Source organism: Falco peregrinus, chromosome 5 (assembly GCF_023634155.1).
Source record: "Falco peregrinus isolate bFalPer1 chromosome 5, bFalPer1.pri, whole genome shotgun sequence".
Lineage (NCBI taxonomy): Eukaryota > Metazoa > Chordata > Aves > Falconiformes > Falconidae > Falco > Falco peregrinus.
This window is the reverse complement of record NC_073725.1, coordinates 14,888,542-15,146,399: the sequence shown is the minus strand read 5'-3', so window position 1 is coordinate 15,146,399 and position 257,858 is coordinate 14,888,542. Positions and strand designations below refer to the sequence as shown.

The following is a 257,858-nucleotide window of genomic DNA, read 5'->3' as shown; positions in this document are numbered from 1 at the left end:
TGCCTATTTCAAATCAAAAAGATGAATGTCTGGACTCACAAAAGCCTTGGGCCTGTTGGCCAGTGGTTGGATCACTGGAAGCTGTCTGCTGTGCCTTTCATTAAGATTTTCTGGTTGTGGCTGTTGAAAGAACCTGTCAAGAAAGAACAAAGAAATCAAGTTTACCATCAAATGTATAATGAGTTTGAACTCACTTTCAAAGGTTTTGATTTTCTACTGTTCATAACATCAATACGCTTAACCTTGAGCAATAACAAGGGTTTATTTCTCCACTATTTATTACCACATTGCCCAAATTGCTCTCTCCCAAAGTTACCTTACTGAGGTTTAAAAGCATCTTTTAATCTGCATACAGCATTCCTAACACACATTATTTACACCTATGGGAAGCAATAGCTAGCAGAACTACAGTTAAGTTTTTTTGAAGTTTTTAATGTTTGTCTAGAGATTAAAGTATTTTTTTTAATCAAAAAATTCTTTCTTTTCAATACCCATTTGCTGACCATAGTGGAGAGCCAAGGTGTTGAGTCAGTTACGGTTTGTTATTTCCTCTGAACCTATTCTAGCAAGAATCTGCAGAGCAGTAGAGATTGGAAAAAAAGAATCTGTCTCCCTTTTATACATCCTTCACACCTCTTTGTGGCTTATGCCATGAGAAGCCTTTGCTGGGATCTTCTTATGGACACATTACAGGGTCAGCGGTTTCTGTTAATTAATTAAAAACAAATGCAAACCCAAAGTACAGATACCTCAGAAAAATGGCAATGGAAAAAAAAATGCTTCTAATTGGATTTCACTGGATTCTCCAGCAGATCAAATAATGATATCCTTGTAGTTTCTCTGACTGGTAGCTTTTGGGAAAATATTTTTAATTGTCCATTTTATGGCAAAGCAAACAGCAGCTCTCCATTCAGCTATTGAAGGGATTCTGTAACATGCACTCTCATTAATTCTTTAGCAGCTTGTAAAATCAAATTTCTAATTCCACTTGGGTTTTTTTGCTTCTGGAAGACTATGATGGCTCACCATAGCTACTCTATCTCCACTATGCTGATGGGAGATCTCCAAAGCATCAAGTGTTTTGTTCAGGAAGTCTCTAACTTTCTGGAATTCATTGCTGATCATTTTCCATGAACTATCCAAGGTGGCAGCAGCATTCACATATTCCTGGAGTGGAAAACACATGTGATGTTTACAAGGACAGAGATCTGGGTTGCACTTGTCTGTAAAAGAATATAAATTAATTAGTATTTCTCTTTAGAAAAAAGTTAAAGCACATTAAAATAAAACAATGAAGAATATGACCTTGCACATGCTTAGTTTCTGAACAAGGTTTTATTACATTCAGATCCAGCCCTGCAAACTAGTCCTAGAGGATTAGCTACATTCTGGGCTACATGCGCCCCTTAATGCTGACTGAGGCAGAAGCCACATTCACTGAAGTTAATGCAGAAAACTCTCTCTGAGCTAGTGACCACCAAATGGGCAATTAAACAATAAGGCATTGCAATTAATAGAAGTACCACTGGATGCTCTAAGAGCTAGCCATACTGCAGGACAGATCGTTTCAGGAATGGTTCAGATTCCACTATAACAAAACACCTACTGCAATTTTGGAATCGGTGTGTTCACAGGCTTGTTGGCTGGGAAACAACATATTTGATCGCATGAAGTAGCACTGAGGACTGAATAGGTCTCATCTTCCTTAGCTAAAACAACACAAAAGTTTTGGGTCTAGGCTGAGAGTCTGCAGTTAATGGAGGGTTCTTGAGCAAGTGATGAATCTGTGCTGACTATAAATGGAGAGTATACAAATATGTATGTCATGTTTAGGCAGGTAGGAGAAGATAAGATCTACTCCTGACCTATGCTGAGCTCTATTTTTGCTCCCCACAGAGATATTGAGATTTCTGTTTTCAAAGGAAACGCTCAGCCAAAATCTCCACAAAAGTGAATGCTCTTTGCAATGTGATGGGACCCATCAATTTGATGTTTCCTTGCATGGAAACCACATCAGCGTCACTAAAAGTTTAGCATGTGCTGAAATGAGCAGTCTGGTTTGGTAGGTATCTTACATCTCTAAAATTATACTTGTTCCATCAATGCATTTAACACCTTGAGATAATCACTTCTGTGTAATCACATCACGCTGCTGACAATGAAGCAAACTCTTTACCACCTTTCCTTTAAGTACAGATGCTGACGCTAAAATTCCCTGTGGATAAACTTGTTTTGTCTTTCACAGCTAGGAGTGAACTAGCACAGAAGTGAGTTGTGATGGATGATATATACTCCATCTATACTCGAATGACTGAGAAATAATTAAGAAGTAATTGAAGTGTTGATTAACAAGTAATTGAATTTCTGTAAGTGAGCTACTGGAGTTACCACAGCTTGAAACAGTTCAGTTCTTCTGAAGAAAATCTACTATTTCTGCATGTCTTTGCAGGAAAATACTATGCGCAACATGTATTCTAATACAGTGTTCTGCTCAGTTTCAATCTTACTTGGCAGTCTCTCCGAGTCACATATCTGGGGTTTTATTGCATACAAATTTTTACCTAACAAATTCTGATTTAAAACCACACACTATGCACCCATTTCATCTTTAGGTAAACTCTATGTTACCAGTCACGTCTAGGATGAATATGATCCCCAAAGTTTATACATGGTATTTTAAAATCAAGCGTTCTCACCAGATGTTAAACAGCCTTTCACAGGAGTTTACATTGATAGCTGAAATGGAAAAGAAAGCAGTAATGTGGAATTATTCCACGGGGTAGACCTCAAGGTTGAAAGAGAAAAAAATGTAGGAAGAGTCAGAAATACTCTCACCTGGTGAGCAGCCATGAATCCCTGCAGGACTCAGCACAGACAGAAATTCAAGGAACTAATCTGAGTTATGAGAGGCAGTCAGAGGACACAGGAGTTTACACAACCTTGTAAGAATCAGCAGGAAGTTGTTAAAGGCATGGCTTGCAAAAAACCTTATAAACACTGTTTTCAACTGACTAACATATCAGAATTTATTAGGTGTGGGGAGAGAGGAAGCAAGAAAGCATGAAAGGAAGTAGTGTGAAAAGCATAATTATTTTTTTTTATACAATTAAAAAATTTGTTATCAACTCATGCTCTCAACTAACCATAAGGAGGCAGCAAGATTCAGGCTATTCTTTACCAGATGCCTTAGACACCTTCAGTTTTCTTAACTACTGATTTCCAGATTCAGGAGTTTCAATCCTGTAATGGCATAAAACTAATTCTGAACAGAAATCTGCAGTTCTGCTTGTAATCTTTCCCTTCCCCCTTCCACATTGCTTTGTTAAACTGTCAAGCTGTTCTCTTCTACATCTTTCTTTGCCTGTGTAGATCTTTTTATTGACTGCAAAAAAACCACCAAAACCCCCCAACACCTAAGGAAACTAATTACCTTAAACAATTTCTCATTGACAGGGATACCATTAAAAGCAAAAGTGTCAGGAAAAATATCTAATTCACTCTACTTCAGGACTGCAGTCTTTAATAGAAGACACACTTGTGGTGGGATCTGGCTGAGATATGTGGCTCACTCTTTTCTTAGGACCTCGGATAATTCACTTGAAAAAGTTTCTGACAACGACTTCATTGCATTGCCAATATTATGTGCACTTGAAGATCTCTGATGGTTCAGATTTTTACAGCTTCTGAGGTGTTTATTCTTTTTGCAGGACTCTGATAAGCAGACCAGGTTGTGGACAACCAAGGTGTAGGGGACAACACCTCTGGCTCTTGCAGGGAAGTCATTGTCTCTGATTTTGGTGACATTGACTATTACACTTACCATTTCTCTTGTTCTTTCAAACACCTGAGGTGTAACTTCTGTGTGAAAGTCCAATGCAAACACTATGTCAGTTGGTGGCACAAGGCATGCTGGCATACCTGAAACCAAGAACAGGAAGTCATGAACCACAAGGATTAATAAAAGTAGGTATTTTCTCACATGTTTAATACCATTTTGATCCACAGACCCACAATATACTGCACTGAGGACCATGACATGGAAAAATGTTGCTGCATGCTGAGCCACGCTTCAGGAAGACAGCGAGGTCTTCTCTGCCATTGCCTAGGTTTACTTGTAGTCCTGAACTTTTAAAATCAGAGCTGACTTATTTGAGCTCAGGAACAGCTTCAGATCAGGGTAAGGAAAAGACAACGACACTGCTGCGCCGCAGACAGATGCAAAGGGGGAAGTCTGTAGCACTTCATTTCTGAGAGTTTAGGGAAGGACAATCTTCTGGAGACACCATAGCTTCTTAAACAGTAACATTATTCACTGCACAGAGCTGTGCTTATCAGCTTATAACATTTACAGAGTTCCTAGCAAAGAAGCTTTCAAAGTGTACAGCTCATTTACTTGCCCAAATTCATGCCGGTGTTTTCAATGACTGCAGTTACAGCATCCTGCAAGAAAGAACTGGGATAGCATTTATGACTGGCTAATTTAGCAGGAAAGGCAGGACAGTCAGAAGCAAGGAATAAAGCATCTTAAGGAAAGAAGGGGAGATCAGGAATTGTAGAAGAATGAAAGAGCTTATCCAGTGTGTTCTTCCATCTGAAGCAGGATCAATATACCCGTACTATCCCTGAGAGACATTTGTATAGTAAGTTCTTATAAGCCACCAGAAAAGGCAAGTCTGCAGCCTCCCCAGAAAACATTGATATATTCACTTTTACTGATGATGACCCTTACCACTTCCCTTTCACATCTGATTTGCATCTCCTTTGCTGTAAATTATGCATATTTATTCTTGCTTTGCACTTCACTTTTATTAATCAAGATACTGCTGAGAAGACTGTTATCATGCCTGCTGCTGTTCCTTGCAAAGATAACCTTTGTCTTTAGGCTAAGTGAACTCAAATTATTCAGCCCTTCCTTATGGACCTTACTCAACAGCAAAATGGCACTCGGTGCCAAATACTCACTGCAGTCGGTCTACATTTTATGTGGTTTGTGGCACCTAACAAACAATTGCTACCGTGCTCCAAGTATACAAAGTATTTTCTTATGTCTTCCATACAAGAGTTTGGTCAATGCACTGCAGGGTGAGATCTGGGACTTTCATCAGATTGTGCTGTTGAGACAGATTTGCTTCCTGATTGTTGAAGCAACCAAATCCTTCTGTATTGCTGCTGCTGTTATTCATCTTCACTTGTACAATTCCTGTTAAGAGCAGTGACCTGTGTTTTACTCCTTTAAATTTCATTTTGTTAATGTCAGGGCATTTCTTTGATTTATCAGAAAAACTAAATTTCAGTGCACCTTCAGAATTGGGAACAGCGAGTCAGGTGATGATGGCAAGGAACTGCAAAAGGCTGAGAGGAAGTCAGAGTCAGAGGGTGGAAGAAGAGAAATCATTAATCTGCATTTCCCTAAGCAGCCTGAATGCAAAAGAGGATAAAAGCAGACAAAGTATGTATTTAAAAGAAGCCCTCATTAACAGAGGTAAAGCAAGGGCAGCAGCTATTTTTACAGAAATAATAAAAAGTCTTGAGGAAAGGCTATGAAATAGAAAATAAAGGGAAAGTTTCTAGGTCTTAGAGGAAATGTTTAATAGATTAACAAATGGTGAGATAACAGACAAGAAGTACAATGATTGATCTCCCTACACAACTGCTGCTATTGAGCTCTGCATTTCACATATTAGCTGTAATGGAGCTGTCAGGAGCTGGTGACACCCAGGTACCAGTTTAGACAAAAGCGGGATTTAGTATGTTTAGCTTTGCTTAAAGCATGTTATAATGTGAATAAATCAACTTTAAATTGTTGTAGAAGATACTCAGTTTCCCAACAAGCTAACCAAAAAAGGAAAAGAAAAATGGTGGTACTCAATAATATTTATCAAAACTCTTCTATCTTTAAAGAATAGTACTCCATTAGTAACATAGATTTTCCAACTACTAACTCAGTATGTTCCCTGTAACAGGGAAAGCTTCTGGCTAAAGTGGAAGTGCTGATTTATCCACATAATTCAGGATCTGTCTTTAATTTTAATCTGTGTGCTCACATCAACAACAATGATTCAGTCCCTATTCTCCTTCTCAAGCCTAGAGAGAGAGCACATACAATTTAGCAGATTACATCAATATTTCATCAAAAGACCAGGAACTTGGTGTTTCACTTAGTTCAAAACACATCTACACATATCAAGCAGCTGACTAAACTAAGTTCTGCATCTGAAGTACAGAACTGGCTTAGGAATTTTGCACAAAAATATTGGACATTGTGACAGCCAATTAATAATCCTTAATTAAACAGAAATACTGATGGCTAATTAAGCAAAGCAGTCTTGTTAGGTTATCTTTAGTATAGAAGTCCTGCCATATATGTAAATGAGTGACTCAGAAAATTTGTGTGGTTCGGGTAAAGCATACAGTGAGCCTACAAGTAAAGGGCAGTTGAACTGCAAGGGCAAGGAGCTGACATTCTCACCATCCTTAAAAGCAGAGTTAAGTCAAAACAAGAGAACTCAGACAGGTCTGGGCAGCAGAAAGACAAAAAAAAACCCCAAACCCAATGAAGCAGCATGGGATGGAGAGCCCAGCAGATAGCATTTAGCAGGTGATAGCCAAGTTTGTAATGCCAAAGACAACCAGAGAGTGGCTTGTATGGTCACTGTGCAAACATAAAACAAGGTATCCAGAGAGGCTCTTAAGAAATCTGGAGAGGGCTCAGTGGTTGAATCATTGTGTGGACAGCTATGATAGATTTAATAGTAGGAAACATGTTACGGAGTCAAAATCCAAGCTTTTAAAAAGGAGGTAAAGGGCCAGGACTGGCACAAAAATATTTTCCAAAATAGTTTTCCAGAATCATGTACGCTGCCAGAAAGAGATGCTGTCTTGATGGGTGTAAGAATGGTGTAAGAAGGAAGAGCTGAAATTCAGTGAGTACAGGGGAAAACTTTGTAGCTTCTTCAAGAAAGATGGTCTTTGTGTAAACTAAAATGATAACACATTGCTGACAGTTAAAATTAGACAGGTTTTGGCAGAATATATAAAGGAAAGATTATGGAAGGGGAGAATGGATGTGAAAGAGCACAATATTTGCAGTGACATTACCTCTGGGTTGATGTCAATAAGAGCTCTGTATCTTCAGATTAAGTCTAATGCAGAAGTTGACAAAACTCAAAAGGGAACCTGAAGAGACAGAATCCCATCAAAAGAGGGCATAGAATTTCTTACCAGAAAGGTGATGCCATCTGTGGAGTGTTAAAGGAAATTACAGAGGCTGCAATGGTGAAAAGCCCAACAATTAAAGGCTCTATGATGATGACATCCTACTGCTGTATGACATTTAAACAAAGATAACACTTTTAGATAACACATTCACACCAGCATATGGAAGACTACTATGAGGTAAAATAAACCTTTCAAAAGGTGTAAGTTACAGTAAAATGGAAAACAGAGAAAAAGAAACTTGGGAAACCATATGTAAAATACAGTGAAGCAAGGCAAAATATATCCTCAGGGAAAAAAAAGGCTGCAAGACATAAAAACAAATAATAAACCCTTTTTCAAATGTATCAGGAATGAGAATATGAAAGTGTCTGTATGGCTAATAATGAAGGTGTAAAAGGTGATTTCAAAGCAAACAAGACCATGGCCGATAATTGAGTACTTTGCATCTGGGTGCGCCATGGAGGAGGTCAGGGAGGTTTCTATGCTAGAATCCTCTCTGTGCACACATAGGTGATGTGCCACAGCATCTCTCTGACTTAAACATCTGCTAAGTTGGTAGGAGAGTTTTCAATCAGTAGTAAATTGCCAAAAGCAGAAAATTCTCATCTAAAAGGTTGAAAAAATTAAAGCTGTGATTTTGCAATAACTCTAGCATGACTTTGCTGACAGAGAGGGCCTGTAAAAAAACCCAAAATTTATTTCTGTGTACAGGTTTCTGTACAATGGGAGAGAAAATTATGTTTTTATTTAAAATAGCTTCCTGGATGGAATTCAGTCTTCCTTCAAAACAGATGTGTTTCAGTGTTAACAAGACTGTTATGAATTATGCAAATATTCTGAGATTTTAAAAGTCCAGCCAGGATCACAAATTGCCTTCCAGCTCTAAACTCTCATGGGGGAGCATATCCTGGACATAGAGAAAGCCCTAGCTTTGCTCAGGAAATTTACTTGTCAAAATTAAACCAGCCATAAAGCAGCCAGGTGCCATTGATTCTGGAAGAGAAAGAAAACCATTAGCTCTGCAAGTAAAGCTGGCAACAGCTCTGAAAGCAGAAGCAAAAGTTCTATTTCCACCTGTGGAAATAATAGTCCAGATGTTATTCTCCACCAAGAAGGGGAAAAGTGTTAAAAATCACTTGTTTTCATCCTTCACAGTGATGAGGTTGTGCTGTACTGGTTGGAGTCTCCAAAAGACACTTCTTTTCTGGCTGACACCACTTTGGCACTCATACTCTAGATTGCGGGGTAGGGTAATGACTGAAATGAAACGTGTTTTGTTTTCTCACCTTATGATTTCCATTGCTCAATGATTTCTTCAAAGGATCAGGTTCAAAGGAGATAATTATGCATAAAACCATCATTTACACATATCTGTAAAAACTGGGATTTAAAGGAGGGAATCAGAGACTAGAAGAAACAGAAATGGAGTATTAATACGATATATTCCAAGGGTATTACATAGATGTGATTTGGGAAGAGACTACATCACAAGAGACTTTGCTGGCAAAATTAAGTTGTCAATATTCTTAGGTAAACAGAAAAGAAAGGGACTGCCAGAGAAAGTGGTCTTCCAAGGATTTATGGAAAGAAAGGACAAGAAGAGTATGGTTAAAAATCACAGGGGAGACAACTGAGCAAGCAAGTTGAGTCACAGACATTAACTTTGCTTTCAAACCCCACATCAAGGATGGTTGATATTCCTGTCACAGATGATCGTAAGGAGAATATTACACTTTGAAGGTATCTGGGTCAGATGGGCTAAAGTGCAAATGAAGTGAACTTCATAAAAGGTATCACTGCAAGAACAAAACACATTTAGTTATTTACCTCATTAAAATACTGACCACTGAATCTGAAATTAATTTATAAATACATAGAACAACATAAGTTACAGTAAATCCTAGAACTTATCATATGCAGTAGTGGTGGTGGCTAGGACCCAGTTGTATTCTATTGTCTTCAGAATGTCAAATTTTTTTATTAAAAATATCAGCTTGGGCTCCCCACTAATGTCTTCAAGATGAGATTTACCTTGGAAGTTTTGTGTAAATACCTGATCTGTCAGTGATACGCCATATAGAGGGTCCATTACTGACATGGTTCATATGATCTCAGAGAAAGCTGTGCTTGTGCCAAAGTGGGCAGAATGCTTGGAAAACTGCTGGAAATGAAAGTCAGGCATGAAAATGTGAATGAGAGGTTGCCAGTAAATAATGTTTGCTGGAAATAGATTCTACTTAGGAATTCAACACATCAGTAAGAAACAAGGCCAAGTAATTTTGCTAGGGTTATGTAAGGCCAGAGGAATGCCTCAGCCCTTCTGCTGATCTCACTGCTCTTCACTAGGCAAGTCTGCATAATACTGTATTTGTCCTTTAATGACAATTCAAAATACTATATTGGTCTTACCATAGCACAAAGTGCAGACCTGAAATCTTTGTAATGCTTCATTATATAGTCCACCACAGACATTTAGCACCTGAAACAATCCAGAATCATCCATCTAGAAAGAGAATATAAAGAGAGCAAGTAAGTACCACTGAGTAAGTGCTCTATGACCTCTTGCTGTTGTTGAAGTGTAAATTTACTGCATAAACTTGGCTCAGAAGACCCACTGGTGGGGAGGACAGGGATACACCGTAGACACTGCACATAGCCTAGCTGTGGTAATCTCATATAGAATTGTTCCTCATTAAGCTCTAAAATGAGATAAAATATTTTCTAGTGTCTTGTGAAACAAACAAAATATGTCATATCGGTGTCTATGCTAGATCCTCAGTTGACAGATCCCAGTGGAAATTCTGCATTCTCAGAGTGTGATAAAATGCATGACATATAGGGATTTTAATATGTAAAATCAGGTCAAATAAAAAAGCTTCAGCTAGAAAAATCTAGCTGAAAATCTATCTACAGAAAAAGCAAGCTAAGCAATCTGAGTTGATGGCTGTCTCTCTGACATGCAGTGACCCCTTGCAAAGTTGGTACCCATCTAAAACACTACCAAGGGTTTCTGATACCAGGTTTCTTGTCCTCTTTAAAATATCACTTCAACACTATGATTCAAAGCTGTTTCTTCTCAAAAGTACTTTAAAAGTTACCGATGGACACAAAAGGAAATGAAATCACATTATTGACAAAAATCTTACATATTTCATAAACATTTATCCATGTGTTTAGATATATAAACTTATACGTATACATTGTTTCCACACATTATTACGTATTACTAAACTGTGAATAAACTCTCTCAAAATCTGCCAGTGAAGTCTGCCATGAAGCAACCTGCCTTCCTTTCCTTCTTTCCTTTCCGTCCTTCCTTCCTCACTTCCTTTTTCTTTTTTTCTTCCTCCCTCCCTTCCTTTCCCCCTATCTGTGATTACAGTTCACCTTTCAGGAGTTACCACAACAAGTCTTCTCTTCAGAATAAACAAAGGGAAGATTTTCGAGTTCAGTCATAAATACAGGGAACGTAATGACCAGAATATCAATTGTCTGGGTCAAACCCCCTGGGAGACTTCCAGGTAATTTGGTACCAGCTTTTTGGATCACTTTCATCCTTGCTTATGAACTTCATGTCCAGACATCTGTTATTTGTCCTTACAGAAAAAGCTGAAACAGAAAAACTAGTTCTTTGGTTTTGCCAGTGCCTTGTCTTGAATTTGCCCTCTCACACCACTTTCTCTGCTTTAACAGATGCTACTTGAAATTCACTTCCTCACATTTACAGGAGCAAGAAAGACAGCAAACTTCCTATCTGCCTAGGATGTAACTCCTCACACAGAGGAAGAAGCAGCAATGATCACTGGCACCTGGTGATCTGCAAGGTGAACAAAGTTTAAATCTGTGCTAGATCCCAGAGTACATATACCTTAACCAAACTACATAATCTTTTATAGCTACATTTTAAAGTGATTTTTTAAATTCACTTGTTTTAGAAAGAGGTCACACCTTTTTGGATAAAGACAATGAATGCTTTAGGAAATACATAAAATCTAAAAATCTGAAAGAAGTGGCAGGTCAGATCCGGCTGGGCTTGCTCTCAAGAGGAGGCCCAAGGCATATGCACAAGAACAGAGATAGTCAGTAAGCTTCAGTTTCTCACCTGTAAACCTCTAAGCTGAGCATGACACTTGAGGAAAAGGAAGAGTTTTCCATTTCAGACAACTCATCTGCAATAGAAACCACAGGAATGGGATTAAATAATTCAATCTTAATGAGAAACACTGTCTCCCTTTGGGGTTTTCCATGAGTCCTAATGTACCTAATGTAGTCCTTTAATAGACTATGCATGACATGGAAGTGTTTTTCCCAGATAACATTAATTATGCAAGTCAGAATAAAAACCTAATAGGCTAAAACGATCTTGGACATGGCTCCATGAGTTTCAACTGCATGTCAGAGAAACACAACCTAATAATTTTTTTTAAAAAACAGTCTTACTTTACAAGGTAGGGAAGAAAGGAAGAAATATATCCGTTAAATTCATAAAATCCTTCCTATGCAACAGTATAATAATTTCTGCAAGGTCATAAATTATTTTTGGTGAATGTTAATGCAATATAAATCAATAACTCCATTTTCTTAATGTAAAAATCTTCCATTTCTGGCTGATAATTATTTTTTCATATATCCCTTCTCTCATTCCTTATCAGACAGAAAAATAATTTACTCTCAACACAAAATTTATAGTTATTGTACAATCTTTTCTACATTATTCCATAGAAATACACCCTCACTCCATAATATACTCTTTAATGCCAAGTATATGTCACTGAATTCGGAACTTTCTTGGACATTAATAATACACAAATTACATTTCCCTGTAAGACCACTTGGCAGTATTAAATTGGGTGCTACAGTTATAAAATACTTTCTAATATTTCTTTATAGCAAGTATATATACCAGAGTATATCATCCTTTCAGAAAGTAAACGTCAGAATAATAAAAATTAATCCCTACTATACTGTACTTGCAGTAATAGCAATTTATTTTAGAAGATAAAGTCTACCTGCTTTACTTGTACAAAATGCCTTACTAAGAGCGATGTGACTACTAACTATTTTGAGTCTTATTACTTAAAATACAAGAAAAAGGCAGAACACCTCAGAACATGTTTTAAATTTTCATTAGCTGCTCGATGGGAACCATTGATTCACCTCATACTTTCCAAGAGAAACAGTGTGTTGGCTTAAGGATTTTGAAGTCACCCGTGTCATCTACCTTAATAACATAACTCTAATACAGTTATTGCAACAATGGATAGGAGAGATTTGCAATGTGGATCACAACATCCAGCCGAGTAGCCAGGCTACTCAGCTGAACTATGTCTTCCAGCTCCAAAGACCTTCTATGCTCACGCTGTTCCAGTTTTTCCTTTGTGAAAACAGTGCATGAATTTTGTCAGATGCATTGCCTCACAGTATGTCTTTTCCCAGCGTCCCTTCCCTGCACCGTGCTCCTAAGGCAAGATCACAGAAGCCCAGTTATCAGCCTTTCATCCATTTTCTTTAGAAAGGTGTCAGAGAAAGGGCAATAAGATCACAAGCAGAAAGCACATCAGGTGGGAATGTTCTCATGTGCTTGTGAACTTATTTTGTAAAGTGAATGTGCATTCACTCATAGGTAAAAGTAGGACAGACACATCTACTTATAAGAACAGTGCTCTGCACCAGAACAGACAAGCAGAGACATTTTACATTTTTTCTCTTGAAGCAGAAGCTCCACACCATTCCTTCTTCACTCAGTTCCTCATTACAAGGAACCTCATCCAATATGAGGCAGCACAAAGCAAAACAGGACACCTAGCAGACATGCAGCCTTGAGACAGAGTACCCTCTTAACAGTTTTTTCAAAATGATACCTCATACGTTCAACTTCCCAGAAGCCCATGAAAGCAGCAGCAAGGGAAGGACTTAGCACCATTCTTGATCATGAACACCTTCACAAATGATAAGATGATGCTAGATAGAAATGTACCTTCAAGATGCACATCTCCACATATCATGAACACTGGCCTGTTTTATACATTTTGTGTTTAAACATCCACCTAGGGGTCTTTGGCAAGACAGTGTTAGTATTGTGATTTAACCTCAGCCAGCAACTAAGTACCACACAGTTGCTCAGTCCCTCCCTTCCCCTCCCCCATTGGGATGGGGGAGAGATTTGGAAAAGTGAGAAAACTCATGCATTGAGATAAAGACAGTTTAACACAACACAAAAGGAAGAAAATAATAATAGAGAAAATAATTTCCTTATGATTCCTCTTTCAGTTTTAACTTTACTCTTTTTTCTCCAGGTAGGCCATATCCAAAAGCACCACCTTCTCACTGTAAACAGACCATTTTTATGTTAGTATTTGCATTTATACTCTTCTTGCCTCTATCTGCACCTTTTTTCACTAACTGGGTGTTAATTTATATGCCTTGGAGTACAGGAATCACAGTAAGTCTGATGTAAGAAAAGGGAATACATTGGGGAGGAGCAAGATGACTTCTACTCTGTTTCACTTCATACATATGCAAACTGTGCCCCTGAACCGATCCCAAAAGAAGACAAATCTTTGCAGTCCATGGGAAGTAAGGTCTGAAAAGCAAACACAAGGGTGGAATTTAGTTCTGGTTTGATGCACAAACAGGAGGAATGGTGGGAATATGTACAACATTGTCTCCAAAGCTGGCTGAGTCTAACATAAGGGAAAGTATTACACGTAGAGGAGAAACTCAAGCCCACAAACAAACAAACAAACAAACAAAAACCCCAAAAAAGCCCCTCCTGCAATAATTGACTACTCTGAAAATACTACTGCACTGTCTGTAACTGTACCTCAGAGCAAATATTTAGAAAATCTAGCCTCAAAAGCATTTTTATACTACTACTCGAAATTGATCAAACTCTCGTTTATGCTGTCTTCACAATCAGCAAAATTAGAACCAAAATTACAAAGTATCAGAGACACAAAGATTCAAATTCAAAACCTAAAACCACATGGTCATTCTCTATTTACTAACTCAAATGATATTTCTTCCCAATACTATTAATAGAAATATTGTGATATTACAGTAGAATGTACCAAAGGTTTAGGGTCATATCTGCAGTTGTAATTCACACTTGTATTCATTCAGAATTAATATAATTGTTAGGAGACTCAGAGCAAAAAGTAGTTCAAAATTTATATTATCTCAGTTATTCTGAAAGAAAAAAAATCTATATTCTCTCTGTTATTACACTTGATATCAGGCCTTAATTGACCAAACTGAAATTCTTCTTGAGTTACATGTCTTTTAGGACAGGGCAGAACTCCTGCTTTAGGCCTGGTGTAGCCAAAATAAGCAGCATAAAGATGAAAAAAGAAAGTACAAACTTGCCTTCCACACAAACCATATGGACCTCTTTTTCCTTTGGGTCCTGGATCAATTGGTTGTCCCAATTAAAAAAAAAAAATTGAGTAAACCATCCCCATGCTCATTTGAGTCATGCTTATTTAAAGGGATACTGTGAATTTCAAATTGAGGTTCTACTAAGGAAACCTGAATTAATGTATTGAACGTCCTTCTTCAATTCTCTACATACAGACTGAAAGGAAGATTTTCACAATATGGGCAACTAGGTTTTTCAAACAATATATGTGTTCCAAACCAAAGAACAAAATATTTCTAGTATCAGGTCAAACAGCCTCTATTAAAGGATGAGAAATTATGAGTATTGAAGGGGTAAAATCACTGGCTCCAAACAGTCAGCTTACAGTCAGTCTCACAATCCAATTCCAAAGGCATGGAAGAATTTCCTTCATCCTTTGGAATAACTAGCTGACCATACCAGTTGACAAACTTCACACACTCATCCACAAATATGAAAGGATTTGCTAATCTGAAAGAAAGAAGATAAACCAACACTATTACCTTCAAGCTACTTACGATTTATAAAATCAGATAAGCAGCCTTAAACCCAACTTCTGTGTTAAAACTTTGTATTTATCCTTTACTTAGATGTGCAAATGCTAGACTGAGTGATCTTACCCAAAGGAAGTTTGTGTATATCCTGAGACACCTGAATTTATGCCTATGAAAATTATGATTGTTTACTTTTGAGATCTCCTATGCAGCCTAAAATGCAGCAATAAAGCATTTCAAATATCTTACACTTCCACCATAAAGATTGCTACTTTTATTTTTGTCAGGTGTTTGTCTTTTGGATTCTTGGCTTATGATTCTGAAAGTTGGAGTTAAAAGACAACACTGAAACGTTACTATGATACTTCTATTGGAATTCTTCAGGTCTCTGGTTATGTGAAGCTTTCCCCCACACCCTTTAATAGCTATTTTAGTCTGGCACAGAGCTTACCATTTTTTTTCAGGAGGAGTAGATCAAATAAACATGAACTGGTTAGGTCCTGAGGGAAGAACTACACAACACAACACGGTTTACCATGCAAATGATACCAGCCTTAAACAGCATTTACGAAGACTTTATCAATTTACAGAATGACCAACTATCCAGGGGGGTAAAAGTAACATCTAAAGGTAACAGATTAAACAAAATTAATATAAAACTTTGCTTTCCTGAACTTTCTGGTCCACACTTTGGCAGAAAGAGGCTTTTCAAATAAGTCCAGACCTAAAAAGCTTACACTCTTGAAAAGCTCTGTGCAGTGTGGTCAGAGCCATTACTAACATGCACACTTTGCTGGTTGTGCTTTCCGAGTTCTTTTTCAACAGAATTTAAGTACCATACAAACTGCAATCCAAAAAGGAATGATAAAGCTTATTTAAACTTCAATACTCCATTGCTACTCAGATCAAGAGAAGGATCCTGCAGGCATCCCTTGAACCTTTGCCTGGGAAACAGGTCAAGATGTGGATTCCAGGAACAGAATTGACAAGCTATTTTTAAATCAACAACATTAAAAGAGGGAATTAAACAAAATTAATACAGTAATTTAACTAAGGAAGCCTTATTTTAATTCCTGCTTTCCCAGGAGCTCTGGGAGTTCCTGCCAGACCCAAAGCTCCTGGTTCATTCTGAAATAAACGAAAGGAGACAAACACTACAATGTAAATTAAGAAAACAGAGAAATCAAACAGATTCTTTCTCAGGCTGGACTTACATTTTATAAAAATTGACTAATGCCATAAAATTTGTAGGCTACATAACCACTATTTATGCCTCCTTTGTGCCCTCCCCTAGAAAGGAGCTCTCAAGGTTCCAGGAAAAATTCTCATCTTCCGGATAACACACAAGATGACGTATCAATAAGATCAGCTTCTACCTCCACTTCAAGCTTCCTGTTTGATTCTGGGATTCATCTGCAATCCACAGTTGAACAGAATTACTAAGAAACTAAACTGGAGGAAACTAAATGGAAGAAAACTGTAGGTGCTAATCTATTACTTAATAGAATAATTTGGCCTTTTTTTTTTAAGTTAAGGACATTGATAGAATTTGTCTTGAAAGTAGGTCAGAGAACACGACCCTATTTTCTTCAGGACTTCAATCCAACGTAGGTATTTTTGATATAACAAGAGTTTTAGCTTAAGCAAACTGCCACATCCTTTAATGCCCTTTCCCTGAAATATCTGGCTGCAGAATGACAATAATTAACTCATATAATACCAACTAAATGCTTTCCTCCATGCATTTGGCAGGGATTAGTCAACCAGTGTAGACAAAACTTAGCTTCCTAGTTGTGAAATAGCACACTCCTTCCTTTCCCCTCCTTTAAATAGCAGAAGCTTTAAAAACATAGAGGACATTATTACTTTCATTGGGATAGCGCATTTTTTGTAGTCTTCATCATGCCAATCTTTTATTCTGTCAGTTCCAAACAAGTGCTATTATTTGTCCTTATAGTCTATATTTAGCAAAAATATCTTAGCAAAATTGCTAGCAGCTGTCCATCAACATAGCCATTCAAAAACCTGCAGGGCAAAATACTGATCGCTATTACAGGAAAGCCTCAATGGGAACTTGGCTTGAGCAAGCCAGGTTAGCATCTTGGCCTCCTATTTGCAACCAAAGAACATCTGCCACCTTATTCTAAAGAAAGCCATAGTATTCTAAAGGTATTCTGAGGAAAATCAACACATGTGGGGTTTGGATGATACCTCAGAGCAAAGGCAGATCTACCCTCCCAGCCCTTCACAGCTGGCTTCTAGAAGCTGTCACCGATGCCTTCTCTTACTGAGCGTGACCACGGACCTTTGTACGTAACAGAACTCAAAGGTCAAAACTAATGTATTTCTGAAGAAGCACATGCCTTTTTTTCATTTTTTTTAAACAGGTGTAGAAAATGCATAGACAGGAAGACAGAGTCCGCTCCATTTCTTTGGCATCTTTTTAGACAAACAAGTCTTATTACAGGGTAATGAGGAAAAGTATTCTTCTGTGTTCTCTTTACAATGGACACAGTGACAAGCACAATTTTCACTATACAGGACATATACTTGGAGATTTCTATCATCTCTCAGCGTATTTACAAATGCACGGAGTGTGGCTGGAAATTGGTTTGACTATATGCTAAGTAAGGCTTACACTAGTGAGAGTACTGCATCTAGGGATACTACCCATAAAGCTGTCAAACAGCTGTAGTAACTTTATTTCTTTTACAACAGCAATAAGGAAAACCCAGCAACACAGAGTGGTGTTCAGTGGATGTAGGTGAGGTTGGAATGGTGTGAATTAAATATTTGCATTCTAAAACACAGAGTAAAAATATCAAAAATTCTCTGTATCTTGCAAATCACCGAGTTCCTCAGGTAAGGGACATAAGAATGGGCAATGTCTCTCCAACACCCAGACCAGCATATCACATAATATGTGACACAGAAATGAAAACTAGAACAGTTAACTTGAGTGAAAAGATTAAATGACCATAGACTAGAATAATTTCAGATAATAATGTCATGAAAATAGAAGAATAAAATGTCTTTCCGTAATATCAGATTGTGTTTTCAACTGAAATGCATCAAATGACATGACATCTAGTATGCAATATTTTAGATTATAAGGAAATTGAGTAGTTTATTTCCAAACAAAAGTGACTTGATATGGTCAGATAATAAAAGTATTATTGACAACAAACAGCTTTGTAGCTATAAGGAACTGTGTAACCATGTGAAATTCATTCCTGGGGGGAAAATGATATTACCAGAACAAGAGGCAGTTTCCTTGTGGCGAATTACAGCAGGAAAGAAAGTGGGACCAAACAAGGTCTAATGGATTAAGCAATCTGACTAGGCCTTTGCTCTTAATGTGGTTCTGTGACCTGCTCTGTGCTCCTGGGAACGTCTACCATTGGCTTTCTGCTTCTGCCTCTCCTTCTTCTGCTGCTGATTAGCCTGGGACTAACTATTTGGATCTCAGATGTTTTTCTTTCTAACAGGGTGCACCTCCACTTCCTAGAATACTGGCAATTCTGCTATAGAGGGAGGAGAGGAGTCACTAGAGTCATCATTAAGAACACAACAGCAGTCCTCAGTGTCATATACCAACACACAATGTATTGTATAAAAATATTCTGAGACAAGATTTCTTTAAGAAAAGGTTTTCACATACTAGGCCAGGAAAAGAAGTGGTCAGACATGATTCTTAGTCACTAGCTGGTGGTTGTGATCCATCTCACACAGCATGACGATTTGAGTGCTAATTGGAAGACAGGAAATCAATTCCCTTTTTGGTCACTGAACACCACATTTGCCAATAAACACCTACACAGCATGTTCAATCAAAATGCCTAGCACTGGTTGCAAAACACTGAAGACAATGAGAAAACTGGACACCTTTGGACAGAACCGACAAAAATAAGTGCAATTCAATCATGACATGCTTCGTAAGTCAAAATGAAGCCTCCTCAGCTCACTGTTGGCAGAGGAAGATAAAGATAAGGAGTTGGCTCCCATGGTAACTGTTTGCTGGGAAACATATCTTTAAATAAGACTGCATATAAAAAATTAATTAACTGTCACATCAAGGAAGAATTCAAGATATCTTTCCAAAATAACAGCAAGCATTCCATGCCTGCAGAAAATTCTGCTGCAACAGCCTTGTTTTCAAGACAAAAGGACACTATTTTTATGCATAAGCACACAACAGAAAAAATATTATCCAGACTTAAATGTTGAATGGCCCCTGAAAAAAACAAGTGAAAACAGTTTTTCTTTTCCATGACAATCTTGGAATTTGGCACCAGAATAGCAAATAGGACATATGTGAGTGGTGTATAGGACATTTACAGTTCAAAAAAGTCTGTTGCAAAGTTTGTGTCCACATCAGAAGCAGAGTAGGGCACAATAGTCCCAGTGTATTGTATTTGTTTCTAAAAAAGCTTTATGGAAACTGTGACTTTGCAGCACCAAAGTTGTCCACAACTAAAATTCAGCTTCAAATTCTATAGGATGAAGTTCTAAAAAAATCAGGTGTTAATTTTGTAGAAAACACAGAAATATTAGCTAGAGAGCAGCCTTCTCCTCTCATCAATACAACCCCTTCCATTCATGTAATCATATTTTCAACACTGAAGTCTCAGGGAACAATGTTACAATGAAAACAAGACTCATCCTCTATAAACCAGTAATCAAATGGCATTCAAACAGACTGGAGCCACGTAAGAAATTTAGCTTGTACTGCCTCATACAGAGCAAAAGACACCAAGTAATAGCAAAGTGAGGGACAGAGGGAGATCTGGGAAGGCTGCCATGGGTGACATCTCAGCATTGTCCTCCTAGCGTACCAGACAGCTGCTGATCAGGAAAGGGGAAAATTTCTATAGGCGAGGGCTACGCTGTACAGATGAGCTGGGTGAAAAAAATGCCTTCAGAGAGTAACATTCTTCACCCCTCTCCTGCTTTCTACCCAGTAGCCCTGCCAGTGACTTCAGAGTAAGGGCAATCAGACCAGAAAGCAGGAGGGTGACTTGGTTTCATGGCCATTAATCTGTTCAGTACAAAAGACAGAAGGTATATATACTTCCCTTGCTCCACATCCCTCTCAAAATGTCTGAAGTACAAGGGAAGGGAGCTCATGAAAACATATGGCTGTGTGGGAGGTGGGAAATGTTTGGCAGTTGACAGAGGAGAGAATCGTAGTTTCAGAAGAAGAAGGGAATGAGCAAGGGACTCTCCAGGGATTTGAGTGTTACTGGGAAGCCTATCACCAGGACGACAATAAGAGGGCTTATGGGAACACACACTTGAGAGGTATTAGTTCATATATATTACTTAATGTGTTTAACCACCAAATTTTAGTCTGTCTTGGCCAAATTATTTTACTCTATTGTGAAAATCAGTCTGTCTGCTTTTGAACTGAAGTATTCGACTACAACTAAACAGATCAGTTGACAATGCACAGGGGGTTGTAGGAAGTCAGAGCATGACAAAAAGGTTAATACACTCATAACAAAACATCCATACCATCACTGCTCTTGAATGCAAGCCCTTATGAAAAAAAAACATTCCATTCAGACAGGGTTCAAATTATAGCCAGGACATATGCCAGCCTTGTTACAAAATGTAAAATTTACCCCTTACATATTTTAGATGAACCAGTCTCCTTTCTCATTAGAAAAGCTGGCCAATTTACCTGTCAGATATACAGCCAAATTCTGCAATGGGAGCTATAAAATAACACAGAACCAGAAAGCTGGATCTTTTCCCTCAAACATGCTTCAGATCTTTTTCCTAACACAATCTGGCCCAATTAAATTAATTATGATATGTATCACTAGATCTAATTAATATAAAATGCAATCTGAAACCTTTTAAAAATTAGTACTAGCTTATGGGCATTTTCACATCATTGTAACCCTTATAACAAAAAATAACCAAGGGCGTTAAATATACTCACTTTCATTCAGCAGAGCTCACAGGCAGTGTTTTGGTCCCAGGGACATCTGTTGTCTGTTGATCACCTTCCTTTTCAGAGGACTGGGCCTCAGAATTCAGCTACACTGGATCACAAAACTTGAAATATATGCATTTGGACTAACATATGGCAGTAGCAGTATTAAGTTTAGTAGATTACCGTCTTTTAATTTTTAAACTGCAAATCATCTTAACTAAGGCCCTCACCAGCATAAACATCACACACAGTTTACTGTGGCAAAACTAAATTGCTCCCTAAACAGATTTATAAGTGTGTCGCTTGATTCTCTAAATACAGCTCTGACAACACCCATAGAAAAGCCACTTCCTTGTTACTACTAAGAGGGTCACGTTTCTTTTATAGTTTGGGGGGAATTTAAGACTGAGCAGGGGGAGGCTGTTAATTCACTCAGCTGAGCAGTGGGCACATCTTCAGAAGACTGCTTTCATTAGAGGAGAGAATGTTGTCTCATGGCAGACAGCCATACCCCAGTTTCTACTCTTAACGGACAGCTATTCCTACATTAATTAATTTGTCTTTAAAACACAGGGTTTATTAGCACTGGCACAAAGGTCTTGAGCTATGGGGTTTAAATTGCTTTGAAATTGCAGCCAGTTGCAGGAGAAGACATATGGTAGCACAGGCTTTGTAAAGGCACCTGGGGAACAGAGTGGGAGGAAGGGCATGTCCTGACCCAAATAGATCACTACGGGCCACACCATACGCTAGAGATCTTTGAACAATCGCACCATCCGTTTACACCATAGCCATTCAAAAGAATGCTAAGGGTTCAAAAAAAAAAGGTTCTAGGTACTCCATTACCTACAGCAATGTTCTGAAGTTTAAGCACCCACAGCACCAAAAGTACAGTATCAACCCAGACAACGTATGAAATTCAGCACCTAGATTCCTCACAAAAGCCTGTTAAGTGCCTAGAAGCAGCAAGACTTGAATTTTTCACTGGTACTAGAATTAAACATTTCAGAAAAATATTCTACCATCTGCTGAATGCTGATGTTTCACAACTCAGTAAAACACAGCAGTCAGAGAAGTCTGGTCAGTTGCCCACAAAATAGTTCTTTTCATATGTTACCTCGTGAAACTGATCTAAATTCCTATAGTATTCCATATGTCTGGAGGGAAAAAAAACCAAAACACAGACCCAAACAAAGAAAACCCAACCAAAATAATTCCTGAAAATGCTGCTCACTGGAGCATTTGACACAACTAGAAGGATGAGAGAGGCGTTAAGACAACAAATCCCTATGCATCCTATGGTAGCTTGCATATTCCTCCCTCTGGAAAAGAGTCCAGTAGATTTATGCTAGGGATGAAAGCAGAAGGGAAAACAGGTAAGGAGGCTTTGAGAATCATTCTTCAAGGTGGGGACAGCTGGTCGGTCTTATCCTACATTGTTCCAGAAAGAGGATCATCAGCTAGCCTGTCTGAAGTAATGAGGTGGAAGATGTGTGTGTAGAAAGCCAGTCAGTCCACACAGACATATACATTTCTACTTATCAAGGAGAGAGGATTCCATACACTGGGAGTCTTCCCTCATTGAAAAACAAGGATTTTAAGCCAGCAGCAAGACTAGCCCCAGATAACAAGAGCCAACTGAAAGGAAGAGATGGATTGCAGGCAGCTGAGATTCATCAGGGGACTCCATATCCTCTGGGCCAAAGAGAATCCAAGATAACAAAATTGCTTCTGCTACGAGACCAGAAATGTTTGATTTTTTACTTTTATCTTCTAAGCAAAAGAATTGTTTACTTATCTGAACAAAATGAAATTAGGGTATCAAACTTTGTCAAAAAGAAAATAGGATATCAAACTGCCAAGCTGCTCTGTCTTAGAGACAAGATTTCTGCAAGTCTCATGTAAAAAATCACCTAGTCCTCCAAAAAAGGCAAACTCCCTTCTCATGTACACCAGTCTTAAGGGAAGGGAGCCATTGATTTTGAAAGAGGAAACTACTGCCAACTGGCAGCATCTGTGGAGAAACAGCTATTAGACAGACAACAGCATTTTACAAATATAGATATTGAAAACTCAGATTTAAAAACATCATACATATTGCAGTAAAAATCAAACCCAGGTTCAATTTATTGCTTCACAAAATGAATAGACCAGCTCTAGCCACCAAACAGACAGCAAGTGCCCTCCTTAAGTATGATTTCCCAGTCACAAATGTAGAAAAAGATCAGAAGAGAGTGGAGTATTTCCCACTCCATGGCAGTCCCATTCTGTCACTTGCAAGAAAATCCAAAGGTGAAAGACTAATGGCTTCATAAACTCACCTGTCCCCAACTCAGAGTTTGGGTCAGTAGCAGTAACCCATGAGACATTTTGACCCTTCCTCAGCTGAGCTAACGGTGGCTCTGTCACCTTTAGCATTGAGTTGCTCAGCATTATTGTAGTCCTGAGGCTGGCAGAGCATCACCAAGAGTCTGGTCTGTTCAGTCACTGTTCACAGTAGATTCCCTCTGGGTGAGCCAAAAGCAACAGACTCTGGAAAACCAAGTTCATATATGTTCCTTAAAAGTTTGTTGAGGATCTCCTGGCCAGCACTCCATGAAAACTTATTAGAGATATTTTCTCTATCCTTTTGTAGACAAATACAGGGAAGAAAATTCGAGGTGAGTACAGCCATCTCTACAAATAGTGGCCCGAGGTGGCAAAGTTAGATGCACCATGACTTCTACAGATATAAAATGGGCAACAGTAGAGTTTGGGTAAGTCAGCAGAACGTGAATGCTCAGCTAAGTTCCACCCTTCTGCAGGGCACTGCATTTATTATCTTTAATCAGAATGTATCCTCGGGATTTTTTCTTTCCCTCAAAAGCAACCACAAAAATCTAACGTTTGAAAATGAATACAGTTGTCTAACCTTTGGTAACAAGAGAAATGGACCAATGCTTATTTACGTATGAGATGCCACACTATGAGAATACACTTCTATTTGTTTTAACAGCTAATAGCAGAAGTGAAATATTTGAGAATGGTTGTTTTTATTCACACGTTGGATTATTCAGAAAAGAATTAAGAAGCCAAGAATGATTCTATGGTAGAAAATCCTCTAAATCAAAGTGAAGTAAATTCTAGTAAGTTTATGACATTTGAGAGTTAAATGCTTTGTGGTATTTTCTATAAGCAGGATAAATGCAACTAAATGTATCAAAAGCGTTTGACACTAGTGTCTTGCATCCAATGTTATTTCATTAAAATCTCTAATGTGTTGTTTTATTTATTCAGTACATTTTGAAAGAGCACATTTTGGTGTTTATGGAAGAAAATCAAGTTTCAATACTTTTATCCCTTTTAAACAACACAATGTTGACTAAAGAAGTTTCTCAGCACTCAATATGTTATATCAGATCAATTGATAAATACTTTTGATTTTATTTTCACTATTAAGTTACTATCTAGTAACTTCACAATCAAGTATTTCTTTCAACTGAAATGGAGGAGCCGAGTGGCTACGTAAACCTTTCTCTTTCAATTCCTTTTTCCCATCACCCTGGTAGTATAACTGAAGAATTAAAGTAATTTGAGAGTATCTGCACTAGGAAGACTCTATACACAAGAATCCACATTCTTCTTGTGTTTCAAATCTGTTTTTACTGCCTCCATAGCCCCCGTACCAGAACTGACCACACATTTTCTGCTCTTTGTCATTGTACCACTTCAGGACATGATTCTGACATTCTCCACTATCTTGAACAAGGTCACATGCCTCTGGAAAAGGGAAATAAGAGACAGATTTAATGAAAGGAAGAAACATCCTTCTCAGCATTGTTAATTTCAGGGAAAAGTAACATTCTTTGCAAACTGGCAGATGACAGAGGTAGTCAGTGTTCAAGGTCTTACAAAGATTCATAGAGTATTCATCCACAAACCCACAGTGCTAGAGTGGTCTGAAGCCCCTCTTCTTATGATTGATTTAATCAGAAAATGTCTAAACCAATTAGATTTTCAGTGGCATAAGCAGGAGGAATGCTAAAAGGTCTTTAGTCTTCCAACATGGATTTCTTACTAAAATTATTGTTAAATGATTATAACTGGTCTATAGGGACAAGGTAAATAAAGCTTTTCAGAATGTCCCTCTTCTTGATTCCAACTTGTTATACTGGTATCCATTAGTAAAATTTCATAGATGAACATACATAGATGGTTAAATTATCCATTACAGTCTCTTAGCGAAATCCTGGAATAATATAGATCTAAATTGCATAAATTAGCCCCAAAGTAAGTGAGAGTAGCATACTTTGTAGCAATCTGGTATCCAGTAAGTACAGATCTAATCAGCTTTTTCCAAAGTAAATTCCGAGTTACTGAAATGAATCCAGAAGAGCAGCTCTAGACTTTGGTATCTGTATGACATCCAAGGGGAAGCACTGAAAACTAAAGCAAAATACTGATAATGCTATGCAACCTAAAGATTTGAAAGGACATAACCTTCTCCTCCTAATCAACTGAAAAACAATAACCTCAAGCCATAGATCAATATATAGCACATCTCTCAAAAGGCAAGTTCAGGAACTGTGCTACATGTTTTTGGAAGTAAACTGCTAGGTTACTGATTACAAGTCAAGATTGGGAATAGCAGTTCATATGTCTCCCATAAGCAGCTTAGGTCACTGCTCACATCAGTGCAATGACCCTGACTACTTCCTTACAGGAAATCCTTTATTTGTGAAGTATAAACACTAACCTATCTTCATCCTACTCAATTCTCTGTGTGACCACAGAGTTCATGAACTGTTCAATGGGAGCACTGATTCAAGATTGTACACATGCAGTTAGGCAACGGAACCAATTCCATCTGTGCTGAGCATGTCTGTCATGCACTGTGGATGTATGGCATTCCCAGAGGTATATTTGCTCTTAATTAAAAATCCAACATTAAAACCGTTTTGCAAAAGCATTGTTCCTTTCTCATCAGGGATGGGGCTAACAGACATTCCTAGAATCATTTTTGAGTGCAGAGAGATGAAAAACAAAGGGATGGCAGCTGTAGACATGACCTACCGCATGCAGACAACATCACATTTTTTTCGCAGAAATTCTCCCCAGTTATAGTCTAAACAATAAAACATTCAACAGTGTTAAAAGAACGTTGGTGATAAATTATCTCACAATCAGTTTCCCATACCTATTGTATCAAATGGCAAGTCTGCAAAGAAAAATGCGTAATTAGGAAGCAAAGTAAAAACCATGAAGAATATCTATTTTGATAGGATACCTCTGCTAAGAGATCCTATTTTCCTACAGAAACAGACTGTAGCAGAGATATATTTAGTTCCTCCACATCAAGCTAAGTTAGCAGCAGGAGTAATCCAGTAATTATAGTGCAGCTTGGGGATTTAAAACAATCAACTGTTTTAGTAAAGGGGATTAGAACTTTATATTTTATTATTACAAAAAGTTACAAATCAAAGCTAAAGTCATAATGACACCTGCAGTTCAGCCTTTAATTACAAATTCTTACTGTATAGATTTGGACTTAATACAAACATATGGTGACAAAACACTTCGGAAAATGTAATTAATGGAAATGCTTCATACTGTGTAAATATTCAGCAGAGCCCTTCACATTCTAGAGTCTTTTTACTGGATTAAAAAAGATTTTCATATTTTAAAATCATACCCTAGTCACTACAGGTAGCTCTAGTTTCTACTGTTGCCTCTAAGTTTGCCTTGTTCTTCTCGTGCGCTTCTTCATACTCCTGTGGCTTTTCTTCTCCAGCATCTTCCTCTGCAAAATACTCATTCTCCTCATAATCATATCTGATTTCTTTCTGGCATTGTATATACAGGTTCTGTGATGATCTCTTTAATATTCTCCAGGAGTCTACTTTCAGCTCTTTCAATGCTTTCTAAACCATGACTGTAACCAGTTTCATCAGTTCCAGGGAAAGGCATCCTTTCCAAGGAGAGGGGAAAAAACCTGAAGTATTTAAGCACCAGTATGGCCTTGAAAAATGGAACTGGTTCATTCCTTCTGAACCCTGTAAAAAAAAAAAAAAAAATTGATCCTTATACTGTTTCTGTTAAAGCTACTTTGAACTACTAACCCAAAGGGAGAAAACTTATGTTCAGAGATACACACTAGAAAAGCTCAACTGGCAATTCCAAACCTTTCAATCATAGACACTTGCTGTTGTGTGTCTCCCTGATCTAAGTCTTCACACTCTTCTTGAAGTTCAGGTGAAGGATAACTGTTCGTTTCTTCTGTGGGGAAAGCACAGATACCACAGGTGAATTTGAAAGTCCTCCAAACCCCAGTATGTTTAATAACAAACACTACATGATTTTATTGTTGTGAACTGGAGTTTGCATCTCTCAATAGGTAGCAAACCATATCTAGAGTGACTGGCACTATGTCCAGGAAAATGAAAATATATTAGAGATAAGCTAGATGAGAATGACTCCTGAACCAACCTTTTATACTTTTGTCTTGCTCTGTAACACACTATTTATCCTTCTATAGAGAATTTGACATCTCTAAGTAAATGCTTCCGATGAGAATTTAAAATCAATGATTTCTTTCTTGATATTCTCTTGTTTGTATTTCAAAGCATCTAAGACCTGCTAATCTGCATAAATGTATCTTGAAAAGGAAAGTTCTTTATTCTACAGAGGAGGAATAACTGCAGTAAAGAGAAGTTAATGACAAATCTGCTAAATGTTTAAACCTGTATCTGCCCCAAAGCCCAAACAGACATAAACAGCTTAGTAGATCTGGATCTGACAATCATCAGAGGAGAAATGTAGGCCTAAATCAGGAATATAACTGTGTTCTCTTAGCTGAAGAATGGGGTTTCTTTAGTGAAAGTGGCCTCATCAAAGCCACACATTAAATACAAACTTACGGGGAAAAAACTACTTAAGACTTTGGCCTAAGGCACCATTAGAATATAATGCTGTTCTGTCACTACTTGCACTTCAATCAGTGTCCAGCATCTGCGGCAAACTAAAGATGAAAAACCAGCTAGCTAAATTATGACTAGAAACTGAATGATAGTGCATATACACTGACTACCTTTTTCTATACAGCATTTCTCTTTCTTTCCATAACTTCAGTAAATGCCATCATGTGCTACTTACGTTGTAGAAGATTCAGAAATGCCCGGCTAAACCTCTGAGCGTATACCATTTGAGGCATTGAAACCCTGCCCAATGTCAGTAAGTGCTGGTCTGTGGGGGAGCTTGACAGCTCCATCAGCTGATCATCGCTCACATCAGTGCCAAGGGCAAGAGTGAACAAGGTGAATCCTTGGCACTTGGCTCCAAGTGAAATCTCTCTCAGCTTCTCTCTGTCCCATGCGCTTGTTTTGCTTCCAACTATTGTGAATATGACCCTGTGTTTTCTTTGTCTGGGGGCTTTAAAGAATACATTTTCAACTGTCCACTGTAGGGCAGAAGCAATGGCTGATGGCCCTTCCAGTTGGTGAACAGACTCTTGAATATGCTTCTTCATCAAATCTTTATTGCTGTATGTGACTAGATCAAACTCCAAGGCCACAGGGGTCTGGTTTCTGTCAGGCAGGAAGCCCCTGGGAGCCTGCTGCACCAATGCCACTCTGATGCCTCCATACGATTCATTTGGCTGCGAGGAAACAACAAATTGATCTAGCATGTTGCTCACAAAGTCTTTGGCTCTCTGAAAATCTTCACTGCTGATGCTGCGAGAGCTGTCCATGATGTAAGTGATATCCATATCCATTAGAAGAGGGGGAGAAAAGGGTACCTCACAGTTGGTGCTTGGTTTACATTTATCTAGAGAGGAAGAGTCAATAGGCAGCAAACTATTTCACAATACAACAAAAGCAATACTTTTTTAAATTATTTTGCACCATCCTATTAATCTATTTTACTTAAATTTTGATTTTGAAAAATAAAATCAGTTTGGCAACTTGAAATCTTGTTGTTCTAGTAAGGAACAACAGATGAGTCTTGCTGAGCAAGGTTTTGAGATAACATAGGAAATTATTCATGCATGAAAGTAAAAAATGTTCACAAGGTACAACTTAACAGATAAGAGCTCCCTTGAGAAATTTTCTTCTGTCAAAATCTAAACACTGTAAAATACACTGGAAAAAATTCTATTTTTGATCTCAGACCATTGTTCAGCATTCTGAAATATTATCAACTAGTATCTTCTCCCCTCCTCACAATGTAGAATTTACAGTAAACAACCCTGGTTGCTGAGAATCATAAAGCTCTCTTAAGTGCATTTCTGTTAAAAAGGAAATGCCAAACAATAACTCATTTCACGTGGCTGATACAGCAACTAATTAAACAGCTTTTGTGGTTTTGAGAATCTAATTCTTACTATCCACTGAAGAGGAAATTCAAACTGTGAACTTCTCAGCAGCGGTAATCTGTAACCAAGGAATGATCTGGCATGGAGGGCGAGAAGGTCCAATTGCAGGTGGGGTTAAACTGACTGGAAGCAAGAATGCCAGAGACAGAAGAACTCCCTCTAAGGGAGTGGTTTCTCTTGGTGGTGACAAGAAACAGCCACAGCACTGTCTTGTAGCCATTTTAGAATGTGAGCCCTTGGGGGGGCCACCTTTGGGCCGCAGAGCTAGGGTGAGTCATCGCACGCTGCCACGCATGCGATCAGTGCTGGTGCACGTGTATGTAAGGAATCAGCTCTTAATGCATTTCTGTTGACTCTTTGTAGAAACACTTATGGCAGTAGGACTCTGACCAATGCATTGTTTGTTAACTTTTTTTAATATATTTAAGCACAAATGTGTTTAAGGCGTACCATAAAAATTCCCCAACACCACACTGCAAAATAAAATCAATAGGATTTCTTACTGAAAGGGTAAAAAGATCAATACAACAGCTGGAATTTGTAAAATATCTTACCAAAGCAAAGAGTACAGTATGTGATGCTCTCCAAACTTTCATCCTGTTGTCTTTCCCAAACAAATAATTGAAATCTTCTAGTATCATCAACCTATGTTTTAAAGCAGACAAAAAAGTAACATTAAAAAGATAGGTAAAAGATACTGATTTTTTGTTATATACATATATACATTTTTTTTGTGTGTGTGTGCCAGTTAAGGGCTATCACTTTTTTTCTTTTCTGAGTAGTATGCTACAGAGAAAAGGGCAGGATCTTCTATCTCAACTCTTTCTGGGACAAAAATAAGTTCTCCACAGTGAAGATGTTTTCTTGGAAGAGAAAATGCTGTCCTCAGAAAATTCTAGCATTGGAACAACCTATGTGTTGACCATGATCAGCTGAAGAAAGACAATCTTCCCCAGCAGATTTGACTACAGAAATGTCTGAGGAACCCTGAAGAAGCTCCAACAACATCCTACAATTTGACTGACCCAACAACATCCAAATGTGATTCAAGGGAAAAAACATTTCCTTGTGGACTAAGATAAATAAAAATGGCTGTAAAAATACCATAATATTGCAGGAAATGAACCATATATAAGGATAAGCTAAAATGCTGAGGAAAAAAATAATTACTTCTTTGCATTAAAATTAAGCTTTGTGTGTGTTATACACAACACAATTAACATCTGATTAATGTCTATAAATGATGTTACAGATAGATCTCTTCAAAGGAGTTAGAATTGGCAATGACTGTTTCAGTCTCCAGACTGAGACTCCTAAAACAAACTAACCAAAGCCAGTAAGTTTCTGTGGCTACAGGCTGGTAGGATCATGAAGATCAAACAGCATCTCAACTGCAAGGGCAGAAGTCCATCTGAAAAAAAAAAAAGGGAGGTTGCATTTTCTTGGATGGTGGTGGTGAGGCCGGTTGCCTTCCCATCAGTGTAACCATAAAAGAGAGCTGGACAGTGAATTTTTTGCCTTTCCCCCCGCTAAGCAGCCTTTAAAAATTTTTCTACTCTGGAAACTGATTTATGGAAAGTTGGCACCTTTGTAAATACCAGATGTCATCATATGCATTCAGATTCATAATCTGCTTACACTAAGTAAACAGAATACTGCTGCTTGCTCCTGTTCATCCTGTAGAGCAACCCAGTAAATAAACTCTAAACTTCCTTCTCATATGCCAGCAGAAATTTTTCATTCTGCTAAATTAACATTCAGCGAGCCAAACATGTGAATTGACTAATAGATATGAGGCTGCATGATAATAAATACAAAGATTAAAGGGCTGATTTGATGCTACTAGATCAGAACTTAGATGCCACATTTTGCACTTTCTGTCATGTGTATGTAAACATAGTTTCCTTCTACAAGGATAGTTTTGAAGAAACAGCAGCTAGATGGTATTTTATTTCAAAAAAAGTTAAAACTGAGCACAGATGATATAAAAATGAATTGAAAAGCAAGAGACCATGGAATCCATATTATGAAGCCTTAAAGAATCGTAGAATTGTTTTCCTTTGGTACCTGCTAAAATGGATTGCTTATTTCTGTTTACTATCTTTTTATATTAAGTCATATTCTAAGAGAAAAGTTGTTAATTTTCTCCTGTACTAGTGGCAATACAGCTATCAAAAGGGGCTTTGCTGAATTTAATTTTCTTTTGAAAAAAAAAAATAATGGTGCACTTGAAGCCTTCTACTACTTTTTTTTCTAGAAACTAGGGCCAGTTTGTTAATTAAGTGGTTAGTACATGTCACAACACAGAAGAGAAATGGCATAGGTAACCAAATTAAATTAACACAATGTTATTGAAATTCTGTGATTTGGCCTAAAAGCACAAGTCATAAATAACTGATGTGCAGAAAGAGGTCAGATGGTGATCATTATGGTCAAGTGAATCACTGTTTCTCTGTTAAAACAGTAAGCTTTAATATACCACTTTCTAATAAGGGATTGGAGAGTTCCTGTAGAACTTACTGGCGTGAGAGAATGCTTTACTCAGATAATAGTAGATACCAAGCAAGCAGATGACTGACTCAATTTTCCATAGTCTATCTACTTACTGAGAAGGCATGTCTGACATTTGGCACTTCACTGAAGGCAATAACCACTGGAGTGATATCCAAGGCACTCAACTCAAGTACAGCTGTGCTGATGGCAACATCATCCTGCGATGGACCATGGGCAAAAAAGAGGGCAACTTTCCTTGTGAGGATGCCCTGACGAACACGTTTGAAGACATTTCTTGCAACAAATCTCATGGCTGCCCCAATATTACGTTTTCCAGTCGATCTTTCTAGCGGTATTCTCTGGACTGCTTGTAGCAGCAAGTGGCTTTTTTGGAATTCCGAGAATCGGATGAGGTAGCGCATATTTGTATTGAAAGAAACTATGGAGACACGAGCACCTGTTGGGCAATTGCTTTCACTAATCTTAATGGTTTTCAGCAATAACATAACAATGTTCCTCATTCTTTCAAATGCAGCTGGTGTAACATCTTCAGACATATCGAAGGCAAACACCACTTCAGTTGGATAAACTGGACATGTGTCTGTGTATTGAAATAAAAAATTTGTGTGAGCACCTTTCCACAACTCAAACACTGTTAGTTTTTTCTTCAAGTCTGTAAAAGACCAGACATGCAGAGGCCAGATGGGCTTACCTGATGAGCAAGCTGGAATGAAGAGATGGAGAGCAAATTTACTTTGTACTCATATTCAATTAAATACCAACATATTCACTTGCTTTCACAAAAAAGCCTGATCCAAAGCTCAAACAACTGACAGCATATGCCAGTGAGAGATGCCTCAAAAATAGTGCCATTTTACCGGATGAGAATTAAAAGAAATTGTTCCGGGTTCTGCTGAGCACACAAGTCTGAGAGAGAATGAACACACCAAACGTGGAGGGCAAGTAAAATACAAATACTGTCTTGTCTCAGAGAATTTCCCCAAAGGGGATTGGCACAATGCCAAAGAATTACTTTAATCTTAAATGAGGCAAAGAGACATTTGTTACAGGTTTTGTAATTAAGATAGGGAAAACGAGCAAAAAGCCTAAGTCTGTTTCATACACCTGCTGGAAACTCCTCACAGTTAACTACCAATCACCATCAAGCTGAACCCAGATACAAACTGCCTCTCTAAACGGTTTCCAACAGAGAATATTCTATTTAAGAAGAGTGAATAGGTGGAATCAGAGGTAAAAAACCATGCGGCTCCCTACTTACGGCAGTTTTTTCGTGTAAAATTCACAAGTTCACAAGGCTGCAGGAGCAAAACAAAAAATCAGTTAATGGCAAATCCCAGACTATCCCAGACTGGCAATCTTACTATTGCTTTGAGCTGAAGGTCATATCCCAGCTTCTGAGCTGACTCTCACTACGGTAAATCCAGAATCAGACATTCCAGTTTCTATTTCAGTGCTACAGGGGCTCTACCCCTGGTGTAGAAACTACAGGGGTTTTTTTAGACATGCTCTGTTGGCATTTAATCATGCTTTATGTAGCATTTATTAAGCAACCATTTGTTTATTCTTTTATTTTGTGTAATCATCTGATCCAGGAGACAGGCAAGAGCACTTTCATAGGAGAACAGGCATTTCAACAGCAACTCACACAGGAAGACAGAGGTCCATGAAGGAGGAGAGGACCCCATCTGGACATAGAACACATCTGCAATAGCATTGCCTGCAGGTAGGTATCCATGCAAGGGTTAGATGGAGCCTTTACTCAGCAGCGTTCATTTTACATGGGATTGGGATTCTGAAGAAATCCTGCCCTGCTATTCCCAGTGAAAATAGCTGCTGCTGAGGAAATGCCTTCCTTTACAAGAGGATGGAAAGTAACCATAAACCTGAGCTGGTGTGTAAACTGGTGTGAATGAAGAAACAGATAAAGGAATATTAACAGTCCCACAGTTTGTAAAAGTTTGGACTTGGTGTTAATCCATATGAATAATTGTTTCTCATTCCTTCTTTATTTGCAGAACTGAAGAACTCACTGCACTGTGACAAGTATTTGAACAGCTGATTACCTGTTTTATAACAGCTAATTGTGCTCATTGCAGTCAGTGCTCATAAATAGAAGACTAAAACAGTTAATTTCATGCAGTAGGTGGTTAGCTCTAAGGTGATTACTTACCTGCATTAAAATGGTGCCCATTGGTCCCTTGGCACCCTGAAACAAACCAACACATGTCCAGAAAATCAGACCTTGATACCATATTTCCATCTATTACCCTGTAGCCCAAAGAAAATGCAGGCATACAGATGCAGGTGTCTCCCTGACAACCATTTGTGAATTTGAAATTTGAGGAGACATCAGTTACCAGCATGGATTCCTGTGAATCTATTCCAGAGTTGCAGACTACTTTTCAAAGCTCAGTCCATTTTCCTTAACATCTTTATAAACTTTCAACACTTGTTGCCCCTTAGGACCAGTATAATCCAGAATGAGATTTCTTTTCTAAACAGCAATTTCTGTGCTGTGGTTCAGTTATCTACACCTTACATCATTTTCAACATCTGGTGTGTAACAGGCTTGTCCTCTCCTCTTGCAGGGTACAATCTCCACAGTTCTAACTCAAGAGGTCCTGCAGACCATACATATATTACGACTGCTCGACCAGTAATAGCTTTGGCCACTAGCTTTGGCTACTCTGCACCCTTCTTGGGAGCTGTGGGCAAATGCCAGGATTCCAAGCACCTTTATTAAAAATAAAAGTATTGTTTAACCTTCATAATAGCAATAAAATACAGGGAAAAGAACTTTTCTTCAAGGAAGCTTGAGAGTTTTCATCATGTATGCAATTCAGATGTGTAGCAACACTACTGAAATTTTTCCCTTACAGGATCTGCAGTGAGACGCACCATAAAAATCTGAACTCCACATCCCATAATCTTTACCTTAGTCTCTCTCTTTCGTAACACTACAATTTACCAGTATCATACACTTCCTTATGTCCCCAAATTACACCCAACTCCAGATTTCTTCCTTCCCCCTCCAGTTAACTTTCCATTCCTCCATTTCCTGCCTGAGCTACCTTCCTCATCCCCTTTGCTGTCTTGCTGCTAGCACCATCACAGCTATCCCATGCCTGTATCTTCTTATGTTTCCCAGCAGGTCCCAGTTCTTCTTTGGTACTATTCAGCAACAGTTAACTGTGAATTGCCTAAGGCCCAACGAATGGCACTTGCAGCAGCTTAATGGTGGTGACTGAGCTGTGCAGACTTGACCCATATGGATAATCATGCCATCAGATTAGGAAGGATGGATAAAACAGGCCTGTTTTGGTTAGCCCTGTCTACTACCTGTACCTCTTCCTGCATGCTTATCTCTTCCACTCCCCACAGAGTTCCCACTTCCCCATTTCACTGATGCAGTGCTACTACAGCAATCCCACCAAGCCCAGACCTCCCAAGATCCACTCTCACTTCTCTAACTCAAGAGGAGGATCTTGAGCTTGAAATCTCCTTGAAGACTTCCTGGACCATGGATTGGCAAGGCCAACAGCTATCTGGCTCATCAGCACACAAGGGCTGTCTATCTGCAATGTATGTGAGAGCCGAGCAGCAGGCAAGGCAATGCATTCCAGTTGGCACTCTTGGCTATTCTTGTGCCCAGCACCATACAATAAAGTGGGCCAGGTACATTCATTGACCAGCACAGCTTACTGACAAAAAAAAACCCCAACACCCCCCCAAAAAAAACCCCCCATATTGTTTTCTAATTTGCATGTATGCCATGAGCCATGTTATACAGGTAAAGATACTGTTATCAATAACATTCCACATTCAAACTAAAAGAGCAAGCTTAAGAAAATTTAACAAGAAAACAACAGTAGAGATTGTTTCTGTTCACTACTGAGCTAATTTGCAGCACTGCTGCAAGATAAAGATAGAGACATCTTCCTAACTACAATGTTAGTCCTAAATCCTACTGAAATCCACAATCCTTTCCCCTGCTTAGATAGAGAATAAAAATTTTTGTTGTATAAAATGCAGATCACAGACACTAGAAAAGTACATCAAAACATCTATTTATATATAAGGATTAACAGCTTACAGTCAATTTAAGCTTTAAGTATGTGCCTGTAATTTCAAGTCTGCTTTTAAATGGCTGTTCTTTTTAAATGAAGAAATAAATTAGCTTTCAGCAGAACAATCCAGTTCTACATTTTAGCACTCTCTTCTTCTTTAATTAGATATTTACCCAGCCTACAGACAACACCAAATACTGCGGAAGAAATTCTGCCCTGCATTGTATCGTTGCAGTTCCATTTCCAACTGCAGGTGCTCTTGTGCACATACATCCACAGGCAAGACATAACTCTATACAACTGCCAGGCTGATTAAGCATAGTTTACTACATTAAACATTATTAAATATTCCATTAATCTAACATCAAGTTTAAAAGCAATCTAAGAGTCATTTTTTTAAAATAAAGATATATTACCATAGCTCCTGATGGCCCCTGGTCCCCTGGATCTCCCAGGGAACCTGGTGTGCCAGCATTACCCTAAAAAGAGAAACACAAGTTTTATTCTTTATAATTGCACACACAGGTGCAGAATTTCAGCAGAGAAAAAACTCTAATACTATTGTGAGTTGGACCCTGCATTCGCAAAAGATATACTACTACCCCTAAGAATTATTAGCAACTAACATCTCTAAAGATTTAGACCTGCATTCTCTCAAGACCACTTGCCCAGGATATGGCAATAAAAGATCGGAGTGGGAGACAATTTTAAAAAAATTTGGTGAGGAAGCACTTAAGATATAAGGGCTTTACTTCTAGAATTCTTCATAGAGTTAATAGATTTCTAATTCTTACTCTTCTACCCCTAACTCCTTTGGGTCCTTCAGCTCCTGGAATGCCTGGGTCTCCATCTTCTCCCTGAAAAATAATGAAATCCTTAACTTTTAAGAAAGGAGAAGAGAAGAGAGACCGAAAGACATATAACCACTTCCAAACAAGAATGATGTAAAACAAGACATAAAGAAAGCAAACATGCCCATTTAATCATACCTCCAGACCAGGATATCCTATGAATCCAGATTCTCCCTGCCAAAACAAAGAGCAAAGGCTTCATAAGAATCTAGAACTTTGTGATCTGCTAAGTGTTTGATGTCTTTAAAGCAAAAACAATTTCAAAATTATTCTCAGCATTCCATCCCATTCAAGTAACAGTGGCAACTACTATGGTCTCAAATGACACCATTATAGATTAACACCTTGTTCATCTAAAGGAAGACCATTTTACAAATTTCCAACAACTTCTGAAATTTCAAGAGTATTCCATTTCTCAAATAAGTGTTTTACAAAAACTTATTTGTTTTCTAATGACATATAATGGAATTCATGTTCAGCAATTGTAACATTCAGAACTCAGTGTTTGAACGCAGTTTCAAAATGCTGTACCCTCCATACTGAACAGTGATACCATAATATTTTGTTGGTGTATTAGAAGTCACTTCATCAACTGTTTTCAGTTACTTCAGGTTTTGGTGTGTTCTTTGCTCACATCCAAGAAATATGGAAACTCTCACAAAGACCAATCAGAATTGAAGTGCATCTTTCCTTGACAACTATCAGAATTCACACTACTTATGTCCTTGTTTTAGAAGTTCCCTCCATGAAACTGGACACGCTTGCCAAACATCATATGACTTTATTATACAATTTCCAGAAAATTACATACACATAGGCCCCACATTACACCTAAGAAAGTGTAACATGACTGTGAACCTTCATAACTAATAGCAGCCTTAAGTAAAACCTATATTAAAGGCTGTTCTCTTAGCTGTCAGGGGAAACCAACTCTTCCCGGACCACTATTCTGGGGTGAACTGGGTTTTTTTTTGTTTGGTTTTATTAATTTTTTTAATTCAAGTCCTGACAAACCTCGGGCAGACATGTCATTGTATAAGAAGGGTTTTAAGTCAATCCTTTAACACAACGAATAATGACAAGAAGATTTAGCAGAAACTTTTTTCCTCATTTCTTGTAACAAAGAGGATTTTCCCTAAAATGAACATATGGGAGATTCCAAGAGATTAAAACAACTAGTCTTGCATATAACGTATGTGTAACCTGTGAAACTCTCCATCAAAGGAAAGTGTTGGGGCTAAGAAGGTAAGAAAGAGATTAGATAGTAAGAAACATCAAAAGCCATTTTAATAAAAAGCTATTTTAGAAAAGGGAGTACATCAGTTGGAGAGACTCCTGGGAAGCCTTTCATATCTTTTCTGCAGCATTCTGCTTCTCCCACAAAAAGTGAGAGTGAAACAGATTGGCCTCCAGTGAGATCCATTGGACCACTTCTGTTTCACAAGCAATTGGAAAGAATTAGTACTGTAACAATACACAAACTCTTTGAAGGGCGGACTGCAGCTGTTTCCAACATCCTGACCACTCTGCTCATAGACTGACCCATTGGTGCCATGATTGTGACCATATCCTTTCCGCATACTTTTTATTTTAGCTGTATTCTTGTGTGTTTTTAGAGAAGCAGGCATTTCACTACTATTTTTTGCAGGGCTGTGAAGGGAATGATAAGAATTTCTAAATATGTAACAATCCAGATGTGAATCCTCAGATCTTACTGCTGGCTATAGAAGCACAAGGAAGAATATTTCACATTAAAACAATGAGGATGTTTGGAGAGTATCACCCTCACCTTGGTAGTCCAGGAATCCCTCCTCTGAAAGAAAAAATAAAGGCTGGCCCAGCAATACTTGCAGCAAAAGTGGCTAGTCAAGCAGACTGAACTGGGGGAGAAAGCACTGTGTACTCCAAGAAATACAATCCTCCATATCCATATAAACACATACACACATAAAGGGAAAGAATAAGACAGAGTGGTTCTCAAAAGAATATCCTATTGAAGAATTTATCACAAGAATGGTTATGGGAAGCCTGAGCCTCTTCCTGAACCTCAGAAATGCACTGTGGCCATGTCTTGCATTTCTTTTGAATTGATATGGATGGTCATGTTTTATTTGATGCTGCAGAACGGAGACGGAGACACCCTGACTCTAAGCACTCACCTTTGCTCCTTTGCTTCCTTCAGAACCATAGGCATCTCTGCCACCCTTGCCCTGAATAGGTTGAATATACCACAAGTTAGTTTTTAGTAGAGGATTTAGATCTACATCCAATTCCATTTCAGAATAAAGACATCACATTACAATGAGTCGCTCAGCCTGTTAAGACTGGTGAAGTAGGGCAAGCTATCACAACACAGTCTAAAAACAGTAGAAAATGGTGGAAAAATCTGTAGAGAAAAAGCAAGGATTAAGGCCACAGTTCCTTTCCACTGCGTGCCCTACCTCTAGCATATTCTGAAAGAAAGCGAGGGAAAGATAATCTCTCTAGCCCTAAGTAATCTGGTGTCCATAAGGAAACTGAACACCAAATGTGAAATAGAGAAAATAGAAGGGAATGAACTATACTGATTCAGCTGGATGCATATTAAACCACAGGGGCCCTGAGCTAGGGCAGACAGACTCACAGGCATGCCTCTCAGTCCAGCTGGTCCCACTGGGCCCTTCTCTCCAGGGTCACCAGGTTCACCCTGTTATAATTGAAACATAAAAGGTAGTAGTTTGGCTCATTGAGGAGAATTCTTCTTTCTGAAGTGTATACTTGTCTGCTAGACTGAAGTGTGCTTATACATTTTATAGACTACTTAATGCTGGTTGAAAGCATTCCATTACAGACCACGTTTCATGGAAGACTCCTTGCAGCGGAACTGGAAAGTACTTGGCAAATCAGAATATGCTAGGCATTCATACAGCTAAACCCCAAAGGCCTTTGTTCAGTAAAACTCCCATTGTTATACAGAATTATCAGTGAAAAGAGTGTTTTCTGGAAAAATTTATATTAATGGTAGCAGGACATAGCCTGGAATTCTACCAGCCTGAAGCATCTGTTGATAGATGATATTTCTCAGGCAGGCTGTTCAGACCTCTTACATGTTTTCTTTTCTTCAGTTTCTTTTTTTTGGTTTTCACTTTCTTAATGAACTTTCTTCTAATAAGAACCCCATCACAAAACCAGACTGAGAAAAAGGAATGATGGATTAAATTCCTGTGACTCTTCCCAATTTTTGCCACTTGTTTCACTGTATGTTTTCTCACAGAGACTCTTTTCATAGTGGTGCTCTGACCTCCTGATACCTCTCTGTTACTGGATGTCATATACTGAAGGTAGTAACCCTTTCAAAGAGACTGAAAGGCTTAGCTAGCTGGTATTACTTACGCCTTTTAGATTGAAAGATGCAACAACACCTAAAATGAGTTATGTTTATTAAAGTAATTCTCCCGTATCAACACACATCAATGAAAGTAAGGGATAACATTGATTGTAAGTGAACCATAAAGTGGGCCACCTATTGCTATAAGCCTTTCTCTTTAACTCCACGTTCATTCAGTTCTCAACATATTAATTCCATTGTAACAGTCAAGGTTGCTTGAACTTGTTAGGAATCTTTAGAACAAAAAGGTTAAAATAAGCAGCTATGCTTCATTGAGCTGGGAAGTTGGACATTAGGAAAAGGTTCTTCACTGAAAGGGTGGTCTGTCACTGGAGCAGGGTCCCCAGGGAAGTGGTCATGGCACTGAGCCTGTCAGAGTTCAAGGAGTGTCTGAACAATGCTCTTAGCCAAATTATTTAGTTTTAGGTAGTCCTGCAAGGAGCAGGGAGTTGGAATTGATGATCCTCATGGGTCCCTTCCAACTTGAGATATTCTATGATTAACTGGTATGCATTTTCAATATATTGGACAGATTCTAGGAATCATAAGACAAGCTCAAGGGCCAGCACTGCTTTATCCCTACTACATTTTATGAGAAGCCAAGCCCCATTGAGAACCACACCCAGCAATTAGAACAGCGGTCATGGCAACACTGAAAAGTATAGTTCTGACACCTGTAAGATTACCTTGAACACATCACTTGCCTTCCTATGCAATCTAAAATTGACTATAAAACTTAAGATTCTTCACATGTTCCGTAAGAACAACACAAGTGTTAGTCCATGCTTCTTCAGTCAGATTCTTGAATGAAAGATACTGTTAGACTGCTGCAATTAGTATCTTAAAAATTCTTACCTTTGGTCCTCTTGCACCTAACTTCCCAACAGAGCCAGGTGAACCTGGGGCACCCAGACTAGCCTGTAATTATAAGTATCAGTTAAAAGGTGCACAATGAAGAAATCAACAGCTCATTTGCCCTGAACCACAGCACTGTACCGCTATATTTATACATACTGCAAGCCATGCTGTTAGTCCTGATACTATAGAACTGAGAGTGGCATCTAGAGCTAAGGCTTTTCAGTGCAATCACACAAAACCTTGGTAACACTTAAGATCCCCTCCTATTCACCCATCTAAACTTATTTTCAAGGCTGTTACTTTATCATACGGGGCTGCAAATCAGTTTCCTTATACTATACTGTAAATATATATATATATCTCTATATATCTCCTTATACTATACTATACTGAAAAATCCTCAGTTTCTTCAAGTTTTAAAAAAACTCTTTATAAGAATAATATCAACAGCAAGAATGAAAAGTCCTAACGCATACAGCAGAAAAATATTATTTAAAGCTAACCAGAGGTCCTGGCACGCCTTGTGGTCCTGGAGGTCCTTTGATCCCTTCTAGTCCTCTTGGGCCCTGATGTAAAAAAGCCATTGAAAAAAGTCAATTCAATGTTGATAGCCTTTCAGTGAAGATTAGATTGCTGCAATAACCAGAATCCAAATGCCTGTTTCACAAGCCTTAATGCATGTGTGAAACTTCTGGCTGTTTGGTTGTAAGGATTTGCCTGTGTGAAGCAGCTCAGAAAGTCACTGCCTGAGGGCCGCATTCAGAGAGCCGCTGCAGCATCTAGGATACCAAGGAAGTCATAAGCAACCCACTATCAACTAGGCACACTTTCTCCAGATGCCTGTATCTTAAAACTTAAAGTTAAGAGTATGTTTAGAGCATCTAAGAGCATTTTTAAACCGGAAGGTGCTGTAAGCAGCCTATCACTATAATTGTCTTCAAAATTACTCCAACAAGCAAATTTTTAAAACACAAATCTTTCCTCACTGGTTTTGCCAATCAGTATATAATTTTCATCATTTTAATGCACCCTGGAAATACAGTACCTTCAAGAATGCAATAGATTTTCCATACTTCTTGCTAACAATTTCCAATTAATTCAGTTTGAAGATATCTGACTGGTAATATCCCATAAGCTAGAGAGGTGTTGGTTAAATTACTCATTTCTGCTATTCACTTTCCTTTTTTTCATTTCCTTTTTTTCATTTCACTAGAAGATGCACCCACTTAAAGCAAAAGAGAAAATTGCCACATTTAATTCCTCAGGGTTACAGAGGAGAATTTCCAAGAAAGAATGTTATTCATAACATTCATTACTTGAAGTAAACAAAACATTCCAAAAGAAAAACAAAAGATCAAGACTGACACAGCAAACACCCTGACTATTGAGAAGTTCTTTTAGTTACCTGTGGTCCTGGAAGACCAGAGTCTCCCGGGTAACCTATTTCTCCCAGATCTCCTTTCTCACCCTGCCAGAACAAAAAGAAAAAACCCTGAACAACCAAACCAAATTAGCACCTATCATATGTACATCACCAGGTAACAATTTTGTATCTATAGAGTATCAGTTGAATGTTTTTCAATGCTCCCAAACAGCTTTCATGCACCTTCTAATTCCTGTTGAAAACTCAATTAAAAAGCAAGAGTTGAGTAGCTTCTTTTGTTGTTCAGGGTGTGCAATGACTATAAAAGCTGCAGTGCAAGAGGTCAGTTCCATCTGCTTTGCATTTTTCCAAGTGCATTTTACACCACAGTCTAAGCAATTTTCCTGTATTACTTTTGTCGTCCACTGTAGAGATTATGAGAAGTCAAGAAGTCCCACAAGGGCAGATCCTCTTCAGCCTTATCCATGGAGAACTACTCTGACAGAGAACCATGACTTCATGCACCATGGAACCATAACTAAATAGGTATACTCATATTCTTTCAAGTTACACTGATCCCTGTAAGTAGCCAAAGCATGATGCTTTCACCTTACTGGCGGATAGTATCAAAATCTTCCAGTCTATTCCTGTTTGCGATATCCCAGACATTAAAAACTCTGGATTCTCAAAGTGAAATCCAGATCGGGATTTCAGAAACCAGGTGGGGCAGAGGTTTCAGCACAAGGCCTACCTGTGTATTGGATGAGGCTGGGATGTGACTGGACTGTAGTTTGGTGAACTTGCAGGACTCTCACTTCTGACTGTCATTTCCCAGTGAAAAATTAAACTGAATCATCTTAAATGTAAAAAAAATCTGTGTTACCTGGCTGCTGCACATGGGAGGACAGTAATAAAGGTATACCAAAACTCTGCTCCTCTCAATAGCAGAGGGACAGGAAGCCCAGAAATGAGAGTCAAATCAAACACTGTGCTGCTGAAGAAATATTACTGCCATTAAAGACACTCCACCCCTCACAGCAGTCTTTTTCCTTTGCTGAAACATATGTTCTATATTGCGGCATCATGGCTATGCTCGCTGTTATTTATTAACATTTTACACTTGGCCTTCAGTTTAAAAAACTGTTGCTGTTGCAGAAAAAGCACTCAATCCGTGCAGGTTTTATGAAAAATCATGCACCTTTTACCAAATTAAGAACACAACAAGGACTTCAATTCACATACTGCATCCACAATTAGAAACATGAGAAACGTATCAAATCTATCAAACTCTGCAAACTATTAACAGGTGTCCTCTAATAGTATGTGCTGAACACTTTCAGATTGTGAACTTTGACAAAGGAAACAGGGCTTTGGCAGAGACTTTGAAACAATTGCTCCTTGAGGACTGAAACAAAGAGGGCATGCACTTCATCTTGTCTCCTCTTTGATACTAGGACTGCATCGGAATTACATGAGTCTGACTTGGAAAGATCATAGAATTACAGAATGGTTTGGGTTGGAAGGGACCTTAAAGATTACCTAGTTCTAACACCCCTGCCATGGGCAAAGACACTTCCAGTAGATCAGGTTGCTCAAAGTTCCATCTAACCCAGCCCTGAACATTTCCAGGGATGGGGCATCCACAATTTCTCTGAGCAACCTGTTCCAGTGTCTCACCACCCTCACAGTCAAGAATTTCTTCCCTCTATCTAACCTAAATCTACCCTCTTTCAGCTTCAAACCATTACCTCTTGTCCTACTGCTACATGCCTTTGTAAAAAGTCCCTCAGCTTTCTTGTAGGCCCCTCTAGGTACTGGAAGGCTGCTAAAAGGTCTCCCCAGAGCCTTCTCTTCTCCAGGTTGAAAAACCTCACCTCTGTCAGCCTGTCTTCATAGGAGAGGTGCTCCAGCCCTCTGATCATCTTTGTGGCCCTCCTCTAAGTTTGTTCCAACAGGTCCATGTTCTTATGTTGTGGGGCCCAGAACTGAACGCAGTAATCCAGGTGGGGTCTCATGAGAGTGAAGTAGAGGGGGAGAAGCAACCCCCTCAACCTGCTGGCCATGCTTCTTTTGATGCAGCCCAGGACATGGTTGGTTTTCTGGGTGGCAAACACATATTGCTGGGCCATGTTCAGCTTCTCATCCACCAACACCCCAAAGCCTTTCTCCTCAGGGCTGCTCTCAATCCATTCTCTGCCCAGTATGTATTTGTGCTTGAGATTGCTCTGACCCACATGGAAGACCTTGCATTTAGCCTTGTTGAACTTCATGAGGTTTGCACAGGCCCACCTCTCAAGCCTGTCAAGATCCCTCTGGATGGCATCCCTTCCTTCCAGCATGTCAACCACCCACGCAGCTTGGTGTCGTTGGCAGACTTGCTGAGGGTGCATGCAATCCCAGTATGGACCCCTGAGGAAATCATTGGTCTCCACCTGGACAATGAGCCATTTACCACAACTTTTTGAATGTGACCATCCAGCCAATTCCTTATCCACCAAGTGGTCCATCCACCAAATCCATGTCTCTCCAGTTTAGAGACACAGATGTCACGCAGGACAGCACTAAATGCTTTGCACAAGTCCAGGCAGACGATATCATTTGCTCTTTCCTCACCCATCAACACTGGTAATCCCATCATAGAAGGTCACCAAATTTGCCAGGTACAATTTGCCCTTAGTGAAGCCATGTCAGCTGATGGGATAAACCTGGTCTGAATTTTGCCCTGACCATGCCTGTGAGTGAAGAGTTGCATAGAACAATCACTACTCAAAACGTTGCTCTGCACATTTATTCAGAAGCTTCAACTCTCCCCATTCCCCAGACTCCAACACTGGGCAGGACTTCAAGACATACTCCATCATACAGATACTGACAGTGTCATACACAAAATTGTAATGTTTCCCTGGGTTTATATGCACTAACATAAAGGGAAAATGCTATACTAAGCCACATACCATCTTACTTATCTGTGTTAGCAACCCTGCAGAGAGACTGGGTCAGACATGAACCACTTGTACTAATCAATGTGTTTCCTGAAATGATCATATAAACTATACTCAAGAAAGCAAGCAATAGGATAGAGATAAGGGGTGTATCCTGCAAGCAGATGTATGGGAGTCATGGTTTCATATGTTCTTATAGACTCCTGCCAGGCTGACAGACAGACAAAGGAAAATGTTTATGAGAGAGAGAGGGGGTGTGGGTGTGGGTATGTGTGTGAAATAAAGGAAGGAAATCTGAGTCTTCTCAGGTTCCTAGAATTTAACTTTTACTTGCACTAATCCACTCTTGAATGTACCTGCTTTTAGATTTGCTTTGATAACTATTTTGTAGTTTATACCCTGCGACAAACAAGCTTCCTTTGCCAAGAACATTATTTAAAACTTCATTTCATTTAAGAGAATGGTATTGATGTCTTTACCAATTAGATGTCAGGAAGGTTTCCTTTCATTGTGGCTCCATGGGGTATAAAGGCTAGGAAAACCAGGGCTAACATGAGAGAATTTTCTATCAGAGGATCTTTCTGGAATGATGAGTCAGCATGCATTGGTGTTGGCCTACTCCTTACATCATATACAAGCATTCAAACTACACTGTATTCCCCTAGGTAATTACTTTGGAAATTAAATTGTTTTCAAAATCTTGATTCTTGTGTATGCTTTGAGCCAATATGCAAAGCTGCAGCTAACACTGTTACGTTTGTGGTTTAGCCAAGCACCATTTAGAACTTACCTTATTTTTGTCTCTGCTGCATATGTGCCATGCATGTATCTCTGTGCATGCAGCAAAGGAATTAAAAACTGTGAGACTTCTGGCCTTATGTTTCAGGAATGCAGCTTGACTACTCATTCCCATCACCTTTAGTGACAGTTTCTTCTCTGTTTGCATTCCCACATTTGCCTTAATAATAAAAGTAACTGTCTTTTTACTTCAATGGAAGCTGCTTTCCAATTCTAAATCATTCAAGTCAGGAAGGCCTCTGGTACATCCACCTGAGATCCAAGGGTTGCCTTGGCTTGAAATAGACTTCTGATTGTTAAACACTTGTGTCTTGGATCACACAGAAATTTCTCCCGCAAAAGGAGCAAATGCTCAGGCTGAACATGTAGCTGCATATAGATAGGAAGCGGTAGGGTTACCCACTCACCTTTATACCTGGAGGGCCTCTTCGACCTGTTGCACCCTAGGAAAGAATGGCATGAGAAATTAGATCCAGAACATTGAGCAATATGTGAAACAGCATCTTATAATAAAACACATTATACATACAATCAAATCAAATACAGCTTACAGAAAGCAGAGATTGTTTCCAAAGAAAGGTTTAGAGTAAAAATGAGAGAAAAGTGGACTTGGGATAGAAATTCTTACACAAGTAAGCTTTATCAGGAAAAAAGGCTTTAGACCGACCCTTAGTGACTGCAGAGGGAAGGCATCTCAACAAGGTTCCGGAAAACACTTTCCCAGTCAGCTGGCCCTTGGCAAAAATAGAGAGAACAAGACCCCTCTTTCTCTGAGCTAAGAGGTCTGCACCCTGTCCCACTGCACACTGCTCAGTATGACTTGTGAATGCTACTGTTAAATATCACATCACTGGAGGCCTTTAGGATGTTTCTGCAGCCTGACTGAGGAGGGATCATAATTCCAAATTTTGGCATCAGGCACATTTCTGACAGACTAGAAGAGGTGCCTTCAAGAGTTCCAGTCTCCAGTGGACTAAAAAGAGCAGTCACAGGGAGGAAAAAGGGATAGATTAATCTATGGTGAAATTATGAAGCAATTAAGGCTCATAGAAAAGGTTGCATTGAGTTTAAGGCTTGTGACTTCACATGAATCAGAACTAAAATTAACAGGACAGCAAAGTCCGGATTTAAAAAAAAAAAAAACACAACAAAAAACAACACAACCACATTGCAATACACATAAGCTACTAAATTTGAAGCCAAATATGTTTCACTATGAAAACTTTAGAAGATTTTTGTTCCCTCTCATTGCAGGAGTTCTAAGTGTGGGTAAAAAGAAGAGAAAAGTTGGGTTTTCTCAATGGGACCCCCATTCTATCTTTTATCAATTACATCCACCCTGTACTGATTACTCTTCTTACATCAGGGCCAGCATCACCCTGCTCTCCTTCAAGTCCATGTGGTCCTGGGTCTCCCTGAAAAACAAAGTAACGAACAAGCTCTTTAAATACTCTCTTTCTCTTGTACTTACACATTCTTCTTTATACTTTCCTTCTTTGTTTCTTCTCCTAAGTAATTTCATTGCAATCAGTTGTATCATGCTAAATGCTGATTCCTGTTCCCTGCAAATCATTTACAATCAAAAATTATAAACCAGAGAGATCATGCTCACTTTGGATTTCCAATCCATCAGTTACTAACAGCTGATACTTGGTCAAGGATTTTGTGAAATCATTTTTGTTGACTTCAGCTTTTCAGTCAGACTTCTTAAGATGAGAAAGTTTGATGAGGTTTGTTTCCAAAAAATCATCAAAACACAATTATTCCAAAAAGTGACCCTCACAGTTTTTATACGGCTTTCAGCACACTCTACATAGACATATATGCACACACGTCTGAACATGTGCACACAACCCTACTTGTTCAGAGAGAATAAAATTTCTGAAATGGTTCATTTTTCTCACATGTTGCTAGTTCTCTCCCTCTTAAGCTTTCATCCACCATCACTTATATACTACTGTCCAACTACTTATCATCTTTGCTTATTCCTTCCAAACAAAGTGAGGTGGTTAAATGGGTGGTGCTTTTCTGTTATGTTTCTTTTCTTGCAGTATTGCTCAAACACCTCTTAAGAATTCAGATGTCACTATATAAGCGCATATCCCAGCTCTTATCTTATATTCTAGATACAGATCAAAATGGAGTTTGTCCACCACCCTCAGGAAATAGCAGTTCCATAGTGAAATGAGTACACCTGTTGATACTCCATGCATGTTTTCCAGCATGGCTTTTAATAGTATCCTTACAACCCATTACTAGAAGCCTCTCAAACTGGTGATGTAAATCTGTGGTAGAATAACGTATTTATACTAAAACCATCTTAGCTCTATATTATGAAAATCTTTCCATAGTCTTTGTTAAGCTTTTCATATTTTTTTTTCAGTATCAAGCACTTCTCAAAGCTTTCTGTGTTGCAGACATAAACTAAACGTAAAATACAAAAGAAAAGAGCTGCTTAAGTCACTGGACAGCCAATAGAACTTAGCAATTATGCATATCCTCTCTCCTTAATATAAAATTACTTGTTTACCTGCTGTGCTGGGTTTCCCTTTTCACCCTTAGGACCAGGAACATTATTGCTAATCCCAGGATCTCCCTGGAAGAGTTAAACAGAAAGCTCAGCATTTTCAGTGACACCAGCTCTATTACACTGATTACAGAGGCAGAATATGGAAATAGGATCGAAGAGATTTGTCATTGCAGCCAACAAGAAATGCAAAGGCTATTTTAAATGAAGATGCTTGTAAAAACACTATATAGGAAATTCTGCAAATCCACAAGTTTCTTTCACAAAGAGATGAGAAGAAATATTACTAGTGGGCAACAAAATAAACCCTGAAAATGTGAAGCTGTTCTGGCTGTTTGGGTGTAGTTAACTGAGTTAAGATCATAGCTAGCGAGTTTCAGATGGAGTTACACTAGAATGGAGGTCCATTTAGTCACAGGTGAAATCCAGATCTCTCAAAGAGGCAAGTTACCATGACACCTGATTTTATATTTTTTTTTATAAGCATTAGGAGACAGGAGTCAACACTATATCTGACTGTTTAGAACAAAGGCCTTTGAAATATGTGTGAGAAGACTTAAAGCTGTGATATGAGAAGCGTGGTGTCTGCACTGAAATTTCCATCCTCAAGGACGACATTTATATAGGGCTCCAGAGCATGCAAGGAAAAAAATGTCAGCATGAGGAAGTAACTTGCCTTTGCATCATTACAAATTGCTAACCAAGAGTCAGTGCAAAGGATTTTCAAGGACTAAGTAGCTCCAAAAGGAGTTACACTGCCCAAAACCAAATAAATAAATAAAACAAAAATGCAAGGAACAAGGAGACCTGAAGCTTAAACATCTGCTTCCGAACAGCATATCAAAACACATCAGCCCATCTGCATCTAAATAATTCAGGACTTCTGGAATATGCCATACATCTTTGCAGAACATTGCACCATCTAGGATTGTGAAAAAATCTTCAGATCACATATATTTCAGGCAGCTCCATCACAAAATCCAGGCATAAATCAGTGCAACCTAACAAGAAGGAAGGATTACACTTACATGATCTCCTCTTAGACCAGATTCTCCTCGTTCACCTGGTTCTCCTCTTGGGCCTTTTCTGCCCTAAATTCATAAAAAGAGCACAACAATTTGGGTACAGACAGAAATAATATCTGTGGTAGAGGAAGGCCAAGTAAAAGAACACAGATCTGTTTTAAGTCCACGGAGCTACACTGATTTACAGTAGGAGACACATGATACTAGAAAACAGGCAGCTATTAAAAACAACTTACAGGGATTACAGATAGCATTAGACTTTTGAAAGATGTTGCCATAAAATCTAAACATTGCTATAAAGGATGTTTCACCCATTTTCCTGCGCTGCCTTTCTCTCCAGAAGGTCCAGGAAGACCATGTTCTCCCTAGACTCACAAAGGGGGAAAAAAGAAGAAAAAAATTAATGGTTGCTCTTTCTGACAAACATGGTTTCTGAATTTTGTCTGGCAGAACCCAGCTTCAATCAGATATGCAACTTTAAACAACAGAATTTCTGTTCAGGTTTAAAGCCCATTCAAAGGTGCAAAAAGCTATACTTTTGAACCCTGAGGTAGGTCTCCTTAATTGCACTGCACATTTAAAGCAATGATTACCCGCTCTCCATCAGTGCCATCAGATCCACTCTCACCATGTTCACCCTGTAGCAGTAAGCAAAAAAACCCCTATTAGCATTAGTCCACTGGCCTCATTGAGCAAGAGAAGTATTCAACTTACTTTTGGAAACTTGAATAAGAATACTGGTTTTCAATGGCTAGCAAGAATAATAATTATAAATAGGAATTAATAATTCAGATTTTAAATGAATTATTATCTTTTAAAACAATTCATAGTTAAGAATACTTCATAAGAACAATGGTTATTAAAATTATAGATCTTCATCAGGATTTAAATTCTGCTTTTCCATCTGTTAGTTTTCAAATCTTTTTCCCACCTGCAGCACCTTCAAAATATGGATATATTCCAAAATACAACTACTAGTATCTGATCTAGCATGCTGATAACCTCATAATTCTGGTGTCAACCATTGTATGTGTTTGTATTGTGCTTGCTTTTTTTTTTAATAATAATTTTATACCATGAATGGTGTATTGAAAATTTGGAAAGAATAACCATAATAAAAACAATTACAGAAGGCTGATCTTAGGCTTTAAGACTTGTTAAAGAAACTTCATTACTGTTTCAGCAATGTAATGCTACACAAACAGCAGTCACATTCCCATTCAAACACACCCTGCTCTTCTTTTTGTAAGCAAAAACTAATCACCATATTGCAATCATTCATGCAAGCCATTTTCTCACAAAACCACCATCCCAACCTTAGGGAGTCTGCAATATTATCTTGTTGTTCAGATGAAGAGTGAGATTTCTGGTTAGAGTTATAACTGTGAGAACCTTATTTCATTTATGTATGATGATCTGTTTCAGACCTGGCCAAATAACACAATTTTTAAAGAATATTTTTAAGTGCTTCTTCTGTCTTTCTTTACTTGGACAAAAATGAAGGAATTAATTGTGATGTTTTTATTTGTAGTAAGAAATGAAATTAGCAGAGACCACTACCCTGAAAGCTGAAATGACACTCAACAACTCACTGAAAGCGGCATAAAAGCTCGTTAAACCAACAGGCATCGCACTCTAACAGGGGACACATATACAATTGCTTTGTAGGTTTTATGCTAAACTGATTTTGCAAAACCACCTAGTTAAAGCTCCTGAGAAATATTTTCATTCGTTTATAACAGTTTTTTATGTACTACAAGAAAAAATGGCTGGCTCTACATTTTATGAGATTAATATGTCACTCAAAAAAAAAGTTTTTGAGTAAGTATTCCACGAAAATTTTGAGCACTAAGTAAGCAATCATGACTTCTATTCAAGTTCTAATTTTTCTCTCCCTCATTTCCCATCATAGAAAATCTGAGCCAAACATCATAGTATTAAATACTCAGTATTGCCTTTTTTCTCCAAATAGCTGTACTAAAATGCCTTGCAGACTTCAATAAACCACCTCAACATTACTAATTTAGCAGTACTGAACTGTACATTTTTTATGTGTTGAAAGTTTCATATTTTTAGTTAAAATAAAATTAGTAGATATAATGACACAACATAATGAAGACATTCACATATTCATTTGATTTCGGTAGGGTTTGTGCTCCTGATAAGTCCTACTGTACAATTCAACTTGGACAAATCAAAATCACCAGCAAGAACTCTCCCTCTTCTATAATCAGATGTTTCAGATGTTCCAAGGAGGGCAAATTACTTCAGGGAACAGAGCAGAAAATGGAAAAGGGAAGAAAAAAACATGGGAGCATTTAAAAAGTCAGTACAGAGCAGTACTTTAATAGAGCTGACGTATCAGAAACACTCTCTGAACTTTCTCACATGTGTAGCTGTGCACGTTTGGAAGCAAGTATCTTCTGAGTCTTTGAGGCTCCTATATCGTTCCTAGGAGTGGTTTTCTATCAAAGCACCCAATACAATCTGAAATCCATTTTTATAGCTTTAGCTTGGGAGCTAATATTGCCATTACAGATCATTGTCTTTCAGGTGTCACATTTTATTAACAAATTGGTGACAATATCTCTTTAAAACACAGGTATGTTTGAAAGGTTAAATAAGCAGAGCTGCAAGACCAGTGGATGACAACAACAGCTGAAGAGAAATTCGGCTATTGAAAAGCCGTCAATAACAACTCCGGAAAAATGTTGTCAAAATCTACAATAAATATTAGTCACAATCTTTTTTTCTCCCTTCCTTTTTTTCCATCTTTCGGAGGAGGGGGATCTCATTGCTCTCTATAACTACCTGAAAGGAGCTGTAGACAGGTGGGGGTCGGTCTCTTCTCCCAGATAACAAGCAACAGAACAAGAGGAAATGGTCTCAAGTTGCACCAGGGGAGGTTTAGATTAGATATTAGGAAAAACTTTTCTGAAAGGGTGGTCAAGCATTGGAACAGGCTGCCCAGGGAGACAGTGGAATCACCATCCCTGGAGGTGTTTAAAAAAATGCGTACATGCGGCACTCAGGGACATGGTTTAGTGATGGACTTGGCAGTCCTGGGTTAATGGTTGAACGTGATGATTTCAAAGGTCTTTTCCAACCTAAATGATTCTATGATTCTGCTCTGCTTCCTCAACAATTCGAATATGAGATTCAGCTGATCAGAATTATCACCTTAACAGATTATTAAAATAGCCACTAAATAAATTCCTTTCTTGTCAATTAGACTAAATCAACAATGACTGCAACAATGCTAAAAATACAATTAATAAGACTGCTGGCTTTTAGCAATGTGATACCTAATGGCTCATTTAAATCTAATCTTACACAACCACAGCAAAAGTATATTAAATACTCTGAAGTTTTTACACTGTTTTCCTTCCTTGTTGATATTTTCATCTTACAAGGTAAGAACTTAAAAGGAAGCAGAGTACTGTTGTCAAAGAAAATTGATCACACATGAAACAACATACCTGACTCCCTCTATAGCCTCTGGACCCCTGAAATAAAAAATAAATATAGATGAAATTTGGCAAAAGTATTTTTATTGAGCTTGAGAAGCAGGACACAATAGCTTGCTGTGCAGAGGGCATGCTGGGCTCAGTATTTGTAGTCCCTACCATACAATTCCCTGCTGCCACATATGGGATTGATCCCTTTTCCATGGGAATGCAGCACAGCTTTCATTTTCATTCCCATTCTGTAAAGCTTTACAGCTTTCCTAACGCCAGTCTGGAGCTGGTGGTGGAAAAATCACTGGCAAGTTGCTGAGTCAGCTTAGCCATTTGACCAAGCCATGATTTGGTTACACAAAGTACCTCCCAAAAGGAGACAGCAAAAATTGTCTGCTATTCTTACAGCTGGGTCTTGCTGTCCATTCAAGCTTCATGGTATTTGTCCTCAGTACAGAAAACAGGTTTGTGGGAAACAAAACTAGAAAATGCTTCTAAAATGACATACTTGCCTTACGGCCTCTGGCACCTGGGCATCCCCTGTCTCCCTGAGTCCCATTGAAACCAGCTGGGCCTCTCTCCCCCTAAGAAACAGAAGAGAATGTTGAAACTCATCCATACAACGGCCATTCAAAGGCACAAAAGGCTACGGGTTAAGTCATTATATAAAATTAAAGCAACACAGAATTATATCACCATTCACTGACTAAGGACACAAATGGAAGTCACCTGGAAATTTTCATACTGGCCATAACAGAACAGTCAGTTACTAGTTTGAGTTGCACCTGGTTCTCTGCTCTCATTATCATGGGATGTTTTAAAATTGCACTACCAATCTTTGACTGAAATTGTACTTGAAGGAAGGCCTTTTGGTGGACTGTTTTTTAACTGAATATTGAATTACTTTCCTCCAGTCACTGATCTCTGAGAACTTCTATTCCAGCTTTCTATGGATGGAAGTTCTAAAAAAAATTAGAAAAAGAGCGCATCTCACAGCAGATTCCCTTAAAACTGCTGTCTAAAAAGGTAAACAATGACAAAATGAGAACAAACACACAGGAAACATGAGAGGTTCTGTACTACCATGCAAAAGGGAAGTCAAACTTGAAGAGTCTAAGATCAGAAGAACAAAGACCATTCTCTTTCTGTAAAAAAAGGTCTCTAAATTAGCCAAAAAGCAACATGGATGATATTCTAGATTGTTAGACAATGGTGCCACAAAAACACCCCATAATATGAAAAAAACCAGAAGTTAAGCATTTTGGTACAGCTGCATTCCCTATGTGAAACATTAAGACTAATTCCTGAGCCGAGTACTACACCAAGGTAAACCAAAGCTGTCCAGCAGTAGCTCCTCAACCTTCTTTTGTGGCATTTTCTGTAATCTATAATCAGCAGCCTGCTTTCTGCTATGTATTTACTATATTCAGCTGTTTTGGATGATTCAAATTTTTATCTTGTGGCTGGAAAAAATTTTAGCATTTAGCAAGGCAAATTTAAAACATGAAAGTCACCAGTAGGCTTCACACACAGGAGATGGAAAAAGTTTCAGGAAGTGTGGACATGACTTCTTCTCATCCTTCCACAGTAAAGAAAAGGAAAATGAAGGGTCCAGAAAATTCAGAAATAAGATTTCTGTAATTTATCTGTCCTGGAAGATTATTCTGTATCCTTAGAGGGTCAAAAATAAAAAATCAGTGTTATACAGGAAAAAAAATTCAAAATTGTTTTCACCCCTTCACCACTTCAGGCAAGATTTAGATTCTTTCAAATAAAAATGCTGTGGTGAAAAATTTTGGGCATTCCCTTTCAACATGTTCAAAATGTTTCTCAATTTTAAAAACCCTCGCTGTTTGAAATTTAATTCCTACTTACACCATGTCATTCATATCTTTGAAAGGATGTAAAAAAAAGAGTTCCATTCCTGAGTAACGTATGTATTTTTACGTCATTCTGGAAATTACTTATATGGAATTTTATTCTATTGTTCAACAAATCAGGCCACCTGAAAAAAGAAATATTCCGATGGAAGCTGCTCCAGTAGTTTAAGCCAGTGATTTCCAAAGACACTGTAAAACCACCATCACAATGCACTTTCCTGATAATCTTAGAATGACAACTCTTCTTTTCCACTACCACCTTTCTCTGAATAGACAGTAAGCTTGCCCCAAGCTGCCTCACCAAAGACAAATTCAGGCTGACCAATCTACTGTGAGAACTAGAACTACTCCAATGTGGATTTTACAGTTATGTACAGAGAGAAATCCTTACTGGTTCTTAGTTTGAAGGCTTCTCACCTGTATTTAGGAGTAACATCCATGTCATGTGTACAGTGTTCTGTGCTTGTGGTGCTAAGAAAATTATGTCCTATTCTTTATGGAATTTTTGTTGGTTTCTAGACAGCAGAAGAGGAAGAAACACTCCTAGTGGGTTGGGATTTGGCTTATGCACATTATGTTCAAGTTTATGTCAGGAACAGCACACCACAAAGGGTTCAGAAATCGCCAAAACACACTGCAAAATTTAGCTTTGTTATCCAGTCATAAGATATTCACTCATGCTAAGAAGGGAAGGTGTAGAGAGCTTTGTGGCAGGTGCTGGAGACCGCGATGCCTGTGAAGTACTTTGAAGGCTAAAGAAGAAAGAAAGTAAGATAAGGTTGGCTGAATGCCTGGAAGAAAAATGGGATATGAAGTGAGGCTGGAGCAGATGCGCAATGCCACGTCGAGCTGGCTGAGAACATGAAACTCACACAGATGATAAAGAAGAGAGAAAAAAAAATGCGGTAAGTTCAGTGTGTTTGTAGCTTAGTAACTAACCAATTATATGTAGCCAAGAAGTGCGTGAACAGTATTGATTAACCAATGATATTTTAGTATGTTGTGCGTGAACAGCAAACGAGGATATGTAAGTGTGGGGTTTGGACTAATAAAAGGTCTTCCGGTCAAATTCAGAAGTCCGTGCCTCAATCTCCTCAGGAAGGGATGGCCTTTTCTAAAACTATCAGCACAGAATCTGGTACAGACTGTAATGAAAAATGAATGTATGAGTTAGCCATAAATATGCCACATAAGATGCTGTTGTGTGATTCTTTCTAATTGATCCTGTTTCTGCATTATAAGTTATTACTAACTATGGTGAGGTGCAGAGGCACAGAGAATCAAGTCTGTATATTTACCTTCAGATACATGTTGCTTAAACACATTTTAGGTTCACATTGATGAGCACTGAGTGAATAAGTAAGTGAAGACAGGTTCACACATCAACCAACAACATCTTAGCGGGAAGGAATAATGATCACTTACAATCCCGCCTTCCTCACCAGGATGGCCAGGAGATCCTTTGTAACCTGTACTTCCCTGAAAAACAGAAACTTCAGATATAAGTAACATTGTTCTCAAAGCACACTGGGTTAATTTCTATCAGATTACTCGGCACATAGAGATAGAAAACATTTCCCAAAAATTCTTTCTCCATTTCCTGATCTGGTTATGCTGAAGAGGGCAAGCTTCATCAACTACGGTTACACAGACACTCTGCACAATCCTATGTACTTGACATGGCTGTGAAAAAAACCCCACAAACTAGAAAACCAAAAACAAAACCACAAAACCCCTCAATATTCAATATAAAATTTCAGTATGTTATTTCAGGAAACTGCCTGATGGGTTAACAAAGCTCACTGGGATATTTGGTTGATTTATCTTCCTTAGTGATTTGGGAAAGGAAGCATTACACAGTAATGAAATTCTAAGGTGAAATGAAAAATACAAGGAATCAAAAACTTGTTAGGATGACGATATTGCAATACTTACAAAGACTTAGCAATAGTACAACTTCGCATTTGAAGTCATACAAATCTCATACCCTCCTCAAAAAAACTTGAACAGAGAAACTAGAACAAATGGAATTTCTAGGAATGAAAATGAACAAAAATGAGACATGAATTTGTGCTGCAAAAACATGTTTTTACAATTGTAGGCTGTACAACCCAGGCATCACGTCTGTGCCTGCAAAACTACTATGCCTTCATCCTGAACACTGTTTTGTTTAAGCACATTAACCTAAACATTTCAGTAGAACAGAAAGGTGTTAATAAGATGAACAAGACTAATGGAAGAAATCAATAAATTGGTTTATGAATAAATATTAGAAGACTATACTTTTACTAAGAGAAAAAAGAAGACTATATTTTTGCTAAGAGATAACCAAAAATTCATTTAACTGCAACCACATAACTGAAGAGCGTGAACTGCAGATATAATTCACTTAGTATGTTACTGGAGTAAGTAGAAATAATGGAATGAATAGTAGTCAAATGGGGCCTACATATTCTAAAAACTTCAATAATGATGTCTACTAGCATAGTGTAGAAGTGGTGATATCTGTAAAGGCTTAAAACAGACAATACAAAATCTTAAAGGAAAAAATGTAAATTACTACTGTATTGGATCAGGAGAAACTTACAGAAGAGGATATTTGCAATAGCCAGAGGCACAAAAGGATAAGGCTTACACCTAGTGAAAAAGGATCATTTTCTACTCTTGGCTTGGCAACTGGAAGTTTCTCATTCACAACAGCTAATAAGACTCTTGGTTAATCAGACTTAATTTTTTAAATCCTTCTCCATTTTCTGCTGAATTGATGAAGGAGAATGCATAATATTTTTTATATGTATGAATTACTTTCATTACAAAAATACTTTTGCAATAGTGTACTTCATGCAGCAGAGAAATGACCACATTTCATGTTTCTCCTTCACCTGTCCTAAGAGCAACGGTCATGGGCACCTGCATGCATGCTCTGAAATACTAAAAAAATGAACCCACTATAAGAAATAAAGCAAATGTTAAGTAATGTCTGTCTTAGCATTCCTACCTTCCTTCCAGGACTTCCCTGGCCACCATGGTCACCATTTTCTCCAAGGCATTTACAAACAACCTTACAGCATTTCCTTTCTGCAACAGTATCCTGAAAAATGACAAGAAATATTTAATTTATGTATATTAATCACAAAACAAAACCTGGGGTTTTTCCCCCTTTTGTTTATATTACAGAAGGACTTACAAGGTTTCTCTGCAAGATGTTTGCAATCTCTGCAAATCCAACACTCAGAGGTTCATTGTACCCAAACCCTCTGCCAAACTCTATTTCCCGAAGTTCAGTCAAATTCTGTGTACTGTCCAGGCCAACTAATAGAAGTGCATCAAGACCTTCAATGTAAGCATGGATTTAAATTAGTGAATGCCTGAACTATATTAGTTAACCAACAATATCACTGTGAGTAACAGCAGTTCTCTAAAAGACTTACAATTCGTATCTTCAACACAGTAGTTAAAAGAAATCAAGCTATTGAGAAAAATGTGTAAGAGAAAAATCCAGACCAGTAACTTTCCAGTTAACTTCTCTCCCCAGTTGTCAGACCAGACTGCTACTCAGTGCCCAAACACAAGAGTAAAACTCTTTACTCTTGCAGAACTCAGAGTTGAGTCTAACCTCTGGTACTGCACTTAGCAGTGAGAGGGGCTGCCCCAAACTGCCTCAGCTGCTGGAGCTGGACTCCAGAAACCAGAACCATCCCAGGCCCCCCTACGAGTGTTCCTTCCATCATTTGCCAACTGGTGACAAGCCATCATGTACACTGGTTCACATGAAGAAGCACAGACTCTTTGAGTGATTCCTGAGGAATGCCATATGAGCACAGAGAGGCAATGTTATGTGGAAAAATTGCAGTGGGGGAGCAATACATTGGGCAACTGCTAGCAGGAGGCTGAAGCATCAATGTGGTACTGTAATACCTTTAAAGCGAAGTGAGTCAGCTGCTTTTCTGAGGTCTTCCAGCGAATCATCCAGCCCATCTGAAAATACTAACAGAACCTGTTCAGAAAGGGAGTAATGCCAAGTCAATTAAGAAGAGACTAAAAGTCAAGTCATTGGAAGAAGTACAGTTTGCATTGAAAATGGCTATGAGATGGTCAAATTGCACTACACTGTGGTAGATATGAAAGTGTGCTAGGAAAAGTGCTGAGGAGCAAGGAGAACAGAACGCAAAAGCCTCCCTTCCCTGACAGCTCTCCCATGTGAAAGATATGTCTTACTGACCAGTTCATAGCATTGCTATTAATTTTATCTGTCATCTTCTTAGTATGCTAGGTAGAAGACCAATTCTGCTGTGACTTATCCACTGAAAAGCTTTCTCTGATACCAGAAGAGTTCTCCTATATGTGAATGTGGAGAAGAACTTGGTGCAAACAAAAATTTCCCTTTCTGCAAGAGCAGCTCCAGTTAGCTGTCAACTGAGCCACACCAAGAACCGCATCCCCTCTGGGTCAATCCTCCCTCCCTGCAGATTCTTATACCCTCTTGCCCTTTCCACATAGGCAGTGAATCATCCTGCTCCACTCTCTGCCATACTTTTCCTTGTTAACACATAAGGTTTAGCTCATGTAATGATGCTAAACCTGACCCTTTGTATTGGCTACATTCCCATCTTTTCAGGCCAAAAAGCTATAGTTAAGCCTCTTTCAGGGCTGAGGAGAGCACAGTTTCTTACAGTTCCCCTCCAAGCTACTAGTCCTTTCCCATTTGTCTCCTCACCTTCCTCCTTCAAACCAGCAGAAGACTTCTCAGGCTCCACTCATCCAGTGGATTACGTTTCCCAGAAAGTGGCTGCACAGGTGAACTGTCTCCTGCCCCCAGTGGCAATGACTTGAAGTCCTCCCAAACTCTCTGACCAACAAGTGAAGAAGCACAGCTAGAACTCCTTTCCTCCCATCCTTCTTATTTTACATGCCCTACACAATGCAGGGCTTCAACTAATGCAAACTCTGTTACTTCTGAAAAAGTGAATTTTTCCCACAGATGGCAAAGGCAAATGAAGTGACTGCCACAGCAAACGTCCCACTTCTGTGCTAAAGCAGCAAGGAGACCAGAATTCAAGTGTGGGCAGAGCTAACTGGTTTGGGTGGTGGAAAGTTCCCAAACATCCCATACAGAGGCACTGGTACTGATTCTACATTTGCTTAAGCAGAGCGTGATACAGTGGAGAACTGGACCATGGATGGGTAAATATATCACAGACTGTTTGAAACAACACTGTAGGGCCTGGGCTTGATGCTTTTTGTTGCCAATATTTTAATTTTAAAAACATGGGGGGCAAGGAATGTGGGGTGGTAGCATGGGCATTATACAAGTTTACAAAGCTTTCATTTACATGAAGCTCTTGTTGGAATGCATCTGAGTCTTGTTTTGACAAAAATGCTGCAATTAGGTCCAACTTTTGCTGAAAACCAAAAAAAAAAAAAAAAAAAAAGAAAAGAAGAAATGCAAACAACAGAGAATCACTATCCCTGATGAGGTTGATAACTAATAATCTTTACAGAACAAGCATGTTATTGCTCATGATCCTAGGGAGATTAAGTTTTGATTTCGTGTGCATTCTACAGTCTTGTATTTTAAATTTGCACATAAACAGTATCAGAAGGGAATATTAATGCACTGGTAAAGTGCTGAGGTATGCAGGATATTTATTTCTAATAATAATGCATATGGAGAAAGTCTTGCTTGACTCTAATCTTCAACAGAAATTTAACAGAATTGGCAACTAGGAGAGAAAAAGCACTGCTTTTACTTATATGTCAAACAAATTCTCCCTACTGAGGCCCAAAAGAAGCAAAATCATATGTGGTCATGTTCTCCATTCAGAATAAAATAACATTTTAAGAAATATTTGGGAACAAAAGTATATATGCACCAAATTACAACCTAAATTGGTAAGTCATACCTATGCTTGTAAATGTTTGTAAAAAACGAATGCCAACTTTCATCTGAAAGCAGGGGAATTAGTAACAATATGGCTTTCTCACTCCACATCAGATTAAAATTATCATTTTATAAAAGTTAAAATAAGGTTCGTAGAAGAATCATCATGTATTTTGCAAGAGCTAACCCCTCCTTCCTCAGTAGGAAGGTCTTCCTGCATGGAGACCTCAGTGATTATATTCAAACAGCTACTACAGGACATGCTCAGTGCTTTACTGAGTCAGTGCCTCATTAAGAATAAACTGTAAGAGCAATGACCCTGAAACAATCCAATGAGATCTAACTTTTTTTCACCTAAGCAGAAATATTCCCCATTCTCTTCAGAACAGATTAGATCAAGCCTTACGCTTCTCCCTTAACCTCACTTCAAGATGAATTAACTGCAGTTTCTCCTGATCATCAGTTATCCATAAGCCATAAGCATGGCTTTTTTATTTGAAATTATTTGACAAGTTAACTACACAAACAAACCCCTGTGAACAAATTTCTTGAATGATGTTTTATGTGACTTCTGCTTAGAGCTGTCATTATTCTGGATAGAGATTCAGGATCAGGATTTTCAGTTTCTGAAAGAGAACTCTTACCACTACTTAGAGAACAAAGACATTCCATGGTAGATATAAGAAGGTTTTCTGTATGAATATTCATGATCGTATGTATTAACCCAAATGTTCTGGGTACCATCTCACTACAGGAGTGCCTAGGGAATTGGAACTCATGTATGCAGTTGTATCAGGACAAATGAAAGAACAAGAGGTTCTACGTAAGTGTAAGGAAACACCTTTTTACCATGAGGGTGACTGAGCACTGGCACAGGTTGCCTAGACAGGTTGTGGAATTCTTGGAAATACTCAAAAGCCATCTGGCCATGGTCCTGGGCAGCCTGCTCTAGTTGACCCTCCTCGAGCAGGGGGTGGAACAAGGTGACCTTTAGAGGTTTTCTTTCAACCTCAATCATTCTATGATTCTGTTTATTGAATACACCAACTACCTTTATGTCTCCCTGGAGTACCTAGCATCAGAGTCTGTAAATAACAAACGAATTTTCCAACATATATGTTCACATCATTCAGTTACCTTAACTTTAGCAGAGGTCACACTAAAGAACTTCTCTTCAAGTGCCTGTAAGAAGTCTGAATTTAGGTAGGTGTCCACAGTGGTCTGTACATCTAAGAACTTCTGGATGATTTCCTCATTATAATCTTCAAAATCAGAGTCAAAGATGAATTGTTTGGTCTGCGCCAACACTTGGAACTTGAATCTAATGTTGACTGGAGAGACAGCACTACAGCTGGTATTTGGCAGCAATTTCATCTGGAGTAAAAGTCTGGGGAGATATGCTTGCAATTTCAGTTTCAGAAGCACTGTGGATGCTGGCCACATGCGCCTTGAAATATCAATTGCTATAGAAAGATCTATGTCGCAATCTGAAAAAAAGTAAAAGAATCAGGAAACTATAAACATACACTATTTGTGATCTTGTCTCTTTTCAGAATCGTGGGAGTGGAACAAAATTCAATACAGTAGATTTAAAACCAGAAGTCATAATCAGTGAGGTGATATTACGAACTTGCAGATACTAAGGACTACATTACTGGATATATGCACATACCCAAACTGCAAAACAGGTCACAGTTGTCCAGCTGTCAAATGTCCTCAAAAGGGCCTAATCTTGTTAAGGTTTCCATGAGCTTTGCTATGATTGAGAATGTGCAATACATATTCCAATTGCAATGGGAAGCTTGAAGCCTGACTGCGCTTTATCACTTTGTCACAAGACCAGGTGATACATACAAATGTACAACAACAGGCCAAAAACAAATGTGAGAGAAAGAAGCAGAATTGCCTACCTGCAATGTCATATATCCACTGTGAATAACAGCTGCTGTAAGGTGAGGGCTACCTCAGTTACGTAATTGCTTGCATTGCTCCTGATAGTAAAGACTGTAATGTGGTTAATCACTCCCCCCTCCCCAATCAACTTGCCCTCATTTAGCAGCTAAACCACTTGGCTTATTTCTTCTGTACCTTGATTCTTCACATGTCATGCTGAATTTTATTCTGTGCCCCAGATACATTATCATCCATTGCTGTACTTCTGCAAGGAAGTCAGAAGCATGCAATTTTTTCTGTAAAACAGCACTCTCCCTAATTTTGTTCCTTCTTCATCCATTGACTCTGAAACACTTACCAAATATAAGGTTGTTTTCCATGTTTGCTAGTTTGGCCTAGTTCCTATAGACCATTATTCCATGAAAGCTTCATTACAGTTTTCTGAATTTTCCCTCACTCATAGGAAAAGATTAATGCGTTCAGCTCTTTACTAAATATATCCAGAAATAATTTCATCTCAGAGTTGCCATTGTTGTCTCAGTGTTTTCACTTGTGGTACAAACTGCCCTCTAGAGGGTATGATTTGCTGGTAAGCAGTATGAAAATCTTTAAACGTAAAAAGTCACATTGAATGAGTTTTTACGGCAAAAAAATTCTGACATTCAGGCCTCAGAGCAACTTAAGAAATCTATACAGCTTTTCTGTTTAGTCCACAACAAGAACAGTTAAGTGTATCTATACAGACATACATGTCTACACACACACCCCAGCCATGCCCCTCAGCCAGGTTGTAAGGCTGCACATGATTTCGAGATTCACAGAACACCTGTGATGCAAAGGCCATCATCAGTTCAGGGAACAACTTTTTTCTAATTGGTAAGGGATGTTTCTGATTAAACATTTCCATAATTCCAGAAACATAAAATTTATTGTCTATTTCTTCTAGTATGTGTTCATGTCCAGCACACACAGTATGGTTTCGCTATGAGATTTTTCGTAGATCTGGGTTTTTTAATAAAGTTTGGAGGCAGTGCAAAAGGTAACCAGCAGTTTAGCCCTGACAATTGGTCATCCACACTGCCCAGCTCTTAAATCATTCCCTGCCGACTCCCATCTACCAGCAATAATACCAAAACAGCAGTAAAGCATTCACTTTTGTGCTACTGTGTTGTGCATGAGAATGTGTAAAACAGCTTCTGGTAGGTATTCTATACTCTGTAGATAATATCTATTTATTTGCAGGAGTTAACACCTCCATGTAGCTAACCTGTTTCTAATCACCTGTTCTCCCACACACACCTACACTGTTAAACTGCCTCATCTTACTGCTGCAAAGGTGTCTTTTTACCCTGTTGACATTTCATACTTTGAATGCAGTTCTTCGAATTTGAAAAATCTGACAGTTTAAGAGAAGGTGACTGGAGAAAGGGGAATTAATAGGTTTATTACAGGAAAGAAGGTCAGAAAAGATGGGAAACCAGATAACAGGACAAGATAAAACTGGCTTCAAAGGAAGATGATCTTTGTTTTATGCGACAAATTTATGCAGAACTTAACAATTAATGGATGCATCGGTGAGATCAAAGCCAATATGCTTTCCTTAACTTCTCTCTCTCTCACTCTAAACCAGTGTGCCTGATACATATTAAGTTTAGGCTCTATCTCCCATTAAATATCCCTATTCTCTGGCCATGAGACACAAGGAGGTGCTACTGCGTCAGCTACAGTCACACTTTTCATGGCAGTGCACTCCACTATCCAGAGCAGCGCTCTCTCTGCTTTCAGGAGCCTTGGGATGCCTTTTCAGCTGGAGGCCTGCTCAGCTCTTCATGGGAGAAAGAGGGGATGGGGTGCAGAGCTCATACTGAAACAGGCCCAGCTGTCCTCCTCTATGAAAACCAGCTGAGCAGATGTCATTCACACAGACAAGTAGCTTCTGACTTTAGGAGGGAAGGCTCAGCTCTTCATTTTGGCCCCCAACACCCTGGCAAACATCAGCCAGTTTTGGGGCTTTTGACCCTAGTGTGCAAGACAGGCAAAGTTATCTTATTTGTTCAGCTGTTGTTACAAAAAGCCTTGACAAACAGTGTGGTCATCCCAGTGTTCCTTTCTCACAGTAAGTTTCTGGTCACTAAGGGAACGAAACCTGGAGAACTGGGTTGGATTGATTTTATGGCATAACAAACAGAATAAAGTGCATGTATCTAACACTTGTAAAACATCACCTATATGGTGAAAACCCAGGGAAGAGAACAAGGAGCTTTAAAGGACAGTCAAAGTCCCTGTAAGGATGGGCATAAAGAACTGCTCCAGAACTGTCTCTTCCTGCTATCAATGCCATCCGCTTACCCCACAGTATGTCCCTCCCACCTTTCTGCAGAGGAAAAGCTCAGCTTTTTGATTTGTAATTCACTACATTTTTCTTTTTGCAACTCATCAAACACATACTCTGTATTGTCTTACTACATAACTGGCATGAATATGTCATTTTAAAGAGCAACTGTGCATGTTTTCTTCTTCAGTCTTCCCTGAATACTGATACTTCAACTGATACTGCAGCACCGAGTCAGAATAAACTCAGATACAAAACCAGCATCTGATATCTGATAAAAGGCTGAATCTCAGGCTGTGTGACATCCAAGCTACTGTTGCCACCAAGAAGATGCAATAAGAGATATTACTTTATGTTTTTTACACAGGGAAAGCTTTGCAGTAGTGTCTCAGCATTACTGTGGATTTGCTCTCACACCTTGCCAATGCATCTCACATATCCAAGGATGGATTTTCTCACACCCCCTCTCCACAGTGCCTCTGTGAGACAGTTTTGTCAACAGTTGCTGCTGACAGTCCCACTGAAGCAGCATGGTCAGTTGCAGATGACAAAGTTGGGTTTTAGGAAGGCTCTTTTTAAAGTAACACTGAATTACCTGTTTCTCTTTTTGATTAGGATACCTTGGGTATATCTGCACTGGTTCCTTTCCAGACACTAAGGACCTATGAATATGAATGCTAGATGTGAAGCACTGAAGCTCAGCTGCGTTCTGGACACCAGCTCCAACAACATAGAGGGAGATGTCTCTGTTCTTCAGTTTCCCGACAAGCAATTCAACTTCATCACTGAATTCTCCACCAGTGATGAGAATGGCTACCTGCGGGACATAGCCCTTAGCTTTGCTACAAGCAGGTTCAGTGAAACACTCCTTGTTGACAAAATCCAGAGCTCTCCCTATGTAAGTTCTCAATTCTCTCCAATCTGCTCCAACACATCACTTTTCAAACACTAATTCAGCAAGAGATAAGTGTCATCACCGTATTGTGCCAGCCCAACTTGGATTGCATCAAGGCCAACATGAAGACTTGAAACCAAGGTGGACAGGAAGTTCTTTACCTTCTGAAAGGTTTCCTGGACAATACCTGTTGAAGTATCCACTAAAAAGACAACATCTGCGAAAGTGGCTTTTCTGCAAGCTGTCCAAGGAAGATCACATTGTAGAATTAACTACTACAGCTTCTTCTCCATCTTTGTTCATGAGCAAGGAAAACCGACTGCACATTTTATCATTCATTAAATGAATTGCAACTGTGTTGCACATTTCTGCCTTCCCCTTCCTCCCCTCCCCTTCCCCCCTCCAACTATTATTTTGAATATTTTAATGGTAGACAGGTACTCAAAGTTTACCACAGTTATGATATTATTGAAATCTAGTTAGCAATAGATGGAAGATGCAAAAAGTTAAAACCCATATTTTCGCAACACACTGTGATCCCATGTACTTCATCTATGAACAGAAAAAAATAAATGTGGAAAGAAAACAGCTCTTTCAGGACATAGCACAGGCAACCTGGGTGGCTGGACCATTTACCTCCTCTGGCATAGTACGAAGTACCTGTAGAATACTGAGAGTCTCTACAGAGAAGCAAAATCTTCCACTTCATAGACATGCTTATCAGTTAGCTCACTAGTTATTTCTTGAAGCTCAGACAAAGCAGAACCTTTAACATCTCTAGCATACAATGTGAAGCTAGCATCTTGATTGCTGTGACTGGGTTTCGAAAAGTATCTTCAGCCTGTTGTCCATTTGTTATCACAATAGCAATCTGAGGAACCCCTTCTTCCTTTTGGCTACCAGCACTTAGATTCATAGAATCACTTAGGCTGGAAAAGACCTCTGAGTTCATCAAGTCCAACCGTTAACCCAGGACTGCCAAGTCCATCATTAAACCATGTTCCTAAGCGCCACATCTACATGTCTTTTAAATACTTCCAGGGATGGTAACTCAACCACTTCCTTGGGCAACCTGTTCCAGCGCTTGACAACTCTTTCAGTAAAGAAATTTTTCCTAATATCCAATCTAAACCTCCCCTAGTGCAACTTGAGGCCATTTCCTCTCATCCTATCAGTTGTTACCTGAGAAAAGACACTGACACCCACTTCACTACAACTTCCTTTCAGGTGGTTGTAGAGAGCGGTAAGATCTCCCTCCCCTCAGCCTCCTTTTCTCCAGGCTAAACAACCCCAGTTTCCTCATCTGCTCCTCATAAAACTTGTGCTCTAGACCCTTCACCAGCTTTATGAAGTGATTCTCTAGCATAAACTGGAGGCTCTGCCCACTTTTGGTGCTTCCTCCTTTGTAATATAATTTCTGTATCCTCTATAAGGTATCATTCCCGTTATAGTAAGAGTTCAACAAGAATTCAGTGTATGGCACATCACTGTACTGAATCATACCAACACAGATTTTATCTTGCCTGATATCAAAGTCATTGACCATTGCGTACAAGAAGTCTTGCGTGATCTTAAAGCTTTTTGTCCCTATACTTCAGGATCCATCTGCCATGAAGATGTCTGCCATAGAAGCTTTCCTGCAGACTGAAGAAATGTTTTGTAACTTTCCTGTTTTCCTACAGGATATGTAATCTATTAGAAGCATAATTTTGCATCCTGATTGCTTTTCAGAACCCAAGACCCTTGGGCCTTTTGCAGAAAAATCCTTCATCTATCCTGATAAATTCTCAGCACCCACTAGTTCCTTCTTTTCATCATAAAGTTCATCATAAAGAGGGTCAGAGGCTACATCCTTCTCCAACATCACTCTTACGCAAAGGAGAGATGTTGAAATTCACACCAACGTGATTTCCATACACAGCCTGCACAGAACTCATATGTAGTAAATGCATATGGTAATTGCTTTACACACTTCCGTATGTAAACAACAACTGTAACAATGTGTTGACTGGCTATCAAGTGAGCCCAAGGGAGAAGTTATTCATGCACTTTCAGCTCCATTCTGCAAGCATACATTACTAATAAATATTTATTATCTGAGGGGAAACTTAAACAGGACCGACCACATTTACTTGTAGTAAATACTAAACCCATGTGTTTCCACACCTTTCAGAAGCATATGACACTAGCAGGGCATGGATGAAACAGTTATTATTTCCTCAAATCAACAGTCATGCAGAAAATGTTCTACAACTGGACAGAACACTGTCCTCATGCAGATCTTCCAGAAGACCTGACTACTAAAATGAAAATGTTAAATCCTGTGACTTATCTTGCTTTTGGCAGTCTTACAATTGTAAGAGTTTTTCATTGCTTTTGAAAATATGGAACCTCAGCATGCATGAACAAAAACAAATTTTAATGAGCTGCTGCATTTTATTTGCATTTTTTTAGGACAACTCTCCTAACTCTCTCATTAGTATATGTTTCATAAAAACATACCACATTATCCCCAGAATAATGTGTCATCAATTCTTCATATCTCTCTGGCATTGGATATAAATGGAAAAAATTAATTTTGTTATCAACTAGAAGAAGAGTAATTTCTTTAGTGTATTACCTGTCTGCTGTGCATCTATAGAGCAGAAGGTAGAAATAAAGAGAAGAACAAGAAGCGGTTTCCAGTCATCCATTTTGAAAATCTCCCTAGAAAAAAACAAACAAAGATAGTAAGAAATAGAGAACATAATTTCCTCAGAAAGAGATTTTTAATTGTGGAGGAAATGGGTCAGTGAATTTTATTAACAACACGGAGGCTTTCTAGCTGTATGCAATTTAAAGTAGCACTTTAAATTCATATTTTATTTCTTCAGCTTTGAACACAGAGCTGTTAGAGTTTGACACTAAGGTACAACATATAACTGAAACGAACTGTTCACTGCTCTGCTTTCACAATCATGCTTTGTTCTGATTCACACAACTACATTAACTACAATCCAAAATTCAACTAAGAGCAAGCTCTTCACAATGCAAGATTCATGGGAGTTATGCTTCTAAGATTCCCCTCTAGCCTTCAAATTCCCCACCCACATACTTACTTAAAAGAAAAACTTGGTAGTGCTATCTATATACAATACATGTAGATAAGAACAAGCATTCATTTACAAATGAAATATGCCAGTTGTCCAGTAATGAAGACACTTGCCATATAAAAGTGCCACAGCTCCATGCTGCGTGAAATGGAAATGAAAATGTCTCAGCAAGAAAGTATAAAATTAAGCCACATTGAGCTTAAACACACTAAACAAGTCAGAACAAAACAGTTTTGAACAACTTTCAATTCTAGAACACAGGTACACTAAATAGCTTAAAGAATAAAACCAAGTAACACACCAGAGCCTTGGAGGCCAAGCATGCAAAAAAGGATGAATATGAAAACATTTCATATGTTGTTTTTCTTTGGAGCTGCTGAAGTTGTCTTTCTTTTCTGGCTAGTTCCAGCTGCTTTCCTCCTAGTTTCACCCTCACATTCCGTCCCAGATCAAAACTGATGTCAGCAGGTGGATGACAATATTTCTGGTAAAATTTATGAATATAAAGGCCAAATGCTTCTGCATGGTGACACGATTAGCAGAGAGCCAGACTGGCTAGGTATGTCTAGCAGGAAGGAGGCCTCCAAACCACACCTGTTGGCAGCAAGGAGTCTGTGGAAATTACAGTGAGGAGGACAACTGAGGAATGAGAGTCACTGAGGAGGGCGAGGTAAAATTCAGCAACCTGACATAACTCAGGTATTATGCTCAAATGCTCAGTGACTGAAAAAGGCATCCTACTGCGGTTACCCTAAGAATCTCATACTTAATATACAGCCTGTGTTAGAGGCATATTCTGACTTTTATGTGCTACTGCCTGTTTATTACTAGAATTTTATACAAACCACTGTTGAGTTACCAGTCATATAAAATAAGGCACACACTGCTCTGTCTCAGGCTATCTTTTGAACCTGTTGGTTGATCCTGGCAGATGCTCAGATCAGAAGATATAGCTTGAGCCACTTCTATTCCAGGCTTGGGTTTGACATAGAGTGCAACCTCAGCAACCCCCTGGTTTGGCTTGTTTTTTGTTGTTGTTTGGTTTGGTTTGTTTGTTTTTTTAAGATTTCAGGGATTCTGGAATTTTGGTGAGAACAATGAATCTAGAATTTCATTTTGGAGCCAATTTGCACACAAATATCCTCAACATCTGTGTGTCTACCACTGCTTAATGTCTAATAATTACATTGGCACAAACACTGCCTAAACTTCTAAGTAACAGAGAAAGAAATGTATGTGAAGACACACAGAAGCAATCAAGACATCAGGCAAAACACAAGCTAGTCCACCCTCCCAGCAACTGCAAGGCTTCCTAGGCATGATTCTTGGAACCCAATAGCATCCTTCTCAGGATCAACTAGTCTCAGACACAGGTAAATTCCTCTTGTGGAAGGATGTGGAACTGAACCTGTATAGAGGGAGAGGATATCCAAGCAATGGCTACAGCGTAACAGGTTAATCCACACATTTTTCTTTTCAGTATCTTCAAGGTATGTGCTGGGGGCAGGGTATCTACCTATACATGCAGATTGCTCCTCTATTTTTGTCACTCTGGTTTGATAAATTTCCCTTTGACACCAGTCACCAAAAAAGTCCTAGTGATCAGAACAAAGGCCGTTTTGCCCAATCCCTTATCTTTGACAATGGCCATTAGCTTAAGGAAAGAGCATAAAAAGAAAGTTGAGGGAGGGAAGTATCTTCTCCCTTCCATACAGACTGGTTTAAAGGTTTCCAGGCATTTGTGTGAAGACTATAATTCCATAAATTCTTCTAATCTCTTTTGAAGCCAGTTATACTTTTATATTAAAATCACAAACCAATTAGATTGTTTACCATATTGTAAACTTCATTCATATTCTACTTAAAAAGCAAGCCAAGTATCTGTGAAAATACAAGTTGACGATCAAATGCTGGAGTTAAGAATTAATTACACTGTTTTTTATACCTTGGATCTGCAAAGACAATTTAGTAGAAAGGCTACAGCTGGTCTAACATCATAGCACAGGGTTCAGTTCCAGGTTCTTTGGATAACAATATGTAATACCACCCTTGGTCTTGTAAATAACAAAAAGTGAATGGAAATAATCTGGTTGAATCTATATTCTACCCTCAAGCAATAGCAAAATTTCATTTGCAAGTATCACCACACCAAGCCCCATTGTAACTCTTGAAGGGTTCTTTAAAACCTTCTCCTGTGGGGAAGAAAAGAAGCCTCATTTCCTATATTTCAAGACATTTATCATATATGGGTACTCTTTACTATTATTAGTACTGCTGTAACACAGAGATTCTGGATGTAACTGAGGTCTCTATGCAACAAAAGGGATTCCAGGTACGATGCAGCCCGTAAAAAGAACAGAAGGCAATGCTGGGGTTTGTGCATTGTGGAAACCTTCACGCCTGTGCAAATCACAGTTTTCTTTAACAAGCATTTCTAACATAACAGAAACTGTGGTATGTAATATATGAAACCACAGCAAATAAAAACATTTTGCAATCATCTTATATACCATCTTCACAATTAAATTTTGTCTTGGATTTAATTAATTTTTCTGTATATATTCCTGATAGTTACTGAACCTCTTAAGAGCTCTCCTTGATCACTTCAACAGACTTCTGATTCCCATCTAAATATTTTCACTACTATGCCTCATGACATCAGCCTCTTTTTTAGATGTTAATAAGCTAAATGTTTAGATTAAGAGAGAATTAAATATTTTCATGGTATCCAAAATAAAAATAATCATGATTACTAACTTTCATTACTGTATTTGGCAGTACCTACTCTAATAGCACAGTTGTTGTGCCAAAGGAGCAGTAAGCATCTTGAACTACCTGGTTTTAATAAATTGCATATAGATGTATAGACGCAGCTAGAAACACACATATTCAAGGGCAGGTAAGTAAAATGCTGCCAGTATTTCCAAAGCCTCTAGTTAGTAGTTTGCTCTAAAAACTTCCACCACGATGATGAATTTGTGAAAAACTCAAGGACCCCAATGTCACCATGCTGCCAGGGTGTATGTGGCTGCCCACAGTCTGACAAGCAAAATACAGTTGCTGTTTTAGCAAGGGGCTAGACTTTCATCAGTAATATAAACATTCAAATTTTGTACCAAAGTCTAGTTCTTACTGTTATACCATAAATAATAATCAGTGATTGTTGAGCTATGCAACTATTTCCATACCTCCTAACAGCTGTAATCTCTGTTTGCCTCCTTCAGCTTCTTCCAACCTCATGACTCATGAATGTTCCCTGCTCCTAGGGCCAGATAAGCTACACATGCAAAATCTCTTCTCTTCCTAAACAGTGAGTGCAGACAGGAAGGTATTTCCCACTTGCTTTTTATTTTTCCTTTCATTAGACCCTGTTGAGATCAGACAGCTTCTCCAAATACACAGGGGCATTGCAATTTAAAAATGTGTGCAGACTAATTTCCCTACTTGCACTATTTATTTTGCCTTATCTTCACATAGGAAATTCCAATCATGCACTACAAGCTGCATAAACAGAGGTACTTAATGCCTTCTACGTTCATTCTTGATTATTTGCTGAAGTAAAATGAAAGAAGTACTTTAATAGAAAACCAATGTCATACTCATAGATGTTATGGATCAAAGCCTCAATAAACTCACTCAGAAACATGCAGTGTCACAGAACATTACCAATTCTGTATATTAAGCTAGCAATATATTAATTCCAAAACTTATTTGAACATAAACCAGTATATACAAGGTCCTAGCATAAGCTACTTAAATATGCATATCTGTACTGGTTTATGTAAATATATATAGGCACAATCTACGTAAGATGCTAAGGCAGCAGTTCTCAAAAATCTGACTTCTTTCCACTTTTTTGCTATTTTAGGAGACAACAGTATGAATAAAATTACTAAAACCCCTTAAAAAACAGTATAAAAGCATACATATTTTAAAGCTTATTTTACTGCCAGTATTTTTCCTTGTTTCCAAAGACCGACCAATATGTACACAATTAATTTGAATGGAAGAAAAAGATCAGCAGTACTCCTGAATTCTTTAATTGTTTCTACAAAGATTGCTTGCAACTACATTTTGGTTTTTTCCTTTTTAGTCAACTAATGTCCCGATTTTATCTTCAGCTGCTTCAATATTTTATGCAAGAAAGTCATTCTGTAATTCTCTGCTGCCAGAGCAAAATGCATGGTCAAATGTTAATACACTTCCTTAAGCACACTATCAAAGGCATGGAGATTTTGAGGCAACATCTATTTTTTCACCTCAAATTTATAACCATGTTACATGCAGACATCCCTGCACAACCTGGTTTGGGGACGTTTTGCCTTTTCTGTTTGTATTTACTATAGGAAGGAAAACCAGCGACAACTTTATATCCCATTTCTACCAGTACAAATGAACGTGATCATGTAGCTTTCTCCTACCTACTGAAGTACTCCAGTTAGATTTCTTCAACTTTTACATGCTGATTTCATTCCTTCTGAAGCCTCTGGAAAAAACCCGAGTCCTGGAGTGCAGCAGACAGCTGCAGCTCACATGTCCCGGTTAGCTATCCTTTTCCTCTGTCACCCGCTTTTCTCTCACTAAAGCAAATTTAAAGCCTGGATTCCATCTGTGGAACGTCCTGGTTTCACCAGGCAGTAAAATCAAGGGAAATCCATCCCACGCTCCGACCTCATCACTCTCCTCATACATCCACATATTGAACTTTCACCACTAAGACATACTAATACCACAAGGATGATAAATGTTGTTGCAAAAATAATGCAAAATATTTACCAGGTATCAGGTCTTTATGTAACTGATACAAATACTTCTTCATTTATCTCCTCTCTCCAGGCATTCCATCTTCCTAGTACTACTGAAATACCTCAGGAAGAATGTTACAACTTTATTCACTGCAGGTTTCTCAGAGAAGAGTTTTCTAATCATTCCAGGTACAATCACATGGCCAGACACTGATTCAAGCAATTAGACCCTGGGTGACTTACCTGACTTAGGAAGTCAATGTGATCAACATGAGGTTCAAGATCTTTCAAAGAGTGGTTTTGTTTAGAAGGGCAGGCAGCCACAGCTGGGAAGGATGTGGCCATAAGGAGAGGAACACTCCCACATACAGGCATAGGTACATACAAGCACACAACAAGCCCATTAGGTGTCTACACTCAAACTTAAATGGATAAAGTAACTGACACCAGAAGACAATTTCATTTACTGTTAGAATTGGTGTCTGCCTGTCTGCCAGCTAGTGGGCTAAATGTTTACTTGCTGACTTGATTTTAAAGAATGGAGAGACATAATGATTTTCCATTTTTCCATTTCAGTACTTGGTGCCCTTTTTATAAGCCTATTGCCTATTTTTCTTTCCTGAGTAAAGCTTAATAACTAGCATGTTATTATTCTGTAAGCCTTAAATATTCATTATCATTCATACTTGCACGTTCCTGGTGGCTTAAACAGCACAAATTGCAATGAGTACACATAAACAAAATTTTAACAACAGACCCTGGTATCCAAGCAGTCTCTAACAGTTCTTAACCTACCATGAAATTAAAAATGAAATTACAGTCTCTCTTTTCAGTCAAGAGGATCCCCTAAAATCAAAGCATCTACCACAGAGCCCAGCTAATTGTGATGTCTCCATATCTGAAGTAACTATACCCATGCAGTCCCTTCTGAAGTCCAATGTGTTGAATATATTAAGTACATATTTATATTCCCCCAGGATCAAGACCTGAGCTCTCAGCACCTTTGAAAAACCTGCTCTAGTTACCCACCTTCCCTTAATGCAACATGACCAGCCTGCACTTCCCACAATGTATTATAGTCTCCGCTCCTCCAGGAAAAGATAAATCAGGTAGACAAGTGCAACTGCACTTGATGCCTGCCAGGTATCAGAACCAAATATTCCATAAGATTCAGATAACATTTCTAAAACTGCTCTGTTGCTTGCCCCAATCCCCCAGTGCTTTGCTTTTGGTAAATCTTCAGTGAGAGGTTTTTCCACCAGAAAGCTAATCTTCATCACAGAATAAAATAAAACAAATAGCTGAAAATCCAATTAGTTGAAAATAAGATATTTACAGCATCTACCTAAGACCACAGCAGAACAATTCTGAGAGCCTGAGAAGCTTTCACTTCTTCACTTGGCACACTCTGTAAATAGCTATTTACTAATCACACCCTAATTTAATTGCTAAACTTGGTTGAAGCTAATTAAAGCTTGCCTTTAGGTGTATGAATTCAGTAAAACTATGCCATGTTGTCATTAAAATATGAACATCACTGTACATGGAACCATGGTTTTAGACTTTTCTCCTGGTTCAGCCTCCTCAGGAAAAAGGACAGGCTGAATGTTACATTTCAGCTTTCATCCCAGATGGTGGAAAGAATTTGAAGATCAAACCCTGTAAATGGAGTTGTGAAGCTGAAGAGTCTCTTAACCTTGTTAAATTAATTCTTACCTAGCAATGACTCATTCTGACCCAGAACAAGTTCACTTTCAAATTACTAAACTTTTTGTTCTTTGGCCTCTATAAAAGAAGGGCAGAAGGGGACATCATGTGATAATTTGGGATGGTAATGAATAATGTGTTTGTATACATTTATATGTATTTCACAGCAAGCTGGGTTTGCCTCCTACTAAGGGATTTGTTAAAAGGGAGTAAAGGAGGTCAAATGAGCTCCTTGGTACAAGGAGTACTCTTCCCAAATCATAAAGTCCTTATGGAGCAGGAGATGCATTTTTATTGTTTTTCTTTTCTCTTTCATATCAATCCTGGTTTTAGACCTACTTTGCTTAAGACATCAGTATCACATCAGTACCAAAGAAGTATCACGGCAGTACCAAAGATCAGGTTTTTCTGCTTATAGAAAAGAGTACAAAGATGACCAATAAAAAGCACTAAAGCAGGAAACAAAAAAGATTTGACAGGCCTTGTAAAATAGGCCAGCTAAACCCAGAGGACGATACAATTAATACGTCATATCCTTGCCAGTTCCTTTGACTGGAAAGTAGACAGATGTGAACAGCATAAAGGCTAAGTATATCAACTTTACCCACATGTGTTTCACTGACTCATTTAGTAAATGATATTAAGTGAACTAAACACAAACATTTCATTCATGAAAGCAGCTTCTCAAAGACAAAAGTGCTTAAGAAAACTTGCAGCTGTGACTCTCCTGCTCCCAAGAATACTGAGTGGGAAAGCATCCTACACACAGGAGTAAGTACTCAAACCCAGTCTCATCTGGAACAAATTATTTTTATAAAAAGTCTTGCTTTAGAATACAAATAGTATAAATCACCTCATGTTGAAATGCCACAAAGTAAGGAATTCAAAACTGAAGGCAACAGTTTACCTGTAATGTTTACAGAAGTTTTTGAACTACCAGTGCATTATCTGCTAATATATGCTAGATTTACCTTTGAAATAGGATTCTAAGTCTCCTATTTTTTGCCAGTTTTAGACTTATAATTGGTTATAACTCTTCTTTTAAGGTAAGAAAACAAAATTTAAAACAAGCTTTCACTGAGATGCAAGAAATACATATCCTATAATAAGAAATAAAGAAAGCAAGATGCTGTTCATTTTAACATCTTCTCTGAAACTTTCTAGCGCTTTTATCATTGACATAACTCCTGGAAAACTAAAAAGCAACAGCACCTTTTCTTGTCCTATCTTTCCTTACTGCAAACCACCAAACTACCATATTGCCCATAACTAGTTCAAAACCCATCATGCCTTGTCAAATGAAATATCTTTGCAATATCAGCAGAGACACATACCTCTTTCTGAAGCATCCTAATATTATTAGGTGTGTATTTTACTTTGAATCATTTAGAATAGACATTTGTCTATTTAGAATAGTCGTTTGTCCAACGACTCTTTGCTTATTCACTGAAACGAATGGGATTTGTCTGACTGAATGATACTATGTTTGGATTTGTATGTGTGGAAGAATTATGTAAATGATTGTATGCAGGAAAATCAAGAGCTGAATAGCTTTATGGCTATCATCTTTACAACTACAGGTGCTGCAAAAGCAATGAAAATTAAACAGTAAGTTTTACATATTGCCACATTGTGAGAACAAACCAAAGTAAATGCTAGAAGTATGGAAAGCTGACAGTTTCTCAGGTTTCTAAAGTACTTACACAGGTAACTTAGGAAATGTTTTTTGTGACACTCACCATGCACTAGATATAATATAATTTGATGCATATGCAAACACTCATTACTAATCCTCAGAATCAGTATCACTACATTAGAGCTCTTAGTAGGAAAAACAGTTTTGTGAGGAGCTAAGGAACTTTAAAATGTCTCTTCATCTAAATGAAAATAAGACCCAATAATTCCAATTACTCCTTGAAGGGAAATTAATTTTACATCCCTCAAAGTACTGCATTTTCTCAAAAAAGAAAATTAATTTTTAGAAATTAAGATAATTAATTTTCTTAACCAAGTTGTTAGGAACTAAAATATCTGCTAATACCATGTACTCAGCTTCATATATGGCATTTCAGAGTACCTAGCACTCAAAACACAGCTCTTGCTGATCTCAGTTAAAAAAAGCTAGTTTCCAGCATTATATATTAAAAAAAAAAAAAGGGAAAGAAATCAGGCACGTAGAGAAAAAGCCAAACCAAAACCCACAACCAAACTCCTAGAACACACAATGTGATGTTCCTGTGAAAAGTTTGTCATACATGATTAGTCAGTATCAAACAGGACTACCTTGTCAGATGCAGGAATACCATTTGAGTCTCTAGAGTAGTACTAAAGGTGCAGAGTTCTCTTCCTTCAAAGCCCTGTCCCTTTTGCCCCAACAAATTCAGCAAGAATTGTGCACATGACCTCCTTCGCTATTTTTTTTGTTGTTTTTAAATGCACAATGCCAGTTCTTCATGCACACTGAAGAACCTACGTAGGAAAAATACTTTCAGGTAACACACAATTAAACACTAGTTCATACTGCATATATAGTCACGGAATTTGGCCTCTACAGCATCATCTGCAAAAAGAATCATCTGTTTCCTTAGGACCACACAAAAGAAAACAACAAATATAGCATAACTGTTCTTTCCCTGAGCACTATGAAGATTTTCTGACCAATGTTTCAGTTCAAGACTACCATATGCCTTTATTTATTTACTGATTGGAATTCTTGAATGAGCAATTATGTTTCTACATACAAATTTTGCCTCAGAAGGTTGTAGGTTCATTTCAGTGGTTAAAGGGCTTCTAAATAGGTGCTTTTACTTCATTTGGTGGCAAGAAGAAAACTTGAAAAAAAGTGGAATCTTACACAGCATGGCATACAGATAATCTAACTGCAGTTAAGTCACTTTTTAAGCATGCTCGTGACCTCCAAACACTGAAAGCAGAGCTCCTGGAATCCTCTGAAAGTTGAGCATGGAAGTGGGTCTCAGCAGCACCCAGTGATGCTGGTCTCAGCAGATAGTAAATATCCTTCCGAGGAAAGGAAGACAGCAACAACCACATAGTCAAATCTATATGAAGATGTTCTAGTAAGAAAAATGCTTCTATGTGCTGCAGAAATGTTTTGAGATGTCTCAGACAAATTGGAAGGAAAATGCTGACAGCTCACTTGCCAAGATCAGAGACAATGACTGAAGACAAAATTCCCAAAGGGGAGAGTGCACAAGCCTAAATCTTAAAAGAGAAAAAAAAGGTTAATTTAATTTAAAATCCTTAACCTTCTATGGTATCAAAAATAGGTCCTCCCCAGGCATCTGCTCACTTACATACATGGTACACCGACCTTGTGCTGATCAGCTATACATAGTATAGCTACATCTGTATACAACTTCTCTTTCAGATTCTTTAACTAACGAATTGGGGACGGAAAAGCACAACACTCTTCAGATTTTTTTTTTCCATAGGGGTTATGTTGACCCTTCACCACCTTTTTATAAGGTACTCATCAAATGCAGCATTTAGAAAACAGGTGTCCTGGCTTTCCACTCCCTATTAATTACTCTAGTCTCAGGATACAGTATATGTAATAGACACATGATGGAACACAACAACAAAAAAAACCCCCAAAACAACAAAAAAACCCAAAAAAAAACCACAACAAAAAGTAGAAAAAGATTGAGCAGTGCAACAGAAATGAAGGACTCATTTACATTCTGCTGAAGCTTAACAGTTTTTGGAAATTGTATTGCTGTCAACAGCTAGTAAGAAAAGTCCCAGATCTTTGCAGTTAACAAATTCATTGGATTTCAAAGTTTCAAAATGTTTTGAGTGCTTTATAAGGAAATCAGAGGTTCACCCATTTAAAAAAAAAATTACCTGAAAAAAGATAAAAAGATTGTCTAGCAGAACAGCAGTGGTCAAGGTGTCCATAACTTCATGTGGATCCATCACAATTTAATTCAATAGGTATTACTTGCATAAATACATGAAAATCCTAAAAGATTCTACTAAAAATGGTAAATTCTGTCAACAAAATCTCATCTGTGAATTAGTCTGATATAAACTCTGTATCACTTATTCTTCCAACTGCTGAAGCAGATGGCCTCTACAATTGTTCTCTGACAAAAGTGTAGATATAACTACTGGCTTGACCAAAATATATAAAGGTAAGGAGAATTTTCAGGTCATTGCAATGCTACTTTTTATAGAACAGATAGAAAAAGTGGCCCCGATTTTCAGCTGATTGCTCAGGATATTTCTAGAAACTTCTCAGAGATTTGCTGTGCCAATAGGGTTATCTTTAGCATGCTGTCAGACCACCTGTGCAAAGGTACTTTTTCCAGAGTTGAACATCTCTGGTTTGAGGCAATCATTCCAAGGAAGTTCGAGGAAAATCTGTTCCTTTTTTTCCTGGGACAACAGGAAGCAATATTGCACAGGCAGCAGGAAAGAAACTGTCTCTATACTTTCTCCCAGTAGTAAATGTACACAGTACTTTTGTTCCTGAGTACAAGCCCCTTTGAGACAATCCACTGATTAATAGATTCTGCAGCCATACAAACTTAACATTTGCATCTGTGGATACTGAAAGCAGAGAACAGCCAAGCTTCACTGTGCTCCCCCTCTGCATACTCTCAGACTGCTCCCTACCATAAAATCTGAAAATGTAACATGTTTAAGGCTTTTGTATCAGCTGACAAAGACCCTTGCAAAGGAGGCGTTATCTGGAACTCTTTAAGGTTCTGAGAAAATTACAAAGAACCCTTAGCACTACTAAGGAATAAACACACTGTGGTAGCTATACTAGTGCCAATCATTTTCCTGAGCATTTGAGATGCCACTAACTCAGGATTAGTCATAAATTCGCATCAGGATCAAATACAGATGTGTCATGCATACCCCTAAATCTCATATCACCATGTCCTTATCAACTGGGACCCAGGACTAGGCTCAATATTGGAAACAGCAAGTGAAAATAGAAAGACTCAGCAGTGAACTTTCTGTCTCAGATCTGCATTTCCTAATATACACTGCGTTTAGTCCAACACTGCCATATAAAGCCATTTAGGGGATTTTAAGAATTAAATAAGTCTTCTACTCTGCCATCCCATATTTGGCATGTTTATTGTAACAACTACCTATGCAAATGCTCACGCTATTTACTCTTAAGCTAAACTGTTACCAAAATACTGTGCAGATGTCAAACATGCACTGCTAAGATATCAAGCCTATTCACATAGCTTACCAATGCAATTTATGTTCATGTTCTCTCTTGTTCTTAAGATAAGCAAGACTGGGGGATATATTCAGCTGTCACATCTCTGGTACCAGTATTCACATTCCAGATGAATACAAATTGTTACAAGGAGTTATCACTGAAGTCATGAGTTCAATGAAGCGTCCTCTCAAGAGTGTCAGTCTCCCTGACCTCTGACTTCAACGATGTTCTAGTTTTAACTAACCAAAAAGAGCCACCTATGATGGTGCTGTACAATAATGCCTGATCTTAGGCCCCCCAGCTTCAGCTTGAAAGGGTGGGAATGGGACATTGTGCCATACAAGTAGTCTTGCAGTTAAAAATCACCTTTTTTTTCTTGGGCAGGTACTTCTCAGCTTGATCACTTCCTTAAGCCAGTTCACCATAGGGCTGAAAAACATACTTGTGCCTGATGGGGACAACCCCCAAAACAACAGCAAGCTGTCAGAGGCAATAGGATTTGGAGGACAGGGATTGTTTAAACCAGCTTAAAGAGGAGGCACATAGCACTATCTGCTCATTCTTGCGCCTGTCTCCCATGAACATCTCTCACTGTGGACCACCATTTGTTAACTTTTCCCAGACCCTTGCTTGAACCAGTTTCACCCACTAAACAAAAACAAACTCCCAAAAGAGCTGGGGGGAGGGGAGGGAGGCGGGGGGAGAGTGCATGAAGTGTAGCTTTCTGTTATTTCAGTGAGCAAAACCAGCAAACGAAAGCTTCTGCAAAGGCTAGAATGTGTACAAGGAAAAAGGGGCCAGAACTACATGTTCTAGAGTGGAAAAAGGGAGAAGTAAGATGAGAGAAGGGAGAGGGACATGCAGCAAGTCATTGATTCAGCTGTCCCAGAAGCTGCAGCCCAAAGCATTATCAACTGAGAATTAGCTATCGTATCTCCAGTACAAACAGTTCATGAATTCCCACAACTCAAAGGAACAGAACACTAATAACCTGAACAATGCTTGTAAATCCTGGGAGCACTCAATTAGCTCAGCGTATCAGGTAGCTCAGCTTAGGGGACAAGTAAAAGATGTACTAGTCACAGAAAGCTAGAGAAAGAGAGTGAGATCTGTGCTTGTTTTACAGAAAACCTTGGTTTTTTTAAATCACAGGCTAAAGAGAGCTTTTCCCCCATCTCCTCCACTCTTTTAACTATGTGGGATGGGGCTTTCCACAATACAAGGATCCTGTTCACCACTTCGATGACTGGTAAGACACTTCGCAATCATCCAGGTGTTGTCACTTACCTCTGAGTACAAATCAATGCACTCACCACTGCCCCAGAAGAGTAGAACTGTGGGGACCTGTGAGGAAAGTGTTGTTTTTTTAAAACACAATCTCGCCAAGAGGATCTTTCTCTGTAAAATATACTGCACCACAAAACTATCAAAGCTTTACTTATATGAACTTTTTATCTATCGCCATAGGTCTGAGAGAGACGAGGGCCCATAAATGAATACTGTTACAACGGCTTGTTAACACGGTTAATTACATGCTGCACTCCTTCAGAAAGCAATGGCCCTACTGTGTGATACTCTACCATATTTTCTACTTCCTGAACAAATCCATATTTGTTATGGTAAGGGTTATGGAATTTTGTAAGACTGCTTTCAACCACTAAGCAATGTTTTAAGGAATGGAATTTTTCCAAGGTGGAATATAAAGCTGTTTAAACTCCATTAATAAGCTTAACTAATAAATTTTAAGGATGCCTCACAGAGAACTTTATGATTTTGAAATTGTACTAAGGAACAGAAAATAGAGTCTGCATATAGTAATTATTCAATGAAGCAAGAATGCTAGAAGAATCACAGAATGGTTTGGGTTGGAAGGGACCTTAAAGATCACCTAGTTCCAAAATCCCTGCCATGGGCAGGGACACCTTCCACTAGACCAGATTGCTCAAAGCCCCATCCAGCCTGGCCTTGAACATTTCCAGGGAGGGGGCATCTAGAACTTTGCTGGGCAAGCTGTTCCAGTGTCTCACCACCCTCACAGTAAACTATTTCTTCCCTGTAGCTATTCTAAATCTACCCTCTTCCAGCCTCAAGGCACTACCCCTTGTCCTGTCACTACACACCTTTGTAAAAAGTCCTTCTCCAGCTTTCTTGTAGGCCCCTTTAGGTACTGGAAGGCTGCTATAAGGTCTTCCCAGAGCCTTCTCTTCTCCAGGTTGAACAACTCCAACTCTGTCAGCCTGTCCTCATAGGAGCAGTACTCTGTTGCTTTTTGTTCTGTTTTTTCATTGTTTTTTACACACTGTTGTGTACTGTTTCTTTCTGTTCTTTTGTTGTCCTGTGTATCTGAAGAAACCCTTCTTGTTATTTTCCACATCCCTAGTCAGGTTCAGCTTCAGCTGTGCCTTGGCCTTTCTGACTCCCTCCCTGCACCCTGCCCTCTTCAGTTTTTAATTTTATTTTCATCTTGCTTTAACCTACAGCTGTGTTAATATTTTTTTCCAGTAAACATCTTCTACATATCATACAGCCTCAAAACCCACACACTTTTTGATCTTTTCTGTTTTATACCAATCAGCATCTCAGGAAAGACAGACAGTAGTTTTGCTTTTTTCAATTTATTTCATATTGAATATATCCTTTGGGATATGAATCAGCAAAGTACCATTGACTTCAATAACACCGTTTACAGTAGGTAAGGATCTGGTGTACAGATGGGGCTTTCATTCCAATCTCTCCAGTAATCTCGTTCCGTAGCAGGAAGAAGAAAAGATATTGCACTTTAAACTGCCTGGCACTGGCAATGACCATCTATTGTAAGAGTGATTCTACTGGCCACAGTCCTTCAAGATACTAGAGAGATCTTTTGGTTCATTTCCAGTGAAAGAGAGATTTAGTAGAAAAGTTCATCTTTCGGAATGCAGTAACTGAAAAAGGTGTAAAAACCAGGGTGAGATGCAGCCATAATGTGGATGAGCCAGTAACAACACACTAAGCAAGGCTAATGCTGGAACAGAAATCACACAGTTAATGTTTCTGGTGAATCTATTCCTACTACCATCACAAGGAGCTCTACAGGGTGTAGATTACAGTACACCAAGTAATGGGGCAATTGCACTGTGGTTTTTTTAGAGAAGATGTAGTGGGTATGGTTTCAAAAAATGCATTCCCTTCCAGTTTGCTGGCAAAAGCATGACATTTTCTGTTAGATGATAAGTGATACAAAGCCTTCTACTTTTGGATTATGGAGATGCAAAAGAAGGAAATTTCTTACGATGAGCTAGAAAAAGCAGTAAGTCAAACTATGGTGTTCACTGCTTGTAACAAATTTTCCTGAGAAAAGACTCCTATCTTGACACTGATTCCAGGCCCCAGATTTTACATTGCCCTTTCTTCATAACTCTTCTCTTATTCTCTACATACTCAATCTATCAAAACTAGTGCCGTCATCACTGTCAACTTAGATTTGGAAATTTACATGCCATGGGCAAATCTACCACTCTACAACTACCTGAAAGGAGCTGTAGACAGGTGGGGGTCGGTCTCTTCTCCCCCATAACAAGCAACAGGACAAGAGGAAATGGCCTCAAGTTGTACCAGGGGAGGTTTAGATTGGATACTAGGAAAAAAATTCTTCACCGAAAGGGTGATAAAGCATTGGAACAGGCTGCCCAGGGAGGTGGTGGAGCCACCATCCCTGGAGGTGTTTAAAAAAATACGTAGATGCGGTGCTCAGGGACATGGTTTAGTGATGGACTTGGCAGTCCTGTGTTAACAGTTGGACTTGAGGATCTCAAAGGTCTTTTCCAAGCTAAATGATTCTACGATTCTGAACTTACAATCCTGAGGGCTGGTCATGAGGAAAAAACAGCTATTCCACTTGAAAAATTTAAGAACACAAGAAAGGACTAATTGACAGCAAATATACACTATCTCTGATTGAAATATCCTTCTCATGGATGCACATTCACACAGGTACACTTCTGCAAGTCTAGTATTTTCATACTTGATTGACACCATCCTGCTTTTTCATGAAACTGTGCAGATCACAGATGAAAAGAGCTTTTAAGTTAGACAAAACTTGCAGTATATATACTCAGGGAAGTACATTTAAGCAATTTTTTGTGCTCTCTGTGGCTTTTTTTTTTTCCCAATTAAAAATAGGTCATAGGAAATGAGGTGAATCTGCTCAGGATTCTGCTAAGCTTAATATTTGATTTAAGGGATAGTCTAGATGCCCAACACTATTCAGGATCTCCATCAGAATCTTTAACTCCAGAGTATAGCTTTAAATGCATACTATTTTATATATATATTTTTTTTTTTTTTAATCAGTGGACAGAAGGAGAAAACATTATCCCAGTGTCTGGAAATGATACAATCATGCAAATTTTAAGTTAGAAATTGTCTCAGTTTACCTGACAATAAGCACAGATAAGAACAGACGTTGTGATTTACTAATTTCTTCATCTGCCTTAGAAAGCAGCTTTTGCCCATAGTGCGAATGTGTGTGAAGACAGGGCCTATCAGTCTGCCACAACTACTTTGTTTTAGGCTACTCAATCTTAACATGAATTTTAAAATAGCAAAAAAACCATCAGTTTATTAGCTCAAGTTGTATCATTAAGCTCACCTAATCAATGTCAAATGATACAGCTTCTGCTATGGTTTCATCTTATTTTGTAAGCCCTACTTAAGGAATAAAGAAAATAAAGGAAAAATTAAATGATAGTGGAAAAATATCTTCTTTTTTTCCCCATAAATGTCAAGATATTGGTCTATCAGAAGTGGAAAGGCAGACCTATGACCTGTTCACTAAATGCCAGTTTTCTACAAAACAATGAAAGCACTGATACAGATTTGAACTGACAACACCACAGCGAGCTACCAAGTTTTCTAAAATAAATCTGACAGCAGATACAAAAAAAAAAGGTTTGCTCTAAAGCATGCTTCGCACCTGAAAGGGTCATGATGTTTAGTTTCACCAGCTTGATGCATCACCATTTAGACTCCATTGTCCTAAAAGACACATAAAGGCTCACCTGATGTCCTTTTCATTGCAAAGGCATGTCAGATCTATCTCTAGCTGTAGCATACTAAACTACCATTGCAGCACAGCTTCTATTTCATTGTGCCTTTTCTTAAACAACTGATTTCAGATATCAAATACTACAATGTTTTGTTGTTCTCTCCTGTACCTGGGCAGCAGGGGGTCCACTGGTCAGCGTATGCAACTGACACAGCTGAATGTCTGCCCTTCCCAACGGATCATTCAAACCGTATCTATTTGCAGAATACCTGAAAAAGCTTCCAGACCATCATAGTTCTGTGGCAGATTCACAGGATTACAGTACACAGGTGATGCCTTAATCCCGTACAGATAAGAAATCCTCACTCCCTAGGAAAATCATATTTGATACATCAGCAAGGCAAGGTGAAAATTCTTCATAAACCCACATTTTTAAAAACCTGACTTTTTTAACTTCTTAAAAATACCACTGGCTCAGTTTTCAACCCTGCAGTGACATCTCATGGCTCCATGGTAGTTCCAGCAGCGAAAGCATGTTGTTGAAAAACAGTGATAAAACTGCAGAACACAACCACCTACATGTAGAAAACTGGGTAGCTGGCATTGATATGAAATGATCTAACCCCATTAGTCAGTAACACCTAACTCATTTATCCTCCCAAATAAAGCTAACACAACATACTGCCTGTTACAAGGCACTTACATCTGCTTGCACAGGCTTACATCACATCAAGAATGCTAGTTTTATTTAAAAGGAATGAATGGATGGGGAGAATGAAATTATAAGAAACTAGGCAGGGCTTAGTGAAGTTAAGGAACAGGGCCAGAGGAGCAACACTAGCTGCCAGAAAAACTGATTCCCACCCTTTCTAACACAGACAAGCTACCATGCCAACAGTCTGATGCCTTAGGTGGCTGTTTCAAGTAAAAGAAAAAAAAGAAAGTCACTTATTTTCAGAGGATTGAAGCCATCACATGAATATCACTACAGGGAGCTTTATATCTGTGTTGCAGAAGCCAGCAAGAGGTAAATTAATACTCTGTATTAATGAAGTTGTGTGTTCTTACAAAACCACTTATTAAAATATTCAGTCAAAACTGAGTCATAAGACTAAACCCATTCCAATTTAACAAATCACTGCGTCCGTATACCCTTTCATAATTAAATGCGAGATCAGTTAACTCAAAGCACAGTATCATTTTTTGGGTCAAAGGAAAACTACTATATAATTGATTTTCTCATGATGAATAGCAAAGCTTTTAACTAGGTCTCTTGGGAGCCTGGTTTCTTTTTGCACACATTGCTGGAAGCATTGAGGTACTCCATAAATAGAAGCAAAGCAGGGAACAGGGAGGGGAGAAAAGCAACAGGCAAGCTTTACTTACTTGTTGTTGAGGTCAGGTTTTGAGCTCAGTACAATGTCTGTGTGATTATATGTGAAGGGATCAAACTCAGGCTTATGGTGAACATTCAGCTGCCCTTACCCATGCACTACCATGCCACTCCACCCCAGCATCATTACATATTCATTCCAGCAAATTAAACCTTTATCATGTCTTTACAGTCTTGATCTGAATGCGTGTGCACTGCCTAAAAAAGCATGCATTGAGCTAATAAGCTATATTTCCATTTGATTAATTTTGTGTCCTACTACAGATATTGAAAAGTCTGTAAATGTAAAAACATTTTAGAAAAAGGAAACTTAAAAAGTAAAACCTCTACAGCTTTAACAGTGAAAAAAGCATTCTAAAATTTAAGGCTATATATTCTGCATGATCTCTGAACTCTTGGCTTTTGATACAGGTAATTACTGAAGTCAAACCTTGCTGTGGCAATTTTTAGTATTTACTGGCTATAATTGAGTTTTCAACCAGAGGACACAAAGAAACTCCTTAAACGCCACCACCACCACCCCCGCTTTTACAGAAATATGTTTTCCTCCTCTGGCAATCACTAGTTTTCATACAAAAGAAAGGAAATGAGAACATCTGGCAAAATGACCTTTGAAAAGTTCCTATGAATGGTTTACTAAGCTCTCTTACATAAACTGGAATACTTTCCACTTGATTGGTACATAAAGATGAGATCAAGTTAATAAAACAATCACAATCGCCCACCCTTACTACTTTTTGAATTTCCTTTTAGTGTTTCATAACCCATATCACCCTCACCTAAACATTGGTTTTGCTTGCTTTTTACTTCTGTTCTTGTTACATATTGTTTGTTTTTGAACATTCAACTGCCCTTACTTGTGCACTACTGCGCCACCCCACCCCAGCATCATTACATTTTCATTCCAGCAAATTAAACTTTCATCATGTCTTTACAGTCTTGATCTGAATGCATGTGCACTGTCTAAAAGATCTATTGAAGAACCTAAGTTTATCACAGGGTGTCATATGAAAGAAAGAAGCAGCAATGTTCATAATTGCCTCTAATCACAGGAGAACTTGACCAGACAACTCAGACCTTTCAAGCCCCTGGGTTCTTTTTTCTGCTGGTTGTTTTTTTTTTTTTTCCATGTGACCCCAGCGTAGTCAAGTGATTTCAGACACTAACAACTCAGACTCATCCAAGCACAAAGCAGGGTAAAAGAGCTAAATTAAAAGTATGAAAAGATGTCTAAGTCCAAAATGACCATTCAGTCTAGTGGAAAAAGAGATGACTACTCTGAGTAAAGACATCACAGGTGTTTTTAAAGCCAAGAGCAGCTTGGAGACAATGGCTCTTCAACAAAACAGGCTATCAACTGAAGCTAGATGCTGGCAGATTCAGGAGGCTCATGTATTATGTGCTTAAGTTGTGGAACACTTTGCAGCAGGATATTGTGAATGCTAAGACTTCAGAAAAGCACAGAGACAACAAACTGGAAGTATATCAGAGATCATTAAGTATAAAGATGCCACCTTTCAGCCCTAGGAGTCCCTGATCCTTAAGTATTACTACATTTCTGCTGTGTTCTTGTACTCTTCTTTATAGACCTGAACTTGTTTGTCAGAGACAGGATAACATCTTACATGGACATTTGGTCACATCACCTGTTGCCATTCATACCTTCATGGCTAGTTATCCAAACGCTAAAATTGTCATAAAAAGATAAGCAAGCCATCCAGCCCTATGGATCAAGTATAGTCCTGCTGTAGCATTTTATTTATATTGCCTCTGGAAAGCAAAAGATTATGCCTGTTAAAGATCAATGCTATTTTTTAATAAATGGCATTCGTACTGCCTAAGGGCAAGTTCTCTTCTAGCAGCACATCTCTCACACAGACTTCCAGAGAGGGAAATAATTAATTTGAAAAATTTTTGCTAAACCAAGGATCTGACAGATTTATCATCATACAGAACATGGATTCCTCTTAGAATTCAGGTTAAAAAATATGATTGCAGAGCCCCAAGTTAAGCTCTAATAGTACAGTCCACTTTAAAAAAAGCGTGCACAAGTCACTTGTGAAGTGGAGCAGAAAGACTATTTCCTGCAAAGAACACTGAGGATTTTGTCCTGAACAGTTACAACTTCCAGACTGCTCTAGTTCCAGCTCTAAACTGCTCCTTTGCCTGTTTCTAGGCAGCAAAAAACAGGCAAAGAAGTGTTCACCTACCAAAACTGCTCGAGGTCCCAACTCTGGTTTCCAGACCACATTCAGTGCTAACCTCCTTGCCTGCAGTACTTATATTAAGTGCAGAAATTGTCTTAGTTCTGAACGTCATATTCATATCATCCTTCTGTTCACTCAGTTTTCCAAGGTAGACATTATTTCACTGAAAACCAAAGGAATATCCTATTTGCTTTAAACTTTAAAACATTCAATGAGTAAGTGAAAACGTAAGAAAAATGAGACAGTCACATCCAAAGCCACCACCAGGTGGAAAGCTTATAGGATATGGCAGTCAGATTGGAACTGGCATTTCCAGGTTATGTTTTTCTGGCCTTAATGCCTCCTGATTGTATTCATCCATTTTATTTGGGTTGTTCAGAGTAGACAATCTGTAAAAATGAGGATGATAAAAATCTACTACACATACTGGATTCTACTCAGTGTTATTTTATCACACAGATACTGCACAATGGTCCCACAGGACTAACGGGAGACTCTGGTTACTTACAGAAAGGAAAAATAATAGCTGTTTTTTCATTTGAAAAACTGCTTAAGATTTTTCTTTGGCATGCTTGCTTTATTAATAGTTGGAGAGTTATGGTTAAGGGATTCAGATGTAGTGTACATGTAATTTCTTTTGTTCCAGCTGTACAAACATTTATGTACATGAACAACTTAATCCTAATGAAATTTTTAAGGATAAAGTAAGTTTGAATATGCAACAACTAAATGAAGTCCACCATTACATACACATTTGTGCCCCCAGGACCTCAGTGTCATCATTTTTTCTGTTGTATTCCTATGCAGTGCAAACAGCATTATTTTAGCACATGTTGTGAGATCTGCCTGCTGCCTGTCTACTTACCTGCTTACAAAAGTGTGTCTGGGCTCCTGCAAAAACACAAACTCATACAAATCATGTCACTTGCTTATACTTAAAAATGGAAATAATCTGTAGTAAAAAACAGCTTGACTGAGCACAAGTGTATTTACACAATGGGGAAAGACCACAGAAAGCTGAAGATACAGGCTTGGTATTTACTCTGAATGCTATCAAATTGGTTCTCTTTCTCTGCACCTGTTCATGAGGACAACCTCAGCAGAGTAACAATTACCACAATGGGTCAAAATGGTCTTGGAGCGTTTCCTAGGCATCCTCCCATTATGGTTATTCTGAGCAGTCTTTTCTCATTGCCTCATACACATTTCCTTGTTCCTTCATATGCATTTGCTCTTTCCACCTAGATTTTATAGCATGAGAACATGAAAATGTTTTTTACCAGAAAGATATCTCCAAAAATTAATTAAGTCTAATGTCATTAGTACAGTAATGAAGTTTATTCATGAAGGAAAAAAAGATCTTCAACTATCCAATGTCTTGCTTGCCTTGGAAGACAGGAATAAAAAGTAAGGATATTTAATGAAAACCTGCAAGAATTTACTTTATTGAATAAGCACCCTTCTAATTAAAGCAAAAATTTGTTTCTTAGAGTAAGCATATCACGCAAAAGAATTAGAAAGTTTACAAGGCAATGTTTATGGATCAATGCTTGAGTGCATTGTGAGATTGGTCTCTTCCTAAAGTCATATGAGACCAGTCTTGCAACTGGATGCATATAAAACAGACCAATGAATTCCACTTGCCCAGATTCAGCCACAAGATTTGGAACCACCTTTTTCAGGTTCTGGATTCTTTTTTACAATGTGTATGCAGTCTCTCTGGAACAGTCATCAGTACTTACCTTCTCTGTACTCATGTTCCTACAGACAGTTATAGATAAGGTTCAGAAATGGACATTTGATAGAATTTCTTAGGGTCACAAGAGTTTACAGGAAGCAAGCACTAAAAAAATAATCTGCTCTAGACACTATAGTACATCATACTGCACCTTGAACAATTAGCTAGATATTATGACATCTCAGATGTCATATTACCTACAGGAAAGACCACCTCTGCCAAGCTTCTCGAAGTGGCTTGGAACTGAAAGTGAGTTCAGTTCAGATGGATCTACATAATATAAGATACAAGCTCCAAAGGAAGGAAAAAAAAAGTCATAAGAGACCAATCATGCATCTGAAGGAGACACTCTCAAGAGTATGATACGTGAACAAAATTACTGTTTGGGAAGGTCAAGTGTAAACTTGATCAGCAGTTGCCCCAAGCACATTACACTCTCAAAGACAGAATACACAAAGTAGTTTTTCCTTCTTGCTGATCTTACACTTACTATTTAGTCTGCAGGCTGAAAGCATTTACATGGTACTTGGCACAATGCAGCAGATACTCATCAAATTCACACCATAACTTTGCTGGTGAAAACACATTCTTACATGAAGGTCCTTCCAACAGCAGAAGCCAACACTCAACACACAAACCTTCACCAGACCAGCAGCCACAGCAGCATACCACCTGTATCTGATGGACAAAGCACAGAAGGTATCAGTGGCTCTAAGTTACGTCCCCTTGATCACCAACATGTTGCAACTGGGCCTTCAACAAGGGCCCTCCCTGTGGGATTCAGCAACATCAGCTTTGGTAGCAGGGGCTGCTCCTTGCTGCAGCTGTGGATTTAGTTTAGCTCATAAAGTTCACTCCAGGGTACACCTGCTGCAAATTGGAACCTGAACCCCAAGTAACCTCTCTACAGCTCTTGTTACTCTCCAACAGGTCTTCAGTTGTGCCCTACATGAATAATACCAAATAGCAACTAATCCAGTCCAAATGACTGCTTTAGCTTTACTGAGTTGCCTGCTAACAAATCTGAGGGGAAAAAAATAATCCTTATTTCTAATAATCTAGCTCTTGCATTCAAGTTAATCCCTTTATGAGCGTACTGGGTATAAAGAACAAGGTTTTGATTGTGGTGGTGGGGCTGCAGGGGTGGCCCATGTGAAAAGAGGTATGGGGCTGCCCTGTGTTAGACACAGCTGGCTCAGCAATGGACCTACTGCAGGCTAAAGTTGAGCCAGACAAAGCTTGTCACACCTCTATGAAAACTGCTTTAAAAAAGGGCAGAAAAAGCTAAGACTGAGAGGACTGATGCAGGGTACCAAATGAGCAACAAAGAGTAGGAAGCATGTTCCGTATTGGAACAGGTACACCACTGAGGGGACTTCAGGCAGCGGAGGACCCACACCAAAGCATAGCAAACAAGTAAGCACAAAGGAGCAGTGGAAGAAGAGAGAAACAAGGAGCAGCAAAGAGAAACTGCTACACACTGACCCCTAACTCCTGCATCACCCATCACCTCACTTGTACAAAGTGTAACTTGCATCAATAACGAGAGGGGAGAAGAGGTGTCTGGAGTGAAGTTAAGCCTGGAAAAGGGGGAAGAAAAGTGCTTTCCCAAAGTATTCAAATGTATTTTATCTTTGTTTTACAATGCCCAAATCAGTAATTAAACATGTATGTTAACAGGCAAAACATTTAATTTAAATTCCCCAACTGGAATCTCTTTTGCCAACAACAGTAACTGGTGAATGATTTCCTTGTCTTTTTTTTGACCCACAAGTTTTCTTACTCCCATGTTTCCTGTTTTCTCTGTTCCTCCTCCAGCTCTGTCCTGCTGTGGAGGTGGAAGTGTGCAAGCTTGGCTGCTAGCGGAAGCCAACCCATCACAAGGAGGAGTGCGTATAAAGCTTTAAATTTATAATTCCTTGGGAGTTCAAATCTTACAGTATAACAAGCTGTTTCAGTAAAGGACTTGCTTCACTAAATTCTAGTGTCTTGCAAATAATATTATTCATGCTAATTAAAAACCTTTCATCAGAAATGAGAAAATAAATAGCACCAAAAGAGCACCTTAAAAGATGCCCTTTCCCACCCAATCTATACACACAGTTGGAATTATTTATTATTTTTCTTCAAAAAGAAAAAAAGTCAGCCAATACAAACCCTTTAGGAGTTTCTTCTGGTAAAAATTTGATATCCTGTAGGGAATATGTTTTTGTTACAGAAATGTTTTTCAGTAGATGAGAAATATGCATTTAAGCATCTCTTTAAAAACCGTTCTGCCCTTCAAACCAAGAAAATTAACTAGGGCCAAGTTCATTATTTTGACTACTTTTGGCAATTTTGAGGAGTAATATGGGACATTAGTAGCAAGAAACTATCAGTGCTCAGGTGTTAATTTGCTCCAGAGCACTTCCTCAGTGTATAATGTAGCACTCGGGAAGGAAAGAATTGTTGTTAAGTGATAACCTAGCTTTTATTAAGATACTGTTGTATACAAATACCAATTTTAATTCATACTGAATGGAGAAAGTTAACATTGAAAAGTAGACAGAGATTGTGAGATAAAAGAAGGTCATGGCAGGAAAGGTACTAAATTACAAAGAGCACACTGATCAGCACACTAGATACCTTCTGATGCACAACAGAGTCACTCTTCTGGTCCCATCTCAGCATAAATAAGTGAAAGACAATATAGGAAGTACATTTCACCTTTATATTGTACTGACTCTATTGTTACCACACCTGTTATGTCACACCTAAGAGAGAAAACAGCATGTAACAATTTGTTTTGGCACTAATGATTCCAACTGATTTTCAAACACATTTATGCTAGTCTCTCCCCCTAGTCCCTGAAAAGGGAAAACTTGTCACTGGCAGAGTCATTCAACAGACTCAAAATTTCACCTCAATACACTCAGCAAGTCTTAACACATCAGAGCTCATGTGTATGAGACTTGAAAAAAACTTGCATTGTTCTCCCTACTGCAATCCATAATATTTTTATATTACCTTCCTTTACAACAAAGGTTCTGGCTCTGCTTGGTCAGTAGTCTGCATTTTTTCTTAAAATGTTACCAAATTTCATACTAATCAAAACCAAGCTTTGTAGACTCATCCTAAAACCACAGAATTCATCTTTGAAACCTAAGCAGAGGGGAGAGGGCTGCAATAGTTTCAGGATTTAACGTTTTCTACAATTCTCTGATAACTAAATTCAAAGAGTCACCAACCCAAGAAAATTTTGAGTAAATTGAAAAAATGCTACCCTGCCATAACTCACTACAGAAATTTCTTACTTCTTATACAAGATTACATCAGACTGTAATGCATGTGATTAATTATATATATGCATAAACAGCATATGGAGATTTCTTAGTTAATGCAATAGTTCATAGTGTCATTGGTGCCTTCCACTCAAACTTATTTCATATAAAGTTTAATTTCATTATTAAGCTTCTTTTCCCAGTCAATACAGTCAGAAGAAAGAATGTGCAGATACAATTTCTAAAAGAAATGTGGTTATTGAAGGTGAAAAATATTGTTGCTATCAACATACATTTCTCACTTCTCTTCCTTCTTTCCATAGTTAGGACCACAGTCCCTATCACCAACCATTTGCTTCCAAACAGATGCCACAAATTACAGCCTATAAAGCTGAGAGCCAGTGTTTTAACTGTGTAAGGAGGACCTCCTTACTTTTACAGAATTGCAGTGCTTTTTGTATGAAACTAATTTAAGAAATTTTGAAGGACTGCAATAATCTCTGCTGAAACAGTGGTATTTAATAAAAACCTCTATACAGTAACATGGCTTTATATTTCATACCACTATTTCTCTAGTCCTCAGGGGGCAGGGGGACCCGAAACATCAGACAAGTCTGGATGCTGAATGTTTGACTGCAAAAACCAAATCTAAATCTCTGTGACCGAGTCAAAAAAATGTTCAAAACCAAAATGAACCAAAGGAATTCCAGTCACACTTGTAGCTAAATCAGGGCCAAACTAAAAATGTATTTGTTCAATGTCTGTTCTTTTTATCATGCAAAAACTTCTAGCTTCAATCTAAGAGTAGATGGACATCTAGTGGTGTAATATAATTGACTTTTTTTTCAAGTAGCTTCATATATTCAAAGCCCTATCATTACAAGTGCTTGCTAGCATATCTACATGCACTGAAAGGCTTTATTTTCAGCTGTGCTTTACCTATCTTCTTAATTTCATCAAAGTACCATCAGTAGAAATCAGGGGTCTGGGTTCAGATTCAGAAGCCTTCAATTGAGGAAAATTTCATTTTGTAGTGAAAAAGAGTTAAATATAATCAATAGGTAAGGGTTCAGCCCTGAAAATGCAATACTTAGGTACCATATATAACAATAAAGTGGCAGTACTTAGCATAAGTCAAGGTGAGATAGTCCATTTAAGAAAACATTTTATGCATTAGAGAACATACACAAACTCCAATCATCTCATAGAACAGACTTGCTCTGGAACAGCCCAACCAAAGCAGGCCTACAAATATAGATAAGGAGTTTCTCCTACACAGCTGATAAAAATAGAGGCAACGTTACTCTAAATTACTGCAAATCCATTTAACGAAATAGCATATACAGGCTCAACAAGTTATTGATGAAACAGGTATTCATTTCCAATGATGTTCTGAACAAACAGCAGTCATGGTTTAGTGAACTATTTTACCTTCCTTAACTTCTTGTCACTTTGGTGCATACCTCTAAGTCTAAGGTCTATCCAGGTCTTGAAAATATTAACCATCACATGTCTAAAATAATTTTACCTGGTGCTTACTATACTGAATCAAACCGGATAACAAACCCCTACAACTTTTTAATGTAGAATAAAGGGATTATTCAACATACTTAACATGATTAAAATAATACAAAGGACATAAGCAGGGTGGTGGTGTCCAATATGGTGATTAATTTTTATTACTTATTTTACAGTAGTGACAACTTCTGTCATAGTCTTGCTGCAGTTGGAACTGTAGAAATAGAAGGAAATTATCTATATTCTGACTAGACATAAAACAGTACAGTCCACAGAAGCAATGAGATAACACTGTCCAGGCTAACCAATAGTATTAGCACATGAACAGCATGTCGGGTAGGTTTTGAAAGGCACCTTGTGAAAGGAGAGCACTAGGGGAAGGACAGTCTCTAGTGTTACTCATAAGAGTGAAAATTTGAAGGCATTTCAATACAGGAGAACACAGTGCCCACCTTTAACAAGAACACAGAGGAAAATTTAATTATCAGCAAAATATATGGGATGCTGGTTCTTAAAATTGCAATGGGGGAGGCCTCTATGGAACCTGAACACAGCATATCCAACCTCTGTTTATGAACAAAGTGGTCAGCTACTGTAAAAATGCAGAAGTTATCAGGAAATGGCAGGAAATAATAAGGTGAAGAGGTATGCCAGTGATACAAATACTCTGGTTTGTGAAAGCCTACTACAGAAAGTTGCACAGAGATCTCATATCACTGTGTATGTAGGAAACAGCCTGTGAAATTAAATGCTGTTAAATCACAGGGGAGAAAACACCACATTAAGTACATAATGGCAGATGTTGAACTATCTATCTTTTCTCAGGAAAGATGATTCATTCTGGAGAGTTCTTAGAACTTTAGTCAATGCTTAGCAGTGGTTAAAAACACAAACAGTGTTAGGAGTCAAAGAAACAGAATAAAGCAATATACCAAGATACAAAATTAATGATACAACTCTAATACTCCACACCATTCTGGTCACCCCATTGAAAAGAGCCTCAAAGATAAATCAAATGTATTGAGAGGATTCTGTTCAAGCAGAGATTAAATGTATGAAGAAAAAAGTAACTGTAGAAAAGAGATAGCAAAGAACACAAACTTATGGGCAACCTAGAAGATACGTGAGATGTGATCGTAATTTCTTATAAGCAGGGGAGAGGGGGCAAAAAGATAAACTGAGCAACAGCAGGGGTTTCGTTGTTTATTTACAAAAAAAAAAGAAATATCATACAACAAATTTGAACTGTAGAGCACATTTCCACAAAATGTTTTGAATGCCAAAATCAAAATGTGCTAAAGCAACAATTAGTTTAGTTCCTTGAAAATAAGCCCAGCAAGAGGTATCAGAAGCAATGACGTGAGTTCAACCCACAGGCTGCAGGAAGCTGAGACAAAATACTGCTCTGAATTTGCCCTGTTCTTGTACTCCTTCCACAAGCATCAGCTACACTCCAGTCAAGAGTAATACAGGACTAGAGTGGCCCATGTTCTGACATATTCTGACTCTGCATTGCTGGGACAGACAGAGTGAAAGTAACCATGGAGGAATTCAAACACAGACACTTGATAGAAATACATGTAAACGACAGAATTATGTCAAAGTTTTGGGGCTTTGTTTTTCAATGCCTGGAAGCATTAAATGCTATGGCTGTAGTCAAATGCAAAAAGGTAAGGCGATATACAAAACTTAGGTAAGAACTATCACTAATGTGCAAATGTCTACCCCTACAGCATATGTTCGGAAAAACAAGGAGAGGAAGAGGCAGAGAAGCAAGAATCAAAATCAGGAGGCAAGAAGAGGAGCTGGGAAGACAGCAAATTATTTTTGGGAGACATTATGGGAGACAAAAGGAAAAAAGGGATTAAACAATCTCAAAGAGGAAGGGCAATGAGAATGATTTAATTCTGTTTAATTATCAGCAAAGAGTATGAAAGAGAAACAGATACCTTGATTTCTTCATCTGATATTACCTCTGCAAGAAGACAAGAGCTGGAGAGAGTAAGATAAAGACAACATAGAATCATAGAATGGTTTGGGTTGGAAGGGACCTTAAATCATCTAGTTCCACCCCCCCTGCCATGGGCAGGGACACCTTCCACTAGACCAGGTGTCTCAAAGCCCCAACCAGCCTGGCCTAGAACACTTCCAGGGAGGGGGCATCCAAAACTTCCCTAGGCAACCTGTTCCAGTGCCTCACCACTCTCAGTGAAGAATTTCTTTATTATACAGCTATGATCTTCTCAGAGCACACTGACTGCAAAAGGCAGGCAGGAAGGGGAGATAAGAAAGGAAGCATTAGATGGGGTTAGGAAGGAAGGCACATAAGGAAAGTAAATGGTGGGAAGCAAGGGATACTCAGGGCAAATACCACCAAGGTGAGGAAAACTCAGGCAGAGGAGGACCTGGATGTGGAACCTGGACTTGTGCCAGTGAAGAAAAGGATATAACAAGAAAGGATGCCAGCAGACCTGTAGGGATGTTACAATAGGAATTGTAACAATAGGGAAAATGGAACAAATTGGGAGGTGTGGTGGTATAACACTATAATGAGGAAGTGCAGCATGGAAAAGGATTAGCAATTTTAAAAGCATACAAGCTCAAAGAAAAACAGGGCTCCCCAGTACCTCTACAGCAAGCTCTTGTCAGGTAGGTAGAATCCAAAACTTGGAGTGAGAAATGCAGGGCAGCAATTGGTATCACTGGCAATTACTAAAATTTGTTTCTTCAGGGGGTGCTCTTACTTACTTAAGGCTGAGTTCTTACCACAGGTGCATGTACTTAAAACTTTTTTCCAGCCAGCTTTTGAGTGAACAAAGCAACAAAGGTTCTGCCCATCATCATCAGCCCTAATATTTGTTGACTTCCTATTATAGCCTTCTGCACAAATATCAGCATCCTGTGATATTTAACCTTAATAACTGGAAGTGATTTTCCACACAGTATCTTGAAAGACAAGAGTTAATAATAGATATTAAAATTTAAATATCTGGTATACATCAACAGCAATGGAAAAAACTGATCTTCAGCTGCAAACAAAAGGAGCCAATTTTAGTATCTGGCTCCAAAACTAAAATGATACTACAGGCAAAAGGCAAAGATTGACAAGTATGAATTCTTAGCCACAGTCAAGACCACACAAACTTACTCTACTTTTTGTAAATTTAAAAGCTTCTTGTAGAATTTCACAGCAGATTCATATGAAACAGAAACACATAAGCAATTTATTATCTGAAGAGGGCCAATTACCAGTGTCCATTAATTAGCAAAAAATTAATTCTCCCAAGTGAAATTTCTGAATCCCAAATAACTAGAAGAGATCTTAGTTAATGTTACAGAATGAATGTTTTTCACATGCAGATTTAAATAAAGAATAACTTTACCTGTTGTTCTGCCCAGTTCAGTCTCTTTTTAATCATGCATGTCACTGGATACTTTGGAGTTCCATTTGATCTGTAAATGGTTTAGTCCAAAGCCATGATACACAAATAATTTCAGGCTATACAAGTTATGCCACTATGTCTGAATATCAAATTAAAGGACACCTGGATTGAAATTCCTTGTTAATTTTCATGGTATCATTAAGAAAGTATTGAACAAATGTGTCTTTATTCAGAAAAATCCTTTAGTGTAATCTGGATCTTTTCTGCATTCAAATAAATAACATAAAACATACTTTGAAAGAAGGAAAAAAGAACCCCAAACCACCAACCTTATCAGGAGCAGAATGAAAAACAGAGCTATGAAGATTACAAGAACTGCCCACTACACAGGAGATCACAAAAACCAAGTCATCTTTTACACAGAATACTGCACCTCTAAAGCACAAAAGGGCTAAGGAATGGAATGGAAACATTACCTACTTACATACAAAAATCACAGAGCAAAAATAATAGATTCTATTATTTCAGTACTTAGTATTCCTGCATTCAGCTGCACCTCTTACTAAATCGGTCACCAGAAAATAGGTTGAGAAGCCACACACTCATAAAGGAGAGCTTCAGAATGAATTGCCACACAGTATTTTTATATCTCATAAAAACAACGCCTTGCAATAAGCTGTATTTTCCAGCAGAAATAAAAGCCCATAGAACCACAGAATTGCACAGGTTAGAATCGATCTCAAAAGATAACCTGGTCCAACCTTTCTGGGGGGTAAAAAAAGCACAATGAAGTCATCTAGCACCCTCCCTAGCAATACCATCTTGAAAACCTCCAGCAGTGGGGACTCTACTACGCTCCTGAGGAGGTTGTTCCAATGAATGGTTGTTCTTACTGTAAAAAACTAACGTCAAAATGAAACCTCTCCCATTGCAACTTATTCCCATTGCCCCTTGCATTCACTATGTAGCTCTTTGCAGAGAGACCCTGCCTCTCATATGAAGTAGAAACTCTGAAAGCATGAATGTATAGCTGAATCGGTTTTCACATAAAGTGTGATTCATGAAATCACAGAAAAAACACTTCTAGGGTACAGCCCTGAAGACCCTGCATCCAGAAGGATACAGATCAAGGCTTCCCAGCCTAAAGCTCTCAGAGTGTTGTCTAAACTCTCAAATTAACTATACGTTAAACGAGTATGTGCACAAAGCTTAGGTCAAGCTGACCCATCCTCTCAAGTCATCAAAAATGGTGGATTAAAGGACTTCTAATGAAGGAGTCAACCTTGGGAAACAAAGAACAGATAAGAACACCATTATAAATTATGCAGAAAGAAGCCTCCAAGTGAGAAAGCTCTGGCTGCAAGAAGAGACAAGCTGATAAGGTGTTGTGACCCACAGAAAATCCGTGGAAAATAGGACAAAGGTAATTGTGGTAATGGGGGATAGTGACCTCCAACTCAAATAGCTCCCCCCAAAGGAGGGTAAATCTGCACTTTGGGAACATTCATAGGTGGTAAAAAACTTTAGTGCTATCTGAGGATGTGCACTAATCTGCATTAGAAGAGAGAAACTTGTAACCAATCCCGTGCATGAATGAAAACAAGTATGTAATGTACTAATGAATATGCAAGCATTCTACTGTATGTAACGTGTACTCTTGGTATGCGTTAGGAGGAAAGATATCCCATGCACCCAATGCTGCAATAAACCAATGATGGCTTTCTAAACTATGATTTGGTTTGAAGAGTTTTCCTGGTACAATTTTTGTTAACAGCAGCTCAGCCTCAGGAATTCACCTGCAACACTGGCTGGGGCAAGGGGAGAAAACAGGTGCTATAACACAAACAAGAAACAAAGCACTGGCAGCCACCACTCAATGAGGGCAGTTTTCCCCTAAACTGCTCCTAAGGAAGAAAAAAAATTAAAGCCTGAACATACTAGGTAATTAAGGCATTTAAGTTTCAAAACTGCCAGCCTTAAGCACACCAGAAGCACTATTATTTTTTTAAGAGTATCAATACACCTTTTCTTGCTTTCTACTTTACACTTGTATGACATACAAGTACATACCAAAAATTCTCTCTTTAAGACTAGACAAACTTGCCTCAAGAGCAAAACGTTAATTATGAACAAGGACCAAACCACCCACCTCTACAGCTTAGGGCTTCGAAGAAACTACTAAGTATCTTAAATACCTCTATTAAAAAGGATGTAGAGAAAGAAAATCAAAGCCCCACTCTGTTTTAAAATACAGCACTAACACCACTGGGCCGCCGCTATCCACCCAGCGGTGCGGCTCACCTGCCCAGCGCCTGAGGGAGCGGCAGGATGGCGGCTCTGAGCCCCTCGCTCGCCCTCCCCTCAGCCGCCGCAGACAACCAAGTACGCGCCACGGGCACGGCACGGCACCGCCCCCTCCCCACCGCGCCTCGCGCTACACGCGCGCGCGCACTCGGCAAACCCGAGGAGCCCCGCCCTCCCAAGCGTGCCCGAGCACGCAGAACGCCACGGCCGCCCGCGCCCGGCAGGGGGCCGCCCACCCACGCCTCGAAAAAACCAACCTACACAACCCAAAACAACGCCCAGGGCGCATGCGCACTGCGCCCCCGCGGCTCGGGGCGGGGCGCGGCCGGCCTCGGGGCCGGGGCAGCTGCGGTCGGGGCAGGTGGGTGTGGCCAGAGGAGAACGCGTTTACGATGAGGGCGGGGCCAGTGGCCGTGGCTGGGCCGGGAAGGCGGAGGAAGCGGTCGGGCTGGTGGGGAGCCGGAGCGGGCTTGAGTGGGGGCGGCCACCGTCGGTGGTGGCACTGGGAGGGAGCCGGCCATGGATGCCACCACGCTGGAGCTGGACGCGGTGAAGTTCGCGCAGCTGGCGGTGCAGCGGGACCAGAGTGGGCGCTACCAGGAAGCGGTCTTCTACTACAAGGTACGGGGGGGCCGGCAGCGGCTGCCTCACTCAGGGCGCCGGCGTCCCCTTCCCCCGCGCCGCGGGTCGCCCTGAGACCTTCGAGCTACCGGTAGGTTTGCGATCCTCTCCTCAGCCCCCGGAGGGCCGGGGGAGGGAGGGGTGGCCTGCTGCGGCCCGTCTCGGCCCGGCCTGGCCCGGCCTTGCCCAGCCGGCGGGGAGAGGTGCCCCTGGTCAGCGCCGCCTCAGCCGCTGCCCTCCCCTGGCGGGTGCGCCCCGGAGCCGACACCGCTGCCTGGTCTTCGGGAAGACATGCCGGTTCCAGCCGAGAAGAAAGTGGGAGGCCGGGCGGGCGCCTCGAAAGTTTGTCCGTCTCCGGAGGAGCAGCGTCCTTCAGGGCAGGTTGCGAAATGCCTTTTCCCTACGTTTTATTTTTAGGTGGGAACAAGCACTGCCCGTGCGCTGCTGTTTCCTGACGGGCTTTAGGGGTAGCGGTGCAGCTGCCGTGCTTGAGAAGTGGGTATGGGCACTTCTTGCAGCAGCTGGAAGCACCACTTCGGTGCTTACCGGGAAGCTTCGTCGTAACCTGGCTATAAACGCCCTGCCCTGCCCCGCTGGTTCCCCGCCTTCGTTCCTGCCCTCTCCCCTACCCCCGCCGGGCCGAAAGACTGTTCAGCTTTATGTTGGAAATGTAAGCGCGGAGCTTTTGGCGGAACTGCAAGTGGGCACACTGCAGCTCTTGAGTGTGCAGCTGGAAACAACTCAGTTGTATAATCAGTCATCAACTAAGTGGAGAAGTATGTGGTGAAATTCGGGATGCTCAGCAGTAAGCTAGCTTTACATAGCACGCTACCAGTAACATGTTTTTAAACACATGTGAATATGCTTTCTATTAGGGATCTGATCTTATTATATCAATACAGCTTCAGGTTGGTGTGATTAAGTCGGTTCAGTGTCTTGCTCAACATCTATAGACTTACTACTGCTATTTAGTGGCTTCTGTGCAAGCATTATGCATTTTTCACCTGTGTAAGTTTTCTCATTTTGTTGGATTTATGTTTTGCAAAGTTAGGTTAAAGTTCCATATCCCGCTAGCTTTACTTCTGACTTGCAGTGGAGGGATTTCTTTGATGCCTATGCTTTTCCTTGGTGCAGTATTCTTTCCATGTATTCCGTTATTCTGTTGAAGTAATTAGCTTCCATTAACTTGCTAAAGAGATCTGTAGTTAGCCTTTTAGTTGATGAGTACTAGATGTCTTTGATATGTGTAAAAAGCATAGTGCTGTCATGGTTGCCTATGCATCTAAATGTGAAAGGACATGATGAGGAGTATTTTTTTTTTTTTTTAACCTGATTGTTAATGTAGGGTGAGCTAAGTTTGTATACATAAAGCATATAATGCAAAAGTTAATGCTGATAAGCTCTGTGTTTGTCAGCAACAGTGTGTCTACATGGTCTGCTAGCTAGGTGCAGTACTTCTTTATTGCACGTTTCTCAGTATACCTGGAAGAAATTATAAAGTGCTCTTCAGAAGAAAACCATCTTTTTGTGCAAATAATCACTCTTGTATGCTTTTGTATGGTGTATGGAAAAATCTTTCACTTGTTGCATGTGGGTGATACTCTTCCTAAGTGCAAAAATGCATCCCTGGCTGTCTTGGTGCACTTCAAGCTACATGTGACAAAGAATATAATCTAGACAATGTTTTCTGTATGCAAAAGCTAGGCCACAGAGAAGCAGAATTATAGGCACTGTTACGTGTTAGGAAAATGTTGAATCACAACAGCAGCTAAGACTTTTGGTATTCACACAGGTGACTCTTGGCAATCCAAGAATAGGTATTGATTCTTCTGTCAGATTATATGTGACAGTGTTGGTCTTCAGGAGTTGTGATCAGGAGGAATGCGAGCAAACTCAGCAGATACCATTAAAGCAGAATTCTTTGTGTATGATTTAGCCCAGATAGGTTTGACTTTCCGGATGTTGCCTGAAGAATCACTGTCCATGTTAGATTAAACAAGAGTAGTTACAAAATATCATCTAGTATTTTGAGGGTACTTCATGCATTTTGTTTGGACAGTGCAGATAATAAGCTCTGGCCTGTCAGCAACTTTTATCAACTGCTCTAAGCAGTTCAGAGCCCACAGGTACAATTACTAAGCATGTGGAAAAGCTCAGGTACTGAAATGGATTCTGCAAGAACTGGTCCTAAAGGATGAAGCCTGGGAAATGCTACAGTTTGTTGCTGGTAAAGACCAGATGGACCTGTCTGAGTGGAGCTCCTATGGCTAGCAAGTGCTGTTTGCTTTCAGCTTTGTGTAACTTTGATAGATCCCTGTTGGAGGGCTGCGTGTGAACCAGCTTAGGGTAACTTGCTAATGGTGCTCTACAGAAATGTCAGAAACATTTGGGCACCTGAAGACTTGTTTAGTTTGGCTGTTGACCAGCAGTTAACGACTTGCAAACTCATGATGAGTGGTTAGCTTAGTGTGACTGTGGCACACTACTCATGCCAAATAATAGTAGTGGCATTGAAGAGATCATAAATACTAACTCTGAATTGCATATTCATCTTGTCACTGGAAACAGTTGATGTGCTGGCTCTGCAGACAGTTGGCCAACTGCTTCAGTCCTTTAGAGGCTTAATTTATGAAAGACTGTTTTCATTTATGTTTACATCTTAAAACCAGGCAAAACAGTTGTGCTTGAAATCACAGAGACAGTGTCAATTATACGTTGGGTTTGCAGCACTGGTTTGGAAATCCACATTTGTTCTTTACATCATATGTAGACAACTTACTGTTACGATACAGCACCTGTTTCGTCAGTCTGTAGTTGTGGTATGTCACAGACAGATACATGCATCCTTTGAGCAGTTATCTGTAGTGTGCTTTTTTTTTCCCCTCACAGAAAACAGTAAAAAGGATGCTAGATCTTAATGGTAGTTAATTGCTATATATCTAAATGGAACAATATTTCTGTTTGCCTTTCTCTTGCTGTGGATGCCTTATGTGATGTGATATGGTGATGGATGTTGACAGGGAGTATGTAGTAATTGGTTCTGTGATGCACGTCAGTGAAAACTTATTGTAATAACAAGTGCAGGCTGTATCAGGACACGTTTTTAGCTCGGGCAAACTAGGCAGGTATGTATGGTAGAAAAGTGCTAAATTTGACAAAAGTCATAGCCAGAGGGTAATTTGTGTGCTTTATGGCCATGTCCTTACCCTATGCAGAGCAGCCCCTCTGAGCACCATCTTTGTGGAGCAGCTCTCTAGTTACTGTTCTTCTTCCTATATACTCAGCCTGCTAAGTGATTTGCCTCCTCTCTTCCATTGCTGCTGGGAAGAGGAGCACTGTCACAAAAGCGTGGGTTTTTTGGTGGGTTTTTTTGTGCCAATAATGAGGACAAAATAAGGTTTTTATCCTCATTTTTGAGAGTGACAAATTTCAGTTCTCCATATGCTTCTGAGACTGTATTAACTCTGTTTGTTGCAGCCCTGCTGAACCTTACATATTTTTCATAAATTTAGTGAATGGATAGACAGCTTATGCAGCTGAAGGGATTTTTTCTTAATAGATTTGTGCAGTATGGAAAAAGCCTTGATGCAGATAACATACTGTGATTCTGACCTGAAGGCCTACGCTCTGTCCTGGAAGTAGACTTTCATCAATATCTAGTGTTTTGTGTGCCCAAAAACATTTAAAAAAACCAAAGCTTGAGGAGCTAGGAAACTTTAAATTTGCAGACTTTCCAGATTTGATAGCTTTATGTGAGTCATACTGAAAGAAGAGACTTTCTAAACCAAAACTTGATGCATTTGATTTTGAAAAGCTTTTATATTGGTTTACTTTCATTATTATTAGATTAAATGCAAATAGCTTGTGAGCAGCTTATTTATTTTTCTAACCTTAAATCCACAACTTTAAAAATAAAAGGCAGTTTGTGGCTTGTAAGCTCTACTTCACTGATTTCAGTGCATGTTTGAAAAAATTTACTTAAAATCTCCTAATTCCATGCATATGATACAGGCAGGCCTAAGATCTGGCCTTGTGGAACCTCTGAAAGTGTGGTGGTTTTTTTTAGTCTTATACGTTCTCTCATGTTTGAGAAATTGAACATGGTCTCATTTATAACTTTGAACTTACTCTTCACAGCAGAATTTCCTTGGAGCCACTGTGTCTTTTTGCAGATGTAGGGGCTTGCTTGCTTTCATGCAGCTCACGGCTGCTGTAGGCCATCTGTTTATGGAAAGTAATTTTCTAGGCAACGAACATTAACTTTGTCTCAAAATCTTCTCCCTGCAGGAAGCTGCACAAGCCTTGATTTATGCTGGGATGGCAGGGTCCAACTTGGAAAATATTCAAGAAAAAATAAATGAGTACTTGGAGAGAGTTCAAGCTCTCCATTCAGCAGGTGGGTAAGGAGCTTTCTAATTAAACATCTGCTTAAATTAATTGAGTGGAAAACCTTTCGGTGCTGTGAAATATGTATCAGTGATGTTTGCTTTGGGTTTCATTATTCTAATTTTCTTGTCCTTTGTGAACGACCACATATACAATGAGCACATCAGTGCTTTGAATTCTGATACATCAGAAATAAAGCAGAGACTTACTTTCTGAGGACTTGGGTGTGGATATTCTTTTCTTTTAAATATTCTTGGGAACCACATCTGCAGAGAAAACCTGAGAAAGTAATTAAATATAGCAACAAAAATTGATCGGGGACAAATCAAAACTTGCATCAAAGCCTCAGCTGCATGGTAGATTTGAAGCAAGTGGATACTTATGTAGAATTACTAACTTTTGAGAGAGCAAAAGAGCTTTTTGCTTTCATTAGGATTTCCTTGTTTGATCTGGTTTTAGTGTTTGTGCTTAGACCAAAATCTCAAATTTTTGCACACCTGCAATTCTCAGTTAGAATCATAGAATCATTTGGCCAGAAAGGGACTTTGGTATGTCTATAGACAACTCCCCTGCTCAAAGCAGGGTGGACGCTCATTTTTGGACCAGGTTGGTCAGGTCCTGAGAACACATGAGGACAGAAATTCCCCAGTGCCTCTGGGTGCAGTTGTCTTTCTAGTGTTGGTTGGGTTTTTAAATATATCTAGTTGGATTCTCCCCTGTTTCCATTCATAGCCACTGGCTCTCAGAATCACAGAATGGTCAGGGTTGGAAGGGACCTCTGGAGATCATCTATTCCAGCTCCCTGCTAAAGCAGATTCACCTGGATCAGACTGCACAGTGTCACATCCAGGCAGGTTTTGAATGCCTCCAGAGGAGACTCCAAAACTTCTCTGGGCAGCCTGTGCCAGGGCTCTCTTACCCTCAAGGTAAAGAAGTTTTTTCCTTACATTCAGATGGAACTTCCCACATTACAGTTTGTGCCCATCGGCCCTTGTCCTATCACTGGGCACCACTGAAAAGAGCCTGGCCCCCTCCTCTTGTTACTCACCCCTAAGATATTTGTATGCATCAGTAGGATCCCCTGTCAGTCCTCTCTTCTCCAGGCTGAACAGGCCCAGCTCCCTCAGACTTCCCTCATTGGGGAGATGCTCCAGTCCCCTCATCCTCTTTGTAGCCTCCGCTGGACCCTCTCCAGTAGTTCCCTGTCTCTCTTGAACTGGGGAGCCCAGAACTGGACACAGCACTCCAGATGGGGCCTCACCAGGATAGAGCAGAGGGGGAGGATCCCCTCCCTCGACCTGCTGGCTATGCTCCTACTGATGCACCCCAGGATCCCACTGGCCTTCTTGGCCACAGGGCACACTGCTAGCCCACGGGCAACTTGCCATCCACCAGGACTCCCAGGTCCTTCACAGAGCTGTACCCTGTGGGGTGTTTGTCCTAGACACCAGGTGTAGCATTTATCCTGTTTGAATTCCCTGAGGTTCCTGTCAGCCCATTGCTTTAGCATGTCTGTGTCCTTGAGTGGATTGGTTTGGTGGGGTCTGCAACCTTTATGAAGGTGCAGTCCATCTTTTCCTTCAGGTCATTAATAAAGGTTTTAAATGACATAGGCACCTGAGGAACTTGTATTTTACCGTAGGTGGTGTGTTTTCACAGGTGATGCAAAATTTTACATAATTAAACATCTTTGTTAGTGTAGTATGAAAGAGACTTTATTTACATTATTTGGCATGTGAAATACCCTGAGAGTGTACCTCTGCTTTGTGGCCTGGGATTGGGGGTGGTATTTTATTGTCCTTGCAACGATGTTTTTGGCAAAGTTTAGAAACATTTTGGTTTCCAGCCAAGAAGTAGATATTACCTCTCTGATTAGAACTGCTGGTGTTTCAGTAGCGTGTTAAGGATGTTTTTACGTGTCTGCTGCTGTAGAAAGCTAAATACTTTCTTTTTCATTTAGTTCAGCCACAGAACACAGACCCTCTGAAGTCAAAACAACAGTTGGACTTGGAGCGTGCTCACTTCCTAGTTACACAGGCTTTTGATGAAGATGATAAAGGCAATGCAGAAGAAGCTATAGAGTTGTACACAGAAGCGGTGGAACTCTGTTTGAAAACAGTATGTTAAGCTACAGGTTAACTTGGTAGAATTATGTGATGGTAAGAAATTCTTCCATTTACACGAGTGACTGACCCTTAAAGGCTGGCTTAAAAATGGAGTACCTGTATTTCTAAAAACTATTTTAAAATCTTTTTTTCACTTTTTTTTTTAGTCTTTCTTCCTGTCTTTGTTATGTTGCTATTCAACACTGTAAATTTGAGGGGACTTGTGATTTATATGTTTTTTCCTCAATTGGGTTATACTAAAAAACAGAAATGTTCTGGAACTTCTTTCATGTTAATTTTTGCACTGGAGCGAATGCAACATTAAAACAGAAATTAAACACAGTTAAAACTGAAGATAACTTCCAATGTGTCAGCTGTATCACTTTCTGAGTACATTAAGGGAAGCAGTTAAAGGAAAATCTTTGTAAAACTTTCTGAAAATGTAATGGTCTACTGATGCTAAAACTAGTAAAAATACTACTTGATTACTCAGTGCCTAAGATGAAGGTTATTATGAGTGAATTCAGTTCACACTGAAATCAATGGTAAGAATGAATTGGCCATTACATAAATGCTGGAGAATATAATTACAGGTACTGCTTTTTTCCCCCTTAAGTCCAGTTGCCTTAACTAACTTATTACAGGAAGAGCTCACCATCATAATGTAACTCCACCAAGTCTGTTTTTCTTTGTCCCCTCTTTTCCCTTTTTATAATGTAAATATATGTGGGTTGTTGGGAGGGGTATGTTGCTTTTGCTACATGGTACAGTGAAATCTCTAAATTCTGTAGACTGGTTGGGTTTTTATTTTGTAAGTTAAAAAACCCTGGCAATACAGTGTAACCAGATCAAGAGTTAGCAGAATTGCTCTAGTTTTTCCACTTGAGCTGTTGGAGCAGAACATTCTCAGTCTCTTACCTAAAACTTAATGTGACAGTATACAGTGTTTTCTCTGGTGTGTTTCTCTTTCTGTTGTGTCCGTGCATGCAAATATTACTTATGTATATTGAAATTACTCAGGAATTATTTCATATTAACAACTGCTTTTATCAGGCGTTTCATTAGGTACAGATACTGCTGAAGTTTCTTTTAATCTTGAGTAGCATATTATTTTGTTGAGAGGCCTGTAGGCTTTGTCCTTTGGGGTGATCGAAAAGTACCTTCTTCTTTCCAGGGTGAAAGAAGATTGAAGGAACTCTTCTATCTTGAAGCTTTACTTCTTTCTCCTCAATATATTCATGTGGAGAGATTTGTTTCTTCCTTACCCTTGAAGTACTCGGAACAGCCGTTCCTCCTCTTCTATAGCTGACTCTTAGATGAGTGTGCTGGTGTTCCATCTCCACTACTTACTTTCATACAACTGTCAAGTCTTTTCTACCAGGAACTCAAAAGTGTAATTTGTATTTACAAATAAAATGAAAATAGAGGGTGTTTCTAGTTCTGTTTCTTGGGACCGTATGTAGCTTGCCTTTTTGTTTCCCCAGTTGACCTAGCCGACCTCGGAGAACTGGTCAAGGTACAGAGCTAGAACCTGAAACCTGCTTGTAGGTGTCACAGGAGAAGCTGCACCTCGTGTTGTGGTTCTTGAAGGTTATTTAGTTGCAGTAGCATGCTTCATCTGTAAGAAAAACAAAAGCATAAACTGTCATAGTTGACCTCCCAACTGGGAGCAGATGTTAGCAATATGGTTACCTTTTTTTGTGCCCTGTCTTAGATTATTTTATGCCTTAAATGTGCAAAAAAAATTTTTTTTTAACTTGCAAGCAGTCTTGTTTGTTTGTATTTTATGAAAGTGTAAATATTCACAAATTTTTTTTCCTTACAGTGATTATTTTTTACTTGTTTGGGGAAAAGAATTGGAACACATCTAAGCTCATTAGTATATATAAATTTGGTTTTGTCATCTTTCTGCCCATAGTTCTTTAATATGGATAATTTTTCTGGCAGATTTTTTGTATATACAGTGTTTTCCATGCTGAAGAATTTTAGATACTGTTTCTGTTATATGAACATTCACTACCACAGCAAAATGATACTCACTTACTTAGTATGTTTTTTTATGCTGAGGTTTAAAAAACCCAAACATTTCTTCATTTCAAAAGAGAATTGAAAAAAAAGCTAGTTGCTGTTTGTGTAATTTAAGCTCAGTTTGTCAAATTCTACAGTTACATTAAAACTGCAGGTTTACTTGATGTGTAGCTTTTTCTTTTGTTTTGCATTTAAGGCTACTGAAACTTCAGAAGCAGGCCTCCAGTCAAAGCTGAAACAGTTGGCTCGACAAGCACTGGATAGGTGAGTATGGTTAATGTTAGCAGATGTACTTGTCAGGTCTAAGTGCGCTCTCTGAATTGATTCTCAATCTAGCATGTCTGTTCTGTACTGCAAAGAATATGGATTCTGGGTAGACCTAGCTCCTGTAGAGTTCTCCTTGGAAACAGCTGCCAGCTGCTATACTGCTGAATGTAGCAGCTGTTATGCCAGCCTTCTGGGAATCTTGGACATGCAGAAATAGGAAAGGACTGTGTATTTGTTAGTACCAATGCACTACTTCAGTCTTCAGAGATTTCAACTACAGTTTTTGGTTTCTATAACAACACTGAGTTCAGGCCAGCATGAAGTCAGGATGTCAGAGTCCCTTCATAAGGAAGACAGGTTGGAAACTGGCTAATAATTGACAGTAGTAATCTAATTTTATAGGTAGATCTAGTGGAGTGGAGTCATTATCTGAAACAAGTTACACAATGGTAAGTTCAGCGTAACTCTTTTTTTAATCAGCTGTATGATGGTGAATAAAAGACTGTGTTGGGCTAAGTTTCAGAAAGCTGTTTTTCAGCACTTTTCTCCCTGTGTTCAAAAAAGCCACAACAAACCAACCCATATTTTGCATGTGTGTGCCTATCTAGCAACTTAATGCACAACAACAAAATATGGCTCCTGAATGAATACACAGTCTTCAAGCAGTTGAAATGCTGGGCTGTGAGAATGCTGGTGGGTTTTTACTGCTATTGTAGTGGCTAGACAAATTAAATCCTGAAGGTGTGAGAGGACACAAATCAGTTTTCTCTTTCTGTGTTTCAGTGGTCTTGTTCTGAGGTTCCAGACACTTAATCGACACTTACACAAATTCTCTTATTAGCATAATGTAAAGGCAACAAAAATCTAATGAGTTCTGCCAGAAGTAGCTTATATATGAGTTGGAAATGCTATATTTTAATTGATTTTAGAGCAGGAAAAATAAAGGAATACTGGCATAAGAATTTTTTTTTTCCTAGGAAAAGAGGTGTTGGTCATCTTGGGTATTTGTTCATTCCATTTAATATATGTGGAAACATGAACTGTGTAAACCAATAGTTGAACCATAACTATATTTTTATCATTGTTGTAAATGAAATGCATTTTTATTTGCTTTAGAGCAGAGGCACTGAAGGAATCTGTGTCAAAGTCATCGCAGAAGGAGAAGTCAACTGCAGCTAAACCAAATCAGCCAGTCAGAACCTTCTTTCCACTGGGACCTGATTTTTCTTTAAATGATAAACCACAGACAATCAGAGCAGTACAAGCTAGTGAATCTCATGGTCAGAGATACACCGTGCAGGAGATTGAAGTACTCAGGTGGGTTGAAGACTAGTTTTTTCAAAATGTTACCATTTGTGCTCACATCCTTTGTGCATCTTACACAGTAGATTGAAACAGCTGAAGCATGAGATGTAGAAACAGAGGGCTGGAAAACTCTCTCTTACAAAAGCCATTGCTAGTTTTACCTACACATTAATAAATTATGTTCTCTGTGTACGCGATTAGTGGCTTTTATTCACAGATCATGCTTTCTAGTCTGTGTTTAGAACACACTTCCTTGTAACTCACTGCCAGGATTATTTTTCATAGCCTTATTATTATGTTATATATAACCTATATGATAGAGTTCATGAAAGACCTGGCTCTGAGCAGCCAAGGTACAAAGATGGTTTTGTAGATCGTGCAGTTATAATTCATTGTAGTGAATGACTGTAGGATTGTACGTGACTGTGAAGGACTGCAGTGTAGAACTGTGACTTCTGTTGTATCCAGTTCCTTTTGCTTTGATTTTATTATAGGTGGAATGAACTACAAATAATTCATAAAACTTTTAGCCTAAATTGTGAATTTTGAAAACTATCAAATATGTCTTAAAAAAAAAAAAAGCATTGCCTGATAGATGTTTTAACCTTCCTCTTCCTCCTCATGCAATAAAAAAGATTATGATAGAGGTGGTGCTCAACACTGCCCACTGCCCAGGATTTTATCATCAAACACTTAGTCTGCCTGTTAATTTTAGGGGACTTAAAGGGACTGAGGATATGGTCATGAAGATAGAAATGTACACGTGTTGGAAAAGCTGCAAAGCAATGAGAATTACCTTATTTACTTTTTTTCCTCTGCTATTGCCTGTACAGTGGATGTTTCTGGTTTTGTGGATGGTTTGGGATTTTTGGTTGATTTTGGTTTTTTTGTTGTTGGCTCAGTCTTGCAAGAGAACCTCAAGTTGTTTCATATCTTTAATCATAACTTGATTTAAAAGTATTTCATGTACCTTTTTCAGTTAACTCCTTGTTTGAAACCTAAATTACATTTGCATTTAAATAAAATTCTCGTTTCTCTTTAGTTAAGTGTCCTCATTAACACTTGCAGTATTTTTGTTGTTTGACAGTGTTCCAAAATACTGCCCCAGTTAGTTTAAATCTAAGCCTTGCTAATTGTTAATTGCTGTCAACTTATCCTAAGACTCTTTAATGAGAGTCTTAAGTGACTTAAATTCTGTTTAGACAAATGTAGTTTTTAAATGTGACTTCTAGAACTATGAAGAGGTTTGTGGATGATAATCATTTCTGTCCTGGTATGGTAGCTTGTCCACAGGTATGTACTTGCAGGATTAGTGACTGAGCCATCAAGTTCTGCACATTTTAAACCCAAATAAATACAGTGGTCGTTTCATTTTCAAGAGGTACTCATCTTGTTTCCAGAAGCACTGTGTCTTGTTAGTTGTTAAAAACAATTTTGTTGTTACCTTCTGGAACTTATTCTTTGAAAGATGATGGATAGGTTTGTAACTATGTTTTTATGACTTGCAGGAAAACTTCAAAAATTAATGGCATTGAATATGTACCTTTTATGAGTGTTGATCTGAGGGAACGTTTTGCCTTCCCTATGCCATTTTCGTAAGTGTGATTCAATTACTGAAGTTTATGTTTGGTTTTATTTCTAAAGCATTGCCATATTTGGTATTTCTATATTTTCTTCTTCAGGGTTTAAAGTTGTTTAAGTGGGTTTTTAAACATAATTCAGCCAGAGATATTTAATACTACCATTTCCTTCTTCCAGTCAGATTTTAAAACTTTGATGTAAGCTGATTCTGTTCTGCAGTGCTTTTGCAGTTTTCTTCAGGCCTATAAGGACATCATTAGATTTGGCTTTTTGGAGTATTGTGCTGGGCTGGCAAGTTCTGTCCAGTTCCTGATTCTACTACATGCTAATGAGTTTAGCTCCCTCTGCCTCAGTTAACCTGTAAAATGAAGGCAATAGACATTTCCTCTGTTCTGAGGAAGAGGTATATGTAACGGCTAGACCTTCATTTATGAGCAATATGTTAAGATTGCATAGTCATAAAAGTCAAAGACACTTGGGGTTTTGTTGTTTGATGGCTTGGGTTTTGTGGGTGTTTTCCAGTTTTCTGCTAAAGGCTAGCAAGACAAGCCTTGATATTTTCAGAACTGAAGAGACATTTTATTACTAGTTCATATTGAAATAAAGTGAAGAATTTGAGTTTTTGCTGGTGTAGATGCCTTCATCAAATTCCATTCTCCTGTTCAGTCCTGTATGAAGGAAGCCCTTGGGTTTTATTTCATGTTTTTAATGTTTTTATTTTTTTCCCTAAAAATCACAAACTTAGCAGTAGTGTTCTTTGAAATTGTTTTACAACTCTGTATACAAAGCCATGTAATTTTGCACCATCAATCAAACATATGTAGGAGTGGACATACTTTTCTAAACTGCTATTGATTTATTTCTACTTTTTTTTCTCTCTTAAATCTAGTGATAAATACGGGAAGTTACCGTTATCCCCCAAACAGAAAGCTATGTTTGCCAAGTGGGTGCGACCAGATGATATAACAAATAACCCTACGATGATTTATACTGTATCAAGTTTCAGCATAAAGCAGGTAAATTGTTCCTGAAGAGAAATGTGTGCTGCTAGCAGTTTCTTGCAGGGGACCTCATTGTTCAAAAAGGAATCTCCAAATGTGAGAGTGCTTTCCTTGGTTTTTATGAGATTAAATGAATAAAAAGTATCACTTCAGATTTCCTTGCATTTTCTAGCCATGAGAGTAGAGAGGTGTGTTAGCAGTAGGAGAATCAGAATCTGAATTCCAGTTGAAAATCTTGTTTTCCAGAAATAGCGGTAAGGTTAGTATGAAAAACAGCAAGGTGTACTCTGCAGCAATTTGTTCACTTGATTTACTGCATGTAAAAAATAATGAGCAAGACTTCAAAATTTTTACTTGACTGGAGGCAGAATGACCCATTAACAATACTGGAAATGTCTTGCTTAGTGTTAAATTGCAGGTGGCCCAAGCTATTCCAAAATCAACAGTTGATTATGCTATTGGATATGGTTTATATTACACAGTGTTTTGGGGAGGAAGGAGGAAGTGTGAGTGAATGCTGAAGTACCTGCACTTGCCTCTCATTGTCGTTAATAATTGTAACTCCAGCTGGCTTTGTAGGGGCTTGATGTTGTGCAAGGAGATATTTCCTGCCTTTCTAGTAGTTACTTTGCTTCTGCATTGAGATCTTTCCCTTTTGAAGGGAATTGCTGACTGATGATTTTACTTCCTCTTTACACACCCCCTTTGTCTTTCGGTATCTATTAGTGCACGTCCTCACTGGTTTTCTTTTCTTCATAGACAATAGTGTCAGATTGTTCTTTCGTGGCATCACTAGCTATCAGTGCAGCATATGAAAGAAGATATAACAAAAAATTGATCACCAGGTAAGTAGCTGTTTCTAAGATCTTTTCAGACCTAATACTGCCAAGCTTTTGCAGTATGTTCTGTGACATTCGGACATAGTAAAAGCTATCATTTGTTTCACCTTCATCTCCTTGGGGCTGATGTGGCTTCAGCACTTCTGAGAGGGAAGCCAACTTTACATAGATATGTATACAAGCACTGGAGTCTTAACTTCAGATGTGCTTTGAGGAGTAATAAGTAATTTGAAAGGTTTAGTTTGGTTCTTAATAGAAATTTTACACATAATGCTTTTTAGATTTATTTTCCTCCTTTGCTGTGCCAACTGCTGTGGAACAGGTGGTCCCTCTTGCATCTAATTGTAGAATTAATGTTAACAACACTAACTCTGTTCAGCTCAGCTGGGGTCCTGTAATAAATTTGGCATGGGTTTGGCAGACTGCCAGGAGGCTATTGCCAGACAGGTGTGTGAATGTCGTTCCTGGATTTTTTTTGTTTTAACCTATGCTCAATAGAACTGAACTTATATTCTTTTCAAGAGCCATGAGTTCTGGACTGTCTTCTTCAAATGTTTGACTTGTCATTCAGGCAAATACTGTATTTCTACTACAGATATGTAAGTATCTGTAATATAATAATAATAAATATATGTAAATATACTACAGGTATACAAAAGTAAATACCATTTGTTTAGTAGTAAGATAAATTTGCTTGTCTTACTGCTATTGGAGAAACAATTAGGTTACTTATGTTCTTTTTGTTACTGTATTAAGGAGAGAACTGGAGCAAGAGTGAAGCCTGAAAAAGAAAACCTATCTAAACATCATTGTCATTTTTATTGACTTTGAGCTGCTCTTTCACTAAAGATTCCATATTTATGTTCAGTGTAAATTCTAGAAACAGACTATGTTAATCCCACTTTTATTGTTATCAGTGTATGTACAGCCAAGCCATTTGTCACAATTTCCTTTTTTTTTTTTTTTTTTAACAGTATCATTTACCCTCAGAATAAGAAAGGAGAACCGGAATATAACCCATGTGGCAAATACATGGTGAAGCTTCATATCAATGGTGTACCTAGAAAGGTAAATGGTGTTGGGGAGACCTAATCCCGTTTCTGTTTAAGTCACGTTTTAAAGGCTTGGTCTGCTTCACTGTGAAGCTATGCTTACATAGCAAACACTTAAGATATGTTTTGTTGGAAAGCGTTTTTTATTGTTAAACCTTTTGAGATTCATTTTGGTTGTGAAGTATGTAACAGAATGCAGGTATTTCTTCTACAGACATTCATGAAAACAGCCTTATTCACATCAAATTTGTTTTAAAATCCTTATATTGCTTAAAAAAACTATGAAAACCATACAGGAACAAAATTATGCATCCCATATTTGTGAACAGGGTGTACAAGTAATCTACTTTTCCAGTCCATCTTAGAAGGGAAGTTACAGAACTAAAAAAGTACAGAGGGGGACATCCAGGAAGAGGGTAGACAGGGAATGACTGCAGAGGAATAACTCAAATGACCACGTTTTTTTAGTAAGAGAGGAGGTTCCTGAAGATTCATAGTAAACTTTGTAAACTCACAAGCAATTGCATTTTCTTTTCAGTGCAGTAAGTAAGGGCATAAAATAATGTATTTCTTCATATAGTATTTAACTGTAACACTGATTATTGCAGATCACAGTGACTGTTGAATGCTTATGTGCGTTTGAAAGTTGAGTGGTCATATTCATGGGGGTGGGGGAGTCAGAGGAAAATGCTTATTTTCCTCAGGCTATAAATTGCTAAGACATAACCTCTAGGTCGGGAAGTCCTTGAGCTGCAAAATTCCAGAATCTGAATGTTTCAGGGGAAGCATAATTTATGTGCTCACCTTGCTCTTAATACTCTTTCCAAAATACTTCCCAGTGGCTGCCTTTTGTTAGAATGAATGGCCGTTTGCTCTTCTATGAAAAGGATTATTAATTTGTACCCAGCTAGCACATCTTCTGGTCAAATCCTGTGTTGGTAGCCTGTATTGGTAACAGACTAATGCCAGTGTGAAGCTGAAACATTTGTTTTGGGGAGCTGTTTCAGACCACTACAAATAACTGCAGTAACAATCCGTAATAATGTCAAATATATTCTACTTAATTTAAAGAAGAAATACTAATACTGTCACAAATGCTGCTTTGGGTTGTTTTCACTTTCCAGAGAGAAGAAATTTAAATCTGGAGCTAGAGACTATGAAAGTCCTGTGGCACATAGTTTGTTTCCGTATAGATAAATAACACTATTTTTCTGCAGGCTACAAGCACAGTCCATGCTGTTTCCTGATTAGGTGAGGGATATTGTTAGGCTAGGCTTTACTTTCTATGCTGGTAATTACACTGAACTCTTCTGTGGCTACCTTTTATAATAGGTATTAGACAATTTCCAAGAGTCTGGTAGTATCATCCCCATTTTATGTAGGGGAAAGTGAGGCAGGTGATCATAGGTCACCCCAGTAGACCAGTGCCCAGTGCAAGTACGAGCTGGCAACAGAATTTCTTGTTCACTTGGGCAAACCACTGCAGGATTAATAGGGGTGTTCATACATGAGAGCAATGGTCAGGTCTGGCTGTGTCTGGGAAGCTGTACGTTAATGAGAGTTGGGTTTATTTTTCAAATGTTTCCAAAATACTTTATTAGCTTTATGATGATCTTTCATTTGTTTATTTCATACAGGTAATCATAGATGACCAGTTACCTGTTGATCATAGTGGGGAACTTCTCTGCTCTTACTCTAACAATAAGAATGAATTGTGGGTATCACTAATAGAAAAGGCTTACATGAAAGTCATGGGAGGATATGATTTTCCTGGATCGAATTCCGTAAGTACTAGATTATTTCTAAAAGGCAGAAATTCTGCTTAGATAATCTTGGGTCAAATAATTTTCCTTCTAGTGAAATCGAAGTGAATTGCTTGGGGAAATAGGGCAGTTTTTCCTCATTAGGTAGGGGAGTCAGCTAGGAAAGGAACAGGTTGGTCATTTAGTACATGTGTATAGAGGGAGCAAGCACTCTGATCTGTGCAAGTTTGTTCCACTCATGTAAATGAGTGTTGAATTCCTGTAATGTGGTTACTAAAGAAACAGTCATTATGCTGCACCTAAACTGACAAGCAAGTTGTTCTTTCAGAGGGGGACAGTTTACTGAAATGAGTAGCCTGCATAACTTTCATTCATTACTTAGGAAGCATTTCTGGTTTAAATTTCTAATTCTTTAAAGTATTATTTTAAAATATCTTTTATGTCCTAGTACTGTTTGCATTCTAGTTGATGTCTTGCTAATCACCTTCTTGGAGGGTATACTAGGTAATCATCGCCTTTTGAAAAGGGTTATGGAAAGAAATGTGCCTTTATGAGGGGTAAATATAGCATAAGTTTTTACGTATGTTCATGTCTGTGTTGGACTGCTTTGTTTTGGAGGACAGAAGCTGGTGAGAATACCTGTGGGTTTTTTTCCCCATTTTCATCCTTTAACTTGCTATCTGGAAAAACAGCTTGACTTGTGACAATCTCCACCCTTCCTGCTCCCCCTGCTTTCAACTGTATTACATCTTCCTTGTATAATCAGGGTTACTTACTGGCTGTGTTGTACTTCTAATTCCTCAAGTTCCTACCAACCAGTGCTGGTTATTGACACTTCAAGCATTTATAAGTCTCTGCTTTTGCTTTGAGGAGTACAAAGGAAAAGAAAAGGGAATAAGCAATTTTTCAAGGAGATGAAATGTGGAGATTAAAGTAGCTCTATGCGAATACGTGTCAGTGTCAGCTTTACCAAAAAAGAATAAAAAACCCAAACCCTGAGCCTTAGGAGTAAAACTTTAATTATTTAAAATGCATATATAATAGCAAGGTTCTTGCTTCTGAGTGCTTCTGAGACTATGCTTTAAAAGTCTGAGTCAATGAAATAGAGCACATCATAGAATTGAACGCAACTGATCACTTATGCTTCCATTGCTCTGAAATTCCAGTTTGTTTCATCAGTTCGCTTTCCAGCTTTAAGAGGCTATTTAGAAATTTTGCCCTGAGCTAATCAAAGAAGGTTTTGTGTGTTTATTTAATATAGTCTGTATCTTGAGCCTTTTATGTACAGAGCTGTAGTGTAGCTTGCATATGCTTAATTTCTTTCAAGGCACTCTTATAATTTGTGTACAGACATCATATGCTTATAGATGGATTTTCTATTCTGATTTCTTTTGAATCCTTGCATTTCAGAATATTGATCTCCATGCACTGACTGGTTGGATACCTGAAAGAATTGCTATGCACTCTGACAATCAAGCTTTCAATAAAGATAGTACTTTCAGAATGCTTTATCAGAGGTAAGCATTCTTCTTTCCTAAGTAATTAAAATGCTTGCTGTGTAATAGCTGTGTTACCACTGTAAAAGTAGTACAGTCAACACCAATTTTTCTATAGCATTTTGGTACTACTACAAATTGTGCTTTATCAAACTTCCATATGCCTTCTGGAAGGAGAAAAATTGAGGAATCAGTGGCTTTGATAGAACAAAAGAGTAAAACATTGTGGAATTTTGTTTGAGGTGATTTGGCTTCTTTACCTATTAAGAAAAAAAAAAAAGTCCATTTCTTGATGAAGAAAATAAAATGAAGAGTCAGGGAAGAGCAGCCTGGAACTAAAATACAAGTTCAATATGTTTGTAAAGTAAAAGGAAATGTGCTCTATGTTCCCACACAGTTTCCCAGAACTTTGGCATTGATCTGCTTCCCTTAGCAAGCAGATAAAAATACAGTATTTCTGATTATATCACAAGATCTTGATTATTATGCTCCATTAGTAAAACTCCTGGAAGAGCAGCAAGAGTGTATCAAAACTGCAATACTGATCTTCAGACCTACCATAGCAATTCTAGTTATGGTGAGAGATAGTCGTAACTCATACATGTCACCTAGCAAGTACTTTGATTTCTTTCTAAACAGTTTTGTGCAACCAGTTTCCTATGCATTTGTGCGTAGAAGAGGGGATATTCTGTTGAAGGGGGATATTCTGTTGACTGAAACATCTGCATTCATGGTAAAAGAGCATGACTCTTTCTGCAATGCTTTTTCGGTTGGTTAGGAGCTCTTAGTTCTCTCAACAACTTTTTCAAATGTTCCAGTGTTGCAGTTTTGGAGGTGTGACTCCAATTAGGATGAGATCTAGCAGTTATAGCTTCACTATTGTTCACCTGTGCTAGACTGAAAATGTGTTGATGCATAGTCCGGTGACTCTGGAAACTGTCTAGGGATGCTGAGTATGTTCTTGGATTTAAGCATGGGCTGGGAAACACGCTAGTGTGTTTTAACAATAATTGTTGCAAAATCAACAATTGCAATTTGGAACAATCGCAGAACTCTGTTTTGAGTTGACAAGTCAGACCCTGTAAGGCCTATGCTGGGGGGCAAACAACTTTAGTGTTAACATCTGTAGAAGTGTGAGCTTCTCATTATTCACATTTTGGGAAGCTTCTTCAGAATCCTGGGGGTGTGACAGAGCTGTTTAATTTGGTATAGACAGTGGTTGGCTAACTGTTGATGAAACCACATTTATGTTCAGCTGAAAGTCTATGATGAGTGTCTTTAAAAAGTGACAGAAATTGAAATTCGGGCTCATAAATGCTGATTTTTATTTACAAAAAATATGAAATTACAGAATTATATGAGAATAATAATTTTTCACTTAAAGCCTATACTTAGTGGAACTATTCTCTTTCAGTATTTATCTCAAGCTTTTTTCAGGAGTGATTTCAGCTGACAAAAACCCCGTATTCTGGTTTTTATAAAGCAGGGTCATGCTAATAGGCAGTGTAAAAACATATATTACAGTGTCTGGCAAATATTAGTTTGCAGCTTGCAAGATGTTCATTAAGCTATGTCTCGCCTCTTTTTGAACAGATTTCACAAGGGAGATGTCCTTATCACAACAGCAACAGGGGTGATGTCTGAAGAGGAAGGAGAAAAATGGGGTTTGGTTCCAACCCATGCATATGCCGTCTTGGATATAAGAGAATATAAGGTATCAAGGAAAACTGAAGATGTTTTCAGATGCTTGTTTGAAACCTGTTGCGATGGGTAGCTACCTATTTTTTTGCTCTAATGGCTAATATAATATTTTGTCTTGAGCTGCATTGGATGATTCCAGAAAGCTTAATGGTGCTGTATTTTCTTGAGCTATTGTTTCATATTCCTTGTTAATAAAAATACAAAAAAATAGCTTGACAAGATGAATCCAGCAATTTTATTTTGTATTTCTTTAGGGACTTAGATTTCTTCAGCTGAAAAATCCCTGGAGCCACTTACGTTGGAAGGGACGATACAGTGAAAATGACACAAGGAATTGGACCCCAGATTTACAAAAATACTTGAACTTTGATCCAAGAACAGCTCAGAAAATAGACAATGGTAATAAGGTTTAAAAAAAAAATACTATCTTTTCAGATAATATAGGTCTTTGTGGTGTATCCCTGCAGGAAGGTGGAAAAAAACACTTAAGCCCAAGGGGAGGGAGAGTAAAGCAAATACTAAAAACTAAATATCCCAAAAATTTTGAAAATGCTTGTGTATTTAAATCTGTTACTTCAGGTTTGTCTGGAGCTTCAGTAATCTGGACTGTTTAATGTATCTCAAATTCATTGACAAGAAATTACCTCCTTGCCTAAGCGTTGCTATTGCAGTATCTGGGCATGGGGGAGTTCTGTGCAAAGATAACATTCTTACAACAGGCCGTGTAATGCTGCCTTTTAATACAGGAATAGAGTTTTTGTGAGAGTTTTCCTCCAACGTTTGCAAATATGTGTCAGTATGCTTACTGTAATCAGTATTTAAATTAGTCTTGCCTGTGTTTGAGGTAAGTGGGGTTTTTCCCCTTGCATTACATTAGTGTATCTGTAAACAAATCTTTACGCACACTCTGTTTCTGGCTGTAAGAGCAGACTGAGATAGCCTTTGAGACAGTGGTGGTACTACTATGTCACTGTCCAGAGAAACCACTTGGAGTGATGCCCAGTTACTGCCTGTGTGTATCTGTGAGGAAGCCCTTCTGTTCAGTGACACTATTTTGACAACAATATGCATCCAAAGCCATTAAAATATACCATTTGTTGATAAGTCTCGTACAAATGCATAGGGAAAACTTGATTTAAGCATAAGAATAGCAGTCCTGGCTTTGTGACAGTTACAAGAGATTAGCTTGTTATTTATTTACAGATTCATTTAGTAAGGCATTTGTATCTGTAACACCTAGTAGTTAAAATTTGCATAAAATTAGGTTAGTAATTTTAAGGGAGTTTTTTCTTCTGACTGGATTTACACTCTGGTCTTTAGGTGTGTAGCTGTTATGACTGACTGCGTTATTATTCTTCTTAGTGCTGCAAGATATGCAACTGCCTGTGTCAGAGACTTAAATTACAAGGCTGTTACCTTTTGAGAGTTCATTTCGTTCAGGAATCTGTCACCTTGCAGGCATTGTTGTTGGCTGGAGCTGCAACTAAGGGAGCTATGGAGAATTAGAATAAATGCATGAAAATGTTGTAAAGATGAAGCAGATTCTGGGTGCCAGAGCAAGTTATGTAGGTGTTGGATGAAGTATCTTAGAGATACATTCAAACGTACTCACATGTTGACTGAATACTTAATTCTGCTGGATGACTGCTGAAGTAGGTTACTGAATTGGGGAAACCTGTTTGACTATATATTTTATTTAAAAAAAAATAAAAATTCAGAAGCCTAGGAAAGGGGAAGGCAGGTCAGAATCCCCTAGTGACATCTCTTTTAATACAACAGATTCTTTCATACCTCCTGTTTAGTGCTTAAGAATGAAAAGTGTTCTGACAGTTTCAGAGAGCCCTTGATGATGAGCAGAGAACTTGTTTTCTTTGTTTAACTTGTTTTAGGGGTTAAGTTTCAATTTAGAAATTTGGGCAATGCAGACATTACTACTAAGTTTTATAGAAAGGTTTGTTTATATAAGCTGTATCATTTGCCTGGAAAGAGACTTTTGAAAAACAAGTAAAATCAAGGTGTCTGGTAAGGAAACAGTAACAGCATTTCTTTTTAGGCATCTTCTGGATTGCCTGGGAGGACCTGTGCCAGTACTATGATGTTATTTATCTGAGTTGGAACCCAAGTCTTTTTAAAGAATCTACGTGTATTCACAGGTTGGTCCAAGAGATAAAACTTTGTGTCCATATCTCACTAAATGTTCTGATGTGGTGTTTCCTTCCTTCTGTTCTTCCTAGTTACAGCTGAAGAGGTTGAACTCCAAACAATGCTCACTTGAGCCTGACTTTATACTTCAAAATTCTCAGCCCAGGCTTTGTTTCTGACTGCTTCTGTAATGCTGTTGACACTCCAGTGACATTTGTGATGTTGCTGCAGACCTGAGGTTGTGTAACCAGATTCTGACCTCAGTCCCACATCTATCGGAACAGAAATCAAATTTTTGTGCAATCTATCTTTAAGCAGTGACCAGACAGTACGTGAGTGACCTAGTTTTTATTTGGAGTTTATTTCCCTGGCCAGTTGAAGCTGCAAGTTGTTTGTGTAGTGTTTTTTGCCTTTTTAGGGTGTGTTCACTGATGTCAGAGTAGCTTAAACTAATTCCATTTTTTATCAGTTGCAGTTATTGCAAGTAATCTTCCTTGCCTGTTGGGGTTTTTTTCTTTTTTTCTCCCCCGCCCCAAACATGATACCTGTCTCCTACGTAGTATCCATCACATTCAGTCTTTTTGTCACTCAGTTTGTGGATAAGTGTGTATATCAGTTCTGGAAAGCAAGGGTTTCTTTGTTTTTCTACTCTGCTATAGTGCACTTTGCTACTGTTTCTGCGGAGGTAAGGTAAGCTCTGCATAAGCTCCTTCATCCATAGTGCAACTGCTGAGCTAATCAGTAAAGGTTCATTCTATCTTTGTGTTCAAATTCTGTGGTGATGTAGCAAGATGAGGTAAGGTGTATGCTAATCTCAAAGCTCATCTACTGGTCTCTCTTTATATTATTAGTGATTGCCATACCTCTGTGTAGGGAAATGCCTAGCGCAGTGGCAACCACTGTAAAAAGTGGAGTAGTAATGATGATGATTTGAAGCTTAGTTTATAATACAGCCTTCCACACATGCGCTGTGTGGGAAAGTCAATGGGACTTACAAATAGCTTTATCCACTTCTGTTTCCAGCGTGCCATGCTTTGCGTTCAGTCATTGGCACTTTTTTTTTTTTTTTTTTTTTTCCCATGCTGTATTTTCCTTGTCTGGACAGTTCATGAGGTAGCAGGCAGATTTTGCAATAGGGTACTTCAAAGATCTTTTATCACTTCATGCAGGCACCCTTCCAATCATGGAAGAGATCAAATTTTAAAATTAAAATTACCTCAGTAAAAAACTGGAAGAAAAAAATTTGGCGAGGTTTTGAAGCTAATCATAGCTTATGTATGGATTTCTAGAGTTCCAGAAGCGTAGGTGTTTTTCACTTCATATTGGTGTATGCAGTCATGACTATAATTGGGTAGGCCAGGCTCCTTGAATGGTTCGGCTTTTTCTGTGCATTGTGTTGTTGTGGTCACCACACCAAACAGCCAAGCTGTTTGTATTTAGCATTTTTTATTATTGTGCCTGTGTTGTAATGATTTTATTTATAAATCAAAATTGTAAGATAATGCTTCTGACATGATTATGATATGTAATCACTGTAGATTCCAGTAGAAAATCAGCCTTCAGTACCTTCGTACTGATAAGAGATAGCTCCGTATATACGTGGGATTTGGAGTTAGTTTTCAAAGTGCGGATTAGTATCTTACCTGTCTAGTAACATCTGTGTTCCTTTTAGCACTTGGGATGCAAAGCAAGGCCCTGTGAAGGATGCCTACAGCCTGGCTAACAACCCGCAGTACAAGCTAGAGGTCCAGTGCCCACAGGGTGGTGCTGCCGTCTGGGTTCTGCTCAGCAGGCACATCACAGATAAGGTGCCGCCTTCTTTTTCCGTTAATAAGAGTTCTGCAGTATCTTCTGTAAATCTTTCTATATGACTTTCTGTTATTAGTATACTACTGCTTATGTTTTCAAGTTCAGGTATGTATGATTGTGTATATGTATAAATTTTAAATTCAGCAGGTACCACATAGCTCAATTTTTACTCTGGTTCTATTTCAACAATGTTGTTTGTAGGTAAGTGGATTGTATTCCACCAAAGGTCCTCAAGTAAATTTGGATCCTGGTGTTTGAATTGTTTTAAGTTAAATTAGTGGCACTTTATTTACTTCAGGTATTTTAAAAAGAATTGGGTCGGGTATCTCAATAAATACAAATATTAGATCATACCATATGGTCATCAAAAGGGATGATAGAATGTGTACTTGATTCTGATTAAGCATTAGGTGCAATCCAGAAGTGTACAACTCTACTTGATTTGTATTTTTTATAGGATGACTTTGCACACAATCGGGAGTTCATTACAATGGTTGTATACAAGACTGATGGCAAAAAAGTTTACTATCCAGGTTAGTGTACATTAATTGTCGAGAAGATTGTGTTATAAATAGATGGAGAATTGCAAAGGATTTTGTGGAGAGGAAAGGCACTTTTTGGTTCAAAACTAGACTCCTCACTGTAAGAGGTCAATCTGCTGAAATAGGTGTTTAGCTCTGACCACCTTCAACAGCCTTTGCTGAAAGAATAAACCAAGCTATCCATGTTGGAAACGTGCTAAGAGGTCTACATAGTCCTGCTTATTTTGACACAGTATTGTCTTTGTTCTGTTTATTTTGCAGTGGTAGTTAATGCTAAGAGGGAACAGATGTTGTGCTTTTGTTTATCTGATAGCATAATTATTTCCCACATTTGTAGAATTATGTAAAGGTTTATGGCTTCCCCTAAATGAAAATAATCATGGTTAACTGTTCTATGAACTTGGTTTAGTAAAGTACCTAAGCAAGCCCATGAGATACAGCTGAACACCTCAACCTATCTCAAAGTATTGGGTATGGAATGTTTAAGGAAAATATTTAGATGTTCAAATTTTATGCGAGTATTACTCCTGGTCATTATATGTCAGATTGTACTCACCTTGAGAAGAAGGGGCCTGGCTTTTGGAGCTGCTTTGTAGCTGCAAAAAAGCCATGTATGTTTTATTTCAAGACAGATAGCAGGTCTGAAACACAGGTTGAGACACAGGAAGTAAAGGTAGTGCCCAGGTTGAATGGATAGCCTGCAGTTTTAAGGCAGAGCAAATAATACCATATTTTTATTTATTCTTTACATCAAGTAAAAGTATTCCTTGGAATAATTCAGTGAAGGTGTATTCTAAGACAGGTAGGATTTGGACTTGCTTTTACAGATAGGGAACCACTTCAGAGCTGAGGTTGCATTCATGCAACACGTAATAGCAACAGTTAATTAGACAGTAGCTTTTAAAGCTTTTTTCACTAAAGAGTGGAATTTGTGTGGGTTTTCCTATTGGAATGGCTGGTAAGGGTTGTATTGCTCACCTCTGCTCTTGCTCGGGGAACTGGTCAGCAGAGTTCGCTTAGAATCCAAGCTGTCTGTCTGTGGAAAGCATCTCGGACCTGACCAAATCATGTTTTTGCGAGAGCTGATCTTGTTAAAGCATCTGCTTCTCCTTACAGCTCAAGACTTGCTTCTGGTGTTGCTAGTACTCGTAGCAGTGCTGATACTTCTTGTCCTACTGAAAACATTCTTAAGTGGGCAAACCAAACATTTGTATAGTGGAGGGAGTTGTTCAGTTGTGCTTGAAAGAGAGAGTCTCCCAGCAAGACCACTAGCGAGAACTGGATGATTCATGTGTTTTGTCTTGCTACCCAAGCTCGTTTATAAACTTTTAATCTCACGAGCTCCAACTTGTTTAAAACCTTTTTCTGTGGAAATAGATTGGTCAAGCTGCAGTATTATTTTTACCATCTGTTAAAATGAGATCAGAACAAAGCAATTTAATCTTTTGGCAGTGAGGCTGAGATTTCCCATTCCTAAGCTTCTCATTGTTTTATATTAATCCTTTCCCCTCTCCTGTGTTGTTTTGTGGAAGAAAATAAAAGGACCTGATCCGAGGCCTATTGAAGCAATTGGCTAGACTTGTTCCCGCTTCACTGAAATTAAAAGAAGTCTGGAAAGAACCAGTTAGGGGCCAAATAACAAATTAAGAGTGTCTAATTGTAAAAGCAAATATTTGGGATCTTTATAATAAGTACTGCATGAACATTGGTACTGGGATGCAACTAAATCTGTGTAATGATCACAAGGATTTGGGGGGTGGGGGGTGGAGAGAGAGAGAAAGAGAGTGAGTTAAATCAACATGTTTTAAAGTCTTGTTTACCCAGTGGCCAAAGATTTTGGCAGATGGCATTCTGGAACTGTCTAGCCAATGGAGAAGGAACAGATGACTCGGAGAGATTTTTAGGGTGCTTGAACATTCCTTATCTTTCTCTTTAAATTTCAACATAATTGCAGTAGGTCATCTTTGAATAGTGGGAAGCACTGGTTGACCCTGGTGAAAGATGGATAAGCAGGTTTCGCAAGTCACGGAATTTAAGCTGTACTTTCAAGTGCAGAATTTGTGTCCTGTCATGTGTGATGTACCTCTCCTGAAAATAATAGTTGCTTTTAAGATTATCTGTCCTAGTTAAGAGTAAATCTTGAGGCTCTCCTGAGAGCATTCAGGTCTGTTTACAGTCTAACCTGAGTACCAACAACCTGGCTTGTTAGCAAAATTCACTGATATAAAATGGCTAAGAAGTTTACCATGCTGGGGCATTTTTTGATCAGGGAAAAGTGTTCATCCTTTTCTTTTTCAGCTGATCCTCCTCCATATATTGATGGTATTCGGATCAACAGTCCTCATTATCTGACCAAAATAAAGCTGACCTCTCCAGGACCCCATACGTTTACCTTAGTGGTGTCCCAGTATGAGAAACAAAACACTATCCATTACACAATCAGGGTATGTGCTGTTGGCTTCATAATGAATGTAAACAATTGTCCTTTATTTGTAAGTTTGATTTTAAAAGTTTACTTCTAGATCAGTATTGTTATTTTGGGGAGGGAGGCTATGAATGATGGAGCAGAACTACTGGATGAAGTGTTCAATAATGTTCTCCTTTTGTAGTTAAGACAGTATAGTGTGTATGGTTTTAGTAATGAAATCAGCTGAAAAATACTTTATCTCCTAGAATAAAAAAATAATATCTGTTTATAGGCAAAGCATTGACTCTCTGTGTGTCCAAAAGAAGTCTATTTTAGATCCCAGTTAAGATCTGAAGTTTCTTGACTTCTCTTAAGCCCTTGGACTCAGTATGTGGATTTTTCTGTAACTGCTGAGTCATGTGATGATCGATGCTAGATGTCTTTCTTTGTCAATGGAAAAAAGTAAAATGCAGATTGTTTCCGTTTTGCTTTTTCTAAGAAAAAATTAAACGGAACTAAGTCTTACTAGTCCCAGCGCTGTTTGGATTCTGAGTTTTGGACAGGGCTGTCTGACAAGTAATATAGGCATGTGGAGAACAAGTATCTAAAAATGATGTGTAGGCAATTCTGCTTTTTTAACATATCATGATTTCATATGAAAAGTGCAAGATGCATGTGTGACCAGCTGATTCTTTTACAATGCAGGTGTATTCCTTGTGCAAGTTCACCTTTTCCCAGATTCCTACACCTTACACCATTTCCAAACGGGTAAAGAAATATTTTTTTTCTGGATAATAGTTTATCTGGATTGTTTAACTGTAAATTATTTGTAAATTATTTAACTGTAAATTAGTAATTATTTGTTAAACTGATAACAGTTTAACTGGATAATAATTCTGGTTTGTCTTTTCCGTATTTGAGTTGTACAAGGTTTTTAAATAAATTTTTATACTACTACCCAAAAATGCCAGCTTCTAACAAATGAAACTTCTTAACTAAAGCTTAATCTAAGCATTATTAGCACAAGATCAATCCTGTGCTTAAGTTACATAGAATTTGCCGAACTATTAGCTGCATTGTTAGCAGAATTCATACCGACATAAAAGGCCGTGGGCTGGCTCGCTCTGTTCACACCGTTCTGTATGAATGGGGGCTTGGCTTTCACCAGCACTTGGTCTGTATGCTCCACCTTCCTTAGTGTGTTATTATAGCTGTACCATTGCTGATACACTGTAAAGCCACTGTAGAATAGAATGGCCTTTAGAATAACAATCTGTACCCTAGTATTTAATTACTCTGCAGAGATCAGATTGCAGTAGTACTGCTGCAGAAGTGTTTCTCTTCCCACCCCACCCCACCCCCCCCCTTGAGAGAATTGCATGATTTTATTGGGGAAAATCTCTTGGCATGATGGGTATCTGTAGCAAGACCATGCCAAATGGACTGACTTAGGATGGCAATTATCACAACGTGTTACTTACTGTTCCTAAATTTTGTGAAGACGTCTCAAAGGTCTGTAGAATTGGGATAAGCGCTCACGTTGCTGAACAGGATCAAAGCAATATGCCCACGGTGCTTTTCACGTAGAAATGCTCCCTGATAGTACAGCAGCAGGGGCAAGAGCAAAAAAACTTGACCGAAACCAAGTAGGAAGCCCAGGCAGTTTTGGGGCCTGCTGGTGTTGATATTTCAGCTGTCGACACGAGCTGCAGTTATACTTTCAGCTGAAGTATAAATGTAGCCAAGAGCTCACTGGATGAAGTAACTCTTGTGTATTTTCACGTATTAGCAATTTCACCATCAAGAAAGAGTAAGCCAGCAGCTTCTACCTTTAAGCTCTGTACCTACCATGCATACCCTATATGCAAACATAGGGGAATCCTACTGTAGGTAGAAGTCTTCAGTCCAAACAGTAACTTCCTCAGAAAGTGAGGAACAAGGCTAGTTTGAGCCACTGTGGAAGAGTCCATTTTCTAGGACATTCATGCCTGAAGCCGGGTGCATTACGCTGTGATCAGGGAGGCATGCTGGCTTGCAGCTAGGCTCTCGAGTCCAGATAGTGTTTCGTACCAGCTGTTATTTCTGGAACAGCCCCACGAAGCTAGCCTGTGCTGGAGAATGGTAACTGGCTACAGAGAGCCCTGGGAACAGCGAGATGATTTGCTTGGTTCTTCCAGAAACCGTGGCCCTTTTTAGCTCTTAAAAATGGGGCTTAGTTTGGGGGAATACTTTAAGAGATCAAAAAACTCATTGAATGTGACCAGCCTGTTTGAGGCGGTTGTGTTATGTTTCAAAATAAAATTCAGTATGTGGAAACCTCCTGTTAATTCTTTGAAGATGTCTGTCTAGTATTTAAATAAAAGGCATGTTCTGTCTATCCAAGGACAGCTCTCTCTTCACAATTAAATACAAAAAGTTAGTTGCTTGTGCTTATTGGGTGCTGGCTTAGCAGTTACCATACTTAAAAACAAGCAGACAGATAACTTACTTAATTCACAGTTTACCAGTAAAAGCAAGTTCTGCTAGATGTCTTATACTACAGTGGAGGGGTCACCTCTGGAGCTCACCAAGCCCTAGGGGGATTCCTGGAACTAAGTGCAGCAGAGATGAAAAAGGCCTGGAAAGCTAACAACACCCAGCAGTTTTTGGTTCCTGGGTAGTAGCATGGTGGGGGGAGAAATCCCCCTTGCTTCCTGACTTGCCATGTTTGATGCTTTAGGATGCTGAGTGTGTCCAAATTAAAATAACAAGAAAAAACGTTGCTCCTTGCTGAACTGACAGAAAGGGGAGGGAAGTACAGGAGAAATGGATCTCTGCTATAAATTTGTGTGAATGCTTGGCATGTCTTACAAGTCTAACCTTTCAGTTTAATGACTAGCAGGAGGAACTCGCAAACAGATGGCCTTTTTCTCAGTGTCTGAGCAGCATTTTTCCTTTTGCATGTCTTTGTCCTTGCAGAATCTGTCCTTATGGATATCTTGTCCCTGTAATGCTGGCTCTCAGAGTGCTTATTGGTGAACAGACAGGGCTGGAGGCAGTGATTTCAAAAGCAAAGGTTACAACACAAGTAGTGTTGCACTTCCTGTACTGCTGTCAGTTCTCATTTAGCGCATCAGAGGAGGGTCCGAGGGGGACAAAAAACCTCAACAAATCTGCATAGTCCAGTAGTTGTGGGATACATGGCAATATACATCTTCCACTAGATGCAGTTTGTCATAGTCAGAAACAGTCACTCATTACTTACCTAGTATACGCTGAAAAAATACAGTATACTTTGAAGGTATTTAAGGCTTTGATCGAGACGGGTGCGGGACTGCAGTGAAGCCTTCTGAATACTTAACAGTCTTTCACTTGCACTTTAAAATTAGGAGTGAGTACTAAAGTCAGCGACCTCTTTAAAGTGAGAGGAGCCTCTAATCTTGTTTGTGTGTATACATAAGCAATACAAATCCTCAGGATACGAGGTATTTTCTGTACTTCTGACTTCTTTCAGGTTAATGGACAGTGGAAAGGTCACAGTGCTGGAGGATGTGGAAATTTCAGAGACACATACAAAAATAACCCCATTTATCAATTCCAGCTGGACAAGAATGGGCCATTACTAATTGAGCTACGGGGACCAAGGTTTGTAGAGAATAACCATGCATCAACACAGCAAGAGTATTACATGCTAAAGATAAAGCTCCCTGAAAATCCAGAAGACAAGGTGTGGGAGGTGGCTCAGGCTAAGTGCTATCTGTGTTTCTAACTTCACCATCAATGGTGACTTAAACCTGCATGTCTGCTACTGAGGAAATCCTTGATCTACAAGGGAAGCAGAAACCTTTCTCCTTAGTTTCAGGATCTCAGCAGAGTGAGGCCTTGCACAGAAGGGAAGACGGTACTCTTTCTTCCTCTAAAAATTAAATCACAATCGTAATTCCTTTTCTTCTGTAGCAGAACTAATATGCAAGGTACTGAACCCCTACAGGCTGTCAAACAATGGCCTATGCAGTAGCTTCAGCTCTGAAAGTGCGTTTACTCTGCCACTAGCCGGCCAGGAGAAGTACTGGATGTCAGTGCCCTGTGGAGTAGATCTACACAGTTTGAATTCCTTCGGCAAAATTCGGTCTACCTCAAAATACCGGTATACAGTGCTTCTAAATAGCAACATCTGACGTGCCGTCAAGTCTTTATCCTTTGCAAAGCTGCACCGTGGGCCTCACAAAATGGTAGCATGTCTCTATCCATCCTCCCCTCTTTGAGGAAACTCCTCCTCTCTGAAATGAAGATGAGTACTAAGTGGCTATACCGTTCTGTTAATTAAGTGGGGGTTTGTATGCACTTATTTCTGCACTTGTGGATCGTATTTGAGTAGTTTGAATGACAGGGGCAGCGGTGCCTGTCACATGCATTAAAAGCTAGCAGTGCAACATGAGCGATTCTGCTGAGATCGTGGACGCTGATTTCTCTTACTGATCACCCCAGGATCTATGTGGCATGGCACCAGCGTGTGTCACCTCAAGTTTAACTACCTGAAGTCTGCTTAAATGCAGAGGCAGATTTCTAGCATGTGTAGCTCCAAATCTGAAGTGTGTTCTGTCTTTCTCCAAATTCTACGTTCATGTTGTGGTAAGCGTGACTTAAAGTTTGTCACAAATGTGGCAGAACTTTTAGATGTCTTCCAGTTACACTGTGTAGTTGTTAATAAATAGCCCTCTTTGTGGTAACCCTGATGACCTGAATAACTGAAATAAGTCTGTCACATCACTTGCAGGCAATACAGTGTTGGCTTTGAACTCATCACGGTCTCAACAGTAGGAGATCCTGGTTCCTACGGCTTTCAGAAAAAAAGCAGTGGTGACTACAGGTAATACTTGCTTAATGGAGTCTTAAAGTTTTGAAACATACTGCAGATCTTGGTTCTAACAGGTAGTTTCTTTTATCATAGGTGTGGCTTTTGCTACTTGGAAGTGGAGAACATATTTTCTGGAGTTTACAACATTATCCCCACCACATTTCTGCCTCAACAAGAGGGTCCTTTTTTCTTAGATTTTAACAGTGCTACTCCTCTTAAGGTATTACAGCTGCAGTGAAGAGACAGATCTGCGCGTAACTGTTTGAGGTGTTTTTGATCTGAGAACAGGACAACTCTTACTACACATATGCATAAAAGAAAATTACATTCTAAGGTTGTAGCCAAAAGCATGAAATTACTGATTTGCCAGTTAATTGTGGTAGACAGCTGTGGGTTTTGCTGCTATGGTATTGGAGTGAGCACTATTCAACAGGCTTGTGAACAGGCTAAAACGCTTATATGCAAATGAACTGGCAAAACTCTATTGCAGATTTTTCCACACTTCAAATCAAAGTTTAGTGAGTTAAGAGTAAAACTACCATTGAAATTCTCTTCTCCCAAAATACCAGGGTATAAGGGTTTAAGACTTTATGCTTAAAAGTAAACATGTAAGGCAAAAAGTATTGTGTATTCTGCTTATTCAGTCTCAGGACCAAATAGCTTTTACTACATATTTGAGCTGCTATCTTGAATGTTTTCAGCATTGAACTAGTTCTCACAACTAAATGTAAGTTTACTACTGCTGAGCATATACTATTCCAAACTAACACGTTCAGCTTATCTAGAATATGTACATAGGAATAAAGGAAAAGGAATATTCCGGCTTTAGCCATTTCTGAAAGAAAAGCAATGGCTTTTTCACTTGTGCTACATGTACTTTGAGAGCTGTTAATTTCATATCTGTATTACTTTAGTACATAATAATATTATAGCACAAAGTACTATGGCTTTCTTCCTACTAGCTGTAATCCAGATCAGCAGTGAAAACAGGAGGTTAGCCAGCAGTCGCACACAGACAGTGCCGCCTGCCCTTTGTTCAGCAGGTGTGAAAGGTTCTCATTGAAGGGTGCACTGTAAAGAGTCTCTGCACCTACTGAGGTAGTGAACCACCCACCATCAGCATCCCAGCAAAGAAATGTTTTATTCTCATAATTTTTAAAAATATTCAGCCTGTAGGGGAAGGATCATTTAAACCGCTCCCCCTAATAAACCATGGCTGTAAGAAATGCACTTGCCGATCCCATTATACAAGACTTCTTTGAAAAGATACCTTTCTCCTTGTAAGATGAAACCAGTGAATGAATTGAACACGTGGCCAGTGTTGTCAACAGAAGTAGGGTCAGAGTTCTCAAGAAAATTGTGGAATTTGCAGAACAAGATTTTTTTAGAAGCCCAATATATGTGCTCTTCCTCTGGAAGATCTATATATGTTGTATCTGAAGGTACCTAAAGGTAACAGAGCTTTTAATTTAAAAGTACTAACTGCCTCACAGATTCTAAATGCATTATTTTTTGTTGTCCTAAATTTTGGCAGACTTAAAATTCCACTATATTTGACAGCTGGGGGAGAGGGTGTTTTAAAAACAGCTATAGGAAGTTCTTTGCCAGTTCAGAGGGTTTGGCATTTTTCCAAGCATAAAGGTAGCATTTTCTTATTTTAGAGCACAGGTGCCATTTGGTCATTGGGAAACTGAGCACACGTGCTACAGGAGCACCAGAAATACCTGTGGGCTAAAATGATTACCATAAAAGTTTGCTATTAGCCCTCTCCAGAAAGTACAAGATACGCTTGTTTCATTTCCTTCACCAGACAGCTGCTTAACAAATGTCTAGCTTTCAAAGGGCACTGAAGGCACATGCCTCTCTGACTGCACTTCTCTCAAAGACCATCTGGGCTAGAAAATTTACGACAAGTGTGTCAGTGTGACTTACCTTTTTTTTGCAAGGAAGTTTCTGATGATTATTGCCACAAATCAACAGAGGGAACGGCGTGGGTACAAGCTGAGTGAAAAACAGATGGGGTTCTTTGTTGTTCTCCTTGGCTTTTGGAGTATGTGCCAAGGCCTGCTTCAGCCCTACAAAATTAAAATTTCATACCACTCATGTTTTCCCTACAACTTTGTGTTAAGTTTCTAGCTCAGACTAAACCAGAGTAGTAATGGCTCCTGCATATATTTTATCACCTATGAAGTTAGAGATAATTAGGAAGTCTCAGCTGAGTATCTTTTTGACAGCACAAAAGGCAGATGCCAGAACTGCCAGCTTTCAGTACTAAGTTCTTGCACATCCTCTGCTATTTGGGATCAAGCTGGTAGACTTGCCTACAGTAAAATCTGTTGTTGTTCTTCCGTAGTTTGTTTCTACTCTGCAGGAGGGGGGGTTCTGTCTCTTACACACACACACACCCCAATTCTGGATGAAACAAGCATAAGGCTCAGCTTCCATACTGTGCTAAACTAAAAGCAATGAATATACTCACTCTCTCTTAATGCCAGGGCAAGGCATTAAGGCCAAAGGATCCTATCTGTACCAGGATACACTAACATGTTTTACACATTACAGTACAGTCAGGGGATTTGGCTTATCCCCATAAATGCACAGGATTTAAGCCTTAGTGTCAGTGTCCTTTATAACACAAGTCCTATTCAAATATTGCACCGATTAGCTACAAGAATACCACGCTGTACGTTTCCTTTCAGATATAGGGCAGAATACTCAGGTGGAGTATTTAAAAGGAAATACAAAATAGTCTCAAAAATTCTAGTCTACAGGTTCTGGTTGTGGCAAATGAGTTTTACAACAAAGCTTTCTTAGGAAGAAAAGTTCATGTAAGCACTTATGACTTGCTTTGATATTTTCTGTCAAATACATGCTTCTGTATTTTTTTTTCTATAAGTAAATCTGGAAAAATTACTTGAAAGTGAATTAATCCTTAGATTTTTCAACAGCCTCAGGTCAATATCTAGGTTAAGCCTTTCTTTGCCCTATACCATTTAGCATTTTTTGATCCATATGACATACAATAATTCCATGACTGTATCAGCATCTAATGTGATGCAGCAAGACTTTCAGAAAGGAATAAGGCTGCATGTGCAAAAATTTAAATAGCTGCACAACAGCTCAGGCTATTACAAATGTACATTGGTCATTATGATGCACCTCTTGACCCTTAAGTCTTCTCTGCCTGTAAACGTGTAATTCAGGTTTTTAAACATTAAAATAGAAAGACTCATAAAACATACCATCAAGCATCCCACACGCATAAATTGTTTGTCAGACACTGTACAAAATGAGGGTGATAACTGACAAAACAAAAGCCAGTTGCTTTAAGGGTCTGTAAGAGGATTTACACTTTCTTCAATTCACTAAGGAAAGACTACTTACAAAGAAATTATTTTTAATTTTCTATCAGTGGCACAGAGGGATAACTAGAGATTGCCTCTTCAGAAGTTCTGACATTCTCCTCACATGCTGCACAACCTTTCCTGTGTGGTTTATTTTAAAAAAAAAAAACAAACCAAAACCCAACACACCTTCTTTGAAGCTGCATACAAGACCCCATAATGCTGCTATTTATAGTTCAGGACAAGACACACACCCCAAAGCCCACGCATCCCCCAGTTTGTTTTATTAGGGAGGCAACAAGTTAGTCCTCCATTAGTCCAAGCCATCAGCTCTCAAAGACTCAGTGAGAGGTCATGCCATAGATGAATGGTATGAGCAGCTTCCATCCCATCTGCCCCATGCGTCTGAGATTCAGTTCTAGTTCCCTGATGCAAGTTTCTTGTGACTTTTGTAAAGCAGTTATGCACTTGACCATATAATCTATGTGGTATTTGAACAGCCGATTATTTAGAATTAAGTTTATGTACACACAGTAGAGGGTTTTGACATGCAGTCAGCGAGGACATTTAAATTGTTTGATAATACCAAAGAGAAGCAGAATTCCTAGGTTAACATCATTGTTTATACATTCTCACTTCAGGGCAGCTGAAGTGATCACGTGTACTTTGATACATCAGAAGCTTATTTTTATATCCATGAAGGCAGCTACCATAGTGTCACACTTCAGAATGCACAAAGAGCTCCAACAGAAAAGTAGCTGGAGAAAGCTTGTTCATTTGCCTGTACTCCATAGTGATGTGTGTTCATTTAAGTTTGTCATATTTATCATTACGGCTTTTATGAAGTTTAAAATAAAATGAGTTTTCCATTAATTTATTAGACACGCAGCTCGGCCTGTTTGCTTGCACGTCTGAAAGGTGATTTACCTGCCAAGCCTGAGGGCAGACTTGCTGCAGCAGAAGGCTGCAGCAAGATCTTTACACAAATCTTGCAGAAGTATGGTGTAAAAGCAGGTTCCACACCCTTTTGAACTTCCTGATCAGTGTTTTTACCCTGCAGAGCTAAACCCAATCAGCACATAAGCAAGGCAGCACAGAGCTATTTTTATATCCTGTTGAGCATAAAATCAATTCGTTGCCCAAGTGCAGGGAGTTTAGGTTTCCAGTCAGAACTGGCAAGATGGGAGGCAAAAACTGGCAAGAGTGGTTAACAAAACAAAACAAAACAAGAAAAACACACACACACCATCAAAAAAACACCCAAACAACCCAGAAAGATGTAACAGGTTGACTGGCAAGTCTGCAAAAATAAGATACTCAACCACAAATACCTCTGCTAATTTTTCTAACTGTATGCAGCACAGACAATAGTTTAACTACAAAAGTCTAAGCAAAAATATTTAGTGCCACGTGGCATTTCATATTGAATACTGTCAGTCTTGGCTTTTTCCCCAAGTAATGGCCACATCAGAAGGTGGAACCACAGACTTCTTTCCTAAGCATTTATTGGGCTGGGAAATGCTAGCAATGGAAGAGTGAAGCCTTCAGGTCTTCAGAAGATGTAAATGTATAAATATTTAAAGCTATTACAGCTTAACAGCTATAACATGTTGAATCTAATTTTTATGAAAATGCGCTTCTTTACCTCAAATCCTTTATGGCCTCACAGCGAATTTCAGCGGCATGAAGTACAGAGGTTTTATGTAAGCAAATACCTTCCATTTTCTGCATACCAAGGAATTTTGGAAAACTTGACTAAAGCTCTGGTCTCACGCCATTCAGAATAAAAACTTAATCACATATGCAGGGATCCAGGAAGCTGGAAGGAGGTAACAAGTTGTCCACATACCACGAGGGAGTCCAATACCAGAGTGTCATGGGGCTGCAATCTTCGACTGGAAGTGGATATTTAAAGACTAAACTTGCTGTGGGAGAAGATTCAGTTCTTGACACTTGAGATAGACTTCACTTGCACAGACTCAAAATGTGGAAAACAAAAATGTTTACTGTAGTGTGAAGAATCTTACATTAACTTTGAGAATAGATACACAAGCTGTGGCAGGAACAAAATACAACAGGACTGCAAAAACATAGACTAGAAAATACTTTGGGCAATACTAAAATTAACAATTAAAATCCCATCAAATTAACAATATAAACTGATGTTTTAGATAAAATGGTGCTTTCAGAAATGCTTAGCCACCAAAACTGAAGAGTCCTAGGATTTTTACTACCACTTATTAGCATAATTACCAGACACTACTACTGCCTAACAGCTGCTGGCAAAACATGCCCATGCCCTTTCTAGTTTTACTGAACACTTTCTCTAGGGCATACTAAAATCCCAAGTCCCTTTAACAGTTATAAAACCCCACACAGTACAACTTACGAAGAAGCTTAAGAACACATTGTCAATCTACACTGGCAATTCCTTTTCTTCATGCATATTTCAATGGCGAATCCCTTATCATAACTGTCCTGAAAACATCTATGACTTCCATTTTTGAGCAAAAAAAACCCACTTAAAGTGCTGAAAAATAATACTTCACTTCGGGGGGGAGGGAGGGGGGCGGGGGAAGGGCAAGGGGCCTATCAACTCTTTTTGGTCACTGGGCATCACCCTTAAGATCCAAGCCAGACTTGGGAAGGTGGCTAGAAAGGGCCTGCCACCGCTGAGCGTTACCATTGCCTATCTGTCTGTCTCAACACTGTTTTCTGTAGGCACGACTCATCTTCATCCTTTCTGCGAGCACCAAGGGAAGAGTGAAGGCTTTTAGACACCACACATGCAACAGCTTTCCTGTATACAAAATATTTCTACAGTTTCAGCATAATACAGACAAATACAGATGTTTAAAGAATATGCCACTTGTACTCAAGAGATCCACTGTATCTAAAGAGCATTTCATTCTACAAAACTGAAGCCAAACTGCACTGGGCAAATGTTTGGCTTGGATTTCAGACCCCCCCAACTGGCATGAATTTACACGGGAATATTACTAGTTATTGCTTCAGCCAGGCTGCTACAAAACAATTTACAAAGTCTGTGAAATATGAGCACAGCTTAAACATTTGATAACTTGTCCGGCCTACAAAGGATTTACTGAATAAAAACTTCAGCCCTCTACATCAATTAGACTTCTTAGTGCAGTTTTAAATTCTTAGAGTAAACACTTAAGATTTGGCATATATTATTGGCACAATGTTCTTCAAACACCTAGAAGTTCATGTATAAATATTTGTACTCCCATTAATCAGGACAGGGCAAAAGGAGGACTCAGCCAATCTGGGCAGCTTTTCTGCCAGCGCATATTCCCTCTTTGATTTTCATGCACTGAAGGGAGAGCTGCTTCATTCGGTTATCCAAAGCCAGCCCTTCAGCGGAGCTGCTCCTGCTGCTGCTCCTATTCTTGTTCACTCTGTCGCTTGTCTTGTTCTCAGCCCCTTCTGCCCTATCCCCTGCAAAGAAAGGATTAAACTACATGTTAAACCTGGATTTCATTCTGTAACTTAAGCTTCAAGTGGGTGCCTCTGCAGCTTCCTTTGCCAAAGAGTGGGAAAAAAAAATATATAGGAGCAGGAGCCAGATGCTTTAACAAAAACGAAGTTGGCCTTCCAAGCCGTGTACATCTTGTGCACTGCATCAGCAAATTACGGTATAAACAGCCTTAGGTTGGAGAACACAAAGAGCAGTGGTAATCCTCTAGTCTGAGCTTATCAGCAAGGGCTGGCACAGCCTGCAAGAGGTTCCTTTCGGCACGTTATTTGTTTGTGGTTTTTTTTCCTGGGAAGCAGGATTTTCAGCAAAACAACCAACCAAAAACACAACCACCAAAAAAACCCAACTAAACTCAGATTTTCCTTAAAATAGATGTACCATCAGAATCCCACTGATCGCTGATTTTGTGAGAAACCTCAAACCCCTCCACTGAGACAGAACTGGGGAACCTTCCCAGCCAGGAGAACAGTAATTAAAACATTTTGGATGTCATTATTAACTGCGAGATGCAGGGCCTTCAAGAACTGCCTTCCCCAAAGATGCGGCCAGCGGGTCAGAGCTCAGTAAGCTGGCGATATGCCTAGGGGAGCTGAGAAGGTTTTCCTGCTCCCTTTAAAAAGCTGAAAAGCATTGGCCCAGGACGTATCCAGCTGTGCGTACCTCTTTCAGCTTCACACTCGGGGGAGGATGCCCCGCTGCATTCGCTTCGGGGGCCAAGGACAGGAAAGAGCATCCCAAACTCTGAGAGGGATACAGGGCTGGGCAGATCCAAGCTTCCAGGTCGCGTCGCAGGAGGAAACTGAGTGGGCACCTCACAAGGACTCGTAGCACCAGAGCTGAAGCTGGACACTGACTGAGTTTCCGAATCTTCTTCGGATATGAAGCTGCTGCCATTATCATCCTCAAACACTTCTGAAGCCACTGCAATGTTCAAAGAATATTTCAGTTAGCAGGGCTAACACCCTCCAGGCACGTTCCCGGGCAAAGGCAGTTTCTCAGGTTTGCATCTTCTGCACATGCATGCACTGCTAACCCGCGGGCTGCCTCTTCTCATGCTCTGCCCCCTTTGCAAAGCCTTAACCCAGCATTTCATACGTGGATTATGAAGGCCTGATTCTGCTTTGAGGAACAGCACACCTGCCAGCCATGCCATGCAAGACCAGCTCTACACTTGCTACTGCTCCTCATGCCAAGATGCTTTTGGATTTTTACTGTCCCTGGTGCCCCCTGCCTAGCTGGCCTTGTTCTCTTGTGGTCTGTGGTACCTAACTTAGGCCAGTGCCTAGTCCCGTGTGCCTGCCTCACCCAGCACCATCTTGATCCCAGCACAGACTCCTGGCTCCAGGGGCAGATTGCTTCCACCTTATTTTCCCACTTTCGGAGTTAAAATCCGGCACGATCTCCCAAGATCTCTTTTTGGATGAGGATCACCAAGCAACACCAAATTAAAAAAAGCCCCACCCACACATACAATTTTTCTTGTTCAAGTTTGCTCAGATCTGAATTCTAGTTAAAGCAAACCAACTCCAAACTCTCTGGCTAAATCAGGCTGCTGGGTCTTTGTTAGCAACAGGAGGAGAAATCCATTAAAGAAGGTTCCATTTTGTGCAACATAGGGGTGTAGGTTTTGCTAAAATTCAACATTTTTCAATCTTGGCTCATTGCAGGATGGGGACCTATGAACTAAAGACTTCTGCATACAAGTAGTCCCACCAGGATCAGAAGGTTTTTTACATGCATCAGCCTCTACACAACAAAAGCGTGTGCTGGAATCACACTGGTCTAAAGAAGTCCCACAAACAGCAAGACATTTACAGTGACCTGAGGTTATCTCCAATTACACCTTGCAATTCCTGCCCTTGTTAGAGAGACTCAGAACCGCCTTGAAAGAGCAGCAGGAGCCAAGCAGAAGCATTAACACAGTGGCTCAAAGAAGTTTCAAAATAGTTCTTTGGTTACCCTGGCAGCCTGGGGCTCACATGCACCACTCGGACACGAAGGGTGCCAACAGAGGCAGCTACTGTCATAGCTATTGCAAGGAGGTCCAGCCTCTTTCTGCTGTATTTGCAGATTGCAGAACTGTACTTGCACATCAGAATTGACCTAAAAGGCTTCAAACATAAAACTGATAACAGATTATCCACCTTCCTGAGCCCCTTCCAGGGGACTCTGTGCTCAGAGACAGTTTGTGGTTTGGGTTTTGTTGGTTTGTTTTTAACGATGTCAAATCCAAAACTGCAGAGCTGCCTTTCTTCTCACTTGCTTTGTCTTACCAATATACGGTGAGCAATACAGGTAACTGCAAGGGGTGAAAGCAAAAAAAAAAAAAAAAAAAAAAAAAAGGGTTGGGCAAAAAAGATGTTTCCAATTACAGGAGTCCTCTACTTGGCAAGAAGCAGTGACACTAGCCAGTCTTACAAGCGGCACAACTTAAACTGTAACTTACTCATCACCACCTAAACTTACTATAACACACAGGAGCATCTGCTAGGGCCAAGAAATTGTTGCTGATGATTTGGTGTACTATTCAACTCCAGCAGACATAAATCACGATACAAAGGACCTTGGTGGAAAGCCCCCCACGTTAACAATGCATGAGAGCTGCACCTGTCAAGGCTATTTTGGTTATGATGTCTTGCAGGCTGCTAGTCCTGCCCAGTCACAACCCAGTTCTGTGTTGGCACTAGATGCAACCTGGAGTCCTTCCACCTATGTCAGGCTGTGCAACTCAAAGAGAGGGATAGACCCATGCTGCCAGTCCTTGCCTGCGGCCTCAGCAGCAGCCAGAAGGGCCAGCAGCTTGTTGCTCTGAATTAACTTTCCTGGTTCTTTCTGGCCCTACATACCAGGCCCCTGAACTCCTTCAGCGCAACAAAACCCTCCACTCACTTACACCCAAGGCTCTTGGAAGGCCTTCTGCACGAGGAGGAGCACTTGTGGGTATCCCAAGAGGCAATCCTTGTCTAAATGAGAAAGGCTCAACTCTGGCTCTTCATGTGCAGCCATACCAAAACCACAACGCATCAGCTGGCCCAGACACTGCGCCTGCTGTGGCAACTCAGGTCCCAGCTACACAGTACTGAGTGACAGCTCCAGCACATCATGCAAAAACTGCCGCTGCAGAGAATGGAGGCCAGCCCAGGGCTGCCTCCCAGCTCTCACAGCACAGATGGGCTCTACTGTGGACCTACATGGCCCCGCACCAGTACGCACCACTGTCTACAAGGCAACTGCTTATTCAGCCTTCGGGCACTGGGGTTGTGTAATTATGAACTCCTGCAATCCTGACGTAGACTTTTCCCTGCAGAAATGGAGCTGAAATACAAATTAAACTGGGATTTGTGGATCCGGGTAGAAAAAGACTTTCCACATGAAGAAGGAGAGAAGGTGTCCAGGAGGGAGGAAAAAGTGGGCTACATGGAGTGTTCATCTATCCACTTTCATCCAGAGCCAGGACAAAAAGCGAACTCACAATACAACAGACCGTTCCAGTGTGTGCAACCCAAGGACCCCACGTGCCTAGAGATTAGCTAGGCTTGCAGCGTGCTCAGTGGTTGCTGCTGTCACCCAAGAGAAACATCTCTCACACAGAGCCTCTCAGTGCACTGCATTAGCACATTGCTGCCTCTTTGCTTCCCTTATTCACAGCACACGTGCTCTGCTGAAATCACATATTGACAAAAGATCCTACAGTGCAAAGGAGCTTAACCCTACACCCCTTCTGTGCGAGCATCACGCCTTTCTGTACTGCTGTAGCTCTTCCACAGGCCCAACGCTGCAAGACAAGTGCATGATCCAAAATACCTGTTTCCAAACAGCACCGCCACCTCAACAACCTGGCTGAGTGATCTGCAGCAGCCTGTGACCACTCCAGGCAAGTCCCCGACAGCAGCATCACTGGCTTAAAAATAAGAAACATGCTTTGAAGTGCTTTAGTTCTGTTCCTTCCATACAGCACTGTACAAAAAATAACAGTGATGTTAAGGGAACAGCTGTTGCACTTCAACTCACATCCTTCTCCCTTGAAAACTGGCTATTAAAGAATACAATCAACTCCTGTAATAATGAGAAGCGTTACAAGTTAGCCACAGTCCCACAACAGCCAGCAAATTTCAAACTGCAGAACATGCAGATCAACCTTCATCTCAGCATTTCTTAGGACACCCATGGGATATTCCCAGACACGGGAGTGCTCTGTACTCACTGGAGATGGTGTCTGACTCCGGTTTACTTGCTGACAGGTCTTCCACAGAGGTATTGCTCCCTTCAGCACCCACACCACACCCTCGAGGCCCCATGGCAGTGGACCGTCTCCTCTCGTGAATCTCATCTGAGATCATCTCCAGGTTTTTCAAGGCAGTCTTATACTCCCCCTTTGCCAGAGCCAGTTTTGCCTGCAGGTCATCCACTGTTTTCTTCAGTTGCTAACAAGGAAGACAGGTATTACGTGTGCTTTCATTATGAACAACATGCAGTATGCAGTTCTCTGTTGCATATCCATGTGACTTGCTCTGCACAGGCAAGCTAGCATAAACCAGGGTTGGTATCTAGGTGATGGGAGAGTTCATAATTCAAGAACACACCAGCACAAGCAGTGGCGCTTGAGAAGGAGACAGCAGCAAAGCAGACAACGGTAGCCAGGGGCTGGGATTACCTCTGGAGTATGGCAATGGCCCAAACTAAGCATAAACCAGGTGTCCCCTAGTTAACATGCAGGATCTCTTACTAACGCGAATGCAGCTCTCAATGGTATGTCAATGCTTATCCTACAAGGACTCCTAAAGGTTTGCTGGCAGCCCCTGCCTGCAGGGCACAGCATGGCTGTGGGTCATCCCCAAAGGGGCTAAGCCTCACTCTCCTCTAAGCACCAGACCCATCGCTTCTTGGTTACTAAACTGGTAGATTACAAAGCAGCAACCCTCCAACCCTGACAGCTGTAGTAGAGCAGTTTCCATGTCCCCAGGTGCAAAGCCCACTCTACAGGAAGGGCAGAAGTGTTGTACACCCTGTCTCCCAAAGTCAAAACTGCTTGTATAACTGTAGCTGTCTCAACTCTGTTTTATATTGTACATTAAAAGCAATCTGTGCCATCTTTTGTATTATATTTTACACAGTCACCCTGCTTCAGGAAGGCACTGAGCAGCTGTCGTGGAGAAGCAACAGGATCCCAAACAGTGGGCCTATGCTCACGGAGAAAAGGGGGATTCTCAAAAAATGCCTCCAACCAGAAGGGATTACTGAGCTGGCACCCAGCCCAGGACAGGCAAGGGTGCAACTCCAGCATCAGCTGGCCACAGCTATGCAGGCAGGTAAGATGGAGGAGCAGAGGGCTGCCCAAGTCTGGATCCTGGCAAGTATCTCTGAGGCTTACAAAGCGCTGTTGCATCCCAGGCAGCCCAGGGAAGGGCTCACAGAAAAAAAAAAAAAAGGTGTGGGACACACCTTACATCCCAGGCAAGGAACAGGAATCTTCTTCTAGCTAGGCTCCAGCTGACCTAGCACCCCAGTGGAGCCTTCCTGCACCCATGGCCAACAGTGCAAGGCAACGTGCTCCACTCAGACCCTGTGCACACCCCACACACCTACAGCACCAGCTGCTACCCTTCAACCCAGAGGAGCAAGGCTGCCAGCTTTTAGGGGCCACATAAAGCAAAAGTCACTCAAATAGAGAGTGAGATTCTTGCATTTAAATTTTTAGTGCGACTTTGCTCTCCCACACCTGGCAGCTCCAAGACCAAGGGCTGTAACAGCAGGGCTTACCATCCCATTCACAGCTGCCATGCCCACCCTGGGACCACTGTGCCCTGCAAGGCATGCACTGTGCCCAATCACTGGCCAGACATTGTTGCACTACACAGAGTAAGTACAGTGTAGTGCAGAGATGCCAAAAAAAGCCCTGCAGCACCCCATCCAGCCAAACCCAAAATCAGAAATTCACATCTGCATGACATTTAGAGTACTACGAGCAGGTTACTTGTTCTGTTAATTGACCCAATCAGTGAAAAAAGAACCCCAAGCACAGTTAAACAGTCTGTTGCATAAAACATGGCACAGTCAGACACACCCCCCAAAACCCACAACAACAAAACAAACCCCAGAGATTTCAAGCTACAGGAAGTAAAGATGGTCAAATTGTATTTGTTTGGTTCTGGAAGTAAGCAGCAGGTTTCCAACAGTCTTATTTCACACAAGGAAGCAAAGCCTCTTTCAGTCTTTTATCTTCTGAATGTGCTTAGCAAATTGCTCAAGAGGTTTTGAATTGAATTTGTTTTATACAGAAATGCAACACAGTTGTCAGAACACTTTAGATGCAATTTCAGTATTTACCGTAAGCACTAAAGAGTTTCAGATCGATCTGAATTACATACGTACCTCTAGTTGTACATAGTACTTTGCCTTGAGTTCAAAATAAGGTCTGTAGAAAAACAAAGAACAATTGTTTACAATCGCTGGAACTGAATGCAGAGTACTGAAGTGGGATTTGGTCTCTTCACAACATTAACATAGCTATTTTGTGTTTCACAGTAACGCTGAGAGACTACTATCTAGATGATAGCACACCTACATGTCCTCTCAACGCCTCTCTTCTCCCCTCTAATGTATCCGTTTCTCATGGGTCTTTTGGCCTAAATACAAATTGCAAAATTCCAGGTAATGGAGTTGACAGCATAATTCCTTCAGACCTAGCTTCTGCAAGACATTTAAATGAAACGTCCAGCTTCAAGTGTAGGCATCCTTTCTGTACCCATCTAATTTCTGAGCCCACAGCACATGTAAAATCCCCACAAGAAGGTGAACCTTAAGACCTCTCCACGTTCAGGTGGGGGGGTGTGGAGTGGCAGTTCTTAGGTTTTGCAGTGAAGGAGAAGGGATGAAGGGAGGTCAGAGCACCGCATGCAAGGGCACAGCACTTCCCGCCAGTGGCCCACCAGGCACTTCCCTCCCACTGCACAGCTCCCCAGCAGTTTGCTTGGGCACGGAGGACTGTCACACCACGTCTGTTTCCCACTATAAACAACAAGACTTACTTAGAAGGTTGCAGGAGGACAGTGGTACAAGAGGTACAGTACAAAGCCTAGAAATCAGATTCCAGCTTTCAAGTTTTGAAGCCCACAAGCCAATATCATCTGATATAACACTGGGCAGCAAAAAAAGCCCTGAATTTTTTAGCAGGGCTCACTACCCTCCTCACCTCTCAGAAGCTCTCCTGGAAAGTATGGGAGAGAGAAACAATCAGGTATGGTTTTATATGCAATAGGATGTTAACTACCCTTTCATATTTCTACCCTGACAGCAAGCCTCTTCTGAGCTGTAAATCCCACTGCAGCTACATTTTGGACTGTGTGCCAGAACTCAGGAGTGGCACACAGAAGGCTGTGGCCTTCTGCTCCTATATTCTTTGAAAGGCTGAATTCGCTACTACACAAAACAACTAAGTCACATTTCCCTGAGACTAGGTTATTTCGCAGCTTTTATGTTTTTAATCAACCCCCTTACTGTCACCAGGATCACACAGCTGAGTCTGCGGTGTTTCCAGTGACACTAATCCAGCCAAACTGCACCTCTGTCTTCCCTCACTGGGACATAACCCTGGCAAAGTCTACACACAGCTGGACCTGCCAGGCACAAAACAACATTGCAGCTGTGAGTCTGGATCAAACAGTTAAAGGACTCCCATAGCCATACCCCAAAGCAATGGGAGGGCAGAAACACTGACAAAGTGGCACCGCAGGGAAAACAGTGAAACTGACTCACCTCAAATGAGCTGTCTCCCTTCCTTACCCTGGGTGCCAACTGGGAGGGAACAACCAGGCTTGAATCCTAACCTCTCATCAGCTTCCACAGGCTTGGGGGAAAAGTCCCTTCTCTATCAGCAATGTGTTTGTGTGGTGTGGGGAAAAAAAAGTGGGTTTTATATATATATTTATACGCATGTATATGTGTGTGTATACACCAATATACTACATGCACCTATGAGCAGGCATGTTTACAGGTAACAGACAAGAAAGATGCCACCTAAGCTAGGAGAAGGCTACCAGCAGCCTGACATACGCACTCTTCCTCACTCATCGCTAACACACAGCCAGGCATCTAGGCATCTGATGCCAGCAGAAAGCAATGCACTGGGCAGGGTAGGGACTCGCATCTCCTCGGGTCACTTCATTCTCTTACATTCGACCCTGTAACTATTGAAACCTGGTCCATGACACAGCAGGGCTGGCAAATCGTTGACTACAGTCCTAAATCAGTATCCCATCAGTTGTCTAAGTCTGTGACATCTCATAGTTAAGCAAAGCAATTTTTAACTAGATGACAGGAAGAGTGAAAAGCGCTTTGCCTAAGTCACCAGAGCAGAAAGTGACTTCCAAAATTCAGCTAACACAGGCAAGTTCATTATCCTACAGCTCAGAGGCACTGAGCCAGAAGATCTGGTGACCGTTAAGAACATGCAGCTGTATGCACATTCATAGCTTACAAGCAAGTAAGCACCCAAAACCAAAATCAAAAGAAAAGCCAAAACAAAGCAATCCAATAATCATCCACTCATCAACAGTAAATAACATAAATTACTTTCTTCCAGGCTGTCCTAAGTCCTGCTTTCAAATAGCAACGCTCTAAGCATCTCAATCCAGACTGGAGTGAGAAGCAAATGCAAATCATTTTTTGCATGGAAAAAAAGCAACTCGTTCAGTGTGTCTACCCACAAGTTTATGGGGAGAGAGAATGGACAACATGGGCCTGCAAGGTCCAGGTGTTACATCCAACCCTCCCGCACGACCCAGGGAGAAGGACAGATCAGTTTGCTGGTGTTAAATCCTTCCTGAAAAGAAGCTAGTTGTCAGTTAGACCCTGCAATACAAGCAGCCACAAATTCAGCAGCCTCATTCCCCAGTTTTATGTAGCCTCTTGACAGCACTGCTGCTTTCCGCTGAGGTTCAATTTTCCCTTACATGAAAACTGCAATACTGAGAGGAGACTGACCCTTCCAACATCCCTGTACAGTATGGCTTCAGATACATCCACAATAAGCCTGTTTGTGCCATCAGGCATCTTCCACTTAATATCAGGTTGAAGTGGCGTTTCTGTACAACCCTTATTAAAGGATCTCCAAAACACCCTACCTAGGTGGTTTATGCTGTAGTCAGCCCTGATGTGAAACAAAGGAGTATGTTGGGAACCCTCCACACAAGTGAAAACCAGCTCGTCCTGAGCAGAATGACACAGGATGACACCCCCATGAGGGTAGTTTCAGCAAGGAAATGAAGACTCAGAAGGCAAATCACACAAGACACAACTGGGGCACCAAGCTCAGCACCATCATTGTTATAAAAAGGTATGTAGGACCCCACTGACAACTTACCAGGGCCTTTATTTTAAGTCTTACTGTATGGATTACTAGCAGCCAAACCACTTCTCAGATATTGCTCTTTTCCAGAGGAATCTGTCATTTAGTGATCTGATGATGTTTTTCACAGTCTCTGTGCAGTGCTAGACAAACAGCATGCAGCTCAATCCACAAAGCCATGCTGCTACACTGTTTCAGCTAACATGCTTGAATCTTCCTTGAGAAGTGCTAATCCTTTCTTGAATTGAGCAAACATCAATCAAAATAGATTTTTAGTTGACCGATTTCACCAAAAAGTCATTTTTAGATGGAGGGATTAAAAGCTAAATACAGCAAGCAGATTGTTTAGACAAGCTACAGTCTGGAAATATAAAGAAAACAACCATGAAATATAGGATTAAGAACTGGTTGTAAACAGGGCCAAAATTTTAAACAGGTTCTGAGCAAAAAGCTGTTTCACTTCTCAGCAACAGAGCAAAACTGCACATCAAATGCAGACACATTAACGATGCTTGCTGCTTAGCTATTCTCTCTGAAGCATATTTCCTTCGTCAAGAACAGTTCTCACACAGCTTTGCTACAGCAGCATTAGGAAGTAAACAAGTCTGATGTACAGCACACTACACTGATGCAGTCTCACACCTTTCAGGTTTCTGTCACTTGCTTCGTGGCTCTCCTAACTAAAAATAAGAACTAAACTGCAAACGATCCTAAGCTGCAAAACACCTACACACAAAGCTCTGCAGCTTATAGACAGCATCTATGTCAATCCCATGAGTTTATATCTCAAGTCACACACCACCAAAAGGCTCAATGCACTATAACAAGACGAAGAATATATCCAGAAAAGTTTCTTATCCTGCTTAGGTCACCAGTCTACCCAGTCAGGTGCTTCAAAAGAAACTTAGAAGGACAACAAATGCAAGGACAAAAACCAGTACTAATTGTGCCATGAGACTATTGCATGCAGACAGGAGCCCAAACAGAAAGGTACAAAAGGCAACGTGCTTTCACAAGTTTGAAAAACCCCACAGAATCAGTATTTCCTGCAAACAGATTTCACCATCGAATTCATCTCCAAATAGAAAACCTACTTTGATTTATTGATAGCTCTTTTCAGCTTCTTCTCTAGTTGTTTCATCCTTCCCATGGCAGCATTGTATTTGGCTGCAGTCTCCTTGTGAACCAACTCACTTCTCGTTTTGGTCTGTTCTGCCTCCATGACCTTCAAGAGGGAAAAAACAGGTAAGTGGCAAGGCACAACGATCCATCTCTTATCATTCTAATTAACAGCATCTTCATAATCTCTCTCATCAGCTCATGTCGGGAAAGTGAAGGTACAGAAAAAACTACTTTCAATGAACCTACTTAAAATTCTTTCCTGAAAGAAGCAGCAATATGCCAGATTTGCAAATACTCTGTTAATTGCGACAGAGGTGTTGCAGCTTCTTGCATTGTATCCCTTACGGGAAGTACAGAAGAGCCTCAGATTGGGGGATAATCCATTTTTTAACCCGGTTAGATATTGAACAGTGGAGCAGCACAAGCAGAAGTCACTCAGTTAATTTAACAGCATTATTTCTGTTCCCTCCTGCCTCTTTCATAGGAGTCTGCCTCTCCCAGCAAGGAGCTGGCAGGCTGCTCAGCCCCCAGCTGCAGCCCCACCACTCTGGAAAGGGCTGAAAACCAACCACAGCAGTGGGAGGACCAAAATGCAGTTCAGCCTGAATCACCAATCACCAGAAAACAGTGTGTCCAATGACTGCCCGTTTGAGAGAAGGCCAGAAAGCTGGCTTTTCTCTAAAACACCTGACCTGCTTCATATCATGGTTTCAACACCAAAAATGCTCAGATGCTTGGGCCCTGAGATGACACTCCTAGCATGCAGATGGGGGAAGCTATACTGATGACCAGCCCATTGCCTGGGCAGGCAGAGGCTTAACATGCAGAAGGCCCAAGCCCAGCATGTCAGCCACTGTCCATGGCCATCCCCAGCCAGTCAGGCTGCAGCTCTGCACACAAGCTAGCAAATTCTTCAAGCAATCATTTCTTCAAAGCTTTATAAACAAATGCTCACTGCCATGGCATTTTGCATCATTAGGAGTCTACAAAAGCAACAGGAAAAGTCAATCTCCCTCTATTAGCTGCTCTGCTGGTACCCCATGCTTTGCCAGTAATTCTATCCAGGGTATTTTTATTGTGCAAATTTTAGATGTCAGAGGTGTAAATCAGAAAATTTGTTTTCTTTAATGCACTGGCAGTCAAGATCCAGGCAGGGAGGTAACTGATTTGTTTAAAGTAAGAAAAGTGGTGACACCTCTCCATTGGTTAGGCAATGAGGAGAAAGCAAGCAATTTTCAGGCTTTCTCCCTTGCAGCTATGAAGTTACCCATATAAAAAATAGCAGGACTTTATTTTCTCCAGTACTGGATTTCAAAACATCTTAGCTGTGAAACCAACAACTCCAAAAGTTCAAACAAATTTGCTCCAACTGGCTCCTACTACCAGAATATGCACCTGAGCTCTCAGATCCAGAGACAGAGAACACTCAAAGATACCTTGCTTTTTAAACAACCTCACGCACAAAGCTCCAGTATCTTGAAAGCGTTCGGTTTGGGCTGAACTGAACAGAGAAAAAAGCATGGTCAATTTTGACTTGCTTGGGAGTGCTGCTCCTCTCAGGAAAACAGTCATGTTGTCTTTTCTAGTGCCTAAACCAAAGTGTGAAACTGATACATGCCAAAGCTGACCTTCATCAGTGTCAGCTAGAAGCTCTTGGTGCCACAACTGGAGGCCACGTTTTGCTCATCTGCACACACCACTTATTAAACAAAGAAGTTGCTATAGAATGTTAAACTACAAAATAGAAAGGTTTCCAAAGGCTCTTTTGATTAGCTATCAAATAATATCAATATCAAAAAAAACAACTCCAGCATCCTTCAACTACTTTATATATAAATAAGGCACCTACTTTTGAAGAAAGGTCAAAAATCATCTATCAGATTTATAACAGGATCTCTCCTATATCCTGAAAACAAGCTGCAACCTCTTATCTTGAAGAACTGTTCAAAAAGCTAGGTTGATGCATTGACTTTCCCTAGTGAAATGTGTCAGACAAAGCTGGTTTTAGCGTGGAAGTGTCTTAAATTAAAAGGCAGTCTCCAAAGACTGCACAGAAGCTGGTTCACTTTCTCTGTAGTGTGGCAAGGAAACTGCAATTTAAAAATGCTGGAAGCTACAAAATAATGGAGCGGCTGGAATTTGCCAATGCTCAATTAAATGTCAATCCCTCACATCCATTCTTGGGGCAAAATTTGCATTAACTTTGATATCTGGGATGAACCACATCGCAAGTACTACCCAACATCAGGGCTGTAAAGCAGGTTAGGTGTCCAGTATCATGTTGATTTCGCACATCTTTCATACCAAACATCACAGAAATGCTGAACCCTGCAGAACTGAGATTTGAGGATGACAGATTGTAAACACCTCAAAATATCTGATAAAAAATGGAATCTGCTCCCAGCCATATATACCCACGTTCATTACCCTTTCCAGACAGCAAAATAAAAAAAGGTTGTATACTTCATACTTTTAAGAAATCAGCATCTTGTAATTAAAAATAAAAATCAGCATTGTTAGGAAAACCATCTCACTCCATTTCCTTGCTTTCCTATAGGCATTCTGTCATTGTGCTCAGATTATGCGCAAAAGTCTGCAGAGAGGCCAGAGACAACCTTCTTCTTCCCCCAGGACAGCAGCTCCAGGTACACACTTGAGGCTGAGGACAATACCTAGAAGACTTTGGAGATCCATCACCTGCTGAGATGCATTCCAGCATTTCATTCAGACAAGAACAAAAGAAAGATCCACACCTCCACAAAAGCCAAATGGCTTTAGAGAAGCTGTCCATCAGGTGGACAGAGACTGCAAGCCACGCTGACACCTCTGCACCTGGGAGGTTCAACGTAGGACCCTCACCTTTTTGAAAAGTCTTAGAAGACGACTGACAAGGCTTGTGTGAGAAAGTATTACTTTTTATCAGACCTAGTAATACAGTTGGGGAAAAAGCAGCCTTATATGAACTTGTAAACAAGCTTTTGGTCACAGTTACCAAATAAGCTGTTTTGTCTAATAAGTCACTGTACTTCCACCCACAACCTTGCCTGGTTGATGCTCCTAAGCCACCACAGATGCAACAGCACCACATAAAAGTGAGGATAACACCTCTTCAAATTAAGACTGCTCAAGACACACCTCTCCTCCTTCCATTGTACCTGCCCTTCATACCCTTGGGGCAAGCAGGGGACATACTCTTACGCAAAAACATCCAGAGAGGGTGAACTTCTAAGATACCCACACATTCACTGGACATTTCTGTAGCCCACACCTGTCTTTAATTACTAGATCACCCATTCCAGGCAGAACTCATTCTCCCAGCTAGCACAGGCTACAACTATTGGAAAACAAACAAACAAACCAAAACCCGCAACACAGGCATCAATCATTTCCTCTGGTCTCCTTCCCTACCCTCTATTTCCAACCCAGATGTCTGGGAAAGGAAGGTCGGTGTAGAGTATATATTTTTAGTAAATCTGTACAAGTAACTTTGTCCGCCCAAAGATCTGCATCATCTGAAGTCAAAGACGGACTCCAGGCAAAATTTCAGTAACAATAGATGCAAAAGAAAAATTTATCAGTGAAATTAAGCAAAGCTGACCATTTAAGCCAGAGAATTACTCTGAACAACTGTTTCTTCCTCAAAAAATTAAACTGATTACTCTTCTAGGGGAAGAATTAGAAATAAAAGAGGTAAGAGACAATGCAAGATCAGTACACCAGGGCAGAATCATGGGATTGCATTTAAACCCTGCATTTCCAGGACAAAGTGACAGAAAGAGTAGGGCAGGGAAGGATCTAGATATTTTTGTTGTTTCTTTCACAGACTTTTCTTCCCGCCCCCCCCCCCCCCCCCCCCCGCCCCTTTTTCTCCAAGTATTTCTGTCTGCAGGAAGCACCTCTTCTCTCTACATCATGAAAGCACCCACGTATTTTACACTGACAGATGGTACCTCACAGCGTAATATCAAAGGGAGCTTCACAAGCCAAATTAAACCAAGAGGGAGCATGCCTCCTCCCTCTTCACCTTCTTCTCATCCCTTCCTTTTAAAAATGTCTCATGATCAAGAGCCAAAACATTTCTTCTCCCTGCCAGAATTTATGAACTGAACATAGCTCAGGAAAGACTGTATAGGCAGAACATTTTTAAGACTGCAGATTGCATCAGCAATTAGATATTAGCAATTTCTCTTGAAATTCATGAAGGATCTTCCTTTCTGCTCCAGCTTGTCTCAAACTTGAGATAGCACATCTGTCAGCACTTTCCTTTTGTACACATTAATGAATTATTTTCAATAGGAGTATAAATGAGAAGATTTCTCTCCTTCATCCCTACAGTATTCTCCATCCTTTCGCTCTTTTCTAGTCCTGCTCTCTGCACCCCAAACTGCCGATTATAATTCAAGGTACTAGTGGATATGCAACAAATTTTCACCTATCAAAAACATTTTCTGCAAATTTTGAAGACAAACTGCAGTTACCAAAACCTGGTAAGCCAATCGCTAACTGAACAGTACTTCTCTTCTCTAGGCAGCTTAAGAGCGCACCAAACCTGTCTACATCGCAAGCTAGCTGACTACATTTTCATTATAATCAGAGAATTCATCTTGCAATGAACTTGCCCCCCCATAACATGAATTGCTCTCCAGACACCATCAACTTATTGATCAGTCCTCCTTTGACTATAATGGAAGTTTAGGCAAGTAACTGGGACATATAAAGTAATGTTTAGATACTTAAAACCGATGAGCTGAATCCCAGCCTAAGTGTCATTACAGATATCTCAGATCTGTGGAGACATGGACATAAAAAAAATCATAGGAATTTACCCAAAAATAGACATCAAGTTAAGAGTAGAAATGGGTAAAGCAGCTGCCTGACTTACAGGATTGCCTTACAGTCCTGTGCTTCATGTGCTCGACATATAGCTCAAGCACAGACATTCACAGGGATTAGTTGTATCTTCACAGGCAGGCAGGCAGGCAGGCAGGCATCCAGCTCCTTTAGAAACATAGCTCAAACTGCAAGGTGAAAAAAACTGCTGAGTGACAGCCTGTACTCCCTGTACCTATTTACGCTGGTCCTGTCTGCTCCATAAATACAAAAGCATTTTCCACGTTATGCTCCCACCCAGGATAAAGAGTTATTGAAATTTTGGTTAATTATATGATCTTCTACATCAGTGGCTACAAAAGCCTTGTTTACAGAAACCTGCTAGACTGTCACACTAAAAATAGTGTTAATAGCTTCTCAGTCTATGAAGAAATCAAAAAGCAATTACAACATGCAACCCTTATCTCAATTTCTTCCCAGTGAGAGTCTGCAAACAGCATTTCCTTTTGGTACTCTGGAACACAAGCCGTTGTCCGCATCCATTGGGTCAAATGCAAAAGTAACCAGGCAGTATTTACACACAGGCCTAGGTATTATTTTTTTTTTAAAAAAAAAAAAAAAAAAAAAAAAGTGTCTCATTTGTTCTCTTGCCTACCTTTTTCCTTTATGCTCTCTGTTTGCATTGTTTGTCAGTTACCAAGCTGCCACAGGGCTTGAGGTTTATGCCAAGTTTGAGATGAGTTCAATAGAGCCTGCTACCTCTGTCTAAGAATAGCAAATCGAAACACTTTTGTCTTGCTGACATTTCTATCAATTGAAAACCAAATGAATTAGTAGCCCACTTGCAACATTTGGCACAGAGGTGCTTTTCTGTACTCAATGAATTGCCGTACGAGGCCCAGCGCAAAATCATTCTGTGCCCAGTCCAACTATCATTTATAAATACATGCAAAAAAGCTAGCAAATCCAAACAACTGGAGTGCAAAAAACTTTCTCCAAGAATGCTCTTATATGTGGAAGCAGAGAAATTCTATTTCTTAACCCTCAGCCTTCACCCTCAGAAAGAGTTTTTTTCCATGAGTCATTTCTGCTGTAATTAATAGCTAACCATCCGAGTTAACAGCAACACTGTGGCAGTCAAGGAGAACTTTTGTTCTAGTAGATCTCATCTTTGAACCTGTTTTCATTCATAGCTTGGTAAGGAATGATGATGTTTTCTGCTCCTTGAGACCCCAGTTATTCTGTTTACCTCACTGACCACCAAGCACTTCACTAATTGGCACGCACTGAAACCAAGGAAATATTCATTCTGCTCCTAAAGAAGATAATAAAACTCAGTCAAGCATTCCAAACAAACTAATGCTAGGTCTGTTCAGTCAGGACTTCCACAGCATTTTCACCCTTCTTGGCTCTGGCCCTACGACCTCCCGTATGGCAAATGAAAAATCACAAGACAAACTTCCATGTAACTCTTTCAAAATCTGCTGTACCCTGGAAAGGTGCAGATAGGTGCTTTCTGGGAACTGAGCTTAGTCAGACTATTACAAGCACCAGGAAGAGTTGGGTAACATGCTTTCCATTCAAGGAGCCATCAACTGCTCTATACAATCCAGTCTGTGCGTAGGAGATTTTTATAACTGCAGTAAATAAACCTGAGATTTCTATTTACTGTTCAGCTGTAACCATCAGAGACATTATGGCTCGAATCAGTTCTCCAACAGGCAGATATTCTGCATTTAGTGATGATACTTATCAACACCACCAGCAGGATTCCGCCAAACACTGTCAGCAGCCATCTCCTGCTCTAAATTGCCGGGTTAGCCCATGCAAGGTGTACTCCTCTTGCAGACTGTCAGGGAAGGATTAAGGACTGTAGCAGGACACAGGGAACCCCTTGAAATATCCAAGGAAAATATGAATCTATTCAAACTCTCAAAATTGCTAGCATTTCTTTCCTCACCCACACCAACACAAATTTTTGTTATGCCAGCTAGAGAGAAGCAGCTGATATGTGGCTGCTGTCATTCACCACCAGATCTCAGCAGTTTAGCAGTCAGAAGCTCTAAGCAACTCCTTAGATGCTTCCAGTTTTCTCACCGATCTATTCTGAGAATCAAAAATTGTGCATGCATTTCTGGACTTTTTCATATCAAACATGGATAACAACTAGGAAAAATGACAGCTGCTAAAGTCCCAGCACACATGCACTGTGAAGGTAGGGCTCCCTTCAGAAACACGCAGATGCTACCAGATCCGCAAATACCTAATGATAACAGGGACAATAATACAAACAATACCCTGCAGTATGTTTTTTGCTTTTTAATATATACCAGGTTTTCCATCTCTCCCCTACACACAGCCAACATCCTTTTTGTTCCCTGTTTCTTCATCAAGCAGCTGTTTTTTACAATTCACTCTGAAATAGAGGGTTTCTTGTAACTGAGAAGCTTCTGCAACAGAACAGAGCTACTGCATTGAGGACTGCAAGACAATACCAACATTGTAGGCTTGCAATTCCAAATATGCTAGCATGTTCAGCTTCACTGGCATATTACGAGAACTCTGACAGAACAAAGGCTTTTAACTTCAATTTTTTGTTCTTTCATGTTGAAAAACCCACACACCTTTCTGCCTTTTTTTTTCCCCTTCTCTTTTAAAGAGACAGGAAAAAAGAGACGCGGCAAATGACAGGAAAATTCGTCTTGACAGCTGCTAAAATGAATACTGCCTTTCATTGTTACACAGTGCATCTCTTCTGTAGATTTAAGAAGACTTTACAAAGGAAGTAAGACCTTGTCTAAATTTGAAAGCTAATTTAGGATAGAGCAATGTGCAAGCTTAAAATGCAACACACTTTTGGTTTTGGTGGGTTGCTTTTTTTTAGGAATTCTACATTCAAACACACGTTTCCGAAGAGAAGTGCTTTCTTCAACTTACTCCATACTAAGAACAGGTTACACTAAAATTAGAACATGTCCCTGTTTTTCCAGAGTAAAAGTTTCTATAAGGTGTACTCAGGAATAGCCATCCCTATGCAATTATTCTGGTGTAACTCCGAATGCAGATATGCCTTAAGACATTGTTTACCCCTAATATATAGACGGTAATTCTTTTTTCTTCGGAGAGCTAGTCCACTAGCTAATAGCACAGACAGACAGAGAACTATACTTGTCCCAGTAGCTGCCCAAGACCCAAATCATTTAACCTTAGGCTTCATAACTTTCTGTAGCTTCATTTCCTATATGTCATGTATCTGGAGCAATACAAAAGTTTGGCCTTTCAGAAACTAAGCCTCATACAACACACAAGAACTGGGGCAAGTTCATATTACCCTCTGAGTAGCATGGTTGAGCATCTCTTGCCAGGCGGAGTCAAACTGACGTTTGTCATCTTCCAGTAGCCTCTGCTCAGCAAGCGAAATGGTCTCTTTTGCAGCACGCAGCACTTCAGTGGCCCTCTGAAAATCCTGAGTCGCCCTCTGAGCTTCCAGTTGTGCCTAAAAAAGAAAAGTTGGGATCAGAGACAAAGGAACCCTCACAGTCATGTTTACAAGATCTACCACAGTAATTCCAGGACTTTAAAAACACCAAGCCAGTGTTAGTTTCCCGACTTTTTACTTGTAAGTGACAGGTATTTCATCACTGGAGTAAGCACTGCTAAGACAGCAGTTCCCACTCAAACAGGTAATTTGCAAAGAACTGTCTCATGGTGTTCATAGTAAAAAACACACAGCTGATGGCCTACAAATAAGCACCTGGCTGAGAGATAAATACCTTATGATGTAGGTTTATTCACTGAGAAATTAAACAAAAGCAAATGCAACAGCAAACTTGTAGCACGTCAAAAATACATAAGGAATGGCACTCCCTGAGTTTAGACAGGGTGGATTTTTATCTGGTGCACCATTAATCACGCTAAGGAAATGTTTTGGAAGCATTACATTGCTATAAAGCATAAACATGTTTTCTGAGAAGGTGGCCGCCAATTTCTTGGACGTTCTACTTTGCTATCACTGGTGCAGCAAGACCCCAGTACACAGACACAAAGGTAACCAAGGGAATTTGCAATGCATGTAAAACACAGATAAAGCCCTGCTATGTCCTTTGGAAACTGCTGCTTCTTTTCAGAAGGAAGCACTTTCACATGTCTGCACTGAAGCAGGGGAGAACAGTGCCTTCTGGTGAACTACATGGTTCTTGCTATGAGAGCAAAGATTCCTCCAAAACAACATACAACATTCCCAGCAAAGCAAGCACAGCTTAGAAACCATCTAAGCAACGAGCTGTAACCTCTTTTATTCTGGACCAAAAAAAATTCTGAGACTTTGCATTTACAGACCACCTCCATCTCTTCTGAAGGTTTTAACAAGGTTCTCACAATAACCAAATCCCACTCTGAACAGTCCTCAAGTGAAATGCTCACATCACATCTTGCAGGCTGGGAGACACCCGAGCATCAGCCCTCCAGGGTCCCTAATGCAATAGCCTATTCACCCTTGCCAATTCACCCAAGAAGCAGAAACAGTGCAAGCCATACCACAGGTTTCAGTAGCACTGTTGTGACAAAAGCCATCACAGAGTTCAGCCGTTTGCAGTGTTGCACTTTAGTATCAGTGACAAGTCTTAAATACTCAAAATATGTGACTCTACAATGAATAGACAAACTTAAACAAATTACTGGTGCTGGCTGAATTTTGGTTGGGTTTTAAAATAAGATAGGGATGTCCTTTTTTTTTATAGTTATCATTGAATGACTTCCAATTTTAACATTCATGCTTTCAAACATGCAGTTTTCACACTATTTTCCTTCATTAAAAAAAAATTTCATTTCTGAAGGTTTTGTGTTCATTTGCTCTCTCTTAACTATATCAGCACTTAACTGCTCTAGAACCCTTCTGAGGTTGACACACAAACACCTTGTTTAGCTCAAAAGTAAAATCTTTACCTAAACTTTCTACAGTATACACTTCATACATTTCTGTTTAAAGGAGTATTTTTGAGCTGGTTTGCATTGACTCACCACCCTTCAAATATAAGTATCACATTCAATTAATTGAACATCTGACACCGAAGACGGTTTTAGTTTACACTTCAATGATTTTTTAAAAATAAACTGGAATTACCCACTGTATAACTATGGGAAACATCTTTGGCCAAACATGACTGACAGAACAAAATAATGAAGAGAACTTTACACTTCATGATATACAGAGGAGTCTGAGGTTGAAACAGGGGAAAGGACTCTGATGTACAGAATACTAAATTGACAAAGATTAAGTCTTATGAATAAAGGAAGAAGTTTTAACATAAAGAATGGGTGGATATTTGGGAAGTGGCTAAAAATCCCTGAAACAAAATGGGAAATAAATAGCACAATGGTGCATTTCTCCAGCAGACAGCTGGCTACACCTCCTCGACACCAGTTGCATCAAATACCCTCACACTAAAGACACCACAGTTATTTGTAAAGGTAATGGAAGAAATCCTTCCCTCACTCCCCTGGCACAGGAGACAGACTCCCAATTTAAACACAAGTCTCAAAAGGAAATGAAGCACAGTAAGTTTCCCTCACAATGTCCTGAAATACCAGCAGGCTCCTCTTACTTCCTTCCCCCTATCACACAGAGAGGTACTTCACCCCCAAGTGACTGTGGAAAAGCAGGAGTTGTGTGTCAGAGGTCCTGCAGCTACTAGCTGGGGAGGGAAATCAAAGTCATCACAATCAGTGCAGTAATTTCCTTCCAACAAAGGTCCTTGATGCACTTCCTTCTGAAGTGGCTGCTGGTGTTTTCCACAGAAGAGGAATTCATCTAACCATGCCCTTTGCTGCTTTCAGGCAGCTTACACTACACCACTCTGCCCAAAGCCTTTGTGAAGGGCCAGGGCATTACAGTGTTAATTTCCATGCAGGACTGCCCATCCCAAAGCAGCACAGAGCTTTGAGCCAGTATTAGTGGATGAACAGCATCCTGGTGTAAATTCATCGTTAATACGGTCTCTAAGAAAAAAACCCACACATTACATCTCCTCACCACCTCAGTCACCAGCTGCTTGTTTCAAATGTATTAACACACATTATAAATTCAGAATAAGCTTGACTAAAGAATATTTTAATTTAGTCACTAACCTAAACCATGGTACCTACCAAGCATAGCAAAGCCATCTGGGGATCTTTAAACAAAGCTCAACCTAACCTTCCAACAAAGGACACAGCAAGAAGCCAGAATCTTAGTCACCAAAATATCCTCTGCTGAATTCTCTGAAAATTCACAATACTTTTTTTTTTCTTCCAGTAAATTTGACCTATGCTAGTAATGTGATCAAATGCAAATGAAAGCCTAAAGTCTTCCATAAAAATACTCTGAGGTGGGATTTTAAAAAGTGAAATAAACCGCAAGATTCCAGTAAGAGCCTGCACCAAGTACTGCAGAACAGTGCTGAGGGTATTGGGAAGAAGAGCAGGACTAATTTTCATGGAAGACCCTATGAGAGGGAGCCAGGTCCCAGTAACTTCCAGGCAATAAGGCCGTCAAAGCCTAGCCCCAGTGAAGGCTTCAGCTCCATGGCTGCCCCACTGCCGGAGCAGGCCTCCCCGTGCAAGAAACAACTTATGCAGGAAAACAGACTGGTGACCCATTCCTAGCACAGGCAGAACCGCACCAGCAGGTAACTGCTTTCGCAACTCTAGTAAATCCAGATCCCAGGGGCAATACAAGCACAGGAGAAGTACAGTTTTCTCACTGTAACTGCTTCAGCACTTGAAAGTTTCTGTTGGCACAGATACCTGGGTCAGGGATCAACACATCTAAGCTAGCAAAAAGTCTGCCAAGCATTAGGAGCTGAGTTACTAAATCCCCATGGAAAACAACACTTAGTGGTAGCTTGCAGTACTAGTAGCTCCTCTGATGAAGCCTCTAAAGCACAATTGGCTGCACTGCAGGAAAACATTCTTTACAATAAGAAAACTAGAAGCTAAATTTACAATTCAGCTAGATTTCTACTTGCAGCTGGACCCACAAGACATTGAGAGCTGAAGCTGTTAACAGGCAGACGCATAACTCTGGGCTCCTTCAGCTTCATACCCCACAACTGTGTGGGCAAATGGAAAACAAACGAAACCATACTCAAAAAACTCTCTCCCCAGTTGTATTTGTTGAATGCTACTCAGCAATGGCAGTTCAGAAACACTGTTTGAGAACACAAAATGTTTTTTGGTTTAAGCGAAAGAGTTAATCCAAATAGCAATTTAGCTTCAACAGTTATCTGAAGTCAGTCTGCAGTCTTCTATTTTAAGCAACTTACTGAAAGCCTGGGAAAGAAAAAAGCCATATGCTAGGGTAAAGCATAATACGTTAGTCATTAGAGAAACATCAACAGGTTTGTGGTTTTGCCAGTGTGAAAAAGGATACTCAAACGCTTTTTAGTTAGTGCAGGTACTCACTAATTAGCCTTCATTTGAAACTCCCTCCAGCATGTACAAGTTTTTCTGCACCATCAGCAACACCTTGCTCTCATGCTCTGAGTCTCAAGCCTGCAGGTTGTTCAGTTTGATGGAAAAGAGAGTAGCGATGTTCTTCGCATGCTTGTAAAACCACAAGGAACAACAGGAGCTCGTATCTCCATCCAGCCTCCTCATGCTGCACATAAACATCATTTTAGACAGTGGCTGTTTCTATCAAAAGACCAGAATTCAAAATTCAAACGAATGGCTGAAAACTAGGTTATTTTGCTTTTAAGCACAAACTGGTGTTTGAGTTGAAAGGTTTAGCCTGGGGTAGCATGAGGGAGAATGTACTAGGGACAAGGACAAAAATCTCTGAGGAAGGCTGGAGGCAAGCAGAACGTCAGCTTCCTGCCTGTCACCGTATTGCTGGTGCATGACGGGGTCTATCTGATATAAAAGTGAATATTTCTTCCAAAAGAAGTCAGAAGAAGCTAGGTCAGTGAAACCCCTTATTGCAAACAAGAAAGCCTTGACCCCTTGGGAACTGGGGAACCTGTGCCCCAGCTCCCACTGCCCCAGTGACCAGGAGCTCATTGTGCCTCATCACCAGTGCTTTCTGCCAGGAAACTCAACCGCATGTCACCAATGCAGATCCCTCCCCCATTAGTGTAAAATATAAAATGGGATCCCTTGAGAAATGCCATTAAGCAGCTACAGAGGTCTCAGCTAAGGAGAATCCCACCATCACAGCAGCCTGTCACATGCCATCCACACAGAGCACCAACTCTTTCTGCCACTGCGTTCACCCTTCCTCTGCAACTCAGTACTCTCCAAGCAACCTGCTACAAACAAGTCTCCCACAGCAGTAAATCCCTTCCCTACAACAAGCAGCATGCCCGAGAGTCCTGCTTTGCACACTCAGCCCCCTTCTCTCTACCCCTCCTCATGGTGAAGAGCTTGCTTCACCACTATCCACCCTGTGCGGTCCCACACAGGTGATCTCTCACCAGCTCATCCACTGCTGATCTCCCTGGCTCCAACATGCACAGCCCTGAAACACACAGACCGGAATGTCCCAGCCAGCTCCCGAATACTCAGAGGTGATACACAGTAGCAGCACTCTCAGAAGCAAATGGAGTCCTGTGATATGAAAAATGTCAACTTTTAAAATAAACAATGACATAAAATTAAAGGGGTACTGACTATGTTCATAATTGCAAGCTATTAATGTATTGCTGAAAGGAATTAATCCCTGACAAATCCCTTTTGGGGGGATAAAAGCTGTATCCTCATGGGCAATCCTCTGCTTAGCCTACACAGGGCCTTGCACAGAAGGGAACCATGTGCAACAGCTGGATTATGCCATTAGCTAAAAAAAACCTAGACCATGGCAAGCTAATAGGAGAAAACAAAACCAATAACTTTTCAAAATGCAGTCATTCTTCTGGAGCTGGCAGCAGCATACAGGCAAGATTTTCAGTCCAACATAGATACATCTGCTTGTCCACTTTCAAAGCAGAACCCCCTGTACTCTTTAGTTTTGAAACACAATTTTCTGTTTAGTCCACACAGCTTCTATTGCCCCAATGCCCCTTTGTAGTTAGAGTCCTTGCCCAGCTGACCTAATAGAAGATTTTTCTCACCCTACCACACACAGCTTGAATACTCTGCATTAACAGCAACCAAGACATATACTCCTCTTCCTCACTTCATCTAATCTCCGATTTTTGGTTTTCTGCGCAATATCACTGACACCAAAACACTATGCAACACAGCTATAGCACTCCTCCAAGGTTAGCTGACATCTGATGTACCCTGGCAGACACTGCTCAGCCTTTGACCTGTGAACACGTGTGCACACAGCTAACGGCCAAGCCAGCTTGCCAGAAATAGATGCAAAGTGTACTTTTTGTGGGGCCAAGCCTGCTACAGAATTTCTCCCCTTGGCCACCCTCCCTCACCAGAGGACCAGACCACAACCACTGATAAATTCATGAAAAGGACATCACTAACACAACCAGAAAATTTCCCATTAGAAATGGCAGTCAGCAAAGGTCTGTTATTTTCAAGTATTTACAAAATTGGCTTCTCATTTATCCAGGTGAACCTATCTCATCCCACACTGCCAAGTGTCTTCACGCCCATTTTATTTCAGCATCTCCATGTTATTGCCAATGGAAGGCAAGAACAATCTCTGTTTATAAAATCACTGCAAGCTAGAACATGAAGGGAACACACAGCTGCTGCTCAGAACAAGGCACTGGCAGATCACGTGCTGGCTCAAGGCCTCTGCTCTAAAAAGGCTCTTGTTTGTTACTGTGACACTAATGTCTCCCCCACTCATTAATCTTTAAAACAATAGTTTAATTGCTACCAGCAAACACGTACTTGCTTACTACAAAATAGATAATGATTAACTGTGTTCCAGTCACACTCTCCAAAAGAAAGCAAGTTTCAGATGTTTCCATTCTGGCCCCCTCTCTTTTAACAACATCCCACAGTTAATTTGCTGTGCAAAGTACAACAACAGGGAACATGTTTTAAAACAGGAACTTTCCTTCACCAGTTGCCCACCAGAGTTGCTGTGGTACACCTGTCTTCAGGGATCACTCTGATCACGCTGACTGCACCACAGCATCCTGCACAAGCTTCTGGCAGGGATGAGGGCAGCAGGATCATCACTTGACCACAGCATACCTGTCTCGGCCATCACTGCAGTGGATTCAGTAATTCAGAAGGCTACAAGGTGAAGGCAGTTAAAGTGCTTGCTGCAGCATTCACAGTAACTAGCTGACGAGCGAGGGGAAGCACGCGGCCAACTCAATATGAGTGATAAAGCAAGCTTCAATTTATTACGGCGTGATTATGTCTTATATACAGTTCCAGTTAATTATGCCTACAAATCATCTGCTGATTGGCTAAGCTCTAAAGGGTTACACTTTCATACGTCCTCCTATTTGCGGTTTCTGCGGATAGCTAACTACATATTTTTTTTTTTCCTCTCTTGTCTACGCGAATTCCTCAAAGTTATTTACAACGTTAGGCACAAGGTCAGTGTTTTTCTCAGCTTCCTTATCAGCATAGCATGCCTCAGCATAGCTGCAAGGCCTGCTTCAGCTAACTTACGCTAACTTTGTTTCACAAAGATCTTTAAGGGAGTCATGGCCATGATCACACAGCCATTCTGCAACAACTAGCCACCGAGTGCTGCTATTTTGGCTCCAGTTTTCCTGAACCTGTCTCAATGCAGCTGGTGGCCAGTAACATGAAGAGCAGCCCAGACATCAACACAAGGGCCCATAATGGTCAACATCCTAACAACAGTCTTGATATTGGCACAGCTACATCCCCAGCAAATCTGCAGATGACACAAAGTCAGGGGAGGTTGTTGAAAAGGCAGATGTTAGAACCCCAATCCAGATGGACCTTGTGAAACTCAACTGGGCCAGGAGAAACCCCAACAAGGTTCAACAAGGAGAAATACGGAGTCCTGCACCTGGGATGGAATAATCCCATCAGCACAGAGGCGAAGATCTGCCCTGTCAAAAACAAGCTGCACATTACAATGGGTGTCAGGCTGAAAAACCTGAAAAGGTACACTCTTGTTGTAAGGCAAACTACATCAAGAGGGCCACAGCTGGCCCATCACGGGAGGTTGTTATTCCTCCCAACTCAGTGCTGGTCAGGTTGCACACTGAATACTATATCCAGGCCCCTCAATTCAAGAAGGGTGTCAAGATAGGGTCCAGAGGCCTACAATGACTCTTATAAGGAGTGCTGAGGGATGTGGGCTTTTTTAGTCTAGCAAGAAGGAGAGGCTAAGGAGTAATCTGATTAGCTGCCAGCTATAGTTTGAAGGGGAACTGCAAAGATGACAGAGTCAAACAAATGCTTCTCAGCAGTACTGGATGACAGAACATGGAGCAACAGCCAGAGGCAGCAGCTTGGAAGTTCAAGTTGCACGTTAAAAAACTATTTCTTACCAGGAGGGCAGTATGACCCACAGACAGGTTAACCATAGAGGTTACAAATCTCCATCTCTGGAGGTTTTCAAGACTTGGCAAAGCCACAGTTGATGCAATCCAGCAATGGTGACAGTTCTGCTTTGAGCAGGAGGTTGGGATCAGATGACCTCCAGAGGTCTGGTACAACCAGCATTCCTATAAAATACCACTACTTTTTCCTTACAGTTTCTCAAAAAAACCCGAAAAAAAACCCAAAACATAGTAGTTGCAAAAAATTTGCTGCGATGCTGAATGTTCTCCTAGATTCTCAGACCCACATTTATAGTCTTCAATAATCAGACAGTGCAGTTGGGGGGGTGGAGGTTTTCTTTGCTTTTTTTTAAGGACCATGACCTTCCTTACCTCTCTCCCTACAGACTAAAAACTCAAAGCCAAACCAGAACTAAGAGGTAGTAACGAACAGAAACCCCTTCTTGATATAGGCTGCGTACAGATTTTTATAAACAACTTATAAAATCCAAAGCCTTGCAAATGACCTAATTTTGGCAGATATATGAGGATTTGTGAGCTATATATTAATCTGCAATGACTGCATTACTGACAAAATACAGCCTCTCAAGAGTCTGAAACACCCTTGTCTTAAGCTGTTTATTGAAAAGCTATAAAATTGTACATGGGTTAAAATTTGCTTTTGCAAAACACATTTGAAGATTTTTATTTGGGTGGAGAAGGCGAAGGGGAGGAGATGGTGAAAATAAAACTTTGCTAGAGCTTTTTGGAGCACAAACCATTTCCTCCCTGCTGCATAACTAATGAAATGTCTGTGGAATACAATAACCAGATGTCCCTTAGTCTCTGCTTTTGATCAGGTGCCTTTTTCTTGCACTGGGCTTTTTGGTCCCATTCATGCATCCACTCCCCTCTTCTAACAGCTTGTTACAGAACTGACCTAACTCCTGGCTCCATTTTATTTTCCCAGTAAACCTGTAGTCTATAAAAAGGCTCAGGAAGTAAGACCAGACCTACAAAGCATGTTCTGAGAAACATCCAACTCTGTGCTAAACTTAGGTGCTACGTGTAACTCCCTTAAGACATGACCACAAGCCATATTCCAAGAAACAAAAAGTTCAGGGCACAAACTACAGCTCACTTAATTAGCTTCTTTTGTTATCTTTGAGGAGACAGCTGGTCTTCTCAAAGACAGAATCCCACCTCCCTTCTTTAGGAGCTAGGGAAGGAAATGAGAAAGAATATATCTAAACATACAATTTCCTTAAACACTATTAAGGGCAATCCTGGACTGGATGAACAATCAGCTACCAGCCTTTTTCTGTTCTCTGGTGGCTCCCATCCAGGCTGTACACTAGGATCTTGTGAAACAAAGACCAGAATATACTCTCTGAGCTGATCATCACCGCTGTACATTCAGTCATTTGAAACCTACTGGATTCCTCGCTGTTTTTAATTGATCTAGCTCCTTGCCTCACTGCAGTAGGAATAGGGAGGCAATGCTCATTTGGGCACAGAGACTGTATGGGAGATACTCCACCAAGCTCTTTGGCCCTCGTTTTCCATGAGGTTGTGAGATGCTGGTCTGCTTGGAGTTACTCACGCTAATTAACATGTCTATGGCACCAGAATATGGTATTAGGATGAACAATCTGTCATCGAGTGACAGCCTTCTTGGGCACTCACGGCCATCTGCTTGTTAGTTGTGCACTTTTTTGTGGCCAAAAGTATAAAGCTGCTGCCTTCTAGAAGAGGCAGTCATTGAGTATGTCCAGGTTTTTCTCTCCAAGGTAAAATATCTTAAGAGAGAAAAATATCAAGATAATCCTCCCCTCAACATGCACCTGCATTCTGACAGCTTAGGCAGCGACTCCACGAGTCTAGGGTTTACAGCTGGTTTTTAGGTTTACAAAGGCTCTGCATGCTCATCTGCACCTGGCAGCAGCCTCCTTTGCTGAAATCCAGTATAGAAGCATGGAACAAACTTCCACAAATACATGCTACAAGACGTACACCGCCTGCCTTAGTGGATTTTGCTAATTATCCAAGATAATAAATGTTTAGCACATACAGATGCAACAGATATGTTCAGGAGAAACACTGTTCTCTCACCTAATTGCCCCCAAAGCAGCAAATGTTTGTAAACAGAAGTTTCCAGAGGGCTAACAAGGGATTGGCAGCCTGGTTCTGTCAGCACATCTTGTGCATGCAAGCACAGCAGCATAGGCAAAGACAAGTCACATGGGTAGGAGTTTCACCTGGGTGACGGGCTGTTCTGGATCTGTTCTCCCAGTTCCCAGAAAGCCTCACAACCACTAGCAACTTGCAAGATAGTAATTTTCCTAAGGGACCCATTGAAGATAATCAATTATCAAGTCTTCAAAGTTTTTCCTAGTGGAATTATATGACTCCACAGCATGTGTGAACAACAGGCATGCTTCACTTAAAGGAAAAAGTTGAGAGTGGTGTCCTGGACAAATGAAGGGCCTAAGTCCATTCCTTGAAGGAAAAAGTCTAGGTAGCAGCAAGAACAGCAAAATTTCAATTCCACTTCACAGCAATAAACCCCTCCTTTAAGAACAAACCATTAGTACCCACTACCAAGTGAAAAAACTCCAAACATCAGAAGCAGACACAGGAAAAAAAAAAAAAGCCAAAAAACCCAAACCACAACAGATACTTCTTCCACATCCTGGCAGTGGAAGTTATTTTATAACAGTAGAACTGCAAGTTTGCTGCAATTAAAAGAGATTTTTCTTACAGAAACTGAGTCAATGCAGAGCCATTCCCACACATGCTACAGAGGAACTGGACTCTTCAGATAACCTTTTCCAGCAAGAACAGACAAGAGCTCATAAACTTATACTGGTTTACTAGAAGTCATAACAAAACACACCCAGGAGGCAGTAACCAACATTTGTATCAGATTTGTTTTGGCAGCAGCAGCTAGCATGAGCATTTATCACTCCACAACAAACTCCCACCTATTTAGACCACTGTACACAAAGATTGGGGTGGCTGAACAACTTCCCCAAAGTTGCAAGACTTGTGGTGCCTTCAGCAGTCATACCTGAGCAATTACCATGCAAAGCAGGTACATAAGATATCACCCTGACCTCAAGTCACCTGGGCTCAAATGCCAGCTACTATTTTTAACAGATCATCCTGTCTGTGGCTTACAATTTCATTAAATAACGTTCACAAGTGACCAGAAAAGACTGTGAGGGGAAACAGAGAGAACAACACAAGGCAATCTTTCCTTTAAATTATCATTTGTTCAAATGCTGTACTTTACATAGCTATTGCCAAAAGGCCAAAGTGCTACAGCTATGCAAAGGAATGCATAATCTAAAACTCTTGGGTTTTTCCAAGTTGAAGAGGATACGAAAAGATGTTAATCAAATTTTCAGACAACAGCAGAGGAAAAATTAATCTCTATTTTCATATCCCAGCACCCTTTGACAGCTGCTTAAACCTTCCTGCCAGTTCCAGCACCTGCAGCTAAGCATAATAGCCAGATCACCTGTACCACTTTTTTCTGCTTATATCAGCTGACATCTAACAAAAATGCCCCAAACCTTCCTGCCCTCACCCTGCTCTTGTTACTCCAGAGAACAGAGTGTATTTCCACACCCACTTACCCCACTATTACATTATTTCAAACCTACTTGCACAACACCTAGTATTTCACAACAGAAAAAAGAACAAGAAACATTCTCGAAAGGTAGGCAAAATAATTAGGTCACAGCATTCTTGACAATTAATGATGAGAAGGTTAAACAGCTAGCTAGCGTTCTATTGCTCCCATCCAGAACAGCTTAGAACTAATGGATGATTTGTGGGTTTGGAGAAAGTGGGAGAAAGACACCAAAAAAAGAAAGAGTCATTTTTTTCATCTCTTCTAGATACATTCTTCAAAACACTTGGATGAAAACAGTATTTTCTTCCGCTGCTGGAAAGAAAAGCAGAAGAGGGAAGAACCTCTAATTTACAGTGTACAGCTAACAAATTTACATAATGGAGCCCTCCAAGGCACATCTACTAATGATGAGAAGACCAATTATAGTTTTTGCATCAATAGCTTACACAAACTAATCATCTATCAACTGAACAGTGCTCACACAAAAACACAGGATGTATAAACACCAACCCAAAATAACTAGACCCTTTTTCACTGAGCCATAGAAAGCACAGATAGACACAGGTGGTCTAGCTAAAATTTAGAAGGGGCACATACATACACAGAATTTATTGATACAGGTATTTCAACAACCAAATGGCTAAAAATTAGTTCTTACTGTCCAAAGATGCCAAGTATATAGTATTTGCAGATGGTTTTGCTACAGATACCACCTAGTTCGCAGGAAATGTAAGTAACAGAACACTAAATATGAATCAGGTACAGGGTTTTTTTCAGTTCATCTGTGAAGCAGCAGCTGTTAAGTGTTCCCAAACATGGGGCAGATTTCCAGCTGCTCAGGATTAAGAAGGTAGTAACTTGCCAGTCACACTGGCCTACTATTCTGCATTAGCAGGGTTGATGGCAAGACAAAAAAAAAAAAAAATCAGGAGCTTTCCTTCACAGATCAGGTCTTTGGCATAACTTTCCAAATCCAGCCAAGCAACATCTGTTACCTCTTCTCAGCAGTTTAAGGACAGCTTGTTTGAGACACTCAAATATCACACTGCTCAACCAGACAACAGAGCTGGAACAAATGTAAAACTGAGGTCTTAAAAGTTTTAAGTCAGTAAGTAACAATTCTAATAAATCAGCCAGGCAAAACCCTGCTGGTTGACCCAGGTAAGTCTCCCTGAACTCCCTGTTTTGTCACAACTTTGGCCTGAAGGAAAATGCAACAGAACCATAATGTAAGACTTAAAACACAATTTTTAGGTTTTAAGCATTCAGGTGAGCAAATAGAACACACCAACCACAAGCTCTGTCTAGCAGCAGTGAAACAAACACTAAGCACAGGGTAGTGACTCCTACCCCCTACTCACAGGGTTTTAATCACAATTCGCAAACATGACAAGAGAGCACAAGAGGCACCCCATCAACTTTTGAGTACAAAGAAGTCTGAACATCTGCCCGCAGATGGGAAGCAGCGAATGAATTCCTCATTTTGCTTTGCTTGTGTCTGTGGCTTTGCTTTACCTCTTAAACTGTCTTTATATCAACCCATGAGCTTTCACACTTTTACTTTTCGAATTCTCTCCCCCATCCCACCAGGGGGGAGTGAGCAAGTGGCTGTGTAGCGCTTAGTAGCCAGTCGGGGTTAAACCATGATATTTACTTAACCCAAAGTGCATCCTACTTTAGAAATAAAGTTTAGGAAACTCAGTGGATTCCCTGCTAGAAGTCCAGGAAGTGACTCCTCACCCTCAATAATAAAATTACTGACGTCAGATTACTTTGCTTGGCTTATTTCCTCTTCAGACGGGTGCCTGGCCCCACAGTCAGCTATGCACCATGTGAAATGCCCCTTGGGATCACAGCAATGAGAACTCCACATTTCATAAGACGACTGACGTCACATCAACATGGTTTCCCCAAGATTTAAGTATGTGTTTTGTAACAAAAAAAGTGAAAGTGTTGGTGGAAAGAAGGGGTTCAGGTCTAGAGCAGATCCACAGGGAACAGAAAGGGAAAAAGGACACATATACCTTCTTAGGCCACCAGGTATGACCTGCAGCCTCCATGCTTCATCCTTTCAGGCACCAACTTCTTGCACAGCTCACCTACATTTCATCTCCTTACCATTTCTTTACAGCACTGGGCTCCCAGATTACCCACACGGCAACTTCCATGTCTCCTTTCCCTTCAGAGCACCCTAGCTGTCTCTTCCCAGGCAAGGCCTGTGCTGCCTGCCTGCCTGCCTCCCATACCTGGCCTGCCCCAGCGCTAACAGAGGCCATCAAGTCAGCCTTCATCCCACAGACAAGTTTCTCGACGAACAACAGCTAAATCCCAGTTCAGGAAGGGAGCTGCTCCCCTGCCTCTGAGCGGCCTCTCCACCCCACCAGCCTAAGTAATCCAAAATCAAATCACAGCCTTTTTTGTGTGGTTGATTTACACACCTGGGGAGCAAGATGCCTCTTAAATTGTTCACCCCACCTTCCTAAACCAGAAATTGTTACCTCCTCTATCTTCTCACTACTGTGAGGCTCCCCAGGAGCCAGCAGGGCATCTTCAATGACAAGGGCAAGCTATCTGCATAGGCAGACCACAAATAACATAACCTACGCTGCCAGCCTAGACTGGTTATGGCAAATGGCTGGAGGAACAACGTCCATATAAAATACCTTCTGCTGGCTGCATGACCACAAACACGGGTGGAAATACTCTTGGGACCCTATGGTAGTTTCTGACCCCGCATCGACAGCTCTTCTTCTTGTTTAATCAAAGGAGCACTCCTTCTCTATGCACAAGATGAACAGCGAGACCAGAATTAACGGGCCATTAGCAGCAGTGCTGCACAGACAATTATTACTTACCAATGATAATGCAGCACCAAACTTTGGCCACAGAGAACAGTCAAGTGCTCTGGGTGTTCGTGTTTTTTCTTAAACAGTTGGAAGGATTTGTAGAAGCTTTGTCAAAATCCACTTCCAAGTTTCTGTATCCTTGCTTTGAAAGTGTGAATCTATCAGATAGCTTTTTGGTTTCTAAACAGTTAACCAGAAACACTACTTCAGCCAGGAAAGGTCAGTTGGTTGTTTCACTGTAACTGTGCCAATAATTTTGCTTTTTACTAGCTGCACAGCAAATTGCCAAACAGGAATGCAGGTCTGTCACAGTTCTGCTGACATTTAATTTTTGCTTTTTAAGTTCCCTCTCCCTCACCCTTTTTTGCCAAGATAAGCTTACCAGATAATGCAAATCAGTCTTAACTCCTTGTTATACTAAACACAAGCATCAGGATTTCAGCTTGTAAAAGCAGAATCAAAAAGAAGATTTCTTATGACATGGCTACATTCACTATACCAATGGATAACACATCTAGTGCCTAGGAACCAGAGGGGAGGACCTGGATATCCACCACTGTTGGATCTGGACCCAGAGGCTGTCACCCACATTCAATGCTGCCCCTCCTGTCCACAGCAGTGCCAGCTGGTGCTGTGATCCGATTAGCTCTCACTCACTGAGCGAGTTTGGATGGGAAACTTGGGTGCTGCAGGAAGTGGCACTGGCAAGGCCACAGTTCCCAGTTCCTAATTTATTTTTAAGGGTGAGTGGCAGTTTTGAACCTTCAAGTTATATTCATTTCAAAAGCTTTTGTCTCTCCTGAGCTAAGAAAGTTACCATCTATAACCTTCCACACTTGCCACACTACTTTCAGACATCTCAAGCTGAACACCTAGAAACTAAGATGCAATGGCCACTTGGGAAAGTTTTGTTCTTTTATAGGTACTGCACTTCTGCAAAGAATGCTATCAGTCTGCTGAGGAAGACTCTTCCAACTAGACAAGTGTGCTCTTATCCGCTTACACCCTCCCACCTTCACCATCAAGTGGCTCAGTTCCTGTTCTGCAAGATTACAGGAGCTACTCTTCATCCAGATTCACTTTGTCGATAAGATTCATTGAACCACTTGCTGCAGGATTCACCTGACACCTTTCAAATGGCTAAACAACCTAGAATGAGATGTCTGAACTCCCTCTGCATTTAAGGAGGAGGAACATATTTCAGAAGGCTTTTCACATGCACCTTACCTCTCACCACTGACTACAGTCAGTGATTAAGGACCCAAATGACTATCTTAGACTAGACACTAAACACTTCAGTAGGTAAAGCTAATCAAGGCAAATCCTATATACCCACCTTGGCCTACTGGTATCCACCATTAACTTCTGACCCCACTGGTCAAATCAAAACAAAATTCACATTTGAGAGAGGAAATAATTTCCCAGTGGTATCTGGGTTCCCCTTTTGTGAAGACAGGCAGAATGGAGACTCAGAATCTGAGTATCTGAAAACTCACCCCTAAAAAATTCTTTACTCTGTCAGCTGATTTCTTCAAACAGATGTGGCAATCCAGTATAAAATATTACATGAGAGAAAAATCATTAGTGAGGTGAGAGGAAGAAGCTCTACTACGTAAAAAGTTGCAGTGAATAGGACAGGTTAGCTGTCCCTGCTGAACACAATCTACTTGTCCATCAACTGCATTTCCTCTTAGGTATGCCTAGTCTTCATCAGGGAAGAACCATTGTACATACCGATAACATGTTTTCCCGAGCCTTTTGAGATAAAAGGATGCTGCTCAAGAAAGCATGCCAACAACATGAGAAGAATTACTTGTAACACCAAACCAGGAAGAGTGACCCAAGAGAAAGCAGAATATGCATACCCCTCAACACACTGTTCTCTGAACACTTGCTACAGATGGGTCCCTTAGTGAGAGAGACATATAGATATGACCTAGCATAGAACTTTCATCTATTTTTGCCTGAAGCAAGTTTTCTGACACACTTCTGTAAAAGCTAAAAAGGGGGGGTGTGTGTGTATCACAAAGCAAAACCATGGCTCTCCAAAATAAGCTCAGGATTAAAGTGGAGCAAAGCACCTGCACATACTCCCAGTCTGAGCCAGTACTGGGGAACAAAATTAACTCCCCACTCGGGGGTGGGTGGGTGTAAAAAACACCAACAAAAACCAAACAAAAAACCATGCGGTAATAGGAACTAAAGCTTAATTAAAAACAAAACTCCCAAGGCTTTTTTTCAGGTTAAGGTCACTAAAAATGCATGGATTGTTTTATTTTGGGGGATGGGAACACATTTTTATCAGATTTTTTTTCTTCCAGCAAAAGCAAAGCAGAAAGGCAAGTCCTCTGTTGAGTTTGTCCCTGGGTTCACAAGCGATGACACAGGGATAAGAGTTTTAATGGCACCTCCTCCCAAAGACCCCAAAGTGCTTTTACTTCCCTTAACGAACTCAGCTTCACAGCAGCTTGACAGCTCCAATTTACGTGGGAACTAAGAGAGACACAAAGTAATTTATCTATGTGGTGCAGCCGCAGAAAAGCAGCTCCTAACAGCCCCTTGATTTATGTAGTAGACCACACTTGCTTTTGCACAGCATGCTGTCCCAGAGCATGGTGTCAGCAAGGAGGCAACATGCTTCTCAATCTCTAGCACCTGCTCAGACACTGTTGCAGACACTATTGCATAGGTTCTTCCCAGCCCTGAAAAATATGAAGTCAACAGTGGCTTAAGACACTTACCTCAGAGGCTCAAGACCTACACTGTTGTTTACACTATTGTTTCCTGGCAACTTCACCCTTCTTCCCCATTATGTTGACTAGTCAGCTAGGGAAGCAGATTACTAGAAAAAAAAAAACCTCCAAAACACCACACACCAAACAGACATTTCCCATGATTGATTGATCTTTCCAACACTTAGAACCTGGACCACCTTCTGGATTATAGGAATTTAATATTGCTGCAACGTGGTCACTGCTTGTGTACATACAGAATCCTCTATTATAGGCCAAGGTTCTTCCATTGAACACGTGCATTATGGTGTAAGTTAAAGAACATGAAAAGACAATATGCCAAATGCAAAAGAAGTTCTTGTAGCAGAAACACATTAAAATTTGATTAACCAAATTTGGATCAAAATGCTCCAAAACAGTAAGATGGGCCCACAATCAACACAAAAGGCCCACTGGTATACCAAGTCAGGAATCACAACTAAGTTGTCTTGGCAGAAGTTGCATGAAATCTACAGGGGCAAGAATATTAGCCAGCTCTCACTTCAGTCTCGGTGCCAACAGGCAGCATCCTGACTCCTTATGCCACCACTTCAGAAGGCAAAGCATTCAAATCCTAATGCTGAGGGACCATTGTTCTGTTAAAGCAAAGTTTAACCCTCAGATAGGCCAATCTGAACCTCTCTTGGCACACATTACACAAACAAGGTGCTACAGGACTTTTGCATGGGAGAAATAATTTAATTCAGTATCTTCTATCAACACTGATTGCACAAGATGGGGGTAAGGGTGAGTAGGCAAAACGCCTCAAGATCCTAAAGCTTCCTCATGGAAGTACTTGAGCTGGGGACCTGTTTTTTGCTGATCCTGCATCAGTGCCCTCCTACCTTGTTAATGGGTTTTATCTTAATAGAAGAAACAAGTATTTCCAGAAGAGAATCATGCTGGTGCCAAGTCAAAGCAAGCTCCTACAGCTTGCATCAGACAACTCAACCTACAACTGACATTTTAGATGCAAGTAACTCTGGACAACTACTGCATTTCTGTGAAACTAGATGTCATTAATTATGCAGTTCTTTGTTCCCAGAAGACTTCAATCTATAGGTCATATTTTTACTTCCCTTTACTGAGAGCAACAAATAAGAATTTACACTTCCTTTCTCTTACAAGTACAGTCATGCATTTTTCCCTTATTGTTTAACTAAAGCTGTTTCAACCACCAAGAACCTTGTGCCTATGTTTTCAGAGGCAGCCTAACAGCTCTAAAATAACTGGTAAGGCAGAAGTAAGACAATCTTCACAGGCTAGATGTTATTATAAATTTGAGTGGAAAAATATCAAGCTGTTCCCATGATTTCTCTACAATTTTACAAATCAAATAAGAAAAAAAGATGCAGACAGGCATCTAAACGTACTAATATTCTGGTACATTCCTCCAGTTTCTTATTTCCCTACCCATCCACCCCTTCTCCCCACTTGAATATAGCAAATTGCTCCCAGTTAAACAGAACTTCTCCAGACTAAATTTAGACTAGAAAAACTCTTTAGGCAGATGCTTTACTTGATGATTGGCACCAAGTCTTTCCAGTCTCCTGGTTTCCAGATAGATTCACTGTCCTTCAACACTAATATTCCTCTCGGTCCTCACATTTTCTATTTCAAGATTTGATTAGACAAAACCAAAGGGAAACAAGAGACCATCTTCCAGCTCTGTCTGCTAAGCAGATACAAAGAGAGAGAGTACTGTTCCATGACTGGCTCTATAACACAAAATGGGAAAAAAGTCACAGGAACAGTTAGAAGGGGAATCCCTGTTTTAAAGAAAAAAAAAACAAACCACAAACGCTATCAAGGAATCAAAAGAAATTTAAGTGTGTAGCAAATTAGCAGATCTGAGATAAATAGCATTTAAACCTAGCCATTGACAGTGGATTGGGAAGAAAAATATGATTCTGTCTAACAAGCCCGATACCAGAGTAGCAATTCTACAAATCTAAGGACCTTCAGTGGTTTGGGTTTCTTAGTGGTCTTGCAAAGCACCTTTGAACGAGGATGACTGAATGGATTTCAGGGATAGCAAAGACATCACAATTAAAAAAATCCATTTTCAGGACATAGTCTGCTGCTAACTTCAGGACAGAGGGTAAAGTTCACTGCTCTCAGTGCCTGATATTAGTCAGGCATCTGACTTTTTTTGTACTGCAAAGTATGCATTTCTACCACTGACTCTTCCAAGTATAACTCTTGAAGTCCTATGCATACTATGCCTCACATAGCTATTTAAAGTAATAGAAATATAAGATCATACTAGAGGCAGGGTTTCAGAGATTATTTTTTTCAATTGCACACACTAACAAACAGAATATAAACATTTCCTCGATCTTATTTTGTTACTAACTGCCCCTCCCTCTCTAGCTCATCACTGGCTTATCTCCAGCACACACCATAGGCCCATGAACAGGGTTTGCTTTCAAAGCAGTTACAGATGAGTAGTAAATAATTGTGCCTACTGTTCTTTGAAACAGAGTTTACCTATTCGTCACACTGCTTCTAGTCTGAAGGACTAAGCCTAATAACGCCTACACATCATCCCCATGACCTGAGACAACAGCTCCAAAACAATGCCATGCAATTTAAAGGATCAACATGGTCACATACTATCTTGCACACCGTATCCTATCAACCCTATTCCTGCTTCATCAGCTTTTAGAGCCATGAAGCTTGTGTCTCCTTTTCCTATGGCTTTTTCTGAGGATGCATCCTCTTTTCTCCCCTTCTCTTATGCTGCAAGTTTACTTTCTGCCTTCTGGCACAAATCTACACTACTTTTCTCATCCCTCATCCTCCACCTATTTTTACAAACAAAATCCTACTGTAATTTTCATGTGTTACACACATGTTACCCCATCTTCACTCTACCCTTAAACACTCACATCATGGCTACGCAGCCAACAGATGTCATGCACAGAAGCAGCAGCTCTAGGCAACTCTTCCTCTACTCCTGCCTCTCCCTGCCTCAAAAGAAAACTGATGTAGCACCCAGGAAGTGCCTCCCCCTTGGAGAAAACCAAAAAGCCTCAGACACCTCAAACTCCATTACAGACACCAAGCAGAAGCACTGACTAAGCCACCACACACTCCACTCTCAGCTACTTTTTCCTTAAAGTGAGAAGGTGCCTGACACCTCACAAGCTTTCTTGCTTTCCCTGTAGCCAGTAGGACCACACCCTTACTTCCACACCTCATCCTTCCCTGCCTCAGCCACACAGGTCTATCAATAATCAAGTAGTTGGGGCAAGGGAGGTCAGATCCTGATGACAGCACAGAAAGCAAAGCTCAGTTTCTCCCCAAACCAACACATTTTAGAGACACATTTAGCACATTCCTGCTTCAGCACAACCTAATCAGCACCAAACCCTGCAGGTCTGCCCAAGTCTGCCCCACTCCAGCCTCTTTCCAAGCATCTTACAGTTGCAACCATTTGGCTGCTGTACATTTTTGCTTTAAGAAGAAAAAGCAGATACACAAAGTCTACTTTGTATTTTCAAATAGTTACAACTACTGATAGGAAAGACCAGGGCTCTGAAAGGCCATTGATAATGAGAAGAGAACAGAACTAGTCTTTTGCTATTTATCATTTATGTCTGGTGTAGCTGTTCCTGGACTGAAGAACATGTGCAGCTGTGGCTGTGAAGAAACACATTTTTGCCATTGATTCACATGGCTGACATGCAGCTCAAGACATTGACCAGTGTTGGCTAAGTACGTATGCTTAAGATGTTATTAATAGCAGGAAAGCAACACAATCAGTATGTGCTCTCCAACTACCAGCACAAGCTTGTGAGACAGAAAGTTCTCACCTGCCTGGCCACCCTCCGCGCTTCCCAGTAAGGTTTAGAGTCTTCTACAGCTTTTCCAATCTTCTTTACCAGTTCATCCAGTTTTACCGTTGCTTCAACCAGCACAGAGCGGAACTTCTGGCGTGCATCCTTCCAAATGTTGCAGAAAGGAAAGAAAGGACAAAGACAGATTAGAGCTTTAAAAATTATTTCTGTTTGTTCCTACCTTCAGGTTGCTCTTTAGAGTCACACGTGAGCCGACACATTCAAAACAGCTACTGGCATTTGGACTAAGTTGGAATTCTTCAGCAAGAGGTAGTAACAGGAACCCAGAACCACATCCAAAAGCTAGCATCCTGGAAATCAAATCTTTGTCTTTCAGAGACAGCTTTTATACAAAGCCTGCAATAGCCTGTGCTACATGTCACCTCTGACAGGGTTTCTAAGAGAGCAGTAACTTGTAAATTTCTCACACAGTGAGGAGGTGAACAGCAGTGTAACTAGTTCTGAGAGGGAGTTCAATGGCAGAGACAACACTAGAATGAGGCTAGCAGGCAGGCCAAATCCCCCCAGCAGGCTGTCAAATCAGCTGGAGTCAGCATCTCCTAAATCTTAGCATGTCACACCCCTAGTACTGTTCCCCCCCAGAAACGCCATTTCACAATGCAAACAGGGATAGACAGGATCTGCTTTATGCAGGAAGAACTGGACACTTCCCACATGGTGTATTTTCAACTCGGCTCCTCTTTCCTTTTATAAACACACCCTACTTACTTCAATAGCTGCAAAAAGCTTCCAGGTCCTTGTGCCAAGACTTCCTGCCATAAAAGCACTTCTCTTCAGCTATGGTTTTTATCAATGCAAGGGATAAGGACACCTACTTTCCATTTGATTATTACTATTTACTACGTTTAAGTAAATTCCAGCTACTTCCAAACTGTCGGTGAGTTGTCCTCTTTACATGATTAGCTGAAGCAATTAAAATATTTTCTCTGCTCCACTGGAATTTCCACACCTTCAAGCAAAGTGATTCTGATTTTGATCTCAGTATCCAACACAGACTCTAAATCAATGGAATTATTGCAGAGAGATGAAAATTCAGGCTGGGACCTGGCCCAGGATTTAAGGAGAACGAAGACAAGGGCCATGTGCATTCTTGACAAGCCTTGTAATTCTAATTAGAGAGCAGCATTTATGAAGACTGCTGGAGTGACATGTTGATTATCAGGAAGCAGCTGGCTTGAAGAAGTGCTCTAATTCAGGAGGGTTTTCTCATTATTGTTAAGGATTTCTAGAATGCATCACTATTTATTCATTGGAAGAATTAAAATATATTGGAACCTACCACTATGCTCTCAGAAGTGGAAAAAAAGCTACAATAATAGATTAGTTCTCACAGAAAAAGCAACATACTTCAGTAAAAGCGTCTTTGCTTCCTTTTTAGTGTTATCTAAAACCTTAACCAGCATCAGCAATGTTTTGGTCCAATGCAAATAGCTTTAGATTCTTAAGGTACTCTGGTTTATTCTAAGGAAGCAGTCAAATGGGTAACAAGGTCAAAAATGGAGAATTAAATGCACATTAACCTATTATTTTATTAACTCAAATCCAGTCAATAATCTCCTTTCTTACTGAAAGCCTGAAATGTATCATTCAAACAATATGTATCAAGTCAATGATCTTCTTAGTGAGAAGAGTTTATATATTTCCAGTTGAAGTACTGGATAACATATGATTCACTGCTTAAAATGAGTTTCACTAGTAAATGAAATAAGTTACACAAACAACTGCAAGCATGGTGACTATATTGAAAGAAAAACATTAAGTACTGAAGTATATTTAACAAACAAAAAAATAACTCCTACAACTACAGGACAAAATAAAAAATTCAATTCTAAATGAGTAAGTCTGAACATATGTTTTTCACTTCCTTTGTGAAAGCTATTATGAGCATAGTAGTTATGGAAAGCAAATAGTTAAAGAAAAATATAAAGGTATATTAAGTAAAAAAAGCCGTATGCAGTGATTTATCAAAAAATTCAGTTCCCATGTTTGTAAGTTAAGCACTGAAACCACCACCACCAAGCCTCTGTTTAGAGACCTACTCCAAATGTATTCATGCAATAATGATGTACGCTTGTATCCAACAGGAAAAAGAGAACTAGTCTCCACCTAGAGTTTAAAATAAAAAACCCAAACACACAACCCAAAAACACCAAGGACCAAGCAGTGAAAATAACAGCAACTTCTTTACCCATTGATCTCCCACTAACTCAGACAAATTACTGAACTGTGACTAATCCTGTAACTAGCACCCGAGGCACAGGTCTCACAAATGCTTAAGCACATGTTTGTCCATGAGGACAGTCACGCTTCACACAGTAGCTAGTTACACAGAATAGGGAGCGCTTCAGCTGAAGAATATACTGGTGTGAACTTCAGTTTATCATTTTCCCCAAAAGATACCTGCTTTCTATTCTGAGGCTTTATTTGGGTCTGACCATCCCCATTTTTTCCAGTGACAACCAGGAACAAAACCGAAAACACCCCAGAACTTTATACCCATGTCATTATATACCCATCTATTACATGACTTATTTTAAATTACATTTATTCTTAGGCTCCTGACTGTCAGGAACACAAGCCTGCAGGCTCCATCACCTTCTGCGTGACAGAATAAGCAGATGCTTGTACTTGCTAGGGTCAGTCCCCCTACCAAAGGTTTCCACCCATGCCCTTCAGACACAGTAACAAGATGCTGAGGTCTCTGAGAAGGTGTAATGTGTAATGCCAAACCCATGCCCTCTCCTGTATATATCTGCACCATGTGTGCTCCTGCAGCAATCCGGTGCATTTATACCACCCAGTCTCCTCAATCCAAGCTAATTCAACTCTCGGTCTAGGTGACTGCAGCTCCTACCCAGGTGCTGTGGCAACATCTCCCATGAGCAGGGACACAGCTCCCTCCTGCAAACACGGAGACATACTCAGTGCATCAGCTCAATGTGTTGGCCCTACTATGCGCTGGCTGAGCATCTGTGAAAGTCATCACCCTTGGGACAGTGCAAAATTCCCCTGGCAAGTGCTCCCGGGGAAATTTAAATACAAAATACAGGTGCAGCAGCTGTTTTTACCCTTCATGTGTAACTGGGGAAGTCAGAAGCACCAAGGCAATTGCACCAGGAGCACTGGGCTTGGTGCACTGGCTACTTCCCTGATATGAAATGTGCATGTGTGGTTCACAGGAAGGATTGGCCTGTGGTCAAGGCAATTACTTGGGAATCAATTTTATTCCCTGCTCTATGTCCAGCTTCCTGTGTTACTGTTACTGAGACACTTCAACCCACATGTGAGATGGTTCAAAGCTATAAACCCTTCTAATGGTTTTTGCTGTAAGAAGGCTCACACCAGAAACTTAATAGGCTCAGGAACAGCACAACCGTGTAGTTCATCCATGGTCCCCAGCATGAGGGAAGCCTTACATCTGCGTTAGGAAGACAACCACACCACCTTCAACTTACTTATCAAATCCTCTGGTGTAATGTGCCTCCCTACAAGCGTTACTATTTAACTGCCAAACTCTTGCTTCATTCAGGCCTTCACCTAGCACACGAGGTTAACAGAGAAAGGAAAAGACAAGAATTCCTGCAACTTGCTACCATGAGCAAAACTGAGACAGTGCAGTATATGCCATGCAACTTCTCTAGCAATCCTCAATTCCTAGTTTCTGTATTTCAGTTCCTTGAAAGATGATGCTTTCCCAGCAGAAATTCTAGTTATTGATAAAAGCAAATATGCAGCCTTAGGTACAAACCCTGTGAACCACACTCACCATTTCTGGTTTTTTGTTTTGTTTTGTTTTAAAAAGTTTTTCTCATCACTGCACTGAATACATACACAAGACCAGATAAACTGTAACAGAAGCAATGCAACTGACAAAAGACATCTCACACACCCAGATATTTCAAAAGCACATTTTCCCCTGTATTCACTCAAACTTCTGAAATAATTTTTAAGAACACCTTGTTACTGGTTTTGCAGACAGAAAAGTGATATTGAAAGCTGACTGGTTAACATTTCCAACATTCTCTCCCTCCTGTTTGCTCAAACAAGACAATGATAAGCCTTTTCAAAGCTGTACAAAAGTTGCTTAAGGCACTTGCCCTCAATGCATGTCACAAGGTGCAAAAAAATAGTAGTCAAAACATTCTCCCTTAAGTTAGTCTTCATAACTAGACTCCCACTACCTAGGTGGTTTGTCAGACACATGCTCTAGCAGGCACGGTGCTTAGTGCACCACAGGAACAGCTGCAGTTTACTTTTCAACATCTTGTTCTAGGCTACAAGAGATCAACTTTCTTCCTGGAAGTCCTTGCCACTTTTCTCCCAAATGATAGCACACAAGCACAGTTCTAGGGAGCATGCCAGACTTCTACCCCATACATGCTTTTGCTGCAACAGTTCATTATTAAAAGCAGACTCTCTCCAGGAACTTGCTGTTGGGTAGCTATCTGCTAGTGCACCAAAAGAGGGACCACACTTAATGACAGGCCATCCATTTGCGCTTCAGAGATCCACCCTCAAATGTGGAAATAAACTAAAACACTATTTTACCCTTACACTGCACCTGTTCGAGAACAAAGCATGCTTGTTTTCCTTTCTCACGAGTGATGGTGATGAGCTGTTATTAGATGCCAGATGACAGGCAAATAACTATTTCTGCCCATCAAATGAAGCATGTATTTTCAAACAATTTTCTTTTTAAAATGAATTTAACACATCAACTGGGTATGAAACATCTGAGTATCAAGCACATCTAAATTTCGTTTACAAAGGTTGTCCTCCGACAACCCGTTAAACCAGCCTGGGAGGGGCATAGGAAATGAAATTGCTAACTGAGGGACAGGCTTCATCTGTTTCTAAGAGGCGGGCAGAATCAGTACCTGCCTTCCTTTGCTACAGAGACCTACCAGCTGCAAAAGCTCATTTCCAAGTTAAAATAGCATCAGTATCAACAACGTCCAAGTGTGACAGCAGGTAGGCTTCCCAGTTACATACATGCCAGACAGATGCACATGCTCAGAAATCTACTTCAGAGCATCAAACAGGTTAACGGTATTTTTAACATCTATTTCGTGCCTGAGCAATTCAAGTAAACCAGACTGACAACCAAACCTTCAAAACAAAGTGGAAAGAAGGAGTTAAGTAACCTCTCAATTTTTAAACATGGGGGAGTTATGTGGGGTTTTTTCCCCACACAGCTACTAATTTGGCATCCAAGAACAATAAAAATTGGTATCTGGAAGTTGCTTTAACCTCCTGCTTGCAGACAGTCACAGACTGAGACTAAAAATACACTGGTATTTTTAGTTCTATTAGAAGAGGGGAGAGGAAAGCAGACAGGGGATGCACTAGGTACTCCTTCCAAAGGAAGATTTCTCTGCCTAACCCTTCCTCCCTCCCTCAGGCTAGAAACCCATTGCTGCTTCAAGAACAGAAATCAAGTAAAGCCCTTTGATTCACTCAAGCAACAAAATCCTTCCAGAACCACAGCAGAGGAAGGAGCCTTTCTACTCATCCATGGATGGAAGCAAATAACAAGCAATCCACAATGCAGGAGCCATTTCCTATGGAAATAAGTAGATTATAAAGAGACATGGAAAGATTTGTCCTGCTAGTCCTGGACAAATCCATCCTGCATGTAGATCGCACTCCAAAAACCATCTGGAACACCAGCCAGTGAGCTGCTTCTCCATTATCTGTGTACTCTTTTACGGGCATTGGAAAATGCTCCACAGGGATGCTGATAAGGCAGTGGAGGTTTCTACAGATAGATGTTTCCCCAGGCCAAGCAGGTGTGCTCAGAATGAGATTCCTGCCACTAACAGGCCATTTTTCTATAACTTGAAAGATAGAGGATTTTTTTTTTAAGTCTATTTAAAATTCTTTGCATGAGAAGTTCAAAAGCTTGAGCTTTACCCCAAACCCAAGTATTTTAGTGAGGAAGTAAGAAGAGCAACTCTAAATAAAACAGTCCTTCCCCTTCTGAGAGGGGTTCAAATGCTGACAAGGCTCACACGTGAAAGAGCACCACAGCTGATACGACCAAAACCAACCCAGGGTGACCTTTAGGATAAAGCCAGGACTAAAAGTAACACAGAGACTTGCAGATGATGACTAGAGGATATAGGCAAACATACAAGAAGGATCCTAACCAGGTCCTACTTAAAACAAGCATGGCTGAAAGCAGCACTGTTCAGCTCTAGTTTTCATATGCAGTCATCTCCCCTTACAAACACTGGCAAGCTCATAGCTCCAGCAACACAAAAACTCTAACAAAAAACACATTCGAGATAGCTGGGATTCCAGTGGTAATTTTAACGGTATGTGCTGTGTTTCTCCTCCCTGCAATGTTGCCAGAGGGTCCCTGGGTAAATTTGTTACATCTGAACTGTACTTTCCAGAACCAGCCAAAGACGTGCATGAGTTAGCTGGACAGGCAAGTCATGCACATTTGTTAAGTACGTTTGCAACTCACATGAGTTCAGATGGAGGTGCATTTCCAATAAACAGGAAAAAAGCTCAGATAGCAAGGCGCCACTCTAACTTGCATTTGGCCAAAACATACTTGTACCTCCACTGCAAGATGTTTCCCCCACCTCCTCACAGACACTTCACAAACATAAACAGGGACATTAGCGAAGCCAAGTGTTAAATCCCTCAGAGGACCCTTATCATCCTTTTGCTGTGTCAGTAATGTTCAGTGTTGCACTTAGTATGAGCAGCATTATGGATTTTAAATCAAGCCTAATCAAAGATTCATTAACAGGCAATACATTAACGCAACACGTAACTACCAGCCACTCAGTGCCCTTTAGCAGCTCCACAACTCCTGAACAGGCTGTGAGCGTCATCAGGTCAGGATATTTCTCCAGGGTTTAACAGGATAGGTCAACAGAGAAAAAAAAATGAGTAATTATATCAAGTAAAATAATAGATGCAGCCAACTTCAACGTATCTGTTCAAGTCATGCCATGCATGTAAATCCACCCCTCCCACAGGTGGCTTGGGTGCAGAACTTATTTTAAAAGATAGAAAGCAGCAGGTTGCTCAACTTAAAACAGATCATACAGTAGTTCAGGTGCAGAGCATCTTTAAAAAAAAAATGGCAGGCTGATCAACTTAAAACCAGAATTCTACATTTTATCACCTCTGTGAGCAGCAAATGCCAACTCTACATCGTTCAAACACAGACTGTGTCTGTGGCTGCACCAAGAAAAATCCTAGAAGCCTCTACTGATTTCAGCCCCGTAACATTTTCATTGGGTAAAGCTGCATTTTTACTGCCATTTTGCAGATGTAGACCTGAGGCAAGAACAAAAGCATGGAAGCATTTAATCATGACAGTCTTTTTTTCCAGTTAATGGGAACTGGAGACAGACAGCAGTCCCATTTAGAGTGACTCGTGCAAAGCTACAGGAAGTCCAGAACTGACTTGCAGTACTTAGATGCCACAAGGTTACTCTTCCTGCTAATCAGGGAGTACATCAAGTCACAAAAACATGGGTGACTTTTTCTGAACTTCCTTCAAAGAAGTATACCTTCTACTCAAATGCTCCCATTGCTTTTCCAGATTATTCTGGGCAAAAATTCAACAGCGGGAACGTATGGACCACAAAGTAATGCTACAGGAAGCTGGCAATCAGCATCTTGCACTGTAAATAGCCTAATGAAACTCTGTGCTCCCATTGAAGTCAACTATGATCAGATATTGAAAAGACAAAGAAAATAATAATAGAAGAACAGGATAAATGTAACTCCATTGTTTGGTTAAAAAAACCAAACACATCTTTCACCTTATGAAATACCTTGCAATAGCAGCAAGACCACCAATTAGGAAGGAAAACAAAGCAGATAGTAACAGCCAAAATAGCAAATCTTCACAGGCAAACTCAACATGGCTTTCCCAGAAGCCCACATTTTCAGCAGCATTCAAGGATTTTGGACATCTGAAGTGGAATTATACCAGTTCTAAACTCCCTCTTCCAAACTCTGGATTTATCCTCTAAGGCTGCTTGGCAAAGCTTTCTTTCCTTGTCCAGAGTACAAACGCAGGGATTTTCTTCTAACCACAAGTGTTGGTTTGGTGTTTCTTTAGTATCTTTCCTCCAGAAAGGTCTTTAGTCCATTTAAAATGCATTTATCAACATATATATAAATTAAGCCTTGCTTACATAGAATCACAGAATTATTTAGGTTGGAAAAGACCTTTAAGATCAAGTCCAACCGTTAACCTCATCCAACTGCATTTGTCCTCAAAATTTAAGCAGATCAAAAGTAACGAAAATCTTTCCAGACTAAAAATTATGCAGCGGCATGATACCACAAACTGGTTTCAATTCAGTAGGATTTTTGGATGAAAAGCAAAGAGGAAACATTCATGAAAGCCTACTGTTGATTACATTTCAACTTAATTCCATCAAAGACTGCTTACAGTAAGTACTACAGACAGATCTGCAGTAAACATTTAATGACATAGGGGTAGAAAGAATCATATAATCATTCCCTGCACTATCTGACACCTAGTATTTCTTATACTAAGTAAGCAACAATGTAAGATCAAGCTAATGTGGAAACACTGCTCTTATTTACAATGATATATCCAGGAGCCTTTCAGCCTTTAGAGCTCAGCATGTGTCACACATTCAGTAGCTACAAATCTCCAGGCTCTACAAACACTTGAACACATGAATAATTTTAATCAAGCAGTAAAATCCCATCTTAAGTCATTGGGACTTATTTCATGAGTATGCATTTGCATTATTATTACTATTCTGTTTCATAATACGTCCTCAGTGCAAGGTTATGACAAGATTAATGAAATCCAGGCACCTATCCATAGCTACATCTTTCAATTTCAGTATCTCAGCATGAAATAAGGAGACTGAAAACATACATAATTATTTTTTTTCCAATGTATGTATATAGTCCTGAAGTCCATTTAATTGGTATTGTTGCAGACTAGCATACTGACTTTTAAAGTTCACTCATAAAATTGAAACCAAGCTAGTGACACTGAACAGTTTTCACAGCTGAAATATAATTTAATTTCACATAACAAATTGCTCTCCATTCCACTAAGTTTATTTGCCAATAAATTCATGATCTACATGCCACAAAGCACAGAAAATACAAACAAGTAAGGACACGAAAATAGCCACATGACAAGGCTGCTTTGTTTCCAAAGAAGCTCATAACCCTGTATTCTGCTTGGTACACGCAGTTGGATAGTGTATTTTTAAATACTACCAGTAACCATCCCATGCTCCAGGTACCCATCTCACCAAAACGCACATACAGGGCGGGGGGAATCAACACAGACTTTGACATTTTGAAGATGCAGACAGAAATCTATAGATATACCTTTAGAGTGAGTTCATCACTGCAATCTCAGCATGTTTTGATACAGTATCCAAAATACTGTAATGTTATCAAAATTATTAGGATGTAAAGTAGCATTTTATACCAGTTTTACTTTAGCAGTATATTCATCTTACACTTCCACTGGCTTTATCATCTTTGTTTTGCAGTTAACAAAATAAAATTTAGACACACAAGTAGGACAGTTTGTTTTGATTTGTTATTAGACCAATAATGCAGAGCCTTCCAGAATAGCTGAAGCTCAAATTTGGGACTTTAGAAACAATTTCTTCAGAAGTTTCCATTAGATTTTTAAGTGTCCAAGAAAACCTCTTTTTCCAACTAGGAAGTCTTTTCCTTCAACTCCTTCTACTTTCCTTACTCTGAAAATAATGACAAAAAAGGCAAATCTAACAAGCTAAAAAAAATAACCACTAAGGAGGAGATCCTGGCAGGTAATTGTACAGCAACGACTTCTTAACCAAATAAACTTTCACTGTCTATTATGTCAAGAACACAAACCCAAAACAGCGACTTGTAAAAACAGAACTTGTCTAAGTTTAGTTTCAAAACCTGAAAATAGGGTTTGTCCAGGGCTGGGGGGGGGGGGGGGGGAGGGGCCGTGGCAGCGATGGAGGAAGGGGGAAGGCGCATAGGGTTCTCTACATATGGTTTGTACACTGTCAGTATCCCTCTGCCCTCTCCCTTTCTGTTCCAGCTGTTAGCTCAAGTCACACCTTTAAAAAAAAAAAATCATCACCATGGCACAATTCAGGAGGGAACCTACGCAAATACTGTTCTGTTGCTCACAAAATCCAACATGCACAAAAGAAAAATGCAAGGATGAATTCTGTACCTCCAGCTCCGTCTCTCTGCGATTGATATCATCTGTAGATTGATTTAGTTTTTCCAGTTCCCCCTAGAAAGAAAGAAAGAAAGAAAAGTCAAATGCATCTTAAGAAATCAGGGGGAAAAAAGTGTCTGAGAAGGCTCATTCTGCATCCTCACTGAAAGCTTACAAGGGCTGTGGCTTACAAATACAGTGAAAAGAGGAAGCCTTGAGACATTTAGAATAACTTTGCCACTGGTATTCTAGTTTGCAACTTAAAAGAAAAATAATCAGAGAAGCTCTATAGTTTTATTTTAAGGCACCACATTTCCTGCTCTGGCTTATTCCTTGCTATGAAAAATAAACATAAAGGTACAGTAAATTCTGTCTTGTTAATCAATATAGTCAGTATCTGCTACTTTCCAGTGAGATACACACAGTCCTCAGAAGTATTAACATAAAGTTAGTACTATCACAGGAGACATACAATGAAAGAACAGCACTGATAAAAAACATGTTTTGCAGCACAAGAGGCATTTTACTCTGGGTTTTGGCAAACCATTTTATAACACAAGCAGTCAATGGGACATACGATTATGTTTATTCAGTCTGCCTTAGCGCCAACACTTTGATCTCTTAACAGTAAAAACAAAGGTGTTAAAGCCCTTGAATAAATATTTACTAGAGGTGGTGTTGGCATGAATGAAGTTACTGTAAAAACAAAGCTCATTCTTAATTACTTTCTTATAACAAAATGCAACCCTCAGGAGTGGACTCCCAATAGCCTTCATTTGATCAACATGTTACTTCATGTGAGATCCTACAATTTCAACAGGAATGTTTGCTAAAGCAAACATTTCATTTTCAACCAGTGTAACAGGATCTACCTTGAAATGTTTAGCTGTATAAACCAACCACTGTAAATTGATTGTAGCTTGAGCAATTTCCCACTAGACTACAAGAACAACTCTGGGTACAATCAGAAAGGAATTAACTGCAACGGTTCAGTTCTCTTATCCTTGGAGGTCAGATTTCATTTCCAGCTCCTAGGATTTGGAAGATACATATTTGCCCATGTTTTCTGAAACAGACACTCATACATGAATTACCCAATTGCCTTTTACTGTATGGTTAAGACATGACAGAGGCAGACCTAGCAGCCTATTTCTTCAACCAAACAGGAAACTCAAGAAAAACACTGTTTCTACAAAAAAGTGCAAATCGGATATATGGACAGCTGTGCAAGCTGAGGAACCTAAAGTCAAAATTTATCAAAAGGCACTAACAGATCTCAGCTTCTCAAAATCAAGGCAGTAACAGGCTCGCTTTTGGCTAAGGGCCTTGCTCTATGTAACCATGTTTTGTGAATTTTGCAATTGCTCTGCTTGGCCCTGGAAAAGAAATGCTCACGATGGAGAAAAGAATTACAGCATGGAGGGCCCTAAGCCAAGAATCCATCCTCTCAGCAATGTACACACATGCTTATATTCACTCATGACAAACAGTCCCAGCAACACTGGAGGCAAGAGCCATAAATCTGCAGAGACCTAAAAATACATTTCATTTCAGGGGCCACAGCGTGCTGAAGTTTGCACCAGGCAATTGGTCAAGACATGATTTTTGGGAGAAAAGCTTTGTTTAGAAACCATGCAAGAATAAAAAGCATTTCAGAAAGTATTCATAGAGAGAATTTACCACCTTCCACTAAAGCTCCATTTTTAAGCAAGTAAGAATAATTTTTGAAAAATAATCTGTGCTTTCCCCCATTTACCAATTTCTGAGTATCAGCCCTGTTTCACGAGCAAGGTCACGCTGTCATGGTCAAAAGTAAAAAGGGAGGGGGATTTCAGTAGGAGAAGGAAGGACGCCCAACGGAGCCCGGCGCAGAGCGCTGCCCGGGGCCGCAGGGTAACAAAGGGCTGGGGCGCCCCGGGGCCGCTTCCCCCCACACCCGGCGGGCGCCGAGACACCCGGGGCTGCTCTGCACCGCCGCTAGGCACCGGCAAACGTATACATAAATATATATATATATGTGTGTATGTCTATATGTATGTACGTATGCATTAAAAACCAAAAATAACAAAACATAAAAGGCAATCATTGTAACAGTTATTATATAAATTATATACACATTAAAATACATTTTAAAATTAAGCCCTCCCGGAGAGGCAGGCAAGGCGCGGCGGCCCTCACCTGGATGCGGGGGTCCACCTCCTCCTCCTCGGGGCGCGGGCCCTCCTCGGCGGCGCGGCCGCGCCTGCCCCCCGGCTCCATGGCGGCGGCTGCCGGTACCTCCCGTTCCGCCGCCGCTGCCGGCTCCGGCTCCTGCTCGGGCAGCTCGGCCGCCCCGGCCCCGCCTCCGGGGGGAACCCCTCCCTCCGCACAGCGCCCCCGTCTCTTTGTGCATTCGCACCGCACGGAGGAAATGAGCGAAAAACTGCGGGGTTTCTTTTTTTTAAACCCTTCTTCCCCCCTTTTTTTTTGTGTGTCAGTGCTTGTATTTTGTCATGCTCGGTGCTCACCCCGCCATCCACCCCGCCGGGCAGACCAAATGCACGCAACTGCAGTGCATGAAACCAAAATGAGTAGTTTCAGGTGCAGAGAAATGCTAACCATACCTTGCGTGCCTTTTTTCTTTCTTCCCCCCCACCCCCCGCCTTGTTGTGGTCTATTCTCTTTTTCAGGCTCTGCTGGGGGCTGACATGTCTATGGAGAAAAAAAGGGGAGAGAAAAGGAGGAGATAAAAATACTGAAGTCACTTTTAACAACCTTGAAAATTCAAATGAAACCCAGATTTCTGTTGCGTGGCAGCTAGGCAAGCTACTATTGTACTGGATGCTGCAGAAAAAGACACACTAAAGACATATCCTTCTGCTGTCAGTAAAAAGAAACTTCTTGCAAGAAGCATGGATTCTATGTATATGCATGGCCCCTGGCCAGCAGAGCACTTCAGATTAGGGTCTCCTTAACCACAGGGACAGGGCCCAAACTGGCACCTGAACGCTAAAAGGGTAAGAGTGGGCAACCCTTCTGCCTAGCAGTGTACCACCAGGAGCAGGCTCCAGCACCTCTTCATTTTGCTAGCCTCGAACACAGCTGTAACCCCTTCTGTGGGCTGCAGTGAATAAATAAAATTTTAAACAATTTATTTTTCTTCCCTTCTCACAACAACTCCAGAGAGAAACAAACAGCGCATTCCTACACCAGTGAAATGAAAAAACATGATGCTTTCTTTGTCTTTTCCCTCCGCAAGACAGAGAAAGCAGTCCCACCAAAGCACATGGGCCAGGCTACCCACATCGGAAAAACAAGGCAAGAAGTGACAACTGGCTGAGCCAAGGCCCTTCCTCAAATCACACCAACCACACTGAACTACTTCCTTGCTCCCTCTGGGTGGATAACAAGTCATTTCAAACAGATGAGGACTATATCTCCACCTTAAAAGTATCACTTTTGATTTAATCCCATTTTTGTTTGAAACCTCCTCAAAAGATTAAAAAAAAATTCAGACGTGGGGAAGACACTTCCTTTGTGAGTCTGAAGATGAACAATATCTCAGCAAAGCACAAGAAGATAAAAATTCACATTCCTGTGGTAAAAAAGGAGGCAAAAGAAAAGCTGTCAAGCAACTGGGGGGTGTGGGGATGGGGAGGAGGGGTGTGGATGGAAGAGTGGCACAAACATTTGAAAATAGTATAAACATGCAAAGTGACACCAACAAACTAAAATAATCAAGGAACAGAGGAGGTGTTGCAAAAACACAGAAGGGTTGTTTGCAACATCTTCATTTCTCACAGTAAAAGAAACCATGTAAAGGGGGGGGGGGGGGGGGGGGGGGCAGGGAACACAAATCCACAAAAGCCAAGTGTTCTACTGCTCTCCATTAAGGGAATTCAATATGTACACACAGCCAGAGGTCCCTAGGGCCCTGGCATCTCTCATCCCGTGTACTTGTGGCTTGTGCCAAGACTGTTGTGGTCAAATGTCCAAAGTTCTCATCACCCGAAAAGAGCACAAAACCCACCAAGCAGTATATGGAAGAGTTAATGCTGGCAATCCTGCTGTTATCACTTATATTTCTAGAAAACAAGGCTATGTAAACCAGCTACAGTAACTATGCCACGTTTCTCCAAAACCTACACAACCTGCCCCACAGCAATGTCACGCAAAGCACGACTCAGTACTTGGGGTGCAGAAATGCTCTCCCCAAGGCATTTATAATGTTTGTGTGAGGACTCTGTTTCTCCATTGCCACCAAGACAGTCCCCATGACTGTCACAGCTCAAAAAACCTCCAGCCAAATTCATCAGCCTGCTACTACCAAGGCAGAGCAAGCTGTTTCTCTCCTTCAGTCATACAGCGGAATTAGCATGTTGGGAGAGCTGCCTGCAGAGCTTGGCACTGTGCAAGAGATGGTATGAATATACAGGCCCCTTTCCCCACAGCTCTAAAATCACACACAGAGCACCAAGGCCGTTGAGATCATTTTTTATCAAACCAATACATCTGAAAGGTTTATTAAAAAAAATGCTGAAGAATGCACAGGCCACATGTCTGTCATCACTGCAGACATCACTAAGGCATTAGCAGAAAAATGGCCCTAAGGGAGAAATTTGACAGAAAAGGGAAAGGGAGACTATTCAGTACACATGAAGATCAATAAAAGACTCCAGAATATTATTTGCATGCTCAGTTCCTTCTCTTCCCCATGAAATAGTTTTGGCTGAAACCAGTCACATGGAAAGGGTGGCAGAGCCCCAGCAGTATCCGAGGGACAATCCTGCACAGCACACAGGCAAGCTTCATGCTTGAGGGCACACTCAGCAAGTTTGCCAACACCAAGCAGTGTGGTGCAGTTGACACACTGGAGGGAAGGGTTGCTATCCAGAGGGACCTTGACAGGCTTGAGGTGAGCCTGTGCAAACCTCATGGAGTTCAACAAGGTCAAGTGTAAGGTCCTAAAAGTGGGTTGGGGCAATCCTGAGCACAAATACAGGCTGGGCAGAAAATGAACTGAGAGCAACCCTGAGAAGAAAGACTTGGGGGTGCTGGTAGACAAGAAACTCAACATGACCTGGCAATGAGCATTTGCTGCCCAGAAAGCCAACCATATCCTAGGCTGCATCAAAAAAAGCATGGACAGCAGGTTGAAGGAGGTGATTCTTCCCCTCTATTCCATTCTCCTGAGACCCCACCTGGACTACTGCATTCACCTCTGGAGCCCCCAACATAAGGATATGGACCTGCTGGAGCAAGTCCAGAGGAGGGCCACAAGGATGATCAGAGGGCTGGAGCACCTCTCCTATGACGACAAGCTGACAGAGGTGGGATTGTTCAGCATGGAGAAAAGGTGGGTTCAGGGAGACCTTATAGCAACCCTCCAGTACCTAAAGGGGGCCTGCAAGAAAGCTGGAGAGGGACTTCCTACAATGCCATACAGTGACAGGACAAGGGGTAATGGCTTGAGGCTGAAAGAGGGTAGATTTAGATTAGATACAGGGAAGAAACTCTTTCCTCTGAGGGTGGCAAGACACTGAAACAAGTTGCCCAGAGAAGCTGTGGTTCCCCCGGCCTGGAAGTGTTCCAGGCCAGGCTGGATGGGGCTTTGAGCAACCTGGTCTAGTGGAAGGTGTCCCTGCCCATGGCAGGGGGTTGGAACTAGGTGATATTTAAGGTCCATTCCAACCCAAACCATTCTGTGATTCTATGCTCTGCTTAAGTCCATACGGTTCAATAAGTCGACTGTGGACAATGGCGTTTGGGCATTACTTTTGCCAAGTCGTGAGTGATCTCATCCCAGAAAATCTCTCCTACATCATCTGTTAAAAGCCAGACACTTCCCCAGCCACACTCCACTCCCAGAAAGCTAGTCATACTGACCTTTTTGCTTCCCCCACAGGTCCCATATGCACTAAGGTGGCTGCGTAAAGCCTGCATGAGGCTTGACTGAGACAGTCTGTGCTTTCTCCTGTATCAATATTTCAAAATCCTGGTCCTACACATTCAATATTTGAACAAAGCAAAGAGAAGTTCAGGCAGAAAGAAACAGCTTGCTTTTTCACTAATGGGATTCCAGAGTGGGCACAATAGAGAATTAGCCCAGACCTGCCAGGCCAGGCTGCAGCTTGACAAAAGCTATGCTGGAGATGATACAGCTCACCAAAAAAGCATAAGGAAGGTACCGTTGCAGGAAAAGCCATGATCCAAGTTACTTGAACAACCAATTTAACTGCTCCAGGCAACACCTCTGTGTTGTGACATGACAGCAGGTATTTGGGGTACAAGCCTTATTAACAGCAGATACTGGAGCATGGAAAATCCTGACCAAAGATGATGCTCTGACCAAGAGCACTGCTACACTCTTACTTTGGGGGGAAGCTGCTAGGTAACCTCAGGTTTTGGTCCCATGGAAATCCTCAGTGTACAGGCAGCATTTGGCTGGGGACAGATGGAAACATATGTACCTTAAGGGAAGAGTACAGAGAGGAATTCTCTCCCTCGTTCTGGAGGATGGTTTGTACATTAGGTATTACATCTCTGAATAGACACTGGGGAACTAGAAGTTGCATTTTAAATAAAATCAGCTGGGAAGAAGTATGCATCAGTGAAGAATTGCTTGGGGAAATATACTAATAACAGTAGCTAATTTAGGGGGGAAGAAATCAAAGGGAATGAATAGTGTAATTTTACATATATTTTATAATGGTAGATCCTGAATGGATTTTAAGGATGGGTTGGGGTTTTTTCCAAATCTCATCCTACATTAAAATTTCTGCTCATACTTGCCCTCAAAGCTTGCTTCTGCCCAAGCACTAGAGGCAAGGGCCTAAAATACAAATCAAAGTTGCACTTCCTTCCTCAGAAGCAAGTATCTCCTCTTTTTGAACACTGATAGCATACTGAGCAGAGTTCAGGACTAATTAACACACATTTGATTACCAAAGACACATTTGCAGTTCATGGAAACCTTTGTGGAGAAAACAGCCTGAGAGACAAAGCCTTGCTTACAGAATACTGCCTCTGTGAAAAATTCTGCTTTCATTGATTACCATGCTAGATGCTAACTTCCAATTGGCCTCAAATATTGAAGCACTGTTGCAATTTGGTTTTAAATAATTCACCATCAAACACAGAAGAAGTACAGAGAGTCCAATTCTAAGGAGAAAAAAAAGCACATAAAACATGGCCCCCAAAATATATTTACAAGCATAAAATCCTTCATGTAATTTCTTAACTGAATTAATCCTGAAAACCAGTTTACCACAATGACTTTTGCAATGTTACACCAGAAATTAGTTTAGCTTAGGAATTGTCTCATTTAAAAACAAACCCACCATCTCACTCTTCCAAACTGCAGCAAAGACATTGCTCTGTCAACATTCAAACCCCATATGCTTTGCTGGTTTTCAGAAGTATATTGCACATGTTAGAAACATTTTTAAACATGAAGTAGGATCTCACCCACAGTCACAGTACATTGGAAGATCTGGTCCTCCATATCATAATCTTTGATAAGAGGCTAAGCACATACATTTTTTGGAGATATGCACCGCATTTATGGAAGACTTTTAACTCCCTGGATGCACATGCAGGGTATTAAATGCTTAAAAAGTGGTCAGAATCAAAACTTCCTTTGGCTTATTTCTCAAGCAAATTTTCATGCTTCCATACCCACAACGGCTGCAGTATGTTTGTGCTCTGCATTTTAGGAAGTGCTAAAAATCAATTATCTTTTTTACTCCAGTTTGAAAGATGCTATCACCTTGTGAACTTGCATACAAATGATGCACACAAAGACACGTTAATGGAGCCTGAGCATCTACAATTACAAACAATTGGAATTTCCCCACCTACAAGGAATGTATTCAAGAAAAAGCTACATCCCAAAATACCCTTTAATTTCACTTCTTTTTAACAAGCACCATTTAAGGATGATTAAAACTGCCATCTAGGCTTCACAGGGCTACAAAGAAAGCAAGCTTATTTAAAGAGGTACAATCTATTTTCTAGCCCCATTAATCTTAGTATCTTTCACAACAACTAGGTACCAGGATTATTAGCAAAATTACCTGCTGGGCCAATTTTGCCTGGATATGCATTTATATTCCATGAGCTACTTCTCTTATTACTCTGAAGCCTGATATTGATGACGCTTTACACAGACAGCGTGAGTGCAATATAGTTTTTATATATATACACACTCATGTATACTATGAAATATATAGATATAGATATATATAAATGCATGACTAACAGCTTGATGAATTTCCCTACTTATTGTTGTTTCACTGGGAAAGAACCACCATCATCCCAGGACTTATTTTCTCCTCCTCCAAGCTGTCTTTTGGCAAGGTGGGTGGAATTTCCCACTGGAAACCACCAGTAAACAACACTACATCTGCAGAGCAGAAGAGTAGTCCCACTGCTCATCTGGCCAAAATGCAGCGTGTGCTGCTTTTGCAGATTTAGAAAATAAAAGAGTAACATGAGACTCTTCCTCAGATCTGCTACTGAAAGATAAGGAAGATCCCTTTTACGGTGCTTTATACTTGAACAGGGTAAAACCCTACACTGCAACCTTTTAAGCTGAATATATCCACTGAGGTTCCCAGCCCTGCTCTCTTTCCTTGATAAGTAGTCTCCCATCAGTTTCAACAGGAGCAGGATCAAATGCAAAGGTGTTTAGTCTGCACTTGCCCTGTGACAGCCAAAATGAGATGCAAGTGCCACTCTCTTCTAACCAGCCTGACAACTCAGTAATGTTTCTGCAGTGGTGTGGATACATCACTGCTATTCAGAACAAAACCACCCACCCTCATCTTTTATTCCTTATACTTAGATATCTATGCAAACCACATTTAAAATATTTATTTAAAGAACCACCTCTAATTCCCAAATAACATGAGCCACATGCAAGAATACATCTCATTTTTCCAGTCTTTTGTTTGTTTAATGTTCATACTGATGCCATATTGGTGACTACTTAACTATATTAGTAGGTTTCTCACTGGTAGATTTAAAGGATAAAATCCCCTCACTGGTCTCTTGCCACCAGCCTACACTGCTCAGGATACCAGACACAACACTGACAGATGAAGGCAGAGTCCCTGCAACGCAGCACTATGAAAACCACGAAAATATAATGACAAACAAGAAACTCCAGGTAGTGAAGTTCCTGTGGATCTGGTGCAGGGTATTCATGTGTCCAGTGTACTTGAGTGAGATCCATGCACGTTGCTCAAAGGTGGCAGTTTCCACAACCCTTTCCTCACACAGCATGGCTCCTCTATGCACTAAGCACAGAGCCATTTTCCAGCTCACCGGGGAAGGGTCTCCCTTATGCCTCCCAGTCACAGGCAAAGCTCCCGAGAGGTGCTTCGTGACACTGTTCACGGGCACCTTCCCTCTGCCAGTGAGGAATCTCCTGCAGAGCAAAGCTACCTCATGCATGCAGGCTGTACCACAGCTCTGTGCAAAAGCAACCTGGTATCCACTGAAAGGTCTCTGACCACAGACTTCACTTCCTAGTAATCTTGCTATCGGACAGGAAATTCACCCATATCCTATCTTAAGCTACTGAGCACACATTAACTAACACCTTGAATCTCCAGAACACCTTTCATCAGAGCATCTCAGAGCATTCCTTCAAGCATCGGCTATCCAGGGAAGCTTTCCCTTTGGATTCCTACACAAATCCCATTTCTTACAGGTGCTAATTGATTAAACAGAGGGAAACAGCACAGAGGTTTCAAGTACAAGGATGGCCCAGAGGATCAGGGAAACAGACACCTGTTCAAAATGGGCTTTCAAACAGAGAGCTGAGTAGACTGGGTAGCTACAGGAAGATTTGGGACTTCATCACCATCATGACCAGTCAAGTACAGAGAAAAGGTAGAACCCTGATCTATATTTAGAGAAACAAAAGACAGGAGCTGGCAACCAAAGGGGATCTCCTGCCTCAGAGTTGTGAAGGCAGACTAGAAGCCAAGAGGAAAACAGCTGGGAAGCCCAGAGATGGGGGCAGGCCCTTTCACAGCCAAGCCCCATTAGCAAGCTATTAAGAAAGGTCTTTGCACGAGGTCTCGAGTGACAGGAGAAACAGGAATGTTTTTTCTGCCCTCCTCTTTAGTTACCTTTCCAGGCCTGTTATAGCCTAATTTACCTTGTGCTAGAAAATGAGCTTATCAAATACCTAAATAGAGAAAAAATTATCAGTTTAACAAATTTGAGTTTGACGCCTGCAAGATCCTAAGTGTTCACGCTTGAAGTGTCTCCTCCCAGATATGTATAGAAATCCACAAGCCTTTAAAATATTCAAATTTTAAAAATCCATCTCAGCTTTGTAAAACTGCAATGATTCCTGTGTACAAAGCCCCTTTCCCCCCCTCTCTTACCATTAATAGCAAGATTTTATGTCCTTCACTCACTGCCTGGCAGAATCATACTCTTCAGTGCTTCTCATTACATAAAAATCAAGTGATCGAGCACATTGTGTGTAGGAGTGAAGTACAGTCTGTTTTAGCACCCAACTTTATATATCAGGATAAGAAGTAATGATTATCTGCATTCCCCCTCCTGCCTTCCTCCATGCCACAACGTGCAGGGGCATGCTGCTGCAGAGCCACATCCCTGCATTTCCACCTTGGTGCCCCACAGCAGCCCAGAGCAGTACCAAGGCTGTGAAACCTGCCCCAGTCCAAAGTCGGTCACACAGAGCAGGTTTTGAAGCCTCACTGCAGACAACCATGCTGCCAGCAGCATCTGACCAAGTACCTCAAACCTCCAAGAGCTGAATACTTTTGGATTGCAATGCAGATAACAGGCTCTCCCTCTCACCTCTGCTCCCCACTCACCCTCACCATTCAAGCTCAGCCTCTTTTTTTCCCACAGTCTTAATACCTTCCCCTTCCTTCTACCATTTCAAGTATCATTTAACCCATTACTTCCCTCTTTCTTAAATTTGTCTTTATCCTTCATTTCTCTTTTTACCTTCTTCCAATTTCCCCAACTTTCTGGTCCTGGAAATCCCTCTCTTAGAAGCAGAATTTGCCGTTTTCCCCAGCTGAAAATTTTCCTCGCGTTTCTGTTTCACCCCATCTCTCATTCACTTCCCCACATCCCAACTTTCCACCACCAAAACACAGTCTCAGTAGTGCACTCTCAGCACTGCAGCCCAGACTAAACACCATTCCTCAGGCTGACCTTCACCCATCCCACCCTTCATCAGTTCCGAAAGGAAAACTGCCCACTGCTTTGGGGACTTCTGAAGATTAGGGACTATCCTTACAGCTTCTACAAACTGACATTATATCTGGAAAGTACAGCATAGATAGGCAGCAGCAGAGGGCAAAAAGCATCTTCAGAGATTCATGACACCAAGTGGTTCAGATCTCCATAAAATGAAAAGCTCTGAAGGTAACGACCAAATGTTTAAAGCCACAAGATTAGAGATACCTGCACCACATGCTTCTGGTCTCACTATTAGCTAAACTGCTTCAGGTTTTTCTCTTTCACTAGCAGGTGCAGACAAGTTCCAGATGTAGGCTTAAAATATACCAGCAAAAATCTGCTCCCAAGGCCAGGCTAGCTATGGTCTCTCCTGGATGGTAAAAGCAAGCACTGTATCAGAGAATGCCAACAGAAGTAGCTCCGGGTAAGAGACTGAGAGAAGACCTGTATTAGTATTGTTGTATCTACATTTCAGGCAAAGCCATGAAGATATAGAGAGGCCAAATGACTGCAAAAAGGCACGTAAGAATCTTATGGCAAAATCAAAAAGCAGATCGCAACAGTCACTTTTTAAATTTTAGTTTAACCTCACTTCTGGACTCTCCTTTTGGCACACTTCATCCTTGTTCTACTGCTCTAGCTGAGCAAAAGGCTTTTCTCATTTTGACCTAGAATTACCTACTTAGGATCCATGTCTTACTGCACAGTCCTTAAAAAAACCTCACTAAATTTCCATAGCACAAGTTACATAACTAAAAAAAGTAATTCTTGCTACAGTAATAAATTCTTTCAAAAACTGATTTCTTTTTTTCATATATAAACTGTTCCATAGCACTTGACATTAGCTATGGTTCAGCACCAGTGTTTGTCCAAATGATGCAGCTACATCATTTCAACTCCCACTTCAGGATCTTGTTTGCTTGTTATGTTGCAGAGACTAGAGAATTTTTATAGTATCATCTGAAGAACTCTGTTCCTTCGCCGACCAGATGAGTCCCTTTTGCCACAGAAAACATGCTTAACTCTAGGAAAGACTAGCATATCATGTTGTAAATTCTTCTCCACTGAACTCTCTCCAGTATGAGGGCAGTTTCACAATAAGAGGTCATAGGGGTAGAAGTGAAGCATTTCACCTTAGGAGTCCCTGCAACCGCCTTAACAGTCAGGAAACCCGCTTTTTCCTTTTTTTTTTTTTCCTTCCTCCTTTTGAGATGCCCTCTAAACCTCTGGAATGAGGGGCACATAGGAATGCTATGTGCCAGGTAACTGGATTAAAAAACCTGCTCCCTTTCATCCCAAAAGGCCATTCATTGTTTTGTTTTCCTTGTTCTGTTGACACAAGGAGGTAAAGTGAAAATTCTTTTATTCTCAGCCAGTGACTATATCAGAACAGCACTTTTCCAGCTGAAATGTGCAAGCAGGCTGTTTCCCAGCTATAACAGTAATGCCTATCCCAGGAACAAGCTCCACAACAGCAGGAAGAGATAAGGGAGCACATTTCAGGCCTTCGGAAAACCCTGCCCAAGAGGACCGTGGGGAGCCTGACAGATTGTCCTTCATTAACATGCAGATGAACACAAATCACTCCACACTGCAAACTATGTTCCTCTAACCTAAAATGTAACTTCTGAGCCTCTCTTTTAGCTCCTTTGGCCTTTCTTCCAATTTCCTCCCATCTTTTCACTTCCTATCCTCCCACAGGGTAACTCTTTGCAAGCGAGCTGTTAGCACCAGAAGCCATTCATACACCCCTGCACCCACACTTCCGATGAGCTGCCAAGACACAAGCAACTCTCCCATGATGCAAAATATCTGAATCCCCTGGAAACGGTAGGCATGATGAATACCTGGGGCAGGTTCTGGGTAAGACAGCGGGATTTTACATGTCCGAAATTTGATCTAGAAGCGTACCTTCATTTCACTAAACTTTTCACATTGCTTTTTGTAAAAAAGAGGCGTTCAGGCCTCTGAAACAGTAAAAAAGAGGTGTGTCTAGGAAAGGAAAAGATGCCCAGGTGATTTGTTGCCAGGACCATTTGCAGCAAATGGACTGAATGGCTGGCTCAGAAAATCAGTGCAGTCACCAGCCAAAATGCAGATAAGATGGAAGGTAGTTGAACGGTTTTGTGTTTGACAGGTGTCTGAGGATTATCCAGCCTTTGTTTGGATAAGGATACACATATTGCAAAACATTCTGAGAACATATTTAACACACAGATACTCTCAAGAGCAAGCCTACCAGAAAGGAGATGAATCTGCCTTCTTGGTCTCCATCACAAGAAAGGGTGCAGCGTGCTCAGCACTGGGGACCCAGAAGGCTTGCCTCTCAGATTTTCCAAGCAAATTGGGAAAACTCTCAATAGCGCAAATGCAGTCCCGACACATGGGGACAAAAGTGTCCACACTGCTTCCCAGTCCCAGCAAGCGGGACTGGGAAGCAGTCCCAGTATCACAACAGCTGCAGCAGCGCGATCAGTCCTCCCAACTGCCCTTGCACAGTGCTGGGGATGTGCAGTGGGATGCAAGCACAGGAACACCCTCTCCAAACAGCAGGAGATTAAATTGATTTTCAGCTGCAGGCGTCTTTCAGAGAGAGCAAAAGGAACAAAGCAGATGTCAGGCAGTCTACAGTACAGCTCTACCATTCTGGGCACCCTTTGGAGCAATAACTCCTTCAAGGGGTGGAAGGGGAGAAAAAACAACCACCCAGCAGTGTGCTAATCTTCACAGACTGAGCAGCTTTAATGCTGTCTAATCCTCCAGAGGGAGTAAACAGCATTTCCTTTGTGCCAAGGATATCAAAATGGTTGAAGGTGGCAATCTCTACTGACATTAACTTTATTAAAGGAAGGGTATTTCCACAGGCCTTGAGAAGGCTTGGTCAAGAGCCAGCTGGAGATGCATTGCTATGTAAGTGCCTGCTTGTAATGACAGAAAATAGCAGGCAGTTGGGAACTCCTCAAAGAATATACAGGTATCAAGCACGCACACAAACTAGAGATTGCATATCACAGCCGCACACATCAATGATACAGCTATCAAACAATAGCACAGCCGTAGCAATGTGAGCAATGCAAGCTGCTAATAATTGCCTTTTATTCTTTTTAAATTTGGCTCCTGTGTTATTTTGCTGCAGCTCTATAATTAACTTGTATTCTGAAGGGGGAAGCAGTGCCCCTGGGTTGTTGTTACACGAATGCCAAACCTTATTGAGCCACTTCCTCAGAAAATGGTGTTTCCATGTAAAATGGATGCAGAAGTGAAAGAAAGGAGATAAGGATTATCAGTAAATTTCTAAGTAATAGAAGCCTGCATTTAATTAAAACTTACTTTAAATAACAGTAGTACTCATGTTCTACTCACAGACACTTTCTTGCATCAAACAACCATCACTTCATGATGGTACTGAATATAAAGTCAGTTCCTAAACACCTTTAGGTAACGCACAAGAAACATCTTGAACTCACATTGTTATGTCAATACATCTCACCCAGCCTTGCCTACAACACCTGAGAAATAGAAGTTTGCACTGTATGCCACTGCCTGTACATTCAGAGTCTTGTCATAGAAATTGGCATAGATCTAAGTTATTTTTTAGGCTCAGATCCTTTCATTACTTATAATTGGTCCTACAGAATTTTTGAAGTGTTTAAAACAGTTGCACACATTGTATCCTTCTTGTGCAAAATGGAAAGTTGAAACTCTGAATCAAGGATCTGAAAAACAAAGCTCTAGTACAGAAGCAGAAAATACCAATACATTCACCTCCCCTTCCTGGAGAACAGTTCAATTACAATCATGTCCCCAAGCAGATTTTGCACTGAATCACTGTGACATCTGCTAGGGAAACAAACACAAATCTATATCTGCATGCAGCAAATACATTGGCAAGGTTGCAATGGGGGGAAGGGAAATTAAGTGTCACTTTTCACACAAAGTAGAAAATGACAGCTTGTCACATCCATGAGTAAATACTAGCAGAAGTGAAAGGAGGCAAGATGCTTCCTCACCTTTTCCCCCCACCACAGCGTTACAAAGATACAGATTAAGGACAAAACTGTGGCTTCTTATCCCCTGCCTACAGTAACAGCATCTGGATGCGTATCACCCCCTGGGACCACTAACGATAATGGATCATGTCCGCCACTCACATGCTAGCAGAGCTCCACTGAGTTCAAGGAAGCTGTGGCCCTTCCCTAGGCTGAAGAGCCTGTCCAACATGCCACAGATGGGGGGGCACAGAGGCCAGAAGATACCCAGAGGGTGGGGGTGCAGGGTAACTTCTTTCAGGTCACTTATGGAAAAGAAGGATTGCCCAGAGCCTTGTCAGCAGTGGGCACAATGTTATGATACAGAAGCAAGGGGTTTAGTCATGACTTGACTATATAGAAAAATCATGATATAATGTAGTACAATGTTCTTTGTACAAAGACACCCAGAAGAACAGCAAAGTTACCCCACATTCCTCCGCTTCCCCAAGCACAGGAGTATGCCCATAGACAATTGCTGCAGAGCCACCCACACACTATAGCTTGCTTGCCCATCAGAGCCTGTGGGCACAAAGATAAAGATCTTCTCTACCTCCTTTCAGTCCAACATGCCACGCTTCACCAGCCGCATCACATGGCAGGGAACAAGGTTGGCTCCCAACTGCAGGATGAAGGAAGGGCCATGTACAAAGCTACTGATACAAAATCACCTTCCAGCAACAGGTCCCCTGGGCCCCAAAACCTACCCCAGCTACGCCAGAACACTGTGGCCTCTCCTCCACCTCAGTCACACAGAAGGCTGGAGATGAAGGCAACGCAGCAGAACATGCCTGACTCACATACTTAAGTCTCATGCAGGATGTACAAGATGGATCTGACCTTACACCCACATGGGAAACAGCAACATCATTCTAAGCTCCTTTTAAGCTAATGATACCACTTACACAGGGTTTAAGCAACTGCAGCTGTTTTGGCAGGACACAGGCCTGCCACCAAAAATACATAAATGGGTACAAAAATTCTCCATATTACACCACCTAGAAGAAATGCATTGCATTAACACTTAACAGCATCTAATTGCTGGAGCACAGCAGCACAGCACCCTTTCACTGATTACAGCTCATTTTCAGGGGCACTTTCCCCACACCCAAAAGCCTGTGTTTAAAATACTGTATATTCTGTGAGTCATACTGTAAGATTAACATGACTGTAAAAAGGGTTTTTTAAAAAGATGTACAACCTTCCACCCACTCTTCCTTGTGCTTTTACAGTGAGAATTTATTCCTAGTTGGTATCCTAGTGTACAGTGTCAGATCAATTCCTCTTCAGTAAAGTGCTGCTTTATATCCTGGTGAAAACACACTTCAGACTTCACTTACAGGATCTGATTTTAAAAATTACTGTAATCAGGCTCTGATGGAACCACTCTGGTAACAGATCTGTGGCAAACCTTTATCCCAATTTTATGATTATTTGGCTACAGACAAAGTAAATAAATGACTTAAAAACAAGCAAAACTTTAGGAACTTGGACATTGGCAATGAAAGTCAAATTCAGACCTCAGAAGTCTCCTCTGAATTGTTATTAGTCCATATCCTCCTACTTCTCCACAATCCTAAACTTTAGAACTTACAATAAACGTACATAAAGAAAACTTTGAAATTTGGACTCCTCACCTGAATTTGCTTTCTCATGCAAAAAAGAAACTTTAAGCTTTTAGTAGTTACATATTTACAGCTTGATTTCACCACAAAGAACACTGATCCTTCTACTCAGTAGAAAAATAGGAACACTTTCTCCAAGAAAGCTGTATTCTATAGTTTACAAAGAGAAACTGCTTGAAAAAAAGTGAAAAAGGAACAGTAGGGGTTTTTTTAAGCTATGTAAAGAAAGGTTATTCTTAGAACTGCAAGAATTCTTTACACTGGAATAATTTAGCAAGCACACTGAAATACTTTTCTACTAAACCATGGTTTTCAGCCAGGCCCTTAAAATTGATATTTTCACAAATTCACACGGTCTAACTGGAGGGCTGTTGGCTAGAGCCATTCCATTGACTACTTCAAAACAGAGGCGTAGAACAAGTGTATCATCTGCCAGACACCTCCTCCTGTGCTTGCCACAGCCTGAGCAAGAGCCAGGCTGCTGCTGCCACCCCTGCCTCAAGGACTGAAATGGAAGATTGCAATACGAGCATGCAGAGACAGCAAAGAAACACACACCTGCATGCCTGGAAAGGGTAAAATAAATGCAGAGACAGAAACAGAATTTGAGTTTTAAACCTACTCTTCCTTCCAAAAGATGTATTGAAAGGGTCTCATAGCTGTGTTACACATTGACTGACAAGCAATAAAAAGTCAGCAAGAAGTTCAAAGGATACTGATTGCTTTTTATCTGCCACACAGTTCACTTTCACGTCTGCATTTCTGTGTGGTTTCTCAGATACGCAGATCTCTCCTCTTACGTGTTTCTAACTTGTCTACTGACTTAGATTCCTATCCTGCAAATACTAACAGTCATGTGTGCAGTACGCAGAATATATTTTACGTGCATTATACCTAGGACACCTTTAAGAACTACAAGCATTGAAGACACACACATGAAACACAACATTGAGTATCATAAAATGTTTCTGATAAAACACAAAAAGTCCAGCAGTTTTAAATCAAGAAATCCTAAATAGGTTTCCCTCATCAACTCCAGGTAACAAAATACATTTCCCACCTCTTCAGCTACAAGATGGGGGAAGGGAATCCTGCAGCTTCTACATAGTATAAGCAAATATCCTCCTCCTCCCACAAAATGGCTTAAAATAGATTTACAGTACAGGCTCATTTTGAGGGTCTTACTATCTTGTTTATGCCACTGTTTCAAGCTCTGTCATTCAGAGGGCTGGGAACTGAGTTTGTAGTAAAACAGCCTGAACCAGGACTCCCAGAAAAAAAAGAAAAAGGAAAACAATGAAAGTGGGCTGCATATTGGGAAGACAGCATGGAACAGAGAGCTGAGGTTGCACATGAAATCCTGTCTCCATACTTCTTGCTTATCTTTTCTTCTAATGGTATCCAAAGTGGGTTTTTGTCTTTCTTGTACTGTGTCTGTTTCCTACTTTAAGGTCTGCTGAACAATGTGGAGTTTTTTAGGGGCCTGAGGAACTCACAGCAAGACAATGAAAGCTTTCTTGAGAGCTAAAGCCAAGTCTTGCTGAGTAAGCAGTCATCACCATTTATATGAAGAGTTTGAGCCTCATGCTACTGTATGGTATGTCATACCAAGAGCCTTGAGCCAGCTAGAGATGCTTGGGAAAACAAGAAGAGGGGAGTCACCTCTGCCTGCCTGCAGCTCTCAGTCCAGTTTGACACTCAGGCTACATTCCTGCCTGAGAGCACAAACCAAAGAGCTGAAAATAAGCAAACACAGCCAAGAAACTCCAGCCTCAAGGAAAACCAGAGCCTACCTCCTTCTGGTTTTTTTCTCATGTCCTTAACAGACTGCAAGAGTGGCCAAAATACCTTCACAGTTGCTTAACTCAGCATTTTCTCCCTTGTCCATAACCTTGCAGAGCAGCACAGCTGGCAGCTATTTAGCCCTAGCTAGCCTTGGCATACAACCTCAGCTATACATATCTGCTAATGAGCCTGGCCCATCACTCTTTACTGCTTAATCCTCCCTTGCCTAAAGAAACAGGAGCTCCTATTTAAGTTTCTCCAAACAGACTGCATGTGTATGTAAGGCACTACTATCCATTTGCTAGCCAGTTTTTAGTTAGGCAACATTTACCTGGCCAGTGTAAACCCCACTGACCAGGTAACTCTTAGGAACAAAGAAAACTGACTAGAACACACCTAGCAGTAGCACTTGTGTTGTCTTTGCACCACTGTTGACTTTTGTTTGTGTTCATGTTATAGTAAGGATCCTTACCTGAAGCAACTCTCTAGGTAATAATTAGCGCTACCCATGCTTCTTTGGTAGCTACAGGATCCCACAACTTTTTGGTTTTTGGAACCAAAGAAGCCCACCAGCTTGTGTGCTTTTTTTCATATAGGCCAGAGCCAATACTAAAAACAGGTTTCTCTGTTTTGTCAAACAGCTGAAGCTCATCCTCAAATCTCTCACTTCTTTTGTTCAGCTGGGCTGCTTTTCCTCCCATCTCTACTTTCTGAAGGGAACATGACCCAAAATTGGGAAATACACACTGGTCCTCCTGGCTCTGCAGAGAAGAGGTATTTTCTTTGCACAAACATTTGCAAGCACCAGCTGGCTGAAAGAAATCAGAACGTAAGCTTACAATGGAAGAGGCTTCCTCTCTTTCTGTGCAGCCTTACAAACTAGGCTGCATTACCCGTAGGCTCGCAGATCAAATAATTTAATTTAGGATCTTTAGTAGCCTAAGAGCTTGCTCAGACGTGAACAAGTGGCTGAAGGGAAGAGGTTGAGTGACATACTGTGCATAACTATACTTGAAGTGACATGAAACTGAACTCACTAGTCACTGTAACAAGGAGCCAGAGAAGGTTATTACTGCTCATAAAAGAAAAATAACCTGAACTGCCCAACATTTTTGTTAGTGCTTAATAGAAGAAGGAATCAGAAGAAAAAACAAAGAGGTGTTGAATAAGGGTATAATAAGGAGCAATTAACCCCATGTTGGGTGTAATACAATTTCCTCCAACACATCCTCTTTGTAAATGAGGCACAGCAGGAACTAGGACCAATGGAGGCGGCAGCAGTGCTTTTGCCAGAGCATTTACCAGTAGAGCTTCTCTTCTATAAATGATAAATAAGAATACAGGTGACTAAATCCTGGTAGTTTCAGCCCAAATTTGGGTTCCACTGTTCCAAGTACCACATAAGCACACAGGAAATCAAACCTGCCCCCAAACATTTGCAGTCTGAAGGCAATAAAACTAGAGGAGGAGAGAAATGTTTGTCACATACAAATGGCAAATACTAGTTACATGGTAGCTTGTATCACTGAAGGGAGAAAAGTGTCACGCAAGTCAAGTTACTGAAGGGAAGGAGACTTTAAAAGAAGGACATTACAGAAAAGGGGGAAAATGGCTGGACAGGAGGCAACTTGTTTATGAGCTCCATTTCCTGGTTCAGAAACCACGCTGAGCTAAGCAGTAACAGAGGTCTGCCTCATGCAGGCTGCAACCACATACACCTGTGCAACAAGAGACTCTGCAGAGGACCCTTCCAAATGGTGCAGCCCTACTTCTCTTTCCAACCATGCACAGCCGGTGCTCATCAGCATCCACACACTGCATACACCTGATCACTCAGAGCTTGTCAGTTAATAAAGTGTCTTTCTCACAACTGTCTGTGAGAGGAGACCCATGCAGTGACTCAGGCTGCCAAAGCAGCTCTCTATATAAACCTTTGCTCCACTTACCATCTATAGTCCTTTGTGTTTTCCAGTGAAATCCCTCAAGTGCCAAGAAATCCCAAATGGCAACTTAAGGCTGTCAGGATGAATATGCTCCATCACAGAGCCACATGGGAGTAGCCACCGAGACCTTTCTGGCTCTTCCCCCTGCCCACACAGCTATGCTCCTTTTGAATGAAAACAAGGGCTTCAAGAGAGAAAAGGGAAAACAGTACACAAATAAGCTTATCCCAACATTCAGTCATTTGGGGACCAAAGTGCAGGTGCAAGTCCTGCAGTTTATCTACAGACTGAGAAAGCATTGTCACAGGAACACAGGAGGTCTGAATATCTGCATGTGCTTTTTTTAGGCTAGAAGCATCTTTCAGAACCTTGCTGATGCACCAAGCTTAAAAAAATATCTGACATCTTTAAGTATTTTTCTTCTAGGTCATGGAAAAATGTTAATAAGCCCTTTCTAAATGGCTTATTAAATTTCTTTGGGTTCATATATTAAGTGGATGATTCTGGGGTTTTGCCCTCTCCCACAAAAACGAGTAAATGGGTATCTATTCTATTAGCTCCCCTATTGATTTTGTAATTCCTAGTGTAATCAACATGCCTGTCTCTCCCCAGACTTCAGCCTCAGGGCGAAGAGAACTTCACCAAGGATGTGAATTATGGGACAGCTGGACTGCCTGTTTGGTGCTGTGTTACAAATACTGCTGATCTGTGAACATACTCAATTATTTTTTTTTTTGCCTCCTGCCTCTATCTTCTTACATGGACATATCCATCAGACAAACAGCTAGGCAAGTCCCAGATTCCCATAACAATTACTGTCCTCTCCTCTCAAACCCCCTGAAAATTCTAATAGTGCCCACCCACAACTTACCAAGATAGTTCACATCTCTTACCATCATCACTTAGGCTTTATCAAGCCTTATCAGCACTGTTTCAATGTTGATATTCCTATTTCTGATGTTCTATCAGTTGGTGCCCCACTGGCTAACTCTTGCCAAAAGGGGTCCTATTTGCTTTAGGGGAGATTAGTCTATATAGCTTTAGCTGCGACATCACCCACTTTGCCTTCCTTCCTGAAGCTCACTATCCTCCAGTCCAACCTATGCTCAATGCTGCCACTAGCAAATAATACAACCTACAGGTGTTCTTGTAGCTCTCTTTCAAATGCTGCGTTGTATTGGCTCACAACGCTCACCACAGTCTTTCACCACCTTTTTTTTCTTGAGAATCCAGTTGAGTTCTGGCACGCCTTTCTGTGTTAGATCTTACTTGTAGTCTGTAGTTCTCGTTTTCTAGTACCTCCACAGTACTGGTAAGTTGTTCAGCCTTCATAAATTCCATAAACTGATCTCAATGTTTTCCTCTGCTTTGCAAATTACAAATGATTGATATAACTGGTCAGTCTTACGTTCTCTAGTAATAATCTTTCTCAGATTGCTTTGCCTTAGATGCCAGTCAGCATATGGCAATTCATCAAGGACTAATGTTAACGCCACTGATGAAAAAAGCTGGTACCTTACTTTGCATTTTCATTCTGTACTTCCTTGTTAAAAACAAAACGAAAAACCCCACTCTCCCCTCTTATCTTTGTTTGGTTAATGTCATGGAGGGTGAAGCTTGCCTCACAAGTCTGAGAGACATGGACTAATTCAGAATGGGAGAATAAAAAAATATCTCATGACAGTCTTCATTTTTGCTGCTACCCAACTGTCTGTATAAAAGGCTTTTTCAGTTGTCCTCTGTTTTTCCAGAGAACGTCAGCTGTGGCGGCATTTTTAGCTGTGACATTTTCCCCACTCTGAGTATTTTCTTAGTCCATTATACTCCGTGTACCATCTGCCATACAATAGTCATACACTGCCAAGAAGCCTGGCCACAGTTTGCTTTATTCAGTGGAGGAGCCCTAATTGCTTAGCCTGGCACAACGTAAGCCACCGCATAATGCAGCATCCAATTCCAACTGCTTGTGCCATGGTTTCTCAAGGGTACCACGCTTCAGCACACTGTCAGAGGGAGCTGTGACTACCGATTAGTTCCAACACAGAACAGTAATGCTTCCATTCAATTTCTGAGAAGAGAGGAGGGAGCGACTGCTCTGTAGGCCTCTGGATGCCTTTTGTTCCCAGTTTCACGCTGGGAACGTGGCAAGGAAGGATGCATGGCTGGGAGCTGAGCAAAGCACTGCACATCCTGGACACAAATTTTCCAAGTGATTCTACTCTCCCGCCTGGTGCTAGAAAGTGCTGGAGAGGTGGGGAGTAGGAAGGTTAGGGTTACAGTGTTGTCTCTAGCTCTGTTATGTATTGGATGCAGCCTCAATAAGTTTGTGTCACGATTGTGCAACAAGGGCAGATGTCAGCTTTAGGACCCCTCTTGCAGGCTGTATGGCTGTTGGCTCTGAACACCTGCTTTGGTGCAAGCACTATGAAATGCAAGTATCCAGTCTCATCCTTCTCCCTTGTGAGTTGGTCATGGCTCCTCAGAGCCACAGGCAGTGACACAGACCAACCTGTCAACAGAAACACCACAACCCAGGGTACTGCTCAACATCCCTGCTCCACTGCTGTTTCAGTGTCTACTGAAAAGAGATGCCAAGGCTGAACACAATCCTGACCTAAATGGGGAAGCTTCACACTCCCATGGTTCTGTGACGCTCCAGCAGCCTGTGTTAACAAGAAGAGGAAGACTTCTTGTCCTGCCCAGCTACACCAGTACACTGAGCTGGTGCTTTCTCTGGGTCTGCTGGGCTCTCAGCCTGTACAGACACATGAATGTTGACAGAACAATGACACATTTTCTTTTTGATCACTGGCTATTTAGAGAGAAAGTGGTAGGCCAGTTATTACTTCTACACAATGGAAATCAGGACAACTTTGGAGGACTGGGAAGGACAAATAATATCATATGCTAGGACTCCAATACCACACTATTAGTAGTCATTTAAAAACCCCCATTGCAGTTACCCATCAACTTTTTCCTGAAACGTCTCAAGGCCCAAACCTGTGGGATGCTGTGAGCCCCTCCATGGAAGTCAGTAGAAATTAAGGGCACATTAATGGCATTTTGTAGGATCAGGCCCTTGGTAATAAATAAGAAGGCTCTGAGCAAGAAAGCCCACAAGATGACTTAGTAGATAGACACACTGCTTGGAGAGGGGACAGGAAAGAACTGTGCCCGAAAAGGCTGCCTGTGGGATGAGTCCTTTGCAACTTTTCTCCTGGGCTGAACACACCCATTAGTCCCACTCACCACTGTCCTGGGAAGTAGGAAAAAGCAGCTCTCAGCCTGCTCCATTTCTGCCTATCATCCAGTTGCTGGGAAGGAACCATCTAGGATACAGCCTCTGTGCTTTGCTTAGTGACAGGTTTCACTCCAAGAAGCCTTTCCCTGGAGCTCTTTATTTCGGGGTCAGCAGGTCCCACTCATTTGTGCAAAAAGCAAGGATAAATCAGTCCTAAACAAACGGAAGGGAAAGTATAAGAAAGGTAAGGAGAAGACCTGCACTTTTACAAATCTGTTTCTGCATGGGCAGATAATCAGCATTTACACTAATTCAAATATTTAATATCCAAAAGAATTACTATTGCATAAAATGCAGTTGAGGCAATTTTACATGTAGCTTATTAGTGGATTATACTAGAAACACAATGTTTAAAGTGAGATATATACCCACCAAGATGTAAATGTATTTTTATTCTATTCTTCCTCTTTCCCTTGAAATGAAGATGGCTTGCTGGAGACAAAATGGGGATTATTAAAGTAGGAGAAACTGTAAAATGGCAAACTAAATTACAGCCAACTTCACACAGTAATTAATGACAGATACAGCCTCTCTGGTCATGTGTACCTTATGCAGCTCCGCTTGAGTGGCTGCTCAACTGGAAAGCAGCTAATCTACAAAACAAAAGAAGTAGGAAGAAAATGGGAGCAGTTCATATAAACAGATATTTGTCTAATAATTTTGAGGAGTTAAAAATACTGCATTAGGGCACTGCATTATGAAACCTGTACCTTAAGTCACTGCAGTTTCTAAAGTAACAGTTTAGCGGGACTCAGATTAAACAGAAACAAACTGCAAGTTGTCAGTGCAACAAATTATTGCCTCATGAATAGAGGCACTTAGGATCCCAGCTACCATTAACAGTAACAGTATTTCACCTACTCTCCCTCAAATAGTGCTGAGAACATTCCCTCTAAATAACAAGTATCTCTCAGATGCAACTGTATTTTCTTCTTTCAAAACTGTTTTCTTTCTTCAAGATCTAAGGGCTATTTAAGTAGATGAAGATGACTTAACTGCATAGGAGAAAAAACTCTAGCTGTCTTGTCTATAGTTAATCATTACCAGTTCTTCCTACCACTGGGTTAAAGATTTAGATAATTCAGTGCTAGGGTTAAAAGGAAGGTAATACTGGTTAGCAGCTAGTGCCATCTTGTGAACAAAATCACAAACACCCTTCCTTTACCCTTTTTAGTCAAACTGTACCTATGCAGCAGGGCAGAGGAAAAAAATTATTCAACTTTTGCACCAATAAGTAATTTCATGGTAACAGATTCATATTTATGCATAAAACATGAGACTAAGCCTCCAACAAGACCAAATAAGAGCTTGACAAAGTAGACAGTCTAGAGGGTAGAAAGTTATTTTACAGTACAGCTAATGTTAAGAGAAGCTATTCCTTTTTCACTGCATTGCAAACAATACCTAATATTACCCTTACTCAAGAAACATATATCATGTCAGTCTCACACTTTGCTAACCAAAACCAACAGACTTTCCTTCCTTTGTCAGGTCAGTTTCTTTTTTAAAACCCGTGTTTCCTCTGTACCCAGGCTTCAAAGAGTAGTGGAAGACAAGGTTGCACTAAAACTATCAAATATAAAAGGATTTATGCTATAAATCAGCAGGGTGCCAAACACAGGCATCACCAGCTCTCCAACCTCCTTACAGACTCCACAAGGGTTGGATGCGCTGTGTTTTGACCAGGAACAGACTGAAAAGACAGGAGAGATCAGGCAAAGAACAGCACTGCCACTTCTTGTAACACATTACCATTTTTATTACAGTGCCTGCTCCTGGCACCATGCAACTAACTGAAATGCTACTGTTTTAAACAAAAATATTTATTATCCCTTATCAAGGCACTTTTACATCTCTTTCTCCTCCCTGCCCAATACCACCACACCCCCCACCCTGCTCTATCTCATGGATTTTTAGTACCCACTTCATCAGTTTTTATGATGAAGTCTGACTGTATCAGTGGATCCTTCTTCCCCAGCATCAAAGGTCAGCAAGGGGAGCGATGCATTAGATCTCCCATCCTAAAGTGAGATCCCCTTTGCCATCTTAAAGTTGCAACAACTCTCAAGGAAGTCAGTCGAAGCTTTCCCATTGCCTTTGGCAGAAACCTTCTAACATGTCCATTTCCAATCTGTGAAAGTATCTTCCAGCGTTGCCCTTTTACACAGTTTCCCTTTTCAAGGATGATTTGTGGTTGCCTCTTCATCTCCTAGACTTTGAAAAACTTGGTTATAGCAGTAGGAAAATAAGATGACTCCGAACTCTCACACTAAATGTAGCTACTGGTTTCTTACATACCATTTTTCACTCCAAGATTCTTCCCTCTCCCCTGTGAGGCTGAAAATGAGAGACAAAGCTTGAAATCACTCAGGAAACAACAGCAGGTTGGGAGCGATACCCTTGTCTTTCAAACTGCAGTGATAAGACATGCAGGAACAATGTTTTCTTACATCAGAGCTACTACCTCTCATTAACAGAGGATCTGCTCTGCAGCAAGATGGCTTGCTATTTAGATACTGAACCACGATATGGTAAATAATTTCTTCAGTCCCATTTTCACAGTAATTTAAATTTGAAGCTGGGAAAATACTAATTTCTATGTCTTATCACAAATGGGATTCCCTTTCTTCCTCTTCTTACCCATCTTGCATAACTGAATGGTTACAGTTTTTAGGACAGGGATTGTCTTACTCTCTGTCTATAGCACCCAGAACAATGGCATCCCATTCACAGGTTTCCAGATATTGACACAATAAGCACGCAGAGAACATTTTAAAATGGGTTTGCTCAAAAGAATCCTCTTTGGAAGATGTCATATGTTAAACTTGATATTTGGGCTTCATTCAACCTGGTTTCAGAAACTCCCCTGTGGTCTAGTGCAATCCACCATTTCAGCACTTTATATTTCTTTCCACCTCCTGTGATATTGAACCCATACACCATAAAAATCAATAGTGACAAAAACTTTGCTAAAGTAAGGACATACGATGTTAAAGGCTCCAAGAAATGTCAAATCAAGCCACAAAAGCAAGTTTCTCATACTTTACTCATATTTATGCCTCAATACTTATATTGTGAATGTACTCAACAGTAACATATTCCCAAGTCTCTACAAGGCTACATGAAACAAAACCATTTCACCACATAAATAGACAGTAACACTAGTGCTACCTGTGCTGCAAAATCATTTGAGTGTCCCTGGAGCAAAGTCTGGCATCGCAATCTTCAGCTTTGTTATTTAAATTCAAATAATGCCACTGTTGCAGCCACAGTTTTACTTGCATGCTTTTTGAGCATGCCAGGCACATTCTAGCTCCTCTCTTTAAATTTTTGAAAACGGCTTTATTAATATTTTAAGGATATTCATCTTTGGATTTTTATTGCAGTACTACAAAATGCTGCCTGACACCGCATTTCCTGCCAAATGATAGGCTAGCCTGGCACATGAACAAACCATGTTGCTCCTCCAATTCATTAGTCATTCATAAGAAGCCTTTCTTTTACAGAAGTACTAACACATCTTAAGATCTGTTATAACCGCAAAAATCACTCTATCTCACTGATCTACTATTGGTGACCAAATCAGACAAAAAGCTCTCATAAGCAGTCTGTACAAATGAAGTATAAACTGTGCATTATGGAATCAAGGTTAAAGCTCTCACCACCAGTACCAGTTGACAACTGGTCTGGGCTATTGAGAACATCACTGCCCTACTTTAAGAGTTATATGCGGTTCATGTTGTAGTGTCTGCTTGTGGTATTTTCTTTTCCTTTAGGGTTCAGTTATGTTCTTTTTAAAAAACCTTTATTTAGTGGCTTGGAAAGGATCCCTTGTGTAATAGGGCAGGCTAGTATTTTGTATAGAGGAAAGTCTGTAAGAGGAAGATTTTTCAGTATTTCTAAAATACATTCTGGCTCTGTATAAGCTTGATTGTTTCAGTTTACTTCAAAGTGGGTTCTTCTCTCTTCTGAGTTCTGTTCTTATTTCTAACAGTCTTTCTCTTGGCTGTCATGTCCCAGCTGAGTACAGATCAAGAATATAGAGATGGCTGCTGATCCTTCATTTATTAGCTGCTTTGAAAATCAAAAAAAAAAGCCTGAAACTGTTACTGGAAGCTGATCGAAAGCCAGCAAAAGTCTTTAGTGGCATACACTGTAGAGCAAAGAGAGCATGCTACTGCATCAGGTGGAGAGTCCAGAACATCTGCATATTCAACTTCCAACAAGTGACTCACATTCATCCAGACAAGAAGTTACAAATGGGATGTTCCCTAGGGCCAAGTCCTAAAGGACATGAAACAGCATCCTTGAAAATATCTTTCTGAGGGCAGTTAAGAAAAAAATGTAAAGGTTTTGTGGCTTCTTCAAAGTATTTTTCTGTTCCTATGAAATTTGCTTTGCTAATAAAACAAGTAGAACAGAACATTTATTGTATTTGTGAAAAAACAACTCTCCTCCTCCTCCTCCATCCTCTTCCATCCTGCTTTTGCACACTCCGATTTTAGCAAAACAGCAACAGGTCTGATACATTTAAGAGAAAGAGGCTTCCACTGGATGACAAAAATTCCAATTGTCATCTTTCATACCAAAATAAGAAAAAAGCCAACAAAAAAAAGCCTAAGTTTCAGATGCAAAAGAATCCCATATGCATGAAGATATCATTACCCCATTGAAGAGCAGCTTCTCTGCTATTCAGAGTTTACTACAGAAATCCAAGGGTCCAGAGAGGTTGACTGTATTAAAAATACTGAGTGGACCCTAGACAGTAGGCAGGCTGTGACTCGTCTGCTCTCTGACTTCCACTACAAACTACCCTGTTGTTTGCATTCTAAGTTTTCTAGATACTACAGGCATCAGAATCCTAAGCTAAGGAGTTGATATGGCACATCTAGCTTAAATAAAGACAAGACAGCACAGATACCCCAGAATAGAAACCCTGAAAAAGCACTGAAGTGACAGTGAGGTATAAAGCTTCTTACAAGTCAAGGGAGACAAACAAACCTGGATTTATATTTTCAGTCACACAGATGCCTTTCCAAATCTCTCACTTCATGTATTCTACAAGCATGCATTGGTTACACCTCTGTCCTCGGTAAAGACCTTCAAAAGCAACTGAACTTTCCAAGGAAGAGACCTAAGTCTTACTGAAAAAGCAGGTAAATGTTCCCAAACAGAATCACTTAAAGTCAAAGTACACCAAATCACTAGTCGTTTGGAAGAATCACATAATCTTTTGCTTGTGCCCTTGTCTTCCCTGGTTTCACAGCAGCAGTATTTTCTCCCCACTGCAAACACAATGAATGGTGCACATCAGCCTGGGAAGCTGGAATGAAAAAGGTTCTCTAATGGAACATCTTACCTGGCTAATAGCTTTTATCTTTCCAAGCAATCCTCTGTGTGCCTCCCCACTGTGTAGGCTCACCATCTGCCTTTGTTCTAATAAATGAACTCAGATTACAAATACAGAGTGCAAACATACTCATATCCTGAACCTACTGCACCCAAGGGCCATTCTGCAGAATGTATAACTAGTAAATGTTTGCTCCCAAATGTTTGCAATGGCTCACAGTCTTTCCTAATAACAAGAAGCACAACCAGTGAAAAATTCATCATAGCTACACTATGGAAGGTAAAAATCCATAAACAAAGACTCACCTATTTTCACTAACTGTATCTTAACACTACCTTTCCAATATAAAATTCTGCTTCCCAGATAGTCTTGTGTGTATTACTAATATCACACACAATTAGATGTTGCCTTTCTGACTGCCTGCAACTTCAGCCTAGTTTTGGAAGCTGCAGGCTTTCATTCCCAAAATTTCACCTTTTAGATGAACAACTCATTTAATTGCACGTCATCACTTGCCTCTGAGGCTCAGAAAACTTCTTTTTTCCCAGAAGCTTAAACACAATATTACCTTTTTTCCTTCCCATATTGATGCTCAACATTGATATCCTCTCCAAATATATTATTTTTTTTTCAAATAACTTTTCCAGTAAAACATTTCCTAATTGGTAACTTGTATCTCTCAATATATTCAGATGTATACACTCTATAACAGATCAAGAAAAGAAAAAAAAGCACATATACCAGTTTTCTCCTATGAGACCAAGGCTTCATGTTTTGCAGTTGGCTGATGATGCTTATAGATATTAGAGTTTTAGATCCTACTTTTAAAGCACACTTTTCATAGAAATTATGCACAACCAACCATGGTGATAGTGTTGTATTAACTGCTTAAATATTCTGCCTTTGGAACCTGCAGGTACCTGAAAGATGCACAGAAATAGTCTTTTAGCTATCAAATGAACCACACAAAACCTGCTGATTTTAAACCACTACTTTAAATGGATTTTTTCAGTAGTCCTAAGGAAAGAAAGCTTACCCATGCTTACAGTATATGCACAATGCATGCGCAGATTTCTGTCTAGTCTTAGCCTGTTGCCAAACACATTAGACAATATCAACCAAACATGACAGAACAGTAAAGAACACAAAATACTAGAAGACTCAAAGGCATTATATTTCTGTAAATTTCGTTAAAATAGCCAACAGACCTTACTCATGTCCTCACTGAGGTGCTGGCCCATTAACATAATCCCTTAATATGTGCTAATTCCAGTAGAAGACATCAGATCATCCCACACTGGAAAGTGACATTTGGGATTCCCTAACTGCAGGAAAAGCTTTAACCAGAATTCATACTTTATTAAACCTCAGAGAATATAAGCACACCAAAACATGACAAAATAATAAATAAATAAATCGGGTTTTCTTAGTCTTGCTACTTCATTAATTACTTGCTTCTATTCTAAATATTGCTCAGAACAGAGAGATGGCATGAAGTAACTTACTACTAATTCTTGCCAGATAAAGCAGTTAGTTGAGCTTAAACAAAAGAAAGGTCTTCTACAGGCAACTGAGTCAGTCTCAGCAGTCCTCATTGATTGAGGACAACTTAAATCAAAGGATAACCAAGGTATTTATTACAATCACGGCAGAGTAGCTTGTTTATGCAAAGCGAGCATGATTCAGTGCACAAATATTTTTTTCAAGTCCTTTTGACACTATTTACCCTGATTACCACATCTCCCCAAAGGCAGTCCTTCAAGTAAGGATAGTATGTATGGTTATCCTTAGCATGTGATACTTCTGGTAAGCTTACAAGAGCTTGGAAAGGCTGAATGGATTGGGGAGAAGTATATCCACTTTACTTGGCAATAAAACAACCACAAGCACCCCATCAGTTTCAGTGCCTCACATGATGAGGCAAAGATTTCTTAAAGCTGACTCAACTTCCTCAAACTTACAAAGTTACAAAAACTTGCAATGATTAGTAGGAGTTCACAGCAGCAGAGGCATAGAGACCAAATAAAGCTTTCTGACCATTCATCTCAAAAGAACATCTGCCGTATGACAACTATAGCTGAAGGCCTTTCTGACGGGCACTAAAATTTCCAGGTCTGACTGGAAATGAGACTGAATGAGAAAAAAATTAGAAATACTGCTCTCCATTTAATGTGTTGCTACACAAGAAGTGGCAGTAGTTCCTCAAGTAGATATACACAGAAACACTGAAGCTACAGCCTGCCACAAAAAGATGTATTACTGTTCCAGCAACAGTTAGTTGAGTGTAAAAATTAAGTCAATGGCTGTCCACAGCTAAGTCTATTGGGTTGACTCCCTTCTGATTAATATTTTTTAATACTTACCTACATTTCATTCCCTTTTTGGGATGCCCAGTTCAGTGCACTTGCCTTTGCATATGCTAACATGCAAGGCAATCCTTCAGTCTCATTTCTGTGATGTATACTCCAAAAGGACCAAACATCCAATCCTGTAAGGCATTTGGCATTACAGGGTTCAAACTCTGCTAAAAATCAACAGAGCTCAGACTACATGAAGTCATTGCAGAATTGCTGAAGAAAGCCACAAAAAGGCGATTGCTCAGATTAGAATAATGCTATCGTTACACCCCTTTTTTACATATTTTTTCATTTACTATAAATGTTACTAGGCATTTATTTCTAGTATGGCAGAAAGTACTAATGGATTGCGCAGCAGGGGTCAGCAATGCATAAATCTCTGGGAATACTCTCCATAAAAAAAGGAGATGTCACATAATAACCCTCCTCAAAGAGTCATTAGAAGAATTGTGTGGTTTAATCGCTTTCTCCTCCGAGGCCAAAGTTTGATGATGCAATAAATCCAGCTTTGGGGCTCATGGTATCAGACCAAAAAAAGCTGTGGTGCCCTGACACAAAGCAATGATCTGCTGCAAATTTATTTATAAACATATCAACTGAGTAAGACCTCTGGCAGCTCCCATGTGTTGAAAAAATTCTGACTGGTTAACTTTGTAACATTAGGCCTTATACTGGAAATGCTATTTACCCCTTTCCCTCCATGCACACAGACAGCGTTAAGAGGGCTGGGGGAAGGGGGCGGAAATAATCATTATCACGTCTTATGGCTAGTTTGCCATAAACCAAGGCAAACACTAACTTCTGGTCCCCAAAAGATGTATATGACTGGGTCACGTAGCAACACACAAGTCCAGTGGAATGACAGCCTGAGTCAATCACATACTAATATATACTGCAAGAGATGAAATCCCTACTCAGAACAGGGCCACCTTCAAATAGAGCCACAGGTTGTTCAATGCTTTGCCCAGTCCATTTCTAAGTATTTCCAAGGACAGAGTTTCCACAACCCCTCTGGGCCCTGTCCCAGTATCTGACCTCCCCTTACACAGAAAAAGTAAAAAACCACTCAGTATTTTATTGGAGTTTCCCTTGTTGCACCTTGTGTGTATTACACAAGATCAGCACAGCCCATTGCACAAGTCACCAGATACTTCTGAGCTTACTCTGTACAGAGTAGCTGTTCAAATGCAGGTTAAAGACCCGGGCACGTTTTTGGGAATATACCATCCAAGTACAAAGACCAGGTTCTGCAGTGCAAGTGCCAGAGCTGTTGAAAGGAAAGGACAAAGTTCCTTCCAGCAGTTAAGTCTGTGGCAAGCTATAAGCCATAGCATCAGTACAGTGGCTTTTAAGCAATAGAAGCAGCAAAGACCAACACCTTTCCTGAGTGTGCTAGAAAAGAATTAAGGCCTCTGCTCAGTAAAGCAGCAGCTGACTACACATGACATAAAAGAAAGCACTTCTGACTCACTGATTTCAGCTCCAAGTTGGAACCTCAACTATTTCTGTTCATCAAATGAAGAACATCTGAAATTAATTAGGGATAAATACAACCTGATCCTCTAACAACTTTTTTCAAGCATAAAATCAGACAAATTATGATCTTATTTCGAATATAAACATTTCTTTACATATGTAAATGATAAGCACATTAAAAAGATACCATTATTAAAACACCAAATAAGTTTACATTACATCACTCATGAGTCTGCTTCATTCCTGTATCTGAGAAATTATACTCCAAAGTCCTGCAAGTACTGAAAGCAGATGAAATACCACAACTTTAACAGGCCACAAAAACCTGAAGTGATAGGAAACACAGGGAACATTTAAAATATAGATTTTAATTAAAATGGAAATAATAACAATGATAATAAGTAATGAAAACTACTGCTGAAAATTAACCATATTTAGCATAACCTGATCCTCCAACAATGCTACACTTCAGATTTACTTTAGAAGTAGGAATACAGACACCCAACAGGTTGCCTGCATCACTAAACCATCTTAAATTTGAATTGGATATAGCATTCATATTTCATATCAGAGGATGAAAACCAACAAGAGGTAATGGATGCAGTCATTTCTAGTTTACCAGAAAGGTGAGCACAGAGGGAAACGCTATGTGCTAGCTTCCATTTCAAACAAGCAATGCTGTTGCTAATCAGCAAGAATTTATGTCTTACTGAAAGGCTTTTGAAATTTGCTTTGAAGAAAAACCCTTGGAACACGCAAGTCTTCTTTCCTATTCACAGTTTCTCGCTGCACATATTCATTGACCACTTGCTCATATCCCTCAGACTTGAAAAGCTGAGACAAAAATTCTGGAAGAGAATTTTTAAAAAAATAAGATTAAATGTTATGTTTAAACTATTTTTAAAACACTAGTCAGCATTTATATAAGCATATGTTCTTATGTGTTACAGCATGTAAATCACACAGGCCTTCAGATTTCAAGCTGTTCTATATGCAGTAGACTGCTGAATAAAAATCAATACAGACCTCCTTTAGAAACATCAACCTAAGGAAAACAGCTTGCAGAACTAGGGCTTAAGCTAGTTACTTGATTTAGTTTCCAAAACTTGCCACATCTCTTGTTTATATTTAGCTTTGTCATTCTCCTTGTGACTGACACCAGTGCATTTTCACTTTGTGCAGCTGACCTTTGCTAGCTGAATATATCATTTATTTCAAATATTTCAAAGGTAATTCAGCCTTGTAGACCCATCTCTGCTTGAGGAAGAATACCACCCTACGTTACCAGACAGTCACATGCCATTGCTCAACAGGAAAATGGACGAAATGGTGAAGTAGATATGGTGGTACCAAGCTTCCACTAAGTCGGACTGAAAGTATTTTCCACAAATGAAACAATCTTACTCAAAGCATATCTCCCTTAGGGAAGACAGAAGTACCTCACAAACAGGGTGACTCATGCAGCAGAGAGGGCAGTTCATGCTATGGACTTGTCATGTTAATTAGAAATCATCACTTTTCCTTTTTTGCACTTTGTTTCATTTACTCAAGTGATAATTTCACAACAAATTTAAGACATTCTAAACTTGAGCTACTTCATAGAAAACAAAGACATGCCATTTTTTCACTACTCAGGGGAATCAGCTCAATGAAACAGGTGATCATGTGGGTACAGGAACTGCAGCACTAGAAGAGATGGTGTGTTGAGGAAAGAGACCACCCAGTTTGGTGGTAGTACAGACATATCAATCTAAGCCCATCATGAAGCCACGCATACTGGTTGTAAATATAGTGTGTTCATGTAAAATGGGGGACCTACATCAATGAAATATAAATAAACAGCACTTAATTGTGAACCTATTGAAATCTCCTTAAGAGGAAGTTTCACATTTTTCATAACACAAAAGTACAACCATGATTAAAAAATGGTTTTAAACAGTGGAAGAATTTTTTTTTTTCCCCTCCATGGAAGATGCTCAGTGTTATCTGAGGCCAGACATACTATAAATAAGCATCATTCAGATCATCCCATGCAGCAACTACTTGGTGTACCAGTGTAGTGCTAAACAAATGATAAATAGTATGGGTTGCAAACTGTGTGGAAATTATGGGAATCATGTTTCTAGTAACAAAAGAATTCTCAAGAATTAAACAATTTTCATATGAAAATCAACGAGATGAATGACATCATAACGATTAAAAATAGGAGCAGAAGTGGTCTACAAGACAGTCACAGAACAGGCCAAGAAAAAACAAATGCTAACATGAGCAATATATCAAAAATTTTGTCTTTTCTCCTTCTTTCCTCTTCCTCCTCCTTACCTCAATTCTTCCCCCAAACCAAACAAACACACTAGCAAGGAATTTCTCTGTCAGAAACAATTCTAACACACAATAAAAATGGGGTTTAAAATTCCACAGCTAGGTCAGTCTTATTTGTGCCCTTTAGCATCCATTCTCTTTGTAAGAGTGAACTGTTTAAACAGAACTAAAAATCACTCAACAAATAACAGTTCTAGAAATGCTTCGATGAAGCTGTAGCATAGCCTGTATTATCTTAGATTTCATCACTGTCCTATAAAGAATAGAGAGCTCAGACAAGATTAATGGGTTTTATATATCAGAAGCAATTAGGAAATAAGTTATGTCATAAAAAATGAATAACATTTACTTGGCTCCAAACTGGTCTCTTCAGTGGCCGTATTTTGCTTTAGACTAAGAACAAAGAGCCCAACAGAAATAAACACACAGCTTTTATTATATAATGCCCTATAATTGATAGGGGGAAATAACAGTTCACTAAAGTTGAGCACACAGAATTGGGAGTTAGAAGACAAGCTATAATTCCAACTTATTGTGAGAGTCTAAGCAAATTCCTTCATGTCTCTGTGCTTCAAATTCTTCACCAGTAAACTGCAATAATCACTTTCCTTCCTAAAACATTACAAGCACTGAACAAAAAACTGTTTAAATACTGTATCACATGGAAATATTTTTTACATTATCTGTACTAAAAAAAAAAGAAGACAGAGTGACCACAGCTAGTTAGTGCTATCTCAGCAGGATTTGTGCACAAGCTTCTCAGCACTGCAGTCATGGTTCTGCTTTAAAAGTCATTCACTTCTTCAAAGACCTCATCTTGCACACCAGAAATAGTCTTGCAAAAAGAATGATGGCAAGATAACTGCTTAGTAGCTTCACAAAAATAATAAATTATGTTAATGAACACCAGTATTTTTCCCTTAGATAACAAATCTGAATGGAATTCAGCAAATTCAGAAACTGCTGCTCTTGGCACATTATAGCACAGGCAAGCAGCCTGTAAACACGGAAGTGCTCCAAAAAGTCCTGCCAGTCTAAATCCCCTCTTCCTCCCAAAAACAATAGCAAAGGAAGTACACCAAGATTTAACAGTTCATCTTTATAAAACAAAACTTCCATGGGCACGTTGGCAATTCCCTGAATCAAGTTTAAACAGAAGATTCACAGAAAAGAAAGCACTCTACAGAATGTCTTACCTTCAGTAAAAAAATACGATCTTGTCCCATCTTGTCTAACATAAAAATTTTCTCCAAGTTTGCTGCCAGATTTAAACCTGAGCATTGCATGATCATACAGTCCATAGTCTCTGAACAAGACACACTTGCCTGGTTTTAATACCTGTCACATAATATATATCTGCTTTAATGAAGTAAATGGATTTAGCCATTTAGAGATACATTTATTTGTATACACATACAGAAACATACACATATAAATAAGACAAGGTATTCTTAACACATTCAATACAGAAGTGATATACATATTGAATTAACTTCCTGTGCCACAAAAAAGGTTGCACATAAACTGGATTGTCCACTCTTAAAAAAGCTTCCTTGTGAACAACAGACTACAATAGTTCTAAGACGTGTTTGGGTGCGGATCAGCTAAATAAGCTTTTTGCAATGCTCTTCAAATACAGAAGAAAGAAGAAATTACACAGTTCAACAATAAAAATCAAGTCCTAACAGGGCATTTTCTTTCTTGGGTAGTATACAGTCTAGCATCTGATTTTGCTTAATGATTAACAATGAAATGTTCATGTGAGAAAAAAATGTTGCAATATAACAAGAAATAAAAAAGGAACAACTTCAGGAAAATGGGTGGTGAGTTAGGTTGGTTGGTTTTTTTTAACTGCTCTTTGATAAAGAAATCAAGCCATAAAGAGTTTAAAATTTAGAAATACATGGTCACCGGCCATGTTGGCTTTAGATATCTGATGCATGCAACTTCCCTACCTGACCAAATACCAGCTCTAAGTGTTAGAGGACAAACTTGTAAATTTGTGCAGAAACCTTCAAGCCAGTTAAATGGGCCAGGCACTTCCACAGAGAAAACAATAATTAGTCTTTTCACATGCATGAGCTAAGAGCCAAACCTGACTTTAGGAAATAGCTGGAGACACACCAGAAAAAAAAATAATCTAACATTCCCTTTTCAAACTACTGATGATAAAACAGGGTATCTGATAATACAAAACCACAAGTGCACACATAAGCATAATTAAAAAATATGTTGGTTATTTCCCTCTGCAGTCAATATATGACATCTCAGGGAAATTCAGAACAATCACAATTCAGATTGTTTAAACCACCCTCTGGATGGGCCTATCCTAGTCTACCAACTAACAAAGGCAGCCCAGGGAGATGAGTCTCTCCAGATCAATGTTGATCCCTGAACAACCCATTTTAAATCACCACATATCGAGTGTGTTTAATAGTAACAATAACATCCTAACTGCAAGTCCCTGTACCTTATGGAAGTGTATTTTGGTTCACTGTCATTCACAACTTATCAACATAGCTATTTCTGCAACCCATAAACATTATTTGTAGCATACAACTTAGAAGCTAAAGTCATAGGTTCAAAACACCTTTTTGTTATGCTTATGACATGCGTTAGGCCAGAATCCAAATCATAATACCAAGACAGAAAAACCCCCACTGTAAAACATATTTTAGTCCTGTATACTAGGTGAACTAACTATATACATACATGGAATACAGTATTAAATATCACCTATTACAACAGGGGTTATTTTCTCTGAGAAAAAACTGTACTTTTAAGCTATAAAGAAGGAAAGTGCTTTAAAGACTGCAAAATCAGCTGGGTTTACCTTGTAAATGTTCTTCAAGACAAGATGCATTTTTTCAGGATGAATGGCAGAAAGCACAAATATAAGTGTGACAACATCCACAGAATCTGCTGGTATATTTTCTAGAAGATCATCTTTGGTAAGATCACACTGGAACACTTTACATCTTTCAGTACTGTATAAGGCATTTTTCTAGGGAAATGAAAAGAGTATGCTTCCGCTGAAAATTAGCAGCATTTGGTTTTGCAAAAAAGTAAAAAATGTGTGAAGCTAATCAGTAGAGCAACACAAAACATGGTGGCAGAAGAACATTAACTTCCAACTGGCAATTAAGGCAATCAGAAATTCTTTACTGCATACTAGAATAGTCTGGTTTTAGGAATTTGAGAAGGAATGCGCATTAAGACAGTTCAGAAAACACACCATTTCTGTTTTACCAATGCTTCTACTCTTTAAAAATACTGAAATATTATTAAAAGAAATTCTGTATTACCAGGTGATCGAGGTACAGCTCTTGAGCTACAAGTAGACTGTAAACAATTTGGGTTCATGTCACATAAGCTGCAGCTGGGCTGTTCTAGCCCACAGTTTTGCTGGGTAAAAGGAAACGTGGTCTTGACAGGAAAGAAGTGAGAGCTGTGGAGGCAGACACCACCAAGTCATCCAAAACCCTGGGTAAACACTCAGCCCAATCCCATCTTGCAGTGCAGCTGTGGCATCTCTGGGCCCTGCTGTCCTCTCTTGTTTGCCACATGTATTTCCTCCCATCTTTCCCATGAGACATGTAGTATGTGTCTTGTGGTTCTCAGTCACAAATGTCCCACAAGAGAATGCTTTCAAATAACAGGTACATAGAAATTTACCTGTGATTACAACGTTAATAAACTAGGAGACTTTCAAAGCCCAAAGTCCCCCACTAGCCCTGCTGGCAGACTTAACTTCGGGCTGCAGTACAAGCTACCTATGAATAAGTATAAACATAGCTATTTCTAATCAGGCTACAAACTTCCTTGACAATAACTTTCATAGTGCTCTTTTCAAGGTTCTCCTTGGGATTTCCTCTGCCCCACAAATATCAAAGGCAAACTTCCATGCCAAACAAATTTTGCTTGTACTGCACAGTCAACAGACACATATTAGTGCTCCCAAGAAGCACAGTCATCACAAATCATTCAAATAATATACACGTATTACCATAATGCTACAATTCTACACTGAAAAACTAGGCCTTGAGCAATGATTTGGCTTCTTGCATAGAAGCTCCACTGAAATGGAGCAGTCTTGATTTTTTTGGCAAAAGCTATTCTAGCCTTCTTACGAAAAGGAAGGCAAGATAAGTGTGTTGTTCCAGTTATTTGTGATTTCAGAAGCTTCTAAAGACACTTTAAAAGAAAGTTCCAAATATCACACCAACCTTCACATACTCAACAGCTCTAGGAGAGAAATCACAGGCATACGCAAAAATATTCAGATCATCTTCTAAGAGTGGAAACAAGCAGTTCCCAACCCCACAGCCTGCTTCCAGAATGGTCAGTTTCTGATCTGCAAACTGGGGAGGAAGAAACCCAAGATAAAGTGTATAATTTTTCTTTTCCTCATGATATGAGCAGAGACACTGTTCAATAAGCATGTTAAAAGCTATAATCAATTTCAATTACCATTTATTCAAAAACCAAAGTAGGCACCTGGTGGATAATCTGACACTGCAGACCAGAAACCTTGATTTCTGCAAAATTATTAATTTTTTTTAGAAAATATTAATATTTCTTTATTCATCTACCCCTTAAGTAATCAATATACTGTTGTACTATTTCTGTCTTGTCTTTCATTCAGTTATAATGAATATCAGATGCATTGGGCTATTCCCCTTAATGACATTTGTCACGGCACTCTCCAAACTAGCCAGCTGCAATAAGGTCTTTTACCATCTCATACCAGCATACTCTTCATGCCAGTCCCCCTACTACCTTCTCCTAGTCTCTCTTCATCCAGGGCATGCATTCTTACTCTCTTCTCTCTGCTTCTTTCTCCTCTCACTTCCTCAGCTGCTCTCTCTTCGTTGGCTGCCCAACCACTTAACAGAAGCAGCCACATCTGCACTTTATCTACATCAACCAAGCCACCACCTCAGTTGTATATTAGAAGTTGTATAAGCCAGCCCACAGTTGTATATTAGCAATGTTAATTAACCCAGCCTCATTCCTCTACAGATGTTTTGCAATTAGCCTGTAATTCTGGATGCTTTTCTTCAAAATGCACTTTCTGAAGTGCACCAACTTGCATCTGAAAACATTACATCACAGAGAGACAAGTTGTCAATCTAGGACACAAAACAAATATTCCAGCTTTCATTTTTAGTATCCAGTATGGGTCAATTATAAACTGAAACTTAACTGATGCATCTGATTCTGAGGAGGTATCTTTGATATTAAGAGAAACTTCACAGGGCACTGCAAACTTAACAAGTGGCAGCTCTTACCCTAACGGCTTTGTTACAAGTATGATTAAATAATTTGGAAATAATCAATCCCATCTTTTGCAGAGGAAGTGTACAGATCTCACCTCCCGAAACGCTTTTAACTCTTGAAACTCTCTGGTTGTCCAATGTCTGTCTTTGAAGAAGTTGGTACTGTTTCTTTTGTAAAATAGATCCCAGTTCTTCTGTGCTTCTTTCTCCAGTTTTAGTTGCTTGAACTCAGACACCAAAACCCGATCATTTTCTAGTCTCTCAGCTTCTTCTGGGCTAAGGATTCTTGCACTATGGCCTTTTTTTTGGAAAGCACCATCTTCAGTAGATGTTGTTACTACATTTAAGTGATTGGCTGATGTCTTTTCTTGGAACATCCTCTTTCACACAAATATGAATGCCGAAGGCCCAAGGGTGATTTTTTTCTTTTCTTTAGTGCATGTTTCCATCACTTAACTTACATAAAATAACCAAGGACCAAAAACCAGAAGAAAAAATGAGGAAGAGTTACAGTGTGCACTTATTATGATTTGACAGTGTTCTGTCCTACCTGATGGACTGCAATACCACTGGATATCTCTTAATTTCAGAAATCCTCCAAACTGACAACTGCATACATCATCACACTGACATCAAAAGTTAAAGATGACACTTAACAGAGTCTGCTGGTTTTCCCTCTGCATCCTAGAGAGCTACCTAAAAAGAGAAAGACGGTGCAGCTCTAAGCTTATTTTACTAAAACTGACTTTAACAGGCAAACAAGGGTTTTGTTTCTTGTTAACCACGGTTAGAACACCTCAGAAAAATCATAATTTAGAAACAGGTGACATTTAAAAGTCCCATTAAAGCTGATAAAACAAACAATATTCATGTTAGCATTTCTTTTTCCTGCTCTCACCTCTGTGAGAAAACACTGGTGAAAATATTACATTTAGAACACCATGTCACTCAAACGAGTGAGTAAAACCAGTACTGTGACCAAAATGCCCATAGCTGGCCTATGTCAGCATGCCTTCCGCTGCCTCCTCCTGAGAATCCACACTGGTTTTAACAATCTCAGGTGGGTTTATTTTCAGAAGTTAACAAAAATGGAGCAATGTAAAGAGTTCTGCATAGGCTGGGAAGGGACCTAAATCTTTTTTCTGTTGTTAAACTAGTTCTGACCCCTGTCTTGCCATGAACATCCAGATGCTGGATGATGACACATGCAAATTAAATCCTGCAGGGCCCAGTAACTCCCAGGGAAGCCCAGGTAGCCAAAACATGCCACTCGTGTATATCAGTGCCCAAAACCAGGCACTGGGGTCGTTTTACCACAATGGAAATCAGGAAAACCCAACAATACACACCCTAAAGAAGAAGAAAAAAAAAACAAAAACAAAAAAACTACCCCCCCAAAAACAAAACACACATCCCCCCAACAAAAAAAAAAAAACCACCCAAAAAAACCAAAACAAAAGAATTAGTAGCACTTCACTTACGTATTTTATCTTACATGATACACACACACATAAAATACAAACACGTGCAAATGAAATAACTATCAAGATTTTTCCCAGCTTCACAGGAGACTGACACTGCCTTTTTCCTTCAAAAAGGTTATACAGAAGAGGTTCTCTTGAAAGTCTCCTCAAGAAGAGTATATCCTCAAAAAAAGCTTAATCATCAGAATTTCTACTATATGCCTAGCATGCTACAAAAAGATCAACGTTTATATTTCCTCACAGGACAAGCTAGGAAAAAAACCCAACCCAACAACAAAAAGCGAACAAACTAATTCTTTCCCTGACACATCTACGCTCAGAAAAGGCTGTGCTGAGAAGTTAGGACGATGGCAAAAACAGTTTTAACACCCTATGTTTAGGCTAAAGAGCCTTTTAAAGGTGTTAAAACACAGCTCTAAGACCGCAAACAGCTAATACCTCTGCGCACGTCCCCGGTACCCCACCGGGAGACCAGCTTCCCGCCACGAGCTGTCCCTCAGCTGGGCCCAGGCCGGCACCGCCGCACTGCACGTCCCGGCTGGGACCCCCCCCGGGACCCCCCCGCCCTGCCCTCCCGAGGGCGGGCAGCGCCAGGCTCCCACCTCTCCTCTGAGAGACGCCCCTCCGGGGCCCGCGCCCCCTCCGCGGGGACGGCAGCAGCCCCAGCTCGGCCCAGCGCCCCCACCTCGCCTCGCCCCGCCGTACCCACCGCCGCCGCCGGCCCCGGAGCACTTTCCCGGCTGCACTCGGCACCCGGAAGGGCGCCGGGCGGCAGCGCACGGAGGAGAGGAAGGGACCGGCCGGGCTGGGAGGGGAGGGGACGGGCCGGGAGCGGGGCCATGAACGGCTCGGCGAACTCGCTGCTGGACAAGGACGAGCACCCGCTGCAGCTGGGCGAGAGCTTCGAGCGCCGGCCCAAGGCCTCCTTCCACACCATCCGCTGTGAGCGCCACCTCCGCTCCCTCCCGGCGGGCTCCGCCGCGACCGCCCCTTCCTCCCCCCTCTCCTCCCGCTCCCCGCGTCCTGTCCCCCTGCCCCGGCAGCCCTTCTTCTGCCGCACCCGCCGCTCCTGCGAGCGAGCCCCCCTCTCCTCGGGCCCCTTCCCGCCGGGCGGCCCCGGGGCGGGCGGCGATACGTGCCTGGCGCCCCGCCAGCCTCACCGAGGTTTCCTGCCGGGGTCCCGCCGCGGCTTCTTATTACTCCTTGAGGCGCGTCTGCTCCCCGCCGGCCTGCGGCTGCCTCCCGCGCGCCGCTGCTCCTCGCCGCGTCCTGCGCGCCGCCGCCCCTCGGCTTCGTCGCCCCTCGGCGCCCGTCTGCCCCCTCTCCCTCCTGCCCCCCTCGGCGCCCGTCTGCCCCTTTTCCCGCTCCCTCGGCGCCCGTCTTCCCCCCACCCTCACGAGCGTTTTCCCCGCAGAGCTGCCCCTCCCCGGTGGGCAGCCGCGGGGCAGAAGGAGAAGGTGGATGTCGGCTGGGAGCGCTGGTAGGGAGGAAGTTTGACCGAGGCAGGCCAGTGACACGAACAGCTTGCGAAGTTTTCCATGAAATGCGCGTGAATCGCTTAGGAACGTAAAGCGATCCCCGCCGTGACGGGGTGGCTTGCCATTTTATTTTTTTTACATGGCAGTTGCAGGAGGGGTCACCTCAGGCCCTGGCCTGGCAGGAGTGCCTGGTGAGGAGCGCAGCTGGTCGGCAGTCACAGCACCCGCAGTTTGATTTTTTTTTTTTTTTAAACTGGCTATTTTTGTGATGAAGCAACGTGTAACCCAGCAGCCCCATCCCTGGCTGTCCAGACTCCAGCCAGCTGTAACAAGTCACTTCCCAGGAAAGCGAGCAGAAATGACTCAGACATACATGGTACTGCCTAATAAGCCTAAGATAAATCCTGAGGTAGGGTCTTGAGCAGTTAGGCAGTTTTGGAATAATTAGAAGAATATGTGGGATATTTTTTTTTTAAGACGCCGGATATGATTCCAGCTGCTCTACTGAGCATTGGATACATTTAATTTCATATTAGAAGATCTCTGTAATTGAATTCTGCAGGCTTTTTCTTCCCCTAAACGAGTCCAGGATTTAAAATGAGTAGTAAATTAGCAACAGTAAGTGAAAGTAATACTAAACTTATATATTTCAGTGGCTTTGTATTAACATGGGGAATTTACACAGTTAACAGTATGCATCATAAACCAAAAAATCCTAATCCTAGGCCCAGTCTCGTGGCCTATATTAATACACTACACGTAAGTCATTTTGGTGATTAATTAGTCACCAGAGTTTGGCTTTAAAGAACAGCTTTCTAGATTTGTCTGTTACTCAAGCAGATGGTCAATGATTGAGGCAAAGCTATTTCACTTAATAGTAAACTCTGTCTAGTGGATTAACACTTAAATTTTGTGTATTTCCCCCCTCTGGTTATACATAATTTCACCATGCTAAAAAATACTATTCCATATGTTCAGTACATTTAACTGTTTATACGTAACACTGAACAGTTTTATGTGCTAACATACTAGTAAATCTCACATTTCTAAATCAAAATTGTAAGATATCTATCCCTTGAATGAAGCTGTTGTCTGATAGTGTACGATGTAAACCCAAGCCACATCCAGATATAAATATGTTGGATTTCTAGAATTGAAAGTGCTTCAATAATATGTTTCTTCAGGCATTTCAAAGCCAAAGTTCTTCGAAATACAACTGAAAGAATGCAGCTTTATTTCAAAAGAACTTTTTGTGTGCTGTATTTTCCATCCATGTCTTTCAAGTGAGATCTCTTAATTTCCTGGTTATAAATTTTTTTTCTAACTGTTGATCTGGAATGATTTATTTGGGCTCCGAGCATTATATTGTTCCCTTAATCCTCTTCACACAAACTACAATAAGAGGATTTTGTAGACTGAATTTGTTTCATCCTTCTTAAAATACTTCATTCCTTTCTGTAACATTTACGAAATAATGTACTGAAAAACTGGATTATCCCTGGAAAACGCATCTTAAAAACATTTGCATGTTGGAAAAGGACTATGGGTACATTTAGAGGGACATATGTGCACTTGATCTACAGCAAGATTAGCCAAGCACATACACCTAGTAAGCTAATCAAATGAAAACAATTTGTTGAGTGTTTGTTTAGAGTAACTGTATTTTGCTGATACCTAAGAAAGAAGTGTGATGGTGATATGCCTTTTAAGTTAGTGACTGTGCTGTTGAAACTCTTGATCCCTTTTTGGCAAAGATGCTAGCTCTTGTACAGCTGGTTTGTTTTATTTAGCAAGCTTGCACATAAAGTAGGTGGGAAACAATAGCTAGAAATAGATTGCTCAGATGAAAATGAAGAGTATGATTTGGTCTGGCAGTTAAGGCATGAGGATTAAGTCATGTGCCTGATTCTGCTTGTTGTGCTGTCAAAGTAAAACTCAATTAGACATTAACATCCTCTTAATGAGAATTTATTACAAGCTGGGTTTGGTTTTTTTCTGCAAATGTGCTTTTTGTAATGGCATTCTATTTTAGATTTATTCTGAGGTATTAATTTCTTAACTAATGCAGTTACTAAAAGCCTTGGTCATGAATATAACTGTATCTCTTCATATCCAGAGGTGCTACAATTAAATGGAGGCTTATTTTAAAAAGAAACAAACAAAGCAAACCAACCTGTATCTGTCTGGTCTTATTTCACTTTGTCTAAGGTCTTTGCCAAAATTGCAGGCTCTGGTAGATTTTTATGGGCTTTATGGTTCATCAGCACAACAGAATAATGAGGGGGAAATACTTTAAAGTTGAAATGTTCTTAGTTCAAATAAATAAACTAAATAGAATTGCCTCATTTGGGAGACAATGCATTCTATATAATGCAGCAAATATACTTAAAACTAGGGTTAGTTTAAAGCCATTACAGTGTCTCACCTTAGTCATGCTTTCTATCCACAGTGGCTTTGGACTACTGTGGAGCATGCTGAAGTAAGATCAACACCTTTTTTTTTTTGGTTGTTTTTTTTTTTTCCCCTCCTGAGTGAGATCTGAGGTATTACGGTATTGTGGAGGCAAGGTGGCTGTTAGAGAGCCAGAAATACCAGTAAAGCTAAATGAGTTAGTGTCACTAAATTAGTCTTTGTCACAGAGAGAGTCCTCAGGTTTGGAATTGGCAAAAGCCACATAGAACCCTGGGTCTTTAAGTTGATACTCTTTTGAGATGCATGGTAGGGTTTTACACTTGCCTGCAAAAATTAAGTGTCACTCAAAGCCTGGGGTTTGGAGAAGTCTGCTTTTGGTCTTTGAATAAGGTGTATAACCTTATTTCAGTTTTAAAAAGGAAGTTCAGAATCTGGTGCCATCATATGACTGGGTCACTGTGCATAGACATGTCCTGGTGCAGTATTCCATCCTTGCTGTAAATGCTAGTGTGTATTTTAGCATTCCCTATGATCAGAGTAAATCTTCAGTTATTCTTCGCAGGGCAGGATGACACTTCTTAAGACTCTAAGAAATGTAATTGTAATTGTTTTCCTCTTTAGATGATTTTAAGCCAGCTTCAATTGATACATCTTGTGAGGGGGACCTCCAAGTGGGTAAAGGAGATGACGTAACAATCACTTTGCCACATATTCCAGTAAGTTTGTTATATATGTGTCCTTGTTTACTCTCCAACAAATTTGCAGTGTAGCTACAGTCTAACATAAATGTTATTTTCACTTTTGTCTTTGTTAATACGAGTGGGTTCAGTATTTGAGCAGCCAGACTTGTAATATGTTACCTTAGGAAAGGTCTGTAAAATTTTATCTTTGTAAAGAGTTGTATTTGTAAGGTTGCAGTCTGTTCTTTTGATTTCTTCCTTCCTACTCTTGAATCACCAGAAGACTTTTACTGTTAGCTGAAGCTCTATACCTGGTTTCCATCCATTTTTAGTGCTATGGCTTAATGAGGAAAGGCAGAGTAATTTGGTCTTTAGTCAAGGTTTGATGTTCAGAAGCCACAGGTAGGCATGGAAGCATATTCTTCCTATTACTAAAACACATACAGATAGCACAGAGGGTTCTCTGCCTTTAGCTTTATCAGTGGAAGTGAGGGAAGTGGTTCTGGTGAGTGGCAATGAAGTTTCCCATCCACTTCCTCCTCAAATTACGCCATAAAGATCTACTGTGCGAGGATGATGGTCAAACGGCAATAAAACAAGTCATCAAACTGCTTAAAGGTGCAGCTGTTTTGTATTTGAAGGTTCATTGGTTTCCTTACCAAAACAAAGTGCTTGCTTCCTATAACTGGATTTATTACTTAAGTTAATGCTGTATGTCAGGCCAATAAACTAGAATTCACAGACTTCAATGGGTTTGGTGGTTGCAGGGGGGCACCAGTCAGTTTGGAAGCCATGTGTCAGATCCTTTTGGTGGTGTTTATTCTAGCATCTTGGTGGTTTTAATCAGTAGGTGATGGTACTGTGATAATTCTCACTGAATGAGGCTTTAGCCTGCTCCCCGCCCCCCCCCCCCCCCCCCCCATGTTTCTTACATGTCTTTGGTCACCTTCAGTGCTGCAGGAGGTCACATACTGGTTTATGTCTATAAAACAATGAGTGTGGTAGTGGTATTTGAGAGCAGGTAACAGTACAATTGATAGCAGTGGCATTTATCCTGGATTGACTGGGAACAGTGTTCATTCATGTTTTGTGTTGAACAACATCAATTGTAATGTGTCTTTCCAAGTCCCTGTACTGATTAATTTAATTTGATTGTCTTCCCATAAGTACGAACAGCTTTAAGCTTCTAGTATGCTTTGGAGGCTTAGGCAGCTAACTGCAGTGAATGCAGCCACTGTGCCTATGTTGTTCCAAGGCAGTGCTGTCTGTGTTCTGGACAGAGAGCTGGAAAACACTGAGCATACTGGAAAAGAGCGAGAAATTTTGAGACTCTTTGATTCTGACAAGATTTACTGAAAATTTCTTGGACGCTGCTTTGGTTCTCAGTTGCCCAACAGCTGGATAGGATTCAGATTCTAAGTTGTTTTTTGAAATTGCCTGGTCCCTGCTGATTTATTCAGTGGAGATATTTTAGTGTCCCTTGCTGTTTGGATAAATTGAAGTACTATTTCTACATGTGGATTTAGTGGCTTTGATAAACAGTCTTGGTTGGGGAAGTGAAGAATTTCTGCTTGTCGTTAAACCCTCACATGTGAAAACAATTTGATTAAATGTCATGTGGTTTACCTACCTTCTTCCTCTAACCTGTGTTATTTAGGCACTAACATAAAACCTAAACATTAAGAAGGGTGAAACTGTTAATTTGCTTAAGCAGGATTCCGCTTCTGCTTATTTTTTTAGCCAAAATCAGTCTTTGCTGAGTTAGGAGGCTTCTGGGTTGCGGAATCATAGGCAACAAACTTTGATCAATTTTCATTTAATTTGTGCATTATATGTTTCCTGACTTAGTTGTCAGCAGCAAGCAGGATTTGACTTTCAGCTTGCTTTTTATTCTCTTAAATATTGCTTTCCTTTTTTAAATATAGAAATGATAAAAATGCAACATGCCTTTGAAGACTAGACTTTCTTGAGACACCTTTTCTGAATTGTATCTATATCTCTTACTGTGTTTTTGTTGTGAATTCAGATTTTTCACCCTTAACTGTTCCAATGTTTCGAAGCCATTTTAAATTCAAACATATTCTATTTATTAGCAATATGGAGAATAGGAATTACATTCTGAGTGGTTAAAATATGATTGCTAATTTTTGCTACTTGGAATAAAATGTAGAAGTGTGTGTTCTTGCCTTTTCTCCCTGATTTTGGCTGCTTTAGTAGGAAGCATGTAAAGAAACAAGGGTGCACATGAATAAACATTTTTTTTTAAATGTCTTTCGGACAGTAGCTATACATTACAGAGAAATCTGAGAAGGTTTCATAGCTGATAACTTATTCTTGTATATCCCCTTTGAGTCCTTTTTTGACATTGCCATATGCGTGTCCATGCTGCTGTGTGCTAGTAGACCATAGATTCTTCTTCCTGTAACCCCAAAGCCAGGTGTATGAGCTAGCCTGTGCACGGATGCAGTACAGCTGAGCATAATCTCAGCAGTATCGGTTCGCTAGCATGCACCACCACATGAGTTTGTCTTTATTGCTTCTCAGTCTAAGCCATTAGACTTTTATGGCTCTATTCAGCATTGTGGGGACTTGGGGACTTTCTTGAAGGCATCAAAATACTGCATTTGCTTTTGAAAAGATGTTTTGGTATAATGGCATGGCATCTACATGCTAATCTGACTTAGAAGGTGGCAGCTGTTCTTACGTAGTTTGTGACATTTGATTGTAATCCACTATGAAAATACTGGGGTTTTTTTAGATATAGTGTGTGTATATATATGTGTGTGTATATATACATACAAAAAATACAAAGCAGTTTATTTTTCAATTGGCCACATACTTCTTTAGGCAACAGTTCTGCTACATGAATAATTAGAACTTTATTTCATATCCAAACCCAGGATTTCCAGAGCAGAAATGACAAGATTTCTAACGCTTGTCAGGGCCAGCTGTGCAAATTCAGTTATGTTACCATTTTGGGGATGAGACCTGTAAATAATGGCAATCATAGACAAGATGTTTTGTCACTGCAGAGACACATAAAATTATGAAAGGCATAATACTGCTATGAGGAAACATCTGATCTACTGCATATAACTGTATTTTTCCCTTTTCATGAATGAATATTTTCTGTAGGAACTAAAATTTAAGTGTTTAGCCTCTTGGTCAGAACAATACATATATTCACTTTTCTTAGTGTTGATAAACTTGTGGGTAGAGGAATATAACCAAACAAATGTGTGTTCTTTCTTTGATACCAGGGTTCAACTCCACCAATGACTGTGTTTAAAGGAAATAAAAGGCCATATCAAAAGGACTGTGTGCTTATTATCAATCATGACACTGGGGAATATATGCTGGAAAAACTTAGTAGCAGCATTCAAGTCAAGAAAACAAGGTAAAGCTGGGGACAGGACTGTTGATAGGATTAATGCTTGCTGAAATTTCTTCTTCAGACTGTCTTTTGACCCAGAATTCAGTTTTCTTTTTATTTTTTAGTGATGTTTAATTACTAAGTCTCACGGGCTTTACATGGCCAATTATCATGCCTAAAAATGCAAATAGAAGTGTGAATCCATGAGTAAAGAAATTTTAAATTCTCTGCTGCTGAAAGGACATAATTATAGTTTGCAGTGAAACACCTCTGATGATTTGAAGCTTTGGAAGCTGGCTGAAGAGTGTTTCAGGAATCTCTAGTTAGCTGAAAAAGACCATGGAAATATTAGGCTGTCAAAAGGGTTATTGGACTTTCTGTGTTTGTTCCCTACAGCTTCCTGTGGGAGTCATGATGCTTTCATAATATACTTTTAGGGAACACGAAACACTCATCCCACTATTAGATCAGTGATACACATAAAGCGAAACACAAGTCCAGAGCTTCCAGCTCAGGGAGGAACTGTAGAAATACTGGTTGTGAGATTTTGCCTAGAAGAATTGCTGAGGCCAGAAATCCTCTCTGACCCAATAGTTTTACTTTACTGCACAAATGCTACAAAGTGTGCATTTCAAACATTTTTTGTACTCTGCAAGTACCTGAAGTCTCTGGATCATGTTCTTTCAGCATCACTGGACCACAAGTTACTGAGATCTAAAGAGAAAGCAGTTAATCAAATGTCTTGTGAGGAAGCTCTTAAATAATTTTATGAGTTTTATAGTAAAAAAAAATAATCATACTTTATTGCAATGTAGAACTTCTAGCTGCTAAAACTACGAGAAATATGGGTTGCAGCTCATCAGCAGTTGGCTGGAAGTTTGCTGGAACACCTTGAGTTCAAAGTAAATGGACTATAACAGTCCTCTGAAGAAGTGATGTGAAGGCTCATCCATGTGGCATTCATCTTGTCCAGTGGATATGAGCACGTCATAGATGAGATGTGAATTCCCAATTTAAGTTCTGCTGGACTTTGTCTAGGTGAAGTTTAAGTCAGAAAGGAGCAAAGAAGTGCAGGAGGGCTTGAGTTCAGCAATGTGTTCCACATCCACTGAGTTTTGGCTCTGGTGGGGTGAAAAGTATTTCAACTTTTCTCAAGCAGAGGCAGGGTAGTAAAAAATTGGGGATCCCTGTTTTAAGGCATACTGCTTTGGTAAGTCATTCAGTTTTCTAGATCAGAAGTGCCTCTTTTATTTTTTTCATGGTTACTTTGATCTGTATGTAACGACTTGTTGACACTCTGTGGGAGCCAAGTTCTTAGTGTTAACATCCTGATAACATTCATGGGGGAGTAATTGCACTTATTCTACATAAAACCTTTTGTAGTTCCAAGAGTGTAATTAATACTGGAAACAACCTTCTGCTTTTACCTTTCACTTGGTTCAGTGAGTGTATTCCCAAACCCTCACTTCGATTGTAAATGACTGTGTAAGCTGCATTAGCGTGGTATCTAATAGCTGCATTTCAGTGATGGGGAGGTGGTTCTGTGCTTAGTTTTTGAGGTTGCATCTACAATTGAATGAGGCATGGATACCTGAGTCATTGCTAAATGTACTAGCTCAGATGCCAGAAGGGATTTAGCTGAAGGCACAGGAAGTTCCACATGGGCTAGTTTAACTTGTTTCTCAGTGGGATTAGCCCACGGGCACAAAGTGTCACACTGCTGAGCTGGGACCCTCCTAGAACCGAAACTGAGCACTACTGTCCACATAAGCTACTTCTGTGCTACACCGTGTAAAGCCATACCCCCAAAAGGCTTTGGTGTTACACGATAAATGCACCACATACTTTAACCTCATTAAATGTGGTCTACCATAGCGGGACCTGAACAAGTAATTTGCGTGGGGAATTTTTTTCTGCCAAGGAGATTGACTGTCCTACAATCTTAATCATATCATTGGTTCAGTAAAAGGAAGAAATACCTGATTTGAATTGAACACCTAGGCCTAGCATTACTCTGGAGACTACTTCCCACTAAGGAAGTAGCTTAAACTGGGTTTAAGGGATAATAGCAAATGAACAAAACCCAAGAATTAAATGCTTGCGTGCTGTATTTAGCGGTAAGAGTGATTGCTGTAGTTAGGTTGATCTCTAAGAGAGTTCATTTTGAGATTATTTAATTGCAAGTGAGAAAATTGTTTCTTTTGCTGTGATTGTTTTAAGCAGGATTTTGTTATGAGTGGATTCGTTTTATCATGTAGTTACTTTAAATTAGTATGGTTGCTTTTTTTTTAAAAGTACTAATGCTGATTGCTAAATTAAAGCCTTCATTGTTCCTCAAGTAGAAAATTTGGCACCACTGAACCACATCTGGATTTGAAAATATATTTTGTAAGCTTGTTGCAGTGTAGTTGTATATGCTTATTTGTTATTGAGAGCAAGTGTTGCATACAGAAAGCTGTAATTCATTGTTTATCTTTATAAAACAAAGTAGAGATCTGTACAAAGGGAAGTCACAGATGTGGCGTTAGTACAAGGATATTGGAAAAGGTGAACATAGTTGCGCAGTTCTGCTGAATGTCTCTGGTTGTTTTTTTCAGAGCAGAGGGCAGCAGTAAGATCCAAGCCCGAATAGAACAACAGTCTGCCCGAGCATCTCAACCTCCTTCACAGTTCAGAGCCCCAACCAAGCCAGCAGTTGGACCTAAAACTTCTCCTTTGAAAGATAACCCTTCACCTGAACCTCAGCTGGATGACATTAAGAGAGGTAAAGAAGGACTTGTAGTTTCCTAGTTTTGGTTGGGTTTGTCTTTCTTCTTTATAATAAAAACTATGACTGTGCAATTTATAAAAACGTTAGAATGTTCAGGGATTAAAAAATGGTACTTGACAGCTGGTTTGTCATCTTTGTATGTCATTTTAAGGCATCTTAGTGAACTATTTATTCTCTTCTGCCAGCATAGATATTTATACTGCAGTCTTCTCTGGCATGAGAGAACTTCCTCTTTCTGGATAATTTTCTTTCTTCCAAACTATTTCTCTGTGCTGAAGACAAAACAAGCGTGAACTCAGGAACCTGTAGCTGAGTGCTGGATGAGTTGAATGGGTGTCTTAGGCAACGACGACAACAGCAACAAAAGTCAATGGTCTGAGATCTAGTTATGCAATCAAGTAACTTGGACGAAAGTTATTCCTGCACTGAGTAAGGTTGGAGCCTTTTGGCAGTGGGTTGGAAGGGCTGTGTGGCTGTGTTCCCATCACAAGACCTGGAACTTGTGTCATGCCAAGTAGTGCTAGTAGCAGAGGGATAAGAAAGTGAACAACCTAGCAGCTTCCCCTTTACCGCAACCACTCCTCTGCAGCTTTGATCACATTGCAGTGTAGTTGCTATACTTGTATTGAAGTACCTTGAAGGGATGACTGGCTCAGCTCAGTCTCCTGCTCCAGCAATACTTTATTTCAGTGTTTCACTGTGGGCAGAGCGAGCTTTCTTTGCCCATTTCCTTCCTGTCGTACTGGTGTGGTATCTGGTTTTGCTGTGGATAACACAGTCAGAACGAGGAAGACTTTAAATTTAAATTTGTATTGGTTCTCTTATGTTTCTTGTCTGGCACCAGATGCAGTTATTTTAAGATTGTTCTCTCTGTCTGGTATATGTTCTTCTGGATCTCTTTTTCTTTCTTTTTTTTTTCTCTGTCCAGTATAGCTACTTTTGCCTGTAGACTTAGCCTATGTTAATTGCCCAGACTATGTTAATTACTTAGCAAGGTATTTTTTCAGTTCATGGTAATCACTAGGTGACACTTTTACTACTAAGCTATCTGTGTGTTTGCACAGGTGCTGACTGGTCTCACTCTTTCGCAGCAGTAGTATTTTCAATACCTGGATGCTGGTCAGCAGACAGAATCAACGTCTGAGAGTCTGTTAGCTACAGTTCCCTTAGCTGCATTGCCATTTTTATTTTCTGTGTAATAGGTAAGGAGCAAGATAACAGGTGATATATCAATTTAAAAATTGAATCAGTTATGAACTTTAAATGCTATTTTCTTGTAGTGTGTAATAAGTTACTTTACCGTTGGTGCACTCTTTTATATACATGCAGCAATTTGTAAAGGTCATGTTACAGTAAAATAATTACATTTGTTTGGTGTGACACATCTGTTCTACAAAGACCATTTTCTAGTGGTCTAAAATACGAGTCACATTGTTTAGAGCTGTCCTAGTAATTTTTTTGCCACCTGATCATCTTTCATTGGAAAGTACCTCCAAATTAATAACCTGTAGAATTTTGCTTCCGAAATCAAGCAAAAAACACCTGATGTACTAAAAATAGGACTTACAGGGAGAGTTGTTTAAGGCCCCAAAAGAGCACAAATATCTGGGCAGGATGGTTTTTTGTTACAGTATATGCTCTTTATAACTTCTTTCCAGCATTGATTATCTACAGCATCATCATTACTAAACCATTTATATCATAAGAACCTACTTGGGAAAGGTAGAACTAAAATGGCACCATTCTACAATGAAAATAATTAATAGAACTTAACTGTAAAAGCTGTGAGGTAGTCTTCAGTCCTGTTATCTTCCCTTAATGTGTCTTTTTATGAACAAAGACTTGTAAATTTTGAAGTTGTTGTGTTCTTTCCATTAAAGCAGTAACTTTCCATTTGGGTGAAGTAGCTCCTTTGTACAAAAGAAAGATAAACATAAAAGCTAAAATTCTGTGGTTTTTTCATCAATGGATGCAGCAGAGAACTTACAATCCCCAAAGGAGGTGGTTGAAAGGATCTCTGGCGCTATGACATTCTTTCATTCCCTGTATGCCCTACTTAAGGGTGTGATAAGACACACAGCCCTTGTGATGTTTAACGATAGGTTTAAGGTAACCTCAGTGCAGGTTTCTGCTTTCCCTGGGTACCCTCAGCTGTGCATTTCCATAGCTTCCATTACAGGTGAGCTGGGAAATGAACTTTCAGGTAGGTCAGTTCTCTGTCCCATTATACAGCTGTCCGAACAGCAGTGCCTGAGGACAGAGTCGGAGCATGTAGGAGTTGAACTAGTCCTTTCCTTCAAGCAGAGAGGCCTGTGGGAGGCTAGGTCTAGGGTCCTGCATCAGAGGAATCTTTTCCCCTGCAAGTTTTTATAGTGTCCTCCTGCCTGAAGGGAGCAAATGAGAGGGGTAAGAGTTTGTTCTTTTGAATACTTGGCTACATCTGATAACACTTCATTAAGCAGTGAACATTTGCACACATACACCACAATACAGCCATTTCTGTGCATGAAATAATGGATGTTTATCAGACATATTTGACCACAACAGAAGTGTTTTTGATAACATTGACACAATTACAGCATGCCTTACTTGGGAGGCAAAAAACCCACACACAGAAACATATTTCTGGTTTGGAGACTCTAAATTCAGTGCTTAAAAATCGGAGCAGATCTTATTTACCTAAAATGCAGCTGTAGTGTGTAAGGATTATGCTATAGCACTGTTTGTCTTTCAAGAGCACCTCAATCCAATTTTTTTCACTTCATTGTAAAATACTGCCTCTTCTGGCTTCCATCTCCACATGCTGTAAGTGCCAACATCAAGCTGATTTCTCTCCACCTTGCATACCATTATTAACAGTAAGCATTCTGCTGTAGGCATACAACCTTATCCTCCCTAGAGCTGAATAACTTTATTCCAAAAGTTCTTGGTATTCTTGCAGCCCAAGGTTGGGGCTTTAGTTAAAAATTCTGCATAGCCTATTGGAACTGAGAGAAAACATAAGAACCCTTAGACATGACTATGGAAAGAAATTAGGGTATTTGGTGCTGAATATGTACAGAAGACAGCCCTGCTGGGAAAGATTGTTCAGTTTGCATAACGATTTCTGACCTTCAATTCTTTTTTTACTCTAGAAACTGCATTGGCTGCCAGTGTAAAACAGTAAGCCATTTTGTTTTCTTGAAAGCAAGCCTACAGTTGAAATGTGCAAATGTTAAGGTTTCTCTAGCAGTGTCAGCCTTTTCAGATGATGTAGACTCAATTAAGGCAAGTGTGCAAAACTATACTATATGGAAAGCTTTTTTAAAAGTAACTGCTGTACATCCTAACTCTTGTCATCTTTTAAACCTTAAAGGTGCATTAACATGAGGTGTTTGATCTTACGGCACGAAAAGATCTAGGAATGTTCTGACTCTTATGTTGTTCAGCTTAGCATATATGTACACATATACACACACACAACTATTTTAGTTGGAGACACCGCAAGGAAATGTTTAGCCAAGGCTTCGATACCTATAACTTCACTAAACACAACTGGCAAATAGGAAAATACAAAACCGGACACTTTAAAGCAGATATGTTTTTCCTATAAGGCTTTGGTATCGTCATCGGCTTAGCCACCATCTTTGACAGTGTGACCCATGAGGGTTTTGAACAGATTTCCTTAGTGGTCCTGCTGGAGTTCTGCCTGACAGACTTCATGATGCAGCAGCCACCATAACATCAGTGAAAAAAAATTACTTTTTTCTCATCTGCTCAGAAAAGATGTTTTGAATTCTGGGCTCAAGGAATTAAGAAGCAAAAGAGATCTGAGGGGAAGCTGACAGCCTGCGAGGCAGAAGTTGACTTGAAAATGGGCTCAGACCAAGTTTCCACCAGTTACCACTGTTGCTGATAACACCCTTAACTTCCCAGTTCTTGAAGCTTCTGCTGTTGCCGCTGTTTTGCTTTTCCTGCCTGAATTCAGCATAGTGGGTGTTACCACTTCTTCCAAGGCATTCTTCCTTTCCTTCCTCATAACCAAACTTCTTTTGTGGGCTCTTAGTTTTCTGCTTCCCCAGCAGAAAACCCTCACTTTTCAATCTGACACTGATCTCTAATTCTGTTTAAAATTAGCCAGGCTAGTCTTCCTTTCCCATTTGCAAGACTGCATCACTTCCTTCAGTTATCCCCTCACCTACTGTAGTGAGTTCAAACTTCTTGTTTAGATTTTTTATTTTCCTAGTTCTCTGGAGTGCATTTCTTGTTGCATCTTTTCCCTTTCACCACCAGTGCCTCTTAGATTGCTTCACCTTCTTCACACTATTTGCTGCTTCTGGACTGCTATATTCTTCTTAGCCTCATCCATTTCAGCCATAGACTCTAGCTTTGTAAGGATGAGACTTGGCCTTTATAAGACTTGCTTATTGAATTTTTTTGCAGTATGCACTGTGGTCTATGGGTGGTTGTGTTTGCTGCAATCCGGTATATTCTAACAATGTATTATTATCATCACTATAACTTAGAACTAACAACTCCCATCACCGGAAGTATGTTGAAATTTTACATCATTAAGCTACGGGGAAAAAAATTTAAATCTGGGCATTTTGAAGGGAAAGAACCCTTATTCCTCTTCACCTTTCCTTTAGCTTTCCCCTATGAATTTCATAGCCTTGAACACAGGAAACAATTACAATTTGAAATCCTCTGTATGGGTAGGCTGAGGACAGTGACTTAGAAGTGCTTATTTGTCTATGTAACAGACTCCAGGTATGAAATGGATTTTTAAAGCCTGCAAGACTGTTGGGAGGGAATAGGGGAGAAAGGCATTACAGTACAAAGGAACAATCTTCTGCTGGCCTAATCATCCATTCTTCCTCCCTCTTCCAGTGGGCTCTTATGCTATGTATTCAAGATGAAAGAGTAAGTTTTATCTGGCATACTAGCAAAGTACAGAGAGCACAGGAGGTCTAGTTAGGGATCTGGATTTAGGAAGTTGGAAGAACAACTCCGCTATCCTTAAATACCCAGCTGGAGTGAAGTCGTATGGTTGTTCCCTTTCAGTACGCTTTCCTTGCCTGTGATTCAATATAACTGTATTGAATAGTTCTAACATTTGAAATTGAGCTCTGAACATTGAAATTGAAAAATAGTTTTAAAAACAGCAAAAGAAAACAATTTCTCAAACCAATACATGCTGAGCTAAAGGAACTCTCTCCAGCAAATAAGGTGGAGGCTGAAAACATACTCTGTAGCATTAAATAGCCCAAGGAAAACGGGTCTTACTAAAAAAGAGAAGAGTTCCAGTTGCTCAGACTTAATCCTGCAGGGGCTGAAGATAAGAAGTATTAAAAGTATTATTGTGCTGCCATTTTTACATAAAGGGAGGACTCATTTTACGTGATCTAGCTATGTCACGCACAAGGAGGATGTCCCTAGCTGAAGAGCTGGGGTTCATCTCACTCTGACACACATCTGACCTGATGTGTGAATGACCAAGTGAATTACTGCTTGCATTAGTTCTCTGTTTCTCAGGCAAAGATGATAATATCTCTCCCTTCTTTCATTCTTGTCCCTTTAGCCTATGCCTTCTCCAGGGCAAGCACTGAGTTCTAACCCTGTGGGCACAGAACCACTAGTACAACAAAAGCCTACCTTTTGAGGGATTCGCATCCTGTGCTTAACATATGCATGAATATTGTTCTCACATGGAAATGTACCTAGGTGAACCAGGTCATTCAATACTCGACTTTGTGGGTGAATACAAAAGAATTGTCCTCTAATAATGTTTAGACCACTTATAATTATGACAGATTTAACAATATGGTATGATTTGGGGTGACTTACCTTAACAGTTGTTTAGTAAGCAGTCTTTCAACCAACACTAGCTGTCGCTGATGCAGCTGTCATGGTCCTGTCATGGTATTCCAGTGTTTCTTTGCTCTGGAAACCCTGAAGTGGGGCATGTCTGACTTGAATAACTTCCCAGTTTGAGTAGTCTCTGTGTTTTCCTGGTTACTTCTAAGTTCTGTAGCAAGTTAAAGGTACTGTTACCACTCCTCAACATGTGAATATTCTCATCTGTTCTATCTGCCCCACTGCAAACTTATCCGATGTCATCCATCTGCTTCTGAAGTTTGTTTACAATGAGTGGTGTGATTTTGCACTGGAGCAGTTTCATACATTATCTGAAGTCAAGGCAGTTTCTGTTGTGATCATGTACCTGTGTTCCCTGTCCCCACCCCTGCCCCTTCTTGTGCTTTCCAAAAGCCTAAATGTCACTGACATCTAACAATTTAGATTCCTTCACATTAAGATGCTGTTAAAAAATGGGCTGGCTGTTGGCCTATAAAATGCAACTGGGAAATGTACTTACTTTGTATGTAGAGCATCCTTTCAGGAATGTAAAGTATATAAATAATAATGGTAGAAGTGGAAGTTTTATGATACTGACTTATGCTGTTGCTTCTAAGTAAAAAAGTTTTCAGAATTTTTTGTTTTTCCTTCTTGTCTCTCTCTTTCATGTGAGATATTTTGATGTGATAAATTGTACTTGACAAAACTACTTCATTTTCACATTCTTTTCCAAAATTCCGTGGGGCCCTGTTTATGGTCTCAACCAGAGGAATGTCTTTTTATTTCAGAGCTGAGAGCAGAGGTTGAAATTATTGAGCAGATGAGCAGCAGCAGTGGAAGCAGCTCATCGGATTCAGAAAGCTCATCTGGGAGTGAAGATGAAAGCTCCAGCAGTGAGGGGGAAGAGCCAGCACATGTTTCCCCTTCCCAGCCACCACACCAGCAGTATAACAACAGGAATGCTGTTGCTAACGGCACCAGCAGGCCACAAGGAAGCAATCAGCTCATGAACACACTCCGTATGTAAAGGCTTGTGTCTTACCACTGTGGGAAGCTGCTTGAGACCACTCATTTTCTTAGCCTTTTAGGCTAACTCCATGAAGTGCGGTTTGCCAAATAGGAATCCCAGAATGTTGCACTGGCTGAAATATGTGGACAGGTTTTTTGAACAGAGGGCCGAGACCTGTCTGAAGGTGTGAAGATTGCTTCAGTTTGGTCTAGAGCCTGTGGGCATCAGTGCAATGGCCCCTGTTGACCGTGCTAAGCCTTGATTCAGGCCTCTAGGTGGAATAAGTGGGTAGAAAAGTATCAGTGTGGCAGGATCTGGCGCACTGACGGATGGGAATTATTTTAATGTGAAAACACAGATTAGACCTAAATAGTGGGGTTGTCACATGTGGCAGTTAAGTCTGTAAAGAATTGTGAATGGCACAAGGCTGTCCTCTGGTCATAAATGCACAGTCTCTGCGGTCTTCATTGTTAGCTGTATTATTTTGTCAGAGTATGTACTCTTTGTTATGTTGGTCTCAGCTGCATTTTCACAAATATCACGTTTTAAAGGGAAAATTAAAATGCCATGTATTTAGTTAAAATACTGCTATGGCATTTGCAAGCATTGAATCAGTAGAAACTCACTCCACCTTTTAAAAACTAAAAGACGTTTTTAAAGTACAGTTTTGTCCCATGAGAATTTCTCTGGAGAGATGGTGTAGATCTGTGTTGCTCTTTTGTTACGCTAGATCAGGTATATTCTAACTCCGTGGAGTTAAAATATTGCATTTCCAAGAAACTAGAACTTGGTTATCATAAATTGTTCTTAATTCCTCCCGAGGCGTGATTGTGTACATCTCTTGGCACCCACACAAAGGAAACTGGTGGAGTATAAATACAGATGAATGTAGGGTTTCCAGCTTTGAGAAGACAAGTGTATAGACAATACTAAAAAAGGCCTGCTGGAAAACTGGAAAGGCCTGTCAGTCTTCCTGTCAGTAATGAATGTCTAAGCAAAATCCAGAGTTCAACAATGGCATTAGGACACTTTCAGTTTCCCTGCTCCTGGTTGTGAGCTACCTCTTCCCTGCTTCTCCTGGGCCACAACAAAAATACTGCATAGGTCATGGAATGTCAAGAAGCCTCTAACTTGAAGAAAATTTAGGAACTGGTAGGGTAGCTTCTTTTTTCAAGCAATGATTTTTGCCTTTGGACTTAAAATCCTTTTGCCAAGGATTAATCTGTCCTTAAGCATTCAAGTCACTGGTGACTATATACATGGGAAGGATCACCCCCTAACCCACGTTCTTGTTTCATAACAGGGGAGAGGAGATGAAGAAATCCAAGGCATAGCCACTGCATAGCTGCTCTGCAGCTGTTTGGGGGAAGGGCCATGGGAGAGTGCTGGAAGAGCTAGGTTCAGTTACCGGAGCATGAGCATGATTCTTGCCCCCTGTTATCCCCTATTCCTCACCAAATCACAGTCACTTTGCAAAACAGGGTCTGAGATTGTAGGTTTGATCCATATCCTAGCCGCCTTCTGTTTGATCTCTCTTGCATTTTGGAGGGGGGGCCTTCACCATCACAGCATGTGTCAGCTTAGTTCAACTGGGTAGCCTTGAATTGCAATGGCTTTAACATTCCTCTTAGTTTGTTGACATGTGAAGGCCTTGCCTTGGCTACCTAAACAGCCTTAAAACAAACAAAAAAATATTTTAAAAGGGCCAAGAAAGCCAGGGAATTCCCCAGTGCCTTGTCCCAGAGCCTTATACGGGAGCTTGGCTGGGTGGAGGATGTGGAATGCCTTCCACAGCTGCTAGCGTGGGGAGTGCTGTTCTCCCACCAGGGAGCAGCTTTGATGGCTGTGCAGCCAAGGATGCTTGGTTTGGCCTGGATCTGACTGTGTATTAGACCCATGCAGCTCTTAATGTTCTTGGGCATGGAGAGCAGTTCCATTAAATGACAGATGATGTTTGCATTCATTTCTTGTGTTATTCTTATTTAAATCTTCTAGTGTAAATGTGACTGTTCTTTGGTTTGATTGCCATGAAATGTGAATTAATGCCTACTCACTTGTTGTGTTTGGTTTTTTTTTTGTTTTCCATAGGAAATGACTTGCAGTTGAGTGAGTCTGGGAGCGACAGTGATGACTAGAGGCTCAGCTTTAGCTGTTTCTGTTACATATACATGAAGAACTAATTTACCTTGAAGTGATCCTATTGCTTATGAAGAGGAGCTGGCACAGAGATCATTCCATGTGTGGAATTTTAACAGAAGAAATGTATAGCCCTACAAAACAGCAGACGTTGAGGGCTGTTACTTTGTGAATTAAGTGTATATTTTGTGTATATTCTTACCCTTTTAAAGCTCTAAATAGATATGTACAGTGGGTAAGTCAATATATGATCCTGTCAGTCATCTGTAAGTTTAATGTGTAACTGTACAATGTCATCTAAAAATGTCTTGTTTGTAGAAGATATGCAGCCCATCAGGGCTTTGCGGGGGAACAATTTTGTATATAGGGTGAGCATGAGCCAACGAGTTTAAAAAAACATGCAGGAGTTAGTGTGTGCACTGAAGTGAGACTGTCATAAATTAGGTTTCAATACTAAGTTGATTTCTTTGATTTGGGACTTTTCTAATGTCTTTTTATTGCTATTTATGGTTGATTTAATGGACTTGCTTTTAAACTGTTGGAAAACAGAAATCATAAAACCATGTTCATCACAAACCTTGCTACACCAGTGCCTTATAAGCAGGTTTTTTAAATAATGCTTCAATTCCTGCCACCTTTCCTATAGGGAGCAATACTGAAGCCTCCTCAGATTTCTTCTGCAAACAAAAGCTGTATTTCATATACAGCCAACTGTACTCTGAGGGCAGTTCTACCAAGATATATGTCAGTCACCTGAACACATCCCAGTAAGAACCAGATCAGTATTTTCTTCTGCAACTGAAGTGTCTCCTTTAACTCAGACATTCAGACCTAGTCTTCCAAAATATTTAGGAGCCCAATTACCAGTGAAATTGCAACATCACAAATACAGAGTATTGGACTTACTGAAATTGTAAGACCAGAGCCCTCTTTGCAGTTTCCTAGAGAATGCTGAAAGAAGAGATGACTAAACAAATAACCATGAAACAGCAGAAGTCTCTCTCCCACTACTGTTGTCCAGGTAGACTTTAGTCCACGTTGTTGGACAGGATTTCTGTGCTTGGCAGGAGTACACAGAACATGAAATATTTCCCTAGGGTGAAATGCACCCCTGTTTAAGGGGGTTTAAAGGGTGCTTAGTTGGATTATTATTAACTTCTTTTGCTCGCATGGAAAATGCGTGCCACAGGCAACTCTTACACCTGGAACACCAGGCTGACTTTTTAAAACCAAAATTCAGCTGGCATAGGACAAGTAGCACCACAGTTGTGGTGTAATCCAGGGGCATAGGAAGCTGAATTGGATGTCTTTCCATTCTTAAATATCTGCATTGCACTGCTTTTGTCATTCTGTCTTAGTTTGTGTTTTAACTCGTTTGTTTACTGAGTTCTTTCCTTTTTTTTATGGTATTGAAGAGCAAGGGGACATTTGAAAGGAGATTTTATGAAATGGTTTATTTTTTTGCATTAGATACATATTTAGGCATATTTTTGCATTATTGTACATACATTTAAAAATACTTGGTTTTTTAAGTGTTTTGTGATGTGGGTGCATATTTTATGAGACAATTATGAAATATACTTGATGTAAAGCCACAGTTGCTCTCTTCCCCCCCTCCCCCCATCCCCTCTTTCTTTCCCCCTGTTCCTCCTCCAAAGTAAAAGTGCTCTGTTTTAACAAGCTTGTACTAGTTTGGGATTTTACACTTTGGTGCAGGAGATCTGCATGGTGGTTGCCAGTCTAATTAATACTAATACTGCTCCTGACTTTTCCCCAGCTTAAGATCTCAATAAGCAGGGAGACATTCCTCTGATGCCATTTCCCCATTACTGGAGCTTATTCCCGAGTTCTGGTGACATTATGTGCGCTTAAATGGAAAAGCGGCAGCACAGCATTTTCATTGCTTATCATTCATCGCATGTGGGCAGCCCATCCACTCATTGCGACCGTGTCCTGAGCAGCTCCCAGCATCTCCTGTCTGAGGAGCTCTCTATGATCTCCACCATTCCCACAGCTCTCATAGGTACGTGGAATAGGTTTTGTGAAGATGAGCCATGTGGAGACTTCAGTAGGCAACTTGTAAGATCAGAAAGGGTGGCTGCCACTTTTTTTTTTGCTTTTTCTGAATACCCATTTGAGTGTGTTTAAAGCCATCACCAGCCTGACATTTTGACTAGGGCTTTTAAAATTTTGTGTTTCATGTATTAAATAATAGTAAACATTGTCCATTCCATCCTATTAGGTGGTTGTTTATTTGTTCATGTTTTCCAGCAAGTTTTATTTAGATATAAACTGGAATTCAAATTACTTGCAGAAAAGCAGTTATTTAGAATTCTTTTAATTAGTTGCAATATCTTCAACATGCTGGAGAAATAAATTTACTAAAATATGTTTTGATTAAATCTGTTAATGAAACAAAGTATTCCTGATTATTCCTGGTAGGTTCTAATCCTGCAGGATTTTAGCACTGGCAGATCTTACCACCTTAATGCTAATTTTTCCACATGAAATAGGAACATTTTTATATGCCAATTAGTTTAAATGTGAATTAACAGTGCATATGGAATGCAATTATCTGAATGAACAGGAACTAAATATTTCTTTGCATTCATAGGAGCGCTGCCTACTGGCTATGGTGAGGTCAAGCCGTTTAAGACAGCTTTCTGGTGGTTTCCTCTGTTCAGTGACTTTGTCCATTTCAATGGTTTGACTTTCCTTAAAACTTCACCAACAAACACGGACTGCTTACGACTTTTCCCGTAACTAGAATTGCTTTAAAAGTAATAATCGATATTGATTTAAATTGATTGAATTAGATTTTCATCATTTCAAATACTGTTATAATATTTTTTATAAAAAGGCTTGGCTTTCAAAGGGGCAAATTCAGTCCCCTGCTTGTTCGTGTTGGACACCTTAAAATAGGATTGCAGCAGTGCCTGAGCTTGTGTTTCAGATTTTAGTGATGTGCAGAAAAGTTTCCACCCACCTCTGCCCTTGTTCCACCCCACAGGCTGACCAGCCCTACAAGCAGGCATGGCCTGAGTCACTCCAGCGAAACCACAGTCACAATTGCCTCTGGGCAGAAGGTGTCCCAGTCCCCTAATGAAAGTCACACATTTGCTAGAGTGTGCAGCACTACCCTTTCTTGTTCTGCCAAAGCATTCCCCTTAGGTCTTGGTTGAACTGATTTTTTTGAGAAGGCAGATGGATAGGAAAATGTTTATTTTTGTCAGATTGCTTGGAATAGCTCAAAGCTTAACTGTGAGTAGTACATCTGTTTTGAAGATGCTGTGCCTAAGCTGATTTGCACAGTTTGCTTTACTATGGACTAGCTATATGCCTGGTTATAGCTATGTTATCGAAGTAGTTAAAGCTTTGTAATTTTTTTTTCCCCTCCTTCAAAGTCCATTTATTTGAATAAAAATAATGGAAGTTCAACAACTCATGCATGTGTGTTTTTGGTGTTTGGTTTTTTTTATTTATTTTTAATTTGAAAACTAAGAGAAATGTAGCCTGGAATTACTTGTAATGAAGAACACTTATTTTCAGTAATTGCCTGCGCTTCATTGTTTAGTGTGCTATGCATTTCCTGCTAGCCACTGAGTCAGAGTGATGCTATGGAAAACACAGCTGCCCAGCAATGGGCATCTTGATGGGATTGTAGGCTTCTGCTGGTAACTGAGCGTCTGGGGTTCGGATCCTAACAATGAATGACGACATCTTGAATCTACCTGGTTATTTACAGGGTTTTTATAGACACACAAATAAATGCAATATCAAAGGAAAAAGAGCATTGGTGATGTTTGCCTTCAAAGCAAAAGCTACAATGTTGGGGAATCATTGGGACAGGTGTGAACTTAAAACATTTGGTTGTTAGGTCTGTTATACACCCAAACCCTGTTCTCAGAAGATAAGCTGATTAACGAACTAATAGTTAGTTAGCTGATAACTAACTGGTTTATGTGAGAAGGGTGTGTATATAAATTGAAAGGTATGTGTTTAGCTATTTCTTCCTATTCCCACTGGTTACACTCCCTTCCTTTCTTTCTTTTGTAATTCCATTATTTCTAGCACATGCAGGCTTTCTGCCGCCAAAGGTCTGCAGGAATTTACAGGAAAGGGAGTGGGTGTTGATATGTTACAAATGCATTAGCTGTATTCAATTTGGCTCTAAATTTATTGTAAGTGACAAGAGACCTCCCTCCCCCTCCTCGGCTTTGCCTTTATTGGGACTAAACAGTATTCCTTTGGACAACAGAGAAAGAAAGGACAAGATGTGGGGGGAGGGTGGAACACCTCAAGCTGCTGCTGCTGCGTACATTGAGGATGCTCTCTGGCGGAGCCATGGCTTGAGCTAGCCTGGCCTGACTTGATCTCCCAGCTTTGTAAATAGAACACAAAATTCATTGCTACCATTGCCCTGTGGCCAGGAGAAGTGGAGTTTGGAGAAATAAAAGCAGTTAAAAATACCTTGCTAAAGGAATTTGTGCAAGAGTTTTGGTGAGATGTTTGGCCCTGCTAAGTCTCGTTTATCTCTGCCAGTGAGTTTTTGTGTGCTGTGCTTAGTGGGGGTACCCATGTCAGGGACTTTTGGGGCAGGTGGTGGTAGAAGCAGGGGCTGAAGTGAGGCTGATGTGTTTTTTTCTGTGTGCTGTTGGATTTAATTGAACCATGTGTTTTAAAAATGGTACTGACAAGCTAAATGAGACAACTGATGGGATAGCTTGGAAGGAGTTGTATGAATTTGACTTGAAATCCCACAGAATGCATAGGTTCTGGTACATCCGCCAGTAATTTTAATTCTCCCAAACTTTTGTAAAAATAGCTTTCTAAAGGGCAGAGTGTAAAAATGCACTAAATATGTCAAAAGTTTTGCATGAAGATTTTGACCTGTATTTCTTCCCAGACCAGCTAGCTTTGTTGTAGGAGCCTGTGTGAAAACCTTTGCGGTACGCTTGTACAGGGCCTGTCTGAAGGAAAACGTTCCCTGTGTACTGCAAGTAAGATCTAATTGTCCACTTCTTTGCAACCCCAGCCAGCTGTAAATTCTGCCGTCATCCCTTTGTAACTTGGGAGTTGGCTTTTTCCACCATATCTCTGGTATCTCCTTAACATTTTCCTACTGCCAGACATCACAATCGCTAACAGAAGTAAAAAGCACCTGCTTAGGAAAACAGCTATCAAATAATTCAGTGAGCAGCACGGTTTTTACTCCAATGCTTCAAATAAGTCTCATGATAGTGTGCTAGGAACACAGAGACTGCAATATGAGACCTGGACACTCATTGCATGTAACAAAGGCAGCCAATACTTTGTAAGCATGTAGGATGCGTACCAAAATTTTCAATTATTCCAGAGCCACAGGTTGTCCCCTGTGTGTGATAGCAAGCTGAATGGGAAGAGAGGTTTGGGAGTAGTTTGCACAGAGGAGATGACAGCAGGGCCGTTGATGGGGCTGAGGTGGATGGGACACGAAGGTGAGTGTCCATTCAATGATGCCAGCCACAGGGTCCCATCAGCCAGATGTAGCAGACCAGCACAACCAACGTGAGAGGTCACTGGCATGGGGGAGAGGTTTTGAATGCTCTGAGACATGCTGGTGGTTGTCACCCTC

At 40.2% G+C, this 257,858-nt stretch overlaps 5 protein-coding genes across 21 annotated transcripts; 2 read left to right on the top strand and 3 right to left on the bottom strand.

Annotated features, from left to right (window-relative positions):
* Positions 1–24,461: 24,461 nt before the first annotated feature.
* On the bottom strand, positions 24,462–67,596 carry COL6A6 (collagen type VI alpha 6 chain). The gene is given in 34 exon segments (XM_055803693.1): positions 24,462–24,808; positions 26,721–26,871; positions 26,873–26,996; positions 27,211–27,304; positions 28,181–28,852; positions 29,954–30,044; positions 32,006–32,493; positions 32,605–32,616; positions 33,172–33,208; positions 34,084–34,119; positions 36,397–36,459; positions 36,775–36,837; positions 36,970–37,005; positions 38,991–39,041; positions 39,455–39,517; positions 41,054–41,116; positions 41,560–41,622; positions 42,462–42,524; positions 46,567–46,602; positions 47,521–47,574; positions 48,690–48,755; positions 49,715–49,777; positions 50,023–50,076; positions 50,305–50,349; positions 53,191–53,217; positions 53,682–53,753; positions 56,475–56,528; positions 58,048–58,140; positions 58,237–58,382; positions 58,968–59,046; positions 62,068–62,417; positions 64,190–64,241; positions 65,751–65,997; positions 67,574–67,596. Coding segments are annotated over 34 exon segments (3,804 nt in total). The 3' UTR covers positions 24,462–24,635.
* Positions 67,597–102,028: 34,432 nt separating this feature from the next.
* Positions 102,029–137,737, top strand: CAPN7 (calpain 7). Of its 3 annotated transcripts, XM_055805119.1 has the most exons (21): positions 102,031–102,250; positions 106,538–106,646; positions 108,597–108,754; positions 110,966–111,033; positions 112,153–112,353; positions 113,850–113,936; positions 114,812–114,938; positions 115,683–115,768; positions 116,737–116,830; positions 118,452–118,598; positions 119,988–120,094; positions 121,667–121,787; positions 122,029–122,173; positions 123,828–123,927; positions 125,589–125,724; positions 126,183–126,258; positions 128,566–128,711; positions 129,380–129,442; positions 132,168–132,298; positions 133,431–133,523; positions 133,605–137,737. In XM_055805119.1, exons 1-21 carry the CDS (start codon positions 102,149–102,151, stop codon positions 133,747–133,749), a joined length of 2,442 nt encoding a protein of 813 aa, XP_055661094.1. In that variant the 5' UTR covers positions 102,031–102,148; the 3' UTR covers positions 133,750–137,737. The 3 variants fall into 3 exon arrangements, with proteins under 3 accessions (XP_055661095.1, XP_055661094.1, XP_013158553.1); XM_055805120.1 differs by lacking the exons at positions 125,589–125,724; positions 128,566–128,711 and having other exon boundaries at positions 102,029–102,250; XM_013303099.3 differs by lacking the exons at positions 102,031–102,250; positions 106,538–106,646 and having other exon boundaries at positions 108,657–108,795.
* A 1,103-nt stretch (positions 137,738–138,840) lies between these two features.
* On the bottom strand, positions 138,841–214,383 carry SH3BP5 (SH3 domain binding protein 5). Of its 4 annotated transcripts, none has more exons than XM_027793576.2 (9): positions 214,232–214,383; positions 190,400–190,462; positions 180,145–180,273; positions 158,984–159,148; positions 150,795–150,925; positions 146,727–146,769; positions 144,559–144,778; positions 141,015–141,275; positions 138,841–140,314 (listed from the first exon to the last, which is right to left on the bottom strand). In XM_027793576.2, the coding sequence occupies exons 1-9, from the start codon at positions 214,274–214,276 to the stop codon at positions 140,133–140,135; spliced, it is 1,239 nt and encodes a 412-aa protein (XP_027649377.1). In that variant the 5' UTR covers positions 214,277–214,383; the 3' UTR covers positions 138,841–140,132. The 4 variants fall into 4 exon arrangements, with proteins under 4 accessions (XP_027649377.1, XP_055661096.1, XP_055661099.1 ...); XM_055805121.1 differs by lacking the exon at positions 214,232–214,383 and adding an exon at positions 192,566–192,743; XM_055805124.1 differs by lacking the exon at positions 180,145–180,273.
* Positions 180,199–233,399, bottom strand: METTL6 (methyltransferase 6, methylcytidine). Of its 12 annotated transcripts, none has more exons than XM_055805128.1 (8): positions 233,261–233,399; positions 231,163–231,523; positions 230,015–230,149; positions 228,622–228,792; positions 226,985–227,126; positions 224,177–224,314; positions 216,582–216,620; positions 215,727–216,492 (listed from the first exon to the last, which is right to left on the bottom strand). In XM_055805128.1, exons 2-8 carry the CDS (start codon positions 231,442–231,444, stop codon positions 216,461–216,463), a joined length of 939 nt encoding a protein of 312 aa, XP_055661103.1. In that variant the 5' UTR covers positions 231,445–231,523; positions 233,261–233,399; the 3' UTR covers positions 215,727–216,460. The 12 variants fall into 12 exon arrangements, 11 of the variants coding, with proteins under 11 accessions (XP_055661106.1, XP_005242308.2, XP_005242309.2 ...); XM_055805126.1 differs by having other exon boundaries at positions 233,154–233,292; XM_055805129.1 differs by lacking the exon at positions 233,261–233,399 and adding an exon at positions 233,237–233,255.
* On the top strand, positions 233,365–253,776 carry EAF1 (ELL associated factor 1). Its single transcript, XM_055805133.1, has 6 exons — positions 233,365–233,493; positions 237,063–237,157; positions 240,382–240,518; positions 243,092–243,258; positions 249,888–250,118; positions 252,197–253,776. The coding sequence occupies exons 1-6, from the start codon at positions 233,391–233,393 to the stop codon at positions 252,241–252,243; spliced, it is 780 nt and encodes a 259-aa protein (XP_055661108.1). The 5' UTR covers positions 233,365–233,390; the 3' UTR covers positions 252,244–253,776.
* The last annotated feature ends 4,082 nt before the right edge of the window (positions 253,777–257,858 follow it).

Excerpts from the sequence above, each read along its gene's own strand:
- CAPN7 (XM_055805119.1), top strand. The coding sequence starts at position 102,149 with ATGGATGCCACCACGCTGGAGCTGGACGCGGTGAAGTTCGCGCAGCTG. Across the intron at positions 102,251-106,537 it reads AAGCGGTCTTCTACTACAAG|GAAGCTGCACAAGCCTTGAT; the intron begins GTACGGGGGGGC and ends TTCTCCCTGCAG. Across the intron at positions 126,259-128,565 it reads CAAAAAAGTTTACTATCCAG|CTGATCCTCCTCCATATATT; the intron begins GTTAGTGTACAT and ends TTTCTTTTTCAG.
- SH3BP5 (XM_055805121.1), bottom strand. The coding sequence starts at position 192,646 with ATGGAGCCGGGGGGCAGGCGCGGCCGCGCCGCCGAGGAGGGCCCGCGC. Across the intron at positions 146,770-150,794 it reads AGAGCTATCAATAAATCAAA|ACCTTATTTTGAACTCAAGG; the intron begins GTAGGTTTTCTA and ends GTTTTTCTACAG. Across the intron at positions 141,276-144,558 it reads GGAGTCAGACACCATCTCCA|TGGCTTCAGAAGTGTTTGAG; the intron begins GTGAGTACAGAG and ends TGAACATTGCAG.
- EAF1 (XM_055805133.1), top strand. The coding sequence starts at position 233,391 with ATGAACGGCTCGGCGAACTCGCTGCTGGACAAGGACGAGCACCCGCTG. Across the intron at positions 243,259-249,887 it reads GCTGGATGACATTAAGAGAG|AGCTGAGAGCAGAGGTTGAA; the intron begins GTAAAGAAGGAC and ends TTTTTATTTCAG. Across the intron at positions 250,119-252,196 it reads TCAGCTCATGAACACACTCC|GAAATGACTTGCAGTTGAGT; the intron begins GTATGTAAAGGC and ends TGTTTTCCATAG.
- METTL6 (XM_055805128.1), bottom strand. The coding sequence starts at position 231,444 with ATGTTCCAAGAAAAGACATCAGCCAATCACTTAAATGTAGTAACAACA. Across the intron at positions 230,150-231,162 it reads AGTTAAAAGCGTTTCGGGAG|TTTGCAGATCAGAAACTGAC; the intron begins GTGAGATCTGTA and ends CTTCCTCCCCAG. Across the intron at positions 224,315-226,984 it reads ATCGTATTTTTTTACTGAAG|AATTTTTGTCTCAGCTTTTC; the intron begins GTAAGACATTCT and ends ATTCTCTTCCAG.